The sequence below is a fragment of the Cnephaeus nilssonii genome (genome assembly GCF_951640355.1).
Source record: "Cnephaeus nilssonii genome assembly, chromosome: 11".
Lineage (NCBI taxonomy): Eukaryota > Metazoa > Chordata > Mammalia > Chiroptera > Vespertilionidae > Cnephaeus > Cnephaeus nilssonii.
Genome location: NC_137082.1, coordinates 34,794,116 through 35,082,473, shown reverse-complemented (window position 1 = coordinate 35,082,473; position 288,358 = coordinate 34,794,116). Strand labels below are relative to the sequence as shown.

Genomic DNA, 288,358 nt, shown 5'->3' with positions numbered 1-288,358 from the left:
ACCTCCTGGTTCATAGGTCAACGTTCAACCACTGAGCAACACTGGCTGGGCAAATCTTCTAATTTTAATTAAATTTCCTAAGTGCTTCTGGATATGGGAACACAATATATTGATCTTGCTACTATTTCACCCTTTCTGATCCTTATACCATTTATTTCTTTTTCTTGCCTTATTGCTTTGGCTAGGCCTCCAATATAATGGTGATGTAATAATAGAAGGCATCCTTGTCTTGTTCCTAACACAGAGGAAATGCATCTCACTTTTTAGCATTGCAGTAGGTTTTACGTTTCATATATATATGAGGATATTTTTCCATTAACGTTTAAAGAGTAGAAGGGAAGGGGAAAGATAGAGAAACATCGATGTCACATTCATTGGTTGCCTCCCGTATGTGCCTCAACCAGGGTTGGGGATTGAGCCTGCAACCAAGGTACGTGCCCTTGACCAGAATCAATCCCAGGACCCTTCAGTCTGCAGGCTGATGCTCTATCCACTGAGCAAACTGGCTAGGGCTAAATTTCATTATTTTTAAATATTGGCTTATTTTTTCAAGCTAAACAAAGTTTCTCTGTAGGCTGGAATCAAACTAAGGGCTGCCAATTTGTGATATTTACTTTATCTGAATTCTCTGTCTGAATTGTGACAACAACTTCATTGGGTAGGTACTACTTAGTTTCCCCATTTGACATATGAAGACAGGGAAGTTCGGAGAGGTGAAGTGACTTGCCACAGTCATACAGCTGGGAAGGGTCAGGGAAGGATTCAAACCCAACTCTTCCTGATGCCAAAATCGGTGGGACCTGGATGCCCAGGACAGCCATTTTACACTATATTCTGTCTAGTACCTTGGGGCTCTATAAGGAGTCCTGGTATCCTGAGTGACCCTTGACTAAGGGCCTTCCCCCCTTGGGCCTTAGTATCTCCATCTGCCAACCTAGGAGGGGTTCAGCTATGGGAACCCCAATATTGACCCAGCTTCCTCCCCTGTAGTCCAACTCTGCAGCTATTAAATATTAGACCCGATCTTTATATCTTCTGTGACCTGGCTCTGCCACTTACTGCTATGTGACTTGGGGTTACTTAACCTCAATGTGCCTGTTGCCTCATCTCAGCTGTAAATGGGATTAAACACAGCACCTACCTAGAAGAGCTTAGGACATGCCAAGCACAGTATAACTGCCTGCCTAGTAAACATTAATCCTCATGTTTCTGGTAAATGTGCATGCATGTGTGCACTGACAGGAAGAGGCAGAAATGTAACTTAAATAGTTGTATGAGGATAAAAATGTGGCTTTTAACATTTCCTTTAATGTCACAATTAATAATGTTTAATGCCTCCTATGACTCGTCTATTATATAGAGAATAAAGTCCAAATTCCTTAACTCCATGTCCAAGGGTTTCTGATTCAATATTAATCCATATTTCAATAGAGCAAAGTGGCTAACAGCACAAGGAGACAGGCCTCCCCAGCCTGAATACCTGCCCTGTGATTTACTAGCTCTATGAGCTTGGGCAAGGAAGTTTGCCTCTCTGTGCCTCTGCTTCCTCATCTATAAAATAAGGAAAGTAACAATTCTCACCTAATTGGGCTGAGTGATATGAAATAAAAGGCTTAGCAGGGTGTCCATAATATGCTCATGTAGAGGCTTGAACATAGCAATTATCATGCTCTACCCACTGCCTCTAAATCTCTGGTCACTCTGGACCATTCACTGGCACCAGAATACAACAGGCCTTGTATTGTCATACCTGGAAGTCTTTACTCATACCTTGCCTTCCCCTAATTATCCAACACTCTGATCTATGGTTAGAGCATCAGCCCATGCACCAAAGGGTCTCAGGTTTGAGTCAAGGACATGTACCTGGGTTGCAGGTTCGATCCCCACCCCGGTCGAGTGGGAGGCAACCAATTGATGTTATTCTCTCTCCCTCCCTCCCTCCCTCTCTCTCTCTCTCCCCCTCCATCCTGTCCACTCTCTCTAAAAATCAATGGAAAAAATATCCTCATGCAAGGACTAACAAAAGAAACAACAACACACACACACACACACACACAAAACCACTCTGTATCAAGGCCCAGCTCAAATGTTACATCCTTCAAAGAGACTTCCCATCTCCATTAATCCCTCTCCTGGCTTTTATGAGGGCTGGGTACACGTAAAGCTCTCACCTCCTCGGCTGACTCATTTGTCCCTCCCATTGGCTCCTACCCTTCCTGAGGATGTGAGGAAGTCAGGCTTGCTCTGAGCAGATGTCTGAGGTATGTGCTAGCCTTCAAGGAAACTCAGTTATCAAACTGAGTCCAACCATTCTGCCACATCCTGCCCTGTCCCCTCCTGAGCCTCAGTTTCATCTGTAACTGAGGCAATGTGGCCCAGCAGGGTGGCAGTGAAAATAAATTAGGAACTCAGCCAAGGCCGCTTTTCTCTCTCCCGGCCTCCCAATGAGCCTGGTTTGCTTACCCCTGAACTAGCTGGTGATGGGGAAGGGAATGCTGGATGCAGGGGCATCTATGGCCATCCAGAGACCTGCTCAAGGTGGACCTCTGGCTCTAGTCAGGGTTTCTGATTCCAAAGGGTTTGGGGGCAAGGCCCAGGATCCTGCATTTTCAAAAGCGAGTAGAAACTCTTCCTTCTGGGTGTTTCCAAGGGCTATGTTCTGAAACAGCCATTCCGGGAGCACAAAACTTCTCCAAGGCTAATGGGGCAGACAGCCCCAGGAGAGACCAAGGCCCCCTCAGCCCCCACACACCTTGGAGAAGAGAATGTTGCCACATAGGGACTAAGAAGGAAACTGCCAAAGCTAGGGTCTAAGCCATGTGGACACACATTTTGATAAAAACATTTATTGAGCACTTTCCAAGTGCCGGGCACTATGTGAACCCTTTGCATATTTCATCATACCAGGTCCCCATGACAGCCCTATGAGGTAGTGTTGTCATTACCCTCATTGTACAGATGAGGAACACAGGGCTCAGAGAGGCGACGTGACTCACCCAAGGTCACACAGCAGTGAGTACAGCACTTGAATTTGAAGCCAGATCTGGCTGATAGCTGCACTCTAACCACAGCACTCGAGTGCCTCCCAAGTGCCTACATCAGAGTCATCTGAAGATGCTGTGAGGAACCATATGTAAAAATGTATAGCAGATAAGGGCTCTGACCATGTCAGGCTGCCCAAAGAGCAACCTGACTACAGGCCAGCCCTAAGGCAGCCCAAAGCGGGGTGGGCAGGACCACCCTGTCTTCTCTGTTTAGGCTCCCCAACTACAAGCCTGCACCAGCCAAACCCTGGGCCACTCAGATTCAGCCATCTCTCTTGCTATCGCTCCTGCCTGGAAGCCATAAGCAGCCCTGCCCCAGGTCCCAGAATGCGACAGGGCTTTCCAGAGGGATAGGGGCCACAGCAGGGAAGTCACAGGCCATCTCTGCTGACAGCTCGCTTCCACTGGGAAGGATCTTATCTGTCCCCAGAGGCCATGGACCCAAAGGTGAGCATCAGGCTGGGCTACGGGAGCAAACACCATGGGTCCATCACTCAGAGGCCTGGATGTAGACAGGCACAGCAAGCATGGCACACGGGCCATCAGCCCCCGCCTGTAGCTCTGCCAGTGCCAGGTTGGGGCCCAGGCCCTCGGCATGCCCAGGCACTACCAGCTCAGGTTCACTGCCCACTGTGCCACCTACTACGATGGACAGCACGGCATCCGGCTCTGAGAAGGGTGGCTTGCCTGGGGCAGCCTCATGCACTGGTCCAGTCCCTGGGTCCTTCAACTCCTCCAGCCCCAGTGGGTCAGGCAGGGGGGTCACCACCTTGTGTCCACCACTGCTGCCACTGCGGGGGGCAGCCCTCCTCCGGGGGGGCCGCCGGGCTTGCAGGTCCTTATCCTTTTGGGGTCCGAGGCGGCAGCGGTGATCCTTGAGGTATTTGTGGCGGGAAAAGCCCTTGGCGCAGCCCGCACAGCGGAACTTGTAGTTGCCGGTGTGGGCGCGCTGGTGCTCAGCGAGATGGGCGCGGCGGCTGAAGGACTTGCTGCACAGGGCACACTTGTGGAGCTTCATGCCTGGTGGGGAGGGGAAGTCAGTGAGAGGCACCCAGACCCTTTACCCTGCAACAGCGCCCCTGCACTTGGAACAATACCCAGTTTCTCGGCTTGTCTAAAAACATCTGTGTGATCTGGGCTCTCCTACCACCAGTCTCATCTCTCACCTTCTCCCAGCCACTGTGCCAACCACACTTGTTCTCCTCAAAGGCATCAAGCTGGTTCCTGCTTCTGGGCCTTTGCACTTGCTGTTCCCTCTGCGGGAACAACATGTTCCGCCCCCTAATTTTCCAAGATCCATCATCTATCTCCTCTGGTATGCTTGCCTCACGCGGCCCCCTAAGGCCATTTCCTACAGGGCAGCTAGTGACATCTTCGGAAAACACATAAAGGATCATGATATTCCCTGCTCCAAACCCTTTAATGATTCCCCAAATTTCCCACAAAGCCCCGTACAGTCTGACCACTCGTTCACCTCTCAGTAGCATCTCCTCCCTCCCCACACCTTGTTCTCTGAGCTCCAGGCCTCCCTCTTGCCTTTCCTTGTCTCAGACACGCCCCCACTCCCCCCCATATACCCCCCACCCCCTCCCTTCCCTACCTCAAGGCTTTGCATTTGCTGCTCCCTCACCCTAAAGCCATTTCCTGGCTCTTTTCATGTCACCCCCTCTCTTCATTCTCTGCCCCATCACCCTGTTTATCTCCATCTTTGCACTCAGCATACTTTGCAGCTACATACTAATTTGTCTGCTGTTCATTTTCCTTCTCCACTACTAAATCGAAGCTTCCCCAGGAGAGTGGAGTGGGGTTCTTCCTGATTCAGTGCCTCACACATGGTAGGTTCTCAATAATTACTCACTGAATAAGTCACTGGTGCCTCCACGTACGTATGAAGTCACTCCAGCCCACTCTCAGCCTGAGCCATAGCCCCCTCAACCTCCCTGGCTTAGAGAGGGGCAGTGACTTGCCTGAGGCAAATGGCAGTGCCAGAGCTCAAACCCAAGCCATCTGCCTCTAAGTCCTGATTTATTCTCACAGTTTTCAAACTTTCTTTAGCCATTAAATCCTTTCTGTAAACCAATGGTTCTTAACCAGGGGTGATTTTAGCCCCCAGGAGACTTTTGGCTTGTCCCCTGGAGACATTTCTGGTTGCCAAAAATGTGGAAAGATGCCACTGACAACCTGGATAGAGGCCAGGGATGCTACTAAACATCCTATAGTGCACAGCACTGCCCCTACAACAACGAATTATCTGGCCCCAAATAATAAATAGTGCCAAGGTTGAGAAACCCATTCTAGACTAAAGAATATAGAATAGGGGGAAGCTTTGTGAAGCCCCAGAAAACCAAGGACTTCTGTGGGGACCCCTGACCCACAGCCCAGCTACCCTACTCTGCCGAGGGGACAAAGAAACTTCCTGGCCTTATCTTGGGCCCAGTCAGAATATGATCTCCCTCTACATCTGATCCTCACCTCTATCCACTGGGAACCTCTCTGATTTATAGTTATCTCTTCTCAGGTCGGCTTCCCCCTCAGCCTGGGGGACTGTGTCTGACTCACCTCTGCGCACCCCAAGGACCCAAACACAAGCCTGGCTCCTGGCTCACATGAGCAAACGTTTGTTGGCTGGGATGTACCAGACAGGAATAACAAGTCTCATGGGCTGTGTCTGGGAGCCTGCCCCAGGGGGCTTAGGCTGAACCAGACCCTCCTGGCAGTCCAAGGCCACTTACCAGAGTGGGAGAGGATATGAGCCTTCAGCTTATCTGGCCGGTTGAACTCCTTACTGCAGCCTGTGTGTGTCCTAGAACCAAAGCCACTGGTCAGGAGGTGCTTACCAAGTTCAGGACCCTCTTGCTGGCCCCTCTGCTAACCCTGAGCATGAGGACACTTTTGTCCATCCTAATGGCTGGGCAAAGAAGCAGGGCGGGGAGTGAAGCCAGCAGGTGGGGCCCAGGACAGGATAAGAGGAGGGAGGGCCTTCAGTCCTCAGACCTGACATCTTCCTGTCTCACTAGTGGGTAAACCCATGCCCCCTCCATGCCAACCTCTACTCACGAGAAGGGGCATTTGTATTTCTTGAATGGCTCATGGATCAACATGTGTCTCTTCAGTTTGTCTTTGCGGTTGAATGCGGACTCACACACTGAGCATTTGTAGGGCTTCTCACCTGCAGGAGACACAGACACAGGGGATGAGGATCCCAAGAGATAGAGTCTGAACATGAGCCATGGGTGTGGGGGGGTCCCCACTAGAGGGCAGCAGCTCCTCTAGGAAGGCGACCTGGGAGAAAATAGCCACTCCCATTCCTTGTGACTTGGTTTTGCCAAGAAGAGGGAGCCATTTCAGATAGAGTGGTCAGGAAAGGCCTCTCTGATGGGCAACAGTTGAGGTGAGACCTGAGGTAGTAAGGGAGCGAGCCATGTGGAAATCTGGGAGTGAGGGTCCCAGACAGAAGGAAAGGAGGGGGGTGTTTGAAGAACAACAAGGATGCCAGTGTGGTTGGAACTGAGTAGGGGGATGGAGAATGAGGCAGAAGATGAGGTCAGTGAGGCTTCCTGGCCCCACAGGGACGGCCTAGAAGGCCAAGGAAGGACTTGGGCTTTTGCTCTTAACCTGATGAGAAGCCACAGAGGGGCTGAGCAGAGGAGGGGCAGGATCTGACTAAAGAGTTTCTCAGGCTCCCTCTGGTTGCATGTAGAGAAGAGAATGAGGGGGTGAGGGAGGAGAAAGGAAGGAGGCTGGAACAAGAAACGGGAAGAGGTCAAGCACAGACTATGTTGGAATGCAGAATTGGCAGCCCTTGCCAATGAATTGGCTGTGGGGTGTAAGAAGAAGGGGAGAGTCTAGAATGAGACGAATGTGAGCCAAGTGACAGTGTGTGATCGTGGCATTTACTGAAATGAGGTACACCGTGGGGGAGGGGGGAATTACACCTTATCCAATTGGATCCTTGCAATACCAAACCATAAGATAAGTACTATCATTATCCCTTTTTATAGATGAGAAAACTGAAGTTCATGGTCTATACCTAGTGGTTGAGGGAGCTAAGATTCTAGCCCAGCAGTATGGTCCAGAGCCCACCTTATTGCAGCCTGATTGTCCTGCTGCAGAACCACTGGGGAGGAAGGGGGGTTGGGGATAGCTCTCACCTGACAGCTCACAACACGCCTTAGGAAAGGACTGTTACTGGGCTGTTTTAATTTCCTGCCATTATTTCCTCTCTATTCTCCCTCTGGAATGAGTAAATTACTTTTGAAAAATGCCATCCCCCCACCCAGTGATTAAGGAAATTCTGGTCCTTACAATGGAATGCTCTGCAGTTATTAAAAAGATTAAGTTACACCTGTGTTTCTTGATCTGGAAAGATCTCCTAGACATATTGCTAAGGGGAAAAGAAAGCTATTGAACAGCTTAATATAGTCCCATTTTTGTAAGAAAAAAAAATACAATCCTCACACTCAAAAAAAGCCCAAGCTATATGCGTTTGTATATACACAGAATATGCAGGAAGAACAGTGGGGGAGGGTACAATCTGTAGCAATTAGGATTTGAAGGAGGAATTTAACATTTGATTTTATGCACTTCTATACTACTTCCATATTTACAATAAGCATGTATTACTTTAAAAAAAAATTCTTTATTGTTGAAAGTATTACATAGGTCTTCTTTTTCCCCCATTGACCTCTCCCAACCGCTCGCGCCTCCCAGCACAGGCCCTCACCACCCTATTATCTGTGTCCATTGGTTATGCTTATATGCATGCATACAAGTAAGCATGTATTACTTTTGAATAATAATACTTTCTTTTAATCCTTACCCAAGGATATGTTTTTATTTATCTTAGAGAAAGAGGAAGGGAGAGGGAGGGAGAGGGAGAAACATCTATCGGTTGCCTCACATATGCACCCCAACCGGGGATGGAACCCACAACCTGGGTTTGTGCCCTGACAGGGAATTGAACCTGTGACTTTTCTTTTTCTTTTTTTAAATATATTTTTATTAATTTCAGAGAGGAAGGGAGAGGAAGAGAGAGATAGAAACACCTGCACGCCCCCTGCTGGGGACTGAACCCACAACCTGGGCATGTGCCCCCCAACTGGAATCGAACCCAGGACCCTTGAGTCCGCAAGCTGACGCTCTATACACTGAGCTAAATTGGCTAGGGTGAACCTGTGACTTTTCAATGTATGGGATGACATTCCAACCAACTGAGCCACACCAGTCAGGGATGAATAATAAAAATTTAAAATCATAAAGAGATTAATTTGGGCCCTGACCGGTTTGGCTCAGTGGATAGAGCGTCGGCCTGCGGACTGAAATGTCCCAGGTTAGATTCCCGTCAAGGGCATGTACCTTGGTTGCGGGCACATGCCTAGTAGGGGGTGTGCAGGAGGCAGCTGATCGATGTTTCTCTCTCATCGATGTTTCTAACTCTCTCTCCCTCTCCCTTCCTCTCTGTAAAAAAATCAATAAAATATTAAAACATATTTTTTTATAAAAGAGACTAATTTGGTAATACCTATCAAAACTATTAATGCATATACTTATCTTGTTTCTTTTTTTACTGTAAAATATACTTAACATAAAATTTATCATTTTAACTATCTTTTAAGTGTACAGTTCAGTGGCATTCACACTGTTGTACAATAATCTTCATCATCCATCTCCTGAACATTTTCAGCATTCCAAACTGAAACTTAGTGCTACATATACATTTTAACCTCGCACTTCCTCTTTAGGAATATACACTATAGATATACTACCAAAAGCTTGCTGAGGGTCCCACACAGCATTGTGTATGCAAACCAACAGCTAAAAAATAATTTAAGTGTCCATCCATAGGAAACTGGTTAAACAAAAGATGGTAAATGTAGAGAAATACTGTGAAGCTAAGAAAAAAGGTAGTATTAAGGAACATCTTCAAGGTATAATGATAAGTGAAGAAAAAAGGTACATAATAGAATTATAGTATGTGCTCATTTGTAGAAAAGTAAGCAAGTACTTTATATAGATGTAAAATAAAACTAGAATGATGCAGGCATGCCACTAATAGCTGTTGTCTTTGAGGAGGGTGTTTCCTTTGGTAGGAGTATTTTTCAAACTGCAAACTGGGAGTCACAAGCTGTTGGTGGTTATTTTAACGACGAAAATTAAACAGAATAGAAGAGAAAATAATGCTTTGTGAAACTTTTGTTTCAATATATTCTATGTATATAGATGTGTTTCCTGAGTTGCAATAAAAAATGTATATTTTACCATAGGTCATAGCAAAAAAAAAAAAAGAATTGAGAAACATTTGGCTTGTCCATCTGAGGTGAGAGGGGGGTTCATTTTCATTATATATGCTTTTGTATTGTCGAGGACTTTCTCCTAAGGTTTTCTCAATCTTTTGATCCTCTTCAATAAAAAAACCCCCAGAATTTTCCAACTAATAAAAATTTTAATGATTAAAAAAAAAGCCAATGTGTCTCCACTGGGGAACCAAGGAGAGGGGGTTTTGTCCAGGTTCGAGTGCTAATTTTATGGTGAGAAAAGTGTCCCCACCCCCCAGGGCTCACAATGGTCTGAGGGGACTGACTCTCAAGGGGCAAAGCCGAAAGAACACGCACCAGCTTCCACCTGAGTGGCTGATCTCTGCTCTAGTGTTGGTGGGCAGGTGCGGGGGGGGGGGGGGGCGGGCAAGAAGGAGATAGGAGGGAAAGGGGGCAGAAGGCAGATACAGGAGAGCTAAAGGGAGATGAGGAGGAAAGCCAGATAGGGACGGGAAGGAGAACAAAGAGGGGGTTGGGGAAAGGAGATGAAGTAGGCAGGAGTTGGAGGGGAGCTGGGTACCCACCTGAGTGGATGTGAGCATGCAGTTTGAGGTAGTGCTCCCGCCGGAAGAACTTCTTACACACCTGGCACTTGAACCTGCCTCCGCTGCCATGTGTGGGCAGGTGACGCCGAAGGTAGCGTTCGCAAGGAAACACCTGACAGAAGAAAGAAATCAGTTTCAAGTCTGACTCACTAGCCCTTGCCACCTTCTCAGCTCCCCCACATTTCCAGTCTTTCCTTATGGAAACAACTCCTTTTCTGCTTACACCGGGTCAGAGCCCACACTGTCAGGCATAGCCCTTAGAACATCAGGGTTCCTACCACTCACCCATAAGTCCAGTCAAAACATGCCGGCTCAGAGTTTCTGCCCAGGCTGTTTTTTTTTCCTACCCTGAGGGCCTTTCTCTCTTACTCTGACAAGCTCCTACTCATCCTTCAAGGCCCAACTCAGGTGTCATTGCTTCTTGAAGCCCTGACTCCACATTGCCACACCAGGCAAAGAAAATTCTGCCCTTGAATATACATCTACGTTTTTAAAGTCAGCATTTAACCCATTGAATTACAGCCCTTTGCTTATATGGGATCTCCAAGAGGACAGAAAGGGGCTTTCATTCCCCAGCATAGGGCCTGAGTCAACTGACTGACAAGTAAAAGAATAAATGAATAAAATGAACAAATAGCTAAAGAAATTAATGAAAAGATAATAAAAAGCCAGAAAACATAGAAACCAAAATCTTCTTCCTCCCAGATATAGGATAGGCATTCGTTCATTCCCCCCCCCCCCCCCCCATTCATTTGATATAGAGAAGTGGTCAAGGGGCACAGACCCAACTACCCAGTACTTATTAGCCCTACCATTTCCTAGTTGGGTGACCTTTCTGTGCCTACCTCCTAGGGTTAAATGAGTCAATTCAGATAAAATGTTCAGAACAGTATCTGGCACATGGTTCTTGCTTGATTCATATCTATTACTTGAACCACAAATTCCAAAGTTCAAAATTAGACTATATAATTAGAAACATCTACAATGAGGCTGAAATGAAACCAGGGCTGTGCTGGAAAATCTGCCATGTCAGGTTGTAAGAAAATGAGTAGAACAAAGAAACAAGTTAAACACACCAGGGGGATACAATCAGCAAAATCCAGACTTCAGGAAACTCCACAGGACCAATTGCCTAGTTTCTTCAACAAATAAATTGAAAGGGAAACAAAAGGAACAATGGTGTGGGAAACCTCTGTATTAAAAGAAACTTTGGTCATATCAACCAACTGCAATATGTAGACCGGATACAAACAAACTTTACAAAATTTATGATGTTTTTGATACAATTGGAACACGGCCTGGATATTTGATGATATTAAGGGATAGCCTTCAATGAGACTTTCCAGATTTGCTAAAAATAAATAACAAGGATAGCCCAGCGGGTGTGGCTCAGTAGTTGAGTGTAGACCTATGAACCAGGAGGTCACTGTTCGATTCCTGGCCAGGGCACATGCCTAGGTTGCAGGTTACATTACCAGTAAGGGGCATACAAGAGGCAGCTGATCAATGATTCTCTCTCATTATTGATGTTTCTATCTCTCTCTCCCTCTCCCTTCCTCTCTGAAATCAATACAAATATACTTTTTAAAAATTAAAAATAAATAACAAGGATAATAACACATGAGGAAACTGGTGACCACTGTTCAGACACTGGGCCTGGGCCTAGGACAGGCCTCATCCCTTGTCAGCCCACCAAGCAGCACCAGATGGCCATGTGTGGTGTCTGATGGGTAAGAGGCCAGGCAGAGCTCTTACTCTTCCAAATGAAGTGTCATCTGTGGAGACAACTCCAAACTTTGCCTTCATGGGGTTAGGAGGGGAGGAGGGGACAAGGAAACAGTGAGGTTTTCACTCCACCACCTGTTGCCCCTGTTGTTGCAGGGATACCCACCTTTTGGCAGTGTGGGCAGGGAAAGTTGTGGGTGGCGGTCTGTAGGTGGTGCTCCAGGGCCTCAGGGGTAGAGTATTTGTTGACACATTTGACACATCTAAATAAGAAGGAGCAGAAGTGAGAGTAATGTGGGGGGGCTGGACTCACCCAGCAGGTCCAAGAATCAGCTTCTCCACTCCCCCAGGGCCAACATTAGGAGGCAAAATCCTACATTTAATTCATTCTCAACTCAGTGTACTCTTCTCGTTAGCCACTGTCTCCATCCTAGTCCAAGCTGTCATTCTCTCTCACTGGGACATGTGCAGTAGCCTCCTCACTGGCCACCCCTGCCCTACCCTACCCTCTATAAGGTCCATTACCCATAGGGGAGCCAGAAGTGCCTTTAAAAATCAAAATCAGATCATGTCACACCCTTGCTTAAAAGTCCCCACCTTAGTCTAAAGGCCCTACTGGCCTGATCTACTGCTACTCCCAAACTTCATCTTTCTTCACTGCCCAGCTCCTCACTCTGCTCCAGCTACTCTGGCTTCCTTAATGTACCTCAAACACACCAAGTCTGATCCCACTTGAGGGCCTTTGGACTTGCTGTTTCCATCATCTGGAACACTCTTCCCCAAGTCTGCCACTAGGCAGCACCTTCTCATCCTTTGTGTCTCAGCTCCTCAGAGAGGCCCTCCCTGACCACCCCGTCTTAAGTTTCTCCCTCTGTCCACCCCTCAACTCTTTCTATTATGTTACCCAGGTTTATCTTCTTCTCAGCACTCATTGCCTATTATTACTTTATTTGTTTGCTTACTTGGTTATTATCTATCTCCTCCACCAGAAAATGGGCTCTGGAGACAGGAACCATATCTGCCCTTTTCACAAACTGCTCTGAGCACCAGTAACAATCTGTTAAATGAGAGTCAGAGAAGGATCCCGACCTGGTTCTTCCCCATCTCTGACCCTCAGTTTCCTTATCCATAAAATGGGAATCCCAAATGGTCCTGCCCCTTGTTCATTTTTAAGATTGTCATGAGAGTCAAAGGACACAACTGTGCTAAATAGTTCATAAACCGCAAAGCACTATACTGTAGACATGTCTTTAGTGTAAACAGTCTTTATAGCACTGTGGTTAACATGCCTTAAAAATAGCAGCTTCAGGCCACAAACCTGAAGAAGATCCCATTGTCTCCCCACCACGAAAACATTTGCCAGCAAATAAAACCAATTACGATTCAGTACCAGTGAGGAATGCCACAGGTAAGTAGGCAATTCATGCCAAAAACAAAAACAAGGGCCCTGCCAACTATATAGCAGGGCCACCATGGGAAACCAGCAGGCAGGTGCACCTGTGGAGGGTGCAGGGGACACCCTCAAACCACACAATGAAATGCTTCCACAGCAAGAAAGAAAGAGGAGGGGGGTAGGGGTGGGAAGAGAGCTACCAGGAGGGCAGAAACCTCACAAGCTGGTGTGAGGAAGAGGAGAAGAACTGCACCAGCTTCAGCAGTGAGGAGACACAGGTTTGTGTGGGAACTATTTTAGCAATAACCACTAAAATTAAAACTCCCTGAAAGAAAAACCACCCTAATTAAGTCATCCAAGGTAACATCCCCAGCAACGGGGTAAACCAACATCATGTACCTCCTGATATAATGCATTGAGAAGGACACAGCATCACCTTGTGATATTTCTGCCAAAAGTACCAATTTGGATCTAGACAAATCTAAACCAAGGACATTCTGCAAAATAACTGGCCTACACTCTTCAAAAATATCAAGGTCATCACCCAGCCAGTGGTTGAATGCTGAACTATGAACCATGAAGTCACAGTTCAATTCCCAGTCAGGGCACATGCCCAGGTTGGGGGCTCAAACCCCAGTAGGGGGCATGCAGGAGGCAGCCCATCAATGATGTTTCTCTCTAATTGATGTTTCTATCTCTATTCCTCTCCCTTCCTCTCTCTAAAAACCATAAAAACATATATTTTTTAAAAAAACATATAAAAAAATATCAAGGTCATGAAAGACAAAGACAGACTGAAGACTTGGAAAGTAAAGAGACATGACAACTGTCCTGGTCAGGTAGCTCAGTTGGTTAAAGTGGGGTTCCAATATGCCAAGGTTATAGGTTCAATCCCCAGTCAGGGCACATACAATAATCAACCAATGAATGCATAAATAAGTGGAACAACAAACTGATATTTCTCTCCCCCCCCCCTAAAATCAATAAGTAAAAAATTATTTTTAAAAAGAGAAAGATGACAACTTAATTAATTAATTTGTTATATATATATATATATATATATATATATATATATATCCTATCTAATAAAGAGGGAATATGCTAATTGACCATCACTCCATCACAAAGATGGCTGCACCCACAGCTGAGGCCAAGTTCCCTTAAGGAGCCTTCACGAGCAATCAGCAGGGACCTGAGGCTACACCCTCCCCCGCCCCCGTGGGGCTTGACAGGGGACCTCAGGCCTTGCCCCCTGCCCCGGCGCCAGGCTGGGGGACCTCAGGCCAAGACCCCTGCCCCAGCACCGGGCCAGGGGACCTGAGGCTGCGCCCCCCCTGCCTGGCAGGGCTTGACAGGAGACCTCAAGCTGTGCTCCCCATCCAGCAGGGCTTGATGGGGTCCGCAAGGTGCACCCTCAGTGCTGGATCGGGGGAACTCAGGACGTGCCCCTCACCCAGCTGGGCTTGACGGGGGACCTGAGGCTGTGCCCCCCTGCCTGGCGGGGCTTGATGGGGGACCTCAGGCCATGCCCCCCACCTAGCGGGGCTTGACAGGGGCTCTCAGGCCATGTCCCCAACCTGGCGGGGCTTGACGGGGGACCTCAAGGCACGCTCCCCGCCCCATCTTGGGGACCTCAGGCCACGCCCCCGTCCTGGTGCCGGGCCAGGGGACCTGAGGCTAGCCCCCTGCCTGGCAGGGCTTGACAAGGGTGGGACTGGCCGGGTCTGGATCTAGCCCAATATGGGGGCGGCCGGATCTGGGTCTCATGCGATTTTAAGGTGCATGTGGGTGGGCGGGGACTTGACTCTGGGTCTCCCTTTTAATGTGCACGAATTTCGTGCACTGGGCCACTAGTATACACACACACACACACACACACACACACACACACACACACACACATACAAACCCGATGGAAGACCTTGGCAAGGCATTCTACCATTCTAAGCCCCCGTCTTCTCATCTGTGAAATGAGGATGTGATAGTGCCTACCCTATTGGGCTATTTATTAGGATCAAGTAAGATGAGTATAAGGCACTTAGTCATGGTGCCTGGAACATAATAGGTGCTCAATAAATATTATTGCTGTAATTTTTTATTTGTTTAATTTAGGTTTGGTTACTTGCAATAGAGACAAAAATAACAGTGGCTTAAACAAGATGAGAGTTTATTTCTCTCTCATGGTAACATCTGAGCAGGTGTGGTGGCTTCATTCCATTTTCAGGGGCCCAGGCCCCACTGGTCTGGCAGCTCTACTTTGGGCCACATTACCTTGGCCTATCTATTGTGCCTGCACAAGCAGGTGGCTCCAGAGCCCTTATCAGTACCATGACACCATTTCACCCTTAGGCCATCCAGAGAGTGGCCTGCCTCCCTGCACCTTACTCTTACTTTTGAGCCATCAGCTCCAACAGCAATAGAAGTGATTGACTGCAGACACAGGGCCATCAGCATTGAGCTCAACCCTCAGCCTGCAAATTCCCAGACCAGAGTTATGAAGCTTCCAAGGTCCCGGACAAGGTTTGAATCCCTGCTGATGTTGTGGGCAGGTCACTTCTCCTGTCTGAGTCTCGGTGTCCTCATGTTCAAAATGGGGAGAATACCATTATGGACTGAACTGTGTCCCTCCAAAATTCATATATGTTGAAGCCCTGGCCCTCAATGTAATGGTATCTGGAGATGGGCCTTTGGGAGGTAGTTAAGGATTAGATTACATCATGAGTGTGGGGTCCTCATGATGAGATTAGTACCCTTATAAAAGAAGACCAGAGAGATAAGGCACCCACCCCCTCTCTCATATGTCTATAGTATTTTGTTATAGCAGCTTGAGCTGACTAATACAACCTACCTCCCAGGATTGTGGGGATCAATATCCCAAAGTCAGAACTCAGCACATAGTAGCTGCTCCCTTCCTTTTACTTGGCATCTCAGTCCAGAGGGCCACATAGCCAAAGGAATTTATAGATAATCCACAGTCTGGAAGAGCAAAAGCAAAAGCTAATATCCTCCAAGTACAAATTTCCATCCCCCTTGGCTGGTAAAAGCCTCATCTGGCTTTCCTGTCTCTCTGGCTCCATTTGCCAATCTCCCCCAGGGCCAGCTGCTCTATACCCCATTTCACGAGTCACAGTCCCCCTGCCAACTTCTCAAATCTCTTGTGATTTCTATAAGGCCCTCAGGCCCTGGCACCGCCCACCCCACCCGCCTTCATGTAAATATCACTTCCCACTTGTACTCTATGCAATAGTCATTCCAAACCACTTGCTAATTTTTTCATATCTCTACACTTGTTAATATTCCTGCTAGGAATGCACTCCACCCGACCCACTGCCAACCTGGCAAACTCCTACTCATCCTTCAAAACCCAGTTCAGATACCACTGCTCTGGGACACCTTCTCTATCTCCCTCTGTGGTATTTCTATATCAGATTATATCTATACTAGAGGCCCAGTGCGCGTAATCATGCGGCCCTGCCCACCTGTGCGCGCTCCGCCCCCGCCCCCCCCGCGCCCACCCGCTTGCCGTGCCCACCCGTCTGCCGCCCCACCCACCCGCTGGCCGCCAGCCTTGCTGCGATCAGAGCCTGTGGGCCGCGGGAGAAGTCCCGAGAGGTGCTCCATGCACCTCATGGTGACTGGTAGTTTCAGTCGTGATGCCTCTTGGCCTTTTATTATTATGATATATAAAAGCCCAGCGACCATTATGTCAGAACAACCGGAACAACCAGTGGCTATGACCTGCACTGGGGCAGCCAACCACCCCGCCCCTGATTGACCGCCCCCCCCCCCCCCCCCCCGACCGCACCTGCTGGTCACAGACACAGGGAGCACGCGACTGAGCTGTCGGCACCCCTTCTGAGGGGAGAAGCCAGCCAGGTATACAGAAGGTGCTCAGCGAGGAGTCCGCACCAGTTGTGTTTGTCCCCCCACCACCACCACAATGCCAAAGGAAGGCTGATTCAGGAACCCCGTGCTGACCACCCACATGGAGAAACAGTATGTGATCAACATCATGTCTCGCAGACATCTGAATCCGCCTCAAGAGAAAGACTGCCCGACCCCCCTCCCTGGCCCCTCTGTGTGCGAAGCGCCTGCATCGCCGCCCTTGGACGGAGGCCTGTGAGTGAGTGAAGACTGTGGCTGTGCCTGTGGCTGCGCTTGGCCTCCTGCCCTTATGGATAAGCAGGAAACACATTTACATGCCAGAATCTAAAACCCTCTTTATCAGTAATAGCGCAAATAATGCAAGACCCACACGTTTCTAAACAGGACTCTGTCCAGCTGTGTGTGAACCCAGATCCAAGGTGTGCTCTCTGACGAGGAGGCTGCAAAGGCTGCCACTGCCATCAAATCCTCCGCGCAGTGGTGATGTCAGAGCCCATCATCCCCCCTCCCCAGCCCTCCCCCCCCAGCTCCCGCCCCCCCCCCCCCCCGCCCCGTGTCCAGGGCTCAGACGACTGAGCCGCTGACACCTGGCAGGTCGCCTGGCAGCAGCCTCATCTACGCAGCCACTTTCAACCTCCCGCCAGCTCCCGGAGGCGGGTGGGCTCGCGGATGGAGGCTTCAGTGTTAAAGCAGCCCTGTTGGTGTAGCACAGACACTCGGGCTTTTTGATGAGAGAGAACCCATAACATCCTTTCATGAACATGTTAACTGTTCTGAGATCACGCTCCCAGCCTTGGCGACTCTCTAATAGGCCTCAGTGATTCCACTCGCCTGATGCAAAGACTGACCCAGGTTTCACAAGTTCGAATGAACCCTCGCCCCGGGAGCAGCCGTGTCCTTTCAAAAGGAAGGTCACCCTGCCTGCAGGTCCTTGCTCTTCATCACTTTGAATATTTCTTGCCACGCCCTTCTCTACCCAGCAAAGCTCATTTAGAATTGAAGGCCAGATAAAGAGCTTCACAGACAAGAAAAAGCTAAAGGAGTTCATCACCCCTTGGGGGCGGGCCGGCCAACCACCCAAGGCTCCCCCTCCTCCTCCCCGGCACAATTGCCCCGAGATCGGGATGGCCAGAGGACCCCACCAGTGCACGAATTCGTGCACCGGGCCTCTAGTATCCTATATAATAAAAGGCTAATATGTAAATAGACCAAACGGCGGAACAACCGAACAGGTCACTATGATGTGTGCTGACCACCAGGGGGCGTGCATGGAACATGGTGAGCATCGGCCATGGCAGGATGGTGGAACAGGTGAGTGGGGGCGCCAGACTAAGGTGGGGCGCCGGTTGCTGTCATCGGGGTGAGCCTCTGCTGGTTAACCTCTGACTATACCAGCCCCACTCCCACCCACTGCTGGCACCGGCCCCAATCACTCCACGCCTTCAGCGGGTGCAATAGGGGCCAGTGCCATAAGCATGTGGGAGTGGCTGTGGCAGAGGCGGGGCTGCCAGCAGAGAGGGAACCGGTGGCCGTGGCGGGAGGGGCTGGGTGGGGGCATGGAGGATGGGCCGAGACCCGCCCCTGTGCCTACCACTGTCTCGCAGCCCATAGTTCCTTTCAAGGTGCATGAATTCATGCACTGGACCCCTAGTATATATATAATAGCATTTTATCACAATATATGGTAAAAATATTTATACATTTGTCTCCTTAAGCAGCCCATGCATTCTAAACTCAAGGTCTATATTTACTTGTCTCTGAACCTCAGAAGTTCACCCAGGAATTACAGCAGGGCCCCCTAACAGAGGTCATCAGCCAAATCCCTGCAGGTACAATATTGGTTTTGTTTTAATCCTCACCCGAAGGTATTTTTTCCACTGATTTCTAGAGAGAGTGGAAGGGAGAGAGAGAGACTCTGAAAGAAAGAGAGAGAGAACCATTGACGTGAGGGAGACATATCAATTGGTTGCCTCCCCCACATGCCCCTACCAGGGCTGGAGAACCTGCAATCAAGGTACATGCCCTTGACTGGGAATCGAACCCACGACTCTTCGGTCCTTGGGCCAAAACTCTAACCACTGAGTAAAACTGGCCAGGGCCTTGCAGGTACAATTTTGTACAAAGAAGCAAAAGCCATTTAACATGAAAATCTTCACCAACAACTAGAAGGAGTTGTTATCAAACAAGTCCTTGTTTTCTCTAAGATCTATCCCCACATATTTGCTGAGCATTGTGAGACAGCAACACAGGGCAAATGCACAGCAAAATAACTGCAGGGCAAAAATGCAGTAATTCACGAAGTTAGAAAAGAAATACTGGATATCTGCAAATAACCCCACCAATAAAGGAGAGTCTAGAGGAGAAGCCAGAAAACAATTGAGGAAGAGAAACTCAGAGGCTAATAAAGGAATGATAGCTCCAAAGAGAATGATTTAAGGATCTAAGGATTAAAAGCATATGGCAAAACTGAGGGAGGCTTCCATCATTTCTGCCAAAGGGACCCACTTTATGACTGTAACAGACAACTAAGGTGATGTAAAGGACAGTCAGAAAAAATAACCCCAAATCAAATATACACTTGAAGCATTCCTGTTCATTCTAAGAATCAGCATATAGCTTCAACTTTAACCTAAATTTTATATATTACTAGTGGCCCCGTGCACAAAATTCATGCACGGGGGGAGGGGGTTCCCTCAGCCCAGCCTGCACCCTCTCCAATCGGGGACCCCTTGGGGGACATCCCTCTCGCAATCTGGGACCACTGGCTTCTAACCACTCACCTGCCTGCCTGCCTGATCACCCCTAACTGCCCTGCCCTGCTGGCCTGATCTCATCCCCAACTTGTCTCCCCTGCCGGCCCGATCTTGCCCCCATTTGCCTCTGCCTGCCTGATCACCTCTAACTGCCCTCCCCTGCCAACCTGATCTCGCCCCCAACTGACCTCCCCTGCTGGCCTGATCTCGCCCCTAACTGCCTCTGCCTGCCTCATCGCCTCTAACTGCCCTCCCCTGCTGGCCCCCACCACCATGGCTTTGTCTGGAAGTCGAACGTCCAGAAGATGGCCGGTTGACCCAGTCTAATTAGCATATTATCCTTTTATTAGTATAGATAGATTATATAGCATAGGATTGCTTAAATGGGGGAGGGGGGAGCCTTTTTCAGCAGGAGGAGATGCTCTTGGCAGACAAAAACACATAATCCCTATATCTGGACTGATAGCCAGCCATATGCACTGTACTGCCAAAGTGGTCATTAAAAAATTGAACCGCTTTCTTACACATTACACCAAACAGCTGTTGCCCTTAAAACCCCTCCTTAGCCCCCACCTTAGGTTCTGCCTTCGTAGTTCACCCAGATTAGGTTCTGATTGGTCAGTTTCTATGCCAGTCAGCATCAAAAGCTCTGCCTCCTAGGCAGCCATTGCCTCCTGGCACTTCACCCAGATTAGGTTCTGATTGGTCGGTTTCTATGCCAGTCAGCGTCAAAAGCTCCGCCTCCTATGCAACCATTGGCTCCTGGCACTTCACCCAGATTTGGTTCTGATTGGTCGGTTTCTATGACAGTCAGCATCTCCAGGCCTATCTCTGGGCTGGATCAAAGAGGCGGGGCTGATCAGCAGCCCCACCGAGGCCCTGAGAGAAACAGAGGTGTGGCTGCTGGTGAAGCCCGGAGAGAAAGAGAGAGGCAACGGCTGATCAACAGCTGCCACTGAGGCTGCAGATCAGACCCTGCCTCTCTCTCTGCAAGCCTCTCTCGGGCCTAATCTGCAGCCCCCTCAGCAGTCAGTGCTGGGTTGCCATGGCAACCCACCACTGACTTCCGATGTTAGGTTGAGCCTTCGGTCGTTATGGACTCTGGCTCTTTATATATACAGATAAAAAAAATAGAATCTTATTTTTATGATTTTTGCTTCCAAATGTGCTTATTAATTTGTTTTTTCATTCTAAGAATCTGTGTACCATTCCAAATGTAACCTAAATTTTGTAGATTATCAGACAAAATAATATTTTCATAACATTTTTAGTATAGAAAAAAATCAAATTCTTTTTTTACTGTAACAAGGAAAGACTGGCTTCCTCCTTTTTTTTTTTTAAGGATAAATGTCTGCCAAGTTAAAGAATGCTATAAGGAGGGCCAGCATCTTTACCCCACCAGTGCTAAGGCCCAAAACCCACTCTGCCAGATTGGACCCGAGCCCAAAGACTCAGTTTCCCCTCTGAGGTGTCTGACGGTCCTGTGGGAGAGGAAGTGGAAGACACATACTTGTAGACCGTGCTGTCCTTCTTGGGGCTGTGCTGTGGCAGGAGGCTGTGGGAGTACTGGTGCACGCCCAGGTCATACAGTGAGGGAAAGTCCTTGCTGCAGAGGTGGCAGCGGTAGCTCAACTCCTCCTGGTGGCTCTTGATGTGCTCCAGAAATGTGTCGAGCTTCGGAAACGTCTGAGCGCAGCTTTTGACCACACACTTGTACACCTTGATGGTAGACATGGAGCAGGTTAAAGGGGAGGCAGGAGAGCTGCCGTCACTGCTTCCCCCCCTGCCCTGTGGCATCCACCTGGAACACTGCTGGTGAATGACCCTACTCCCCTGCTTTTCTTTTGATTGGAGGGTCCTCTCCTCTCAGCCAGTCATAATGACCACACTACCCTTTCCTCAGGCTCTGGAAATACAGTAAAAAGATGACACTGTGGCCTTCCAATCTCATACTGGAGTAGTGGCTCCCCAACTTGAGCACACATGACAGTAACAGATTGCTGGGCGCCACCCCCAGAGTATCTGATTGAGCAGGTCTGGTGGCCTGAACATGTGCATCCTAACAAGTACCCAGGTGATGCTGGTCCAGAGACCTCACTTTGAGAACTGCTGTCTAACAAGCCTACCTACGGTCATCTCTGGGGGAATGCACATTGCTTTGACTATTTACCACTGATTAGAATCCAGACTCTAACACTAAATATTAACCTTTACAAAACTGATCTGATATAAATGACTTTTGTCATGTAGAAAGGACAACTCAAAACCTTATAGGTTTTGTTGCCCTGTAGGACATTAACTAGATTTGTATCTATCTTAGCAATCCTTTTTAAAAAAATTAAATTTATTGGGGTGATATTGGTTAATAGGATCATATAGGTTTCAGGTGTAGATTTCTAAGATACTAACTTAGCAATCTCATTTCAGTATTCCTTTTTCCCCTGATAGTACTATATAGGTATAAATATCAGTGTCTCATAGCTTCTTTTGAACTGACTTTCTCATCCTTCCAGTTCCCTCATTAATGAGTTACGTAAAATTCTGACACATATTCATTATGTTATTTACATGAGAATCATGTTTTTAACATTTTGAAAAATTATACTTTGACAAGTGGAACACACTCCTGGTTGCCTAAACAATTCCACAAGCTCCTTTCTTTTTTTTTATTTTTTAAAAAAATACATTTTTATTGATTTCAGAGAAAGGAATAGAAAGGGAGAGAGGAATAGAAAAACATCAACGATGAGAGAGAATAATTGATTGGCTATCTCCCACAGGTTCCCTACCGGGGATTGAGCCAGCAACCTGATTGAGAATTGAACCATGGCCTCCTGGTTCATGGGTCAACCTTCAACCACTGAACCACACCGGCCAGGCACACAAGCTCTTTTTTCCTAACAAAGTGAACCATGATTTGCTCAGAGTGATAACATGCTCAGTTAAAGGCTGGTGTGGCTCAGTTGGTTGGAGCATCATCCTGTACCCCAAAAGGTGGTGGGTTTGATTCCCAGTCAGGGCACATATCCAGGTTGTGGACTCGATCCCAGGTCGGGACACATGTGGGAGGCAACCAATCGATGTTTCTCTCTCTTTCCCCCTTCCTCTCTCTCTCTTTTTAAAAAATATATTTTTATTGATTTCAGAGAGGAAGGGAGAGGGAGAGATAGAAACATCAATGATGAGAGAATCATTGATTGGCTGCCTCCTGCACGTCCCCTAGTGGGGACTGAGCCTGAAACTCAGGAATGTGCCCTTGACTGGACCCTTCAGTCCCCAAGCCGACACTCTATCCACTGAGCCAAACCAGCTAGAGCCCCCTTCCTCTCTCTTGAAAAACAAAAAATATCTGATTCCATACCCCTGTCTCCCTTGCATCTAGTGTCAGCCATATGACTCCTTTCTTACCAATGATATGTAGTAGTCTTTAGGGAAGGCATCATTCCCAGAACAAAAAGGCAAAAAAGCTTCCTAGAAGAAATCCCCTCTGCCTTTTGCATTTGTCCTGACTAGAATACAGATGTGATGGCTGGAGATATAGCAGCCATCCTGCAATCTTGAGAATGAAAGCCACATGCTAAGGATAGCAGAACAGAAAGCCAGAAAAAGCCTGAGTCCATGATGACATATCTGATCTGCTATACAAGCCCAACATTGCCTACTTATGGACTTCTTCTGATGTGAGAGAAATAAAACCCTAAGTAGTAAGCCAGTTTTCTATTATTTACAGGAAATAATACATTCCTAAATGATAGAGCACATGCACTGACTCTGACCAACAAGAGATCCTCAAGGAAAGGTTTCCTTGCTTCTAAAAGAAGCACAGAAAAGCCTGGCAGGCATGGCTCAGTGGTGAAGCGTTGACCTATGAACCAGGAGGTCACGGTTCGATTCCTGCTCAGGGCACATGCCCAGTTTGCAGGCTGGATCCCAAGTGGGGGGTGTACAGAAGGCAGCCAATCAATGATTCTTTCTCATCATTGATGTTTATATCTCTTTTTCCCTCTCTCTTCCTTTCTCTGAAATCAATAAAAACATTTTTTTAAAAGACACAGAAAAAGATAGCCCCTTTTTGCACATAGATAAGACTGTAACTGGGCCTAGAAAGAATGACCACTATCCCAGGACCACAGGTGAGCCATCAGTAGAGAACAGGGCCACATGGTAGAGATGGTGGAGATGAGCTGAAAAACACAGGGTCCTTGATGCTGGGTTCAGTCAACTGACTATTTCAGGCCTGGAACTGCTGTACCTTGGGTTTTCTTGTTAAATGAGATGACAAACTTCCTAATTGTTTAAGCCAGTTTGAATCAAAGGTTTCTGTGATTTGTCATCAAGGATATCCTAACTAACTTCCATCAAACCCCACCCTCGCTAGGAATCTATCATAAGAAAAAAATCAGAGATGTGAACAAATATTTGATTACAATGATCCCACCATGGTTTTGTTTATAATAGCAAAACTCAGGAAGTAATAAACATTTAACTATAGGAGAATTTAAAAAATGTAGCCATTAAACTTAGGTGTTTAAAAATAGTGATGTGAGCTACATATTTTCCACAATTCCCTTTTCTTTCTCTCTCTTCCTGTAGCCCAAAGTGCAGAAAGAAAAGAAGGCTAAGGGGAAGAAGGTGGTTCCAGCCCCTGCGGTCATGAAGAAGGTAAATCCCCTGTTTGAGAAAAGACCCAAGAATTTTGGGATTGGACAGGACATCCAGCTCAAAAGGGACCTCACCTGCTTTGTCAAATGGCCCAGCTACATTCGGCTGCAGCGGCAAAGGGCTATTCTCTATAGGTGTCTGAAAGTGCCATTAACCAGCTCACTCAGGCCTTGGATCACCAAACAGCTACTCAACTGCTGAAGCTGGCCCACAAGTACAGACCAGAGACAAAGCAAGAGAAGAAGCAGAGAATGGTGGCTCAGGCTGAGAAAAAAGCTGCCAGCAAAGGGGATATCACCACCAAGAGTCTACCTATCCTGGCAGGGGTTAACACTGTCACCACCCTGCAGTGAGAGAACAAGAAGACTCGGCTGGTGGTGACTACACACAATGTGGATCCCATCCAGCTGGTGGTCTTCCTGCCCTCCCTGTGCTGGCAGACGGGGTTCCCTACTGCCTGAGCAAGGGGAAGGCCAGGCTGGGCGTCTCGTCCACAGGAAGACCTGCACCACTGTTGCCTTCACGCAGGTTAACCTGGAAGAAAAAGGAGCTCTGGCTAAGCTGGTGGGAGCTATCTGTTCTAATTACAACAACAGATATGATGAGACCCATCGCTTGGGGAGGCAACGTCCTGGGTCCAAGTCACAGGCTACCATTGCCAAGCTGGAAATGGCAGAGGCTAAAAAAACTGGCCACCAAATTGGCTACCTGTACACTGCTGGGTTTTCTGTACATAAAAGTAATAAAAACTGTCCTTCAAAAAAATAATAGTGACATGAGAAAAATACTCAAATATAAAATTAGGTTAAAAAAATAGCACAAATCTCAAGAGAATTTATGCTGAGTCAAAAAAAGCCAATCTCAAAAGGTCACATACTGGATGACTCTATTTATACAACATTCTCAAACTGATGAACTTATAGGGAGATAGAGAACTGATCAGTGGTTTCTGGAGGTTAAGTATGTTGGGGAGGAGAAGGATGTCTAATAAGGCACAACAAAAGGGAGAGCTCTGTGGGATAAAATAGTTCAGTACTGCCAAGCAACGTGGCTCAGCAGTTGACCTATGAACCCTGAGGACACAGTTCGATTCCCAGTCAAGGCACATGCCCAGGTTTCGGGCTTGATCCCCAGTAGGGGGCATGCAGGAGGCAACTGATCAATGACTCTCCCTCTCTCTTCCTTTCTCTGAAATAAATAAAAACATATGAAAAAACACACACACTAGAATAGAATTACCAAGTAACCCAGCAATTTCATTTCTAGGCTTATACCCAAGCCAACTGAAAACATATCTATATATCTATATATATATAAAGCCAGCGACTGGAATGCTATAACAACCGGTCGCTATGATGCCCATTACGGCCAGCGAACCACCCGATGGAGGGTGGGCCAGAGGCCAACCTCCCGCGGCCCCTCCCTCTGGCCAGCCCACCCCTGATGGGCCTCTCCCACCCCAATCGAAGGGGGGGTAGCCAGCCAAACCCCCAAAAGCCTTTCCCCCGGGCCAGGCGGCCCCCAATTGGCCTGCGGCCCCTCCCCCTGGCTGGCCCAACCCCTGATCGTCCCCCCTACCCCAATAGGGAGCGGGGTTGGCCGGCCAACCTCCTGCAGCCCCTCCCCCCACCCAGCCCCACCCCTGAAAAGCCCCTCCACCCCCATCAGGGGCAGGGCCAGATGGCCAACCGCCTGCAGCCCCTCCCCCCCGACCAGCGCCCCCCCTCCCCCATGGGCCCTCACCACCCCCATCAGGGGCAGGGCCAGATGGCCAACCGCCTGCAGCCCCTTTCCCCCTTCCCCCCCCCCACCAGCGCCCCGGCCCCCCATGGGGCCCTCACCACCCCGATCAGGGGCAGGGCTGGCTGGCCAACCACCCATGGCCCCTCCCCCAGGCCACTGGCCCCCAATCGCCCCCCCAGTCAGGGGCGGGGCCCGCCAGCCAATCGCCCTTGGCCCCTCCTCCCAATCACCCCCCCCAATAGGGGGCGGGGCCTGCCAGTCCATCCCACGGCCCTTTCCCCCAGCCAGCTAGCTCTGATCAGGCCCTGATTGGGGCAGGGCTGGCTGGACCCCACCCATGCACGAATTCGTGCACTGGGCCTCTAGTGTTCATATAAAAATGTGTACATGTATGTCCATAACAGCATTATTCACAAAAGCCAAAAAATAGAAATAATCCAAATGTCCATTACCCGATGAAAGGATAAACAAAATATGCTATATCCATATAATAGAATAGAGAAATAAAGTACTGGTACATGCTACAACATGGATAAACCTTAAAAACAGTATCTCAAAAGGCCACATACTATATGATTCCATTTATATTAAATGTCCAGTATAGGCAAATCCATAGAGACAGAAACTAGATGAGTGATTACCAGGGTCTGGGGGCGGGGTGATTGCTAATGGGTACAGGGTTTCTGTTTGGGGTGATGAAAATATTCTGGAATTAGTGTTGATGGCTGTACAACCTATGAATATATTAAAAACCACTGAACTGTACACTTTTAAAAGGGTGAATTTTATGGTATGTGAATTATATCTCAATTAAAAAGAAAAAAGACTGTAGTCCTAAATCCCCACAGACATTTGATTTTTTCAGGGTATTAAGAATTTTTCCTGTCTCTGATTCCTTCATTATATGACCCTTGAGAGGTGGGCTTCCTCCCTCAGCACCATAATGGCCCAGTAAGCTGGCCCCACGTAGGCAGAACAGAGGGGAAAGTTTGGCCCCATCCCGAATGGTTAGACAGTAGCTCAGACTAAATGAGGCCCATGCCTGTCCCCTTTGTAGGCCATGTTCAAGACCCCAGCATCGGCCAAGGCTCATGACTAGGATGGAAGTACCCTCTGACCCCCCCGCTGCCCACTCGCCACCTACCTGCTCATTCTTATGCTGGGTCATGTGGGACTTGAGCTGGAAGTAAGTGCTGAACTTGCTGGGGCAGAACTGGCATAGGTAGGAGCTATCGATGAGGACCACCTGCTTGCCCTCCAGCTTCTCCCCTTCATCCTCACCTGCTGTGGGCAAGGCCTGGGGCTGTGGGGCACTCGACAGTGTCTGGCCCAACCCTATGGAGAAAGCCAGGAAGCGAAGTCACTGAGAAGGGCAGAGGAAGCATCAGGACAGAGAGACCACTCAGGAAGGATCACGGAACATCTCCTACGTGCTCCACTGTGTACACCCCACAACCACCACATGCTTGGTGTTGGACACAGTTCTCAAGGCCCTGCACTCACATACAGTTGGTGTGCACTGATACCACACTTCCTGGTGCTAAAATACTGAAATACTTACATTCCAATTGATGAATAGCTATTGCCTCAAGTCTCCCATCCCTGGCCTCCCCCTCGGACACTCTAGACCTCTCTCCACGGTTGTTAAAAATCCTGAACACAGCTCCTAGCTATACTCATCATGCCTCCCAGCTCCTTGTTCTAATTACACTCATTTGTTTGGTTGTCTTTCCCTCACATTCTCTGAGGACAGGGGCCTGGCACAGAGGAGGCCTCCATAAATGTTTGCTAAATGCCTGAACCCTTGGTGCTAGGCACTGTAGGAGTTTAAAAGAAATAGAAAAAAATGGTTTCTTCTCCAAGGAACTCACAAAGACTCCAAGTGCACACATAGAATGGCTAAATACACAGGGAGATGATATAAAGTGGCCATGTGCTTTTTGCACAGCAAAACACCCCGTCATTAGCTGGCATGTGGCAGGTGTTGCTCACCTATGGGGCCGCATAGGAAAGCCCCAGCCTTACATTGTCCAATACAATGGCAAAGAGCCACATGTGGCAACTGAGAACTCAAAATCTGGCTTGTCCCAATCCAGATGTGCTATAAATGTAAATGGATTTTGGAAACTTAGCATAAAAAAAGAATATAAAATATCTCATTAATAATTTCTTTACATTACATGCTAAAATGACAATATTAATATATTAGGTTAAATAAAATATATGATTAACATTAACTTCACCTTTTTATATTTTTTTAAAAGACAGATGATTAATCTTTTATTATTATACCACGTAACAATGGAATAAATTATTTAGAGTTAGCACATGTACATGTATGGGAATTATGATGGTCAGTGGTGGTTTAGATTAAATACACAGGACTTTGTTTTTTAAGCACCCCCTTTTTTTCCTTTAGAGTAGTCCTTGAGCATCAATCAATGTTTGGTGGTTTCTTCCAGCAAGTCCTTTGCTTCATTTATTTTGGTTGCTAAGTACGGAGATCCACCTGTATCTTCGTGATTCAAAATCATGATTCTCCTGTGAGCTGTTCTAATCTTGGTCTTGCCAGCAGATGGGCTTACACCCAAAATAAGACTAGCTTCTCGCCTACCCATTTTCTGTTCAAATCCTCCTTTACAGTAGGATAAAGGCTAGGAGTTGAAATCTTCTTTGTAGTTTCTAAGATTACTTGTTCCAGAGGTTTCCAGATCTGAAATACATAGCAACCTGCAACTGCAAAAGCTGCACCACCCAGTCCTACAGCTATCAAGCTTCTTGCCAGGCCCCGGTCCATGTCCGCATCAGGCCGTTTGGTCGAGGGCAGCGGGGCAATGCCACCGAAGGCAGCCATGGCGAAGCGCCCAGGAAGACTGGCTTTTTATATTATTTTTATGTAGCTATTAGGAAATTTTAAATGGCATATGTTGCTCATATTATATTTTTCCTGGACAGTGTTGCTCTAATTAAACCAATATTAAGGAAAAGGTCATTAGCTCAGGGACAAGTGATGGCTTTGATGACAATTTTACAAACTATAAAGATCTCTGGAGATTGCCTGCCCATAGAGGCCAAATAGATTTCAATTTCAGATAAACTGAGAGTGACTGTCTAGAGCCATCTATTGAAAATAGATTCTGAGGTGGTATCCAAACTCAGCAAAAATGATAGGTGATTGATTAGTGATGTTTGTCATGGCTACAGCATTAGAGTAACAACACACAAATTGTATATTTGTTATCCCTCCTTTCATCTTATGCCCCACTTTATAACTGATGGAGATTGAAGCCCAAAGAGGTCAAGGAGGTTGCCCAAAGCCATACAGAAACGAAACCCATGAAGCTGCAGAGGAGAGGTGTCGCGAGAGTGGCGTTCCCCCCTTCAACCCACCTGTGCTTTCCTCATCCTCCTGTCTGCTGGGGTTCAGGGCCATGACCTGCACAGTCACAGAGTTGCGTGAGATGGTGCCACCACTGCGCCCTGGAGGCCACACCTTGTGAGTCTGCATGTGTTTCTTGACATTAGATTTCTGGGCAAAGGCACGGCCACATGCGATGCACTGGAAGGGTTTCTCACCAGTGTGGCTGCAGGAAACAAAGCTTGTCAGCACCCTTGTGTAGGAATCGAGATGGGACCTCAACCCAGGAGCTCATGGCCACCAGGAAGCCCAGACAGAACATCTAGATGTTGCTGGCAACCATTCTGACACCATAAGGACAAGCCCCTTGCTGAGGCAGGCAGACCAGACAGAAAGACGCTGTGCTCTTGGTGGCATTACTGAGCTGCTGAATCAACAGCCCTGGAGCTAACTCTCTCCATGACCATCTTATCCTGTGAGATGAAACATTTCCTAACTATTTAAGCCCATGTAAATAGGGATTTCTGTTATTTGAAGGAGAAAATATCCTAGCTATCACAGCACAGCACTTGTATCATTATTTACTATTTCCTTCAAATAAATTCTACATGTTTTTTTAAAATACATTTTTACTGATTTTAGAGAAAGGGGAAGAGAGAGAGAGATACATTGATGTGAGAAGTATCAATCAGTTGCCTCCTGTATGCACCCGACCAAGGTTTGAACCCGCAACCTGGGCATGACCTGACCAGGAATTAAACTGGTGAATTTTTGGTGCACAGGACAATGCTCAAACAACTGAGCCACACCAGCCAGGGCCAATTCTATGTTTTAACCCTTTGCATTCGCTTGCTTTTTTCTCGATTCCTTTATTCTACTCGGGATTTAATTTTTTAAATACCCCAGATTTTACAAAGCGCTGCAGTAGAATAAAAAACTGGAGTTTCTTTTCATACAAACTTATTTATTTGGATTTTTTTATATTTCACATTGATACATTCAAAGAGTAATTTTAATCTCGACATCCAAGTGCAAAAGGTTAAAACTTAAAATATTTTAAAATGAAGCTTCCACTTGTTATTGTATACAGAAAACCACTTGTCATAAATATGAAGTAACCAAAATGCAATAATTTATAAAATGATCTAGAGCTGCATTGCCCAGTAAGGTAGACATAAACCACATGGACTATTTAAATTTAAATTCATTAAAATAAAAATTTCAATTTCTCAATCATACTAGCCACATTTCAAGTGCTCAACAGCCATTTATGGTTAGTGGTACCCTATTAGACGCGCCGTTTTGGGCATTTCCATCAGAAAGTTCTACTGGACAGCACCAGTGTGGACCAGTGATTCTCAAATGCGATTGATTTTGCCCTCCAGGGAACATTTGGCAATATTTGGAGACACTTTTGTTTGTCACAGCTGAGAAATGAGGAATGCTATTGGCATTTAATAGTTATAGGTTAGGCCCTAGCTGGTTTGGCTCAGTGCATAGAACGTCAGCCTGTGGGCTTTCATCATTGATGTTTCTATCTCTCTCTTCCTCTCACTTCCTCTCTGAAATTAATAAAAAATACATTTTTTTAAAAAAAAACATGAGCTAGCATGTGAGAGGTATTAGGAGAGACTAGCATCAAATTGAGGCTTTCTCCTTTGACTCTCCAAGAACTGAAAGAAATTGAAGAGAATAATTTTTTCACTATCTTTCAGAACTTTTTGAAACCATGTCCAAGAACCACCTAAAATCATCTCCTGTACCAATTACCCCACTCTGAGAAACACTGAACAAGTCCACCCCTCTGCTTCATAGAAGAAAGACCTGAGGGGTTCCCTGTATGTTCTTGGAACAAGAGGTATTGTGGTTAGTCCTGAGTGAGCAGTCAGTCATCTTTGCAGAGCATGGCAGCCCTTGAGGCAAGCCCTTTCTGCAGAGGTAAGGACTGGGGCACCAGCCCTCATGCCTGCAAAGCCCCTATCAGTTCAGGTCCACTTCTCCCCCTACCTCCCCCCATTTGGACCTTCCCCATCATAGTGGGCAGGCCCCACAGCTTTCACAGACCCTCCATTATTCCTGGAAGAGAAGAGGGAAAATCATCCTGACCTGGACTGAAGTTCTGAGAACCATGACAGGACAGATGGGGCCTTGGACACCACCCAGGTTAGGAGGCTGGGAAGGGACCCTTGCTTCCACTGCAGATGGCTCCCCAGCCAGGGCTGCCTGGGAGCCACCTGACCCACCATGCCTGGGTACCTTCGGATGTGCTGCTGCAGGTCGAAGTTTTTGGTGAATGACTTGTCACAGTATGAGCACTTGAGTTTCTGAGCCTTTGGCTTCCCTGCAGCTGAAAGACAAAGTGGGAGGAGTGAGATGGCGAGGCTGGGGATAAAACTATGGGTGCCAAGAGCAGCCTCCAGCCACTCTACTCCCAGGGCCTAGGGCCAGAAATCCCAGACCCTGGGAGATCTCCTCATGGACAGGCAGGGGAAGAGGCACAGGTGAGCCTCTCAGAGTTCTGGGGGGAGGAAAGCCTAGGACGTGCTCGGCCTGGGTGAGCAGGACAAACCCCTCAGAGGCTCCCCCCTGCCTTAGGATAAAATCTGACCGCTGTGCTGTGACCTACAGGGCTCTGCACTCTCTGCTTCCTGCCAACCTCATTATTCTCTCCATCTAGCTACAGCAGACTCCTTAGTAACCTTGAAAGACCTCAAACATGATCCCACCTCAGGACCTTTGAACCTGCTGTTCCCCCTTACCTGGTATCCTTGTCCTTCAGATAGCCTCAAGGCTGTTTCCTTCTCATTCCCAGATGGATAGGTCGCATTATTCTCAATCATAGTACCCCATTAATCTCCTTCCTAGAGTAACCCATAAATATTTATTTATTCCCTGACTGTCTTTTCCATTAAACTGTGATAACTGAGGGTAGGGAAATCCTGGAACAAGATGCTAGATCCCCAGTGCCTGACACCGAACTCAAGATATATTTGTGAAAGAAAGGCAGTGTGGAAGTAGCTGACTGGAAGGTCCTGAAAATTCCTCAATTTCTCTGTCCTTCTCCCCCGCCAGCATTTTCTGACTCTGCTTCCAACCCATACCAGTGGCAGACATTGTTTCTTGCCTGCCTAATATCCATTCTCCCCTTCTTCTTTCCTCACAGGTGCTCTACCTAAGGGGAACATTTCCCAGCTTCCTTTGCTGCTAGATATGCACATGTGACTAAGTTCTGACCAATGAGATGTAAGCAAAAGCATCATGCAGAACTGCTAGAAGCTGGCAGATGCCCCTTTCTTTTCCTTCTTACTGCCTAGAATATGAAATTAATGATTGGAGCTCTAGTAACCATCTTACACAGTGAGGCACCCTGATAACAGAAGCCATGCACCAGGGATGGCAGAGCAGAAAGATAGAGGAAATGTGGGTTCCTGGTGACCATACAGGCACACGATCTCCTGACTGCCTACCTCTGGCCTTGTTTTGCACAGGAGAAAAAATTCTATCATTTTGAAGTCACTCTTATTTTGGATTTTTCATTACATGCAAACAAACTTAATCCTAATCATCATAAAAGGGAAGACTAGAACTAAGCAGCCTGTGGACAGGCCAATGCAGAGGAAAGATGCTCAGGCTGTGGGCCCACCTTCTGGGAGTCCACTGGCACCTTTGGCCCGTCGAGTCTTCAGCGTTGGTGGGGAGTCAAAAGTGGCCACCGTGCCCCCAGTGGCGTTGGTCATGGGGGCAGTGGGGTTGGGTCCTTTTGGTTTGAATCCCTGTTTGCCGGGGCTGTACACTGGGGGCGTGGGGTATACTGGAGCCTCCACACACTGGTTTGGCACCTATAAGGACAGCAGAATCAGGGAGAGAGCTCTGGGATGGGAGGGGGAAAACCACCCCAGCCAGGAGGACCCTCACAGTGGCCCTGGCTGATCTCAGCCACTCCCCACCTACAGCACCATCCTAATTCCCCCACCTAGCTCAGTCACCCCAGTCACTCCCAAAACCCCTTTGAATTCATGAAGTCAGAAGGTTAGAAGCAGCTTTGGAGCCAGGTTGCTTGGGTTCAAATCCTGACTCTAACATTGATTAAAAAACAAAACAAAACCTAAGAGATCTTGGGCAAGTCTTTAAACTTCTCTGTCTCAGTTCTCACATCTGTAAAATGAGGCTAATCATAGTACCCCTCTCATTGGGTTGTTGTGTGGATTAAATGAACTAATAAGAGTTTAGAATAGTGCCTAAAATATAGTTAAGTACTCAATAAACATTATCTATTGTTATTGCCACTATTATTATTATTGTAGCTTTTTGCACAGAAGAACCAGGAAGTCAGAAAGGTGTGTGCCCCCACCAGCAACTCCACTTCTTTTTATTTTTTGTTAATCCTCACCCGAGGATATTATCCCATTGATTTTTAGAGTGGAAGGGAGTAGGAGAGACAGAGAGAGAGAAACACTGATGTGAGAGAGACACATCAATTGGTTGCTTCTCTGCAACTGAGGTATGTGTCCTTGACTAGAATCTAATCCATGACCCTTCGGTCGGCTGGCCGACGCTCTATCCACTGAGCCAAACCAGCTAGGGCTGCTACTCCACTTTTTAAGTAACCCTGTTGGACACCACACCAGCAGGCATCCCTCAACCAAGAATTGACATTGAAACCACAAGAAATTAGCTAATGAATTCTGAGCCATGCAAACTTAGTTTAACATCATGACACTAATGCATTGTGGGAAGCTTGAAACCACAGTCCTAGACTATCTTGCCAGCACAGTTCTGAACACAGAGTAGGTTCTGCTCACAAGAAGCATGACATGTGGAAGGCAGAAGGGAGGCAGAAACCACTCTCCAGCAGCCGCGTTGAGACAGGTGGATTTAGTCATGAGCTTTGCAGTAGCCGACTGAACTCTACATCTCCTTCCTGACAACCAGCCGCAAGGACAGCAGGGCAACCGGAACAACCACAACAGCATCCTAGTTTCCTCTCCTCTGGTGCAGCAGCCGGGCCCTGGCTCTCCGGGCCAAGCAACAACAGTGAATCTGAAAACCAGTTATGCTCGCCACCCCTGACTTTTGCTTCTCTAGCCCTTCCATCAACGTTGTAAGCACCTAACTTCTTGCCTTTAATCCTTCTGCCAGAAACACCTAGAGTGGTTTCTATTTTCCTGGCCAATACTACACTCAATAAATATTTGTCACATGAATGAATTCACCCATCATTCAAGTTACTCCTGAGCAATTATGTGACTGCCACTGGGTTAGCTCTCATTATCCTCAACAGCTCTGCAAGGGGAGTTCCCATTTTAGAGAAGAAACTGAACTCAGAGAGGCCTATTTCAAATACCTACTATAGGCCAGGTTCTCTGCAAAGTGCTAAGGATGCAAAATCAAAGACTCAGGCGCCAACCTCAAAGACTACGCTCTTCTACATGGAAAATAAAAAGTGGCAGCTCCCCCTGTACTGGCCCCTCTGCCTACCATGCCACCACCATCCTCTCAGCATCTCACTGACTTAACTTTCCCTTTTCAACAAAGTCCCAGACTAGAGCAAATCTTCTTGCAGGCTCTCATAACATCACATGGTTGGAGGTAGAATTTCCCCACTTGTGTGGTTCTCCTTACATATAGATGCCACCTGACATGGAATGTCTGCCTGTACGAATGACTCCAAGGTGACTGGGATAATGTGACCTCAAATGCAGGCAGGCTCTTTGTCATAACCATGCCCCTAGCACTGGTGTCTAGGAAGATTCTGAACTCTTATCACCTTGCGAGTAGACTGCTTATAGCCCAGAAGAGCTCTTCAGCAGGGAGTTAGTATGGTTTATATGGTGTAATTGCATAATGGCCTCAATTCTTTACCTCTCCCTGTGCCCATGCCCTTTACAGTGTGACTTTGCAGCTTTTCCCATTAAGAGATGGCGTCTTTTTCCTTATTTATTTTTTTAAAATATGTTTTTATTGATTTTTAGAGAGAGAAAGGGAGAGGAATAGAGAGAGAGAGAGAGAAATGGATGAGAGAGAAACATCCCCTATTGGGCATGTGCCTGACCGGGAAGCGACCTCTTGGTTCATGGATCAATGTTCAGCCCCTGAGCCACACTGGCAGGGCTTCCTTATTACTTAAATCTAAGCCGGCCTTAGATCTGTTTTGAACAATAGAAGTGACACCATGTTACAAGCCTAAGCCTCAAGAAGCCTTGAGCATTTCTGCTTGCATTACTGCATCTCCACCACTGCCTGGCTAACCTGCTGGATAATGAAAGATGCGTGGAGCAGAGATGGGTTACCCACTCATCCCACCCCAGGCCATGGTAGAGCAGCCAACAGCCAGCCAACCTCCAGACACAGGGGGAGCCCAGCTAAGATCGGCAGAGTTGCCACACTGACCACGATAGATGTGAGAACAAGAAATGTTTTTTCCTATATGCCACTGAAGCTTTGTGGATATTTCTTACAGAGCCATAGCTAACTAATATATCTTGCTAGTTTTTTAAAAAAAGTAAGAGATATACAGATACTTTTTGGAATCATCTTTCCAACAAACAGGTCATCTCTGACTGTTCTGAGCACTCCCTGAGGGCTGCTTGTATGCTACACCCTCTATTTCACACTACCTTTTCATGGTTTGCATTTTACATTTACAGCAGTGATGGCTTGATTAAAGTCTCTCTCTCCCCTGATGTGGTACACAACATGATCTGGTTTTGCAACCCCCCACCATGGTATCTCCAGCAGTGTCTGGCACACGTTTGGTGCTTAGGAAAGGTCTGGGTTACCCATAATGAACATGACCAGTTTTTCCCCCTCCACCCCAAACTCCATCTCTGCTCACCTCCAGGGGTGGGTAGGCCTGCATTCCCAATGCCTGGATCTCCACTGTTCCACTTCCAGCCAGGGGTGCCGTGGCACTGTACACCTCCACCACACCATTCCCACCAGGGTTGGAACGCCCGGGGGGACCCAGGCTCTGAGGTGGTGGGGGTGGAGGTTGAGGGGGTGGGGGTGGGGGCAGTGGTGGAGGGGGTTGAGGGGGTGGTGGAGGCTGGGTGAGGTAGCTGGGCGCAGAATGCATGTTCAGGCTGCTCTGAAATCAGAAGAGAAAATTAAAGCGTCATAGTCTCTTGACACCAGCTGTCTTGTTTATCAGTGAGGAAGGACATTTGCCTTAGCTATGTGGAAAGAACGGCCACTCCCAAGGCAGCGCAGAGGACAATGCTGAGAGGGGGCTTGGAAACGAAGTTATGTGAGAATTCAGAGGAGCCATTAGCTAGGTGCTATTCCTTTCCTTTGTGAAAGTCAGCAAAAATGGCCCAGTTTGTGCAGGAATGAGTTCACACAGCAGGCCTAATGTTGCTGTCTTTAGAAAGGCTTGCTTATAGGACTGGCTCTTAACTGGCATCTGAGAACCTGCCTTGTAGAAGGTTCCCTATGTTGATAAGGCTCCTTTGCCCAACTGGGGCACTGACCATATTATATCAACTCACCTAGACTGTCTGCACAAATAATGTGATTTATGGTGAACACTTCCTTACCATCTGGGCGTCTAGAGTTTTTATCATCATGGCTGGGTATCTGTGACCAATCCCCAATAAAAGCCTGAGTCTCAGAGTCTTAGGTGTGCTTCCCTGGGCAGAAATACTGCACACATGTTTTTGGTTGCTCTTCATTGCTGGAGGAATAAGTGTGCTTTTTTCTTTTTTTTTTTAATATATTTTTTTATTGATTTTTTACAGAGAGGAAGGGAGAGGGATAGAGTTAGAAATATCGATGAGAGAGAAGCATCGATCAGCAGCCTCCTGCACACCCCCTACTGGGGATGTGCCCGCAACCAAGGTACATGCCCTTGACCGGGAATAGAACCCGGGACCCTTCAGTCCGCAAGCCGATGCTCTATCCACTGAGCCAAACCGGCTAGGGCAGAATAAGTGTGCTTTGTGCAGCCTCTCCCTGATCCCCCAAGGAGGAGAACTTTGGAAACCTATACCTGGATTCCTCTAGACTCCAGCTGATGTGCCTTTTTCCCTTCTGACCCTGCTATGCTTCCTTTTGCTGTAATAAACCACAGCCATGAGTACAACCATCCTAAATCCTGGGAGTCTTTCTAGGGAGTCACCACATGGGTGGTTGGCTATGGACCCCTGAAACACAGCCATGGACTCTAGAAATTTATTCTACAAAAATAATCAAGCAGGTGGACAAAGATATCTACACATGGATGTTACTCCAGCCGTTTTTATGACAGCAAAAAGTGGCAACAACCGACATGTCCATCCACGGAAGCCTGGCTAAGTAGAGGGTGACCCATCACATGATGGAATCCTTTACAGCTGTTAAAACGGTGATGCTGAGCAGTATTTCATAAAGGGTGCTCCTTTTAATTGCTCTTCCTTGGGTTCCACAGTCAAATATGTTTTGGGGAAAATCTGGGATGACAGAATCAAAAGTATTTCTTTACTGCAGGAAAAAAACAGGGACAAAGCAAGGGAAGAAGTAGAATGCCTCCACTTTAGGCTGGTTTGACCAGAGATCCTTATTATATTGGAAAATCCCAAGGAGCCAGTATTCCAATGAACTTTTGGGGAAATATTGATGTACAGTTGTAGGCATAGAGAATGAGGTTAAACAAAAGGCAAAGTAAGAAAAGAAAATTCCAGAACTGTGCATATAACATGACCCATTTATATAGGTATGTATATTATAAATGTTTTTTTTAAACCCATTTCTAATTTTATTTGCATTCAAGGTCAGGAAAGCCAAAATTCTGATAGTGCTTTCTTTGAATAGAGATAATATGAGTGACTGATTGATTGATTGCCCAATTTTTATCCTGAAAAATTCCAAACTTATAGAAAGATTGCAAAAAGAATACATTGAACCTTTCTGATTTGGCTCAGTGTATAGAGCATCAGACTGAAGGGCTTGATTTTGGTCAAGGGCATGTACCTCAATTGCAGGCTCAATCCCCGGCCCTGGTTGGGGCACATGCAGGAGACAACCACTTGATGTGTCTCTCTCATTGTTGATGATTTTATCTCTCTCCCTTCCTCTCTTAAATCAATAAAAAAATATTTTTTAAAAAAACCTCTATAAAAAAAGAATATATTGAACACTCTTCATACTTCATTTAATTCACTCAGTTATTACACACATATAGCTGCTGTTTCAAGCCACCTGAGAATTAGCTACATAAATCATAACACTTTGTTCCTCAAAACTGTACATCTCCTAAAAATAAGGATATTCTCCTATATAATCAAAATTTAATAATCACACTCAGGAATCTATCTATATAAAAGCCTAAGCGATCCTTATGACGGGTCAACTGAATGACAGGTCGACTGGTCGCTATGACGCTCACTGACCACCAGGGGGTAGACGCTCAACACAAGAGCTGCCCCCTGGTGGTCAGTGTGCTCCCATAGCCAACCTCCCACAGCTGGTTGGCCCCGATCGGTCCCAATGGCCAACGAGGCTGAGAGACCCCACCTGTGCACAAATTCATGCACAGGGCCTCTAGTTGGATGTAAATTTAATACTATTATCTAAAATATTCAAATTCCTCCATATTCTAATTTTCCCAATAATGCCTTTATAGCTCCATCCCCCACAACCCAGGATCCAGCCAAGAAATGCACATTGCAGTCAGTTACCATTATCACTTTACTTTCCAGATTATGAATAAACATTTTTTTTTTTTACTTTTCTTGTGTATTTTCTTTTTATCTTTTTTTTTTATATATATTTCATTGATTTTTTACAGAGAGGAAAGGAGAGGGACAGAGAGCTAGAAACATCGATAAGAGAGAAACACCGACCAGCTGCCTCCTGCACACCCCCTACTGGGTATGTGCCCGCAACCAATGTACATGCCCTTGACCGGAATCGAACCCAGGACCTTTCAGTCCGCAGGCCGATGCTCTATCCACTGAGCCAAACCGGTTTTGGCTCTTGTGTATTTTCTAATGGACATGGAACACTTTTGTTAAGAATAAAAACAGGAGTCAAAATAGCTGGACTGTGGCTATGAAATTCCAAAGCCACATTCTGGGTCCCCATTAAAGTGGCAACCTTGCCAAAACCGGTTTGGCTCAGTGGATAGAGCGTCGGCCTGCGGACTGAAAGGTCCCAGGTTCGATTCCAGTCAAGGGCATGTACATTGGTTGCGGGCACATCCCCGGTAGGGGGTGTGCAGGAGGCAGCTGGTCGATGTTTCTCTCTCATCGATGTTTCTGACTCTCTATCCCTCTCCCTTCCTCTCTGTAAAAAATCAATAAAATATATTTTTTAAAAAAAAAGTGGCAACCTTCCCAACCACAGGGTTGGACAAGGGGAGGCTGGCTGTCCTCCTCAGCATGGGGGAGAGCTGGGGCCAAGCCCCCTTCTTTCTACAAGATTCTGAATCTGCAGGAGTCAACATGCAGGCCTGGAATAAGATCCTGTGAAAAGTTAGCCTCCTTCTTACCTGCACAGGCGGGGGGCCCTGGGGCATCGGTTGGTCCAGGGATGTGAAAGCTGACATGGCAGACATGAGCACATCATCGCTCACCAAGATGTTCCCCTGCACCAAGGTCTGGATCAGCGGGGATGGGGGCACTGTGATGTACGTGGAGATCTGGAGAGGGAGGGAGGGAGGGAGGGAGGGAGGAGGAGAGTGGGAGGGAGAGGGAGAGCGTGAGGGAGAGGGAGAGGGAGAGGGAGAGAGAGAGAGAGAGAGAGAGAGAGAGAGAGAGAGAGAGAGAAGCATGAACATGTGTGAGGCTCTGGGAAGAAGCAGAGAGCAGGATGCAAAAGATCTGGGTTCCGAAGTCCCACAGAACTAAATTCCATTTCCACCTCTGATGCTCCCTGCTGCTGTGTGATCCTGAGTAAGTCACTCCACCTCTCTGAACCTCCATTTCCCTATCTATCAAATGAGAGGAATAAGTCATACCTCCCTGTAAGGCACATTACCTACAACCCAGAAATAATACTTCCAGCATCTATCCTAGAGAAGCACACATGTCCACAGGGAGTTCATGAACAAGAGTATTCTGTACAGTGTTGTTTCTTTTAATTCAATGGATTAAAAAGTACAATACAGTCATGGATAGAATACTATACAGCAGGTAAAAAGTATTGCATGAAAAATCAAATTATATAATAACATGTACATTATGTACTCTTATTTTTAAAAATCGAAAATAATACTATTATATAATTCTTATGAATACTTAAATAAATATGTGAAAGTATCTTAAAAGGTTGAGAAGAATACCTATCAGTAGTTACTGGGGGCAAGGGAGAGGAATAGTGCCAAAGAGGCCTTGATTTGTAACATTCTTTTACAAAGAAGGGAAACATGTATTGCTTTCAAACAAATGAATGAATACTAAAAATAATAATACGCTCTCAGGTTAACAGTGAGGATGAAAGGCAGATCTTATAAGAGAGTGTCAAACCTGCCGTGATTGCTCCTGTCAGCAGATGGAAAGGGTATTTTGTTTTGTTTACCTGTTGCTTTTCTTTTCTAATTTTTATTTATTGATTTGAGGGAGAGAGAAAGAAACATCAATTTGTTGCTTCACTTACTTATGCATTCTTTGGTTGATTCTAGTATGTGCTCTGACTGGGGACCAAACCTTTGTATCAGGATGACACTCTAACCAACTGAGCTACCTGGCCAGGCCCAATTGTTGGTGTTCTGAAGTTATTTTCTCTGCCCAAGACTGAAAGAATTTTTCCCTCTCCTTTTATTGGGAAAAAAAAAAAAAAAAAAAAAGGTGTGTGTGGGGGATGTTTTCTGGTAACTAAACTCATATTCAAAGAGTGAGAAAAAGAACTGTGTTCAGTGTTTGATGTCTGTAGTAACTTGAAAAGTTTCAATCTACATGTTCTATGGGCCTGGGCATGAAGGCTTTCATTTTGATGACGAGAATTATGACTACTACAATGAAGGAAAATAATATTTTAAAGAAATAAGGAGGAAGTCAGGAAAATTCGACTCCTTGACCTGGCATCCTGCGACATGCCCAGCTCCCTTTATAAAGATTCTTTAATCCCTTAAAGCAGCGGTCGCCAACCTTTCAGACCTCAAAGACAACCGGGGGTCCGCGGACCACCGGTTGGTGACCATTGCCTTAAGGGACCCACCCTGGGTGTCTTTGCTCCAGAACTGTGTTCCTGACTGAGGACTCTGGAAGCTTCTCCAGATACCTCCAGCCGGGCCCTCTCCCCTGACCTCCAGAGTTGTGTATCTGTCTGCATCTTCACAGCGGCCTCCACTTAAAAGTCTAATGGGCATCTCAAATCCAACATGTCCAGCTGGACTCCTAACATCCCCTCCAATCTTCTCCTAGCCGTTTCCCCATGTTGGTTAATGGCAACTCCAACTCTGGAGTCACCCTTGACTCCTCTTGATCTCACACCTCACACTCAATCTATCCACAAGCTCTTCAAAATATTTCCAAAATCTCATCCTTCTCACGACCTCTACCAGTACCACCCTGATCAAGCCACCACCCTCTACCTGGATTTGTACAACAGTCTCCTATTGTACAACAGTACAATATAGTCATGGATATTGACTCCTGGCTTTCTCTCTTGACTGCCATTAAACTCTGTTCTCTGTACAGCATCCAGTGTGACTTAGTTAAAGTGTAAATCAGACCTTATCCCTCTTCTGCTCAAAACCCCCCAATGGCTCCTATTTCTCAGAATAAAAGTCCACAAGTCCCACATGAGAAAGACATCCTCATCATCTAGGGGTCACACCACAAAATCCCCTTTTTGCCTCATCTCCAACCCTCCTCCTCATTCATTTAGATCCAGCCACTCTCACCTCCTTGCTGTTCCCAGCACACAACTGCCTCAGGGCCTTTGCACTTGCTGACCACATATCCTGGAATCCTCTTCCCCAAATTGGTTGCTAGATTCGTTCTCTCATCTCCTTAGGTCTCTGCTCAAATGTCAATTCTTCACAGAACCTTCCCCCAAGCACCATATACAAAAATGGCAAAAACTCCTACCCTGGTCATGACATCCTCTATCCCTCTGCATTTAACATCCTGAAAAAAAGCGTATCTCTACAAATCTGCTTGGGTACTGTCTGTCTCACTCAAATCCATGAGGGCAGTGACTTGGTCTGTTTGTCCATAACTGTACCCCTAATGCCTGCACAGTGCCTGACACACAGCGGGTGCTCAAAAAAACCCCACAAACCTTGCTGAATGGATGAATAAACAATTGAATGAATACCTGGCGATTCGTAGGAGGTGGGGCCTGCTGGACTGCTGTGGGTGCTGCTGAAGGCGTGTAGATGCTGTTGGTGGCCAGTGAAACTGTGGCCAGGGGCGGGGCATTCCCCTGGCACTGTTCCCGCTTGTGGGTCATAAATGCCGGCAGTGAGTTGAACTGCTTCTTACACTTCCCGCAGAGAAAGACATCCTCATCATCTAGGGGTCACACCACACAGCAGCAGGAGGAGAATAACAAAAGAAAAGCAATAAAGGAGCAGGTATTAGAGTGAGAAATGGGAGGAGACCTGCATCTGGACCAGGAGGACAGCAGATCTAACAGCATTCTGTGATTCCATGTGCATGAGTCAAGTGCCAATTTTGTGCTTCCTAGGAGCTTTCAAAACCACATAGGCACCAACGGGAGGATCCAGCCATGTGTATGAAGATATCAAAAAATTAGGTTCAGGAAATAGTAAAGAGCGTTCGCTTCAAAGTTGAGAACTTCAGAATCTTTACCCTGCCTCAATTTATTCATCAGCTGCCAAATAGGCCACATGATCACACTCCTCTGTGGCTTTGCATCCAGTTTTCACCTGTCAAGCTGCCTCACTCAGACCAACTCATTCTACAAGGCTCAGCTCAGATGTCACCTCCTCTAGGAAGCTTTCCTAAAGCAGTGGCCACAGTGCCTTCTCATATCACACTTTTCGCATCACCACCAGACTGTGAGACCCCAAGGGAAAAAATATGTCTTACTTTTCACCATAACTACAGTATCTCCTGGGCACATAGGAGGCCCCCAGTGGATGTTTGCTGAATGAATTAAAAACTAAATGAATGATTAGCTACTTAACACGACCCATTACTGAGGGCCTACCACAGGCCACTCACTGTGCTAAGCACTTGGCATGTTGTGGCAGAAATGTCAACTTATCATTCAATATTCACTCTCAATACAAATTTCAGTGTGAAACATGGCTATCTAGTTAAAGACTGTATTTCCCAGCCTTCTTTGCAGCTAGACATGTCATGTGACTGACTGAACTCTGACCAATAAGACAAGACCAGAAGTATAGTGTCTATGCAACTTCTCCTTAAAAGGAAGGAGTATGACTTACACTTCCATCTTTCTTCCTCTCATGTTGGCTGGAATGTGGAAATGAAAGTGAGAGGCTGGGCCGAAGCCGGTTTGGCTCAGTGGATAGAGCGTCGGCCTGCGGACTCAAGGGTCCCAGGTTCGATTCCGGTCAAGGGCATGTACCTTGGTTGCGGGCACATCCCCAGTGGGGGGTGTGCAGGAGGCAGCTGATCGATGTTTCTCTCTCATCGATGTTTCTAACTCTCTCTTCCTCTCTGTAGGAAATCAATAAAATATATTAAAAAAAAAAAAAAAGTGAGAGGCTGGAGCAACCATCCTAGGCAGCATGTTGAGGATAGTACAGCCACAAGAAAGGAATCTGGGTCTCACCATATCCACCCCAAATGCCCGTCAGTACTTCATATAACAGAAAAATAAACTTTAATCTAGTATAAACTAAAACAGGTAGAATAAAATGTTCCCAAAAATTGTTCCATCAAGTTAAGTCAAGCCAGAACTATGGCAGTTATCAATAGATAGCTACAAAACAATGGCCCAGGAATTAACCTGACTTCTCTTATCATTTTTGTTGTTATTGTTATGGAGGATATTCTCTCCATAGGTTTTCAGAGGGAGTGAAAGGGAGAAAGAGAGAGAGAAACAAGGATGTGAGAGAGAAACATCGACCGATTGCCTCTTGCACACACCTGACCAGGGGTGGGAAATGAACCTGCAACCCAGGTATGTGCCCTCAACAGGGAATCAAACCTACAACCTTCAGTGCATGTGCCAATGCTCCAACCACTGAGTCACATCAGCCAGAGCTAACCTGACTTCTTTTAAGTTGTTTTTCAGATTTAAAGCCAAGCCACAAACCCTAGAGACAAACTCAATACCTGGTTGGAAAAGTCCCTTCCTGCATCCCATAGTAAGTCTTGCACAATCCCAGAATGCCTTGCTTTACTGACATGTACCCAGACTTCAGTGGGACCCCAGCATTCCTACAAAGGAAAAAGTCAGCCAACCTACAGTATGGTTGGTTAACCCCTGCAACTTCTGTGTTCCCAAGGAATAAAACTCCCCATACCCACATTTGGTGTGCAGAACCTGGGACCCTATCTCAGTGTTCTTACCTTCTGCAGAGTCTCAGTAAATCTGCCTTTGCTTTTATCAGTGTTCCTGGTCTAAATTCTTTTATGTCAGGAGATAAGAACACAAACTCATTGATAACAAAATCACAAGAAACTTGCATTTCTTATTTATAACAGCTACAAAAGTATCCCAAGTATCCTCACAAGATTTCTATGAAGTAGGACTATTATCCCCATTTCACAGATGTGAAAACGTGGACACAGAGAGGTTAACTCACTTGCCCAAAGACACAGAGCCAGGAACAAGGATTCAAACCCAGGTGTGTATCTCTCTGTTCCCAACATGGTTCCCAAGTACTCACATATGTTTGTGGAATAAGTAACTGAACACACTTCTCACACAGGGCTCTAAAAGTTCTTTGCTCTGCCCAGTGTGGCTCAGTTGGTTGAGCGGCATCCCATGCACCAAAAGGTCGCTGGTTCAGTTCCTGGTCAGAGCATACACTGGTTGTGGGCTCAATCCCTAGGAGGCAGCCCATCGATGTTTCTCTCTCTCTTTCTCCCTCTCCCGTGCTCTCTCTCTAAAATCAATAAAATCCTATTTAAAAAAAGAAAAAGAACTTCTCTGTCTTAGGGGCATGGCCTGTAAATTGGAGAGAGTCAGACTCATCCTGTTCTTTCCATAGAGGGGAGGCTGAGAAACAACTTCTGGGTCAAAGGTACAAACATTGCTAAGCATCAGGACTCCTAGCCATTCCTGGTGTCACGATCCCCACATTCACTAAGTGATTGAGAGAGGGTGTTCTTAGAGATGAGCAGAAAAAGGCATTAGCCTGATCATTAGCCTCCAGCCTGGGAGGAAGGGGAGAAGGTTCAGACACCAGAGTGGGCAGTCCACTCCCACATCCTCTCATGGGTACCGCTTGTTTTTCATGGGGAGCCACTCACCCTTCCCATTGGTGAACCTGAGCAGATAGATACTCACCTAGTGGCTGGATAGTAGGGGGTGCATTGACACTCTGGCCTGTTGGATCAGGGACTGCTCCTTGACCATCCAACAACGACTGGACAGCCAGGACGGTCTGATTGTCCATTCCTGAAAAAATAAATGCAACCTCTTTGGAAGGTGGGCCGAGCATCCTGCTCTGACATCACCTTTACAAGCCAGACCCACTGCAAGGCCCCCACTGCCAAGACAGCTGATGGTGCCCTGATATACATGCTCTCCCACTTCCACTGCAATAGAACCCAAGACTTTGGCCAAAAGCTGGTTCCAGAATAAAGATTACATTTCCCAGCCACTCCTGCAGCCACGGAATGTTTAAGTTCTGGCCAATGGGGTGCATATGGCAGTTTCTGGGAAATTTTCTTAAAAGCTGCCTGGTATTCAACCCCCTTATTTGTCCTACCCTCCATCTGCTTCCTAAAATAAGAATCCCAGGTCAGGAGGACAAGGGCCATGCCCCAGGGCAAGGCAAAAAAGTGGAAAAATCCTGGGCCTCTGAGAATCTTGCAGAACACAGTCACCCTCATAGCTCTGGACTGTCTTCCTCCTAACTCCCATGTGAGAGAAATGAACGTCTAGCCTATTTAAGCCACTGATAGGTTGTGCTGATCTCTTAATCATGGCTGGATCTAATCCTAAGTAATACAGCTCCTCTGAAAATCACCAAGTCTTCCCTGTCCACACCCCACAAACCCCACAAATCTGTTTGCACTTGGGTAACCTTACCTCCCGTTTTCCAATGCATGCTTGTCTTTTTTTGTTCCTCAATAAATAGCATAATCTTAATTTGTAGTCAGGGGACTCTTGAGAAGCAGACTATTTCTTTTTTTAAATTTTATTTTATTAATTTTTTACAGAGGAAGGGAGAGGGACAGAGAGTTAGAAACATCAATGAGAGAGAAACATCGATCAGCTGCCTCCTGCACACTCCCCAACTGGGGATGTGCCCGCAACCAAGGTAAATGCCCTTGACCGGAATCGAACCCGGGACCCTTGAGTCCACAGGCCGATGCTCTATTCACTGAGCCAAACCGGTCAGGGTGAGAAGCAGACTATTTCCATGTTTTCCAATTAGTTGTCACTGCTGAGGTTCACAGTAGTAAACTTGTCCAGCCATGTCACTAGCTGGAGGACAGGCCTCGTCACACCTAAACTGCTTCCTCCCAAATAACCCAGAGGGTGCCTCCTTCTCTCTGTGCCCACGGCCAATGCTCTGTCCCCAACTTCTCAGCTCTTACCTGGACACCTGCCCTCGCTTCTAACTGCAATGCAAATTATAACCATTAGCTCCCACAGCCAAAGTGAATCCACACTTTTCCCTGTTACTATGCAGGCTGTGTCCCTCCTGAGGACAGCCCTTACATCCATCCCCTCCTGCTCCCTCAGAAACCACTCGCTACCAACTAGCTCCTCTTCTTCCCATGAGCCAGGACACAGGTCTCTCTAGAATGCCCCTCCTCGAACCCATGTTCCCATCTCTCGTCTTTTTTTTTTTTTTCCCAACATCAAGCATCTGATGAGAGCCGTCTAACATCCTCCACCTCCCAATCCTCCTTCACCCACTCCAGTGGGGCTTAAGCCCTATTATCCCACCAATACCACTGAAGACCATCTGGCAGCATCAGACATTTCTTCCTGAAACACTCCCTTCTTTGGCTTCAGGACATCACCTTTCCTGGGTCTTCTCCCACTTTTCTGTTCTGTTTGCTCCTACCCAGCCTCCTTTACGCTCTGCTTCTCCTGTCTATCCCCTAAATGTTTCTATTTTGAAGGGCTCCTTCTGTCTGGACTCTCCTTCCCCTCTTATACTCTCCCTGGGCAGCCTCACTCACCCCCAGACTCATTCTCCCTAATATCGCAGTTCATGCTTCCCTGAATGAGCTTCAGTAAATCTTAAGGTTTTATGCAAAATTCTCTGTTAGCATTTGTGTCAAATCTGTACATGAACATTCAGAGCAGCTTTATTTATAATAATAAAAAAAACTGAAACAAACTCAAATGTTCTTCAACAAGTGAATGTTTAAACCGTGATATATCCAGGCTCGCTCTCCCTTCCCCTGTCCCCTCTTTCCACACAGGCATGCATCTCCTAAACCCGAAGGGTCCCCAGGTGACTTGCAACCAGGACAGCAATGGGCAGCGGCCGCTCTCCTGGGCTAACGCCTGGTCAAGACACATACAATACTCTCCTGTCTCCAAGCCCCCCTTTTCTCTGACTCTCCAGTGAGCTGACAGCCCCGCCTTGGCTCACTTCTTTCCCCTATTTCTAGAGAATCAAAGAAGCCCCACCTGGTCTCTCTCCAGCTTCTCTATCCTAAGCCCTTCCTTGTTTCACTGCCCCAGCTTTTAAAGAAGACTCTCAAAACAAACAAACAAAACAGCCCAGCTGGTGTGGCTCAGTGGTTGAGTATCAACCTATGAACCAGGAAATCACATTTCAATTCCGTCAGGGTATGTGCCCAGTTTGCGGGCAGCTGATCAATGATTCTCCTCATCATTGATGTTTCTATCTCTCCCTCTTTCTTCCTCTCTGAAATCAATAAAAATATATTGGGGGGCGGGGAACAAAAAACAAAAACTGTAGTATATCCAGCAATAAAAGGGAACAAAATTTTTGATATACACAACAGGATACAAATTTCCATGGAATTATGATGAATAAAAAAAGGCCATCTCAGAGATTATATACTATGTGATTACATTTACAGGACATTCTTTTTTATTTTTTAATATATTTTATTGATTTTTTACAGAGAGGAAGGGAGAGGGATAGAGAGTTAGAAACATCGACAAGAGAGAAATATCAATCAGCTGCCTCCTGCATACTCCCCACTGGGGATGTGCCCGGAACCAAGGTACATGCCCTTGACCGGAATCGAACCTGGGACCCTTGAGTCTGCAGGCCGACGCTCTATCCACTGAGCCAAACCGGTTAGGGCTACAGGACATTTTTGAAATGAAAACACTTTGGAAATGAAGAACAGGTGGTTGCCGAGGATCAGGAATAGGGGGTAGGGGAAGGAGGTGGGTGTGGCTATAAAAGGGCAACATCTTGTAGTGATGGAACTGTTCTGTGTGTTGTTGACTGGTTGTATATGATAGGATAGTTTTGCAAGATATTACATTGGGGGAAACTAGGTAAAGTGTACATGGGCTCTCTCTGTATTATTTCTTTTTTCTTTTTTTCGTCAATCTCCACCAGAGGATATTTTTTCCCATCAATTTTTAGAGAGAGTAGAAAGGAGGGGGAGAGAAAGAGAGAAACAGCAACACGAGAGAAACACATTGATTGGTTGCCTCCCGAATGTGCCCGACTAGGGCCAGGGATCGAGCCTGCAACCGAGGAGTGTGCCCTTGACTGGAATTGAACCCAAGACCCTTCAGTCCTCAGGCCGATGTTCTAACCACTGAGCAAAACCAACTAGGGCTCTCTGTATTATTTCTTACCTCTGCATGTGAATCTTCAGAAAAAAATTATTTCAAAATAGCTCTGGCCATTTTTGCTCAGTAGTTAGAGCATTGGCCCAAAGACCAAAGGGTTACAGGTTCGATTCCCAGTCAAGGGCATGCACCTGTGTTGCAGTTATCCATCCTGGACCCAGTCAGGGCGCATGCGGGAGGCAACCAATCGATGCGACTCTTTCACATCGGTGTTTCTCCCTCTTTCCCTCACACCATCCCTTCCTCCCTTCCACTCTCTCTAAAAATCAATAAAAAAAATATCCTCAGGTAAGGATTAACAACAAGTAATAATAATAAAATATTTTTTCAAAAAGTGGTGCCTATCTACTAGTAAACTGAACTCCAACTCCTCTGGCCAGGCAGAGCAAGTTGGTTAGAGTCATCCTGTTACGTTAAGGTTGCAGGTTCAATCCCTGGTCAAGACACATACAATACTCAAGCAATGAATGCATAAATAAGTGGAACAACAAATCGATGTTTCTCTTTCTCACGCCTCTCTAAAATCTATAATAATAAAAGGGTAATATGCTAATTAAACCGGATGTTCTTCCGGACAAAGCCACAGCGGGCGGGGGCCAGGGCCAAGGCCCTTGCACGAATTTCGTGCATCAGGCCTCTAGTCAATAAATAAAAATAAACTGAACTCAAACTAAATGTCATCACTGCCCCCAAGTCTGTTCCTCTTCCAGTAATCCTCATCAAGAACAGGGTACCACTGTCCACCCAGCCACAGCCTCTGGGGCACCCCTTGATTTTTCCCTCAACCTATCTCCTCTCCCTCCCCCCATTTCTATTCCTTCAGCAAATCTGGCTCCTAAATATCACTCAGATTCACTTTCTCTCCAACCCCACAGCTGTCCCTCGGGCCCACACCACCATCAGTTCTCAGCAGGACAACCGCAGTCATCTCATTCACCTTCCTGCTGCTATTCTGGCCCCCTCAGAGCAGCCGGGGTGAACTTTATAAAACATGTATCACATTGTGTTGCTCCCCTGCTGAAAATCCTTTCTTAGCTCCACTCTGAATCCAAGATAAAGTTCACAAGCCTCATCTCTAGCTGCTCACCCATGTGAACTTCTGTGAATCCCTAAAAGACCTCTCTCGCCCTAGAGCTTTGCAAATACAGTTCCCACTGCCCAGGTCATCTCTAGATCCCCACAGTTCTGCTACCCTCCCCCTAGCCCAGCATGCATCACACTGTCCCTAAGAACTGATTTTTTCTTTCATTTATTCACCACTCAATACACGAACACATTCTTGCAGTAAAAATTCAAACACAAACACATTCTTGCAGTAAAAATTCAAACACTGATGAATCCCATGGAACCTAAGAGAAAGCAGGCCTCACCCCATCCTATTGGCCCCCCCAGAGAGAACCACCACTGACCCTGGCCCTCCACATCCATCACCATCATAGCAGTGATGCCAGCTGAGGTTATTTTCCTTTACTGTTTGTCTTTTTTGGATGGTAATTCTATAATTGCTCGTTGTATCATTTCTATCTGTTCTCCACTGGACTATGGGACAGGGACCGTCTGGTTCAATGAGTAGATGCGGGGCGGCGGGGGGGGGGGGGGGGGGGGGGTAGGGATTTACACCCTATATCATGGTGAGAACTCCAATCCTCCAAGAAGTGAAGGCACATGGCTGAGATCTCCGGGGAGTTGCAGCGCTCAAAGCCTCAGCCACATACCATTAGTCCGGCCTACTTTCAGTCTGCACTCTAATTATGTGTATACTCATCCTATCACACCCCTCCAAGAACACTTGTGGGTCTGCATCCCCCACCCCCCTCTCCCAACATCAACTCTTTGACATGACCCTGAAGTCGCTGAGGCTTCCTCTCAGCGTCTGCTGCCTCCAAAGCCCACAATTCCCTGTGCCTGAGGCCCACTCCCATTTTAGGATCTTGCAGAGCACAGGACCATCAGTCGGTGCCCAGTGTCCGCTGGTGTGGGCCTGGGACACCACCTCCCAGCCAAGCACAACTGTGGCACCCATCCTTTCTTGGTCTTAGTTTGTAAAACTCTGCATCCCCGAGACGGTGCATAAAATAGGCGCCTGGTGTTTGCTGGCTTTGTGAGCACCAAGTCCTGGCATTGCACGCAGGAGGCAACTGTCCTTTCCTGATCTGAACTGAGACCATGTCACAGCATGAGGCTCCATACTAGTTCATGGTCAAACGCCTGGCTTGGCAGCTCCGGCCGCCTAGGCCCTCCCGTCCCATAAAAGCTCCCACCCCACGGCCCGCAGGAGGCTGCCGCCCTCTCCCGCGGTTCCAGGCCCGGACGGCCCCACCCTCCCGGCTGTTCCCTCCAGGAGCCCTCCCGCGGCCGCCGGCAGCAGGTGCCATTCCGGCCCGAGGCCCCCCCTCCCCGCCGGGCCAGCCTTCCCCCGGCTGTTCCGGTCCCAGGGCTCCCTCCCAGGGCTCCCTCCCAGGGCTTCCTCTGTCCCGCTGTTCCGGTCCCGAGGCCCGCCCGCCACTGAGCCTGCTCTCCACCGCAGTTCGGTGCGGAGGCTCCCACCCAGGCCCCGGCTCCCGCGGCTGTTCCCGCCCGCGCCCCTCCCCCCGGCTGTTCCGGCCCCGGCGCCCTCCGCCCCGCGGCCGCCGCGCGCCCTGGGCCCCGCGCTGCGAGGGCGCGGCGGGAGGGGGCGCAACGCGGAACAGCCGCTTCCCACGACACCGCCGCCGCTCACCCTCCAGGGCCTCGAAGATCGTCTGCGCCATCTTGGAGCCGCCGCCGCCACGGGAACCCAAGCGGGGCCACGCGAGCATTGTGGGAACCGCGGCGGCGGCGGCGAGGTCGGGGCCGCCAGGGGGCGCCCGGGAGCCGCCGCCGAGCCCCCAGTCCTGGAACCTGGCCATGGCCCGCGGAAACTCCAGCCTCCCGGGGCGCCCCAGCTCCGCCTCGATGATCCAGTCACCGGAGCATGTGGACCCCTACCCCCGCCTTATTTGGATCCCCCAACTTTGCACACCGTCCCACCGCCGCCACACTAGACCTGACTCCAACTCTGTCGCACACACGTCTCCATGGCATGTGAGACCGCCAACTCCGCAACACGGACCTTATTCCCACTGCACACACGGTATCCCCCACTTTTGCAGCCTCTCCCCACCTCACCTGGACCACCCAAGGACCCCCAATGAACACAGGACCCCTGCCCCAGCTGTGCATCAGAGTCCCAGCCCTTGTCCTAGACTTCTCGTTCCCCTCCCACAGGAGCCCTATCTCTGCCCAGTGGAAGCCACTGTGGCTCCCACCTCAGCCTCTTCATCTCAGAGATTCACCAATGGCTATCGCCTAACCCTCCTCCCCATTTACACCTTTTGGGATCTCCATTTCCTCTTCACACAGACCTCCATCCCTGCCTCTCAGGGACCCCATTGCTGTCACATAAACCCCCAATACCCGCTTCAGCAACCTCCAGCCCAGCCCCACAGAAAGCCCATTCAGATCTCACAGGGATCCTCCTGCCCCGTCTTCAGACCCTCACGAGGGCTTACTATACACTGAGTCTTACACAGCAATATCTCCAGGAATACAGTGGTGCTTTCCCATGGAGTTGGGGTGGGAGGAGCAGACAAGCACGAAATCTTTAAAATTATTTAATTACAAGGTGTGTATTTAATTACAAGGTGTGATAGTGGTTTCAAAGAAGTACACTTGAACGAAAAGAAAGAGTTGGGGTGTGTATGGGGTGGGGGCGGGGGGAGGGAACCAGGGAGATGCCATCAATCGTGATTTCTCTCATGAGCCAAATCCTCCAACTGGGCTACCATAGATTTGTCTTTAAATGTTTTCATTATATTTTAGCCTCATCCAAAGCAATAATAAAAAATCACAATTTTTATTTTCTTACATTTACTAAATAAATGTATAACTCCTAAAAGTAATATATATACAATATTATATAATGTATATATATATGTGTGTGTGTGTGTGCATATATACATATATATATGTGTATGTGTATGTGTGTGTATGTGTGTGTATGTGTGTGTATATCCTATCTAATAATAGCGTACCATGTAAATTACCATCACTCCGCTATGCCCACGATTGGGCGGAGGAGGCTGGGGGGCGGGACTCAGGGTGGTCTATCGGGCCATTGAGAGGCACGGATCCGCTGCCACTGAGCGGGGCTACGCTGCTGTTGAGAGGCACAGGGGGCGGGACTCCCGCCCCCTGTGCCTCTCAACAGCCAGATCCAGGCCGCTGAGGGGGTCCCACCCCCTGCGCCTCTCAACAGCAGGGGAGACCCCCTCAGCGGCCACGGATCATCAAAAGTGGGGGAGCGAGCTCTGGCCTCAGTCAGCTAGCCACAGAGGATGGAGAGCAGCGACGAGGAAGACATGGAGAAGCACCGCATCCACCTACGCCCCGTCACTCTGCGCACACGCTGCACCTCCTGCCCTGTGAAGTCCGGGTTAACCGGCCCGCCCCTGTGGGGCGCTTTTTCACCCCGGCCATCCGTCAGGGTCCCGATGGACTCGAAGGGCCGCAGTCTGAGGGGCGAGGAGGTGGAGGTGCCGCCTGGCCTGCTGGGATACATGATGGTGAGTCCATCGGGACCCTGACGTGCATGATTCAATCATGCACTGGGCCTCTAGTATATATATATATATATTCAAAACTCCTCTGTCCTTCTGGAACACTACCAGCCCCTGTTCCTGTTAAATTGCCTTACAGACCCTCTGCTTATGTTATGGGCAGAAATGAATATTGGGGACCAGCCATAATTATAAGAAATACTAGAGGCCCGGTGCATGAAATTTGTGCACTTGTGAGGGGGGAGGGGTCCTTCAGCCCTGCCTGCACCCTCTCACAGTCAGTGAGCCCCGTGATTGATCGCCCCACAGAGGGAGGCCCCGCCCACCACCACCGGCCAGTGGCCTGGGCCTCCCTCTGCAGGGTGATCATGGGCCAATGGCGGTCCCCCGACCAATCATCGCATTGCACCTGCCTTGGCGGTGACAGTCAGAGCTGGGTTGCCGCGGCGCCCGCGACCCAGGAGGGACCCAGAGGTCAGCAGTTCAGCCTGCTCGCCAGTCCCCGCCCACCCAAGCCTGCTGCGTGCACAGCCTGGCATTCTGTTGTCCATTCTGTGGTTTTGGATGTCATGGACCCTGGCTCTTTATATATTAGGATTAAGCATGTTCTGTTAACCATGATGGTTCTGTTCTGATTAGAGAAAGTACATTCTAATGTGGCTGAGAGTTGTACGCCCTGGGATATGGGAGCTAACATCAGAATGCAGTCCATCCTCCTTTTCTGAGAACTGCTATCATTATGGAAAGATTTACAACCTCGTGACTGAAATGTAGTTCCGGAGGCACCCACTCTTTATAACCTCCAGCCCCTATTGCCTGTAATCTGGTCTGGAATCCAGAGGTGCCCGCCGGTTGCAAACGCCCCCAACCTTCCCACCCACCCACCCAGCCTGCATGACTTGTACTTTCCCATGCCTATAATTCCTACTTCCCCATGTAATCTTTGTCCTTCTACCCAATATAAGCAGCTGGCTTATGGAAGGTTGCAGAGCAGATTTTTGTGGATGACCTGCTGCTCTCCCATACTGCCAGCAGTATTGGAATAAATGCTCATATATGATTCAACCCTGTCTCTGCTTAATCGGCTGAAGTAGTGACAAACAGCCTGGACCCCTTGGTTGTCCAGTTACACTTACACATGCCTCAAGGCTTATTTCTACCAGTAAACTCTCCATCCTGCCATGAACACTACCCCTGTGCCCCATACCACTACCTCCTTCCCCTTCCAGTCTCCCCCTTTGCACAGTGAGCCCTGTGCCTCACAGAGAACCCACCCTCCTACCAGACTCCATGCCCCACTCTCTTTCCTGGGAACCTTGGAGAACTAGGCCCCACCTCAAGCCCTAAACCCCCCTTCTCACTGCCTCTCTGACAGGAATAAGGCCAGTGTTCCCTCCTTCCTATCTTTCCTTTAACATCCCCAGATCCAATGGCCTCAGATTCTCATTATCTCTCCTCTGCAAGAATTTCTCAATATAACTGTTCTTTTTTAAAACATTATTCAATATTAATTTATCATATTAATTTAATTAATTAAAAATCTTTACTGGGTGCCTATTGTATGCTAGGAGGGACATAACCATGAACAAGAAGATAAAAATCTTTGCCTTCATGGAGTCATAGTTCAGCAGGCAAGATGGGCTGTAAATAAGAAAAAAAAAAAAAGAAAAGTTACATGACTTCAAATAATTTTTTGGGGGGGAGGGAAGCCTCCTTTAGAAAGGGTGGTTAGGGATGGCTTTTTTGAGGAGGTGGACCAGAGAAATGAGATGGAGTGAGATGGAGAAAAGGGAACAGAGAGGCCTCAAAAGAACAGAGAGGCCTCTTGGGCAAGTGCAAAGGCCCTAAGGTCAAAATGAAAGGAGTCCAAGGACTGTGAAAGGAGTAATAGGGTAACAAGTGAGGTATGGGTACAGGGGGATGAGGAAGGAGAGATGAACAGGGCCATTGGGAGGCACTGGACAGCAAACAATTCTACCAACACAAGCCTTGGCAGCTCTCCACATATTTTTATATATCCAGGTGCATATACAAGTATTTGATTTATATCTGCTCTTCGGGCCTTTGTACTTGCTATTCTCTCTTGTCAAAATGTCATCTTCCACCCTTGGAACAACAGAAGCTTGTCTTCTTGCCTCCTCTAAGAAGCTCTCCCTGGTTTCCTTGGATGAGATCCCATCCCTCCCTAGCTGTTCGAGTTTCTTGGTACTACCCCTGTCATGTGATAATCTTTAGCCCTTGGACGTTTGTATTTTCTCTACCCCCTCAATAGGGGGCCCTCTTAGCAGAGGAGGTCCTTCATCCATTCTGTTTGGAACTCAGGTCCTGGCACAGAGGTAACCTGGGAAATATGCTTGTTGACTGACTATCTGGACTGATGGAACAACCGAATGAGCTTACAGGGAGGTTCTCCAGGCAGGCTTCCCCTGCTTCAAACTTTTTTTTTTTAAATATATTTTATTGATTTTTTACAGAGAGGAAGGGAGAAGGATAGAGAGTTAGAAACAATTGATGAGAGAGAAACATCAATCAGCTGCCTCCTGCACATCCCCCACTGGGGATGTGCCCGCAACCAAGGTACATGCCCTTGACCGGAATCGAACCCAGGACCCTTCAGTCCGCAGGCCGACGCTCTATCCATGGAGCCAAACCGGTTTTGGCTGCTTCAAACTTTTGACTCCTTACCTCCATCTCTTCCTCTACCAAAATTTATCAGTCCCATGTCCCATTCCCTCAGGGCCAGCTGGTTGGCACTGAACCTAATCCAATAACAGCTTAGAGACTCTTAGAGTAAATAATGTAGAAATTACAGGCATAGAGCCAAACAGGGAGGAGGGAACATTTAAGAAACTTCCAGTGTCCCCCTCCACAATGAGTGCTCCAGCCACCCCAAAAATGTTAACTTCTCTGTGGGGACGGGAGAAATCTTGAGCAGCTTAAACCAGACTCCAGTTGCAAGGGAAAGAAAGGACATACAAAATAAAGCGTGTCCCTGACATCTTGTTAGATTTGTTGGTATTGGTAGGAGGCAGCAAAGCATAATGGTTATTATGGGCTGACTAGTGTCCCCCAGAATTCATATGTTGACATCCTATATGTTGATATTCTAGTACCTCAGAAGTGACCATATTTGGTGATAGGACCTTTAAAGAGACAATTAATATTAAGTGAGGTCATACAGGTGGGCCCTAATCCAATGACTGCTGTCCTTATAAAAAGAGATTTGACAAAGTCGACTGAGGAGCAATCATGTGAGGACATGGTGAGAAGCTAGCCATCTGAAAGTGAAGGAGAGAGGCCTCAAAAGAAACCAAACCTGCCTGGCCGGCATGGCTCAGTGGTTGAGCATTGACCTAAGAACCAGGAGGTCATGGTTCAATTCCCAGTCAGGGCACATGCTCAGGTTGTTGGCTTGATCCCTGGTATGGGGCATGCACGAGGCAGCCAATCAATGATTCTCTCTCATCATTGATGTTTCTCTCTCTCTCTCTCTCTCTCTCTCTCTCTCTCTCTCTCTCTCTCTCCCTTCCTCTGTGACATCAATAAAAATATATTTTTTTAAAAAGAAGCCAAACCTGTAAACACCCTGATCTTAGACTTTCCTTCAACTGTTCTCAGCATCAAGGCAAACTTATCTGAACTCACTTGGAGCTTATAGTGTGGGGTATGCGGTAGGTTCTTATCACATGAAACTTTAGGGTGAAATACTTTGGGGGTCTCAGCTTAATGTGAGGAGGAGGTTCTCCCCACTGTGGGAAGGCCCTGGACTTTCACTTCTGTCCCTCTTGCTCTATGTAGCTAATGAACTGAAACTCACAGGTTCAATATTGGCAAATGCCCTCATATCATAAGTAGTTTTGGTCCTCCAATAATCCAATATTTCTGTTAACTGATTTTCAGTTTCCAACCAATAATTTACCTAGGCATTCCCCAGGCTTTAATCATTTCAGTGTTTTTCAGAGGATATTTTAATATTTTATTTAATACTAGAGGCCCAGTGCACGAAATTCATGCACTGGAGCGGGGTGGGGGGGTGGGGGGGGTTGTCCCTCAGCCTGGCCTGTGCCCTCTCACAGATCGGGAGCCCCGAAGAGGTAGGCCCCACCCACCCGCTGAAGTGCTGCTACAGGGTAGCCTGGGCCTCCCTCTTTGGGGCAATTGATCTGATCATGCCCCTGCAGAGGGAGGCCCCGCCCACTCACTGCAGCCTGCTGGTCGGTGGCCTGGGCTTCCCTTTTTGGGGCAATCGTGGAGCCCCCTCAATGATCAATCACCCTGCCATCTGGTGGCCTGGGCCTCCCTCTGCAGGGCGATCATGGGGCAATGGCTGGGCCCTGACCAATCACATCACACCCGCCTTGGCTGGCCTGGTGCCAGTGGGTGTCATAGCGTGGTCATCGGGAAAGTCGACTGGAAGGTCATTCTGCTGTCTGGTCTAGTAAACATATTACACTTTTATTATTATAGATTACCACTATTTTCAGAGGAAGGATTACCTGAATTAACCAATCTACCATACTGAAAAAAGAGAAAGGAAGGAAAAAAAGGAAGAAATTCCAGTTTCAGTGATAAAATAGTCCCAGCATAATTTCTCCTTCACTGACCTCTGACATCATTCCATGACAGTGATCTAGTGTGCATGACCCAAGTACTACTACTCAGTGCATACCTGTTTATCCAATGACAACTCCACAGAGTAGCATCATACATAGATGTCACTTATCAATGCTCTGGGAGGTGACAACCCAAACTACATTGTCTCAACAAGCATATATTGGGCACCTACCATTGTCCTAATTGCTGGGGTTGCAGCAGAAAACAAGACAAAAAAGTGAAAACACCCTGATCTCTATGAAAGAAAATAAAAAGAGAAGAATGAGTCAAAGAGTGGGTAGTGCTACTTTAGATGGGATATCTATTTTTTTTAAATATATTTTATTGATTTTTTTACAGAGAGGAAGGGAGAGGGATAGAGAGCTAGAAACATCGATGAGAGAGAAACATCGACCAGCTGCCTCCTGCACACCCCCCATGGGGGATGTGCCCGCAACCAACGTACATGCCCTTGACCAGAATCGAACCTGGGACCTTTCAGTCCGCAGACCGACGCTCTATCCACTGAGCCAAACCGGTTTCAGCTAGATGGGATATCTAGGAAGGCCTCTCTGAGGGGGTGGCATTTGAGCTGAAACCTGAAGGTTGAGAAAGAGCCAGCCATGGGAAAAACTGGAAGTGATGCATAGCAGGCAGGGAGATAGCAACTGCAAAGGCGCTGGGCCTGGAACGTTATTGGAATGCTCAAGAAACAGCAAGGAAGCCAGTTTGGCTGGAGAGGAACGAATGAGGAGGCAAGTGACACGGCATGAGTTTAGATAGGGAAACAGCGGCCAGCTTATACAGAATCTTGTCTTTTGGGCCCTGGGAAGTGTTAGGTCCAGGAGGAAAAGAGCCAGGCCAAGAGACGTTGTGAGAATTTAAGAAATTTTATTACATTCTCTCACAGCGGGCTGAGACCAGTGCGTCAAATAGATTCTCTTATATAGGGTAGAAGTATGCAATATAAGGTCAGGATGTGGGTGCACCAGTGGGTCAAACGAAGGGGAGGGCATGAGTCAGTCAAGGCAGGCCAGGGAGGAGAGTGCACAGGTCAGTCAGGCGGAGAGGAGTTCTTATCTTGCTTCTGCAGGTGCCGGCCGTCTGCCCCAAGCTAGGGGAAAAGGCTTACAACAATACATATTTCAGAAAACGTGTCTAAGCAGGAGAGATTAGGGGTAGTTCACCCTAACAGGAAGGAGTTCGGGTTTTAAAAACAGATGGAAAACACTGACGGTGCCAAGTGATTCATACTCAGAAAAGATCGCTAGGATCACTGTTACTCAATTAAAACTGTCAGGTTGTGTAAAGCTGGCTCCTCCCGGTGTCACCATCCCAACTTTCGGGAGGGCGGCCCCTCTTTCGAAACTTTGGAAACTTAACAGGTGACACACCTCCTTCCAAACCCACAGGAACATGCTTTCTGATTGGACAAACCCAGGAGCGTTTCTAACATTCCTTAGGTCCAGTCGGGCGGGGCCCACTGTGATTGGTTACAAGCCCTCCTTTCCTTCCAATCAGACTTCTCTTCGGGAGAGTGCGTGAGTCTTGTGAGGTGCGTGTGCCCCCTGACTGGGTCTTCATATCTGAGTGACAGAAGACACAGCCTATGGTCGTAAAGATGCGGAGGCGCGGCTCCGAGCTGCGGATAGGTGAGGGCTGTGCCCCCGGAACCCGGGGCTGTCAGTTCACCGCGGACTCCGTGTTCCACCCCGGCCTGATACCCTCGCTATGGCCGCCCCGCCGCAGCTGCGAGGTCTGCTCCTGGCTGTGAACGCCCTGTTGCGCAAGCGTCGCTACCACACTGCGTTGGCCGTGCTTAAAGGCTTCCGGAACGGAGCCGTGTGAGTGGGCCGTAGGTCCGGCGGGGGCTCGGGGACGGGCCTGGCTCGGGTCAGCGGCGCGGGTTCCCGGCCTGGCGTCGCTGCTCTGTGTGCCCTTGAACAGCCGTAGTGTGTCCGTAGGTCTCGGTGTCCGTGTCCACCGTCTGCTGTGGGCGCTGGATTTTGGGTCCCGCGCGCCTTCTGAGCCGGGGGTCCCACTGTGCTTTTTCTGGGTCCTTGTGCTTTGCCGCCTGGTCCTCTTGCCTTGACCACCTCCCATGCCAGTCTCCGTATTCCCTGCTTTAAGTCTAGTTTCTCCCTTTCCCTCCCCCTCCGCTGTGTGCCCTTGGGCCTCTCTGGCTTCAGTGGCCCCACCTGCACAAAGGGAAGCTGGCCTCTAGCAGACCTCTGCCTATGCTCCCGCTACCCCGCCTCCCGCATTAACCTGGCCTTGGGCTCACACCCCGTTCTCACTCCCCATTCACTCATGTATCCTGTTTTTTTGTGGGTTTTTTTCCTTAATATTTTTTATTGATTTCAGAGAAGAAGGGAGAGGGAGAGAGAGATAGAAACATCAATGATGAGAGAGAATCATTGATCGGCTGCCTCCTGCACGTCCCACACTGGGGATTGAGCCCACAACCCAGGCATGTACCCTGACTGGGAATTGAATTGTGACCTCCTGTTTCTAGGTCGATGCTCAACCACTGAGCCACGCCAGCTGGGCATGTGTCCTGTTTTTATACTCTGTCTCTCACTAGAAAGTAAGCTTCATGGGGACAGACATTTTTATCTACTTTGTTCTTTGGTATATTCTTAGTACCTGATAGATAGTAGACTTTCAAATATTTATTGAATGAATGAGTAAGTGTGCAAGGTAGGAATTGTCATTGTCCCCATTTTCCAGATGAAAAGACTGTGGCTCAGAGAAATGAATTCATTGCTCTTGATTATGTCACGTTGTCAGGTTCCAAGCTAGGATTTAAACCCAAGGATGCCCAATACCAAGCTCTTGACTTCCATGGGCACCCAGAGTTTCAGGTAGAAGTCGATTCCTGCTGAGCCGTGCCTTGGTGAGACGAGGGTGGAATAGACCCCGAGATAACATCAGTTTCCCTTTGGCAAGGTATTCTTAGGACAAAAAAGAGTTAATAGGAGTCACACAAGCCCTGGTGCCAGCAGGCATTGCCCAGTGCTGGCTTTGTACACCTGTTCCCACTCAACTCCTCCTGTGATCTCAGGGAAGGCACTTGCTAAGGTCAAGCCCTTGGGCTCAAATTCCAGTTCCTTTATTTCAAAGCTGGGTGCCCTTCATCTCTTCTGGCCTCAGTTTCCTCCCCTGTAAAATGGAAACAAATTCACCTATTCAGGGGTTTTCTAAGCAGTGATCCCATTATACTGGTTAGTGCTAAGACACCATGCCCATCCAGAAGGACCTGGAGTCCAACGGGCAGACTGATCTTTAAACTTTCATGGCAATGCCAGGTGATTGGAGTGCTGTACAGAAGAGGTGATGCTGATATTTTGAAGGCTGAGTTGGAGTTGGCCAGGGGGAGAAGGGCACCCCGGGTAGAAGGGATGGTTTGAACAGATGCCTGGAAGTGGGAAAGAGTGTGCTGCTTGTGAAGAAAGGCCATCCATTTAGGGAGACAGTCCTGGACGACTGAGACATGTGAACTTTGTAAAATTTAATTCATTTTCATGTCACACTCCTAAATATATCAGGGTGCATCTCTACAAATAAGAGCGTTTTTTTTATATGGCTGAATTATCATGATTGCATTTAGTAAGTTAATATTAATCCTATAATATAGACCACTGTCCAGTCAATAGTCAAGTTGTTTCGGTTGTCTCCCAAATATTCCCCAGCCTTGACCCAGACCAGGATCCTCCAGGACATCACATTACACCTCTGTCATTTTATGTCCTTTAAGTCCTTTTAAATCGAGGGCACCCCTCTTTTCAGGACACAGAGTAATCCTGTGAACAGTAGTAACCAGCTCCCCCTGATTTGAAGACCTTGGGAAGGGGGCTTGGCAGATTTAGGGAGTTGGGGGAACTGTTCTGCTTGTGTCTGGGGCATAAGGAAGGGTCCTTTTAGCCCTGGTCACCTGGAGGCGGCTGAGGGCTTCTTTGTTCAGGAGAGAAAGAGATCGCTGTGGATGAGGCGGGGCAGAGAGCTTTCTGGGGCCAGGATGGGTGTCCTGCCCACTGCAAGGCAGGGGAGAAGATAAGCTTTAACTTGTTAACATTTTTATTTTGTTAGTTTTTTTTTTAATTACATAACATTCAGAAAAGCCATAAAAAGTTAAATGCTAGAAAGTTCTGCCCACTGTATCCTTCTGTCACATAGTCCCCCTCCCTGTCGGTGGCCTCTGTGTGCAGTCTCATGTCTCCCTTCATAAATATTGTCTACATAGACAAATCCATATATTCTCCTCCCATACCTTTTAAACAAGTTTTATTTTGAAATACTCTTAGATTTATAGAAGAACTAGTGGCCCGGTGCACGAAATTCATGCACATTAAAAGGGGGACCCAGCCAGGACCGGTTTGGCTCAGTGGATAGAGCGTCGGCCTGTGGACTGGGGGGTCCCGGGTTCGGTTCCTGTCGGGGGCGTGTGCCTTGGTTGCGGGCGCATTCCCGGTGGGGGGTGTGCGGGGGGCGGCTGGTCGATGGTTCTCTCTCATCGATGTTTCTGGCTCTCTGTCCCTCTCTCTTCCTCTCTGTAAAAAATCAATAAAAAATATATATATTAAAAAAAAAAAAAAAGGGGGACCCAGCCGAAACCGGTTTGGCTCAGTGGATAGAGCGCCGGCCTGCAGACTGAAAGGTCCCAGGTTTGATTCTGGTCAAGGGCATGCACATTGGTTGCAGGCACATCCCCAGTAGGGGGTGTGCAGGAGGCAGATGGTCGATGTTTCTCTCTCATCAATGTTTCTAGCTCTCTATCCCTCTCCTTTTCTCTCTGTAAAAATTCAATAAAATATATTACAAAAAAGGGGGACCCAGAGTCAAGTCCCCGCCCACCCACATGTGCCTCAAAATCGTGTGAGACCCAGACCCGGCCACCCCCCTCCCCCATTGGGCTAGATCCAGACCCAGCCAGTCCCACCCTTGTCAAGCCCCGCCGGGCAGGGGGCATAGCCTCAGGTCCCCTGGCCCGGCACCAGGACGGGGGGCGTGGCCTGAGGTCCCCCAGATGGGGTGGGGGGGCGTGTCTTGAGGTCCCCCGTCAAGCCCCGCCAGGGGGGGGAACATGGCCTGAGATCCCCTGTCAAGCCCCACTGGGTGGGGGACATGGCCTGAGGTCCCCCGTCAAGCCCTGCTGGGCGGGGGATGCAGCCTGAGTTCCCCCAACCCAGCACTGGGGGTGCACCTTGAGGTCCCCCGTCAAGCCCCACTGGGTGGGGAGCATGTCCTGAGGTCCCCTGTCAAGCCCCGCCAGGCAGAGGGGCACAGCCTCAGGTCCCCTGGCCTGGTTCTGGAGCGGGGGGTGCGGCCTGAGGTCCCTGGGCCTGACACCAGGGCGGGGGGCACAGCCTGAGGTCCCCTGTCAAGCCCCATAGCGCGGAGGGGGAGGACGTAGCCTCAGGTCCCTGCTGATTGCTCGTTAAGGCTCCTTATGGGAACTTGGCCTCAGCTGTGGTTGCAGCCATCTTTGTGATGGAGTGATGGTCAATTAGCATATTCCCTCTTTATTAGATAAGATTTTCTTGTTTTACACAATTTTACATGTTATACACCTTGCTCTGGTAAAACCCTGCAGTGCACATAAATTCACCTCATTCTTTTTTTAATGTTTTTTAAAAAATTTATTTCATAGAAGAAGGGAGAGGGAGAGGGAGCGAGAGATAGAAACATCAATGATGAGAATAATCTGTCAGCTGCCTCCTGCACGCCCCCTACTGAAGATCAAGCCCGAAACCCGGGCATGTGCCCTGACCGGGAATCAAACTGTGACTTGGTTCATGGGTTGATGCTCAACCACTGAGCCACACCTGCTGGGCAAGCTGCCTCATTCTTTTACTGCTGTTTAGTATTCTACTGAATGGATAGACCATTATTAATTTATCCAATAACACCCCCTGCAGATAGACCCCAGTTTGCTTCCAATCTTTGGCTATTTAAAACAAGCCTATAGTGAACATTCACAGATACTCATATGACAACAATATATGGCTCATGACCATTGTTTCAAGGAGAATGCTATGGATTTTTACAGCTTGTAGCCTGGTCAGATCAGGGCCTGGCGGTTGGAGAATTTGGTGAGGGAAAGGCGAGTCCAATAAAGGAGAACAAGAAAGAAAGAGATATTAACATTTGTTGAACTAGGAACTTGCACATGTGCTATGTCCTTACCTGCCAGAAGCAACTCTGAAATGGAGAATACTTTTTACTAATGAGAATACGGCGGCTTAGAGAGGTTAAGTCATTTGTCCAAGTTTATACAGCAAAACGTGGCAGGACTTTGACACCAAGTACTATTTCCTTTCTATGACCCACTTTGAACCTAGACCTAACTCAAAAACTAGCATTATTTTCCTTCCTAAAATGATGCTAGGATTAAGGAGAGAGAGGGGGAGGCAAGGGGATCAAAGAAATAGCCCAGCCTGGCTGGCGTGGCTCAGTGGTTGAGTGTCGATCTGTGAACCAGTTGTGGGTTCGATTCCTGGTCAGGGCACATGCCTGGGTTTCGGGCTAGATCCCCAGTGGGGGGCGTGCAGGAGGCAGCCAATCCGTGATTCTCTCTCATCATTAATGTTTCCATCTCTCTCTCTCTCTCTTTCTCTCTCTCTCTCTGAAATCAATAAATATATATTTGTTGATTTCAGAGAGAGAGAGAGAAAGAGAGAGAGAGAGAAATAGCCCAGAAAAAAACATTAATACAGTGATGCTGTAGTAACTGTTTTCTTTTGTTTTTACAGCTATGGAGCCAAAATCCGGGCCCCTCACGCACTGGTCATGACCTTTCTCTTCCGGAGTGGCAGGTACCCAGCCTCATCTGCACACCATTTAAACTGGGAGAAAATGTAGTCAGGCCTCAGTGCCAGGGCTGTTGCAGTAGCTTCCTAGCTGGGTCTAGCCTGTCCCTACACCCACCTCCTAAAGTACAACTCTGATTCTACTGTCCCTGCTAGAAAACTCCCCTGGATCCCACTCCCTTCAAAGAAGCCCAACTTCCAGGTGTGGCCTTTAGACCCTCTGCAGTTTGGCCTCAGCTGCATCCCACACTGTTCTCCCATGTTCACCCTGGGTGTCTTTGGCACACAGGACTTGCTGTCATTCCATGCACAGGCCACATGTGCTTCTATCCACACATTTGCTCATGCAGTACCCCCCGCCAGGAGCTCCCTTCCCTCTTCTACCCCACCTTTATTTCCTTCTTAGCAACCCAGTTCTCTGAGGATCACGTTCTCAGGAAACTGTCCATGACCTCCCTCTGCTCAAACTTCTTGGTCTTCCTCTGCTATCTCAAGTCTTCCCTCAAGGCATTTCTCAGAAAACAGTTTGTGATCTAGTTTATAATGTATGTAGTCTCACCTGGACCTTATAAGAATCATACATGGACAGACTTCTGGCCAAATTCGGCTTCAAGATTTTCTCTTTTTGTATTTTTACTTTTAAAAAATATATATATATTTGATTTTTTACAGGGAGGAAGGGAGAGGGATAGAGAGTTAGAAACATCGATGAGAGAGAAACATCAATCAGCTGCCTCCTGCACACCACCCACTGGGGATGTGCCCGCAACCAAGGTACATACCCTTGACCGGAATCGAACCTGGGACCCTTCAGTCCGCAGGCCGACGCTCTATCCACTGAGCCAGACTGGTTAGGGCTGTATTTTTACTTTTAAAATTTATTTGTGTTTGGTTTGGTTTTTGTGCTCCGATTCATTTTTTTTTTTTTTAAACTGAGCTCAGTCATTCATTCAGTAGATATTTATTGAGCATCTGCTATGGATCAGACACTGTTTTAGATGCTGGGATACAGCAGTGAACAAAACAGACAATGTTCACTGCCCTCACAGAGCTGCATTCTAGCAGGAGGTGGAAGAAGAAAAAACATGATAAATAAGGAGAGTATGTGTGAAAAGGTGATGTGGGCTGTGGGAAGTAAAAATTAGAACAAGGAAAGAGAGAAAGGGGATCAGGAGTGCTGGAGGAAAGGCAGACTGCAGAATTAAATAGGGAAGGCCTCAGTGAGAAAGTGACATTCGAGTAAAGACTTTAAGGAGGTGAAAGAGTTGGCCAAATGGGCATTAGGGGAAAGAGTGTTTCAGGCCAAGGGAATAGCCAGTGCAAAGTCCCCGAGGTGAGGTCGTGCCTGGTGAATCTGAGGACGCTGGAGATGGGGGTGGGGGGGTGTTTGAAGGGGAGAGAACAAAGAGGAAGGTAACTTGGGCCCATTCTGTCCAACTTTAAAGAGGAGTTTGGCTTTTCCTTTAAGTGAAACAGGAACTTGTAAGCTTTTTTGCAGGGATATGGTACTATTTGCCCTACCTTTTAGTACTGTGAGAGTGAAGAGTTTGCTGCCAGATTAAGAACAGATGGGTGAGGGTGCCAAGGGCAGAAGTAAGTGTAAAATAGGAGGCTGTGGCAATAATGCAGGTGAGTAACACTGATGGCAGTGGAGATTAGAAATAGTCAGATTCTAGAAACAATTTGAAGGCAGGGTTAGTGTTAACACTTAAAAACTGGGAAATCTAACTTGTCTTAGAATTGGCAACACTGGGCCCATGTTCCTGTGGGGCAAGAACCAGCTGATTTCTGGCTATGTCCACTCACCTGACAGATTTCCACAGTGCTTAGTAGACCCACTCCAAGGTCCTCATTTAGCTCTGAGGACACTTGGGTTTACCATTCCTGAATTGATCTCCCAGAGTACACTCTGTACTTCTCCCTGTGTTTTTCCCACTGCCCCCAAGTAATTTAATTTAATTTTAAATTTTTTATTTATTTTTAAAATATATATATTTTATTGATTTTTTTACAGAGAGGAAGAGAGAGGGATAGAGAGTTAGAAACATCGATGAGAGAGAAACATCGATCAGCTGCCTCTTGCACACCCCCTACTGGGGATGTGCCCTTAACCAAGGTACATGCCCTTGACCGGAATCGAACCTGGGACCCTTGAGTCCGCAGGCCGACGCTCTATCCACTGAGCCAATACGGTTTCGGCAAATTTTTTATTGATTTTAGAAAGCGAGAGGAAAGGAGAGAGAGTGGGAGAGATTCATCGATTTGTGGTTCCACTCATTTAAAAAATATATATTTTTTATTGATTTCAGAGAGGAAGGGAAAGAGAGACAGAAGCATCAATGGTTAGAGAGAACCATTCAACTGCTTCCTGCATGTGCCTCATTGGGGATCGAGCCTGCAATCCGGGAATGTGCCCTGACTGGGAATCAAACTGTGACCTCCTGGTTCATAGGTCGACGCTCAACCACTGAGCCACCGTCACCAGGACACTTATTTTTTAAAAATTGATTTTTAGAGAGAGAAGAAGGGAGAGGGAGAGAGAGAGAAACATTGATGTGAGAGCAAAGCATTGATTGGCTGCCTCCTGCACGCCCCCTACTGGGAATTGAGTCCTGACCAGTAATAAAACTGGCAACCTTTTGGTGCACTGGACGATGCCTAACCAATGGAGCCATGCCAGCCAGGGCTGTTGTTCTACTTATTTATTTTTTATTTAATTTTTTTAATTTTTGAAAAATGCTACCTTTACAAGAACACTGAGGGGGGAAAAAAACATCAAAAAAAATTTTAGGTCTCCTGAAAACTTCTGTTGTCTTACTTCTAACAAGAAATCAAAATTCATTATAACGTGTTTTTTTTTTTTGAATGTTCTTGTTCCACTTATTTATGCATTCATTGGTTGATTCTTGTATGTGCCCTGACCAGGGATTGAACCCACAATCTTAGACAATATTCTAACCAACTGAGCTCCAGACAGGTTCCGAGTGATTTAATTTTAAAGGATATATCAACTACCTACCCTACTTAAATGTTTGTTTCTCTCAGGATAAAGAGAAAACTTAGCATGGCCTTACCTGCTACCCTACATCCCCTACATCCTTTGCCCACACATTGTCTGCTCAGATTTTTCTCTGTTCCTTTACTCCCCACTCTCTGTCCCTCCTCAGGATCTTTGCTGATCTCTCTGCCTGGGATGCAACTCCTCTCCCCTCTTGACCACATTGATTCCTCACCCTTCAGATCTCACAATTATCTCTTGTCAAGGTCAAAGTTTGACCCTTGCTCCGATTAGATCATAAACCTCATGAGGGCAGCAAGCAGATCTTTTCCCCCCAGAATTATATTCCCAGATCCAGCACACAGTAGGCACTAACTCCCTCATTCATTTATTTCTCCTCATGTTCACGCCCCCAAAAAATATTTATTGAGCACCTACTCTTTGTCAGACGCTGTTCTGGGCCCTAAGGATGAACAAGTCAGCTGTAGATACCACTCTCTGGTACCTTCCACTGGGATGGGGTGGGAGTGGGGGATACAATAAAAAAGGATATACAAGTCAGATGGCAATAAGACCTATGAAGGAGAAAAAAAAAGTAGGGTAAGGGGACAGATGTGATGGGCATTCTTTTATGTAGGGTGGTCGGGGAAAGACTCTCTGAGGAAGTGGCATGACTTTAAGGCCTGAATCAAGGATGCCAGCAGCCCTCAGGACATGGATGTTAAAGGCCCTGAGCTGCTTGTGTGGCTTAGTTTTGCATGCCCAGTGGGTGAATGCCCTCCAAATGGCTGGGCCTGCGCTCATGGTAATTCCCTAATTTTGCGCAGCCTCCGGGAGAAGCTTCGGGCCATCCTGCAGGCCACGTACACCCACTCTTCGAACCTGGCCTGCTTCGTGTTCACCTACAAGGCCCTCTGTGCCCTGCAGTCGTACCTGCAGGGGGAGACCCACCAGGTGCACTCGTTCCTGGCTGGCTGCATTGGGGGCTTCCTGGTGTTTAAAGAGAACAATAACATCAACAGCCAGGTAAAGATCCTCCCCGGGCATGTGTGTGTGGGCTGCCTGGGTTTGGGGTGGGATATGGTTCAGGTTTGAGTTGGAGGTGAGGGGTCAAAGAAGATGAGCTCGTGGCTCCCTTCCAAGTCTGAGGATCGGTGATTCACCAGAACCACTGTGATCTTGGGAAGGTCATTTCCCCCTCCGTTTCCTCGTCTGTAAATCAAGCAGCTTATTGGAATTTTATGATTTCCAAAATCAATGTGTACTGCTCTCTGGGGACAAAGATGTTTTTATTTTTTTAAAGAAAATCACTCTGCAGTAAAATGAGAAAAAAGAAAAATGACCCTGAAATATGATTTTCATAAAACAAAATTTATTAAAGAATTGCCTTATTCTGTAACTTGTCCTTTTTCTGGGTTAAAGTTCTATTTATTTTTTATTGATTTCAGAGAGAGGAAGGGAGAGGGGTGTGGGGGGAGGGGGGAGGGAGGGAGGGAGGGAGGGAGGGAGAGAGAGAGAGATAGAGATAGAGAGAGAGAGAAACATTAATCAATTGTCTTCTGCACGTTCCCCAAACCGGGGATCCAATCCACAACCTGGGCATGTACCCAGACCTGGAATTGAGCTTGCCACCTTTTTTTTTTTTTTTAATCAAGATTTCTATTTTATTTATTTATTTTAAAATATGTTTTTATTGATTTTGAGAGAGAGAGGAATAGAGAGATAGAAACATTGATGAAAGAGAAACATCATTGATCGGCTGCCTCCTGCTCGCCCTCTACAAGGGATCGAACCTGCAACCCAGGCATGTTCTCTGACCGGGAATTGAACTGGTGACCTCTTGGTTCATGGGTTGACGCTCTAACTGCTGAGCACACAAGCCAGGGCTTATTAAATATTTTTAAATTATAACAGTTTTATTTTCACATTTTAAAAAATGCAGATTAAACAGTCTCTATGTGCCTGGCATATGTCTAGGTGCTTGGGATACATGATGATAAAGTAGAAAATAAATTGAAAAGAAAGTTTCCATCTTCCTCCAATTGTCAAGCCACTGTCCTGGGACAGTCACTTTAATTGTGTCTTGAGTAGATCTTCAGAAATTGTCTGTGCTTGTTTTAGTGTACATAGCAGGAGTTTCCCACCAATGAGATCATACTGCTTTTTTTTTTTTTTTTCATGGAATGATGTATCTAGGAGACCTTTCTTGTCAGTCCTTCAGCCTTTTTAATATCAGAGCCCTCCACTGCTGGGTGGATGGTCCTGCCTTCATTTTACTAATCTCCTCTCGATGGACATTTAGGGGGTCTGTAGCCTTTTGCCATCACACACATGCAGTCTACATCTTTGTTTGGACATCTTCCTGTATTTGTGTCAGTCTGTCTGAAAGTTCCTAGACATGGAATTATGGAGTCTGTGCATGTGAGAGTTTTGTGTTTTGAGAAAATTTCCTCAGTTTTATATTTGTTAGAAATTTCACATCCAAAGGCAAAGAATCCTGGTCACACCATCTCCTTCCCCCTCCCCTCTTTTCCTTGACTCCTGGCAATAATTATTCTGACCTCCATTTCTAAAATCTTGTCATTTCAACAGTTATATAAGTGGAGCCTTACAGTATGCAGTCTTTGGGATTGGCTTTTTTCACTCAGCGTAATTCGCTGGAGATTCATCCAAGTTATTGAGTCTGTCAGTAGTTCATTTATTTTTATTGCTGAGTGGTGTTCCATTGCATGAATATACCACAGTTTGTTTAAACATTTATCCCCAGAAGGACATGTGAGTTGTTTCCAACTTTTGGCTATTAGGAATACTGCTGCTAAGAACATTCTTGTACAAGTTTTTGAGTGAGCATTAGTTTTCATTTCTCTGAGATAAATGCCCAAGAGTACAGTTGCTGGGTCAAATGGTACATGCATGTTTAGTTTTATAAGAACCTGGCAAACTATTTTCCACAGTGACTCTACTATTTTACATTCCCATCAGGAATATATACAAGTGACTCAGTTCCTCTACATTGTAGCCAGTATTTGGTTTGTCTTATTTTTTTTTATTTTAGCTATTTTGATAGGTGTGAAGTGCCATCTTATTTGTGGTTTTAAATTTGCATTTCCCTGAAGGCTAATGATGTTAAACAGCTTTACATGTGCTTATTTCCCATCTGTATAACCTCTTCAGTGAAGTATCTGTTCACGTCTTTTGACCATTTACTAATTGGGTTGTGTGTTTTTTTACTGTTGAGTTTTGAGTTTTTAAAAAATGTATTCCAGATAGTAGTCTTTGTCATATTTTTTTTTTTGGTAAATACTTTCTCCCAGTCTATAGCTTTTCTTTTTGGCCTCTTCACATGGGCTTTCATAACAAAAACAAAAAAATGATTAATTTTGATGAGATCCAGTTTATCAAAAATTTTTAAGGATATTTTTGGTGTCAAGTTACTTTTTAGTTTTGAACCATGTAAGTATATTAATTAAAATTTTTTAAATAAATAAGAATAATAAATTAAAGATAGAAAGTAGTACTATTTAAAATGTCCGTACTACCAAGGCAATCTACAGATTCAGTGCAATCCCTATTGAAATACCAATGGCATATTTCACAGAGTTAGAACAAATACTCCAAAAATTTATATGGAATCAAAAAAGACCCCGAATAGCTGCAGCAATTTTGAGAAAGAAAAATAAAGTTGGAGAAATCACAATTCCAAATTTCAAGTTATACTACAAAGCCACCATAATCAAAACAGCCTGGCATTGGCACAAGAACAGGCATATAGATCAATGGAGCAGAACAGAGAACCCAGAAATTGACCCAAGCCATTACACTCAATTAATATTTGACAAAGGAGGCAAGAGCATACAATGGAGTCAAGAGAGTGGTGTTGGGAAAATTGGACAGATACATGCAAAAAAATGAAACTAGACCACCAACTTACACCATACACAGTATAAACTCAAAATGGATAAAAGACTTTTAAATGTAAGTTGTGAAACTATAAAAATCCTAGAAGAAACCATAGGCAGCAAAATCTCAGACATCAACATATCAATAAATGACAAGTGCTGGTGAGGATGTGGAGAAAAGGGAACCCTAGTACATTGCTGGTGGGAATACAAACTGGTGCAACAATTATGGAAAACAGTATGGAGTCTCCTTAAAAAATTAAATCTGGAACTGCCATTGACCCAGTGGATTTCACTTCTAGGAATATATCCTAAAAAACCTGCAACACCAATCAGAAAGAAAGTATGCACCCCTATGCTCATAGCGGCACAATTTACAATAGCTAAGATCTGGAAACAGCCCAAGTGCCCATCAGTAGATGAATGGATAAACAAGTTGTGGTACATTTATACCAGGGAATATTATGCAGCAGTAAAAAAAGAAGAATCTCTTACCCTTTGAAACAGCATGGAGGGACCTGGAGAGTATCATGCTAAGTGAAATAAGTTAGTCAGAAAAAGACAAGTATCACATGATCGCACTCATATATGGAATCTAAGTAACAAAATAAACTGATGAATGGAGTGGATCCAAAGACATGGAAGCATGGAACAGAGTGCAGAATCTCATAGGGAAGGCGGGGAGGGTGGGTGGGTGGGAGGTAATCAACCAAAGACCTTATATACATAATAGAGGCCCGATGCACAAAATTTGTGCAAGAGTAGGCCTTCCTTCCCCCGGCTGCCGGTACCGGCTTCCCTCCAGCACTCGGGACCCGGGCTTCCTTCGCAGCCCCGGCTTCGTCTGTAAGGTTGTCTGGAAGGATGTCCAGTCTAATTAGCATATTTCGCTTTTATTATTATAAATATGCATAACCCATGGACACAGACAATAGGGTGCTAAAGACCGGGGGAAGCAGGGGGGGTAGGCTGGAGGGGGTCAATGGGGGAAAAAGGGGGACATATGTAATACTTTCAGCAATAAAGAATTATTTTTTAAAAATTAAATAGAAGTGGGGTAACAATCTTAAAAAATAAATAATATAGTACTATTAAAATGTCTGATACCACTTCATCTGCACACCAACTTTGAAAAATACTGATTCGTGCATGGGGGTGGGCAGAAGGTTCCCAGTGGCTGTGCACACCTGTAATCCCCTGTCATTCCCTCCCTGCAGATCAACATGTACCTGCTGTCACGCGTCCTATTTGCCCTGTGCCGCCTGGGAGTGGAGAAGGGCTACATTCCTGAACCCAAGTGGGACCCATTCCCATTGTTCACCACGTTAGTGTGGGGGCTGGTGCTGTGGCTCTTTGAATACCATCGGCCCACGCTGCAGCCCTCGCTGCAGTCCTCTATGACCTACCTGTACGAGGACAGCAATGTGTGGCACGACATCTCGGACTTCCTCATCTACAACAAGAGCCGTCCCTCAAAGTAACGCAGCCCTGAGGTGCTTATGGGGGCTTCTACCTGAGTAGGCTCTGGGCGGTGTCCAGTTGTGGCTTGAGATTGGCTCCATCAGTGAGACCTCCCAGAGGATCCTGCTTTCCCAAGATCATGGCTCTCAGACTCAAACTTTTATTAACCCAGGGTTCCATTGTCCAAAGCAAAAGCACCAATTTTCCAATCTCATTAGGTCCTCTTGAATGGTGGAGTAAGAGGCTGAATCAGGCTGAGGAACCTAAGGCGTGGTTCCAGCATACTGCTAACTTCTGTGAGACCAGGGAAAGTCACCCCCTCTCTAGGCCTCAGGGGTCATGGAGCTCAGAGGAGGGCCCTGAAATCTTTCTGGTGGGTATGTTCTTTGACTGTTCTTACGCTGGTGGGCAGTGGGTTTGCAAATATGTTTTTACAAAATATTAAGTTCCTTTTCTCGAGTGTTCTATTGGAGAGGCTCTAGAGTTTCACTGTCCAATAGAAACATGATGACAGTCATATACGTGTGTAATTGAAATTTTTCTAGTGGCCACATTTTAAAAAAGTGGAAAGAAGCAGACGAGATTAATTTTGATATATTTTAGCCCAAATTTCTAAAATATTATCACTTCAACATGTGATTACTATGAAAATAAGATCTTTTATATTTTTTCTTATGTGGAGTCATCAAAATCAAGTATATGTTTTACATTTACAGCACACCTCAATTTAGACCAGTCATATTTCAAGGCTCAGTAAGTAGCCCCTATGTGGCTAGTAGTGGCTGTATTGAAGATATAGAATACTTCCATCATCACAGAAAATTCTCGTGGACATTGCAGATATAGAGCTAGAGGACATGGTTGGAGTCCCCACCCCACCACTATGTAATTTTGAGGAAGGTTTGTGACCTCCCAGAGCCTCAGTTTCTTGTAAAATGAGGATAATTGTAATAATACCCGGTGTCCATGTTGGACTTGTGTAACTGCAACTGCTGCTACCCACACTAATCATTTCCATTTAATGAGCTCCTACTTCCTCCTGGGTGCTTTGCACATACTTTTTAAATCCATACAATGACCTTACAGGTCTGTATTTTGATTTTCATTTTACAGATGTGGAAACAGAATCAGAGAAGGGAAGTAACTTGCCCAAGATATACAGTTAGTATAGTAGCCCTATCAGGGTTTGAACCCAGATTTATCTGATTTCAAAGCCTGTGTGTTTTTAAGTGCCTTACTTTAAATTTAGAAACCTAAGCTAAGCTATGCAAATGTTAGCTAGTTCTAGGGTCTGTTTCAGAAGGGGGTACAAACTCAAATGCCTACAGGGGCCTGACAGTGACATAAGTGATAATGTTCTGGGTGCTGTGTAGTAGGGACTGACGGGGACGTGGTGAACTGGAGACTCAGGTGCCAGTCCGATATTTTAAAACCAAGCTGGACAAATCCATCAGGTCTCCAGGAAGATTTGGTCCATGGACCCACTAATTGGAGTCCCTTGGCCTAATAGGAATATCTCAGTCTCTTTATATTTTAGAACTTACTAGTAGAAATGTACACATGAGTCACTGGCGATCTTAATAAAATGCAAATTCTGATTCAGTGGGTTTGGGGTGGGGCCTGAATATTCTGCATGTCTCTCAGACTCCCAGGTGCTGCTGCTACTGCTGCTGGTCTGAGCCACACCTTGAGTAGCAAGGTAGTATGGGGTGATATGGGGCCAACTGCTATCCCATGTGACACATGTGGAAACTCAATTGAACAGAGCTGAGCTGTTAGGTAACAGAGCAGGGATTAGGTCTGATTCTAACAGCTGTGTTCTCAGCTACGATGTTGTACTGCCAACCTGGAGAAAGTGATCTTGAAGGTCCCTTAGTTCATTCTGTGGAGGGTGAACGAGATCCTAAGGTTATGGGGAAGGGAGGGGGTCGTCATCAGCAAGTGGGTTTTATGGCAGATGTGGGGGAGGCGGGGGCCTGCCCATATCCCTTTAGTTTACCACGTTAGTGCATACCAGCCAGCTTTTCCAGCAGCCACCCCTGTGTCTTTCTGCCTGAGGCCATCACTTGCCACTGGCACCTGCTTTGCCACCCTGCAGCAGACCTGCAGGGCAGGAGGATTAACACATCCAGGGCACAGCTCTCAATCAATGCCCGATAAATAGCCCCACTCCCGCCCCCCTTGCCCAGTAGGCATGCTCCATTCTGGCTCCCAGGGCACTCCGGCAGGACTGAGCCCCTCTTGTCCACAGTGGTCACTTGCTCGATAACACCTCCTTTCCTGTCTCCCTTCCTCATGCCCCTACCAGTGCTTCCCGGGACCACTTCCCATGTAAACCACTTGCACTCAAATCCTTGTCTTGGGGTCTGCTATTGGAGAACCCAAACTAAAACTGGCCTCTGGTATAGCAGGTTGAGAGGTAGTATAACATGGTGGTTGGGGACATGGGCTTTGAAGCCAATGTCTGGGCTCAGCTCTGGTTCAGTTGTTTCCTAGGGCAAGTGATTTAACTATTCTGTACCTGTGTTTCATCATCTGTAAAGTAGGTGTTCTATAGGGTGATCTGGAGGATTAAATATGACACATAAAGTGATCACTCGGTAAATGTTTGCTGTTATTTCTAATAGTGTCCAAACATAGAAGGAAGCATGGTCCTGAGAACTGAGTATACCCTGCTTTCAGCCTGTCCTACCTGCCAGCTGAAGGTAAAGCTTTGGCTGCCTGCCCTGCCAGCTGAAGGTAAAGCCTTGGCTGCCTGCCCTCCCCACACACCCCCACTGCCACTGGGGTTGGCCAGCTCCACCACCGACTGTCTCTGCTCTCTAAGAATAGGTTTTCCTGACAGATGGCATCTCTCTGGATCCTGCCAGAGCATCTGGTGCCTCCAACTGCTCACTCCAGGGAAGAAGGCGGTGTGGACCTTGCTGAGGAGCAGAGTGCTGGCTTCCAGCAGGCCTGAAAGGAGTCCCCACTCGGCTCCTTCCTAAGATCAGTAAAACGGGCATTGCCAAAGGGCCCTTGGTACACAGTAGGCACTCCATAAATGCTGGTTCCTTAAACAGCACAATGGTTTAACGTGTTTATTAAGCGTCCGCCACATTCCTACAAAGCCTTCTGACATGCAAGACTGTAAATAATAACTTCATTTTAAAAAGATTTTTTTATTGATTTAAGAGAGAGAGAGAGACAGAGACAGAGAGAGAGACAGAGAGACAGAGAGACAGAGACATTGACGTGAGAGCCTATGAGCCCGCAATCTGAGCATATGTCCTAACCGGGAATCAAACCAACCATCTTGGTGCACTGGACGATGCCCAACCAACTAAGCCACACCAGCCAGGGTTGTAGACAATAAATTTTAAATTAACAATGTGTACACATAGTACAAAATTTAAATGGTACAAAAGTTGTGTGATAGGAAAGTCAGGTTCCATCCTACAACCCAAGCTCCTCCCCTCTCTTGCCAGGGGCCCTCACTGTTAGCACTTTCCAGTACTGCCTCCCGGAGATATTCCATGCACAGTCACCTATCCTTGTCTCATAAGAACCTATTACATTACACTGTCATCTCAACAACTTTGGCATTTCCTCTCTGCCCTCTGCATTGTTAGTTTCTCTTTGATTAATAATCTGATATGAGTTCTTTCTTTGAGCTGGTTCCCTCAACTCAACCCCTACCCCCCAAATATCTTGGGCAGATTCTTACTGTAATGAGCATGAAGATGAACCACCCTAGATATCCTGAGCCTTATCATAGACGACACCCAACATTCAGGCTCACGGAACACCAAGTGAAAGGGGAAGGACAAAGCTGAGTTAATTTGGGGCCCTTCTGCTGCTCTGCTCCCAAATTAGAGATCTTTCAGTGAACCCGTATGAGAGCAATGATTCACAGGCTGAGATGCCAAGAAATTGCCTCATGATGCTCGCTGCTCCCACCTTCCACAGGCTCTAGAAAGGATCCAGGAGATGGTGTTTCTTTCTATATTGTTCACTTCTCCCACTCCCACGAGTGCATTTTGGGTTTATAAGAATCAGGCTTTAAACTTAAACCAGAACATTGTGCTGTGCTCCACTTCCTGGAACGAACCCCACATGTCCACAAACTGTGACTTCAGATAAGTTTCTTGTTTTAATAGATTAGAGAGTATTTATTTTTTTTAAAAAAAGTCATATCCTCCCCGCCACCCCCCACCCCCCTTATCTAGTTCCAGATTCATAGGGAGAGAGTGTGTCTTGCTTCAGCCTTGGAGAGCATTTTGGGTGAGGAGTTTAATTTTAACCAAAAAGTGTCTTGTGATCTGGAGGCCACACGGTTAGGCAGAGGACAGAGGGAAAGCGGGGTGTTCTTCTAAGTATTATTCTTAATTGATTTTAGAGAGAGGAAGGGGAGAGAGAGAGAGAGAGAGAGAAAGAGATCTGTTGTTCCACTCAGTTATGCATTCATTGGTGGATTCTTGTAAGTGTTCTGACCAACCCCACAACCTTGGTGTATCAGGATGATGCTCTAACCAACGGAGCTATGTGGCCAGGCTGTAAGTGTTGTTTTTAGAGAGGGCTTTCTAATGGAGGGCTCCCCGTTTTCTGTACCAGGTCTCTGCTCAAAGCTGCTGCAGATGTCACGATTTTATAAATAAGACAGGAAATAGAGGCTATGGGGTCTCTTTTGGAAACCTTGTTCTCACTGCTCTTCCGGGCTTCTCCCTTCAGCCTCTCTTCGTGGGCTGCATGTCAGCTGACAGAAGGGTCAGGGACAGACCACATCAGCTCTTTCGGGTACCTTTTATATGTGTGTCATGAACCCCTTTGGCATCTGGTGAAACCTATGGACCCTTCTCTTTTTATTTTATTTTTTGGACCCTTCTCTTTATGCTGTTTTTAAAACATATACAACAAAATACATAGGATTTTAAAAAGGACAATTACATTGAATTTTGACATAAACAAAATCGTTTTAAATATATTTTTATTGATTTCAGAGAGGAAGGGAGAGGGAGTGAGAGATAGAAACATCAATGATGAGAGAGAATCATTGATTGGCTGCCTCCTGCACGCCCCACACTGGGCATCGAGCCTACAACCATCGAGCCCATATACCCTGACTGAGAATCAAACCGGTGACCCCTTGGTTCCTGGGTCAACGCTCAACCACTGAGCCACACCTGGCTGGGCCACATATTCTTTTTTTTATCTCATTAAAAAACAATGGTCCAAAACTACCATGATTTTATAGATGCAATAGTACAAATAATCTCACAATACCTGCAGCAACTGAAGCAGGATATGGAAATAGCTGTGACTTCTATTGGTGATAAAGTCCCAGCTACTGCTAATAGGCCTCTAGTTTGTTGCCAACATTTAGAAAATGTTACATTGCAGTCAGAGGCTAGTGAAAATATAGGTGTAATTTTTTTTTTCTGTCCAAGTTCATGGATTTCAGATTCAAAATTCCTACTTAAGAGTGACCTTCCCAGTCTGACCATATGGCAGCTGCCATTGTTTAGCAAACCCAGAGCACAGAATAAAGAAAATAATGGCTAATGCTGGCTTATCCCTTACTAAGTACTAAGTACGCAGTGATATTGGATAGTAGGATTCAGCAATGAAAGAAGCCAGTTCCTGCCCAACTGGGGCTTATAAATGAATATGTAAATAAGATGATTCCAAAATGGTAGGCACTATGAAGTCAATAGTACAGACCAGTGTGATAGAATGGCTTAGAAGGGAGAGCGAAAGGGTCTGTTTTCCAGGGAAAGGTTCTCTGAGGAGGTGATGTTTGCTCTGAGACCTGAATCATGAGAGTCAGGCAAAGTTGTGGATGGAGAAAGGGTGACTGGCCACAGGCAATTTTGTCTTGTAAAAGATAAACTAACTGGTTAACAGTTTGGTGTTGGGTTTTTTGTTTGGCTTCATTTCTCCATTGTTTTCAGACTTAGTAAATTTCATTTTTTCATTGGTTTCAGACTTTCACATATTTAAACTAGTTATTAGTTTGGTTTCATTTCTTCATTGACAAAGTTCTCACAGTTACTCCCATTTTTATATTATAGTAGTTGCCCCTTATCCAAGGAGGATCTATTCCAAGACTCGCAGTGCATGCCTGAAACCGAGGATAGTACTGAATCAATCATATGTATATTTATATATACACACATATATAATGTTTTACCCTATACATACATGCCTATGGTAAAATTTAATTTATAAATTATACACAGGAAGAGATGAACAATAACTGAAAATGGAAAAGTTATAACAATATACTGCAATACAAGTTATCCGAATATGGTTCTCTCTAGTAATTTTTATAGTTCTCATTCTAAACCTATTCCTTGGTTTGGTGTCACTCATTTCAGGAGATCCCTTCTGAAATCTTTGTTTAGGCTTAAAGCTTTCTGGCCCAACACATTGTCATGAGTCGGAACACGTTTTCTATTCATGTCTTCCACCCACAAGTTTAATGTCTTTTACAATTAACTAAGCACTTATGCACTGTGGCCATAACTTTTGCAGTTTGAGATGCAACAGCAAAATCAGCACAAGTTTCTCTTTTTTTAAAGTTCTTTTTTAAAATTATTTTTATTTTATTGATTTTTAGAAAAAGAGAGAAACATCGGTTTGTTGTTTCACCCATATATGCATTCCTTGGCTGCTTCTTGCATGTGCCCTGACCAGGGATTGAATCCACAACCTCAGCCCATTGGGACAATGATCTAACCAACTGAGCTACTCAGCCAGGGCTATTAGCACAAATTTCTTTTTCCTTCTTCATGACCGGAGGATATTGTTTCCATTGAATTTTAGAGAGAGAGGAAAGGAGGGAGGGAGAGAGAGAAACTGATGTGAGAGAGGCACATAGATTCCCTCGTGCACATGCCCAGACCAGGTGTACGCCCCTGACTGAGAATTGAACTTGAAACCCTTCAGTGTGCGGGTTGATGCTCTAACCACTGAGAATACTGGCTAGGGCAGAAGATTCATTCTTACCATAGATCTTGGCAACCTCAGCATATGATTTTTTCTCATTCCTTATTAAGTTGAGAACTTTCGCCTTTTCACTTAAAAGAAGCACTTTATGGCTTCTCTTTGGCATATCCAAATTGCCAGCATCACTACTCTTGTGCTTTGGGGTCATTATTAAGTAAAAATAAGGCTTACTTGAACACAAGCACTTGTGATACCAGAACAGGCTCTGATAATTCAGCTGGCTACTAAGTGACAAATGGGCAAGGAGTACATCCAGCATGGAGATGCTGGACAAAGGGATGATTCACATCCCTAGTGGGACAGAGCAGGACAGCATGGAATTTCACTCAGAATGGTGCACAGTTTAAAACCTGTAAGTTTATTTCTGGGATTTTCCATTTAATATTTTGGACCACAGGAAAACAAAGTTGGATCAGGAGGGACTGTATACATAAATCTTAGCTAGCTCTCATGATACAGTGACAAATAGACTCTGTGGTGGTCTTCAAATAGTTACCGTTTCTTCCAGATGACAGTGATTTGCCCCAAGAGTTGGTTTCTTATTTTGAAAGACATTACCTTGGAGAAAAACAAGCGAAGGGCCCTCTTTGAAGGAGCAGAAAGGAACACATATTTCCCATAGAAGGAAGACAAGTGCTTAGGTACAATCCACACAAAAAATAAAATTTGTTATTTGCGCAGTATTGCCATGAATCTACACACATTTTGTTGTTGTTAATCCTCACCTGAGGATATTTTTCCCATTGATTTTTAGAGAGAGTGGAAGGGAGGGAGGGGAAGAGAGAGAGAGAAACATTGATGTGAGAGAGACTCATCGATTGGTTGCCTCCTGCATGTTCCCCTACTGGGGCCAGGGATCGAACCTGCAACCCAGGTACGCGTCTTTGACCTGGAAGCAAACTTACAACCCTTCAGTGTGAGGGCCGACTCTCTCACCACTGAGAACACTGGCCAGGGCCATTATGTCCTTTTTTTTTAAAAATTGAAATGCAATTTATTTAATTATTTTTTGTTTTTGTTTTTTATTGTTTGAAGTATTACATATAGTAGTACATATATCTCCTTTTTTTCCCCATTGACCTTCCCCCAGCCTCCCCTACCCCCTCATTATGTCCTTTTTTAAAAATTTTGTTTTTTATTGTCATTATGTCCTCTCTAATGTTGTGATTTTATCTTTTCTATGGCAAAATTGCCTATGGTCAATTAGTTTTACAGCGAAAATGTTTGTGGCAGAAATGCTTGCCACAAATATGCTACAGTGAAAGTATCTAGAACCGTGTACAGAATAGGACCTGCAAAATGCACAGACCTGGAGAAGGGAACCAGCTGAAAGCTTTCCAGGGCCTGGCAGGAGGCCTGAGTGGCTGAGACAGAGTGCAGGGCGGGACTTGTTGGAGCATTGGAGCCGAAGTCCATCAGGCAGGCTCTGTGGGCCAGAGTAAAGGGTTTGAGTTTCTTCTAAGTATGAGGGCAGCCTTTGGCAGGTTTAAGCAGAGGAGTGATGTGATGTTAATTTACATTTTAGAAAGACCCAGCTACACGTGGAGAAGAGTGTAGGGAGCCAGGCTGGCAGCAAAAATCTGTTGAGGAAGCCCTGCAATGGTCCACGTGAGAGACTGTGGCTGCCTGGACCAGGGTGGGGCCATGAGGTGAAGAGAAGGGGCAGATCTGGGGTATAATTTGGGGAGACTCAGCAGCCCAGAGCTGTGGGGGTGAGGAAGTGGGGTGTAGCAAATAACCCTCATGCTCCCCCTCCTTAGGCCTTCCCCCCCCCACCTTGTCCCCCACCTTGCCTCCTCAGCCCCCTACAGCCCTCCATGGCCCCTCTGGGGCCTGCTACCCGCCCACCAGGCCCCTGGTGTTCTGGCTTCCCAGCTGGCCCCAATTGTTGTCACTCTCCAGGGAGTCATGGGAACACACTCCCCCTCCCCCTTCAACCCCTCTCCTCACTGATGAGGCCAGGCCCTAACAATGGCCCCTCAGCCAGCCAGTGGCCTGGACACAAGACCCCTGTTTGGATTCATTGCCAGCCCCAGGAGGCTGCTGGGTTTCCTGGCCTGCTTGGCATATATATAACTCTGGCTTCCAGGAGGGATTCTTTTTTGTTGTTAAAACAAAACAAAAAAACTCTGCCTCCTCTTCTCTGAATCTCTAATATATTATAAAAAGCCTTTCTCTTCCCATCCTGAGCCCTCCCTACTCCCTTTCCTGACCGCATTTGCCATGTGCCTGTCAACCCAGGGCCAAATGCAGGTCAGCAGGTGTCAGTGAGAAAATGAGAAAAAGAAAGAAAAGCTGCTCACCCCACCGTGGCCAGCCTCAAATGTGCTGGTGAGGCTGAAGGTCATGAGATTAATCCGAGGGCTTATGGCGTGGCAGGCACTGTGCCCAGCGCTCTTGTACACCATATCTCATTACTTCTGAGATCCATCGAAGATGAGGTACAACATTATTTTGAGCCCCTGAGGAAGAAGCTACTGAGCAAAAATGGACATGCCATTGATTGTATGATACACCTGCATTTTAGAGATGTTAAAATATGAAAAAAAATAGTCTTAGAATCAAGGGAATATGGGATTGCCTCATCTACACCCTTCATTGCCCTTCAATGTATTTTGTTCCTTGTCTCTGCCCAGTGGAGTTTGGGAGGCAGTGCAGGATTACTTCAAGAAAACTCTCCCATTTTACCATTTGCAACAGCATGGGTGGAACTGGAGAGCATTATGCTAAGCGAAATAAGCCAGTCGGAGAAAGATAAATATCACATGACCTCACTCTTATGTGGGATATAATGATCAACATAAACTGATGAACAAAAGTAGATCCAGAGACAAATGCCAGAGGAGGTGGTGGGGGGGGGGGGGTGGTGGTAGAGAACAACCAAACGACTTGTATGCATGCACATTAGCATAACCAATGAACACAGACACTGGGTCAGTGGGGGCTTGCCCGGTTGGGAATGGCTGAGGGGTGGGGGTGGGGTCAATGGCGGGGGGTGGGAGGGGGAAGGAGACATATGTAAAACTTTAGACAATAAAAAAAAAGAAAAGTAAAAAAAGGAAAGAAAAAAGACAACCTGAAACACAGAAAATTCTTTTGATAAAAACAAACAAAACTCGCCAAAACCGGTTTGGCTCAGTGGATAGAGCTTCGGCCTGTGGACTCAAGGGTCCCAGGTTCCATTCCGGTCAAGGGCATGTACCTTGGTTGCGGGCACATCCCCAGTAGGGGGTGTGCAAGAGGCAGCTGATCGATGTTTCTAACTCTCTATCCCTCTCTCTGTAAAAAAAATCAATAAAATATATTAAAAAACAAACAAACAAACAAACAAACAAACAAAACTCTCCCATTCTGCAGCCTAACAAGAACAGTTTTTCTTGTCTCCTTTGGAAAAAAAAATCAAGAGATGTAGGCCAGTCATTCGCCTTACATTCTTTTGTTTTTGTTGTTGTTAATCCTCACCCCAGGATATTTTTCTATTGATTTTTAAAGAGAGTGGAAGGGAGGGGGAGAGACCCAGAGAGAGAAACATCAATGTGAGAGAGATACATAGATTGGTTGCCTCCTGTACGTGCTCAGACCAGTGCCGGGTGTCGAGCCTGCAACTGAGTTACGTGCCCTTGACTGGAACCAAACCCAGGACCCTTCAGTCTGGGTCCGTAGGGCTGACGCTCTATCCACTGAGCCAACCTCACATTCTTAATTTAATGACAGCTTAATTTATTGAACACTCTCTATGCGCCAGGTACTGTCCACTGTCCTAGCACTTGAATAGTGAATTTAATATCCCAACAACCCTATCAATAGAAACTTATCATTATCATCATCCCCATTTTATAAATGCTCTACAGGCCCCCTACCAACTTACTGCACCTCTGGTCAGGGTAGTCATAGCTACTAGGTCTGATTTTCTCCCTCTCCTTGGGAAAGCAAAATCCCTTCTCACACACTGGAGCGATACAATGAAAGGAAGAGTCACTGGGTGAGCCTGGGAAAGGAGAGAAGTCCCCAGAGCATGAGCTCAGCGAGAAACGGGTTGGGGAAGGTAGGTTTGCTTATAGACCTGAGACCTATGTGCTTACATTGGACCTTGGACCCTCTGGCCCACACCACACTGAACATATGGACCGAACTAATGGCCAAGGATTTGGCCAAGGCCACACAGCTAGACAGCTGTCGGCTGGCACTAAACTCCATCTCTTCTGTTTCACCACGAATGCCCACTTTTCCTACTCTTCCATGGCCACATCTCTTTAGTCACTTGCAAAGCAGAGGAGCCCTGCTGGTGCTGGTTGGTTCCTTGGCAGTAATAATAGTCGTTAACATTTATTGGGTGTTTACTCTGTGCCAGGCACAGGCATCAGGGTTTGCAAATTCAGATACCTGGAATGGCAAGTAAGGTCACTGAGTGAGGCAAGCAAAGCAGGGACTCTGGTGGCCTAGACGGTCAAGGCTCTGGCTAAATGGGGGACAGCAACTGCTCAGACTATGATGGCCTGGCTAGTATTGCCAGGTATTAGTGTTTTAAAGGAAAGACATATATTTGAATTTTTATATAGCATTTCCCAATTTAAAAAATTTTTAAAACGAATTCACAATTCAGAAAAAGTACTCTGTAGGCAAATGAAATCACAGCTGTTGGCCTGTTTGCAAACTCTGCTTGCCGTTTTCTCATTTGCTCTGACACCCATTCTGTAAAGGGGCGTTGCCCCTTGTTCTACTGATGGAGCAAGCAAAGCTCTTCAGGAGGGTAAATCACTTACTCAAGGTCATCTAGCCACGCTACACAGTTGTAGTCTGTATGACTCCAAGGTTTGAACCTATGATAGACAGCCTCTTGGATGGGTAAGGGGTCTGTGTTCAGACACAGCCAGAGCTGACACCATGACAGAACATGTCGAGGGATAGTAAACTGTCAGTCAGAGAACTCCCTGTAGCAACAAGGGATCATTCAAGACGAATGTAATGTTGCAGAACTTCCCACCTCCCTCTGTCAGAACTTAACAATGGATGTCTCTGTGCCCTTAATAAAATTAAGTTACCACAGCCCTGGCCAGGTAGCTCAGTTGGTTAGAGCATTGATCCCATACGCCAAGGTTGCAGGTTCTATCCCCAACAGGGCACATGCAAGAAGCAACTAATGAGTGAATGAGTAAGTGAATCAGCAAATTGATGTTTCTCTCTCCCTCCCCCACCTCTCTCTTTAAAAATCAATAAACAAAAAATTAAGTCATTGTATGTTTAGGAGAGGTGGCATATGTGGAATAAATACCTTGGCTTATTTGTGTCATTTATCAAACTTTTTTAACAAATATATTGTGTAGGTCCGTAAAAACAATTCTGACTCTTTCACTGGACTATGAGCTCCAGCTATCAGAGGTGGATCTGTTTTTGCTTCCAGCTGTCTCCCAGCACCTAGTACAATGTCTGACACACAGTAGGTGTTCAATAAATATATGCAGAATAAAGGAGTGTGGATCAACGGAAGTGAATTGACTTGTCAGGTCACACAGACCAACGTTCCTGTTTACATACCTTGATTTAGAAGCTCATGCTATCATTTCTACACAATCCTGCCTCTTGGAGAGAATCAAGGGAAAGATGTTTCTAGGCTAAGGATCTTGGACCCAGGAGCTTCCACTTCTTTGGACTCCTATAGAGTAGGAGTTGGTAGAAGTGGTGATAGGGGTAAGCACCTATTAATTGAGCCATGATCTACCATAATACCTTTTGGAAAGCACACATTATAATCTTGACAGCCCTGAGCCCGGCTCTTAGGGTATTTACAGAGGGTGGCAGGGTATGAAGGGCAGGCCCTACCTAGGTTTTGCTGTGGAACAGGCTAAGTTCCCATCTCAGTTCTGCTGTGTTACCTTGACCTTTGAGTGCCCCTCTCTGAGCCTCCTTCTTCCTGGACCCTGTGGATAAAAAAACTTCACTTAGGGATTATCAGGTTGAAAGGAGATCATCCATGGAAGTGGCTGTCTCGTAATTGTGGATTTTTTGGAAGCCTGCCTGCCAGCCTGAGGAGAACTGTTGACATTGAGAACAGCCTTATCAGGATCAGCCCGGCTTAGGGCCAAGGAGTGCCATCTATCAGGCCGTGGCTGCTTTCAAGTGGGTATTAGTAGATACAGAAGGCCCTTATCTCTCCCTTGCTTTCACACTGGGAATTCACTCCTTTCTGCTGAGCAGGAGAAGAGGGATTGTGGGAAGGAGGGCACCTGCTTCTACGTGGGAGGGTGTGCACTTGAATACTGTGGAGAAGGCAGGGCTTTGGAAAACCCCTGGCTTTGGCCTGCCAAGCCTGAATAATGTACTTTTCACCTGCTAAGTAAGCTCATGTCCTTTGGGCTTCAGTTTCCTCATCATAAAATGGGCCAAAAATAACTCTATCTTCCTTCTCCAGCAATCAGTGTAGTGCTTGGCACGTGACAGGTGCTCAGTAAGTGTTCATTGAATGACTATTGGGCATGAGAGGGCTATATAAAGTGAACATTACTGTTATTGAGACCCTTTGAGAAAATTCGAAGAAAGGAAACTCCATTTGGAATGAGATTGTTGCTGGATTCTCTCACCTTCTGTCAGATTCTAGCTTGTTTTTTTTTCGAATGAGACTTACCATTCTAATGGTAGCTTCTCTATCAGTGGAGGTGAAGGGAGACAGGCTAATCCCTCAGCAGGAAATCTGTGTAGGTCAGATTCTATCACAGGCTGGCTTCACAGGTCCCTACCCCTAATGGGCCTCACTTTTCTCATCTGTATAGTAAGAGGCTACATAGTCTCTATGGTCTTTTCTAGTGTTGACACAGTCTATGATTTGCAATGAATAATTTCATAAAGGGCTTAGGAAACTCCTGCTGTTTTTCTACACCACTTCATAGTTTAGAAAACACTTTTAGATCCCTTATGCTTTTCATCCTCATGGCAACCCTGGAAGAGGCCAGGGCAATGTGCCCATCTTACAGATGAGGAACTGAAGCTGAGGTGTCTTCAAGGGGCTATAATTTGAGACTGCACCACACATTTTGGTGATACAGATATATCAATTTGTTCTCAAATGTAATCGTGCATAAAAATCACCTGGAATGGAGGTGGGGGATTGCTTGTACAACTGTAGATTCCTGGGCACGTAGAGATTCTAAATTGGCAGGGCTGGGAGGGCCCAAAGTTAACAAGTACTCAGGTGACTCTGAAGCCAGGGGCTAGGGTCTACTGTCACATTCTAGATAGCCTCCGGCATCAGTCTGTTTCTTTTCTTAATCCCTCTCAGTGCCTGCTCTGAGCTATGTTGGGAGGAATCTGCTCAGACCAGTGTTGGGAGGAATCTGGAAGGAAGGCAGATGGCGAAACAGTGTGTGGTCAATGCTAGAACAGAGGCATCATCAGGCAGTGGAAGAAGTGACTAACCCTGGAGGGCTCTCTGGAGGAAGTGATGTTTCTACTGGGCCTAGGGATTTGATCCTTATTTGTATCTATTTTTTTTTCTTTTGTGGGGCATCCCCACCAGATGGCAGGCAAGTTCATAGAAATGATCAAATCTTTCATATCTCTGCCCTCAGTGCTGGCACAGACCTGGCAAAGAGGAAAGGACAGTGTTGGTCAAATCAGCTGACCTGAGCAATGTAAATGGCTGATGGAGAGGTCCCAGGGCCTCCCGGATTCAATGCATTTTCATGCTCAGCACCCTCACCTCCTCCCTTTATGAGATCTAACATGGAGTTAGTTTAATGGTGGAAATTCCTCATCAGATTGTAAACATTTGTTACCTCTTGATCTCCCTCCTCCCTTTTTCACTAGACTGAGCTTGTTAAGGTCTGAACTAAGAATGGGGCACAGAGCAGGCTCTCAAAACGTTTGTTGACTATGAATGAGTTCAATCAGCTGTGCATTGTCTATTCTGAACCCCCTTATGGACCAGTTGCTATGACGTCCACTGCAGCCAGTGAATGATGGCAGGGAGCAGCCAGCCAGCCAACCTCCTGCAGTCCCCCCCTCCCCTCCCAGCCCTGCCTCCGCTGGGTCCCCACCACCCTGATTGGCCCACAGCCCCTCCCCCTGCCAGCCCCGCCCCTGATCGCCCCCTCCCCTACACCAATAGGGGGTGGGTCTGGCTGGCCAACCTCTTGCAGCCCCTCCCCCTGGCCAGCCCCGCCCCTGATGGGCCCCCACCACCCCATTGGCCCATGGCCCCTCCCCCCAGCCAGCTCTGCCCCCTGAACGGCCTCCCACACACCAATCAGGGGTGGGGCTGGCTGGCCAACCTCCCGCCATCGCCTCCTCCTGACAGGCCCTGCCCTGATCCACCAAGTGGGGCCAGGTGGACCCCACTCGTGCATGAATTTGTGCACTGGGCCTCTAGTCCTATATAATAAAAGTCTAATGTGCAAATTGTCCCCTCCACCAAGAGTTCAACCAGGAGGCTGGGTGGCCAGCCAACTGCCTGCGGCGCCCCCCCCTCCCCCCAGTAGAAGATAAAAGGGGGCTTGCAGGAAAACCCCAACTGTTATTGGGATGGACACCCTCCCCATTTCCTGGAAAACCCCCTTCTACTTTGAGAGGGATAGGGTGAATGCAGTATTAAAAAAAAATATTTTTAAATAGATGTTTATTGATTTCAGAGAGGAAGGGAGAGAGAGAAACATCAATGGGGAGAGAGAATCATTGATCAGCTGCCTCCTGCATGCCCCCTACTGGGGATCCAGCCCGGAACCTGGGCGTATGCCCTTGACCAGAATTGAACCCAGGACCCTTCAGTCTGCAGGCGGACGCTATCTACTGAGCCAAACCAGCTATGGCCGGTGGTAGGACTTTAAAGTCAACGGCATACGTGGGGCAAGTTCAGGATGGGAGATGTGTCTGAGGCATAGGAAGTGGGCCTGAGAACCCAGAAAAGAGGAGGAGCAATTTCTAGAGATGTGGCAGAGAGCGTTGGGGCTACAGGTGTGTGTGGAGGTGTCTGGGGGGTCAAGTAGGGTCTGCTGACGATGAGATGTACACACTGGGTGTTCCGTCCAAAAGGTCTCCACGGGACTAGCAGGGTGATGAGTGTGGAAGTGCAAGTCGGACCACCACGCCTCGCGCTGGGGACGCCCCAGCTGGGGGCGGGGATTGCGAACGCGCCTGGCACCGCCCCGACAAAGCCTGCGCGCGCCCCGTCCTGCGATTGGCCGTCCCTCCTCGCACCGCTGCCCCATCCCACCCTCCGCCGCCGGTCCGGCACGCTGCAGCCAATAGATGCCGTCGCCGTCGTCTCCGTCACTGCCTGGACAGCCAATAGAGGCAGCGCTCGGCGGCTCGTGGCTCTTTCGCGGCAAAAAGGATTTGGCGCGCAAAAGTGGCCGGGACTTTGCAGGCAGCGGCGGCCGGGGGCGGAGCGGGATCCGGAGCGGGATCGAGCTCTCGCCGCGGCCTGCCGCCATGGGTCCGCGCCGCCGCCGCCGCTTGCCACCTGGGCCGCGCGGGCCGTGAGCGCCATGGCCGTGGCCCCCGCGGGCGGCCCATGCGCGCCGGCGCTGGAGGCCCTGCTCGGGGCCGGCGCGCTGCGGCTGCTCGACTCCTCGCAGATCGTCATCATCTCCACCGCGCAGGACACTAGCGCCCCGCCGGCTCCCGCCGGCCCCACCGTGCGCGCCGCGGGCCCCCGCGACCCCGACCTGCTGCTCTTCGCCACGCCGCAGGCGCCCCGGCCCACACCCAGCGCGCCGCGCCCGGCGCTCGGCCGCCCGCCGGTACGGACACCAAGGACACTGGGCCGAGTGTGCTGCCCGGACCCCCCTGCGCAGATCCTGGCGGGGCGCGGTTTGGGGCCTGGAGGCAGGAGGGTCGGGGGAGGGGTGGGCTGAGGCGCCGGACTGGGCGGTGCCGAGCCTGGGTTGGGCCTCCGGGCCCCGCCCCAGGGTTCGAGGTGACCTCGGGCCAGTTCGTATTTGCTCCCTTGTTCTGTGGGCCTCAGCTTCCTCATCAGAGCCGGTCAGACTCAGTAATAATAATGGCCCACGTGTATTCAGCTGGCGCTGCCTGCATGCCAGGCCTCTGGCCGACTTCAAGCCAGCTAAAGCTCAAAACCCAGGCTGTGAGCTCGGTGTTGTCACTGTGCCCATCTAAACAGAGGCCCAGAGAGGGAAAGTGATTTGCCCTGGGTCACACGGCTGCAAGTGGTGAGACTAGGATTTGAACTGAGGCCTTCTGGCTTCAGATCAGAACTTGTGGCTTGGTAGTGGGCATGGCTACTTGGGGAGGTGAAGGGGGGAGCATCCTGGGGCCAGACTGTTGAGCCTTTGAGAAAGCCCTCCTTCCTGCCCTGATGCTCGACTGCCAGCTGCAGGCCTGGGACTCTGGGGACAGGCCTGGCTGGGAGGCCTTCTCTGCAGGGCGGGGTGGCTGGGCCAGCTGCTGATTCCCCTCCCTCTGCCTGTCCTTCCATCTGCCACCCTCTACCCTCCCAGGCTCTGGTTGCCATGGAACCTCATTAATCAGGCAGGCAGACCCCTTGAAAGTACTGGGTGGGCTGGGCCTCTGGGAGCAGGAGAGGGGGCCCCCAGTGCTAGGAGAGTAAACATCCCCAGGAGATGTCTTGATAAAGTGCTTCCTGAGCAACAAGAGGTTCAAGATCAGTTCAGATTGGGGGGCCAAGAAGAGCTGGCTGAATTACATGGGAAGAAGGGAGTGGAGGCCTGGAGCTTGGACCTGTGGGCTGCAGGACAGGGCGTGGAGACCAGTTTGACTGGCGAAGCTTGTGGGTGAAGGTGGGGCACAGGCTGGCAGGCAGGGGCAACAGGCCAGGCTGGATAGGGTCTCAGCAGGGGGCTTGGAGCAAGTGGGAGGGGAGAGGCAGAGCCCAGGACAAGGAGGTGGAAGCTGCTCAACTGCCGGTGGAGGCCGAGGTGGCAGCTGGTCCCTGAGGCATCCTCTAACCCCTTTGGCCCCATGCCCAGTGCTGCCTTCCTTCCGGAATCACCAAGATGCTAATAATAATAATAGTAGCACCATTGTTCTGAGACTGTTTTGTTTGTCGGGCTCTGTGCCAAAGCACTCTGCCCAATTAACTCATTTAACCCTCTCGACAATGGTCCCCTTTTACAGATGGGGACGCTGAGGCCGAGGGACGTTAGAATCTTCCCTAGTTATTCAGCTAGTAGTTGGTGGGACCAGTCCAAATTTCCTGAGCGGTTAACCTAACCATTGGGATGCCTTGCTGCCTAGAGATGTTAATAGTAGTTGAAGGAAGCCCAGGGGCCCTTCCTCCTAATGAGTGATGGTGTGGGGGTGGAGGGTGGGGGTACCATCTTGGGGCCTGGAAAGTACTTACATTTAGCTGACTTGACAAGTACTCAGCAGGCCCAGGGCTATGGGTCCTGCCCTCAGGGAGCTGAATTCCAGGCTCAGAGTGACTGCCAGGGACTTGGCCTACGAAACATGCCCTCTGCTTCACCTCCAGTGGTGTCGAGGCAGCCTCAGTGAGGCTGAGCATTCCACTCATTCAACAGTCATTAGTGAGCACCCAGGAGGTACTAGGCACAGAGGCAAGTATGGGGCCTCTGCCCTCATAGTACTTGGTTGGTGGGAAGGAGTGGGGCTGGCACCATCCTGGAGCTGAAGCTTTTGCCCTCCAATAACCCCCCAATTCATGAGTTGTGGCCTCCACTGACCCACTGCATTGGTGTTTTGGGGGGGAAGCTCTTGAAACAAACTGCAGGCTCAGTTTCTGCATCAGTGAGCATTCACAGAGCACTTCCTGCTTACAAGGCTCTGCAACTCAGCTATCTCTCCTGGACCTTCCTGTCTACCGCTACTGTGTTGTCATGGCTTTCAAAAAACAAACTAGTCTGGCCGGTGTGGTTCAGTTGGTTGGGCGTCATCCTGTGCACCCAAAGGTTGCCAGTTGGATTCCCTGTCAGGGCACATGTTCGGGTTGTGGGCTCGATCCCCAGTAGAGGGGGTATGCAGGAGGCAGCTGATCCAATGTTTTGCTCTCATCGATGTATCTCCCTTCCTCTAAAATATCAATAAAAAGGTTTTTAAAAAGCTAAATATAATACACATTTACCATAGAAAAATAGTTAAGAGACTAAAAAGTTGAAGGAGGCAGAATCACAACTCCCATTTTTCCTTTTCCTAAGCCTATTTTTATTTTTAGGTTGTTATGGCAGTTTTTTTCTAAAATTTTGAAAACTGTAGTTTTTCCTTTATTTCCATGTTCAAACAGTGCGCCACCCACACTTTGCAGATAACAGTCCCCCATGGTCCTCCCTCCTATGCATAGGTTACCCCTGAAATGCATTCTATAATAATAGAAACGGAACCAGAGAACAATGGTTTCATGAGCTTTTTTTTTTAATTCAAAAAATGATTATATACATTCTTGGCCCTAGTGTTTTTCTTGTCAGTGTCTTTGAGAGGATTCTGTGTTGACCTGCCTCAGTCTTTGACAGCTGTGTGATATTCCAGGGTCTGGATGAACCACGGATTCTGTAGCCCCCTCCCATGGGTGGGTTTTTGAATCATTAGGTTTTGTCACCAGTGTTCTGTGCCTTCCAGGACCCCTATGCCAGGATCTCTCGAGAATGTTTGGCAGAAATGGGTGTCCATCTGCTTGAGCCCTTGTTTTAGAGTTTGGTATTGACCTGCCTTCAGGAAGAAGGCAAGGGATGCATGTCCTGCTAAGGGTTCAGGCAGTAGGGGAAAGGCTAGCGAGGGGGAACATTCTGGTTGGCTTTTGGGGGCCTGGCTCTGGCTTCTGGACTGGGTTCTAGGGAGCAGGGCCTGTGGTGAATATTAACGTGGGCTCTGCCAGCTCATTAAAAATCCTGCCTCCACCTCTCACTATCTTGTGTGACCTCTCTGAGGTACTGTACAGCTCCTTGTGAAGTGGAGGTCATGATAGCGCCTGCTGCAAAGTCTGGTTGGAGGGTTGATGAGTGGATGCAGGGGAAGCGGTTCCTTAGTGGTGTACACAGGAAGCATCCAGCATGTGTCAGCGCTTCTACCCTGGGACACCTGCGGGAATCCCTGAATGTGTGAGAGGGAGTGTCTGGGTCCGTCAGCATGTGGGGGGAGGCTCATTCTGTAGACACTTGTTGATGCCAGGGCCCATGCAGACACTGTGTATGGAGATTATTTAGACCCAGTGCCTGCCTCTGAAGGACTCCCTGGCTTCTTGGTGAGTCAAACACATCTGTAGAAATTTGTAGCGAGAGACAATGTGGGAAAAGGTTGGGTTCCAGGCAGTTTAGAGGGAGGAGAGGTGCAGTCTCTATTGCAGGATCCTACGGACTTAAGTAAGGGGTAAGGTACCTGCCCTCGGGAGCAGGTGTGAAGGGCAGGAAGGAGGGAATAACCAGTATAGACTAAGTTTTGGAGGCACAGGTTTGTGAAGAAACATGTCTCAGCAGAGGTTCATATGAAGAAGCCATAACAGATGAGGACACTAAGGTGGAGGGGAGGCGGGGAGACCAGTGGGAAGATGGCTGAAAGGTGCAGATGGGAGGTGGTAGTGCTCTGGTGATGGGATTTCTTGGCAAATAGAGGCCATGCGGTCAGTGGCAGGGCCAAATGAGGTTCTAGCTTGGGGAACCCCACCCCCATCCTTCAGCCCTACCTTGCCAGGAAATGCTGTGCTTGGCAGGAGGGCGAGGGGAGGTACGTCTGGTTTTGGATGTGTGTTGAGATGCCTGTGAGACTTCCTGGGCAATCTCCATCCTTGCGTGTTTGTAGCTAAATCACGGAATCCTGGCTCTGCCACTTCCTGACTGCATGACCTTATGCCCCTCTGGGTTTGGTTGCTTTATTTGTAAAATGGGGCCATTATTGTGCTGCTGGTCTATAAGATGGAATGAACTACTTACTATATGCAAAGCACATGGTGGGCACCAGCTACTGCCGTGTTCATAGATAAAAGCCGAGAGGTGGTGACTTGCCCGAGGGGTTCCGTATTGGACTGGCTTAAAATAAACATCACACAATTTCTGTGGGTCAGGAATTCAGAGGAGACTTAGCTGGGTGCTTCTGGCTCAGGGTGTCTTTTGAGGTTGCAGCTAAAATGTTGGCCTGGGCCACAGTTGTCTGAAGGCAGGACTAGGGTTGGAGACTGTTTCTAAGCTCAGTCATGTTGCTGTTGGGAAGAGGCCTCAGTTCCTTGCCACTTGGGACTGACCTTTGAGCTACTTGAGGACCTGCCTGACATGGCAGCTGGCTCCCTCCAGAGTGAGTGACCCAAAGAGCAAGGAGGAAGCTCTCATGGGTCTCTGATCCAGACTCAGAAGTGACCGTGTGTCACTTCTGCCACACGCCGTTCATTGGAAAGATCTGGCTTCTATTTAAGGGGGGAGAATTAGGTTCCATCTTTTGAAAGGAGGGGTATCAAAAAATTTACAGAACGTATATTAAAACCACCACAAGCCCCCAGGTAGGTAGTGGTAGAGCTGGGACTTGAACTTGGGTCTTCTGCCTTCCAGTGAGTGGTCCATCCTGTGTGCTAGGATTGTGTGCCCTAGGATCTCCCCTAATACTCAAAGGCTTCCTAGTAGAGAAATTGAGATGGGGTAGCCCAGGAACCTCAGCCAGGTCTCTTGTGGCCTCACTCTCCTGGGTACTGAGTATTCTCCCATTGCTTTTTGCCATAGGTAAAGCGGAGGCTGGACCTGGAAACTGACCATCAATACCTGGCTGAGAGCAGCGGGCTAGCCCGGGGGAGAGGCCGCCACCCAGGAAAAGGTACCCACAGAGCTCAGGCTAGTGCAGGCTCCCTGACTGGGCCCAGGTTGGGGGTGTGGATAGACAAACATGCTTGCAAACTAAGTTCTGGTCTCTCAGGCCTGGGCCTGAGCCAGGCCTCTGGGGGCCCCAAAGGGCAGCTGGAGTGTCTGTCTGGCATGGTTTCCCCAGGCCCTGGGGGTGGGGAGTTCCCCAGCCTGAAGAGGAATGCTGTGGTTGGCAGGCAGCAGCCACAGGGCCTCCCTGCTTGGCCTCACCAAGGGAAGGAGCCATCTGTCAATCCCCCACCCCCATCCTCCTGCCCTACATTGCCAGGGAGGCTGGCCCAACTGGATGTGTGGGTGGTGCTGAGGGCCCTGTCTTGCCTGTCCCCTGCCCCAGGTGTGAAATCCCCAGGGGAGAAGTCGCGCTATGAGACATCCCTGAATCTGACCACCAAACGCTTCCTGGAGCTGCTGAGCCGCTCAGCTGATGGCGTTGTCGACCTGAACTGGGCAGCTGAGGTGCTGAAGGTGCAAAAACGGCGCATCTACGACATCACCAATGTCCTGGAGGGCATTCAGCTCATCGCCAAGAAGTCCAAGAACCACATCCAGTGGCTGTAGGTACCCGTCAAACAGGAGGGCAGGCAGAGGTCCAGGTCAGATCAGCTTAGAGGAGCTGAAAGCGAGACCCACTGTGGCAGCTGCCATCTTATAACTGGGGAAACAGGCTGAGAGAGGAAAGGTGTCTTTCCTGGCGTGGCAGATGCAGGAAAGTACACAAATCTTGCATATCCAGCTTAGTGCAGCTTGGCAGACTTCAACGGGATAACCCCCATCCAGATCAGGAGAAAGCATTTCCAGCGCCCAGAAAGTTTCCTCGTGCCCTCCCCAGTCATTGCCCACCCCTCACACCACCAGGTGACCACTATTCTGGTTTCTGTTGCCAGAAATGAGATTGTCTAACATAGCTGTTTTATTCTTGTTAATTATTGTTTTATTTTTTCCTTCTCCGTCTTTCCCCGGTCATCCTGCCTTCCGTCTCCTTGACAAATCTGCCTTTTCAGTTTGTTTCCTCCCCCCCCTCCATTACAGTTGGTATTCAATATTATTTTGTATTAGTTTCAGGCACACAGCACAGTGGTTAAACAATCATACTTTTTAGTGTTTCCCTCGATATTTCCAGTACCTACCTGGCACCATACATAGTTATTATAATATTACTGACTATATCTGTACTTTACTGCCCCATGACTATGTCACAGCTACCAATTTGTATTTCTCAATCCCCTCAGCTTTTTCACTCAGTTTCCCATCCTGGCAACCATCAGTTTGCTCTCTGTATCTATGAGTCTGCTTCTGTTTTGTTTGTTTATGTTGTTCTTTAGATTTCACATAGTATACATGAAATCATGTGGTATTTGTCTTTCTCTGACTAACTTATTTCACTTAGGATAATACCTTCTAGGTCCACCCGTGCTGTTGCAAATGGTAAGATTTCATTCTTTTTTATGGCTGAGTGATATTCCATTGTGTATATGCACAACAGCTTTTTTACCTACTTATCCACTGATGGTCAACATTGGGCTGCTTCCATATCTTGGCTATTGTAAATAACGCTGCAATGAATATAAGGATGTGTATATTCTTTCAAATTAGTGTTTTTGATTTCTTTGGATATATACCCAGAAGTGGAATCACTGGGTCAGTGCCTTTTCAGTTTTTGATACATCATTCTATTCTGCATCTTTTTTCTTTTTACTTGACAATGCTATAGAAATACTTCTATGTCTATACATCTGATGCGTTGTCATTCTTTTATACAGCTATGTAGTATTTCACGGCATGTCTGTGCCATCATTTACTTATCCGGCTCCCTCTGAGGGACAGGTGGGTGTGTAGAGATATTCAGGTCTGACTTTAAGCCCATGCCAGTCTGACTTGGAGCCCTGTTTCAGCCCTCTGCTGTTTGCCAACTGAGGAGCCAGATCAAGAGAGGAGCAGGGGTCTCAAAGAACAGAGGCAGCAGCAGGCTGGGTGCAGAGGGTCAGGGCTCCTGGGCAGAGGGCGCAGGAGCTGTTAACCCTCCCTGTGCCTCTCCACAGAGGCAATCATGCCACGGTAGGTATTGGTGGGCGGCTTGAAGGACTGACCAAGGACCTACAGCAACTGCAGGAGAATGAGCGGCAGCTAGACCACCTGATCCACGTCTGTACCACTCAACTTCGGCTGCTCTCTGAGGACGCCGACAGCCAACGATATCCTTGACTGTGGAGGGAGGCCTGGCAGGCTGGGCCCCCACCCAAGTGAGGCTAGAGAGGCTATCCCGGGCCCTGGATTCAGGAGAGAGCGAGCTCTGGCTTTACATGCAAGTCCTGGCTCAGCATTGACTCACTGACACTGAACAAGTTACTTCATCTCTCTGAGTCTCAGCTTCATCTCCAAAAGGAGAAACAAGTCCAATTCCAGAATTGCTAAATTAAAACAAGAAAAGCTGGTACCAATAACAACAAGCACTTAGTACAGTGATTCAATACATGGTTGTAGCTTCAGGATTAGAGATACAAATTTTTATCATTCATAAAAATAGAAACTTTATTTTGAAATAAGCTTTTTTTTTTTTTTAAGTGAATACCCAAATTATGTTTATAAATTTTGGAAACAACCACTAATTGACAACATGATCATGAGTCAGAATAAATTCTTAACACCAGAATGGACTCGTCATACAGATGTGGAAATTGAGGCTCAGGGCCACGAGATAGGCTTGAGCACAAACTATGTGTCAGGTGACGGATGGAGAGGGCAGGAGTGACTTTAGCAAGTGTGGGTGCTACCTTAGATGTCTGAGTGGGTGGCCCCCAGAGGTCAAAGGTTACGTGGTTCTTGACTCCACCAACCCTGGCCTACGTGACTTGCCAAGATCTTCGTAGCATTGCAGACCCCGCAGAGGAGATGGTCATGGTGATCAAGGCTCCCCCCGAGACCCAGCTTCAAGCCGTGGACTCCTCAGAGGTGAGGCGTGAGATCTCAGGTCTGACCAGGATAGGCTGGGCTGGCATAGTGGTCAACTGAGCCTCAGTTTACCCTGTCTGCCACCTCCACACAGACCTTTCAGATCTCCCTTAAGAGCAAACAAGGCCCCATCGATGTTTTCCTGTGCCCTGAGGAGAGTGCAGGTGGGATCAGCCCTAGGAAGACCCCGTCCCAAGGGGCAGCTACTGGGGAGGAGGACAGGGCAGCTGATCCTACCACCACAGCGCCACCATCATCATCTCTCGCCTCAACCCCTGACATGGATTCCAGCCAGCCCCTGCTCAGCCTGGAACAAGGTGGGTGAAGGGTGGGTGGGTGGGTGAAGGGTGGTGGTGGGCAGGCCTAACAGCCCCCTCTGCCCCCCCTGCTGGGGCATCTCCGGCCTGTGATGCTCCCCCATCTCCCCAGAACCTCTGCTTTCCCGGATGGGTGGCCTGCGGGCTGCCGTGGATGAAGACCACCTGTCTCCACTGGTGGCAGCCGACTCGCTCCTGGAGCATGTGCGGGAGGACTTCTCCAGCCTCCTCCCCGAGGAGTTCATCAGTCTGTCTCCTCCGCATGGGGCCCTCGACTACCACTTTGGCCTTGAGGAGGGCGAGGGCATCAGAGACCTCTTCGACTGTGACTTTGGGGACCTCACCCCCCTGGATTTCTGACAGGGCTTATGGGGACCAGGGCCTCCTGAGATGCCCACCCTGTCTCTGCAGTCCTGGAGCCCCCTGCTCCTGGCCATGCTCCCAGCCTGATTGGAAATGTTTAATTTATACCCCTTTTCTCTATCTCCAGAGGCTTATAGCTCTGGAGTCTGGCTACTGCCAAGAGGCTGAGCAAGCCAGAAAGGGAAGGATTCTGTTTGTGGTGTATGTGTGCATGCACCCAATACCCAGCGTGTGTACACGGGGTGAGTGGTGTGTGGGCATGTGTGTGTGCATGTACCGGGGAATGAAGGTGAACACATCTGTGCGTGCATTGAAAACACGTCCCAGTGTGTCCACGTGTGTGCATGAGTCCATGTGTGTGTGTGTGGTGGGGGCTCTAACTGCACTTTTGGTCTCCTTGCTCCAGGGGCCCCACAAGGCCCAGGGTGGCCACCTGCCCCCGAATCCTGCGTGCTGACCAGGCCAGGTGGTGAGGCCTTGGCCTGTTTGTTTGCAGGACAGCAAGAGCACTTCTGTCGTCTTAAAGGTTTTTCTGATTGAAGCTTTAATGGAGCGTTATTTATTTATCAAGGTCTCTTTGGCAAGCCTGGGGCACCAGCAAAGGGTAGGAGGGATGTGGGGCTGATGTCCCAACTCCTTATACCCCTGAGTGAGGGCAGGGGTCCCTGAGCTGTTCTTTGCCCCACTCTGAAGGAGTTGAGGCCTAAGCGGTTTTATTTATTGGGAGAAGGAGTGAGGGAGGGAAACTGACTGACTGACAGCCATGGGTGGATCAAGGGGGTGGTCCCTCCCCAGGGGGTTACTGCAGGGCTCCAGCTGCCCCCCAGGACGGACGTGAGATGGGAGAGGTGAGTGGGGGACCTTCACCGACAGGGTGGGCAGGAGGGGTGGGTAAAGGGCCTTCTCCCCTAGCCCAGCCCACAGGGGCCCCTCCTGTGGCATTTGAAGTGCCCCCCTCCACTCCACTTCTTGCTCTGCTCCATCCTCCAATGTGCACTTTGATTTGCCTTCCTAACAGCTCTGTTCCCTTCTGCTTTGGTTTTAATAAATGTTTTGATGGTGTTTGGGCCAGTTTCTGGGATTGTGTACTGGGAGCAAATCTGAGGGTGGGAAAGGTCAAGATTGCTGGGAAAATACCCATTCTCTCTTCCTAAAATATATTTTTGTTGATTTCAGAGAGGAAGGGAGAGGGAGAGATGAAACATCAATGATGAGAGAGTATCATTGATTGGATGCCTCCTGCACGCCCTCTACTGGGAATCGAGCCCACAACCTGGGCATGTGCCCTTGACTGGAATCGAACCCAGGACCCTTCAGTCCACAAGCCAACGTTCTATCCGCTGAGCCAAACCAGCTAGGACAGCCATTCTCTACTTGCCTTCTCCCTGTCCCTACTTAGTTTCATTTCATTTGAGCCTCACAGCCCCAAGAAGGGTAGGCTTCATCACCACCATTTCTGTCCTAACTTAAAAACTGATCCAATGGAGCAATAATGGGAACTCCCCCTCTTTCCCCAGCCCCAGAGAAGCTGCTCTGCTATGTTTCTGGGCATTTGTAAACTTGCAACAAATAATCACAACTGGCCAATTCTGTGTCAGGATCTTTCAAGTTCTGGGGACACGAGTTCCCTCCTTTCATGAGGCTCTCATAATCTGTCGGAGGGACTTGCACAAAATCGGGGAGGGCTTCCTGAAAGAGTGCTTGAGATGAGAGCTGTAGTTAACTGAAGAGGAGAACATGAACACAACAGGCAGAGGGCAGTGTGGGCAAAGGCCCTGGAGCAGGAGGGCGCAGGGCACAGCATCAGGTTTGGCTGGAGTCTGGGGTAAGGACCCCGGTGGAGAGTTCAGTTGGGCTTTATTCAGGGGACAAGACTCACCGATGAGTCTGGGGAGTGATGTCTTGTTTTATATTTTAGATATAATTGTGGGAAGGGGGGTGAGAATGGCAGAGGGGAGGATGGAGTTGAAGGTGTCCACACACCTATTTTACGAACCCTTAGGTGGGCTTTGAGCCAGTCCCTATTTTAAGCCCTTTATAGTCTGCATCCTCACAATTCTATGGAGTGTCTGCTATTACCCCGATTTTGCGAAGAGGACACAGATGCTCAGGTGAATTCACTTGGGGGTTTTACCCATAGCGTGTCACAGTACTGTGCTGGTTTGCTGGCCCTATAATGGTGTGGGACCTACCAGGGGGCATGTGCAGCCCCTCACGTTCTGTTCCTGGCTGTGTGGTCTGTCCCAAGCGGACAGTGGGGAAGACCTCCAGCGAGGTGCCTTTGCGGTGGCCACTGTCCAGGAACCTCTGGTGGCGGAACCTCCAAGGGGAATGGTGTTCGGCATCTCCATTGTGCACTTCTTTCTAACTCCCAGGATGAAGTTTGCTCCCCCTTTCCAGCCTGGGAACCGCCCTGGAGGTGCTTCACCAGGCTCCCGGGGCGGGTTGGGGGGGCGTTAGTGGCCGGCCTGGGCAGTGGGCGGGGCTGTGGGGTGGGGCCCTCGGCGTGTGCGCCGGCGCCCATAGGCGGGCGCCCCCTCCCAATCTCCCCAATCTCCAATCCCTGGCCGCAGCCGTGGCGTTCGAGCCGCAGCCTCAGCCCAGCCAGAGCCGGCGGCGGCGCCATGGCGTGCGCGGGGCTGCTCACCGTGTGCCTGGTCCGGCAGCCCGCGCCCCAGCCCCCGCGGTCCCCCACGCCAGCCACCGGTTCCGCGGGACACGCGCTCTTCCAGGATGTGAGTCGGGAGGGGGCAGGGGGCGTCGGCTCTCCTGGCCCTGGGGGTTGGCAGTGTCTCTCCAGGTCTATCTCCTTGTGTCTCGCTGGGCTCTCTCTCTCTCCTTGCCCCTGCCTCTGGGTGTCTCCCCACCAGGTTGGTTTGGGGCCCTGCCTCTGTCTCTGGGTTTCTGTCTCTCTCATTCTCTTTCTCTGATCCTGCTGCCTCTGTTTCCATGTCTCCCTTCTTTATCTCATTGCCTTTGTTGCCTGTTCTCTGTCTCATTCTTGCTCACCTCCTTGTCTCTGGTTCAGTGACACTGCCTCCCCTCCTCTCCCCCGCACCCACCCCATCTGTGTGTCTGGTGGGGTAAGACTACCAACACTTGGTCCCGGAGCAGGTGCACTGCCCCTCGATGGCAGCCCCTGGATGGGCTGATCCAGCAAGGGGGCCTGGAGGAGTAAGACCCAGTGTGACCCCAGAGTTAGACCTGACCCGGGGCCGTGGCTCCCACCGTTGGTCAGTGTTGCCCAAAGTCATCCTCTGAGGTCTGTACACCTCTTGTGGGTGGCAGGTGGTCTGCAGGCCCCAGGGGCACCAGCGTGGAGTAGCCTGGCCTTAGTCACTGCCCTGAGCCCCCTCCCCCACCTTTCAGCCCGTGCTCAGTCCCACCTGGTCCCCTCCATGCTCCTGCTCCCAGAGGCCCTGGCCTGTGGGAAAGGCTGTGCTCCTGTCCCTTCCCCACGGCCCCCAGTGACTCAGCACCTTGACCACAGTCCTCTTGGCTGGAAGGGACTGACCCTCCCGTTTCCTAGATGGAAAAAATGAGGCCTGAGGGGTTAGGGGCATGTCTAAGATCACACATGGAGACAGGGGCATGCTAGGGTGTGGCCCCAGGTGTCCTCATTCCCAGCTTAGCACTCTTATACCCCCTCCCCCGGTATCTCCATCTGCCCCAACCAGGCTATGCTGGGCTGCTGTGACCTCAAGCCAGTGGCAGACCTCTGAGACTTCCGACTAGTAGTTAGATTTATTCCTGAGACTCACCGATACTGAGAAAACAGCCCGAGGCGGGTGACACTGAGAACTCAGAGCGGCTAGGGGCTCTCTGTCCAGGCTTTGGCCTGCCTCTCCTTGCCAGGCGGCTGGCCCCCTTTGCTGGGCTGCTTTAGGTGGTCTGGAGTCTCTGTGCCTTTCTGTTTACCTGCCTCTGTTGCCCTTCATCTCTGCTTCTCACACACACACACACACACACACACACACACACACACACAATGAGTTGGCCTCATAGGAAGCCCCAGTCCTGGAAGGGTTAACCCCAGTCTGCTCCGTCAGGTCCTAGGGCTAAAACTGAGACCGGCAAAGGAAGGACCAGCACACAAGGAAATAGCCGAGAGTGGGCAGAATCTGGGATGGACCATGGCCCACAGCAGATTTGGGGGTTCAGTCTGGGACAGTTGTCCAGGATTCTCAGGCCGCATCTTGGCCCATTTCCCCATCTTCCTCAAGCTGGGACTCTGCCAAGGGCTGATGCATCAGATAGAAATCAGGATATACTCAGTGTGGGAGGTGGGGGTGCAAGGAGCTGGCCTGGAGCACCCCCCACGAAGCCAAGCCCCGCAGGAAAAGTGAGCAAGCAGTTGGACCTGCTGTGTGCTCTTCCTCTGCCCCCCTCATTGAAAAGCTCCTGTAGGGCTGAGCTGAGCTGGGCAGGCAGTTGGGACCAGGCTGGGCAGGAGGGAAGGCTAGGCAGGGGGGCAGGCTGGCCCGCTGGGGCCCTGTCAAGGTGGGCAGGGGCCTCTTACCTCCCAGACTCCACTCACAGCTCCCATCCATGCCTCTTTGTCCTCTAGGTTTTCCGCAGAGCAGACAAGAATGGTGAGTGTGGCTTTCCCTGGGCCCCACAGTGGGAGGAACAGTGGGGGACATCATGGAGGCTTGGGAGGGTTGGGGGCTTGGCGGCACAGTGTAGAATGGAGAAAACTTTGGGGGGACCCAAAGCAAGAGAATCAATCAAGGCATCCTTCCTGGAGGAAGTGCTATTTTGAGCCAAGTTTGGCAGGATGGAGAGTGGAGGGAATGTAGTTTAGCCAGAGGCTGAAAGTAGAGGCTTGCTTTCATGCAGTGCCCTGGCACAGGGATAGGTACCTGTACCTTCCTGTATATGACTGTGATTTTTACCCCATTTCACAAACAAAGGAACAGGGGCCCAGAGAGGTAAGGCAGGTTGCCTGAGGTCACACTTCCTCTAACCCAGGTCTGCATGATGCTTGGTCCCAGGCTCCCTGTGTGAGAGGCTGGGAAATGTGGGCTAATGGGGATGAGGCCCTGTGGGGACTTTCACTCTTAGATTTTTAGTGGGTTCAGTCGCTTTCCATATGACCAACTATCCGGGTCAGGAGGGCCTGGGCATGATAAAGCTGGCTCCAGGGAATCAGCTCCTTCTGCCCCGGTCCTGGGCAGTCACAGACCCAGGTCTAGGAAAACCTTGAAAGTAAAGCAGGGGACCCTGCAGGCAGGTGATTGCCCGTAGGTGACCCAGAACAGCCCACTGTACCCTGATTGGCCAGGCGAGGATCTGAGCTGAGGCAGCCACTCAGCCTTGACCTCACTTCCATCTGGCTCTTCAGACCTGCTTGTGTTTCAGCCTCCTTGAAATAGGATCGTGTCCCTACCCTCTGGCCCTTCTCTTTAGGTCTCTTCAAACTGGTAGAGACCATTTGTCCCAATCCATTGATCAGGACGCATAGTCTCATTTGGATCAGGGCATTCTGTCCGATCCCCCTGCTTAGAGACCTGACAGGCCAGCTCCCCAGTGTCTTGGGCCGCCCCACTCAAGTGCTCTCAGCCTTTGCTACATGCCCCCGGGGACGGGAGGTTATTCACTCCGGAGCCAGTCTGCTGCTGCTTACGGGGGCCCAGCCCTGGAGAAGGTCTCATCAGCCTCCCTGTGGCTTCTCTGGGAAGGGCCTGCGTTCACAGCACAAAGGCTGTCCTCCTCCTGGGGCCGGGCTGCCGGCATGTGAGGCGACTCTCAGCCCTCAAGTCCTCCAAGTGACATCGAGGCCCTGCCATGATCAGGCTGTGTCCCGGGCTGTTCATTTGCTTCTCCATTTGGCAAACGTTTATTGAGTCCCTACCCAGGGCCATATGTGTAATGCCCGCCTCGGGTACATGCACAGTGGTCCCTGTCGCCTTCAGAGGGCCTCTCTAGGGGCTCCTGCTCTTTTGTCCCCAACAGCCAGGCCCCCAACCAAGCTCAGAATCGCATTCCACCTGGCTGGTGGGTGTGATATGCTGTGAGGCCTTTGGGGGGCCTGGGCCTGGTGGCAGGGGTGCAGCCAGGGGTCAGGGATATCGACTCTGTTCCCTGTCCACCCACCAGATGATGGTAAGCTCTCATTTGAGGAATTCCAGAATTACTTTGCTGATGGGGTTCTCAGCGCTGGGGAGCTTCGGGAGCTGTTCAGCGGCATTGATGGGCGTTCCACTGAGTGAGTACAAGGGGGAGATGGAAGAGCCGTGGGTAGATGGTTCCTTATGGAGGACAGAGGACCGAAGAGGGGATGTAGGGGAGGGGTGTCAGGGCTCAGTGCCAAGTTTCACCCACCCACTCGCTGCCTCCCTAGCCTCAGCCTTGCCCATCACACTCCAGCTAGGACCTTAAAATAGCCAGACCTGAGTCACCATCGGTGGCTCAGCCCACAGGTGCCCCCCTCGCCATTCCTGCTTCCTGGGGATGCCTGGGGACAGCTGGGGCCTGCCTGCTCCCACCCAGGGACGCAGGTACATGAACACGCACATACCACCCCACGTGTGCTCCCACATCCGCAAGCCGTAGCACGGGTTTGCGTGCTTTCCTTGCCCTGCTGCCTCACATGGGAGCGACACATACGCAGCTGTCCCGCCCTCTCACTCCCTTCTCCCCTCATCTCCTGAGAATGAGTTGTGAGCGCCCTAGCTGGGTTTACTCAGTGGTTAGAACGTTGGCTTGCGGACTGAAGGGTCACAAATTCGATTCCGATCAAGGGCAGGTACCTAGGTTACAGTCTCGATCCCTGGCCCTGTCGGGGTACATATTCGAAGGGCTGGGGAGGCTCTATTTCGGGACCAGGTTTGGGACCAGGACAGTGAAGAGAAGCAGCCGCACACAGCACATGGACCTCTCGTGGGTGAGTTAGGGAGGTGAGCCTCGATTTGGAGACCACAAGGGGCAAGATAGCCGGAGCAGGGGTGAGGGTAGAAGTCACTGAGAAGCCCTAGAGAGGAAGGTAGGTTGGGGGTTGGGCTTGCGAATCCCATTGGGAGGCAACCAATAGTTGTTTCTCTCTCACATTGATGTTTCTCTCTCTCTGTCTCTTCCCTGCCCTTCTACTCTCCCTAAATCAATTGAAAAAATACCTCCAGGTGAGGATTAACAGCAAAAAAAAGAATACATTCTGAGGACTGGGCTGGACCCTTTGTCTGCACCCCCCTGCACCTCACCACCAGACACTCCAGTCAAATTCCTTGTCCTTCAAGGCCTGACATAGGCAGCCCCTCCCATAGGAAGCCCTCCCTGACCTACCAAGTAATACCCCGTGCCTTCTCTGAATGTTCCCCGCCTTGGCTTCCCCTTCCCAGCTCTGACCACTCCTCTCTGGCCTGTGTCCACGTCAGTCTCTCTCGGCCTGAAATTTCCTTGGAGGCCGAGAGTGGGTGTGAGTTTCTGCCCTCAGAGAGTGTTTGATGGGGCAGTAGTATCCTTGCTCCCTCCCACCCACCCCCCGCCCCCCAACCCCCGCCCCACAGCCTCTGCCCACTGAGCAGCTTAACCTGGGGTGGAGTCAGGCGTTGCCTCGTTGTCAGGCTAAGCTGGGTGGGGCGGGGGAGAAACAGGCCTGTGCTGGCTGCGCTTCAAAGTCCCGGTTCACCGGGCTCAGATGTGAGGGTCTGAAGGGCTCCTTCTCTTCTCTCTGCAGCAATTTGGAAACCGAGAAACTGTGTGGTGAGTAAGCGCACCGCAGCTCTTGTCTCCTGGCACCTCTGGACGGATGGGTGTGGTGAGGGGCTGTTGCTGGTCTCCTGATAGAGTAGGATGGGCTGAGTTCCGCATAGGAGGCTGGTTGGCTGTTGAGGGATTCCCTGTTGGGTAGGTGGGGGCAGGGCGGGAACCTTCGAGCACCCTCTCTGCCCGCAGACTACTTCTCGGAACACCTGGGTGTCTACAGGCCTGTGCTGGCTGCGCTGGAGTCCCTGAACCGTGCAGTGCTCACTGCCATGGACACCACCAAGCTGGTGAGTGAAAGGAGCTGTTCTGATGGGTGTAGGGCCCCAAATGAGTTCAGGGGGTCTGCCGTGCTGTGGGAGCCTCCACTGGCTTAGGCGGTTGAGCTAGAGGGCTGGGTTCAAATCTTGGCTCTCCCACTTTCTGTTTGTGTACCTTCCCCTCTCTGGGCCTCAGTTCCCTCGTCTGTAAGCTGGGGTAAAACCAGAGCCTGCCTCCATACGCTGTGACAAGTGAATGGGAATGAAGGCAGGGATTTTTGTTTTCTTCTCTCTCCCCAGCACTCAGAACTCTGCCTGGCACATAGTAAGTGCCTAATCCCTGGAGCTGCTGCTACTACTGTGTTTTACTATTGGCCAGACCTAACTATTGTGGGGTTTTGCGCCTAGGACTCGGTAGGGATGGGTTGGGGGTGCGGTGTGCTTGCACGTGTGTCCACAGGCCCAGGCTGGTGTGCAGAGCCTCGTGGGGGTGGAGCTTGGCCTGAGGGCGGTAGGGAGTATTCAGCAAGTGCTCACCCACATGTGTGCGCACGTGTGGACGTGTGTGCGCAAGCAGAAACTGTGCTCACAGCCAGGGCTCCAGGCCTCTGTGTGGTGACTTCAAAAACCCGCACGCCGCCCATGCCTTTGTGTGTTCCTTTTAAGAGATGTCTGCACTTCCCTTTGTCCCATAGCTTTAATGAGGGGGCAGGGAGGGGGCAGTGAGCAAGCCTGGCTTTCCTTGTGCCTGATTCTTCTGTAGAAGGGGAAGCTGACACCCTCGGCCAGTGGAGGACAGTGCTTCCCCTCTGGTTGCTTTCACATGGGATTTAGTAGCTTTTCAAAGGGTCACCCTTGGGGGTCTGGCATGGGATGGGAGTCTGAATGGTACTGTACCATTTGGGGTTGGCGTATTGTGGCAACTTCTGTATCTGTGGCCTGTACACGTGTGGGCATCAGCTTCCTTATTGCCATGGAGACAGGGCCCTGGGCGTGGGCAGCTGGAGCAGTTAGGGGAATTCAAACTGCAGGTTCCAGCGAGGGCCCCAGACCACCTCCTCCTGGCCCAGAAACGGAGAGGAGGTGACCCATCACCACACAATGACTCTGCGAGCTCCGGTCACCCGATACCTTTATCTGGCACTGGGTGCCTCTGATAGAGCTCCCGCTTAGCCCGCTAAGCCTCTGCCCCTGCAGCCCGCGGGGGCACCACCCCTCCTGGTCCACTGTGCCTCAGTGGAAGACTTCGTGCACCAGCCTGGAGCCGCACTCATGGTACATGGCCCGGGTCATCCACTGGCGTTGGAAGTTGTGCAGAGAAGCCACCATGGAGCCACCTGTCCACACTGCTGTTCCTCGCCCAGGCTTGACCACCAAGTGTGGCCGCAGGGCCCCGTAGCCGTGCTGCTGGCACTGCGCCAGCAGCTCCATCTCCAGGCGCTCAGTGAAACCGGGGAAAAGCGTGGAGCCACCGGCCAGCACCACAGTGTCGGCCAGCCTTCTCCGCAGCGTCTCAGGCACCTTCTGCAGTGCCCAGAAGGCCAGTGTCGACAGTCCCGGCTCAGAGTGGCCTAGCAGAGCAGGCTGAAAGATGGGTTCAGGGCAGCGGAAGCGCTCGCTGCTGAGGTAGACGGAGCATCCATTGCCCAAGCGGAACCTGGCTGGATGGTGGCGGGCAGGGTTATGGAGGTCACCCTCAAAGTCCAGGGAGACGTAGCAGCAGCGCTTCTTGAGCTGTGTGACGGCCTTTCGGGGGAGGGTCTGCAGCAGTAGGTCCGGGCACGCCGCCACCAGCAGATCCCGCAGGTAGCGCGAGAGGGTGGTGCCGGCCACCTCCAGCCGGAAGGTGGCCTCGTGCCACGAGTGGCCCGCATAGATGGGAGTGGCGTGGCATACCCCCGCTCCTGCCTCCACAGCCAGCCCGCTGAAGGCGCCGGTGGAGCAGACAGCCAACACCGCAGTGCTGGCCATGTGGCACGCGGGCACTGCCAGGGCCTCGAACAGCAGCTCTGCTACCCTCTCGCGGCTTGAGGGTGGCGCCGAGGGCGAGTCGCTCACCAGCACCGGCCACTGCTCTGGGCGCACCCGCAGACCGCCTACCAGCAGGCGCTCCCAGAGCCCCTCCAGCGCCTCCCAGTCCACCACCATGCCATGCTTGATGGGGTGCGCCCGCTCCACGCCCCCCACCAGCTCACAGCCCAGCACCCCCGACAGCACGGGCTGGTCCCAGCTGGGCACGAGGCTGGAGCTCTTCAACACCAGACGCGGCTGGCTCTCGCCCGCGAAGCCCGCCTTGGTGAAGCCGGATCCCTGGTCCACCACCACTGCGATGCGGCCCAGCGGGGGCGGCCGGGCCCGGCGCCTCCCCGACACCGACGCCACCTTCCGGGCTCAGCTGCGCTCCCAGGGGCGGTTCTGTCCCCACTGGCCGAGATGGAGGCCCGCCTTTCGGCTCTTGACTCTGTGCCCTGGGACTAAATCCCTACCTTAACGGACTAGATAACGACTTTCCCAATTTCTGGCACCGCTTTTTCTGCCCAGAGTGGATGTCTCTTTTCAGCTCTTGGCTCCTTGGGAACCCAGAAGTCCAGGCCCAGGCAGTGTCTTGGACCTCTCACCTGGGCTTGACAGAAGTAGTTCCTGGTTGTGGAGATGGGAGGGGGTCATCAGAGAAGGAAAAGAACTTGGATCCGACTAATTGTGACCTCAGTCCTCAGCACCTGCTGTGCTTCCGCAGGCCCTCCCCCCCCAATGAAAACACCCTGGACCCCTCCTCTCTCCTAGGGCAGGGTCAGGGGCAGTGAATTGGGCATCCAGGAGTCTGGCTGCTACTGCCCAGCACAATCAATGATTCCTTCCCCAAACCACTTCAGATGATCAGATCTACTCTGGCCAAATGGAGGGCTCCTCCCCCTCCAATGCTGAAGAGAAAGCCCTTCATCACAGACCGACAGCCACTCTGAAGTACCTGTGTGCTCATCCTTGAGGGGCCCAGGCATCAGGGACCTCCACCTATGGACTCCTGTGGGCCCGAGTTTGTGACTCAGCTCTGAAGCTGACTCACTCAGCAAGCAAGTCCTAATCTTCCTGAGCTCCGTTTCTTCCTCCGAACGGTAGAAACCTCCATACGCAGGAAAGAGGCCACTCCTGGTCTCTGCAGAGTCTCATTCTCTTTAGGACCATTTTGGTGGCAAGTTGCAGACCCACTCACGAGTGTGTAAGCTGAAATAAGGATTTTATTACAAGGGTCTTGTATGTACGATGGATACCAAAGGCAAAGGTGAAAGCAGGTTTCAGGCGCTGATGGAAGCAGGGCCTGACTGCAGGGAACCCAGGATGTGCACTGTCCCTGTGTGAGTGTTTATTCTTCTGAAGATCGGCTTCAGCCCGTGCGTGTTCCCTTGTGGCCCCTGAATTACTGTCCCAGGGAAGGGGCTGATAGGCCCCGGGGCTTATGGCCAGGAGGTGTCGCCACACGGAGGGACGTGGTTACTCTGATTGTAATTCTGTGGATGGCAGGGAAGGGTCAGTTCTACCAGCAGCAGGGGCGGTGCTATGGGCCCTGAAACCTCCAGCACGAGGCAGGCAACGTGGAGGAGCCCCCGACAGGAACGGAAGCACATCTTCAGCAGAAGCTGGGCCGGTGGCTCTCATGAGCTGGGACCTGCACCTGCTGCCTCTGCCCCGAACGCCGTTCTGAGGTTGGTTGCCCGTGGAAAGCAGGCTGCCGGTTCGAAGGGCGGGGGAGGCTCTAGGTTCGGGACCAGGTGTGGGACCAGGACAGTGAAGAGAGGCAGCTGCACACAGCACGTGCTGGACCTCTCGTGGGTGAGTTAGGGAGGTGAGCCTCAATTTGGAGACCACAAGGGGCAAGATAGCCAGAGCAGGGGTGAGGGTAGAAGTCACTGAGAAGCCCTAGAGAGGAAGGTAGGTTGGGGGTTGGGCATGCGAATCCCAGTAATAGGTTTGGGTGTTTCCCTGTGGGCAGTGGGGAACCCGTGCGAGCTTATGAGCAAAGTGAACTGCCCGACAGGTAGTGATTTTGAAGAAGCCTTTGGCTGCCGTGTGGAGAGAGGATGGAACAGTGTAGGTTGGGAGACAAGTGACTAAGTTCCCCGGTGGGTTACCAAGCAGGGATAGCAGTGAAGGGTCAAGAGCCGCTCCCGGGTCCTCTCGGAGGCAGACAGTGAGTCTCAGCCCCACCTCTGCTCTCAGTAGGACCCTCACAGTTCTCCTCCCGGTGTTGGCTCTTTGCCTGGGACCGTGGCTCTGCCTAAGGAGGACTTGTGAAGGCTGGGGACCTGGAGATGCCATGCTCAGCTGAAGCAAGCCCCTCCTGGTGTGGCCAAGCCTGGGTTTGCTCAAGCTCACCTCCCTTGGGTCTGCAGACCCGGCAAGGCCTGACCCAGGCCTCGAGTTGTGGGGGGAAGGGGAACATCCTCCCTTCTCCACTGTGGTAGGATGTCCCCTCCCCGGGGGCAGGGGTTCTAACTTTTGGGTCACGAGGAAGGGAAAACAGTTGGCTCCCGACTGTGGCCATTGCTCAAGCTGTTCATCCCGGTCTCGCTCTCGCGCCAGACACGTCAGACAGAGCGAGCCGGAGCCAGGGTTGCTATGCGCTCTTTATTGGGTCGGGGCCGGGGGTCGTGGGGCCGCTTGCACGGATGCTCCTGGATGGGGTCGGAAACGCTGCTGATCACCAGGCGCTGCGCGGAGCCACTGCCAGCCCCGCGCGGCCCCGCCCCCGGCCCCGCCCCCGGCCCCGCCCGCTGCGCGGAGCCCCGCCTCCCTCCGCCGCGCGCCGGCGGCCGGGATCATCTCGGGCTCCCGCACGCGCGCCCTCGTGCCACTGGGCGCCGTCGCCTGCTCCGCGCATCCTGGGGGGCGCCGCCGCCAGGGAGCCCACCAGGACGCCCACCGACTCCTCGCTCGGCTGCCCGGGCCATGCGACCGGGCCCACCGCCGCCTCCGCTAGCTGCCGCCGCTCGTCCGTGGAGAAAAGCAGCACGATCTTGGTCTGGGGGTGGGGCAGCGGGTGAGGGAAAAGTGTGGCCCGCCCTCTTCCTGGGGACCCTGACCCGCCCTGGTCCTATCTACCAAGACCATGCCCTCTACGTTTCCGGGACCCCGCCATCCTTCCATGCCCGGGAGGGGGATCCCCACTCTGCTCCATCACCAGGCACCCCCGCCTCTCTCGGAAACCCTTACCCACCCAGGCTGACCTGAGACCACCGTTCTGGGATCCCTGTCTGCCCACTTGAGGGGGAAAGTAGCATGTTTTGAGGCGAGGGGGTGGAAAGGGGGCATAAGGAAACCCTTGGTGCTCCTATCCCAGAGATGCCAATCATGCTGGGACCTCCACCCATGGATCCATCCAGGTTGTAAGAATCCCCTTCTGCCCACCCTTCCGACTCCCAAGTCCCATCCATCTCCTGGTCTCTGGAATCCCTACCCTCTCTTCTGGGCTTTTAGGACCCCATCCATACCCAGTGCGTTTCTGGGACCCTCCCCCTCAGGAGGGATTCTCTAACCTCCTAGTCCATGGCCCTAGGACTTTGGACCACAAGGCCTACACTCCCAGCATCCCCGCCTGCCCATCTGTCCATGTTCCCCTGCCCCCTCCCACCCGCTACGTACGCCTGGCTTCTGCCGGAAGTGGCTGAAGAACTGCTGTTTCCCCAGGGCCTTGTGCATATCGGGTGGCCTCTTCTTGCCAACCTGCGTGGGCACTTTGGTCCTTTTGTGGGAACTGTTGTTTCCCATGGCAGGACTGGTTAACACTGGGTCCACGGCCCATGCTGCTCTGCCCTGCCCTCTGGCCAGGGGACCCCTGCCCTAGCATTGTCCCAGAGAGGCCACTTTGTGACCTCATTGGTCGACCTCACCAGCTCCAGGCTCTGAGCATCTCACAGAACCCACAGGTGAATCGTGGCTCCATTCACTCTGTCTGTGATTTCCGGCCTGTAAAAGGGCTAATGATCATAAATGAGGCAATGTTTCATTATTGGTCTGGGTCCAATAATGAAGGCGCTTAGTGATGAGTACAGAGGAATTTCTGTGGCCTAAGTTTGAATTCTGGCTCTGTTCCTAACTAGTTGTGTGATCTTGGCCAAGGTAATCAACTCTTCTAGACCTCGGTCTTCTTACCTGCAAACGGGGTCAATCATGGTCTCTGTACTTGTTATGAGGATTAAATGAAATTCTGCTTGGAACAGGGCCTGGCACAGACTAGATGCTTGTGTCAGCTGGGTTCTTTGGTTGCAAGCAACAGAAAGTGACCAAATGGACTTTATTGGAAGGATTTTAGAGAGCTCAGTCATTTTAAGAGCCCAAATGGACTTTATTGGAAGGATTTTAGAGAGCTCAGAGCATGGCAGAAGTCTAGAGAGAGCTCAGAAACCACTGGCCTGTTTGAGTGAGTTGGGGAGGTGAGCCTTGGTGCTCACCCTCAGCTCACCCATCCTCCCCTCTGTCCTTGCCTCTCCGCATAAGTCTCCGCATAAGCCTGGTCCAGCTGGGTCCACCTGATGGCTGAGCTGAGGCAGGCTATGGGCAGGAGGCAAAGCCCCTGATGGATGGTGCCTCTGGGGCCCCTCGAAGAGGGAGAGCAGGCACCTGGACCATGGCTCCAGAGGGCCTGGCACGTGGTCTGCCTCTCTCTGCCCTTTTTAGGAGGCGCAAAGGGAGGCTGGTTATGTAGGTTGGGCTCAGTGCTGTGGTGTGTGTGTTAGGACAGTAACTTGGCTGTCTTGTGTCTGCAGCTCCTAGTAAAAGGTACTCAGTAAATGTCTGTTACATGGATGAGTGAATGAATGCATGCATGCATACATTGAGTGGCCAGATTATTATGATCTCTGAACACATAATAACCTGGCCACTCAGTGTATATCCTATATAATAAAAGGCTAATATGCAAATTGTTCCCTCGACCAGGAGTTCAACCAGCAGGCAGGCTGGCCAACCGCCCATGTCCCCTCCCCCTGGCCAGGCTGGCTGGACTCCACCCATGCACGAATTCATGCACCGGGCCTCTCTCTCTCTCTCTCTATATATATATATATATACACTGAGTGGCCAGATTATAATGTGTTCAGAGATCATAATAATCTGGCCACTCAGTGTATATAGCCTGTGACTTTGTGGCCAACTGGTGAGTATGGGGCCATATCACACCATCATTTTGCCTCGTGTCAAAATAGGTCTTTGGATATCCTATGACCTGCCCTATCCGCAACCCCCCACCCCAGCCTAACTGTGCAGGGGCCTCACTGGCTGAAGGTGGTAGCCCCAATATGGAAGGGGCCTTGGGGCCCAGAGAATGGCAGATAACTCCTTACAAGTTGGCCTCATACTTCCCTGGAAGGGAGGCCAGGCCCTGCTCCTAGTCCCTGTGCCCTCCTGCTTATGCCAGGTCTGCAGGCCCTCTTTACGGTGCCACTGTGGCTCTGATGGGGAGGGACGAGGAGCAGGGGATGGCTCCTCCTTCAGAAATATATACTTGGAGCCCAGAGGTGCTGACTATGTCCCCTCTGCCCCCAGGAGTATGAGCGGGCCTCCAAGGTGGACCAGTTTGTGACTCGCTTCCTACTGCGGGAGACAGTGAGCCAGCTACAAGCCCTGCAGAGCTCGCTGGAGGGGGCGTCAGAGACCCTGGAGGCCCAGGCCCAGACCCGTGGGCCACGGTATGTGAGGAGCCCTGTTGACCTGCGGGTCCAGTTCATGAAGACCCAGCATCTCCATATTTCGAGTCCCTCAGCTTTTCCTGCATTGGGTCGTTCCAGCAGACTACCTGCTCTGGGGCAGGGAGGCCGAAGAGGTGTGAGAGGCTGGCTGGCTTTGAAGCTAGGGCCTTCATATCCCCAGATGCCTGTCTTGCCCCACCCAAGCCTGGTCCTTTTGGGGGGCCCCAGTCCTTGGCCCTGAGGGTCTGCCGGCAGTGCACTGAGCCTCCCCTTCCCTTAGGTCAGATGAAGAGAGAGTGAAGGTGCAGAGCAGGCCCCGTGGCAGCCGGCGGGCAGGGCGCAGGGCCTTGTGGAGCGTCAGCCGGTCACCCACCTGGTCTCCTGGCTCCTCTGACGCAGGTGTGCTGTGGTGGGTGGGAGGGCTGGCTGAGGAGGTCCAAGCAGTGCCCCCAGTGCCTGCTCCTCCACCTCCCCTCAGTTCATCCTGAGGGGTCTCCCAGCCTGAATTCCCCCATGGGCTCCCCCAGGGCAGAGTTCAGAGGCTGAGATGCAGTGGCGGCTCCAGGTTAACCGTCTCCAGGAGCTCATCGACCAACTCGAGTGCAAGGTGAGCAGCTGAGTGGCCAGTGCCCCACGGGGGTGGGCCTTCCTGGAATCTGCCCAAGATAGGCGCATGCTGGGTGCCTGACCCACACTCTGTGTCCCTCACAGGCCCCCCTCCTGGAACCCCTACACGAAGAGGAGCTTACCAAGGGACCCAACTCGGTGAGTCTGGGAAAGGGAGAGGCAGCTGGGTATCAGGGGCTGGGTATCACGAAGTGAGGGCGCTCACAGAGCCAGCTACCCACCCGGCCTCTGCCCTGCACACATCTCCGATTTCTCAGCTTTGGCCCAGCCCGCATCCCCCAGGCCTGGCAGGCAGGTGCTGGGTTCTGGTCCTTGCTCTGTGACTCCACAGAAACCACTGCCCCTCTCTGGGCATCAGTTTCCCTTCTCTGCATTTCTGAGTCGGGCAGTGTGGACGGAGGCTGGAGGGGTCAGTAAGAAGTGGTGGCATACTGCAGGAGAGACAATGACTGCTTCAAGGCAGCACCCTTGGTGATGGGGAGAGGAGGATGGAGTCAGGGATGTTGGGGCAGGAGCCCGACCTCAGGGTAGGCCAGGTCTGATGCAAGTCAAGCAGGGCGGGGCCCTCCTGGCGGCTTCAGCCAGTCGGTCGTCTGTGTCCTGCGCTGCCCGGGCTGACTGGGCCACCTCTCTTGCCAGCACATCCTCGTGTCCCAGAGGCAGGTTCCCGTGGCAGAAGAAGCCCTGCAGGACTTCTCCCGGGCCCTGCACTGCTACGTGGACTTCACAGGGGCCCAGAGCCATTGCCTGCAGTGAGTTCCTAGCCTCCTGGTGGGCCGGCCAAGGTGGGGAATGAGCAGGGAGGAACACAGGGGCTGAGCATTTTGGGCCAAGGTTCCCATTAGATACCCCTGCCTGGGTGGGCAGCAGTGGTTGCAGCCCAGGCCTGGCCTGGTCATCTCTTTGGCTCTACAGTGTGTCTGCTCAGAAGATGCTAGACAATGCCTCCTTCACCCTGTACGAGTTCTGGCGGGATGAGGCCTCCTGGAGAAGGTATGAATGGCGGTCTAACAACTAATGTTTATGGAGTATGGGCCCTGGAGTGAGTCAGGCCTGGGTCCAAATCCTCCTCTCCTACTCACTGGCTGTGTGACCTAGAAGAATTACTTAATCCCTCTGTACCCTAGTGGCCTCCTTTCCAAAATGGGAGTGATAACAGTTCCATCTTCATTTGAGCTGAATGAGATGATATGCAAAGAACCGAACACAGCCAGGTACATAGAAGATGCTCAGTGAATATACACCGTCACCATTGTGTCACATCCTATGCCAAGCACTTGTGTGTTACTTCATGTAATCCTCACAGTATCTAGCACAGTAGACACTATTGTCCCATTTCACAGAAGAGAAAGCTAAGGTTCAGAGATAGTATGAGGAAGGACTGGGATCTGAATCCAGGCAGCAGGACTGGAGTGGGATTGATCTTTGGGGAAGATCAAGTCCACTCCATGGCCCTCCCCAGGCACCAGGAGTCCGCCTGCAGTAAGGCCTTCCAGCGCATCCTCATTGACCACCTGCGGGCTCCGGACACCCTCACCACTGTGTTCTTCCCAGGTGTGCTGAAGCCCTGACCCTCTCTGTAGCCTTGGGGCCTGAGGAGGGGCAGTGTACCCCTTATGGCCTCTGATCCCCAACCTCTGACCCCCAGCCTCCTGGTGGATTATGAATAATAACTGATCCTGACCTGCATTAGTCAAGGACCCTGTGGCCCTGCCTGCCTCCTTCTGGAGCTTCTGGACGGTCAATTCAGCATCGAGACCAAGGATGCTGCTGCTCCTAGACCTGGAGTCTGGCTCTCAGAGGCCTCCAAGACCAGCTGGTGGAGAGTCCTCAGTCCAGGGATCAGGGACTGGTCTGCTTGCTTTCTATTTCTTTATTTATCAGTGTATTTTATTGTTTGTAGCTTTGATCTCTGAGGCACTCTGGCCTCTACCTGACTCAGAAGGCCTGGATTCTGGTTCTCTCTGCCTCTGCCTGGTTGTGTGACCCAGGGCAGATCCCTTCCCTCTCCGCGTGAGCCTTGGACTGTCTGGCTGCCCCGTGGGTGCCTGCTTTCTTCCCGCTGTCTTGGGGCCAAGTTCTGCTCTTCCTCAACCAGCAACAGAACCAGGGCTGATGCTCAGGGATCCCCATCCCCACCCCAAACCTTGACCCCTGAGGCTGAGCTGGGTTTGTCTGCACTGTGGGGTAAAAACCTGGATATCCCCCCCCACCCTCCTGGGCTGCGAGCTTCTGACTCTTCAGCACCCTCCACTGCACCAGAGACACCTGGAAGATCCTGGGTTGGTTTGCATGTCATTTGCATATAATTTGCATGTCCATGCCCACCCACACTCAGGACACTATGGGAAGCCCCAAGGTGACCTTGCCCAGTAGCAATAATTTGTGGCTAGAGTCGCCTGTTGTCCCCAGATACCTCTGAACCTGAACCCAGCCCACAACCCCAGCAGAGAGACAATAAAGGCAGTGGTCACTCCTGGTGTCGCCTCCTGTCTCCCGTAGCAAGAAAGCTGGACTGTGGGGCTGGTTTGCATCTCTGACCGTAGGCTCGGGGCAGGAAGCCTTCCTTCAGAAATCAGCCTGTTCCCATCTCAAGCTCCCCTGCCTCAGACGGTGGCAACTTCATCGCTGCTGACCAGGTCTCCTCAATTCAGGGTCCTCTCATGCCCACAAGCCCTGGCTCTGGGAGTGAGTATGATTTATGCTTTCAACCCCCGCCCACGGGGGCTCTAGCTTCACCCCCTCCTCCCCCACTTTGCCAAAAGGGTGTGCAGTGGAGTTGGGGACTGAGCACAGAGCCTTCTCAGGGTCCCAGATAGCATAGTTGGGTTCTGTGAAACCTGTCCCCAGTCAGAACCTCCCCCCCCCCCCCCCCCCCCCCCCCCCCGCTTCCAGGCCACCCCTGCCACCCGACATAGAGCAGTTCCAGGGAAGTAAAGGCCGAGTTGGTCTGTCCAGCCTCTGGGGGAACCTTCCTTCTAGCCATCTGGGGGGAGGGGTGCGGGCATGGGGGGTGATGACTGACACTGACGAGGGCTCTAAAGGGAGGTATGTGGCACCACAAGAACAAGATGGCCTCCGACCTTGTCTGGGGGTGTTGGGTGAGGAGTTTTCAGGCTTTGAGGGGAAGAGAACTTGCCTCCCTGAACTGAAAGCAGCCAGCTGTGGGCTGCAGCTGGGGAGGGAAAACGGGCTGACACCAAGGCGGGGAGGTGGCAGGGCCTCGAAAGTGCTTCATCCTGGGAAGCCGTGGCCGCCTGTAAGCCAGGTGTGCCTGGCCAGTGGGCCGAGTGGCATTTCCCCAGTGTTCTGAATGGCCCAGTGGTGCCAGGTCCTTGCTGGGTACAGCTCAGATGGTGGCAGCTCAGGGTAGATGACCTGGACTGGGACTCCAGGTAGGGTCTTCCCTGAGGTTTCTCCCCAGTGACTCCTTGGCCAGCGCTATGCCAGGCTGCCCTCCTGCCACCCCACTTCCCAGACTCCTGGCGGTTCCTAGAAATTGCTGCCAGCACCTGAGCCACAGCTCTGGGTGGGCTTGAGGAGGTTTCAGTGTCCTTGTTAGAGAAGAAGCCCACTTAGGATAAATAATTGTGCTTTCTGTTCTGTGTTCTAATTTTTCCGCTTCCTCCACAAAAACAGCAACAGCAAATCCTCAAAACAAAACAAAAAAACTTCCCATTGCCATGTTAGAACACAGATACTGAAATCCTCAAGCTCACACCTCTCAAGGGTCTCCTTAAATTTTGCACCCTTGCCTGCCTCTCTCTGCAGTGGAGTTGTAAAAGTTAATACTTAAAAAAAAAAAAAAAAAAAGATGGGCTATGTCGTCCCTCCCTAGCTGAAGGCTTGGAGGTGCTGGGGAGGGTCAGGGAAGGCCTCTTGAAGATGGTGATGTTTGCTTTGAGCTGTGAGAGGTTAGTAGGGGTCTCCAGACAGATGTTCAGGCAGATAGGCAGTGGGAATACTGCAAAGGGAGCAGAAGGTGGATCTTGGAGGGTAAAGGATTGGAGGTGAGCCAGGGGGGCCAGACCAGAGGGTGTGAGCCAGGAGGTTGCCAGATGGGAGTTTCTGGGTGGGTGGGTGGGGGGGCTGGACTGCTTTACTCTCGCAAGCCCCCATCTCCATCTTGCCATTCCCCTACCCCCAAGTCTTGGCCACCATCTCCAGTCTCTTGGCCATGCCCCTGTACCCAGCAAGGACCTGGGGCATTCAAAACATTGGTGAAATGTCCCTCAGCCCACTGGCCAGTCACACCTGGCCACACTTCCAGTCTCTGGCCTGGAAGACTATGCCAACCTCTTCATTGGGCTTCTTGTCCCCACTCCACTCTTTTTTTTTTTTTTTAAACGTCCCTCTTTTTACTTTTAATATATTTTATTGATTTTTTACAGAGAGGAAGAGGGATAGAGTTAGAAACATTGATCAGCTGCCTCTTGCACACCCCCTACTGGGGATGTGCCCACAACCAAGGTACATGCCCTTGACCGGCATCGAACCCGGGACCTTTGAGTCCGCAGGCCGGCGCTCCATCCACTGAGCCAAACCGGTTTCGGCCCCACTCCACTCTTAACAGTCCATTCCCCATAATGGAACAGCAGAAGGGGCTTTCAAAGCATTGTCATGGTGACCACACCCCTTGACCAAGACCCTTCAATGGCCCCCTACTGCCTTCAGTATCAAGGTCAAGTTTGATTTCTTGACTCGGCATTCAAGGCCCTTATAATCAGCCCCCATCCCCAGTATGTGCAGCTTCCTGTCCCTAAAACATTCCAGATGAGCTGGACTATTCATGACCTCAGTCACCCCTACTCTTGGCCTTTGTTCTCCTTCCCTCCCCTGCTCACCACAGAAACATCATCTTAGCCTTTATTTATGTAGCAGGTCAAAGCCATCAGGTCTGGGTTACCTTTCTCAAGCCTTGCCCTCAACACCCTGCTCTTGGTGGCTCTGCAGCTCATTTCAACAGCCGACACCTGCTTTGTGGCAGGTGCTGGGGATGGTGAAATGTCCCAGGTTGGTGATAATACCCAGGCCAAGGATAGTCAGAGTACCGAAGCTAGTAGAGCTCCTGGCTCCTGCTAGCTGCCACTCCCCACCCTTTCATCTACGCCCTGCACCTGCCTCCCACCTGTGCTAGTGACTCACCTGCACACATTCGAACCTGTCCTGGGTGGGGACTGGCCAGGTGCTAGAGAGAGTCTAGGTGGCTGCCACTGGCCTCCAGCTCTCAATGGGAAATATGCACACCTAGTGCGCTTAACAGCCTCTGACGGGGTGAAACAGGAACTGAGAATGCGGTGGGACTTCACGAAGTCATTCTCAAAACAAATACTACTTGAGTAAGACCACGGTCCAGGCAGGATGCTGGGACAAAGATGAATCCTTGAAAATCACACATTGGCAGAGAGAAAAGCAGGTTGTCTGGCAGCCTCTGTTTACGGGGCTTCCTGGGTGCTAGGGCGACTCGCATCTGATCACATTTCACTTCACAGCAGCCCAATGATATAGGCATCATTAGCACCCCCAGTTTACAGGTGAAGAAACATAGAAGCTCCACGAGCAAGTACCTTGCTCCCGGTCACACAGCTGGATCTGTTCCCTGGCACCAACAGCTATTTGCTGTCTAGCGTGAATAGCACTGGGAGAGATCTCGGGCATCCTGATGATGGAAACCCACTCAGAGCTGGAGGACAGTGGTAGCTCTAACAAAGGGAAGAGTGAGGCTACGCCCTGGGGCTGCAGGATGGCAGATGGGGCAGCAAGCAAGAGCCCTGGGAGCACAGCACAGGCTCTGGGGAGGGGGGGGGGGCTCTCCAGCGCCCAGCCCTCAGAAGGGAGATGGTGGTGGGACCAAGGCCTGATCATTTATGGGACTTCCTAGGAAGGCACCCAGAGAACGTTAGCTAAACTTGTGGGGCAGAAAGGTGTGCAAAGGCTCAGAAAAGGTGTACAAAGGAGAAAGGAAAAGTTGCTGGGTGTGTGCCCTGGAGAGGAATCTGGCTTGTGGATGGAGGGCTGAAAAGGGGGCATGTCTGGCTTTGTCCACAAGGGGGCACCTGGCACCAGGCAATGAAGCTGAAGCTGTCCTGGGGAATGGGGTGTTGGTTTCCCCAACCTTCAGAGGGAGGGTCTGGATACCCCAACTCAGAACCCTGAAATTCCAGCAGTTAGAAACAAGCAAGATGGGTTTAGATTGATGCATGTTTGCTCATTCTGAAATTTTATCATCACCTGCGGCCTATTATTTCTCTTCCTACTGAGGAACACTACTCACCAGGCTCTGTGACTCCATATTTGGTAAAATTTGAAAGGCTTTTTCCCTAGCAACTTAACTTCCAGAAGGAATAACCTATTTTCCCTCTCTTTGTCTTTGACAAAGAATCATGTAGTAACGCTTCACTCATTTTCAGGTTCATTGAATCTGCTGTTTGATGAATAGTGCACCCAGTATTTATTTCAGTGATTGCCATTTCCAGAATTCTATTTTCAAATCTGCCCAGTTTTATTTTTATTTGAGCTTGATTACTGCTTTGTCCCTCCCAGAGTACAGGCTCTGGGAGGGCTGTCTGCCTATTTATTTTTAGTCTCATACTTTTTTGCCTATTTCTTTTCTTGAGGTTTCAGTTACTTCATATTATGTATCCGATAACGTCTGAAGTCCCAGGGATCTAAATTGTTTATTGATCTGCTGACTCTTGCTTAGAGTGACTTGTTTCATTGGATGTTCAGTAACTTTTTTGAATAGTTTATAATTCTTTGGTATGCAATATTATGATTATTTTGGTATTTTTCTCTAGAGGATTTGCATTTTTGCTTCTGCCAGACACCTGGAGATAATACTATAAGCCTAGAATCATCTCAATTCCTCAGCCCAGGGATTCTTTGGTCTCTGGAGTAATGAAAATCTGAACCTCAACCCCTGAAGGGAGCAGACATACTTAATAGCCTCTGGTCAGATTTTTTTTCTTTTTCTTCAAGCAGGGGCAGAGAGGTTTTCTGCTTAGTTCCCTTTGCAGACAGGCATGTTTTCCCTGCTTGCCTTCTCATTGTGGCTGAAGCCAGAGTGATCTTGCCTCTAGCCTTGTGGAGAGGTCCCGGTTTTTTGTTTTCTTGTAGTAGCTCAAAGCCTAATCTCTCTCATGTTTCCCGTGAGGCAGCTAATCGCTCAAACTTCACTTCTCGGAATTTCTTTTGCTCCCATGCAGCACAGGCTCCCTCTTTTTGTATTCAACCTCCTCTGTGGCTTCAGTTTACTCAAGTTTTTCCTGGCCCTTGGGGATTTCCTACACTTTCTTATCTGTGACCTCAGCGATGCAGTTACAAGTACACTCATTAAAATTTATACTTTTGCCCTAGCTGGTTTGGCTCAGTGGATAGAGCATTGGCCTGCAGACTGAAGGGTCCCAGGTTCGATTCCAGTCAAGGGCACATGCCTGGGTTGCGGGCTTGATCCCCAGTAGGGGGCATGCAGGAGGCAACTGATCAATGATTCTCATCATTGATATTTCTATCTCTCTCTCCCTTTCTGAAATCAATAAAAATATATTTTAAAAAATTTATACTTTCAACAATAAAGATTAAAAAAATATTTTAAAAAATTATCCAGAATCTGGGTGTTTATGGCAATGGCAGATTTTTCAGTCTGCCATTTCTATATATACTAGAAGCCCAGTGCATGATTTAATCATGCACGTGTAAGCTGTCTGTCCGCTGGTCGGCAGCTCCGAAGTCCCTGGGCCCCTAGGGCGAGGCGGGGCGGGGGCGTGGTCCTCCTGCGGCTGAGCCCAGGCTGGGGTCTTGCCTTTGCCTCCCGCCCAGGAAGGCTGGGGCCGCCGCCATGTGCTCCTGCGGCCCAACTGCCGCCAGACTCCTCCCCGGGGAGCCACGCCGCCCGCCCGCCCCCCCCCCCCCCCCCCCCCCCCGCCGCCTCCAAACCTCCAAAACGCCGGCTCGCTGCCCCAGAGGCCTGTCTGTGCCGCAGCACAGCCGTGGCACAGACGCTGAGCTTGCGTTGCCAGCGGTGACGCTGGCAACGCGAGCTCAGCGTCCTGCCGGCCCAATCACCACCCCAGCCACCCCGAGTCCCGCCCCCTGTGTCTCCCGCTGGCCCAATCGTGGGCGTAGCGGAGTGATGGTAATTTAAATATTACCTTTTTATTATGTAAGAAGATATATTTTTAAATATATTTTTATTTATTTTTTTACAGAGAGGAAGGGAGAGGTATAGAGAGTTAGAAACATTGATCAGCTGCCTCCTGCACACCCCCTACTGGGGATGTGCCTGCAAGCAAGGTACATGCCCTTGACTGGAATCGAACCTGGGACCCTTCAGTTTGCAGGCCGACACTCTATCCACTGAGCCAAACCAGTTAGGGCTCTATAGGAAATTTAACACAGCATTTTACTATATTGTCACTAGAGTCCCTGGGATCCTTTTTTCCAGAGCTAAGGCAGACTGTGGATTCCTGACTTGGCTACCAAATGTTTTTGTGGTAAGCTGACAGTCACAAGGCTGAGATCCTGTAATTGATCTGGGTGGTGGGTTGCAATGCTGGGCAGCTGTGGAGACAGGCAGTTGGTCCCCATGTGCATGGAAGATCACACAGCTAAGCCCCCACCTTGCCTTCTGGGGCAAAGGCCACAGCCAGACCCTTCTCCCTATTCTGAGATCTAGTAACCGACCCCTCAATGCATTTTCGAGGCCTGTGAAGTTGGTGGTGCCAACAAGGGTCTTGGGCAAGACTGCTTAGAAGTAGGTTTAGGGCAGAGGCCAGAGCTGGGTATTCAGGCAACAGAGTGAGGCTGGGGCCAGAACCTTAGGAAGTGAGGCCTCGGGTCACCGACTAAGAAACTGGACTAATAGCCAAAGACTCCTACACACAGGTGCACCTGCACAAATCTGTCATTTCACAGCTGGCTGGACCATCTCAGAGCCCTGAAGATAGGATCGGCTTGTTGGAGGCACAGCAAACTGGTGGGCTTTCAGGGAAAGCAGTTTGAACATATGCTTCGAGGGTCTGAGAAGCATTCAGTTCTAGAAATCCCACTTGAGAAAATTATTCCAGAGAAATAAATCAAGCAAAGGAAGACATTCAGTTCAGTATGCCAGACTGGGAAAACGGGAAAGCAACCCAATTGCTCAACAGGAGGTGAAGAATTAAGAAAATTATGGCCTTGATTAAAGCATACAACCCATTCCGCAAGTAAACGGGAAGGCAATGGACTTATTTATGATTTAACATCAGTATAAAAAGGACATGAACATTTCAAACTTTCTGTGGTTGTTTACTTATTAAATCACTTAAGGGTGAAGAAACTAACAAGGAATTGGGAGTCTGTAAGTTGTTATTGGCACTAACCACAGGCCCACTGGGTGGGCAGGCAAAGTCATGGGCATGAGCAGCCAGCCCAGTGGGGCCTGGGCCCCTCAGCTGGCTTCCCGTAGGCCTAGCGGCTGGAACCATCTCTTTAGCAAATCCTGCTTTCATTCCTCTGGTGGCTCTTTAGGCCGTAGCAAGGACCACTGGAGGTCTGCCCACTCCCACTCCCACGCTTCGCCCAAGACGGGGGCAGAAAGGGGAGAGGACGCAGAAGCCTGCCTGTCCGATGTCTCAGTGCACCTACCACCTTCCCTCCCAGTGGCATTCCAGTTTGAGTCAAAAAAGGAATATAGCCTTTTTATTGACTACTTTAAGTAGAACAAACTAAATACATATTTAACAGTTTTGGTTTGTTTATACAGTACATTAAATAAGTTATGCACAGAGTTAAGTAACAAAAGTTCCTATCAGAGAAATGACAAAGCACAGAAAAACCAGACCCTACCGCATTCTGTGGGTGGTTTCACATTCATCGAATCCCTTAAAAAATCACGCTTGGAGGCTTAGTTTTTTATTTACATTATTGGCTTTCTTTTACAAATGGAGCTTTTGTAGCCTCATCAGGAACTTGGAAAGCTATGAAAGTGGACTGAAGGCCTCTTAGCCAAACAGCACTTTCAGCCATTCACCTAATGCGTATTGCTGCTTCTTTGCCAACTCCAACACAGGGACAGGGCTGTCCCTGCCAGCCACTAGCCACACATGCCCTATTTGGTATAAGCATCAATGAGTGTATGCTGGGCAGTAGTGGATCGGACCAGATGGGGTCTGCAGGGGAAGCACCATCTCTGTGGCTGTGGAAGGAAGGGAGGATGCAAGGCCCACTGCCCTCAGGCCTCCTGACCTTCTGGCCCTTGGTGGAAAAGGTCACCTGCACCATCATCTTTGGAAATGAGCATGTCAAAGCATGTGGGCAAAGAGGCAGGGAGTCAACGTTTTGGTTTCACAGGAACTAGGCACCCAGAGTTGGAAGGGCCCTATTGGGCAGCTGGCCCAGTACCCACCCCACCCCGGACAGGACTCCTCCTGACAGTGGCTGTCTGGCCCATATGGGAACAGCCCAGGTTCCTCTGGCTTTTCTTACATTTGGTTCAAACACACCACCACCCAGTTTTCTGCAAAGAGCTAAAAAATAATAAATTTAAGAAAGTTGGCTTGGTCAACTGACCTGGGAGTCTAGAAACCAGTTCTGAAGAAAGCCTCCAAGATATATTCTATTTTAAATGATTTATTCAATCCACAATCCCTTCCACAATTTCCAGGACAAACAGCCAGCTGGTCATCACCTATGCTTTCATTCTGAAGAATTCACCACCATACAATTCCAATTTTTTGTTGTTGAACCTTCAAATCCACTTGCTGAAATCTTTTCTGGAGCTACCTAGAACAAGGTCTACACTCTTTGCAAGCAGGTGACAGCACTGGGTATCAATTCGACTTTGGAACAGGCTGCACAAAGTCAAGTGTAGGTTTTCTGTCTAGAAGCTGAAGATGCTCACATTGACACCAAGAAGGGAGGGGCTCCTGGTAGACCAGCTGGCCTGGATGGGCACTGCAGCGTGTCGGACGTACCCATGCTGGGTAGATGTGTCCTGTTTCCAGACTTAGATCCATCGAGACACACACACCACTCAGCACGGTACAGGAAAAGATCCACTCACTCGGTGACCTTAGGGCCCATGGCCCCTGGAGCCAAAGTGGGGAGTGCTCACACCTCAGAAGGTGGGTGGCTATTCCTGCGCAGGTGAAATGAACAAACTTCTTCCAGACTCAGTTTTCACCATGAGGTAGAGCCAGGCATGCTGCAGGCAGTGGGGACACAGAAGGCGACTGAAGATCTGAGGGGCCAGCCCTCAAGTATCCCTCGGAACATCTAACGCACCCACACTGGTCTCTTCTGCTCTTCTCTGGTTCCTGCAACCATTCTTCACTGGGTAGGACAATGATATCCCATCACTTGTCAGTATCCCTGAACACTGGCCTCATCCTCCAGATGTGCTCTGACCGTTGGGCAGGCTTGTGTCACTTTTTTAAAAAAAATTTATTAAATTTATTGGGGTGACACTGGTCAACATATGTCACATTTGCTTTTGACTTCTAGGGTAACATTGAAGAGCCCGTGACTGCCTTGATAACATCTTCAGTACCATCACTCCGAACCCTTCTACCTTTTGTCCCCCCAAATATTAGCTACAAAAGTTGGTCCTCTAAGAAACCTGATTATATAAAAATATTTAAAATCCAACTAGATGACGGTGGGAAGCCTGAACTTGAACCCCCCACCTGGTAGCTGGAGTGGTATTAGCAGAAACTGGAAATCAAGTGGGGAACTCAGACTCAACCCTGTCTCTCCAGTGCCATCACCCCCTCCCAAGACACTGCCAGTGCCATCACCTCCTCCCAACCAGAGAGCTGGAGGATTTCAGACAGGAAGCTGGAGAAAGGAATTCTTTCCATCTAAATAGTAAGCCTTGAACAGAGGCCTGCAATCCCCTGTGTGAAACTGACCAAATACTGCCGAGGTTTTCAGCTTGGACTCTGGGTAGTACATGAGCAAAGCAGTGTTGAATAGCATCACAGAAACTCTGAAAACGAAGCTGTCATTGGAACCACAGCCCACAGAGTCAGCTAGGCCCTGCACAACTAAACCTATGCCTTAGCTTAAGAAAATGACATCGAGCTCTGATAATATCTTGTTGGTTTTGGTCTTTATTCCAACGAAGAAAAATCTGATCTACCCTGTCTAGTCTTGTGGGTACTTAAGATTAAAGAACCCCATCCTAGCTGGTTTGGCTCAGTGGATAGAGCATCAACCTGTGGACTGAAGGGTCCCAGGTTCGATTCCTGTCAAGGGCACATGCCCGGGTTGCAGGCTCGATCCCCAGTGGGGGGCGTGCAGGAGGCAGCTGATTGATGATTCTCTCTCATCATTAATGTTTCTATCTTTCTCTCCCTCTCCCTTCCTCTCTGAAATCAATATATATAAAGTGATTAAAGAACCTGCCTAGGTGTTCATCTGATTTGCCAATGAAAAGACAGTGAGTGAGCTGAGGACAGACCCAGTGGACACCTCGAAACACCCTCTTGCTGTAAACTGATTTATAGGCCCCATGACCTCCTTGGGGGACATTCTGTATCTTATGAAAATATAGGCAAGTCCATCTGGGGTGCTGACTTCATCCCTGTTAAAGTCAGAACACCCCACAAGTACTACAGCTTAGAGTTCCAAATCAATGTAACATTACTGTTAATCCTTCTCTGTGTATACTTTACTTTCTACAATGGAAATACAGGTATTTTAAAGTTGCCTTGTATTGAGTTTCTTTATAAGATAGAACATCCTTGGGTAAGGTCAGTTAGGGACTAGAAATTCTTAAAGCAAGGACAATGCTACCTATGCTGATTACTTTCCCTTTATAGGACGAGAGCTTCTATTTCACTCTCATTGCACAAAAAGTGGCTATCTAAAGCAGGGCTCTCAAGTGCCAGCAGGAGCAGGGTCGACCAACTCACCCCAACTGATTCCGTGGGGAGAGAAGGTGCTGGAGGCGAGGAGGTGGAGAGTAGAAAAGTCAGGGGAAAATGTGTGCGGCAGTTCTTAACATTTTAAAACAGGTTTAGGTGATGTCATATTTGGAGAGCCAGGTCAATAGCTGGAAAACTCCCTGAAGATAGGAAGAAAAACTGGTCAATGGTTCTCACATTTCACAAAATTTCTTAGCTCAAAATGGGTATGTATCAAACACACGAGAAGGGAATCTGAGATTGTGTGCCCAATAGTAAACTGATGCAGTTATGTATGATGACATGAAACCATGAGGTCTGAAGAATTCTTTCAGGTCCATGAGGGCTGCTCAGAAGTTACCAGGCCCTGATTAGTGAGGCGAGTCCTAGTCACACCACATCACATCCTATGGGGCAACTGCGGCTTCAGAGGTGCCAAACAGAGACCGATACACACTGTGATCTGGACACGCGTGGTCTGAGATAAGAAGACACAGAACAAGATGACTGTGCAAACAGCCAAGCGGTGACAAGAGGTTCTGAGTTTCCAACAGATGATCCATTCAACAACTTGACGATAGTAGTTGGCCAAAATGCTCAGAGAACAGACTAATCTACACCTGAGTCTCATTCTTCTTCTTCAGACCAATCCATGTGCTGGAAACTTTTCTGCACAAGCAAAATCAAATCAGAGAGAGAGAAAACTGGGTCCCAACTAAAGTAGCCAGGCAGGTTAGAAAACCTTGTCCAAGATGATCTGTGATGCTTGGTGGAAGTTTTATTTATTTTTTATTGTTATGGGTGCTTTTACTAAAATGGTGACTTTCCTGTGGTTTCTGAGAATTTTAACAAGTCTGAACAGCAGGGTGAAGGGAGTCCTGAGTGCTGCTTTTTGCCTCCCCGAAGTCCCCTTGGGGCCAATCAGTGGCATCTGCTGAGGGTGGAAATGGGCTCATGAAGCTGTTGGGGATGAGGGGGGCCACTCCCTGTCAGGAGGACCCTCTCTACAGCCTGCTCTCAGCCTCCAGGCCTCTGCTGCGGGAGGACAGTGGAGCAGGAGACAGTGCATGGGGCCAGCTGCCTCCAGCCTGGCCGGGCACATATGACAGTCTGCTGCCTCAAAGGCAGGGAGGGGAGCTGGTGGTCCACACTGAAAAGGCGCCCGCCACGCCAGCTCCAGCTGGGAGAGGAACAAACCAGAAAGCCATGGAAGAGGCAGCTCCAGCCAACTGCCTGTGTGCAGAGGACGGCACACTATTTCCCCCAAGGACACATGGGAAACGGGCAGGTGTCTGGAGAGGCTGTGAAGCAATGTTTGCTGGGCTTGGACTCTTTCTGCCTCCACTTCACTTCTTGCTGATGACCCAGCGGCTACTTGCACTGGTCCAGCCCTGGTGCCGTGAGGTCATCAGGGGGAAGGAGCCTGGGCTCAGAGTCCGTTGCTGTCGATGGCTGTCACGGAGGCAGGTGTTGAGGAGCGCGAGGTGGTTGCTGAGGTCTTGTCCAGCGCTGGGCTCGGCACGCTGCAATCGGCAGACCTGGCCGACCGCCCCCCAGGAAGCAGTGGCCGGCTCTGGCTGTGGGGACTCTGGCCGTGCAGGTTCTGGCCACAGAGGCGGTGGTGCCGCTCCCAGTCCTTATGTTGGCAGAAGGAGCCGCAGTACCGTGCGATATTGCAGCCGCTGCAGGTCTCGCTGGCTTTGCGGCCACAGTTCCAGCAGTTCTGCAAGCACAGACATGGGTTAGATGCTTGGATATTGTGGGGCAGGCTTGTTGCACTCATCGCCTGCCCTGTAGAAGAGGGGGCGTGGACCTACACACACCTGTGCTGGTCCTGATTCTCCTGTCTCTGCTTTCTGAGTTTCCTGAGAAACAGAGGAAGAGTACCTACCCTGACGGAGGGGACAGCGAGATGCGGGGGATGTGAAAACACACAAACAGCATCATGCAGGGCAGGCGGAAGCCCCACATCCTGTGAAGGCACTGACTCACGATTCATTCCTCAGCAACCACACCTAACTCTGTCCCAACGTCCCCCACCATAACTGTCTATCCTAAGACCACACATGGTTCCCTCTCTTGGTCTTCCCAACAGAGGAATAACCATATTTTCACTGACAACACCTGATCTTTTAGAAAAGTTACCTGCCAGGAGCATAGATGGTTATATTACTTCCTCTGTGTCCATTCTCCTTTCAGAGATGTGCCTTGTCATAGGTGAGCTGGGGGTTGTGAGGAAACTTCTGGTTTATTTATGGGAGCCCCTGCAGTATCTCAGCACTCAGGGGCCCAGGGGTCTAGGTCAGGAAGTTTTCTTACTATTTTGCACTTTCCTAGAGGGGGGATGGGTACTGCTAGGGTCCAGCAGAGACCACACGAGAGGGAGGAATGCACATTTGAGAATGCACTAATTCTATGATAGAGGATATGAGCCAGGTGAGCCGTGGTGAGAGCTACAAGTAGCAGCCATGAGAGAGGCAGTAGAAACCTGCTCCTTGGTACTCCTCTCCTTCCTCTAGATTCCAGTGGTGACTCCAGTAGTGACACAAGTGTTTTTTTCTGCACCCAAGGTCTCCAGGTCCACTTACAAGAGAAAAGCCTTATGGCATTGGCCAGAGGAAGCTACCAGGGAGGGGCAATGATTTCTTAGGTAACTGGAAGGACTTGAGCAGCGCTGAATTGCAGCGTGCCGATTGCAGCGTGCCAAGCCCAGCGCTGGACAAGACCTCTCTCCCCAAGTTCTCCAGAATAGCAGAGCCAATCACAAGGCCCAGTCTGACCACTCCTAGGGAAGGAAGACACCATCCCCCATGAAATCAGGACACTTGCTCAAGTGGCAATGGGACAGCAAGCGTTGAAAAGGGCCACCTGGCCCACCTCTTGGGTTGCACAGATGGGAAACTGAGGCAGGGACTTGCCTAAGGTTATAAGATGTTTACTTGGCCCTGGCCGGTGTGGCTCAGTTGGTTGGAGCATTGTTCCATACACTAAAATGTTATGGGTCCATTCCCAGTCAGGGCATATGTGGTCTTCCTTTCTCTCCTGCTAAAATCAATAAAAACAGCCTGGTCAGAGCGCTCAGTTGGTTTGAGTGTCATCCTTGCACTAAAAGGTTGTCAATTGGATTCTTGGTCAGGGCACGTAACTGGATTGTGGGTTTGATCCCTGATTGGGATGCGTATGGAAGGCAATCGATCAATGTTTTTCTCTCTCTTAGCATGTCTTCGGGTGAGGAATAAGCAAAAAAACAAATAAAATAAAAATCAATAAAAACATATCCTCAGGTGAGTAAAAAAAAATCACTTGGTCATGCAAAGTCTAGAACCCGGACCTCCTGCCTGCACTATACTCAATGTAGAAGTTTAGTTTCAAAGAACATTAGAAAGGGCAGTATACTCCTGTCTAACACAACAGGCTTCTCAGGAAATACACTCTAAGGACTGCCTAAACTTGCCGACACAAATACCAGAGGACCAAAATAGGAAGCTGAAGTAATTCTTAGGGCTCAAGCAAACTGCATTCCAGAGAACGTCAGACTTTGGAGCCTGATAGGCTGACTCCAAACAATGCGCTGGCAGAACATTGTCACTTGTGGGGAAGACCTCAGTGGTTGTCTGCATGGGGCTGCTGTCAAAACAGGCCAACCGGGCAGCCCTAGCTGACGGGAGACTTCTACTCCCTCTGCCCAAGTCTGCAAGAATGTCTCACACCGGGGCAGAGTACTAAAGCACTGGAACTTTCGCCTTGGCTGCCATTCTATTAAAAATAGCTTATTTAATAATTTATGAAACATATTAAAACAAGGTAAGGACAGCTTCCCACTGAGGCAGGATCAGTCTATACACGCAGGAACATTGTGGTAAGTGTCAGAGCAGCAAAGGTTAAACAGGTCATTGTTGTGTTCCCTTTCCCTGTGACATTTCCTGACTTAATCACGAGGCTTTGGCTACGATGTAAGACAAGAAAGGTTTATTATTGTAGTCACCCTTCAAATCATCATTCCGTGAATCAGGAGGTCATGGTTCGATTCCTGGTAAGGGCACATGCCTGGGTTGTGGGCTTGATCCCCAGTGTGGGGTGTGCAAGAGGCAGCCGAGCAATGATTCACTTTCATCATTGATGTGTCTATCTCTCTCTCCCTTCCTCTCTGAAATCAATGAAAAAAAAAAATGACTTTTGATCACATAATGCAGCATACATTTCTGACAGCAAGTAAAAATTTGGAGAAATTACATTCTCACCAATATAACCATTCACTCATCTGAAACCTGGTATCACTGCACAGTCTACAGGGTAAATTAAATAAACTATTTTCTCACAACTCAGTGTCTTTTATAGAATGCTACAGTAAGGAATTTTCCACATCCTCTGTGATGGCCACATGATATTTAGACATTTTTGTCTTTACATCGCCGTGCTTGGCATTGCTATATTGAAAGGGATCACTTAAAAGGATTGATAAAATAAACTTCCTGTTGTTTAAGGAAACAAACAAACCAGCCCTAGCCAGTTTGGCTCAGTGGATGGCTCAGTGGATAGAACGTGGGCCCGCGGACTGAAGGGTACTGGGTTCGATTCTGGTCAAGGGCATGCACCTCAAATACAGGTTCCCTGGCCCTGGTCGGGGTGTATGCAGGAGACAACCATTGTGACACATCAATGTCTCTCTCTGTCTCTCCCTTTCTCTTCCTCTCTCTAAAAACCAATGGAAAAATATCCTTGGGTGAGGATTAACAAAAAAATTTTTTTTTTAAATAAAGAAAACAAATCAACTAAAATACCCAGTTTTTTATAACTTCAAGAGAATGTCCCAAAGATAGCTAATTTCTCAATTAGTAGATGGAATCTACCTATTTAGAAATAAAACATCTTGGTGTTTTTGTCATGTGCTATTCTCGCCCTCTCCCCCCTTAGTTTATTTTTATCCTCTGTGGTACAAGAGTGTCTTGTTTCTCTTAGAAGCATCACCAAGTCCTGGGCCATGGGTCTTGGAGAGTTGGGCAGGTGTGCCCCATCTGTCACTTCAACCCATAAAAGAACTACCCTATTTACAAGCAGCCCAGATGCTACAGGGGCCTCCATTTCCTCACTCCTGCACCCTGGCTTCAGCACTGGGAAAAGTCCCTAATCCACAGTTTCCTCACTTGTGAAATTGGAATCCAGTAACACCACCTCCTAGAGTCATTGTGAGGATCAAAAAGACAATACACACACTTGGCTTTGTGGCTGACACACAGTACATAAGCCCACTCAGTGAAGGGGAATGTCATCATTGCCATGCAATCCACAAACTCTGGTTTTAGGGTGAGTTTTCAAAATTAAAACCAATAGAGTAAGAATATAATACATGGTGGGGCAAAAGTAGGTTTATAGCAGTGAGTATACGAAGTACAGAGTTTATTCTTTTTAAAAAAAATACTTTTTATTGATTTTCAGAGAGAGAGGAAGGGAGAGGAAGAATCATCAATGTGAGGGCAAAACATCGATTGGCTGCCTCTGCATACCCCCTATTGGGGATTGAACCTGCAACCTAGGTTGTGTGCCCTGACCAGGAATCCAACAGGCAACCTTTCGGTACACAGGACAAAGCCCAGCCAACTGAGCCACAACAGCCAGGGCGAAAGAGTTTACTGTATTTATTAAATATTGCATTATTTTCCATATGAACAACTGTAAATCTACTTTTGCCCCACTTTTTAGGATACTTCCTAGAATATAAATAACTACCTATATAATTGGGCAATAAAACCCTTCTGGTACTGGATAATTACAATCATGTAGTTCAAGAGCAGACGGTTCTGTCTTGCTGCCTAGCACTTGAGAAGAAAGCAGTGGGCTGGTTCACTCCAGCTGCCCAAGCCCCAGCCCCAGCCCCAGCCCCCAGGACTAACAGAACTCTGACCTCCGTTGACTCTTCTTGTTCATTTATGACAAGGAAGGCATCCTCTGCGGCCTGCCGTTTGACGTCCGCTATGGTTTGCTCCATCCGAGCTCTCTCTGTTGCAATCACTTCAAAGGCTTTTTGCTCTGCCTCAGCAACAGCTTTCTGTACTTCTGACATGGCCTGAATTTTCACCTTATTCACAGCTTCTTCTAGAAGAAAGTGACAGTAAAATCAACTGGCCGATAAATCTTTTCCCTCCCACCCCACATAATTTCTAAATAGGGACAAAACTGAAACTAGATGACTTTTTAAAAAAACACACAGGGATGAACATATGACATATGTGTTCACTTTTATTCTTATACTCACTTGTCCATTCATGCAACCATTTCTTGAGTATATAGATGGACGTGGGCACTGTGCTTGGGACTGGGGACAGCTAGGTGACTAAGATATAGTCTATATTCTCATAACTGTTTGTGATAAGTATAAAGGTGGCTTAGGTGTCAGTACGAGAGCCAAGAGAACAAGGGGAAAGTGGTCAGCTTTACAAGAGTATGTGTCCTGGTTGAGATGGGAGGTGGAAATGAATTTTTGGAAAGTCTTGCATCTCATGGCCCTTTTTCTAAAGAAAATGTGAACTCTAAAGGGTTCTACGCAAGGAGAAAAAAATGAAGGCAGAAGAACCAATTGAGAGACTGGGACAACAATTTAGAAGAAGAGAGAGAACAGTCTCTGAATTTAGGCAGAAGCAAGTAGCACAGAGTAGAGGCGGGAGGCAGAATGAGATCAGTAGCATCCAGGGGTCTGGAGGTGAAGGTAAAGGGGAAGGATGGTAGTGGTATGCAACAAAACGAATAATAAGCAAAATGCTGGGGTGGAGGCAAGAGAAGGTTGCGGTGCCTCTGGGGCATCCAGGTATAAATGAACAGGAGGCAGCTGGTATATAATATTGACCCAGGTAGAGAAAAATGGGCAGGTTGCCGGGAACCCTGGACTTCCACAGCCGTGTCCAGTTACCATTACCCCACTTGGCTCCTGGTCACTTTCTCCCATCATCATCACCCTGCATGGTTTCTATAGGATGGACACTCCAAATCAGCGGTCACCAACCGGTGGTGGTCCGTGAGGTCCGAAAGGTTGGCGACTGCTGCTCCAAATAACACACTACGTATTTGAGCCTCAGCCCTAAGTCCCAATGTAAATGACCTCCCTCCTGAGACTACAAGATGACAGAAGCCTAAAGAAACTCCCTTGTTGCTTGGCTCTTGCATGTGGCCTATGCTCAAAGGAGGTTTAAACAGAGTGTTCTAGCCCAGTGGTCGGCAAACTCATTCGTCAACAGAGCCAAATACCAACAGCCAAATACCAACGATTGAAATTTCTTTTGAGAGCCAAATTCTTTAAACTTAAACTTCTTCTAACGCCACTTCTTCAAAATAGACTCGCCCAGGCCGTGGTATTTTGTGGAAGAGCCCACTCAAGGGGCCAAAGAGCCGCATGTGGCTCGCGAGCCACAGTTTGCCAACGACGGTTCTAGGCTATCATCATAGAACTTTGCATTTTATTGCTCCAGCCTTAAGAAAGGAAAGTTTTCACCTCAAAGGCCAAGCAAGAATGATGCTGAGTTGATTGGCACTGAACTCCATGCTTCCTTTACTCTTTTTAAAAAAATGTATTTTTATTGATTTCAGAGAGGAAGGGAGAGGGAGAGAGAGAGATAGAAACATCAATGATGAGAAAGAATCATTGATCGGCTGCCTCCTGCATGACCCCTACTGGGGATTGAGCCCACAACGCGAGCATGTGCCTTTGACCGGAATCGAACCCGGGACCCTTCAGTCCGCAGGCCAACGTCCTATCCACTGAGCCAAACCAGCTAGGGTTCCTTTACTCTTGATAGCCACACAGTTCATTGTGGCTCACCACAGCTACCTTTCATATCCTATTAGTTACCAGGTAGGTGTTAAGTCTCTCTTATTGAGCCAACATAATAATGCCCTGAAGAACATTTATCCTCTAAGTTTAAGGATCAATAAAAATCACAGTTTGAATAACTATCTTGCTCAAGGTAATTTAAGGTCACAGGTGGCACTAGACCAGAACAAGGACTCAAATTTAGCTGGCCTAATACCATAATCTGGTTCTTAACCATAGTTAACCAAAGGTACCTCCCAAGTAGAAAATCACCAGTTACCACGGAGATGTTGTGCATGGTAATTTTTTGGATTGCCAGTAAAAGTAAACATTTTGCAACAGGTTTATTTACATTTCTCATAATTTGTCTGTTCATATATTTTGTCCATTTGTTTATTATGTTCTTGATGCTCTTGAAAGTCTTTCTGAATGACAGGTATTAACTTTTTGTAGAAATAAATTTTATCTTAGAAAGAAAATAAAGAACTATATTGGACTAAAAATAAATGTTACTAGGAAAGGGAGGTAAGAAGAAAAGGCAGCTAGAATTTGGATGAGGTAAATATTAAGAATGAGATATTAATTTAAACCCCTATCTTACCACAATAGGCAGTCCTACCTTCTTTATTCTTATAGAAATTGAGGCCTCCCCAGAACTAATTTCATGAAGCTGGGGACAGTGAAGGTGAAAGGAAAAAGAGACAGTTTTTTCAAGAGAAGAATAAATGAAATGTGTAGTGTGTGAGCACAGTGTGTGCAGATACTAGTGAACAGAACAGATAGAAACAAATTAAGCTACATGACCAGAAACAGAGACTCCAATAAATAGGGAAGAAAGAGTTGGTTACTTAATGTCTGAGTGGGACCCAGAAGCATGTGAAAGAGACCTGCATGGACTCCTGGGAGGCATTCCAAATTCTTGACCTGCAAAGTAACATGAGGGACATCCAGATGTGTGGGAAAGCTGGAGGAGAGAGGCAGGAGCCTAGAGTTCTATGAGGAGGTTGTAATGAGACCACCACCTTTCCCTCAAATATGTGCTGCACACTGGCACAAATCAGTGAGTACATGCAACCTATAAGGAGATAGGCACATACCGGTTTTTTTCCAAAATTCCACAGGTACATATCCTGTTGCTGGCCTACTGTTGAATTCCCGCTGAGGATCTACAGAAGAGAGATAAGTAGCATGGGGTCAGAAACTATCTATGTTCGGCATGTTTTCTTTTTATGGAAAACTTATCAGATCTTTCATTTACCACTTAGACTAAAAAATATATGTTCATTTAGTGCAAAAATATTCTGATAAGGGATAAAATCTGATTATAAAACAGCACACTTAATTTTTAATTTTAAATCCTCACTTGAGGATATTTTTTCCATTGATTTTTAGAGAGAGTGGAAGGGAGAGGGACAGACAGGAACACCAATGTGAGAGAGACACATTGATTGGTTGCCTCCTGCACACCCCAACCAGATCTGGGGATCGAGCCTGCAACCGAGGTACATGCCCTTGACCGGAATCAAACCCGGGACACTCCAGTCCGCAGGCCAACACTCTATCCACTGAGCAAAACTGGCTAGGGCTTAATTTTTACTTTTAAAACATACACCTGCATGCCTCAGATATTAACAGTATTTCAAAGTAGCGAGATTAAAAGTGACCTCCACTTTCTTTCTACTTATCAATGTGTCCTTATTTTCCCTTCTGAACATATATGTATTTCTAAGGTACTTCGTAAAATATAAATAACTACAGATATTTATGTGTTACATATGTGTGTTTTCATATCAAATTGAACTGAACTGTCCCCATCATTCACAGGGCACTGGCAAGTGCTCTGTAGGTATGTCAGAGAATATAGCTTTTGCTTCTTGGCAGGTCTGAACCCTTACATGTGATTTAAGGAGGTTTCCTGTAAATTTCTTTAAACACTCATAAACAAACAAACAAACAAACCAACAAACACCAAGCAGTGAAGAAAATAGTCTGAACTAGAACAGTGCATGTCAAATGTACCATAAAGAGGCATCCCAGGGGTTGTTGGGAAAGACACAGGGGTGGAGGGTGACTTATCATGTATGTTTACTGTGGTTGTAAAATATAATATTTTATAGGAAATGGTTCTATTGCTTTCACAACTGTGAAAACTAATTAAGGTAATTTGAATGTTATTGTTTTTTAATGTTAGTGGACTCCTTCATTTTTTAAAAAATTGATTTGAGAGAGAAACACTGATATGCTGTTCCACTTATTTATGCATTCACTGTTTGATTCTTCTGTGTGCCCTGACTGGGGATGGTACCTGCAACCTTGGTGTATCGGGACAATGCTCTAACCAACTGAGCTACCCAGCCAGGGCCTCCCTCATTTCCTTATACTTTGTTGAGGCTAATCTGAAAAGTAGATTTATTGCTCTGAACACTCACCAATCCAGGGTGCAAAGAGGAATCAGAAGAACAGCCAGTGTGGCAGGGGAGGCCAGCCCGGCACAAAACATTTGCCCAAGAGGCTTTATAAAATCGTTAGTTTTCGTGAGAATGCCTGGGAACTGGCTGCAAACTGGTCTTGGATAGAGAGAGAATTTGTACAAAGAACATACTTCCATATCCCCCCCTCCCCCCAAGCTGTGAGAGCATAAGGAGATTTTTATTTATTTTTGTTAATCCTCCCCCAAGGATATTTTCCCATTGATTTTTAGAGAGAGTGGAAGGGAGGGGGAGAGACACACAGAGAGAAATATCGATGTGAGAGAGACACATCAATTGGTTGCCTCCTGCACATCTGCAACTGAGGTATGTGCCCTTGACTGGAATCAAACCCAGGACCCTTCAGTCCTGGGGCTGACGCTCTATCCACTGAGCCAAATTGGCTAGGGCAAGGAGATTTTTTAATCCTGGAAAATACACGTAACACTTATCATTTTAGAGTATAAAGTATCATTCAGTGATATTTTTTGTACATTCACAATGTTATTCAACTATCATCTATCTAGTTCCAGAACATTACCATCATCCCAAAAGGGAATCCCTAAGTTTAACATTTTGATAGTATTAATACTTCTTATGATATTGTGCTCTGTAGGAAATGCTATCATCACTGCCAATAAAAAGAAAACTGAAGGGCTCTTTTCAACATAGGTGAAGTCCCTGATTCAAATCTCATACCTAAGTATGAGATTGAGGTAATATCGGGGGAAAATCTAGGACTGGAAGAGACAAGGTAACATAAGCGAAGGAGAAGGTGGATCAATTTCAACTGAGTCCTTTTCCCCCACAAGGAAAGCCAGTAAGAAAAGGGGGTTTTGAGTGTGTAGATAAGCAATCATGGATGGGAAATGAGAGAAGAAACACTTGTTTACTTGTGAGGACGTGGGTTGTCTTGACCAATCAAGGAAAAGCCACTCCACTTCAGTTATCAATAAGCCCTTGGTCATATCCTTTGAGGACCTGCCCAGTCCTCAGCATTTTATTTTTCTGACAAATGTAAGCGGTGAGATGCACCTGACCCTAAAACTTCTCAGCTTACTCAAGAAATGCCTGGAAGCTAGGGACATTTTCATATTTCCCAAAGCCAGAGACAGAAGTCAAGATTTTCAGGTGGTTCACTAAGAAAACTAGTGTTTCAGAGGCTACTGTAATCAAAGGCCAGACAGATAATGCAAATAAATGGGTCAAAAATGGGGGACTAATGGTATTGTGGTTATGTAGGGGAATGCTCTAGTTCTTAGGAAAAAGTAAATGAAGGATGGAGGTAAAAGTCTTCAGTGTGGGATAATGAGCTAGTAAATTCTTTATATGTTTCTGTATTTTCTACAGTAAGCCATGCAGTTTCACTGAAAAATGACTTACCTTGTGAGGTTGCTGAGAATTAAATGATAATGTACATAAAGGAAGGTTCTCAACTCTGGGAGTCCTGGCTCCATCTCAGACCAATTAAATTGGAAACTTGAGGTGGGGCCAGGGTCTCAGGACTTTTCTGAAAAGTCCCTACATGGGTTCTAATGGGCACCCAGGGTTAAAAAAAAAAAGTGCCTGACTAAGAACACAGTGTTCATGTTTAAAGGTCTTCCAAATCGGAGCATCATATCTTTGAAGTCATGTATATTTTCTATTTTGACAATGGTAAAGTGTCTTTTTTTAAAGCTGATTTTTCTGGTATTGCTACAGCTTGATTTTTTTTTCCAGTTTCAGGCATGATTAACTGACTAGTTATTTCAATAGGAATTTCATTCTTTTAACCTCTACCCCCACCCCACCAAACACATTCTGGGCTATTCAGTCTGAATTGGCTGCGTTCTAGGCTTGCTGTACCACTGTAGTTTGGGACCCTCCCTCACTATCCTAGGGATTCCTTTCTGCTCTCTTTCTCAAGCTGGTTCCTATTTCATTAATTATATGTCTTCCACCTTCTGGTTTACTTCCCTGTACTTTCCTTCCCAATCATAGTAGACACTACAATAAAGGGGTTGTTAATCTAACAGTTAATTGTTTTGGTTAAGTACAGAATTCTAAGCTAAAGTAACTTTCCTTCAGATTTGTATTTATTCTAACTTTCAGTGATGCACACTGATAAGTCTGTTTCTTCCACTGTGTTGTTTACTTGGTAGGATGGTTCAACCTGCAATACTGTCTTTCAGTTATGGTAAATTTTTTAAATTATTTCAATAACTATTCTATTTTAGCTTTCTGTTCTGTTCAACATTTCTGAAAGTCATGATTTGAATATATGAGTTTGATAGAACCTCTATTTTTAAAATCGTTTTCTCTCTAACTTGCCTGATTACTGGATTCATTAAACATCTATATTCAGATTCATTGGTCCCCAAATCATAACCTCCAGGGAAAGGCCTGGAATGTGTACTTATAATAAATGGCCAGATTAATCAAATTCCCAGAAAAACTGGGAAAAATGGACAGCTGAGTCAGTTTCTTTCATTAAAATTCTTTTAATTGCCAAAACATTAAATGGCTAACAAGTTTATAAAAACATTAATGTATAAATTAATGAAAAATTATAAAGTGAACACCCATTAGCCCCCAGATCAAGAAAGAAAACACTTCCAAAAACACAAAATCCCCAAGAAATACGAAGTGGTAAGCCTCAGTGTTGTTTAAATGATGCTAGCCAGATTATTAATCCTGTTCTGAGAACAGCTGATAAGATGATGAGACCTCACACTCTGTATCACCAATATCCTCCACCCCATGCTTCCTAGAGGAAACCATTCTCCTGAATTCTATGATTATCATTGTTTTTCCTTATGATTTTTGCACTTATTTATGAATCCTTAAATAAAAACCAAATTACATCCCTCTGAACAAAATCTGCTCCTGAAAAATACTGTGAAACTATATTCCATTATTTTAAACTAGAGGCCTGGTGCACAAATTTGTGCACATTGAAAGGAAATTATTTAGAAGAAATATTTTAGAGGCCAGGGAGGGACCACTGGAGGGCTCCAGGGCATGTCAAGCCTGTCTCACCCAGTCCGGATGGGATTGATTGGGGCCAGCCAGCCGGGGAGGGACCGTGGGAGGGCTCCAGCGCATGTCTGGAGGTCTAGCCCAGTCCCGATGGGCCAGACCCCAGCAGCAAACTAACCTACCGGTTGGAACATCTGGCCCCTGGTGGTCAGTGCGAGTCATAGCAATTGGTAGAGTGGTCGACCAAATGGTTGACCAATCGGTTGGACACTTAGCATATTAGGCTTTTATATATATAGGTGAGTAAAGTAATAATATCATCCAGTCTCCAATCACTTTCTCTCCAAATCTCCCAAACACTTAAATACTAAATACTTCAATAAAAATCAACCAGGGTTTCTGTATAACCCAGAACATTAATTATCTAGTCCAGTGATGGGCAACCTTTTGAGCTTGGTGTGTCAAACTTCGCCAAAAAACTGAGCATAACTCGGGTAGTGTGTCACTTGGAGGAAAAAACATTATTTCGCAAATGTTTCATCCTCAGGAGCAGCAAATGTTTCATCCTCGGCATGCGGCCGCCTTAGCGGCTGCGTGTCATCAGAAATGGCTACGCGTGTCAGTGCTGACACGCGGGTCATAGGTTCGCCATCACTGATCTAGTCATTTAAAAGTCCTTGGTGTGTGTGTGTGTTTGGCCTCAAAATATACTGTAGTTCAGTGTAGGAGAGTGCTACTCATAGTGCTGGTCTGCAAACTGTTTTTTTGTTTTGTGGTTTTTTTGCTGTCCATGAAGAGATATGGGACTTACACCAGAGCACAAAGCAACTATGTCTCTAAGCACACTGCTTAGTGCAGAGGACTCTTCTCATAGTGAAGCTAATGGTGCCTGATACATGCTGGGGTAAGCTTCTCTTATCATCACAGACCAGTAACAAGTAGTTTTGGTCACATTTTAAATAGCACATTAGTTTAGGATATGAATTATGTTTCCCCTTCTACACTGCAATGGATATGTAGTATAAAAAACAGTGAAATAAAAATATCAAGTAGATACTAAAAGATACTGTTCAAGTCAGACAAATTGATATCCCTGAGAAATCTGAGAAAATGAAACACTGGATATGTGAAGAGCTAAAACCTAGAGTGACAATTTATTATCCCAACTGTCCTCATTTGAGAGTGAGGGAGGTGCTAGTAATTATTAAGACAGGATAAACTGGAACTTTGCCAGACAAATTAGAACATATATTCACCCTAGCTAGACCCTCAAGAAAAGGGTGAAAATGAGTAGAGGTTGATGCAAAGCAAAGATTGCAATCCTGGCTGGAGAAGAGCTGACTCCTGACCACATATCTCACTTTGCATTCATACAGACTCATTGATGGAAGGTTTGTGACTTGGATGGTGAACTTTGGGTAAATTTCTGCAAGTTGTTATAAGTATTCTTTGATGTCTTGCTGTGCTAGATCTCCCAAACAATGTTGCTAACTTATGGTTGGCTCAAGAGTCACTTCTGTGGATGAGGTGGGGCTGTGGGATTCCAATCTTTTTGTATAATTTTTTTTGTCTTTTTGAGGCTAACAACTGTCTTCTGTGGAATATGCTAGGTCATAAGAGATTTTCCCTGGTGAGACTCTGGAGCTTGAACTAAGTAGGTGGGGAAAGAGCCTATCAGACGGCCCCTCATTGATCTGTATCTTTAGATAGGGCACCTTTTCAGTTATTAGGTGAATGTGACGGACCACTTTTGAGGGAATAGATTTAGCATCCTAGATGTACCCTGGATTGAGAGAATAGTTGCCGCTTCAGGCAGGGAAAAGGGACAACCCAGCTTGATACAGTAAAACCTTTTGTAGAGACATCCAGGCAAAGGTTGAAAAATAGTATTTTCCTGGATGTGGAGTTGGAAAAAGACAAGGGAAAGTGAGGCAAACATGTTCAGGGCTACAGTGAGGAATAAATGCAATGTACGTAAGAGTACCTAGTACATTCAGCCATGCTGAATTTAATAACCAAATACTCTTTTATCATCATCTAGCACATATACAAAGAGTTAAAAACAGAACAAGATCACAAATATTCTCATTTTCCATGAGAAAGACAGTATTTCTTGAACATGCTAAATACCGAGTCCTTGAAATATTTTATCATTTACTCTTCATAATCATCTGGGTCTTTTTAACTCCACATTCTAGCACTACCTTCCTTTAAAGTGAAATATAAAAAGCTGGTCTTGCCATCTTACCACTGCTGAGAGAATCTGCGCTCCCAGGACTGTGCTGCCTGGAGACCAGTTCATTCCCTGTTTTCCTCATCTCTGTATTTTCGTTATATCGTCTTTTCCAGTAGTTGAGTTCATCACGATCAGATTCCTGACAGCGCCGCAGAACGGCCATGGAGCGCCTTGTTTTTTCTACCATTTCCATAATGCAGTTCAGGGCCTGAACCAGAGAAGAAGTCAGGCAGTGATGAGATAAAGACATTCAAACACAGATGTTGCAAATCAAGGATAGGTAAACAAATTATATAAATAATGAAGGTTTAAGTGTCTTATAGACACAATATCAAGCTTACATTTTAAAGCCTTTATTACTGCTTCTTTTAAAATATTTAGTGTATATAAATATGTGTACACACACACAATTTATTTTTTGTTTGGATTTCAAAATAACACTGGATTCTTTAAGGTTGAAGTAACCAGACTCTCATTATAATATAGCCCTTTAAAGACTATGGTGACCATGGAAACGATAATATGCTGGGGAAGACCTGGGGTGGGTGGATGGGTAGGGGTTGAGTGGAGGGGGGTAAAGGGGGGGAATAGGAGACATCTGTCATACTGTCAACAATAAAAAAATAAAAATAAATTAATGAGAATAAAAACAATACTTAAAAACAAAAAGACTATGGTGAAACCTTATATATTTGCATAAACACACCAAGGTATCTGATGAAGCTGGCGATTTATAAGAATGTTATAAGAGCCCTAACCGGTTTGGCTCAGTGGATAGAGCGCCTGCCTGCGGACTGAAAGGTCCCAGGTTTGATTCCGGTCAAGGGCATGTACCTTGGTTGTGGGCACATCCCCCAGTAGGGAGTGTGCAGGAGGCAGATGATTGATGTTTCTCTCACATCAATGTTTCTAACTCTTTATCCCTCTCCCTTCCTCTCTGTAAAAAATCAATAAAATATATTTTTAAAAAAAGAATGTTATCAGAGAAATAACATTCAGACACAATTTTTATCACTCAAGATGCAAAGAGCTACTGTATATATACTTTTTTTGTTTTATTTATTTATTTTTAAATTTCTTTATTGATTAAGGCGTCACATATTTGTCCTCATCCCCCCATTCCCATCCCACACCCCTCCCCCCACGGATGCCCCAACCCCCTGTTGAACTTAACCATTGGTTAGGCTCATATGCATGCATACAAGTCCTTTGGTTGATCTCTCCCCCCTCCCCCCACCCTCTCCTATCCTCCCTCTGAGGCCCGATAGTCCGATAGATGCCTCCTTGTTTCTGGTTCTGTTCTTTTTCATCAGTCTATGTTGTTCATCATTTCCCCTAGATGAGCGAGATCATGTGTCACTAGAGATATACTTATATGAACTGAACGTGAGATGAGCAATAATAGTAATGCTGATAGGCAAATGAATCAGTCTGTAGTGAGTTTCTTTCTGGACCAACAGTTCTTTTGAGACCCAATATCAATGTCCACCAGTTCCTTATGTGTACATGTCGGCACTGACCCCTCAGCTCTGGATGGTGGACAAATGGTGGTAATGCAGGTTCGATTCCCTCTGGTTGGGTCTCGGCCGGACCCAGGGGCACGGCTTCATCCGGACCCGGGACCCAGCCTCACCCGGATCCAGGGGCACACGGCCTCACCCAGACCCGGGATCCAGCCTCACCCAGATCCAGGGGCACATGGCCTCACCTGGACCCGGGATCCAGCTTCACCCGGACCCAGGGGCGCATGGCCTCACCCGGACCCAGGGGCGCATGGCCTCTCCCAGACCCAGGGTCGCGTGGCCTCACCCGGATCCAGGGGTCCATGGCCACACCCGGACCTGGGACCCAGCCTCACCCGGATCCAGGGGCACACGGCCTCGCCCAGATCCAGGATTCAGCTTCACCCGGACCCAGGGGCGCATGGCCTCACCCGGACCCAGGGGTACTGTATATATACTTAATGTAGTACTATATCTTCTCTTCCCTTTTAGTGAGAAGGGAAACCCTCTCTTACAACGAGACAGAGAACTTGGGCTTGCATTCTGTACTAGCATTCTGATTCTCATTTGTTTTTGGAGAAGCTCCATCTATTAACATTTCATACATACCATGCCCTGTGATAAGCACCTTACATATTATTACAACCCTCCTATAAATTCAAATACCACAGTTTTAATCAAAGAAAAAAATAGATTTTTAAAATTACAGTTAATACACAATATTATATTAGTTTCAGGGATACAACATAATGACTTGATATTTATATACCTTACAAAGGGATCACCATGATAAGTATAGTAATCATCTGACACTGTACATGGTTATTATAATACTAGAGGCCTGGTGCATGAAATTCGTGCACGGGAGGGCTGTCCCTCAACCTGGCCTGCACCCTCTCCAATCTGGGATCCCTCTCACAATCCGGGACCGCTGGCTCTTAACCGCACTCCCTGCTGGCCTGCCTGATTGCCTCTAACTGCTTCTGCCTGCCAGCCTGATCGCCCCCTAACTGCTCCCCTGCCGGCCTAATTGACGCCTAACTGCACTCCCCTGCCGGCCCTATTGCCCCATCTGCCCTCCCCTGCCGGCCTGATTGCCCCTAAATGCCCTCTCCTGCTGGCCCGATTGCCCCCCAACTGCCCTCCCCTGCTGGCCCGATCGCCCCTAACTGCCCTCACCTGCCAAGACCCACCTCCTCCACTGGGATCCGCCTCCTCTGTGCGAGTAGGTGGAGACGCTGGGACCGGCCTCCTCCATGCCGCGCGGAGCCGCGGGACCCCCAGGCCTCACAGTGCAGAGCGGCCGCCGGGCCCCATCTCCGCTGTGCACGTGGCCATCTTGTGGCGGCCATCTGGTGATGATGTTGTGCGAGGGCGTGATACCACCCAGGCTTTTATTATATAGGATTATTGACTATATCTCTTATGGTGTATATTACATCCACATGACATTTATTTTATAATTGGAAGTTTGTACTTCTTAATCCCCTTCACATTTTTCACTCATCCCCTACTCCTACCCCTCCTCTCTGGCAACCTCAGTTTGTTCTCTGTATCTATGGTTTGTCCCTGTTAGGTATTGTTTGTGCATTTGTTTTTTGTTTGTTTTTTTTAGATTCTACATGAGTGAAATTATATGGTATTTATCTTTCTCTGACTGACTTATTTCACTTAGCATAATACCGTCTAGGTCCATCTGTGTTGTTGCAAATGGTAAGATTTCATTATTTTTATGGCCGAGTTAAAAAAAAAAGGGAATGGTGAAACAACAAAGATAGGAAGTGTCAAAGCTGGGATCTGAACTCACAAACCTCTATTACATGACTTTACTTGGTTAAGACTTGAAGTGATCACAAAGATTTGCGAGTTACGCTTAGCTCTTTAGCTGGGGGAGTAATAGATAAAACAGCTTTTATTGCAAAGACACTGTGGCTCTGGTTAAGTTCACTTGAAACATACATACTCTATTACTGTTGGTGATATTAAGAATTAAAAGTACAAACAAGTTAGGTCCAGAGGCATGGGGGGGAAGGGGGGATGGAGGGGACAGGAAGAGATTGACCAAAGAACATATATGCAGCCCAGCTGTGTGGCTCAGTGGTTGAGCGTTGACCCATGAACCAAGGGGTCACGGTTGTATTCCCTTCCCAGTCAGGGCACATGCTTGGGTTGTGGGCTCCATCCTCAGTAGGAGGTGTGCAGGAGGCAGCTGATCAATGAGTCTCTCTCATCATTGATGTTTCTATCTCTCTCTCCCTCTCCCTTCTTCTCTCTGAAATCAATAAAAACATTTTAAAAAAGAAGAACATATATGCATAGCCCATGACATAGAGAATAGTGTGGTGAAGGCCTGGGGTCGGGTAGGAGCTAGGTGGAAGGGGGCAAACAGCAGGAAATTGGGGGACATCTGTAATACCGTCAACAATAAATTAAAAAAAAAAACACCCCACTTATCTGAAATTTAAAAAAAAGAATTAAAAGTAATAAATATGAAAATTATACATAAGATTCTTACATGATCAAGATGTTTCCATTCTTCAGCCCATTCCCTTTCTGTCAAACGGTGGTCTACCAACTCATCTTGATAGCCTCCATTTAGACCTATTAGAAATTAGAGATTAAATTTGAGGATAGAGTGAAGAATACAGTAAATAGAATTCTATCAAGTAAACACACACATTCATACGAACTATGAGTACACTATGAAGGCAATGATTCACAACAGAGTGTGGGACCCCCAAAATGACATAAAACCAACCAAAAAAATTACTATTGAGAATATATTTAAAAACTCCTATAAATCGATAATGAAAGACAAAAAAAAAAAAAAAAAAAAAAAAGAAAAAGGTTTACGTCACTTACTAAGATTGTGGTGTCTATCACGAACTTCTCGGTGTTCTAACATCTTGTTGGGTTCACGATATAGGTGAGAAGTTGCAATATCTTCTAAGGTGTAGTGCTGAAGAGGTGGGGGTGTAGGATGGAACTGGCCCCCAGGATTCATAAGGGGTACAGTGAGGGCAGGACTGTGCCGAGGAGCAGGGCTGATTGTACACACTCTCTTGGCAGGAGGTTCAGGAGGAATTGTATCTCTTTCAAAACCGTTGTCTTCCCTCCTGTGCAAAAGGTAAGTAGATATCTGAGCCCATCAACAAGTGCTCATGCAAACATATCCTTGAGCATCTACATTGTGCTAGGCATTTTCACAAACAGGAAGACCATAAGAAAAGGTTTGACATAAGACATAAACTGAAATGTCTTCAGAGAGATAGTGGAAACTGCTGATTTATTCCAGCATAAAAAGAGAGGTCAAATTCATTCACAATAAGGCAGAAATATCTAAACCTCATGAAGTAAAATGAGAGACTAAGGAGACGATGGCATTTTTTTATATGATAAGAATATGGAGGACTATGGGTTCTACAATGATTAGAAATTTGCTACTGTGGAGGTCAATTATTGAAAACAGTTCTCCACATTGAAGGAAAAAGGCTGAATAAATAATACACTTGTGAATTGGTTGGGCTTTTAGTAATTTAGCTTCAATTATAATAATTTTCCACTGCTGTTAAAATATTTCTTCTTTGACATACTATAAAATATTGTGGTAGACACTCATGCTGAAATAGCCAGAATTAATTAAAATAATGTCAGCCTTCAAAATAATGATGATTCATTAACATGTATTAGTAACTAATTGTTATACTTTTACAAAACCTCACACAGAAAAAAATATCTTAGGCAGCTTGTTTCTTATGGTTCTGGAACAATGGATACATAGAATACTCTAGACCAGAGTTTCTCACCAGAGGCACAGAGAGTCATCTGAAGCATTTAAAAAAAACACTCATGTCTGGGAGCTACACCTATAGATTTGAGAAGCATTCTGAGTCCACACCTATATATAACCACAGGAATAAAATTTTCTTTCACAAGCAAAGAGGAAGCTCAGTGGTTCCAGAAAAAGGAAGGATGAACAAGCTCTTCTCTGCTCACCTTTCTGGACTGGGCCTCTTTCCATTTCCATGCACTTCCATGAGCAGCTCAGAAGAGTCAGCAGGTGAAGCAATACTTGTGTTGAGCAAAAGGTGTTCGTGCTGAGCCAGGTACTGGGATGGGGTCTGCTTGGCGGCCCGAGCGCAGTGCAGCAGTTCTCGCTGCAGCAGGGGCAGGTTGGCCTTGAAAAAAAAGAGGCAGGGGCGGGAAGGCAGTTTTCCCTGTGTTGGACCCCACACAATAGTGCCCAGCATCTCAAAAGGCTCTCCAACAAGATGACACAAGACCAAAGCCTTTCTTTCCTTGTCAGTCTGATTTTTACATGCCGATGTGAGTAAAATGACATCTACTATAGTGAACTTAAAATGACTAGTTGACTTATCTCTTGTCCCCTCAAAATGTAAATCCACTTAAGGAAGAGAACGTGCTTTATTTACTTTTATGGCCTAGTACAGAGTCAAACAAAGCTCAATAAAGGTTTGTTGAACATAATAATTTAAAGACTTACACATTTTTGAAGACTTTGGTCAGTTAGAGAATTAGTATGCCTTCAGGGGAGTAGGAGGAATCCACTCTTCCATCTATTACTACAAGGCCTAGTTTCTCTTTTCTGACTACTACTTAACCTTCCCTTCATGTTCTCTGTGAGAACTGCCATGGAATTCTGGAAACTGATTATTCTAGCTTGGTTGGAACATGAGGTTTTAAAAAGAGTACTGGGAATAACTGGAATTAAGCCTTAGACTAGGCTCTGAGAATACACAGGTAACCCATGGGCAGAACTGATTTCTCAGTGTGGTACCCTCATTGGGCACATTTCCTTATTTTGTAAAAGGACAATAATCATGTACTGATTATTTTTCCTTCGCCTCAAAACTGAGAAAAACGTTAGTGTGGATAATTCATATAAAAAACTCTATACTCGTTCATTTGAACTCTAATTCCTTCTCATATAAAGGTATTTTTCTCATATTCTTTCTATAAAAAAATAAAGAATTACATTTTTCACCACAAATTAAAAACAATTCAGCCCTGGCTCATGTGGCTCAGTTGGTTGGACATTGTCTTATTTCACCTAAGGGTTGCTGGTTCAACTCCTTGTCAGGGCACATGCCCAGATTGTGGGCTCGATCCCTAGTGGGGGCATACACATTGATGTCTCTCTCAAATCAATAAAAAATCTTTTTAAAAAATTTCAGACCAGGCCCATAACATATGTCTTTATTCCAATGGAAAAAGACGAACAAGTGAAAAGAGAGTTTTAATATGTGCAAGTAATCATCCCTTTACCAAGGGTTAATTTAGCAGACACCATAATTTGTGACTGCTTAAAGCATAAATAAATTGACAAAAACCCAAATGCTAGCCAAAAAGCTTCCATAACAACCTACCTCATGCTGTTTTCCAAAATAACACAGTTAAGAATAGGGAATTTGATGATATAAGACAATTTTAAAGTCTGTTCTATAACCTCATCTTGTAGCAACTGTAAAAACTTAATGAAAAAATACCATGCCAGATCTTTACATCTGTGACATGTATGTACCCTTTGATGAATTGAAAAGAAAGAAAGCTAATTCTTCCCTAATAACACAAATTGCACAAATCCTTCATGATTCCAGAGTCTTGGGGAAAATAATTGTCTACTGGCTCTGACATACAGAAAACAGACCAAGATAGAACTAGCACAGCTGTTTAAGGGCTGAACAAGGCACCACAGGCTGCTCTGAGGGGCTGAGTCTTCAATGCTGTCAGAACAGAGCTACAACTCTAGCTGTTTGCCAGAGACCCCTGCATTTTCCTCTATGTCTCCTATGCTCCCATTTAAAAGGTTTTAAAAAACCAGTAGCAGTACTTCAGGAGGATAACCCATCTTCTTCTTTTTTTAAAAGCTGTTGCCTCTCACATGTGTCCCGATCAGGGATTGAACATGCAACCTGGTATGTGCCCTGACTAAGAATCGAATCAGCCACCTTTTGGTGTATGGGTTGATGCTCCAACCGAGCCACACCAGCCAGGACAGATGACCCACCTTTTTGATGTCATTACATTTTTGTACGAAATGAAGATAAAGCAAAAGAAGATAAGAGGAACATATTTACTAGCCAGATATTTAGACTTTGTGAGTTAAGGGACATAATTGAGGCTGTTAGGTGGATACACATATACAAGATAGGAAAACAAATTTCCAAATATTATCTTGACAAAAGTCAAAATATAAAAACAATTGAGTACATTTTTTTTGGTAATATCAGGCTAATGAAAAAAAATGGATTATTTGGAAAGGGAGTGGATTAAGGAAAACAACTTAATTGGGATTCAAAGATAGTGTTCCCTATTACCAAATCAATTACAAATGTTCATTTGTAAAACCAATTCTTTTAAAATTATTAATTTATTATAATCTTTATTGTTGAAAGTATTACATATGTCCCCCTTTATCCCCTATTGGCCCCCTCCAGCCCGCCCCCACTCCCACCACCTTATTGTCTGTGTCCATGGATTATGTATATATGCATACAATGTCTCTTCAAGGCTGCATAAAACCATGTGATAGGCTAGATTTGGGTTACAGGTATTTAAACTATGCCTGATCTAGAGCACACTGATATCTGACTATAGTCTTTCACTGCCTTTATGCTATCCATTAACTCTGCAAATTATAGAGAACTGATAGCAATGCAAAGTAATTACTGTCTATGGACTTGCATAAAATTATGTCCAGTAGAGATTCAATTGACTTGCCCACTGTAGATGAAGTCAATCATACCTCTGTTTGCGCATTCATATCAATAATACTGATTTTAAATGTATCTATTCTTTGGGTTCTCCCCTGAACTGGTTCTAACACCTTACTGATTCATTAATAATGAACTAAATAAAATTTCTGACATGGGTTCATTTTTCCTCTGTGAGTCATAATGATGCAATACCTGGTTTTAAAAATTATTATTTAATGGGAAGAAATAGAAAATTTACAGTGGGAAAGCATGACATAGTCTTTACCAAGTGACCAAAGTCAACATCACCAATTATGAGACCAATTAACACCTAGGTCTCCTGACAGAAGTTATATCTTAGCTGCTATTTACTGCCTAAAATGCATAACATGATTCTCATCATGAGGAAGTGTCAAAAAGATCCACATTGAGGTACATCTATAAATTAACCATCTCGTACTCTTTAACAATGTCAAGATCATAAAAGACTGAGAAGTTATTCTAGACTAGAGGCCTGGTGCATGAAATTCGTGCATGGGAGGGGGGGTGTCCCTCAGCCCAGCCTGCATCCTCTCCAATCTGGGACATCCCTCTCACAATCCAGGACTGCTGGCTCCCAACTGCTCGCCTGCCTGCCTTCCTGATTGCCCCTAATCGCTTCTGCCTGCCAGCCTGATCACCCCCTAACCACTCCCCTGCCAGCCTAATTGATGTCTAACTGCTCCCCTGCCAGCCTGTTTGCCCCTAACTGCCCTCCCCTGCAGGCCTGGTCCCCCCGCAACTGCTCTCTCCTACAGGCCTGGGTCCCTCCCAGCTGCCCTTCCCTACAGGTCTGGGTCCCCCCTCACTTCCCTCCTCTGCCGGCCTGGTCACACCTAACTGCCCTCCCCTGCAGGCTTGATCGCCCCCAACTGCCCTCCCTTGCAGGCCTGGTCTCTCCCAACTGCCCTCCCCTGCTGGCCTGATCACCCACAACTGCCCTCCCTTGTAGGCCTGGTCCCTCCCAACTGCCCTCTCCTACTGGCCATCTTGTGTCCACATGGGGGCAGCCATCTTTGACCACATTGGGGCAGCCATCTTGTGTGTTGGAGTGATGGTCAATCTGCATATTACTCTTTTATTATATAGGATAGAGGCCTGGTGCACAGGTGGGGGCCAGCTGGTTTGCCCTGAAGGGTGTCCCGGATCAGGGTGGGGGTTCCCTTGGGGCGGGGGCGGCCTGGGTGAGGGGTCTGTGGTGGTTTAGAGGCCGGCCACACCCCTTGGCGACCCAAGCGAAGGCCCTGGTATCTGGGGTTTATTTATCTTCTACAATTGAAACTTTGTAGCCTGGAGCAGAGGCCTGGGCAGGCCAGGGTGGGCGGAAAGCTTGGCTTCCTCCATCGCTGGGGGCAACCCTAGCCTCCTGCTCTTTCCAGCTCCATGGCTGCTGCCATTTCTGTTGTGATTTATGTATCTTCTATCATTGAAACTTTGTAGCCTTGAGTGGAGGCCTAGGCCAGCAAGGGCAGGCGGAAAGCTTGGCTTCCTCCATTGCCTGGGAAACCCAAGCCTCCCTCCTGCTCTCTGTGGCTGGAGCCATCTTGGTTGTGTTTATTTGCATATTCGCTCCTGACTGGCTTGTGGGCGTGGCTTATGGGTGTAGCAGAGTGGTGGTTAATTTGCATATTACTCTTTTATTAGATAGGATTAAGTAGACTGAAGAGACATGACAACAGCCCTGGCCAGTTTTGCTCAGTGGTTGGAGTGTCCGCCTGCAGACTAAAGGGTCTTGGGTTTGATTCCCTGTCAAGGGCACATACCTGGGTTGCAGGTTCGATCCCCAGCCCCGGTAGGGGTGCATGCAGGAGGCAACAGATCAATGTGTCTCTCTCATGTCAATGTTTCTCTCTCTCTACCCCCTTCCTCTCTCTCTGAAAAAAATCAATGGAAAATATATCCTCGGGTGAGAATTAACAAGAAAAAAAAAAAAAAAAAAAAACATGACAAAGAAATGCAAGATGTGATCCAAAAAATAAAAGAAAAGGTTTTCTTTTGCTGTAAATATTATTAGTGAAATATTTAATGAAACATGATAGGGTCTATAGTAATAGAATTTTATCAATGTAAATTTTTTAATTTGATAATTATACTAAAGTGATTCAATATATCATGTCTCTAGCTTATTCTCAAACATTTCTGAGAAAAAAAAATAAATCTAAAGACAAAGAGAATAATAATAATCCAGATGATAAAATATTAACATCTGGGGAATCTGAGTGAAGGGTACAGAAAAAATTTTCTTGTATCATATTGTAACTTTTCTGTGAGCATGAAATTATTTCAAAATACAGATTTTTTAAAAGGGCATATTACATATAAATCTCAAAAGCTATGTTTTAGGGAACAGTAATTCCAGAGAATTGAGCTATACAAAACTGGGGATACAGTGCTTTCCCACATGCTCTCCTGTCCTTAGGGCAGAGATTTTCAACCGGTGTGTTTCAGGAATTTTTATTTTTATTTATTTATTTATTAAATATATTTTATTGATTTTTTACAGAGAGGAAGAGAGAGGGATAGAGAGTTAGAAACATCAATGATAGAGAAACATCGATCAGCTGCCTCTTGCACAACCCCTACTGGGGATGTGCCCGCAACCAAGGTACATGCTCTTGACTGGGATCAAACCTGGGACCTTTCAGTCTGCAGGCGACGCTCTATCCACTGAGCCAAACCAGTTTCGGCTGTTTCAGGAATTTTTAAAACATGCAGTACCTGACTATTTAGTAGGGGCACTGATCTCTTATCTCTTTGATTGTAAAAAAAAAATGACAACAGCCAACACAACAATAGCTATCTGGTGTGACTGAACCAAAATTATACCCATTTTCTTGGTTAAATCATCAAAAATTATACTTTTGGTGTGCTGCAGAATTTTAGTAATTAGTTTGTGTGCCATGAAATGAAAATTACTGCCTTAGGGTTAAGAGTCTGAGCTGCAAAGGCCTCTCTTTTGTCTGATAGCCTCCTCACAGATAACACATTTCTTCACACTCTGGCCACAACCCGAAGATTTAGTGTCTAGTTACTTCTGCTAAGACCCCAGCCTCCATACCACCCCTATACCTCTGGTCCATTCACAGGAGCTCCTGTGTGTTATTAGCAGAATCTGCATACGGACCACAACTCAAGGCTTTTGTAATTCTCATCAAGTATAAGACTCACCTGCAGATTGCACTCACATTTTTCTAGCAGCCCAAAATAAAGATATGAAAATGTACAAGCTGCCCAAATTTAGATCACAGAACAGGGATCAGAAGCAGATCTTGAGGAAATGTTAAGATAAATAATTACATTCAGTAATTATCTCATAAAAATTACCTTGAGGAATGGAATCACAAAAGGACGAAGAGGAAAGTTTGTAGCTTCTTGGAGCTTGCAATGGAATTCTTCAATTGTTACTGTTGAGTTCTGAAAAGAGAAATAAATAACCTTGTTCAACCTCTAAAAATACACTGTCCTCATATAAATCCTTTTTAAATCACAAAGTATAATTTCAAGAGTACTATTGTGATCTCAGATCCTTCTCAAAAGTTAACCAAATTATTTCCTTTATAAAAGAAGTTCAACCTCCTTGACTGTCCTTTCTTTACTACCCCAAATCTATATTCCCCTCTAAGGTCAGCAGCCTGGGTTGCAGAATAGGGCACTGTCTTTCTCACTGTCTGTGAAGACAGGCACTCAGGTCCTTTGTACTGCAGGGTTCATGGCAACACCTCAGGCACAGAAACCAAATTTACAATTTTTCCAGTTGAACAGATTCTGATCAGTCTAGGATGTCAACTTAAAAGACTCAACCCAGTGCCTCATTCCTTCAGAAGTTGTTTTCTTCATAGGTTCTGCCTATCTCTTAGCATCAGTTCCCCAAGTCTTCTACATTCAAAATTTAAAAAAAAACACACCAAACACATGCCTTCTGCATTGAAGGGTTGTTTTCAAATCAGAGTACCTCCAAACAGGCAGACTCTCATTGGTAGATTAGTATTCCCAGGAAAGTTATTAGCATTTCCTCTGTATTTTTCAAAAATCTGACTTAAAAGTAGTATTCTCAGCTCCTCTGCTAAAGGAAATTCCTATATAATAGAGGTAATATGCAAATTGACCATCACTCCAACACACAAAATGGCCACCCCCCATGTGGACACAAGATGGCTGGCAGGGGAGGGCAGTTGGGGGCGATCAGGCCTGCAGGGGAGGACAGTTGGGGGGGACCAGGCCAGTGGGAGGGCTGCAAGGGGCAACCAAATGACTGAACAGCAGGCTGCGTGGGGTGACCTGGCCAGCGGGGGGGCTGTGAGGGGTGACCAGGCCGGCGGGGGGAGGGGGGTAGTTAGGAGAGACCAGGCTGGCAGGGAGGGGGCAGTTGGGGGCAACCTGGCCGGCAGCGGGGGACAGTTGGGGCGACCAGGCCAGGAGGGGGGGCAGTTGAGGGTGACCAGGCTGGCAAGGGGCGCAGTTAGGGGCGACCAGGCTGGTGTGTGGGGGGGCAGTTAGGGGAGATCAGGCCGGCACCCAGAGGCAGTGAGGGGCGATCAGGCCGGCGGTGGGGGGGCAGTTAGGGGCAACCAGGCAGGCAGGTGAGCGATTAGGAGCCAGGAGTCCCGGATTGGAGAGGGTGCAGGCTGGGCTGAGGGGAACCCCCATCCCCCCGTACACAAATTTCATGCACCAGGCCTCTAGTAGATAATAAAAGGCTAATATGCAAATTTACCAAATGGTGGAACAACCAGTCACTATGACGCATGCTGACCACCAGGGGCAGACACTCAACACAGGAGCTGCCCCCTGGTGGTCAGTGCGGTCCCACAGGGGGAGCGCTGCTCAGCCAGAAGCCGGGCTCATGACTGGCGAGTGCAGAGGTGGTGGCGGGAGCCTCTCCCACCTCTGCGGTAGCACTAAGGCAGGTGGACACCCCCCGAGGGCTCCTGGACTGCAAGAGGGCACAGGCCAGGCTGAGGAACCACCTCCCTGCCCCCGCCAAGTGCATGAATTTCGTGTACCGGGCCTCTAGTCCTATATGATAAAAGGCTAATGTGCAAATCGACTGAACAGCAGAACAACCAGTCGCTATGACACTCACTGACCACCAAGGGGCAGACGCTCAATGCAGGACCTGCCCCCAGTGGTCAGTGCCCTCCCACAGTGGGACACCACTCAGCCAGAAGCTGGGTTCATGGCTGGTGAGCACAGCGGCGGTGGCAGGAGCCTTTCCCACCTCCTCGGCAGAGCTAAGGATGTCCAACTGCCAGCTTAGGCCCGCTCCCTATGCCTAAGCCATCAATTGGACATCCTCCGAGGGCTCCCGGACTATGAGAGGGCGCAGACCGGGCTGAGGCACCCCCGAGTGCACGAATTTCATGCACTAGGCCTCTAGTTTAATAAATAAAAGCATAGTGTTTTCCCTCTAACACAGTCTTTTTAAAAAAAATTTCTTTATTGATTAAGGTATCACATATTTGTCCTCATCCCCCCATAACACAGTCTTATGCAGCAATTTTCAACCTTTTGCATCTCAGGGCACACATAAACTAATTCTGCAGCACACCAAAAAAATATATTATTTGCCAATCTGAGAAAAAAAAAAAGTATAATTTTGATTCATTAATACTCAACAGCTATTGTTGACAATCTAAAGGGACAAGAGGTCAGTACCCCTGACTAAATAGTCAGGTACTGCATGTTTTAAAAATTCTTGTGGCACAATTGAAAATTGTTGGTCTAGTGGAAAAACATGTAAGTAAGCTAGTCATTACAGTATGACTGAAGTACACAACGACTGCTGGTACATAGAGAAGGAAGGATTACAGACATGTCATCTGAAGAAGTGAAGCTGCAACCTTGGGAAAATGCTTGTAACAAAGAGAATGTAAAAAGGCACAATGTTAGGGGATCTGGTCTATGGATTGCAAGGGCAACACCTATAGTAGTCATAGAAGACAATGGGTATAGATAGGTGACCAGACAAATTTTTTTATTCTTTTAAAATGGAGATGATAATAATAATCACAGGAAATTGTGAAAAATAGAATAGATAGGTAGGTTTCTATGCATCCTGCATCCATGGTCCCCCAATGGTTATATTTTATATAGCTAAAGTGCAATATTAAAACTCAGAAACTAACATTGGTAAAATGTGTGTATAGTTACAGGCCATTTTATTGCATTCATGTAAATCACCACTGCAATCAGAATACAAAAGTGTACAAACCTTATCTACCTTAATCCTCTTGGGTTTATAATATAATTGTCTTAAATATTTCCCTCATATGTACTGACAACCATATTAAACAATTCTATAATTTTTGCTTCAATCACAACACATAATTTAGAAAACTCCAGAGGAGAAGGAAAGTCTATTGCATTCCCTTATATCTCTATTCTTTCCATTTTCTTTCATTCATCATGATGTTTCCAGATTCCATCTCTTATAGCAGGGGTGGTGAGGTGCCAGGCTGATCTAAGGGCACCTCCTCCACTGTGACTGTGACTGATGGGTAGTTATTTACCCAGCTGGACACTTGGTGTAGGGACCAAGTGAAGTGGATACAGGGTCCCTCTTGTACCAAATGGTGAGTTTTAAAAAATTTACCTGATATAATTTTTTATTTTTACTTTTTTGATTTGGATGTGTTAGTGTAGTGGGTAAGACAGCAGGCTTTGATGTTAGAGCTTTGAGTTCAAATCCTGACTGGGCCCCTGGCTAGCAGTGTGGTTCTGGGGGAGACATTCACTTGAGTCTTTAAGATGGAATGAACTCTTCAATGGGGTCCCTGCCTGTAGAGTGTGTGAGGCTTGGCTGTCAGAGGCAGAGCAGTGACTCTTAATGTGCGGCCTGTCTCTGGTTAGATTGTAAACTAGACAGCAGGGACCAAGATCATATTCTTCATGGTCACCCTGGGACAAAGCAGAAACTCAATGTTGGAATCAGAAACATCTTACCTGTCCCATTTCTGGGAAGGTTCACCTTAAAACCATTCTTCCAACCCAGTGTCCAGCTAAAGAGCTCCAGTCAAGGGCACGTACCTGGGTTACAGGCTCAATACCTGGCCCCATTCTAACCACTGAACCAGGAAATGGGCTCTCATCAGACACTGAATCTGCCCGTGACCCTTTGGTGTGCAGGCTGAAGCTCTAACCACTGAAACATACGGGCCAGCTTCTATTTTTTTATGGAGACCTCTTTTTTTTCCCCATTTGTGTTGGTAATTGTTAACTGAAACATTTTTATGATGGCTGCTTTAAAATCCTTGCCATATAATTCCAACATCTGTGTCAGCTTAGTTGTTGTCCATTGGTTATCTTTTTTCATTTCAGTATGGATGGTCCTGGTAATTGAACATGTGATTTTCTATTGTATCTTGGAGGTTACTAGCTTCTTCAGACCACAGTCTGGGATATACGATGAAAATGTAAAACCTAGGAAACTCACTGCTGTGTACTTCCTTGGGTCCCAAGGTCATCAGTCATTGGCCTTCACTCCATCTTTCAGTCTCATTTTTGTTCTGTACATAAAGTCTAAGATTTTTTGCTGTCAGGAGGAATAGGAAGTATACCTTTCTGTTGTGCCTCTGAATCAGACTTGATATTTAATAACCACATAATATTCCATTAATCTGATATACTGTCACTTAGGCTTTTATAAAACATTTAGCTGGTTTCAATTTTTAGTCACCATAAATAATGTTGAATAAATTATCTTAGTGCAGATTATTATTTTGTTAGGATGAATTTCAAGGAGAGAAACTGGTCAAAGAAACTGCCTAGCTTAACATATCTAGAACACTGCCAACCTCCAGAATGTGTATTCTCCAAGTAAGTAGGTGGAATACAGAACATTTCCCTTTACCTTGCAGTGAAAAATGTCCATGCTTGCTCCTTGGTATAGTTAGGGACTACCACCATTTTACCTTACACACCAGAAACATAAGTGAACTAAACTCCAGATACTTAATTGCATGGCCTTTTCTGACTTAGCTAATGAAGTCTCCTCCACATGGAACAACTGTTCCACTTACATATGCCTGCTAAAATTTTTACTCTTCTTTTCTTCAATAAAAGACTTATAAGGCTTTCTTAAATAGAGAAACATAACAATCTAAAGATGTCCATTTTCCTCCAAATTAGAATACATTTTCGACAAGCTGGTAGCAAAACTAAAAGAAAAAGAACTAAGTGGTAATTTCAAATGCAACACACATAAGGTAATTATTTAATCTATGAATAATGGCAGTTTTATTTATCTTACTCTAATCCTTATATCTTATTTGCTAGGCTAGAATGTTCAGGATTACTGAATAGAGGAAACATCCTTATCTGGTTCCTAATATCAGAAGGAAAGCTTTCAAAATTTCACCATAAAACATGAAACTTGCTTATAGGTGTTTTATATATAAAACAGTCATCAGATTAAAGAAGTTCCTGCTACAACTGATTTGCTGAGTGTTTTTTAAAATAACAAATGGGTATTACAAACCTTTTTTCCTGCACCTTCCCCAAATATATAGTTTTAATACCACTATAGACTGAATGTTTGTGACCCTTCAAAATTCATACAGTTAAAGCCGAATCCCCAATGAGTTGGAATTTGGAGGTGGGGCCTTTGGGAGGTCATCAGTGCCCTTATAAAAGAGAATCCCTAAGAACTCTCTTGCCCCTTTGCAAAAGGACACAGTGAGAAGACAGCCATCTATGAACCAGGGAACGGGCTCTCACCAGACATTGAATCTGCCAGAACCTCGATCGTGGACTTACCTGCCTCCAGAATTGTGAGAGATAAGTGTTGTTTCTAAATCATTCAGTGTACAGAATTCTATTATAACAGACTTAGACACTGAGCTTAATGAAAATACCAGTATATTAGAGTATAAATTGGTATAATATTTGAGAAAAACATTTGGCCTTATATACTAAATTTGTATATATGCATTCCCTATGAAATTCTAATTCCATTGTCTGGTGCAATGCTCACAGCAACATTATTTGTAATAGCCCCTATACAGAAAAACATTAACATAACAGATCCAAAATGAGTAACCGTAGAAAAGCCTGCAAGATTGAGCCATTGGCTGCTATCTACAAACTTGACTGATAAACAGTTTCCTACACTGATATAAATAAAAGTTTTCCTAACCAAAAAGGTAGAAGCACTTCAAGTGTCTTGCAACAGATAAATGAATAAACAAATTATGGAATATACACACAATAGAATATTATTTAACCTTTTATAAAAAGGTAGAAAATTCTGACACATGCTACAACATAGATGAACCTTGAGGACATTATGCAAAGTGAAATAAGCCAGCCATAAAAAAACAAATACTGTATGATTCCACTTATATGAGGTACCCAGATAAGCCAAGTAGAATGGTGATTGACAGGAGCTGTGGTTAGGAAGGAATGGGGAATTATTGTTTATTGGCATGGAGTTTCAGTATTGCAAGATAAAAGAGGCAGACAGTAATGATAGTTATACAACAATGAATATATTTATACCACTGAATTACTTTAAGGTGGTAAATTTTATGTATATTTTACCACATCCTAATAATATCAGCTCTTTTTAAAAATGAGAAATAAGTGGACATACAAAAGGCCAAGAGACACATGAAAACATGTTCAAAGTCACTAATCATGTGAGAGATGCAAATCAAAATGACAATGAGGTACCATCTTACACCTGTCAGAATGGCTATCATCAACAAATCAACGAACGACAAGTGCTGGCAAGGATGTGGAGAAAAAGGAACCCTCCTGCAATGCTGGTGGGAATGCAGACTGGTGTAGCCATTGTGGAAAACAGTATGGAGTTTCCTCAAAAAATTAAAAATGGAACTCCCATTTGACCCAGTAATCCCACTTCTAGGAATATATCCCAAGAAATCAGAAACACCAATCAGAAAGGATATATGCACCCCTATGTTCATAGCAGCACAATTTACAATAGCTAAGATTTGGAAACAGCCTAAGTGCCCATCAGCAGATGAGTGGATTAAAAAACTGTGGTACAGCCGAAACCGGTTTGGCTCAGTGGATAGAGCGTCGGCCTGCAGACTCAAGGGTCCCGGGTTCGATTCCGGTCAAGGGCATGTACCTTGGTTGCGGGCACATCCCCAGTGGGGGGTGTGCAGGAGGCAGCTGATCGATGTTTCTCTCTCATTGATGTTTCTAACTCTCTATCCCTCTCTCTTCCTCTCTGTAAAAAATCAATAAAATATATATTTTTTAAAAATTAGGTACTCAATACAAAAATATTAAACAAAATTTAAAAAAACAACAACAAAAAACTGTGGTACATCTACACAATGGAATAATACGCTGCTATAAAAAAGGAACTCTTACCATTCACAACAGCATGGATGGACCTGAAGAGCATTATGCTAAGCGAAATAAGCCAGTCGGAGAAAGATAAATATCACATGATCTCACTCATTTGTAGAATATAATCAACAACATAAACTGATGAACAAAAATAGATCCAGAGACAGAGAAGCATCGAACAGACTGTCAAACCTCAGAGGGAAGGCAGGGGAGAATGGGGTAAGAGATCAACCAAAGGACTTGTATGCATGCGTATAAGCATAACCAATGAACACAGACACTAGGAGGCTGGAGGGTGGGAGTGGCTGGGAGAAGTTAATGGGGGAAAAAGGAGACAAATGTAATACTTTAAGTAATAAAGAATATTTTTTAAAAAAGGGAAATAAAAAGTTAACCAAAGCATGACCATTTAAGAGACTATTACTATTTATACTTTCAGAGCTAGAAAAAAGATGCATGTTTTGGGGTTTCTTTTGGGGGCAGCAAATGAGGTTTGTTATTTTTTCTTTTACTATTGAAATAATCTTTAAGCATAGACTCTACTTAAAGTAATTTGTTGCTGGAACTGTCATAATATTCTGATGTCTGCTTTACTTCCAATTTTGTTCAAACTCTTTTTGACATTTAAGGCCAACTTTATTGGTCTAGATCCAATAAGATTTCTTCCATAGTACTGTAACATTTGACCAATAACACTTTTATTTTTTCAAAACAAAAAACTTTCCCTAATTGATGAGGGTGGTTCACTTTGCCTGGACTATGTTTGCTATCAAGTTGGTTTATGCTGAACAATGGTCTCCTTCTGGGAGTCTGGAATTTGCTAAGTGCTAGTGGTTCTCAACCTTTCTAATGCCGAGACCCTTTAATACAGTTCATCATGTTGTGGTGACCCCCAACCATAAAATTATTTTCGTTGCTACTTCATAACTGTAATTTTGCTACTGTTATGAATCGTAATGTAAACATCTGTATTTTCCGATGGTCTTAGGCGACCCTGCTAGCGGTTCTCAACCTGTCGCGACCCACAGGTTGAGAACCACTGCTATAGAGCCTAAGACCATCAGAAAACACAGATATTTACATTACGATTCATTAACAGTAGCAAAATTACAGTTATGAAGTAGCAACGGAAATAATTTTATGGTTGGGGGTCACCACAACATGAGGAACTGTATTAAAGGGTCGCGGCATTAGAAAGGTTGAGAACCACTGTCAGCAGCTAGGCAAAGAGTGCCTGTGTGTCCAGACCACAGTAAAAACCTTGGGCACTGAGTCTCTAATATGTGTGTGTATATATACACACTCACATACACTGAGTGGCCAGATTATTATGTGTTCAGAGATCATAATAATCTGGCCACTCAGTGTAAATCTTAGTTATAAGCATGACTCTATGTTAGGTCCTGGGAATTCTTCCAGTGAACCTCCATACATGGGGTATAAAAAGTATAAATTGTGGCATACTACTACAGTAAAACACACAGCAATGAAAATAAACAACCTACAGCTATATTGAACAACAGCGATTGAATCTCAAATGATTAATCATTTACTGCTTTTTGCGTTGCATAAAAGTTGTTTTTACCCATACTTGACCAAGAATCATTTAAGGGAGCAGTTCTTAAACTTTATATTCTCAGAATCCCTCTAATCTATTTGGGTTCTGTCGATCAATTATCAACCCTCTTAGAAATTAAGACAGAATTTGAAAAATGTTATTAATCCATTTAAAATAGCTATATTTTCCCCAAAAAAATGTAGCGAGAAGAATGGCACAACTGTTACAGTTTTGCAAATCTCTTTCATATCTAGCTTAATAAAAGACAGCTGGGTTCTTCAAGATGCTTCTGCAATTAATCTGTTGCAACATTCTGTATCAAACAACCTCTAGAAAATTCCATCATACACTCACAAGAGAATAAGAGTGAAAAGGCAAGTAACATCTTAGTATGATCATGAAAATAATTTTTACCTCTTGGGCTTTCTAACAGTCTGAGAGAATCCCAGGGGTCCCTGATTACACTCTGAAAAGTGCAACATGAAAGTTTAATACTGTGATTCATCTTTACCACATATAGAGGCTAACATGCATGAGCATGGGGTGCTTTTACTGGAAATAAATCCTGAAGAATTAGATTTACAAACTTTGGGAACTGGCAGAACTTCCCTTATCTACACTGAGAGTCAAACCCTACCCAGCTATCACTGTCAGAAAATCACTCCCTTTTACCATGGGTTCACCACACTCAGTATTGAAAGAAAAATTGTGTGTACCTTAAAAACTCCAAAGAAACTGTATTTTCATGAGGAGCTATAGAACACTTCTTTATTATTATTTGATACTATTTAAATCATGAAACTTATAATTTTACAAATTATTCTTCTGAAAATTAAGCTCGATACTTTTCCTTTTTCTCTGGCTTGGAAACAATGCACCAGGCACTGAATATATTAAGTAACAAAGCCTGTTGTTAATTTGGTTGAACCTCAGTGGCTTGTTGAAACTCAGTTTTAAGGCATATTCAAAGTTTCTTAATGGAATTAAATCAACAGCATAAGAAACTATTAGGTAAACATTATAGATTTGTTCTTTGATAAACTTTTTTAAAAAATATGTTTTTAATGATTTCAGAGAGAGGAAGAGAGAGGGAGAGAGGGATAGAAACATCAATGAGAACCATCGATTGGCTGCTTCCTGCACACCCTCTATTGGGGATAGAGCCCACAACCCATGCATGTGCCCTGACAGGGAATTGAACCGTGACCTCCTGGTTCATTGGTTAATGCTCAACCACTGAGCCACACCGGCTGGGCTTGAAAAACATTTTTATACACGATTGAAATCCACAAATCAACAATTTTATACAAGTTATATTAATAACTAATCTAGTTTGTAGATTTTGCCACATTGCTACAGGATTGGGAGTGAGCAGAAATATGTACAACTTCTCTGCTGGCTTCAGTTTTGAGCCATATACGCAGGCAACTGTTGACAGTGATGCTGTACTTACCACCAGTGCTAGAACAAGTGTCCGAACCTTCTCCCCAATCTCAGGTGAGATGTCATTGCCAAACTGTTGCAGAGTGGTGAGAAAGCGTTTTAACTTGCTGAGCTGCCGAGCACCACAGGTGGCTGGCAATTGTTGATTTGTTAGTGCAGATGACGTGGAAGAGGCAGGACCATTGCTGAATCTTTGTGGTGGTGATGGGGCACCATTCAGGGTAGGAGGAGAATGGTTGGTGCCATTGCTTACTAAAAGAAAGCCAAATGAAAGACTCAATGCAAAACACAAGAATCTTTGATACGTTCTTCTTGTTTGCATTCTCCTTCATTTATTCACTTCAATTTTGTAAAGCACGTGTTAAGAGTACACAAGACACTATTTCTACCCAACAAGATTGAGACATACTGTCAGGTAAAAAAAATGATAACAGAGTAACATAAAAGGTGTTAAAACAGAAGAGTAGAGTGCTACTACAGCAAAGAGAAGGACATCTAACTCTACTGGTGCCATGGGCAAGCGCAGGTAGTTTTAAGACTTCCTGCAAAGTTACTGGATGAGATAAATTTGGGAGAATATATTTCCAATGAATGGACACTGGTGTTCATCTTTTATGTCACATCTCCTCAATCTTAGGGTCCCAAAGAAGCTAAGGCAGTCTATTAGAATACAGCATGTGAACAAGACACACCAGAAAACAGTCGTTACTGTGAAAAATGTTTTTCCTAGGCTATAGGTTTGATGACTTATTCCTGTAGTAAGGTATATATCGCTTTGGCTATTCAGAATATTCATGTCCATCAGAGTCAGTTTTTCTCTGCCTTGACAGTGCTAGATTAACACTTCCAAATACTCATTCAATAAAGTATTTTTCTAGATACCACACAGGACACTCCCATTCTACATTTCGGGTTAAATTAGAATACATGTGATTAGTTCCTGTTTTTCTATTTTCCCATTATTCTTAGTCATATTTTGATAGTTTTAATTTGGTACACAATCCTAGAGCTAAATTCTTACCAGCATTAAGTAAAAATCTCCTTTTTCATTAAAGAGTGAAAAATTTAAAATTACCTAGTGTCTAAGAGTCAATAGATTTTCACTTACTCATACCCAATCTAAGAATATAAAACTGTGTCTAAAAACATAAGAAACAATTTAAGTCAAGACTTAAGCCAAACTTAAAGAACATAATCATTTAATCTTTACCTAACTTAGAAAACTGTCATTTACTTATATTTTGCCTACTGCCAACTTGTTAATCATGAAAAATCTCCCACTTCCCTTTTTCCTCCAAGCCAGTCATAGTTGTTTGACCAACACTATTGCTACTTCTTGAGTGACCTTTATTCAAATTTGATCTGTAAACTCTTCTTCATCCTATATAGCTTAAATGACACCTGTATCAAGGATTCCTTGAGACTCTGCCTTAAGGTAGATTTAGTAATTCTTCTCTGTGTTACACATGCTTCCATTATGTTATTTACCAAATTATACTTATTTGCATTGCCTTAATATATAGCACACTTTTAAAAAATATTTTTATTGATTTCACAGAGGAAAGGAGAGAGAGAGATAGAAACATCAATGATGAGAGAGAATCATTGATTGGATGCCTCCTACATGCCCCCTACTGGGGATAGAGCCCACAACTTGGGCATGTGCCCTGACCGGGAATCAAACCCTGACATCCTGGTTCATAGGTCAACACTCAACCACTGAGCTACACCAGCCGGGCTATTGTATACTTCTTGATTAATATTCTTACACATTCATGTATACTAAAATTAGCTAAGTTTTTTAAGCTGTGTATACTATATATACTTTAGCTTTGTTCATTAGCTAGTAATATTAAGTATTCAGGAAAATTCTGCTGAATATGACTCACTGCTTAAAAGACTAACAGTCTAAGGAAAAAAGGGTGCTTACTCTTCTAAGTCTTTCATTAAAAAGATCACTAGAGCTACTGGAAAGAAAGCTCAACACTCAGCCTCAGCAATCCTGAAAATTAGTTGCAATGGTCTGCCATTTCTTTGTGTTCACAGAAAGGTCAACTGCCACTGGAGAGCTGCCCTCTTTTGAAGCAGCCCATTAGAATAATACATTATTGTGCTTTTAGCCACTCTGTTGCCCAGACAAGTTTTTTCATGGCCTCTTTAGTGAAAGCATATGATTACATATTCTGAAATAAAACATGTCCACCCCCAAGTAGTCAAATATGGAGGTAAAAAGGACCAAATTTATATATACATATCCCCATCTGTATCTTGAAATCTGAATGATAGCTTGGGATCTGTTTCATTTCAAGACAGTACTTATATCTAAGGTGTAAAACTTTGAGACAGAAAACGTAATTTAAGAAAAAAAAAGATATCATAATTAATTTCTTTCACTCTGGCTCAGACTGCTGCAGTTACCACTCACTCAATTTCAAATGTTTGAGAAAATAAAAATTAAAGCTACTATTAAAGCTGTACCTCTTAGACTCCCTTCTCTTATTGTTAAAAATAATTTTCACAGAAAAAATAAATATTAAAGCAAAAATAGTGTGCAAGCTTGTGCAATGGTGTTTAAATAAGAAAATGCATATAGCACCTAGTACACTGCTCTAACTTGATATGGATGGGTAGTACCCAAATATAAATTTTCTGCTTTATAAGGCAAAATGTCTGTAAGGGTCAATGTGAACTGGATGTAACATGGGCATGGAAAGACAGAACACAAATTAAAATCTAGATGTGTGTGTCTCTCTCTAGATTTTAGATTTTAAATTGAGGCTTTTTGGTTTGTTTGTTTTTTAATATGTATGTACGACTGAATTTGCTGAGTTATAAAATTTGTGGAAATTCAGCTTTAGAAGATACTGCCAAACAATTTTCTCATACTTAAACAATGTATGAGTGTTCAGGTTGCTCCACACATACTCACCAACACCTGACAATTCTTTTCACTTTGAACATTCTTGTGGGTGTACATGGTATTGCACTAGGTTTTAGTTTGCATTTCCTGGATGACTACTTAAGTTGAACGCCTCAGACTTATTGGCTAATATAATTCTTATTAGCTGAATTGTGTCCCCCACAAATTCCCATGTTGAGGTTCTAACCCCTCGGTAACTCAGAATGTGACTATATTTGGAGATAGGACCTTTAAAGGTTAATTGATGTCATATGGGTAGTCCCTGATCCATTATGACTGTTGTCCTTAAGAAGAGAAAGGGACAACATGAATGTGTTGGCACAGAGGCAAGGGCATGGGAGAATATAGCAAGAAGGCAGCTTTTTCAAGTTAAGGACAGAGGTCTGGGGGGGTGGGGGGAAATCAAACCTGCTGACACCTTGATCTTGGACTTCTATCCTCTAGAACTTAAAAAAAATAAATTTCTGTTGTTTAAGCTACCTAGACTATAGTATTTTGTTATGGCAGCCCTAGCAAACTAATACAATATTCTCTTTTTTTGTAAAGAGACTTAGCATGATAGTCCTGGAAAACTTTTAGAAATAATTCAATAACTTTATGAATCTTACTTTAATTCCTATAAATCAATCTAACTGTAATTCATTATTTTAGAACTGAAGAATTTAAAACACCTACTTCCCAGACAAAGAGTATGAAAAAAATATTGGGACTACTAAATTTCCAAATGCCCAAATTAGCTAAGTACTATTCTCAGAGGGCAAAAGCAATCTATAAAAGAAATAATCAGATATACATTTCTGATATATATCTCTTTTAATAGCCATTTTGAAAACCTTGTGAATGGTATATGCAGAAGGCTTAATGAGAGTCAGTCACATAGATACAAATGTCACTCTGAACCACAAACTCAAGTAATTAAGAGTTCTCACATGCTGTAGGAGTAAATGACACTGGTCTGGGTCCTCCGGGATTTATTGGTGGGAGGGGTGGCATGGTGGGAGGTGAGGATCTTGACTGTATCTTCACTTCCACAGGCGATCCAGGCATTGCTGGCACCCTTTTCTCAGGACCAACTGTAGAGAATAAAAGAAATGGAGGTCAGAGTTTTCTATAAAATAATAAAAATAGTGACAATAATTTGAAATACTAACATACTGGTATTTTCCTAGAGGACTGAGAAGAAAATGCTTAGTTTAATAGACTGAATAGTGGTCCCCAGAAAGATATCTACCTCTTAATCCCTTGAATTGTAAATGTTTCCTTATTTGGAAAAAGGGTCTTTGAAAATGCAGTTAAAGATTTTTGAGAGGAGGAGATAATCCTGGATTATCTGGTGGGCTCCAAATCCAATAGAGGCAGTCCTAGGGTTACGTAGGACTCGACGTACGTCGTTTTGTGGTTATGTCATCATCTCCCATTTATTTATATAAAAAAAAAGTTTCATCATTTTGACATATGTGCATATGTGCTTTATGTTTTTTATTATTTATTTACCACAAGAAAATGTCAGGAATTGTTATCTTTCTTTTAAAATTTTTTTACGGTTTCACTTCATTACTGCTATGTATGTGCTCCATGTGAGTGACGTAAGTGCTTATGTAGGTGGGTTCCAACTTACGGTGAAAATCGCATTACATCGCACCGTAGGAATGGCTCTCCGATGTAACCTGAGAACCTACTGTATAAATGAAACCCTCATAAGAAGAGCTGAAGAGATACACACAAACAGAAGACTACATGAAGACACAGTCACACAGAGAGGATATAGTGTGACGATGGAGGCAGAGATTGAATGATGCATCTACAAGCCAAGGAATGGCAAGGATTATCAGCCAGCACTAGAAGCCAGGAAGAGTGGTATGGAATCGATTCTTCCTCTGAGGCCCCAAGAAGGAATCAACGCTCCTGATACCTTAATTTTAGACCACTGGCCCCCTGAACTATGAGAGAAGATCATTGTTTTAAGCCACCCAGTCTGTGGAACTTTGCTACAGCAATCCTAAAAAACTAAAACAAGGCAACAAGGTCAAAGATTGATGAGACTAGAAAGTTAACAGTGAGGATAGTGGCTGGGAAAGAAAGAAACCAGTTTATAAATTCTGCTGATCTCAACTACATTCTGTATAACTTCTCTTTATAAGTGAATCAAGTTAAAAGGGGAAAAAAACTAATGGGGAACTATTTAGATCAATAGGTGTCAACTGCATGGCATAGAAACAATATAATCAGTTGTATATAAATTACTATGAGTGAAGTACTAATTTTTGTTGTTGTTGCTAATCCTCACCCAAGGATATTTTTCCATTGATTTTTAGAGTGTGGAAGAGAGGGAGGGGGAGAAACATATATAAAAACATTGATGTGAGAGAGACACATTGATTGGTTGTCTTCTGCAAACAGGATAGAACCTGCAATCTAGGTACGTGCCCTTGACTAGGAATCGAAGCCGGACCCTTCAGTGTATGGGTGGACACTCTAACCATCAAGCAATACTGTCCTGGGCTAAAGCACTAAATTTTTATACATATCAACTACTCTAATAAGAAAAAAGAAGTGGATTCAACATCTTTAACATCAGGCATATAAACGTCGCTTATAATATTGGTTCAAAAAGATGAAAAGTAGAGATGATTCTAAACCAAGCATAGGCTACTTCACCCATGGGGATAATACATAAGCAGTGTTTGATAACACTAGACAGCAACAAATTCCAGAAAAGATAAATCTGATAGATTATACTTAATGACATTAGAATTAGGGCTGAGCTCATATAAATAAGATTTGAGCCCTAGCTGGTTTGGCTCAGTGGACAGAGCATCGGCCTGTGGACTGAAGAGTCCCAGGTTCGATTCCAGTCAAGGGCACATTCCTGGGTTGCGGGCTTGATCCCCAGTGTGGGGTGTGCAGGAGGCAGCCAATCAATGATTTTCTCTCATTGATGTTTCTCTCTCCTTTCCCTTCCTCTCTGAAATCAATAAAAGTTATTTTTAAAAAAGACTTGATTCTGAAGAGTAATATTTTAATATCTTCAAAGTAATTTTCCCCATTAAAGGGAACTTGTTATATACTTGGTTAATAACAGAGCCAAGGCTACCATAATCACCTTTAAATTAAGCTATTTGCCTTTCAGTAATTCAGTTTTTCACTTATGTTCCATGTACTTATTCTCCAATTAATTCAAGTAAAGTACAAGAAATAGACATCAAAGGTTCAAATGAGAATGTTAAATCAAAGATTTCTTTCAGTGGCATCACAGTTGTAAACACAATACATACAAGAGCATTCATGACATGGCAATAGGCACATCTTCGCACATTCATGGGCATGGTCTAATGAGGAAAATATCCCCAAATATTATTTTTAATGCTTCAGTTTGCCACATTTTGGGGAAGAAATATAATGAATGCAGGAAGTCAATCAAGGAAGCAATGCCCCTAAATTGCAAATTCCCCAACAAAAATGTGCAGCTCTCCAAGAGCCATGTGGGCAACACTCTGCCAGCCTTCCTCCTCTCTCTGTCCAGGACATTTTCTTTGTAAAATTGATGGTTGTCCTGTCTGATTAGTGGACTAATGAGCTGTTGCGCTTGCCTTTTTCTTCTTGACAGTATTTTCTCAATGCCCTTCAGAGAAAAGTTGACACATTTCCAGCACTTCCATCTGGGGCCCAGCTTTCTGGAGGATTGGGGACGGGGGGTAGGGAAGGAAGGAACTGACAGTTGTCTCGCACTGTTATGTGTTGTGTATGGTGTGCAATAACCTAGAAGGAGCCTTTCTTCAGACCACCTGCCTTTACAGCAAGGGCGCCAAAGGCCTGAAGAGGGCTTAGCAATGAGGTGTGTTTTAATATTCAGTACTTGGCAGAATGAAAAACTCAGAGCTGCCCAAATGCAGAATGTTAAATAATATACCAAGTAAAAACTTAGATACTGGGTAAAACTTAGCCCCCAGAGTACTATTTACAGATTAAAACTACCCATATCTCTTGTTCAGGTCACTATTCACAAACCTGCAACACTAGTTATTCCTCATGTTTCAAGGAATGAAAAAGCATGAGTACACAGACTAAGAGATTTGCTGTGAATCCTCATTCTGTTACTAATGAATTTTTATCAAATAATTTAATCTTCGTGGGTCAAATTTTCAACACTAGTAGCTCAGTGCACGGACTCATGCACACTGAAAGGTAATTAATTAGAAAAAATATTTTAATATCGCTATTCACCCTTTCTCTATAATAGAAGTGTCAGAGATTAAAGAAAATTAGTAAGATGTATATGAAAATAATATATAAATTGATTAATAAATAACAATAACAGCCCTGACCGGTGTGGCTCAGTGGAAGAGCGTCGGCCTGCGGACTGAAAGGTCCCAGGTTCGATTCCGGTCAAGGGCATGTACCTTGGTTGCGGGCACGTCCCCAGTAGGGAGTGTGCAGGAGGCAGCTGATGGATGTTTCTCTCTCATCAATGTTTCTAACTCTCTATCCCTCTCCCTTCCTCTCTGGAAAAAATCAATAAAATATACATTAAAAGAAACAAAACAATAACAACATGATATAACAACAACGAAGACATGATATAAAAACAACATTGATAAAAAAAATGACTGGTAAATTAATTAAACTTATTCTATATATCCCTGTATACCACATTAAGAGTAAAAACACTTTCAAAGTGCTTGTCTAATTTCCCTTGTGATGAAGTATTTACAACTTTAACGTCACACAGTCTTCAAACTTGAGAGAAAGCAACATATAACTGACCGTGTCCGAAAACTGGTTCAGGTAGGACTATTCCTACTCTGTCTAGAGTTTGTCCTTGTGATTTATTAACAGTCATTGCAAATCACATTCAACCACTGAGCCACATCAGCTGGGCAAAATCACATTTCTTGAAAACAAATCAGACTCCTAACTAAAAAACAATTGGAAAGTTTTAAAGAGAATGATCTTTGGAGGCAGAGGCCGAAGGTAGATAATTATGTGTTTTGTATGTATAAACATACATTTATATGGTTCAAAATCAATATAAAAAGAAATATTCCTTGCCTGTGTCCCTACATACTCCACCCCATAGGTAACCATTTTAATTGGTTTCTTATGTATCCTTCCATTCTTTCTTGGTACAAATGAGCAAACATAAATATAAATTCTTATCCTAGCCCAGTTGGTATGGCTCAGTGGTTGAGGTTGACCTATGAACCAGGAGGTTACGGTTCGATTCCCGGTCAGGGCACATGCCTGGGTTGCGGGCTCGATCACCAGTATGAGATGTGCAGGAGGCAGCCAATCAATGATTCTCATCATTGATGTTTCTATCTTTCCCTTTCCTTCCCTCCCTAAAATCAATTAAAAATATATTTTAAATAAATTCTTATCCCAATCCCCATGTATATACAAGGGTAACATAATTACATTAAACTGAACGCTCCCAATAATGGCCTCTCTTGTAGCAATCCCTTTTGCAATGCATCAGGAAGTGGGTTCTATTCCTATCTTCTAAACCAGGCCAAGCCCTACGACTTGCTTTGGTAATGTGATGGGAGTTACAGAGTGCCAGTTCTAGGCCTGCCTTGGAACCCTGGTTCTGCCATTAAAGCAAATTCCAACTAGTCTACTGGACGATGAGACCACATGGAGCAGAGAGAAATGAGCTGTACCAGCTAAAGCCAGCTGATCCCCAAACATGTGAGAGCCTAAGATAATGAGTCTGATCTGCAGCTAGCTGACTGAAGACATGTGAATGAGTAAGCACAACCAAAAGCACAAATGTTTGACTCATAAGCAAAAAAACAACAACAAACAAAAAAACACACACAAAAAACCAAAAAAAAAGCAAAAAATAAAAAATAGCCTGACCCATATGGCTCAGTGGTTGAGCATTGACCCACACACCAAGAGATCACCTGTTTGATTCCTGGTCAGGGCACATACCCAGGTTTGGGCTCAATCCCCAATAGGGGGCATGCAGGAGGCAGCCAGTCTATGTTCTCTCTCATCCATGTTTCTCACTCTTTTCTCCTCCCTTCCTCTCTCTCTAAAATCAGTAAGAACATATTTTTTTTAAAAAAAAGAAAATGAAAAGGAAGAAATTAAATTATCATTTTGTACATACAAGATGACTTTACAGGAAACCAAAATAATCTATCACCCAAGTACTAGAATTAATATGTAAGTTCAACAAGGTTACTAGAGCAAAGCCCAATCTTTTAAAAATTAGTTGCATTCACAAACAGACTTTCAAATTACAGGGGGAAAGTTAGGGAGAGGTGGGGGAGATAAGAAATCAAACGAAGGACTTGTATGCATGCATATAAGCATAAACAATGGACGCAAAACTCTGGGGGGGTGAGGGCATGTATGGGTGTGGGGTGGGGGGGTAATGGTAAGATATGTACACATATAATACCTCAATAAAAGAAAAAGAAAAAAAATAAAAATAAAAATTAGTTGCATTCCAGCCCTGGCTGGTTTGGCTCAGTAGTTAGAGCGTCAGCATATGAACCAAAGGGTCGTGGGTTCAATTCCAGGTCAAAGGCACATACTTGGGATGCAGGCTCGATTCCCAGACCCCCAGTCGGGGCACCTACAGAAGGCAACTGATCAATGTTTCTTTCTCTTTTTCTTTTTTCTCTCTCTCCTTCTCTCTAAGCATGTCCTCAGGTAAGAACAAAAAATAAGCAAGGAAATAATAAACAACATATTCAGGATGATGACTATTGTAAAGGGAAGGAAAGGGACGGAATCAGACACAGTTACAAATTGTAGTTCTAATGTTTCGCTTCTTTAAAAGCTCTGAAGCAAAATATTAGACAAAACATTAAAATCTGACAAGCTAAAAGTGGGTACATGAGTGTTTGTTATACTGTGCTTTTTTCTTATTTTGTAAGCCTGAAATATTTTATAAGAAAAGGTCACTGGCTACAGTGGGGAAATGGTGAGGTCACAGTGCAGGCAAAGACTACTTATAAGGTTGTTATAGTGAGATATGATTGTGGCCTGAGATAGGGAGTATCAACAGGCATGGTAAAAGGGGGTTGGATTTCAGAGATATTTAGTTAGAACAGGATAGAGTTAGAAAAGGATTTGTTGAATGATTAGACGTGGAAGATAAATTGGGGTAACATCTGGAATTACTGACCGAGATAGAGGCAACTAGAGAACTATGTTTAAGGGGAGAGATGAAGAGTTCCATATGTATTGAACATACTGCTTTCATGATGCCTCTGTGATAGCCAAGAGGATGTTCCGGTTGATAAATTCAGAAGTCTGGTGTTGAAAAGAATAGTCTGGTCTAAAATTGTGAGTTATCAGTATAAAAATAAGAAAATTTTGGCTATAAGAGGTTAAAAAGATGTTATGTTTTAAAAACAAATAAAATGAATTATGCCTGCTGATTTTTTTCCCTATTGACTTTTACTCCATATTCAGTGTTAAGAATGGATAGTTAACTATTATACACTAAATATTTGATCATACTTTAATAGTTTATTCAATTCCTCTTCTTCAAGATAGTTTTTTTAGATTAGTTGTAAAGTCAAATATTTATAACGTGTTTACAAGCCCCTAACTCTCATTATTTCCCATGCTCTACAATTTGTCTATATACTGTTCCACAGAAAATTTTGCTTTGCATTTCGCTGCAGATGCTTTCTGTTCCCAATTCTAGAGAGCCAGGCTCAGCTAACCATGTCCATCTTCATTCTAAACCAATGCCCTTTTAGGATAATTCCACTCACAGGGAAAGTATAAGACAGGAAAGAAGGACAGAAAAAGGGATATGGTAAGAAAGGTGTTATTTTCATAAACTGGAATTTTAAAAAAGTTATTTTAAAAATAATTTTCATTTTTTATAAAAATTCATAAAAATAACTATGAAAAGTTAATTTTCATAGTTATTTTTATGATTTTTTTTTATTAGTTTGTTAGAGGTGCCTTAAGAAAGTATCACACACTGAGTTGCTTAAATTACAGAACCCACTTTCTCAAAATTTTGGAAGGCAGAGGTGTTGACAGGACTCGTTTCTTCTGTGGCCTCTCTCCTTGGCTTGTGGGTGGCTGTCTTCTCCCTGTGTCTTCATACATAATCTATGTCCAAATTTCCTCTTCTTATATGGACATCCAGTCATACTGACCCACCCTAATGATCTCATTTTAATTTAATTGCTGCATTAAAGACTCTATCTCCAAATTCAGTCACATTCTGAGGTTCTGGGGTATTAGGACTTCAACATATAAATATGTAGGGAACACAATTCAGCCCAATAGTGGGGGTGGGAATGATGAAGAAAGCAGATTAAGGAGGTTGACCAGATTTTCCTGAATTGAATTTTAGTATTCTCTCATTCATTCATTCAAAAATAGTTGAGTAATTACAAGATATCTTACTGCTGAGGATAGACAGTAAATAAAACAAAAGTAAATAAAAGATAGAGCTCCAGGAACAATTCTATAGTTTTTAGCCTGGAAGGATGGAGTTGCCATCTACTGAGAAGGGTGAAAATATGAAAGGAAAATGGGTGGAGGGGTAGAGACCAGGACTAAATTTGAAATGCCTAGTAGATATTCAAATGGGGATGTTGGAATAGGCAGCTGGATATAAAAGTATAGAGATGAGGCCTGGGGTGGGAAAGTCTGAGCTCCGGATTAAAGGTTGTCAACTGATGAAAATATCGATGCTATTTAAAGCCTGAAACTGGATTATTTTAGAGGAAGTGAGTATAGAATAGAGCAGGGGTCCTCAAACTTTTTAAACAGGGGGCCAGTTCACTGTCCCTCAGACCGTTGGAGGGCCGGACTATAGTTTAAAAAAAACTATGAACAAATTCCTATGCACACTGCACATATCTTACTTTGAAGTAAAAAAACAAAACGGCAAAAACACCCGCATGTGGCCCACGGGCCGTAGTTTGAGGATGCCTGGAATAGAGGTTCAAGGACTGATCTTCAGGTACTCCAATTTTTAGGGGTCAAAGAGAGGAAAAAAAACTAAAAAAAAAAAAAAAAAAAGAGAGAGAGAGAGAGAGAGATTGAACCCGGCCTGTGTGGTTGAGTGGTGACCCATGCACCAGGAGGTCAATGGTTTGATTCCCAGTCAGGGCATATGCCCATGTTTCAGGCTCAATCCCCAGCATGGGGCAAGCAGGAAGCAGCCTATCAATGCTGATGCATTGATGTTTCTATCACTCTCTCCCTCCTCCTTCATCTCTCTCTAAAATCAATTAAAAAAATATTTAAGCCCTAGCTGGTTTGGCTTAGTGGATAGAATGTCAGCCTGTGGACTGAAGGGTCCTGGGTTCGATTCCGGTCAAGGGCACATGCCAGGGTTGCGGGCTCTATCCCCAGCAGGGGAAGTGCAGGAGGCAGCCAATCAATGATTCTCTCTCATCACTGATGTTTCTATCTCTACCCCCCTCTCCCTTCCTCTCTGAAATCAATAAAAATATATTTAAAAAATATTTAAAAGAAAAGAAAATGGTCTGGAAGGAGACATTAACCCTTAATAAAAAAATAAAAAAAGATTGAAAATGAGCAGTTCTTTGCTTCTTGGTGAGCCTGGCTAGAGGTTCATCAATCTTGTTTATCCTTTCAAAGAACCAGCTTTTGGTTTCATTGATCTTTTGTATTGTTTTTTTTGTCTCTATGTCATTTATTTCTGCTCTGATCTTTATTATCTCCTTCTTTCTGCTCACTCTAGGCTTTTCTTGTTGCTCTCTTTCTAATTCTTTAAATTGTAGAGTTAGATGATTTACTACCATTTTTTCTTGTTTTTTTGAGGTAGGCCTTTTGAGCTATAAACTTCCCTCTCAGGACTGCTTTCATTGTGCCCCATAGATTTTGGATTGTTGTGTTTTCATTGTCATTCGTTTCCAGGATGTTTTTGATTTCTTCTTTGATCTCTTTGGTAACCCAATCATTGTTTAATAGCATGCTATTCAGCTTCCAAGTGTTTGAAATTTTTAAATTTTTATTATAGTTTATTTCTAATATTATGCCATTGTGGTCTGAGAAGATGCTTGATATGATTTCAATCTTCTTGATTTTGGAGAGCCTTTGCCTGTGACCCAATATGTGGTCTATCTTTGAAAATGTCCCATATGCACTTGAGAAGAACGTATGTATATTCTGTGGCTTTGGGGTGAAATGTTCTGAAGATGTCAATTAAATCCATCTGATCTAATGATTCTTTTAGGATTGCTGTTTCTTTGCTGATTTTTTGTCTAGAGGATTTATCCAGTGACGTTAGTGGGATATTAAAGTCCCCTACTATGATTGTATTGTTGTCAATCTCTCCCTTGACATTTTCCAGTTTTTTTTTTTAATGTATTTGGGTGCTCCTGCATTGGGTGCATATATGTTTATCAGGGTTATAGCCTCTTGTTGCATCGATCCCTTTAGTATATTATGAAGTGGCCTTTCTTATCTCTTATGGCCTTCACTCTGAGGTCTATTTTGTCAGATATAAGTATTGCTACCCCAGCTTTTTTTTTTTTCATTTCCATTTGCCTGAAAGATATTTTTCCATCCCTTCACTTGCAGTCTGTGTTGAGTCCCTTGTTCTGAGGTGGGTCTCTTGTAGACAGCATATATATGGATCATTTTTTTTATCCATTCAACCACTCGATGTCTTTTGATTGGAGCATTTAGTCCATTTACGTTTCAAGTTATTATTGATATGTACTTGTTTGTAGCCATTTTTATTTTTTGTGTCTGTGTTCCTTTTTTCTTTTTTATTTCTTCTTTTTACACCAGTCCCTTTAGCATTTCTTGCATTGCTGGCTTGGTAGTGATAAACTCCCTTAGCCTTTTTTTTGTGAGAATGGGGTAAGGGGGTGGGGAGGGGAGGGCAATGGGGGGATAAGGACACATATGTAATACCTTAATCAATAAAAAAAAATTAAAAAAAAATAAAAACATCTAAAAAAAACTATGTCAAGTCAATATGAGTGTACCTTAAACTTACATAGAGCTGTATGTCAATTATACCAATAAAAGTGAAAAGGAAATTTTAAAAAGAAAATGAGCATCCAAGAAAATGGGGGGAAAACCCAGAAGCCAAGTAGCAGGCCCTCTGGATTTCAAGATAAAATACATAAATATTCACATAGGAATACATTCTAGCTATTTAGGTGATTATAGGGATTAAGCCTATGGTTAAGAAAATATCTTTAAAAACCAATTATTTTAAAACTTTCACTTTTGTCAAAGTATCAGCAAACAAGAATATAATTACAAAAAGGTTAGAACAAATATATTATTTGTAGCAAAGGATACAAAAGCATTTTAAGAGACTACACACAAATCTCACTCCAGAATTTAATTGGGACAAAACAAGTATAATGGCTAAAGTACTTTAGGCCAAATAAAATAGTTAATATAAAATCTTCCTTCCTCCCCCAATTTAAGACTATCTCTTAGCTAAAATAGAACATAGAAAATATGAAAAAGCTTATATGCAGCAAAACATACTAGGTGTACCGTTAATAATGTGGATTTTGTAATCAAAGAAAACATGATAATTTCAAGAGAAACATCAAAAGTGCTTTATTCAAAGTAATGTCCATCGCTAGCTACACATTTCTCCCATATTTCAGGTAATTTATGGATACTATCCCAATAGAACTTTTCTTGTTTTGAGGCAAACCATTCAGAGACCCAATTTTCCACTTCTCTGTACGTTTTGAAGTGCTGCTCAGAAAGTGCATGTGCCATGATTGGAACAAGTGGTAATCTGAAGGAGCAAGGTCTGGTGAATATGGCAGATAAAATACATAAATATATATATTTTAATACTTATACTTCCCAGGGTTAATACTTCCCAGGCAAGATCTTTTAACCTGTCTTTATCTGGTTTTGAAATGTGTGATGGTGCGTTATCATGAAGCAAAATTACTTTGCTGTGTCTTCTAGCCCGTTCTGGCCGTTTCACAATCAAAGTGTGGTTCAAATTAATTATTTGTTGTCAGTATTGATCAGTATTAACGGTTCCACCTGGTTTTAGAAGCTCATAATACATCACACCTTCCTGATCCCACCAAACGCAGAGTATTGTCTTCTTTCTGAACATGGCTTTGCAGTCGATGTTGATGGTTGGCCTGGATCAACCCATAATTTTGTGCGTTTGGGATTCTCAAAATAAATCCACTTTTCATCACCAGTCACAATTCAATGCAAAAAAAAACTTTCTTTCGTGAAGCTGAAGCAACATTTTACTGATGACTTTTCAGTTTTGCATTTGTCTTTTGTTCAGTTGATGTGGCACCCATTTTCCTTCCTTTAAAATTTTTCCCTTTGCTTGTAAACGATTGGAAATTGTTTGCTGAGCAACGTTTAATCTTTCTGCAAGTTGTTTTCGAGTTTGACACACATCTTCATCCAATAATGCTTGTAATTGTTGGGCTTCAAACTTTTTCGGTTGACCTGGACATCTTTGTCTTTCACATCGAAATCATCACTTTTAAGGCGTTTAAACCAGCGTTTATAAGTATCTTGAGATGGAGCATGTTCACCATAAGCTTCCCGAAGTATACGATGATTTTCAGCAGCACTTTTCTTCAAAATAATGAATTAAAACTTCCTGCAAATGCTCTTTTTTTGGCATGAAATTTGACATTTTTAAGTGTAAAAATATCTATGATGTTAACACTTTCAGAAAATTTGACATATGAAGTTTTGAAGCTTGTTGTCAATACAACAAAATAGCAAAAATATCAAATAGCATATATATCAACATATGTGTAACTCCATCTATTGAAAAAAATCCGCATTATTAACCGGTACACCTGGTAAGATGAAAAGGGCAGTTTGACAAGTGGACCAAATTGTAAACCAGCTGGATATTTATGTCCTTAACAAGTCAAAGCAGGCTTATGTAAAATATAGAACACTGGGCATGAAACTAAAATATGTGAATGAATCCTGATTGTTCTGCCAACTTGTCAGCTGGGGGCTCTTGGGCAAGTCACTCCAGAGCCTTGCTTTTCTCATCTATAACACGGAAGGGGGAGGGGAAAGATGTTGAAAGGCCAATAAAGTAACAACTAAGAAAGTACTCTTTTATACTATTAAAGTGTAAGATATTGTTAGATAGCTATCCATCAGAAATGTATTAACAATCAGTATGCCACTAATATGTTGAAAGTAACTAAAGGATCTCTTCCAATGCTAATGATTTTAATATTTAAAGATATGTTGTAATTGCCTGCCAACATCAAAACGCTGTTGATAACCTTAATGCAAGTTAAAAGCAGCAGCAACACAGCTAGCTGACTTGATAATGTAAATAGGGAAAAGTGAAATATGGATTGTTGCCTCCCAGCTCCAGCAAATGTTTATTTGGAATAATATATTATCTATTCCAACTGCACACCATCTGTTTCAAGTCTCCACCAAGTTAATATTTCTCACATGAACACAAATGACTTAAAATTACATTTGATTAGCATCTTGCCTTACTATGGAGGTTATCCCTACCCGCAGTCTCAATCTACTGAATCTCAACCTCTTAACACTGTGCAGCATTACTGCTTTGGCCAAACATATTTAGCCAAAGTCAGATAACTCAGAGAACTGAGGCTGTCAGAGAATAAGTTCATTCTAGTCCTTCTTAGTCAAATGGATTCCTTCTTACATTTTTTTCTGGAGACAGGGAGAAATGATATAAATTTCTCACACAGCTTTCCTATGATTCAAAACTAGGTCTCTCTGGTTTCATTTACTAATGCATCTGTGCTACAATTTCTTTGGAACACAGAATCTTCTGGAATAATACTTCAGTAAATCCTGACAGGTCAACTCTAAATATATCACAACTAGAGGCCTGGTGCACAAATTCGTGCACGGGTGGGGCCCCTCCACCTGGCCAGCGATCGGGGCCAATCGGGGCTGTCTCACCCAATCCCCGCGGGAAGTTGGTTAGATGGGGAGGGACCGCGGGAGGGCTCTAGGACATGTCCAGCCCCGTCTCGCCCAGTCTCGATCGGCCAGACTCCAGCAGCAAGCTAACCTACCGGTTGGAGCATCTGCCCCCTGGTGGTCAGTGCTTATCATAGCGACCGGTAGAACGGTCGACAGCATATTAGGCTTTTATATATATAGAAGATAATATCACTTATCCCATCTCCACTGTTCTACTTTAGCTCAAGCCACTGTCATCTCTCACCTGTATTACTACAGCTGCCCCCTAACTATTCTTTCTGCTTCTGCTTTTGTCCCTTTCAATCCAATCTCCATGTAGCAGCCAAAAGTGCTGATTTTAAAACTTCAAAGAGATCTTTTCACAGATCTATTTAAACTTCTCAAATGACTCCCCAATGCTCTTACATAAAACACAGACTCTTTACTTTGGCTTAAATACAAACATCAATCTAGCATTTCTCAAAATGTGGTCTGGGAACCCTTGGGGATTCTGTAGACCCTTTGGATGGGTGTGGGTGTACCCTCACCTGGAGGGTCAAAACAATTTTCATAATAATAAGAGGTTATCTGCCTTCTTTACTCTTCTTACTCTTCCATGAGTATATAGTGATTTTTCCCCCAGTGGCTACATAATTAATAATAGTACAAGAGAGGTAAGGCAGAAGTAGATATGAGAAAACAGTTATATTCTATTAAGCCAGTCATTAGAGTATTGTGAAACTGTAAAACAGTGCCACTCTTCTTATTAAAGTTTGCTTTGAAAATCAATTTTCATAAAAATGTTATTTATACTAACATGTAATAAGTTTATTATTTTAAAGGAATTAATATTTAAAATTTTAAAATTTCCAATGGGAATATGGTGTGTTTCCTATGAAAAATGTTTATTAAAAAAAGAGTGCAAAGAGATCCTGAAACCAATGAGTTTGAGAACTGCTGACCTAGCTCATGCCTATCTCTACAATCTCATACACCTATGTTGACTAATGAGTTTGCCGACCACTGCTAGGGAAAAACACTTAAAAAACATTTTAATAATGTACTAAGGTCTTTAACCTGAAGTCAGAACTTCTGGGTAAGGGTAATGCCTTACGCAGTGGTCGACAAACTCATTAGTCAACAGAGCGGCAAACTGTGGCTCGTGAGCCGCAGTTTGCCGACCACTGACCTATCCTGTCTTCAGAATGCACTAGTTATGCTGACCTTTCTTTTTACTTCTCAAATACACCAAGAGAACTACTATTTCAGTGCCTTCGGCCTAGAATTGGCTTCCACCAAGTTGTTACATGACTGATTCCTTATCATTCAGATGTCAGCACGAATATCATTTTCTCAGAAGGAGCTTCAGTAACTAAACTTACTCCACTATCCTTACCAGACCATTCCATGATGTTAGTTATTTTCTTCATTGCAGTTATTACCATCACAACAATCAGGCAAGTGATTGATGCCCACCTTTGGGAAAACAAAGGCCTTTTCTATATCATTACCACACCTGCAGCATCTAGAGCACGCAACACCAAATCACAATGATCAAAAGTGGCACATCCTAAAAGCGTGACTGAACTTGAATAATCTTCTCTCTCTCACAGCTCCCCATTTTCAATAAATCAGCACAACCTTGTCACTTCTACCTCGTCATAACCATCCTCAACCCTCTCTACTCTTAGAGCCACTGTCTTAGATTAGCCCCTCATTTCTCTAACTGGACTCTCTCTGGGATTCAACCTATTCTGCACTCTCCTTCCAAGAACCCATTTCATCAAGAATCCCTATTCTCTGTTGTTCTTCAGACTAACCTTCACAATTCTCAGTTGCTGAATACTCATGCATAGCATCCATTCTCATGAATGGTCTACATATATCCCCATTAAGTCATGGTCATCCTATGATCATACTGTCTCCATTTCTAGAACTCCTTCCCTCTTCTCTAGATATACTTCAATTTTCCCCAACACTTTTGTTCCAATTTGTTGATTCTGTTTTCATCATCTGTCACCAAGCCTAGAACACTATAAACAAGAATAGTGATTTGATAACAATTATTAATGATCAGGAAAAAAAGACATAAAAGGTAATTATGCTATTTAGTTCTGCTGAAGTATGATGTTAATATTAATAGCATAAGTATAGGCAAGTTATGCTTACTCAAATTCTAGGCCACAGACTGTCTCATTCATATTAAAAAATCAAACAACTTTACTTGACACTAAGGAGACAAAGTATGAATCCATCGGTATCCCTTAAAAAAAAAAAATCACCCCTCAAAAATACACGTACTATTAATGCATCATCACATATATAATGAAGTTAGTATAATGTTACTAGAGGCCCGGTGCATGAAAATTCATGCACTGGGGGAAAGGGGGGTCCCTCACCCCAGCCTGCCCCCTCTCACAGTCCGGGAGCCCTCAGGGGATGTCCTACTGACGGCTTAGGCCCTCTCTGGGGGGTTAGGGGGAGCGGGCCTAAGCCGCAGTCTGGCCTCCCTTTGCAGGAGGCAACTGGCCGATCAGGGGAAGGCACCACCCCCATCACCTTCTTGCTGCTGCTGCCTCTGGCCTCCCTCTGCACAGAGGTGACCGGACCGATCAGGGGAAGGTGACGCCCCCATCACACCTCTGCTGCTGCCTGAGCCTTGGCCCTCACAGCCACCACGGCTTGCCTGAGCCTCGGTCCGGCCCTCATTGCCTGAGCCTCGGGCCCTTGCAGTGGCAGTCGCCATCCGCGTCTTGCCTGAGCCTCAGGTCGGCCCTGGCAGAGGCAGCTGCCGTGGCTTTGTCCGGAAGACGTCCGCTCTAATTAGCATATTACCCTTTTATTAGTATAGACTAGTAGCCCATCGCGCAATATTGCGCGCAGTAGGCCGCTTGCAGCTTCCCCAAGAGCCGGCGGGAACCGCAGCGCACCGCCGGGAGCCGTGCTGCTTCCACGGGAGCCATGCGGCTTCCACTGGAGCAGGGAGGGACCCGCGCTGCTTCCGTGGGAGGCGGGCCCGCAGTCTCCTCTCCAGGCCTGTGCTTGGCCGCGAAGGCTGCAGGCCGGCCCCCCATCCCCCAGAGGCCCTCCGCAGCCGGGGTGTCGCTGCAGCAATGAAGCAAGCGTCCCGCCCTGGCCACTCCACGCCCGCTGCCCAGAGGCCCTCTGTTGCCGCGGCAATGAAGCAAGCATTCCGCCAGGCCACTCACGCTGCCCGTTCTCAGCAGCAGCCTCCCCAGGACTGGGGGACTCCAGCGAGGCTGAGGGGACTGGGCGCCGCCATCTTTGTGACGGAGTGATGGTTATTTTGCATATTACCCTTTTATTAGATAGGATTATTAGTACAGAATATCCGTGAAATGTGTTAACTATATAAGAAGTTGAATAACTGTTTTTTTAAATTGGTGGGGAATATCACAGACTAATACAGACATCAAATCATTTGTGCATACAACTCCCTCCATAAGGCCTTTCCATCCCCAAAATGCTATATTTATCTAAATCTATCCTCCCCCCTATACACACAGCTGTTACTCTTTCAGATTGAAAAATATTAAATTTTAAAAGGCTGTTAACTTGTGCTATCTTAATTATATTCTATTAAGTAAAAATGCTTGTCCAGGGCAAAGGCGTATGTGCCCAGTACCATCTTTCAAGTATTAGTAAGGTAACCATCAAGTTAATTTAATGATGACTTAAATTTTTTTTTAATAAATCACATTACCATTCTCAGTTAAGTTGGATGTACAAAGATATAATTTTTCTGTACATATTTATTCTTCAAACTTTAAAAAGAGTTTGCCAATGCTAAGGCTCCATTTGTTTCCATTTCCCTTAATATTTGAAAAACTGATTCATATGTTTCCCCAGTGTGAAGAATGGCCAGCCAGTCCATCAGTGTCTGCTTTGGGATGAATAACCACCAAAACAGAACTGCAGACTTGGAATTACCAGGGACCAAAGATCAAGCTCTCTTTGGAGATGGAAAGCCCCTGGACAAACTACCTGAATGGCTGATATCCAGTTTTTCCTAGGGAACTTTGGGCGCTTGAGAGGTTTGCCTTAGTACTGCAAAGATAGCACATTCCATTGGTGGACAGCTTAGAAATGGTTCTTAGCAATGGTCACTAATTGGTAATAGATCTGCCTTCTGGGTCTTCCTTAGACAGCTATGATGTAGGAATATGATACAGTGATAGAAAAAACAGTCTCTGGATTCAGACAAATCAGGATTCAAATTAAGGATCTGCTACTTTTAATAGGGGGAATAGTTTCTCCTCAGTCTCAGTTTTCTTATTTATAATTATGCAGTCAATACTGTCCAACTGCTAGAGTTGCTGTTAACAATCAAATGAAATAAAAATAGTACAAACCAGCACAGACCCAATACCAAAGAAACAAATTTATCTTTTTTTGTCTGTTTGAGGAAAATCTGAACAATAATGACCTCATAATGTTCAGGATAAGCAATTAAAGATAGGATAGTTTTCAGAATGTAAGCTCAAAATAGAGTTCACCATAACTGATCTTTTATGGGCCTAAATCTTAGGGGAATGTATGATGCATATGCAAATGAGATGTTTTATTACAATGAATCTGGAGGAAGTAGTATCAGATAAATATCCCCACAACTGATAAAGACTAGGAAAGGTGTCTCCTTAGCCTCTTGTGCTCTTTCTGCCTGGCTGGACTTCTTACACATGACTTCCAACCCTGAAGTTCTATGTCAGATTCATTAATCTGTGCCTCTTCCACAGCCCCCAACTGTCTTCTCTGCTGTTCTTCACCATTTTTAAGTTTCAGCTCCAGTTTAAGCCATATGTTTTGCATTTACACCCTTGAAGTTTCCATCTACCACAAACTTGCTTTTTACTAATTTTTTTAAATTAGAAATAAGTCTTTAGTTTAATCAAGAGTTTTGTGTTTGTTTTTTTTTTATGAAGGGAAAGGGATCTATTTATAGAAATGGTTTTTTACTCCTTTCAGCTCCTTAATGTTAAACCATCCCTGCATTATGAGATCACCTTGATTGATTAGGCTGTATTACTCTTATTTTTTTAATGTATATTTTTATTGATTTCAGAGAGGAAGAGAGATAGAAACATCAATGATAAGAGAGAATCATTGATCAGCTGCCTCCTGAACACCCCTCCCCACTTCCCCTCTCCCCCCCCCCCCCCCCAACCAGGGATTGAGCCCGCAACCTGGGCATATGCCCTGACTGGGAATTGAACTGTGACCTCTTGGTTCATAGATCAATGCTCAACTACTGAGCCACGCTGGCCCGGCTAGGCTGTATTACTCTTAAATATAGTGTCATTCTTTACAGTAAGCTAAGATAATGCAGTACAAGTCTTTCAAACAGGACAGAAGCGATGGAGCAAAGAAATATAAGCTGAATGACAATGGTACAATTTTGGTTAAAATATATATACTTATTTGCTCTTAGCTTTCTATTTTAATTACAGAATATATTCTAAAATGTTTATTTTCCTTTCACAAGTTCATCATTTTAATTAACACTTGAGCAAAGCTAAAATATAGACTAATAACACATATTTTAAATTAAAATATCTACAAAAAATAATAGTTGAGTCTATATGTCTACAGTGAGTTGGAAGTTTCTATCTTCCCCTTTCAATAGGAAGACCCAAAGATTTACTCTAAATTCCTGACTTCATCACTATCAAAAATTTCTAACACAATTTAAACTATGTGAATGAAACAACATTTGCAACAAATGGTCCAGATGTGAGCATCTGCCTCTCATTTGTCTTGGGACAGAAATCATGAGTTAAGATTAATGGCTTTAAATCCCAAACAGCCCCAGACATAACAAGTTAAAAATGAAATACATGTAAATGATTCAACTTTTGGTTTTGGAAACATCCAAGATGTTTTTCCATATAAGTCCATTTAAGGGAATGTAATTAAAATTAATTTCAATCAACAAAGGCAAAGAGTATTACATGTTTAAGTAGTGAAGTTTAGATTTAGGTTGGGACAATTCTAGGAGGTTTCTCCTGTATACTTTTGAAAAGCTAGCAATCAAGTCTGTAGCTTCCAAATTAGGACTATCCTGAATTTCTGTGCCCTAATATGAACTTCCTAAGAAAAAGAAAAAAAAGTAAAAATCAAATCACACAACTTTTTTCTGACTCAGAACTGCCTTTCTATTGTTATTTCCCTATTAGAGGCCCGGTGCACGAAATTTGTGTGTGTGTGGGGGGAAAGGGGGGCTCAGCCCAGCCTGCACCCTTTCCAATCTGGGACCCCTCGGGGGATGTCTGACTGCTGGTTTAGGCCCGATCCCAGGGATTGGGCCTAACCCAGCAGTCAGACATCCCTCTCATAATCTGGGACTGCTGGCTCCTAACTGCTCACCTGCCTGCCTGATCACCCCTAACTGCCCCCCTGCCAGCCTGATCACCCCTAACCACCTCTGCCTGTCAGCCTGGTCGCCCCCAACAGCCCCCCCCCCTGCTGGCCTGGTTCCCCCTCCAACTGTCCCCCACATGCCTGGTCTCCCCCAACTGCCCCCCTGCCGGCCTGGTCACCCCCAACTGCCCCCCCCCCCGCCAGCCTCGTTGCCCCTCATGGCTCCCCTACCAGCCTGGTTGCCCCCAACTACCCCCCCTGCTGGCCTGGTTGCCCCCCTGCCAGCCTTGTTGCCCCACTCAGCCTCTTGTTTGGTTGTTTGGTCATCCCTCACTAACCCCCCTGCCGGCCTTGTCACCCCACGCAGCCTGCTATTCGGTTGTTACTGTGAGGGCATCCTGACCAATTTGCATGTTACCCTTTTATTAGTATAGATTATGAGTCCCCTTGGCCCTTCATGCTCTTACCACTAAGTACTTTTGATTATTTAGAAATTATTGACCATGGAAAATCTTAAGATTTTCTCTATTTTAAACTCATATTATAGAATACAAATGGCTTCCATGAATTCAGTCTCTGCCTAAAACCTTCAGAGAGAAAAGAAAAGAAAAAAAAAACACCTTCAGAGAAAGATAGGAAGGATGAGCAGGTTTCACTATTTTGGGTAAAGAATTGGTCTCAATAGGAACCTCAGTTTACTCATCTCTAAAATAAAGGATAACAACGATAATAATTCACCACAATGCTGATATTACATGAGCATATACTAGTGGTCCTTTTACACAGTGTAAAGTATCATATCCATTAATTAGCTACCTTTGTAGAGGAATGCGACAAAGGTACAAATGGAGACTCGTATGCAAAGAATGACAAAAGAATTAAATTATTTTTATTGATTTCAGAGAGGAAAAGAGAGGGAGAGAGAGAGAGAAACATCAATGATAGACACTCATTGATCGGTTGCCTCCTGCACATCCCTCACTGGGAATCAAGCCCCGCAACCTGGGCATGTGCCCTTGATAGGAATCGAACCTGGGACCCTTCAATCTGCAGGCCGAGCTCTATCCACTGAGCCAAACCAGATAGGGCTAAATTTATATTTCAGTAGTCAACCATAAAGAGTAATCATTCTTTTCTAACTTTCAATTTACCATGGCCAAGGTTTCAATTTCTCCACATTTCCTTAGCCAGTCCTCCATCACTCACCAAAGCATAACAAAATGAGATAGTGAATTTTGAAAGAAAATAATGATGTATTTCCAGTCCAAAACGTAAGGTTTTGCAGATTATCTATATGCTTGTTACTTTCCATTAGTTACAGTATGCGATTACTAATGTACTGAGAAGAAAGGTACAGTAATCAATGTATTTTGAAGTACCAACACTCAATTAGTGGGTTAAAACATAAATTTTCTGCCAGAAAAACGTTTGTACCATTTCACTATGCAAACTCACTCCTGGGAATTTGCCCTTAAGAAAATAACTCCAGGGAAAAAGCAATTTATACAACAGGGGAATGGTTAATTAAATGGTGGACCTGAATGTCAATGTGAACTGTGAAGACATTAAAAATTATAATTATGAAAATCATTCAACACTTGGGGAAATGCATCAAGTACAAAACTAGTGGGGGGGAAAGCTTCCTAATGCAGTTACGATTACAATTATCCATTAAAAATTGATACATATGTTCACAGTAAGGAACCTGAAAATGAACTGAGGACGTGCTGGGCATAACAGGTAAATACCAATTTCCTTGAATCATTCTGGAGCATTGCTTATAAAATATTTTCATTTGATCTCTCACTAAATTTTTTTTTTTTTTGCTGCAGAAGTATTATAAGACACACACTGGGCTGCCAAGCATTCCTAATACGTTAAGTCTTTCTTCACACACAAATAGTATGATCTAGCTACAATGACCTCATTTTTGAAACCAACATTTTGACAAGCTGTTAAGATCAGGGAACAATGGGACAGATTATTTGAAATAGAAAGCATGACAGAAAAACCAAGATCTGAAAGTCAAAAGTCCTAGACCCCAGTCCTTCTCCACCTGCACAGCATAGATGGGTTAAAAACATGTTCTTACTTTAGACCAACTGCCCTAGGTTACAATCTCAACAACTTGGTTGTATGACCAAAGGCATGTCAGTAATCTATCAAAACTTATTATGAGTTTAAAGAATATCATTTTTTGGTATACAGTAAATGCTTAAACAAATAAACACACCTAAAACTATAAAATAGGCAATTAAGCCTCCCTCCCTCTCACCTGTTTTGTTACCAGGAAACAAAGTTAATAATCCTGTTCTAAACTGCAAACCAGCCCAGCCTGTATGGCTCAGTGGTTGAGTGTTGACCTATGAACCAGGAAGTCACGGTTTGATTCCTAGTCAGGGCATATCCGGGCTACTGCTCGATCTCCAATGGGGGGTGTGCAGCAAGCAGCCAATCAATGATTCTCTCATCACTGATGTTTCTATCTCTCCCTCTCCTTTCCTCTCAGAAGTCAATTCCAATCCTCAAGAATTCATGGTGTAGCTGGGTGATAAGAGTTTAAGGAGGGTACCTCAAGTAAATTGGGAGTGGGACACACACAAAAAAAGGGAAGATTTCATTGAATCTTATCGAGCCAATCAAAATCACTTTTTAAAAAAATATATTTTATTGATTTTTTACAGAGAGGAAGGGAGAGGGATAGAGAGCTAGAAACATCGATGAGAGAGAATCATCGACCAGCTGCCTCCTGCACACCCCCTACCAGGGATGTGCCCACAGCCAATGTACATGCCCTTGACCGGAATCGAACCTGGGACCTTTCAGTCCGCAGACTGACGCTCTATCCATTGAGCCAAACCGGTTTTGGCCCAAATCACTTTTTTAATCATCTAAGATGCTGTGTTGTTTCATGGCTGCCGCTGGGAATCAGCTATCGAAGACTCCTGTCCACCAAATGAAGAGTATATCCACATACACTAAAGCTTCTGCAACCAATCTAGAATGTCTAAATACAGATTCCATGTTACAAGTGCCTCCTCTAGAGACTTTACTCATCCTACCTTCCTAACGTCCATCTTAGTTCACTGGCCTGCAAATCTTTTTAAATTTTGTTTTTATTGATTTTTAGATAGAGAGGAAGGGAGAGGAAGAGACAGACAGAAACATCAATGAGAGAGAAACATCAATTGTCTGCCTCCTGCAAGCCCCCTACTGGGGATCAAGCCTGCAACTCGGGCCCATGCCCGGACCAGGAATTGAACCAGTGAGCTCTTGGTGCATGGGATTATGCTCAATACAGTGAGCAACACTGGCCAGGCTGGCTTGCAAATTTTAAGGCTAACTTTTCATTCTGTTTTTGAGAACAAGGAACAGATGGCCTACACAGCATAAACTCTCCCAAGAACTAATTTTTACCAATTACATGTGGTTAAAACCAAGATTTATACCTACAGATTAGTGAACAACAGAAACCCTCATAATGACTTGACAATTATTCAGTGTGACAGCTGTTTGTACCACTACCAAATGTGAGTTTTAAAACATAGGCTAACACCTCTGGTTCCTCTGGATTAAAATAAAACAAAGAACCTGAATTACAATATTGATCACAGATATAAAACAAGAATCAACCAATGAGTGCATAAATAAATGAAACAACAAATCAATGTTTCCTTCTCTTTAAAAAAAAGTTTAAGTCAACTCTTAGGTATTTCTTAGTGGATTATACAGAAATGATCATGTTTTCCTAGTGTTAAGATTATTAGGTTAAAAAAACATTCAGAATGTGAAATTAGGACTAGAACTTCAACTTTAACATAAATCCAAATAAAAACAAGGTAATTTTTGGCTTTGCTTCTAATGGGGGATAACCCAAAACATTCTTCTATTTTAAAGTAATTTGTTCCATGCCTTTTTTTTTTTTTTTTTGGTTCCACACCCTTACACACACACACACACACACACACACACATATATATATATATATATATATATATATATATATATATATACACTTTATTTTAAACACAAAAGAGAAATTATATTGTAGTAATATTACTCGGCAACTTTTCATAAAAACAACATAAAGTGTATACCCCCAATTTTGTAAAAGCTTTAGAAATTCAACAATATCTCTGCATTAAAAAACAAAAGGACAAGAGGGACAGACACTAAAAAGTTATACATGATAATAAGACATAGAATAGTCAAAAGAATATCAAATGAACAAGGGTAGAAGACAAAATACTCAATGGTAAGTAATTTTTAGTAAAAATGCCAAATCAATTCAACTGGGGAAAAAGACCGTTTTAACAAATATTGCTGGAACTGAATATTCAAGTGAAAATAATTACTACTACGTCAATACTTCCACAAAAACTAATTCAAGATGGATGGTACACTAACACTTAGAAACAGTAAGTTTCTATAAAAAGAACAGGAGAAAAATCTTCCTGACCTCATGTCAAACAGAATTCTTAAACAGGTTACCCAAAAAAAAGCACAACCATAAATTTTTTTAAATTGATAAATTAGACTTTATGAAAATTAAGGTTTTCTGCCCATCAAAAGACACCATTAAGAAAATGGACACATGGGCCATAGTTAAGAAAAATTATTCACAGCTCATAAATCTAACAAAGGACTCATATCTAAACTGTAAATAGAACTCTGACAAATCAACAATAAAAACACAAATAACCTAATTTTTAAAAATGAGATTTGAAGAGAGATTGTTGAGATGAAACAGATTAATGTAAAAAACAAAATAAAAAAGACTGAGTAAATGTTAAGGAGAATATGGAACATATCTCATACTTTGCAGGTAAATATAAAATGATACAACCACTTCGGACTGTTGGAGAACTGTTTAGCATTTAAACATATTATTTACCCAATGACTGAATAATTCCAGCTCAAGAGAAATTAAAACACATATTCACAACTACAGGATTGTTTATAGCAGCCCTATTCATAACAGCTAAAAACTGGAAACAACCCAAATGCCCATCTACAAGTGATAAACTAAGTTACATCCATACAGTGTAATACTACAATGTTAAAAAGAAATAATTCACACAATTACATGTATGAAACTTAAAATCACAAGAGGCAGACATTAAAGAATACACACTATATGATACCATCTACATGAAATAGAAATACAGGGGGCGAAATGAGATACTGGTTACAGGAGGGTATGTAGGAATTTTCTGGTAAATTTAAGTATTCTAAATTCTGTTTAAGACTTGGGTTACACAAAGTAGACAACTATGAAAATGCATTGGATTAAACAAAATATCTGCATTTTATATTACATAAATTATATACATACACATATTTTACACACACACACACACACACATATATATATATCAGCACAAAAGGCTTCTACCACTTATTCCACTGCCCCTCTCTAAGAGCAGTTTCTGCGGTTAATGTTATGATATTTTCATCACTATCAAAAAATTTTAATGCAATTTAAACTTCTGTACAATAGCCATGAAATTAAACTCTATATAACAGCTATGTATAGCCAGTGTTAAGATTATTTATGCCATTCTTCAAATTTCTGGCAATATTTTATCCTAAAGGATGAGCTTGATAATCAGACTAGCACTCCTGCATCCTGAGTGACCAGCATTCACATCTAATCAATAACAGATGTGGGAATGGTGCCAGAGTGGGCCTTAATCCAAAGTAACAATTTTGCTCCTATTCAAAAACAAATATCCTTCTTAAGCTCCAAGTCATCCAAACAGAGAGAATGACATCTGGAAATTCACTACAATGCCATGTGTTTGGCCCCTTTGGATGATAGCTGTAGGCATTGCAAGGAGAGGGTTGCTGTGCCAGCCTCGTGGGTCTCTGCAGAGTATAGCAACTCCACAACCTTGCAGTATGAAGGAAGTGCTAAAAGCTCGAAGGAAAATATAGTAGCAAATGGGTGCAAGCAGAATTCACTTAATAACATTCATTTATGGTTATTTTACAAATAAATAGGAATTGTTTATCTCATTTCCATATTCAATTTTAGCCCCAATTACCTCTTTTTTATAGCCTTGACTTCTCAACTCTTTACCAGATCTATTTTTTAAAAATTAATACTCCCAAGAAAACTAATACTCAATATAAACAAATTCAATCATATAAAGTCCCTTAGAAAGCATTACAAAATTTTGGTGATATGGACAATTTTTGAAATAGGTGTACAAATATCAAAGCAGTCAGCTGTAAAGGGGAAATGTGAGGTTGGAATGGGAAGCCATTTACTTTTGGTCTTATATTGTTTCTGCAAGTGTTTGCATTATTCTTATATTAACTTATGATGTTTTGATGTTATTTGTATTATGCAGCCACTTATTCTAATGATGACTAAAAAGTGACCAGTTTCTTAACAAAGGAAAACTGATTTAAAAGCCTTTATTCAGATGCCCATGAGCACTATACACCTTTCTAAGTCCATGCTGATAGTGAAGCAGGTTTCCAATTTACCCAAGATCTGAGTTGGACAAGACTTTCTTATTGGGAATGATAAATTAAGAAGCAACTATAATAATGGCTACCATTACTCTCCATTTCCATTTGTTCATTTGTAAATTATAACATTTATTTATTACAGTACGTGCAAAAAATGTTGCTAAGCACTCTTACACCAAGACAATACCACTTTACTCAATCAGAAACTAAGACTGTTAAATTATGCCCAAGGTCATATAGCTTAAATTAAGTGACAACTCTGTTGGACTCCAGTGCCCATAACTATAGCAAAAGAAATCTAAATTGAAAGATGCTGAGTGAATTATTATAGGACTTGATGAGGTTTGTTTGTACAGTGTGACCAAGAATTTAATAAAAGACACAAACACTGGTCATAGTGCAAAGATACTTCATCTTCTTCTACAGTTCATGTCTTTCTTCACAAATATATAAATGTAATAAGTCTGAACGGGACTCTATGGAAGTTAGAAGACTGACAAGTAGAAGCTCTTATGTAGGAACCCACTTATGTCAACAAGACAAGAGAGTCTCTGACAAAGCAGGCCCATTCTGTCAAATGAATGGACTTGAGGAGTAAGAAAAAATCAGCTATGGTTTGAAAATGTTGGCTTTATATAAAAATCATCCTTTTCTTCCCAGTATAGCACATCAAACTTAGTAATCCAAAAAGTTATTTTCTTCACTAATTCCAAAAATCCAGGTACCTTTAGAAAATAAAAAAAGGAAAGAATTCTATGTATAGATACAAATATAAAGGGTCAATAGCTGTCATGGCTCAGTGAAAAAAACTATTTTAATAACAACACCCTAAAACATAATCAGATATTCTACTGTGTTTTCCAAGAGCAGCTAAAGGATAGAGGCAGATAAAAATCAGCTAGAAAATAAAGTCTCTTTGGCAAACATTTCAGTGACGCAATTAGCACCTACTCAATTCATCTGTTAAGATAGCACAATCTTAGTTTGGCATTAAACTAAAATTGGTATAGGGAAAATGGAATAAACATGGAAATAAATGAACTGGGGAAAGTAACCAAGTATGGGATCGCCACCCAATACACAATATAATCCTAGAGATGAAGTACATTATAAGTTTGGAATGGTTTATCTTGCATTCTTCCTCCAAGCCCTGGGATTCTTCACCAGTGTGAACAGAAATAGGAATATGCTGTAGCAAAAGGCTACAACTGCAGCTTGCAGATGTCAGGCTGCTAGCTCTGTGATCAGCAACCATGCTGTCTGCCTTGCTGGCTCCCTCCTGGTCGCTGCCTCATCAGTCAGCACTATAGCTGTAACCCAGTGATTTTCAACGGGTGTGCTGCAAGAATTTTTAAAACGTGCAATGCCTGACTATTTCGTAAGGGACACTGCCCTCTTTTCCCTTAGATTGTCAAATAAAAAAATGACAACAGCCAATGCAACAACAGCTGTCAGGTGTGAATGAATCAAAACTATATCTTTTTTTTTGTGTGTCAGATCAGCAAAAAAATATCTTTGGGTGTGCTGCAGAATTTTAGTAATTAGTTTATGTGTGCCATGAGATAAAAATGGTTGAGAATCGCTGCTGTAACCAGAGGACTGAAAGAGGTTCTTTCTGTTGGACAGCACCCTTTGTAATCAAGCAGAGAAAAAAGACCTTATCTGGGAACTGATGATAGTCATCATAGAAATTTCTCTTTAAGATACTCCATTCTTGCCTTTTAATGAACAACCCTGAGGGGTGGGGGTGGGGGGTGTTGATATAATGATGATGTCTCAGTTTTCTCCATAAAAATAGAAACAACCACCTGGTTTTCATTTCCTATCCTTGGGGGGCTGTTATGAAGATAAAAAGCTTTGAAAATTAAAAGCACAGTACAAATATAAGACTATATTATAGTGGGGACTGAATCCAAACAATTATAAATGGAAGGTAGATGGGCACTTTGGCAGGGCAAATAACCATGTCTGCCATCACAGAAAACTTCTAAGTTTCAATATCTACTTATTTTTTAGAGATCTCTGATAGAAATTAAAGAGGTCTAAAGCACATAAAACAGGCTGTGCCCTCTCCCTAAATTGCCCTGCCTTCCCTATCTTAGGTACTTAGGAAACTCCTACTTTAAGGTTCAATTCAAATCTCACTTCTTCATTAGCCCTCCCAGGCACTCAACTGCCCCTTGAAAGAATTAACAACCTCTTCCATATCTGCACTCACAGCCCCTTATAAACATCTGTACAAGGTCATTTATCATATTGTACCACCTATAATTTGTTTCTGTGCCTATCTTTTCATTAGCCCATGTGAGTTCCCTGAGCTCTCTATTTAACCATAGCACCTACCTAGTATAACTGATACATAGTATAGACTATAACTCTTTCCTAATTTGAGTTAACTAACTAAATTGCAATACAGAAAGGTTTTATACCTTTTCAATTAAGGCAGAACTTCCCAAGCTGTGTGCTAAGGAACAAATGAGAGATGTGAATGATTATTAGGGTATACTGAGATACTGATTTCCTCAGCCTGGGATGGCCAATCAGAATTTATCAATTTCTCCTTGTGCTATGATGTGAAAAGGTTAAAAAGCACTATATAAATCAGTAGTGAAGATTTAATTTTAAAAATACTAAATAGAAAAATAGGATTAAACACACTATTAATGGTGACAATTACACTATACTAATGCTGACATCAATTGAGGCACCAAGAAAAATACAACGACTAAAACAAGTGTTTCACATACTGTTCACTACAAAATAAATGTTTCAGAATACTGGTATCAGGTAAAGCATCATATCCTGAAAGAGAAAAATAACAGCCACTTCCCATAGCTCCCAGTCTGTGTAAACACCATATGGTCTGTTAATTTAATCAGAAAGAACTCCATAATTTACTTTTTAATTCTGCAGATAGAAATGAAAATAAAGTTGCTAGAAATATTTTAGAAATTATTTTGCCAAATGTCTAATGAAACACATACAGTACCCAAGTTTATTCACCCATTTTAAACCTCCCTTTGAATGCACAAACACCCATTTATAGGCTACATTAAAAACATTAACTGATTAGCTCAGTCTTTTCATTTTCATTTTAAAATCAGTCATTACTTTGTATCACTTCCCCCCACCCACCACCCCAAGTTCAAGTCCTCTGGCCCTCTCTATTTCATCTACAACAGACAAAAGTCAGACCTTCATCTCTTGCCTTGATGACAGTAATCATCTCAAAATGGTCTCCCTGACTTTGAGACTGCTTCCTTGAAATTCACCAAAATGCCAAGTCACATTTCCCTGTTCGTTTTTTTTTTTTAAAAGAGCATAAAACAAACTGTGAGTCTTAAACCTTGTTTTCTACAGAAAAAAGTCTAAGTTCCTGAACATAGCATAGAATACACTGTATAATCTAGACATTTCACTAACTCTCCAGTCTTATTATCCTCCACTTTAACCACATACTTTACTGCAGGGGTGGGGAACGTCTGGCCTGCGGGCCATATAAGGCCTGAGAAATCATTTGGTCTGGCCCTCCCAAGGCATTAGGGATGAGTTAATTAAATGTTTGACCAAATATAGCAGGCTAAATTTTATTTTTAATCCTCACCTGGGGATATTTTTTCATTGATTTTTAGAGAGAGTGGAAGAGAGAAGGAAAGACAGAGAGAAATAGCACATCGATTGGTTGTCTCCTGCACCAGCCCTGACCAGGGCTCAGGCCGGGGAGGAACTTGCAACCAAGATACGTGCCCTTGACCGACCGGAATCAAACCTGGGACCCTTCGGTCCGAAAGCCGACGTTCTATCCACTGAGCCAAACCAGCTAGGGCTAAGCAGGCTAATTTTTAAGTAGATAATTTTGTAAGGCTCAAGAATGATGCTATAAATATCCAAATGGCCTTTGGCAGAAAAAAGGTTCCCCTGCTTTACTGGAACTCTTCTCTCCATCTCCTCCAGGTTAACTTTTATTCAAACATGAAGAACTGACCTGGGTATCATTTCCTCACTGAACATCTTTCCTGATTCACTATGCTGGGATAGAAGACTCTCCTAGGTATGCATTCTCTAACCAGATGAGAACAAGGTAAAACTCCAGGGTTTTTCCTTTTGATTTTGTCTGAAAGGTTAGTATAGGGCTTCGTGGCAACAGCTTTATTCCACTTAGGATCCTTCTCCAAATTCTTTCAGTCCTGACCCTCTGCTGGTTTTTAAGAGTTGTTTATAAAATGTTTTTTATTGTATGCCACCTCAAAACCTGTTTGGATATAGATGAATGTTAAAGTAAAAAGACCTTGCAAATTGTTTTTAGAGGAGTGTGTTATTGTTTTAATATATTTTTATTGATTTCAGAGAGAGTAAGTGAGAGGGACAGAGAGATAGAAATATCAATGATGAGAATCATGAGCGGCTGCCTCCTGCACATCCCCTAATGAGACTCGAGCCCACAACCCCGGCATGTGCCCTGACCGGAACTGAACTATGACCTTCTGGTTCATGGGTCAACGCTCAACCACTGAGCCACACTGGCTGGGCTAGAGGAGTCTGTTTTTGTTATTAATCCCCTACAATATACGAATGTTTCACATGCACCTTTCCATGCCTCACCAACACCTATTACCTTACTCAAAATTCTTTAGCCTTTCATTTTAGTGATTTCCTGTCTCTTCTCAAATAAATGAATTACAAGATTGTACCCCACAAGGAACTTTCATCCTTGATCTTCATTGTAATGTATGCTCAAAAGGTGAGAGACACAGCTCTGGCTGGTTTTGCTCAGCAGTTAGAGCGTCAACCATGGACCGAAGGGTTGGGGGGTTCAGTTCTCAGTCGGGGCATGTACCTGGGTTGCAGGTTCGATCCCTGGCTCTGGTGAGGCAGTGCAGGAGGCAACCAATCATTATGTCTCTCTCACATGGATGTTTTTCTATCACTCTCTCTCCCTGTCCCTTCCAGTCTCTCTAAAAATCAATGGGAAAAATACCCCTGGGTGAGGTTTAACCAAAAAAAAAAAAAGCGAGAGGCAGAATGTGCCACCAGAAGTGCTAAAACATTTTATAACCATCATCTCCTTGCATGCTCAAAGTCATCATCCTTCCACCCTCCTTAATTACCCTATTTATATACCTTCCTCAGCTGGATATGGATCTTCTTAAAACTTTTTCCCTTTCTCCTTAGCACTTCTCATGTTTGTAACATATTATAAAACATTTTAAATATATATAAAACATAATTTAGACTACTTATATATTACTTATTAATCATCTTTACTATCTGTCTCTCACAGAAGAACTTAATCTCCATGAAGTTAGAGTCTTTGCTTTATTCACTGATATAACTTCACAGTGCCTGGCACACAGTGGGGACTTAATAAATATTTGATTGAATGGATGAATAACAATGAGGGCAGATGTGAACAATTATTTGAAAGACGTCTTCTTCGTTTTTCAACATGCAATCTATCAAAAAGTTCAGAAAACTCAACCTACCTCAAAACATACCGAATCATCTCCTTTCTATCTTCCACTGCCACAAACCTACTCCAAATTCATTTTTTATTTCTGTTCTTGCTGCTTTCAGCTATGCGCCCATACAATTTTTTCTCTATACCACAAGAAGAGTGGTCTTTATAAAATATGAATCAGAGCACATTACTACACACTAATAACTTTCAATTACCCATCACTCTTATAATAAAACCCCAATTCCTCACGTTGACTTACAAAGCTCTACAGAAGCTATCCCTCTTGCTCTCTATCTTCTTTTTTCTACTACCTTATAACTACAGTGTCTGTTTTATATTCATTGAACACATCAAGCTCATTCCCATCATACAACCTTTGCACTGCTTTTCTCTGTCTGTAATATTCTTCCATCTGATAACTCTCAGACAACAGCTCTATTTACTGTTTCTGACAGCCTAAATTGATCACTCACTACCATACTCTCTCTCTCTCTCTCTTTTTCTCTCTGTTTTTTTGTGCTGTATTTCTTTTACCTCAACTTAAAAACTTTTTTTTTAATCTCAAAGAATGACTGGTGTGACTCAGTTGGTTGAGTGTCATCCCTTCACTAATTAACTGACCTACCTCTTTTATCATTATCCTATCTATCTATCTATCTATCTATCTATCTATCTATCTATCTATCTATCTATCATCTATCTATCCATCCATCCATCCACTCTACTACCTACCTACCTACCTACCTACCTACCTACTTTTTTGCCTAGACCCCTTGAAAGTAAGCTAAAGACATCATTCCCCCTTTGCCCTTAAATATTTTAGTGTGTGCAATTGCTAAGAGATAGGATATTCACTTATATAAGCACAGTACAAATACCAAAATAACATTAATGTCATATCACTAATCTACAAACCTTATTCTAAAATTCATATGGGAAAGCAAAATTCCTCTCCTAGGAGACTCCCTCAGCCATAAAAACAAACTACTGATACATGCAACAACATGGATGAATTTCAAATGTATTATGCTAAGTGAAAAAAGCCAGATACAAAAGTCTACATACCATAGCATTCATTTTATATTTTTAAATATATTTTATATTATAGTTGACATAGAATACTGTATTCGTCTCAGATGTACAACATAGTGATTAGACAATTTATACTTGATGAAGTGACATTCTGGAAAAGGTAAACTATAGGAACAGAGAACAGAGAGTATTTGCCAGGGTCTGGGATGAGAGGGCATGAGGGTCGACTACGAAGGGGCACAAGGGAATGATGGAAATGTTCTATACCTTGATTGGTGATGGCTACATGATTGTACTATTTGTCAGAATTCATAAAATTGTACATCTAACGGTGAATTTTACTGTACATAAATTATACCTCAATCTAATTTTTAAAAAGTGATTAAGGATATATATATATTTAAATAATAAGAACAGGACTCAGGTTTTCTTAAAGCATATTTGTAAAGGAATTAAGTAAAAATTTCTAGAAATAAAATACCCAATGAACAGTTTGAAGAGCATATCAGACAGTTTAAAAAATGCAAATTAAAAGATAGAGCTGAGTAAATCACCTAGAATGCAATACAAAGACATAAGGTAAAAAATACAAAAGAAAAGCTAAGAGGCTGGCCGGTGTGTCTCAGTGGTTGAATGTTGACCTATGAAACAGGAGGTCGTGGTTCGATTCCCGGTTAGGGCACATGCCCAGGTTTCGGGCTCGATCCCCAGTGTGGGGCATGCAGGAAGCAGCCGATCAATGATTCTCTCTCATCACTGATGCTTCTATCTCTCCCTCTCCCTTCCTCTCTGAAATCAATTTAAAAATACACACACACACACACACACACACACACACACACAAAGAACCATCAAAATAAGGTAAATACAATATCCAGACAAAAAAGAAATACTTTTCAATCTCAGGAAAGAAAGGAAAAAATAACCTAAAAGTGATACTCGTAAGTCCAAATATAGAAATAACCACTGAATATAGACCAAAGTTACCAAATAAAATAATATTTTTAAATTGAATTCAAAGAAAATTCAAGTATTTGCTATTCTTTTTTTTAAAGAGATTATTCCTCTCTCTTTAAGTCCTTACCAAAATATTTTTTAAATATTTTTATTTATTTATTTATTGGTTAATCCTCACCTGAGGATATTTTCCCATTAATTATTAGAGAGAATGGAAGGGAGGGAGAAAGAGAGAAACATCAATGTGAACCATTGAGCCTGTAACCGAGGTACGTGCCCTTTGACTGGAATTGAATACGGGACCCTTCAGTCCATAGGCCGACACACTATCCACTGAGCCAAACCAACTAGGGCTGTTTTTTATTTTTAGAGAGAAAAAGAGAAACATGGATGTGAGAGAAAAACATTGATCGGTTGACTCCCAGGCCCCAACTGTGTGGATCGAACCTGCAACCTAGGTATATGCCCTGACTGGGAATCGAATCTACAACCTATTGGTGCACAGGATGATGCTCCAACCAACTGAGCCACCTGGCCAGGGCAGTATTTGCTATTCTAAATTTGGTAGTTATCAGCATACAGATGTGGTTAAAGCCACAAGAAGATGAGATTACAGAATGCAGTTAAAAGGTATTTAAGCAATCATCTCTTAAAGAGCAGAAAAAGTAGAGTATGGAATATCCCCTAATATCTATCTTAAAAGTCATGCACTATTTTCATTTGTCTAGTACAGTGTATATAATGACTTGTCTAGAATGTCAAGAAAATAAAGTGGCACATTAAAAAGAAACCAAGAAATTTGAAGGACCTTCAAACATACGTACTATAGCATTTGAAACTGACTCCCAAAACACAAAATTCCCAAGACAAATCCACTGATTCTCCTGGGCCCTCCCCCTCCACTTTTAAAAGATCAGGTGTTAGAGATGGTTTCCTTGGCTGGAAACACTTTAATTTTATTCACTTTCCAAAATAAAGATGGAAAATAACATTTCTAAATCAATTTCATCAAGCCTGCCATCCTCCTCCTACTTTAAAGAGTAGGGCTCAGATAGGCATGAGGCAAGTGAGATGCCTAGGGCCCAAATTTAAGGGGTGACCTGGGCAATGGGTGCCTCAAATTTTTCACCTAGGTACCTCATTTGCCTTACTCTAGTCCCAGCCCTGTTGAAGAATCTCTACCATAACTGTTATTTGGGCAATCAAAGCACACCTGGTCATTTGCCATGTTTCCCTGTTTGGGCCAACAGAAGAATGCTTTGCCATTCCCATTAAAACAAACAAACAAAAAGCTACTGTTAGGCTCTGTAGCATTAGCCCTAGAATTGGTAAGGGACAATTTACCTCATGCCATTCCTGGGGCTGAACAGAAAATGTCTCATGCTAAATTGCAAACTCCTTTTCCTATTCAATTTTGTTCCCACAGTGCCTAGCATCTATATATATAAAAGCCTAATACGTAAAGTGTTCCCTCAGGAGTTCGAGCGACCGGGAGTTCAATCGCTTGCTGTGACATGTGCTGACCACCAGGGGGCGATGCAGAACGAAGGAAGGCCCCAGCCAGTAGCTGGCAGCCGCTAGGTACCCTACCCATGCACGAATTTCGTGGACTGGGCCTCTAGTGATAAAATAAGCATATTTGTCAGACAGACCACTAAAGGAAAACCCAGTACCTCATGAACACCAAAAAGAAAAACTAAAAACACATGTATCCACACCTCAAGATAATAATATCTATAGCCATATCATGCTTACAATCAGTCCCAACTTTTACTCGCTCCAAACTTCAAATGAAAGCACACTTAATTTTTAGTCAGAAAACTCAGTTTTAAATTTCAACTCTCCCCTTTCCTAACCTAACTTTCCATTTCTCCACTGCTTAAATGAGGTGGCAAATTAGAAAGCTCACAAAAGACTCTTCAGAAACTACAACTCCTAACCTGATCTAAAGGTAATCACACGAGGGGACATCTGTAATAATTTCAACAATAAAGATAAATAAAAAATAAAAAATGAATGTAACCATATGGCTTTACCTGGAGGCTTACCTTCATCTGAGAGATCATGTAAAATGTGGCTATCATGGGCTTTTCAAATTCTAGGACCTTTTAAAACTCCAAATTCCAGAAGAGAAAAGAAAAGGAAGACAGGCAAAAGGCATTTCCAACAGAAATGGCATTCTGTTCCATAATTACTTGTGATATAAGTACCATGTAGCTAAGTCCAAAATACTAAAATTGGTTAACTTAAATAGCTTTATTTGAAATGTTGTAAGCTCAAGACTTAAAACTGGTTTGCACAGCTAAACACTCAGCAGTCAAAAAATCTTACTTAATTATCTCCACCTTGATTTTCTGGACTATTTACTCACAAAGGCTACTGGAACCAGATACTCTTGATGGCTAGGGATATGACTTTGTCAAGATCACAATATAATTAACCAGTAACCAATAACTATTTCAATTTGGGGTTTTAAGCCTGGTTACCTGTTTGAGATCACAACCTTGATTTAGACCAATAACCAAAATAGAACACTTAATTTGTTTACTGATGAAGGAAGAAAAAAAAAGTCTAGGACACCAAACTCCTAGTTATGGTATTTATCCCAATAAATAAACTGGAACAACAATTTGCGCAAACAACACAATAATGCAAAATTAAAGGATTTAACTAATTCTAATTGCATATAGTTTTCCCACAAAATATATTATCATTTTAAATAAGGCCCTTTTCTAACAATTGCCCATCCGGATTAAATTTAATAAACAGAAAAGCAAATGACCAAAAATGTTGTGTTCCCCACCCCCACCCTAGGGGCCCTCTGGATCATGGTTTGCTTGAATATTATGGGTGTGGTATAAAATATTTAAAGCAGTGACTAAAATTTTCCATAAAAGCCCATCCAAAGTCTAAAAGCTTTACTAAGAAAGATTCATCTCCAGACATCTAAAAGATTTACTATTCCACTTATGACACTCTGGTGTTTTTTGTGTGTTTTTTTTACATTTAATATTTAGGTAGAAGGTGGTAAAGGGGGAGGAAGAGGGTGTAATTAGTTTTGCTTGTAAAACGTTCATCACAGTTGTAGTGCCAACTGAGCTATACAGCCTATTGGGGGTCTAATAGATTTCAGGGTATTATAGTTTGAGTAATAGAGGTGGGGGTTGTGGTGGAAATCAATAAATCGCTACTACTTCTTTGCAGAGACCCATATGGAAGTAATCAAGCGCAAGGGTGGCAGCTGGGGCCAATAACAGTCACCTGCAGTTGAGGGACATGGGGGTTTCAGATGGGTTTTTAATGCTAATTTCCTACAGAAACAATGAGCTAGAAAGAGCAGAGTAACAGACGAGGCCGGATGAAGACAGACCAGCCAGAACAATGGCTGCACCTGGTGCTGGGAGCAGAGGGAGAGAGCCGGCACGCGCCTGCAGGCAGCACAGGGCACATCTGTCACCCACAAAGCGGCCCATCCCCCAGCTCTTCCAGCAGGATAAGTAATGAAGGTCCCTAAACATTAACAGCTTGCCACACAGCAACAGGTTTGAGTTTTTAAGGATGCTACATTCTCTACACAAACCCTTCTCCCATGACTAGGAATTAGTTAAGGAAACAAGGTTGGTTCCCTGTCAGTCTGAGGAGTGATTTATTGAAAATATGCAAAAAACACATTGTGACTTCGATGTTTAGGGAGGGCTAAGAAAAATCATATGAAAAGATAAATCTTATTGAATATTCATGCAGCAAGTATCATGCTTATTACTTTCTAACTTAATCATTAGAAACCACAGAAACAGCTATTTTTACTCCCGTTTTACAGGTGAGAAAATTTGAGCTTAGAGGTGAAGGAGGTTAAATCAGCTCATGGTTACACACCCTAGTGCCAAAGCCTACACAGTCTTTTCACTGTCTTTCCTCTGACTATAACCAAATGAAAACATTGTATTTACTTCAGAACTCCCAACTATGTGAAGCAATTGCAGAGTGTGTGTGTGTGTGTGTGTGTGTGTGTGTGTGTGTGTGTATTCTATGCAGAATTGCACTCCACCATGCCAGACATCTTTAACAAGCTGCTTCAGGATTGGTTTGGGGATGCTTTAAAAAAAGTGAATCCATGGGCATTTAAAACGTCCCAGAATAAATGTGATGCCACATAGGACTTAAAAGTTAACTACTGTTTAGCCCTGGCTGGTATAACTCAGTGGACAGAGCATTGGCCCTTGCACCAAAGGGTCACAGGTTCGACTCCTGGTCAAGGGTATGTACCTGGGTTGCAGTTTCCATCTCTGACTTGCACATGTGAGAGGCAACCAACTGATGTGTCTCTCTCACACCGATGTTTCTCTCTCTCTCTCTCTCTCTCTCTCTCTCTCTCTCTCTCTCTCTCTCCCACCCTCCCTCCCTTCCACTCTCTCTAAAAATTAATGGAAAATATATCCTTGAGTGAGGATTAACAAAAAACTAAAGTTAAATGATGTTTGGAAAGCCCATCAACCAGTGAAAATACAAAAACCAGTTATAGTGAGTTGTTTTTCTTCAAGTTACACAGCCACAACTCATTCCTATATTTACTGACTTGAACTTGGAGGGGAAAATGAAATATCCCACACAGTCGATCACAGGAGAAACCTTTTTAAATTAGATCTACCGCCCTAGTCGGTTTGACTCAGTGGATAGAGCATCGGCCTGTGGTCTGAAGGGTCTTGGGTTTGATTCCAGTCAAGGGTGCATAGCTTGGTTGCAGGCTCGATCCCTCGGGAGGCAACCAATCAATGTGAGGGAGACACATTGGTGTTTCTCTCTGTCTCCTCCTCCTCCCTTCCACTCTCTCTAAAAATCAATGAAAAAATAACCTCAGGTGAGGATTAACCAAAAAATAAAATATTGGAACTACCTGGTATAAATCACAAGTTTTAAAAAGGGGGCTATCGGGATACGTACATGTATATAGATATGTATCTCAGAAACAAACGCTTACTCTTGGATTTGGAAAGATAGCAACAATAGCTAGGTATAATTGAAAACACAGTAGAAATTAACATTGTGTAGCTATGCATTTGAAAAAGTCTGATTTAAAGCACTGGAGGAGTTTGGTGGAAAGTGAATCTTTCCATCCACCCACTATGCTTTCTTAAATGCTACCTCTTCCAAAATAGTTCTAACTCCCTGAATTGGCAGTAATTTCCACTTTTGTGTGTTCATATATATTTTATCTTCTCTGAGAGACTTTTTTTTTTATCCCTTACCATATTATCACACACAACATGTAATCAAAACATGTTTGTAAAGTAAAATGTCCTGGATACACAGAAGACAATTCAAGTCCAAGCTCAGCCACCTATTAAGGTATAAACTCTGGGCCAGGCAGACTTTATACTACTCCACTTCCATTAATTTTTCTTACCTTGAAAATAATGCATTTGACTAGATTTATCCTTAAGATCCCTTTCAAACCTAATATTTCCCATAGATCATCACTGGGAACTTATGAACACTTCTGACATTGAATGGCCTTAAAATACCAACCAATCTTTCAGATTCACTTGAATTCTTCCGATTTGGTATATAATATGTTCATTCAAACTCCAGAGCATTCTTTCTTGATGTTCCAGAGATGCAATTTAAATGTCAGTATCCTCATTTCTCCACTTTGACATTATTGCATTATATACCCTCAATCCAACATGGCCTCCTTGTTATGAAAAAAATCCTTGGTTGGGTCATTCACTGAAGCCAATTTAGGTTTCCTCTTTTCATAGTAGTAAAGCTTCTCCGAACACTTTCATAGTCTTCAGAAAGTACTATGATTTTCTCCAGTGTTCAACTCAAAGATATCTTGGTTATTACATTAGTAACAAGCAACTACTCTCCTGAACTGTGTGGTCCTAGGAATTATTATTATTTTTTAAATATATTTTATTGATTTTTTACAGAGAGGAAGAGAGAGGGATAGAGTTAGAAACATCCATGGGAGAGAAACATCGATCAGCTGTCTCTTGCACACCCCCTACTGGGGATGTGCCCGCAACCAAGGTACATGCCCTTGACCGGAATCGAACCTGGGACCCTTGAGTCCGCAGGCCGACACTCTATCCACTGAGCCAAACCGGTTTCGGCAGGAATTATTTTTTTTAATATTTATTTTTTTAAATATTTTAAAATATATATTCTATTGATTTTATTACAGAGAGGAAGAGAGAGGGATAGAGAGTTAGAAACATCGATGAGAGAGAAACATCGATCAGCCGCCTCCTGCACACCCCCTACTGGGGATGTGCCCGCCACCAAGGTACATGCCCTTGACTGGAATCGAACCTGGGACCCTTCAGTCCACAGGCACCCTAGTAGGACTTTTTATCAACTATTTGTATTTGCATTCATTGGATCTTCAATCTTATAATGCATAGTTTATCATTTTTTAAAAATACATATTTTATTGATTTTTTTTACAGAGAGGAAGGGAGAGGGAGAGAGAGTTAGAAACATCAATGAGAGAGAAACATCAATCAGCTGCCTCCTGCATACCCCCTACTGGAGATGTGCCTGCAACCAAGGTACATGCCCCTGACCGGAATCGAACCCAGGACCCTTGAGCCCGCAGGCTGATGCTCTATCCACTGAGCCAAACCGGTTAGGGCTAGTTTATCATTTTTTATGCTTCTTGAAATTCTAGCACCAAAAGTGTTCCTAGAATGGAGGTACAGCAGTATGCAAATCCCTTTTTAGCCCCTTCACAGCAGACCCCAGCCTACATTACACTTTAGCATTAAGACCTTTTCTTTCAACACTATATAGGAGAATGTATTCTCAGGTACAATGAAAATTACTTGCTTATTAAAGGATTATCATGTAAATTCAGTATAAGCACTATATCTTCTCAAATATTCAGACAAGCCCCCAAAGATGCTAAATATTGCACCTATCAAAACACAAACTTGAAAATTCTTATGTAGTCAGTCCATTTGGATAAGAGAATACTTATTAAAAGCTTCATTTAAAAAGTGTCCCCCACCTCAAGAAATCTGACTAGAAAGTTTAAAAAAAAATAGTATTGTAATCCCCTCCAGCTGACATAAGAGATTGGAAAGCTCTAAGGAATAAAAGTATTTTTTAAAGTTCCTAGTTAAGAACTAGTAAGATTTTCAATGCAAAAATTACAATTTAAACAGTATTTGTCACAAAACAGTATAATTCAGTACCTCATTCTTGTTTGTTGACTTTTTGAAGTTGTGACATAATATAAGAGGCTGATTTGCATTAGAATACTTAGAATGCTTTCCAAATAATTTCTTATCATAGTGAGGTTTAACAACATACAGATAACCTGGGAGGTAGGTACAGTAAGTTAAAGTTATATAGTCAAGACCCATTCTTAACCCGAGTTGGAAGTTAAAAATGCAAATGGCTAAGGAACCAATCATAGCAGAATAATGAATATCTAGAAACTTCTTAAACTAATTTGTATGCCTTCTATGTGCCAGACCAATTTCCCCCAATAATGACATGAGGCAGGCATAGTACAAAATAGAGACTCAAAGAGAACGAATAGCTTGCTTGAGATCAGAGAACTGGTAAATAATGGCTGTACAGCATATGTAGCTCCCAAACCCATGCTCTTCTCATAGTTGTCTGGATTTGGAGGCCTGCAAACATGAATACAATGTATGGAAATAGCAAAAGGCTAAATTATGCATCACAAACAAAGAACACAGTAGCTGTGTGCATTGAATTTACTGCATGACAAAACTACTCTAAACTTACCATTCAAGTCAGATTTGTTGATGTTACTTGTTTATTTTGTGGGAATAAAAGAAAACAGCATAGGGGTAAAATGTAATGGGAAAAAAAGCTAAGTACATTAAAATTAAAAAAATACTGTTAGTTTTACTGTGACATATTTTAGTTGTTATTCGCCTGAATACGTTGAAATAAAATCTAACAATAAGAGTATTTTATAAGCCATCATTTTAACACTGCCTATCTGTATTTTGCATACTAACGGAGAAAAAATTCCATGAAAACATCACAGAAAGACTTGGTATGGAATACTTAAAGAAATATTTGTAGGACTACTTCCCTAACCATACAATTCATACATTACATATGATTCAAGTGTCCATTAAAAAAAGCATGGCTTTCAAATAAGAGTGGCAAATGAAAAATGATACAGAAATAGGAACAAAATGAAGCAGCAAAACAACACTGAATAACTAAATTATGAACTATCAAATATCAAAAAACATGCATATCATCATAATCTGAAATAAATGAAAAGCTTTGAAAGGCAGAGAATTGCCCACGTTAGCCCCCAAAACTAAATTAAAATATACTTACCCCAAATGCCCAATTATAACAATCCAGATTCTTAATATACCAAATTTATTTGAAATAAATATTAAAAATCCCCTCTTTTTCTCCTCCTAATCTTCAAAGCCCAATCCGAAATCAGCCTTCCTCCTTTTTCCATTAGCTGGACATGTGTCAGCTCTCTCACATCTGCGATTTCTCACTGACTAGAGCTGCCTGTCCCATTCCAGGGAAACACAGATGGATCCCAGATGGAAAGGTCCTGCCAAACAGACCAGCTCTTCACCTTGCCAGAATCCCCAGATACAGTCAGTCTCTCTGTCTCTCTCTCGATCTCTCTCTCCCTCCTACTCTTCCAACCCTCCCTGTTACTAGGGCTCTTTGCCAGCTGATGTCACTAAGTACACACCTCCCGGTGGCTCCTGGCCAATCTGACATTAACTTGTTAAATACGTGTAATTTGTTTATGGCTGACAATAACAGCAAGGATATTGTGCAAAACCTATCTGTGCAAGTCCCTAGTGGAATAATATGTAGAAACACACATAGAGGCAGACTCATTTTGGGGAACATTCAAATGTTTAACAATTACTATTTAAAGGCCTACATATTGTCTGGTTTCTGCTATTGTTTAACAGCTTCTGCTCTTTAGGCCAGTTTTTAAATCCTACATGACAAAATTCCTTCTTAAAATGAATTATTAACAACCACTCTGAACATGTAATTAGATGAAAAATGTAAAGTTGTGAATTAATTTGGGGAATATAAACAGAAATGTATGCAAATGATTCACAAGCTGCTCTCTCAGATCTAGACTTGGTAGCACTGCAAAACCGGCACATGATTAAAATAAGACAATGCAGGCAAAGTGGTTCTGATGCTGTAAAGATTATAAAATGAAAAATGGGGACACAGTGCAAAAAATTGTTTTAAAACAAGACAAACAGGAATGTTAATAACATAATGTTTAACTGCTAATGCAAGTCAAAAATGAAGAGCCAAAAAAACACACAAAACATTTTTAGAAATGTAACAATGAGAACCCAGAGAAAAGGACTGAACTGCTCAAGGTCAGAGTTTAATCACTTATACCCCCAAATACCTACCATACAATAGCTGCTCAGTCAATTTCTGCTAAGTAAAAATTGATCATTGAAAACTGATACTGTACTTAGCTACACAAGATATTACCATTGGGTCCACTGGATCTCCCTGTACCTTTTTCTTTTTTTGGTAACTTTCTATGAATTTATACTTTAAAATAGAAGTTTTTAAAAAAGGAGATCAAGGCCCTGGCTGGTTTGGCTCAGTGGATAGAGCATCGGACTGCAAACTCAAGGGTCCTGGGTTCAATTCAAGTCAAGGGCACATGCCTGGGTTGTGAGCTCGATCCCCAGCAGGGGGAGTGCAGGAGGCAGCCAATCAGTGGTTCTCTCTCATTGATGTTACTATCTCTCTCCCTCTTCTTTCCTCTCTCAAATCAATAAATATATATATACACATATATATATATATTTTAAATAAGGAGACAAGGGTCCCTGACCTGGTAGCTTGGTTAGTTGGAGTGTCATCCTGTGCACCAAAAGATTGTGGGTTTAATTCCCAGTCAGGGACCATACCTACTAGTAGGTTGCAGTCCGATCCCTGGTTGGGGCACATATGGGAGGCAACCGATGCTACTGGTGGATGTTTCTCTCTCTCTCTCTCTCTCTCTCTCTCTCTCTCTCTCTCTCTGTCTCTCTCTCCCTCCCTCTCTCTCATCAGTAGGAAACATATCACATATCCTTGGGTGAGGATTTAAAACATAAATCACACAGACCTTTAATAAAAGGAGGGCAAGGGGAGGCTTGGCTGCTTCCTGGGCCACATTACATGAACACACACCCTGCACTAAAATCTTCATGAACACAGATTAAGAATGAAAGATCCTCCACACAATCAGTTCTCTAACCCTTAATTTTCTAACATAGTAGGAATATCAGGAATCTGTAAACAATTTTTCTCTCATGGCAATTTTGGGCAAATAGGAAGAGAGACGATTTTTGTCAAGGGCAAGTTACTGACTAGGTTTCAGGTCTTTAGTTCGTCCGAGGAGTTGTAATAACAACAGCAGCAGGCTGAGCATTTACTATGGGTACTCACTAAGTATCAGAGACTGTTCTAATTTCTCTTTACAAAGACCCTATATTATACAGGACCATTATCATTATCTCAATGTTACAGCTACAGAAAAAGTAAGGCGCAAAGAGTTAAGTAACTTACTTAATTTACATAGCTAGTTATCAGCACCAGGTAGTCTGGGTCCAGAGCCAGAGCCTTAAATTACCCTATATTGTCTAGTAGGGAAATGAATTGAAAAGATGCTACTGGCTGTCCTGGATCACTGGCTCTGGGACAAGCCAACCACCAGGTCATAAAGACACCCAGGCAGTCCTAAGAAGAGGTCCACATGGTGAGGAACTGAAATCAGTCGCCAATGCCAACATCAACTTGCACATATACATAGTCACTACCATTCAAGTAAACTGCCCCCAAAATTCTGACCCATAGGAACTGTGTCAGACAATATTTGTTGCTGTTTAAAAAGGAAAAAGAGGTGGTTCTTTCACTTCTCGCACCCAGATTATGTATCCTAACTACCATTTCCCACTAAAAGGAAGCAGGGCTCTTTAGAAAAGTTGACTCCTGGTATGGAGCAGGAAATGTACAAAACTTATACCAGAAAGTAATAAAGCTATCATTCTGATTTGAACAAACCAACTATCCTATATAATAAAAGGCTAGTATGCAAATCAACCAAACGGCAGAACAACTGGTCGCTATGACATGCACTGACCACCAGGGGGCAGATACTCAATGCAGGAGCAGCCCCCTGGTGGTCAGTGTGCTCACACAGGGGAAGCGCTGCTCAGCTAGAAGCTGGGCTCACAGCTGGTGAGCACAGGGGCGGTGGCAGGAGCCTCTCCCACCTCCACTGCAGGCAGGCAGTAAGGAGCAAGGGGTCCCGGACTGTGAGAGAAATGTCTGCCTGCTGGCTTAGGCCCGCTCCCTTAGACATCCCCCAAGGGGTCCCAGACTGTGAGAGGGCACAGGCCGGGCTGAGGGATCCCCCAGGGCACGAAATCCTGTGCACTGGGCCTCTAGTAAAAAATAAAGCTTCTGGAGTTGTGCCCAAAGGATTTAGGAGCTAACCTGAAGAGGCTCCCACTAACTAAAATGAGATCATTTGAGCATCAAGAAAAATAACGTGATTTAAACACAGCAAAATGTTTAAATTCGTAAGTTCATAATGGTACTTATTAAAAAACTAATTGACCCCTTTTTGAAAGAAACTAGAGAACCAATTCATTATTCTGAAACTAGTGAATTGAGCATTTTACCTGCCTTCCTATATAAACGGTATCTCTTGATAGTTGGTGAAAATTGATCCCTAATGAAATAATCTAGCTAAAATTTAAAAATTATATAGTTGCAGTATCATTTTGCAAATCCCATATGAAAACATTAATCTAGGTCAGTGATGGGCAACCTTTTGAGCTTGGTGTGTCAAACTTCGCCAAAAAACTGAGCATAACTCGGGTAGTGTGTCACTTTGAGGAAAAAACATTATTTCGCAAATGTTTCATCCTCAGGAGCAGCAAATGTTTCATCCTCGGCATGCGGCCGCCTCAGCGGCCGCGTGTCATCAGAAATGGCTACGCGTGTCAGTGCTGACACGCGTGTCATAGGTTCGCCATCACTGATCGAGGTAATAATCAATTGCCACTATAATGAGGTAAGAGATATATGGACATTAATGTGCCTCCTAATGGAAGTATACTACCACCTATGAAGCATTTTTTAATAACTATTTTTAAATTGATTTTTTAGAGAGAGAGGAAAGAAGGGAGAAACATTTATGTGAAAGGAAAACATTTATCAGCTGCCTCCTGCACACCCCCTACTGGGGATCAAGCCTGAAACCTGGGCATGTGCCCTGATTACGAATCTAACCTGCAACTTTTTCAATGCACAGGACGACGTCCAACCAACTGAGCCACACTGACCAGGGCTACAAAGCATTCTTTTTTTTTTTTTTTTTTACAAAGCATTCTTAACAACAACAAAAAAAGTAAATCTGAATTTGATGGAATCTCTAGATTTAATAAACAGTTTATAGACATTGAAGGAACATAGAAAGGTGTTAATTACAGCACAGGAATAAAGTTAGTAAAATACAAAATATGAGAAAATCTATTGCAAACAACCCATATCTGTAAAAAAAAGGGGGGGGGGGGAAATAAGGGAGTTGGAGGGGAACCTACATATTAAAAGAGAAATAAATGCAATGTGTGAACCTTATTTGGATCCTGATTTGAACAAACCAACTTTAAAAATACCTGGGAAAATATTAAGACTCACTAGATATTTAGTTATATTAAGGAATTATTTTAAGCTTTCAAGGTATAATAATAGATTTGTGATTTTTTTTTAATCCTTATCATTTAAGAGATATATACAGAAATGTTTTTTGATAGGTTTATATGCTGTCTAGGATTTCCTTCAAGAGAAGCCAAGTTGCTAATTATGATAGCTGGGTGTTGAAGTCCATGAGAGTCCATTTTTTAAGTCTGATATTTTCCACAATACAAAGAAAAATAAAAGCAGTGATTTCTGTAAACAGTGTGCCAAATTATGGGTCAAGCTAGCAGATGAATAGGGACAATTTTTTTTTTTAAGAAACTCAGACAAAAGGAATTAAAGTGTGATATAAGGTTTACTGTGGTACTAACATACTCATTTACCTCACTGACCACATCATGAACTGATAGACCATCTACTTTTTAAAATATTTATTTTTATTGTTGCAAGTATTTCAGAAGTCCCCCCTTTTTTTCCTATTGACCTCCTCCACCCTGCCCCTCCAATCTCTCCCCCCCACCTGCCTTTCCCACACTATTGTCTGTGTCCATGGGCTATGAATATCTATATATATAGAAGACTAAGCGACCGTCTGACCGTCCAGTAGGTATGACATGAACTGACCACCAGGGGGCAGATGCTCAAAGCAGGAGGTGCTGAGCTATGATGACTTGGCAGCTGCTGTTCTCAGGTGACATACCCCGGAACCAGAGAGGAGAGAGCCGGATTCCTCATGGGGCTGTGTGATTCCATCTTTGGCCATGGGTTATGTTGTTGCTGGGGTACTGTCGGCCCCGAATCTGGTTTACTGCCACCTGCGGTGAACGGTGACCACAGATGCCCTTCAAGCCCCAGCGCCGCACCAGGTGCAGCAGGCTGGGGAGGGACCACGGGAGGTTGGCTTCAGGGCGTGTCCAGCCTGTCTTGCTCAGTCCTGCCCCAACGGCCACCTTCTGATTAATTTCCTTTCTATGTGTATGAATCCGTGCACTGGGCCACTAGTATGCATATAAGCTCCCTGATTAATCTCTCTCCACCTATCCCCCACCCCCACCTTCCCTTTGAGATTCATCAGTCAATACACCATGTACTTTTAAAAATAAAAGATGACAGCCCCAGCAGAGTGGTTCAGTTGGTTAAGCACCGTATTGTGCATGGAAAGGTTCCAATTTAATTCCCGGTCAGGGCACATACCTGGGTTGCAGGTTCAATCCCTGGTTGGGGGCACTACGGAAGGCAACTCAATCAATGTTTCTCTCTTACACGGATGTATCTCTGTATCTCTATCTCTCTCTCTCTCTCTCTCTCTCTCTCTCTCTCTCCCCCGTCCTCTCTCTAAGCATGTCCTCAGGGGAGGATAAAAATAAATAAAATAGCCCTAGCTCGTTTGGCTAGGTGGATAGAGTGTTGGCCTGTGGACTGGAAGGTCCCGGGTTCAATTCCAGTCAAGGGCACATGCCTAGGTTGTGGACTCCATCCCCAGTAGGGGGCAGCTAATCAATGATTTTCTCATCATTGATGTTTCTCTCTCTCTCCCTTCCTCTCTGAAATCAATAAAAATATATTTTAAAAGTAAATGAAATAAAGGACAAGAAACCAACACTGCAATATATCAGAACATTGAGCAGAATTGCTTACCTGGTTGCTTTACAATAGAATTTATAAAGAGATTGGTTTGGGGTTTTGTTGTTGTTTTTTAGTTTATTTTATGAGTTTGAGTCAAACTAAGGACATGCTAGGAAGCAAGATCTCAAATGCTCCCAAAGGCGTTGGTTTAAAAAAAATTTTTAAATATGTTTTTATTTATTTTAGAGAGAAAGATCAAAACATCAATGATTGGCTGCCTCCTCACAACCTGGGTATGTGCCCTGACTGGGAATCAAACCCGTGACCCTTTAGTGCATGGATTGATCTCTAACCAACTGATCAACACTGGCCAAGGCAGTATTCATTTCTTTTTATTCAACAACAGATGAACATACCACATACCAGCTGATGGACATTTGGGTTATTTTAATTTGTAGTTATTGAATAACATTGCTGGAGAAAATATAGTCCAATTTTGCCCTTTTTTATAACTTTTATTATTATTTTTAAAATCTTCACCTGAGTATATTTTTCCATTGATTTTTAGAGAGAGTGGAAGAGAGAAAGAGAGAAATATTGATGTGAGAGAAAAACATTGATTGGTTGCCTCCCACATGTGCCTCGACCAGGGTCCAGGCCTAGGAGGAGCCTGCAACCAAGGAATCGAACCCAGGCTCGATCCCCAGTGGGAGGCATGCAGGAGGCGGTCGAACAATGATTTTCTCTAATCACTGATGTTTCTATCTCTCTCCCTCTCCCTTTCTCTCTGAAATCAATAAAAGTTAAAAAAAAAAAAAAACACCACACCATACACTGCTATGTTCTCCTAGTACCATCACAGTTTCATTTTTTTAGTTCATTCTTAAGTCCAAATAGAATTTTTACATATATGGAAATTTTGAGGTTGAATAGCCTAAAACATGAGTCTTACTATGATGCATGAACCTATTGCCGCCCTGGCCAGGTGGCTCAGTTGGTTGGAGCATTGTCCTGTATCCCAAAAGGTTGTGGGTTTGATTCCTGGTTAGGGCACATACCTAGGTTTTGGGTTCGATCCCAAGTCAGGGAGCATACAGGAGGCAACCGATTGATGTTTTTTTTTTCTCTCTTCCTTCTTCTCTCTCTCTTTAAAAAACAACAACAACAACACACACACAAAAACAAAAAAAACAAAAACAAAAACATAACCCTATTGCTGAAGCCTATCTATTACCCAAGGGAAACTAAAGTCTAAAGACCAGAGAAGTACTAATTAAGAGATCAAAACTCTAAGTTCTCAAGGTAAAATCGAACTTACAGGTGAAGATTAAAACTCACAAGAGGCCTAGCACTTATACAACAACCAGAATACAGAGATGCTACTTTACTTATAAATTTCCCATTTTACATATTGGGATTATTTCTTCTTTTTACTTTTTAGAAAGGTGTTTCTGGTTTATAATAAACTTTAGTGGAAAAAAATTCACTTCAGAGAGATTTTTACAACTAGATTTGTTGGAATGCCTCCATTCAAAAAGCAAAAGCACCTATACAGATTTTTATCTTACATCTAAGTTAAATTTTTGTCAAGCAGCCTTTTTACTTCCCGTCTCATGACAGAGTAAGAAACATGAGACATAAGAAAAATTAAACCATTTAGTATTTCAAGCATACAATCAACTTCTCTGTTGAAAACACAAAATATTAAGGTTAATAGCTCCTACTTTTATAAAATAAGTATAGAATAGAACCTACAGATATTCATATATTCTGCTGGAAAACCCTACAAATTCTTCAGTTCATTCCAATTATCCTTGTGTATTTTCATAGAAATTTTTACTTTTACTACATTCCCTTAAAATTCTCTGAATTTACTTATTTAATTTAAAAAAAATTTTTTTCTTGATTTCAGAGAGGAAGGGAGAGGGAGAGAGAGATAAAAACATCAATGAGAGAAAATCATTGATAGGCTGCCTCCTGCACACCCTCCATTGGGGATCGAGCCCGCAACCAGACATGTGCCCTTGACCGGAATTGAACCTGGGACCCTTCAGTTCTCAGGCTGACGCTCTATCCACTAAGCCAAACCGGCTAAGGCAATATTTCACACTTTTAACAAATTCTAGCTCTGAAATGAAACTAAACAGAGAGGCAACGAAAACTTAATTTTCTTTGCTATTATATATGGTAAACTTTTCATTTCAAAGAGATACATCCAAACAGACCATAATGAGCTAAAGTAATTTTTCAAAGTAAACAAATAGAAACTCAAAATTCACATACACTGAAAATGTATTTACTTTGGTTTTTACGGTATGGCCCCTAAGGCAAATCTTTATAACCTTAACTACCTAATTTTTTAAATTGATTTTAGAGAGAGGTGTGATAGAGAAACTTCAATTGGTTGCCTCTCGCACATGCCCCAACGAAGGATCAAACCTGCAACCTGGGTATGTGCCCTGACCAGGAAATGAGCCCATCACCTTTTGGTGTACACGACAACGTCCAACCAACTGAGCCACACAGGCTAGGGCTATCTTAATTTCTTAAAATATAAAAGCCATCACAGAAGTGTTTATTATGAAATCATGGTGAATACTCAGGAAAAAGAAGTGTCAGTCACAAATAGAGGAGATATATTAGCAGTCCCATTAAAGTTTCATGTACAAGTAACTATCTCCTCCCTCAACTAAACAACTGAAGAGGCAGAAAGTTCAGTCTTATTATTTCCCAACTAGAGGCCCAGTGCACAAAATTCATGCACAGGTAGGGTCCCTAGTGGCTGCTGGCTGCCAGCCAGGGCCTCCCTTCCCCAGCTGCTGACCAGGGCCTTCCTTTGTTCCGCGCCACCCCCTGGTGGTCAGTGCACATCATAACGAGTCATCGAACTCCTGATCGGTTGAACTCCTGAGGGGACACTTTGCATAATAGGCTTTTGTAGAATACTAGAAGCTCGGTGCATGAATTCGTGCATGGGTGGGGTCCAGCTGGCCCGCCCTGATCGGGGCTGATTGGTCTGGACCGGCCAGGGAGAGGAGACGCAGGAGGTTGGCTGGCTGGCCCCACCCCTGATTGAGGTGGGGTGGCGCTGATCAGGGGTGGGCCAGCTGGGGGGGAGGGGCTGCGGGCGGTTGGCTGACCAGCCCCACCCCCTGGTTGAATGCCCGGTTGAACTCCTGGTTGAGGGGACAATTTGCATATTAGCCTTTTACTATATAGGATTATTATTAAGTTGTAGGCTTGCACAGAAGACACAGGCCTTATAGGACATTTAACAAAACAGCCTTCTGCAGTGATGCTTTCATTATTTAAATTGGCACATGGCAGATTATGTTAACAGATTTATTTATTGACTAAGTCTAGTCATATTTCCTCAGTTGGCATCTATATGATATCTATGTTTATGTTTGCTTCAACACTGGATATTTGTTCAAAAGTCTTCCATATTTGATTTCTACCATAGAATTTGGGGTTTAAATAGAATTTAGGATATTTTTTTAATGGTAGACTGCAAAAGGATAAAGAAATAAAGAACCCACCCGATCGGCGTGGCTCAGTGGTTGAGCATTGATCTAAGAACCAGGCAGTCACAGTTTGATTCCTGGTCAGGGCACATGCCTGGATTGCAGGCTTGATCCCAGTAGGGGGCATACAGGAGGCAGCCGATCAATGATTCTCATCATTGATGTTTCTATCTCTCTCTCCCTCTCCCTTCCTCTCAGAAATCAATAGAAGAAAGAAAGAACCCTAATGAGAGTTAAAATCATTTGGCTTATGAATCCTACCTGTCAGCCAAAAAACTTGCTTTTCATTGCAAGGAAATAGAACATTTTGTAATTAAGTGCTCCACAGCAATAAATTAAGATCCAAGGTAACCTAACAGTATTTTTCAAAAATGTGTCATGTCATCACCTTTTCTGGCACATCGCTTTTCTATTTTAATGTTTTATAGTTCTTATGTGATTAAAAGCACAACACAAGATAGCATTCTTTTTAATAAATAGTGTTTTCTAGTCTGGCCAGTGTGGTTCAATGGTTGGGCATCAACCCATGCACCAAGAAGTAGCTGGTTCAATTCTTGGTCAGGGCACATGCCCAGGTTTCAGGCTCGATCCCCAGTGAGGGCATGCAGGAGGCAGCCGATTGATTTTTCTCTCTCATCCATGTTTCTATCTCTCTTACCCTCTTCCTTCCTCTCTCTAAAATCAATAAAAACACATAAAAAATAGAAAGTGTTTTCTAAAAAGTTTAAATGCTTATTATTTGACAAATATTTTGATTGACACATATTTAAACCAAACAAACAAAGGAAGAAAAATATGGGTAACTTCATTAGGAAAAAGCAAACTATAAATTGTAAACTTTATGAGATCAGGGACAATATGTCTAGTTTGCTTCCTATTCTGTTCATTTATTCATTTATTCATTCAACCAATATTTATTGAGCATCTACCACATGCCTGACAATGTTCTAGGCAATGGAGATAGATCAATAAATTAAAATAACAGACAAAAATCCCTGTCCTCTTTGGAACTTACTTTCTAGCAAGAGGAGACAGACAATAAACAAAATAAGTAACTAAAATATTCAGTACGTTAGAAAGTGATAAGCTGGTAAAGGGGGATGAGGAAGGCAGGGTGCAATTTTAAATGGGGTAGCCTGTTTAGCCCCCACTAAGAAGATAAGTGAAGAAATGATAGGATAGGTGGAGAAAGAGCAGTCTAGGTAAAAATCCTGACTCCAGATGGGGACTAGAATATTAAAATAACTGTAAGATCACCCTGCCCTAGCTGGATAGAGCGTCGGCCTGTGGACTGAAGGGTCACGGGTTCAATTCCAGTCAAGGGCACATGCCGGGGTTGCGGGCTTGATCCCCAGTAGGGGGCATGCAGGAGGCAGCCAATCAATGATTCTCTCTCATCATTGATGTTCCTATCTCTCTCTCCCTCTCCCTTCCTTTCTAAAATCAATAAATATATACATATATATTTTAAAAATTAGCCATGAAAGAGACATCTAATCAAGTTCTTCATGGTACCATGGGGAAGGCTAGATGTTAGTTGGTGACTTGGTTCCTGCACCCAGACCTCCAAGATGTCAGAAAATTACCCTTTCCAGTGTCCCTCAATGCATCTTGAATTCTAGCTCTCAGCAATATTCAAACTGCTTTATTGACTTATCAGAGCCAAAGGCATTACGTTAATACCTGCTACTTGCACAACTCTTAGAGATTACTTTCCACATTATATTATATGTGAACAACACCCCCTAGAGCACAATTTCAGAATACAATGTGAACAGTGATCAGGAGTTACTGGCCAGTTGTATGGCAATTAGATGTTTCAACAAGTATCCTGGATGTCAAGATTTTATTACCATACTTTATTTGCGAAGTACTAAGGAAAACTCTAACAGTTTAGAATGATTACTGTGTATATTTAACATAACAAATAAAAGTAACCTGTATCATCTTCTGTGTTTGAAGCCCCTTATTTTGTAATATTAAATAGTCCAATAAATCTTTTCCTAATAAGCAGTCTTACCACAGAACTTTTTAAAAAAATATTTTTATTGATTTCAGAGAGAGAAAGGGAGAGGGAGAGAGAGAAAAAAAAACATCAATGATGAAAGAGAATCACTGACTGGCTGCCTCCTGCTCACCCTACACTAGGGATTGAGCCCACAATCCAGGCATGTGCTCTTGACCGGAATTGAACCTGGGACCCTTTAGTCCACAGGCTGACGCTCTATCCACTGAGGCAAACCGGCTAGGGCACCATATAAGTGGGTTTTTTAGATGTTTTTACTGATTTCAGAGGAAGGGAGAGGTAAAGAGAGAGAGAAACATCCATAAGAGAGAAACATTGATCAGCTGCCTCCTGTTCGCCCCCTACTAGAGATTGAGCTTGAAACCAGGCATGTGCCCTGAGCCACAGGTACTGGGCACTACAGAACTTTTAAAAGGAACCTGAAAAGTCTTAAGCTGTTTTTTTAAATATCGTGTTATAAGGGAAGTTTCTCTGTGCATACTAATCAGATTACTATTTTTAAACTGTAAATATACAGTATATGTAACCTTTAAAGTACTACACAGTCTATTTCAGCTGAAACCATGTGATTTTTAAAAACAATATGCTTTTATTGATTTTCCAGAGAAAGGAAGGGAGAGGGAGAGAGAGAGAAACATTGATGTGAAAGAGAAACATTAATCGGTTGCCTCCTATATGCACGAGGACCCGGGGACTGAACCTGCAACCTGGGTAGGGAACGAACTGATGACCTTTCAGTGCATGGGACAACATTCAAGCAACTGGGCCAACCGCCAGGGGAACAATGTGATTTTTAATAATGTTTTACAAAGTGGCACAAGAGAAGAAATGGTTTAGTTACCCCAAACTTCCATCCTGTTGCATGACAACTCAATGTGATGACCAAAATTAAAATTTAAAAAGTTAATTACTATTCTTTTAAAGCTAACCATTAAACAGATGAGAAAATATTCCTACCATTTCCATTCTATCATATAAAATTCAACTTATTTTCCCCTAAAATTTTAATCTCATCCCTTCCAAAAACCAAACTTTATAAAGTTGCTTCTAAATTAACTATAGAACCAACTAATTATTTTTTTTGTTTTTTAAAATTCTTTATTGTTGAAATTATTACATATGTCTCCTTTTCCCCCCATTGACCTCTCCCTGCCTGCTCCTGCCCCCTAGCACAGGCCCTCACCCCACTACTGACTGTGTCCATTGGTTATGCTTTATGTGCATGCTTACAAGTCCTTTGATTGATCTCTTGCTCACTCCCCTGTCTAACCCTCCCCTGACTTCCCTCTGAGGTTTGACACTTCTATGTCTGTTCGATGCTCCAATGTCTCAGGATCTATTCGGTTTATATTGTTCATTATATTCCACAAATGAGTGAGATCATGTGATATTTATCTTTCAACTAATTATTTTAGAAACTATGATATGCCTGTGCTACGCATTTCGAGGAATACAATGTTTAAAAAGTTCCCGTCCTTAATTCAGTAAGATAGCAACTCAACAGGGATGTAAAGAATGGAGGAAAATGAGTAACTGAAGTAGACTTCATTGACCCTGAAATGTGAAGAAGAATTCAAAGGATCTGGAAAATGAAGAGGGTATCCTGAGATGGGATAACATGATAAACAACTGTTACAGAAACAGGATAAGCAAGCAAGCACTCATTCATTCACTCAGTGCCCACAATAGTGTCAGACTAAATATTTATGACTACCCACATTGTGTTCCAGGCACACAGCCAGGATTTCTATGTTCTTTCTTTTAATCTTCAAAACCATACTGTGAGGACCTTCTCATGTTAATGTCTTCCTACAGATGAGCACATAGTAAGTACCCAGAGGTTAAGGACCTTATTAAAGATCACATGGCCCTACCCGATTGCTCAGTGGTTAGAGCATCTGTCTGCAGACTGAAGGGTTGCCCGTTCAATTCTGGTCAAGGGCACGTAGCTCGATTGCAGGCTCAGTGCCTGCATGGTGGAGGCAACCAATTGATGGATCTCTCTCACATCGATGTTTCTCTCTCTCTAAAAACCAATGGAAAAATATCCTTAGGTGAGAATTAACACACACACAAAAAGATTATATGGATATTAAGTGGCAAAGCAGGAATTTAAACCAAATTCTCAATCTCAACTCTAATGTTCACTCCCATGTATTGTTTTAGGTGGGGACTAGACTAGAATAAGTTGGACAGGTGAACACAAGTCAATTATTAGCAGGAAGGGAAAGATCCCAATGTGGAGGAATAAATAAGTCAGGACTTCATGGGAACCACGATGTGCCCTTAAACAGAATGAAATCAGTGTTTTCTGAAGACAAATTTTCATAGCCACAAGCAAGACAGATGTGAGATAAGAATGTCTGGTATTAGAGAGACTAATTAATGATTTAGTGATTAGTGATTCATCATATCATAAAAAGATATGATATGATAATGGCTAGGACCAAGATGATAACAAGAGGAAATGGAAGAGGACAGAATCTCTGAAGTTGTGACAACAGAGACAATATTGGTATTAAGTAAATAAGTAAAATAATTGATAATTAGAAAGAAGTAAAACTATCTACAGATGGTGTAGATAGAATCCACAAAAAGCTATTAAAATAAGTGAATTTATTAGCAAAGTTGCAGCATTTAAGATCAATATACAAAAAAAACCCACAAAAACTGCATAGTTACAATGAGCAATCAAAGTTGAAATTAAAAATAAAAACAGGCCACCCTGGCCAATGTGGCTCAATTGGTTGAGTGTAGTACGGTGTATGGAGAGGTTGCCAGTTTGATATCACATCAGGGTACATGCTGGGGTTGTGGGCTCAATCCCCAGGAGGGAGGCATGCTGATTGATATTTCTCTCTCCCTCTCTCTTCCTCTTTCTCTCTAATCAATAAAAGCAAATTTTTGCTGGGGAAAGGTCAATGGGGAAAAAAAGGAGATATATGTACTACTATTTGTTTTGTTTTGTTTTTTAATATATTTTATTGGTTTTTTTACAGAGAGGAAGGCAGAGAGATAGAGAGTTAGAAACATTGATGAGAGAGAAACATCAATCAGCTGCCTCCTGCACACCCCCTGTTGGGGATGTGCCCGCAACCAAGGTACATGCCCTTGACCGGAATCGAACCTGGGACCCTTTAGTCCGCAGGCCGACGCTCTATCCACTGAGCCACACCGGTTAGGGCTGTACTACTATTTGTAATACTTTAAACAATAAAATAAAATTTAAAAAGAAAAAAAAAAGCAAATTTTTAAAAAACCCAAAACCACCTTTGCTGCTTTTCAAGAATTAAAAAAACACAGAGCCCTAGCCATGTAACTCAGTTGGAGTGTCATTCAGGTATGCCAAAGTTGATCCCCAGCCAGGGCACATATAGGAATCAACCAATGAAATGTATCAATAAGAGGAACAACAAATCAATGTTTCTCTCTCCTTCTCTCTCTCTCAAATCAGTAAATTTAAAAAAAAAATTAAAATTACATGGTATCAAAAACTGAAATACTTAGAGAAATTTGACAAAGATATATAAGTACTTCAAAACTTCAAACATTGCTAAGAAAAATTAATGAAGATCTAAATAAATGGGGAGATGTACTATGTTCACAAATGGGAAAATTCAATATTGCTATGTCAATTCCCCCTCCCAAAAGATTCAATGTTGTCCCAATAAAAATCCCAGCATGCTTTTTATGTAGAAATTGGCAAGCTGATTCTAAAATTTATTTGGAAATGCAAAGAACCTAAAGTAGCCGAAAAAAGAAGAGTACAGTCGGAAGACTAACACTACCTGACTTTACATTATGGTAAATCAAACTACATGGTACAGGCAGTACCACAAACAGCCTGGCCGGTTTGGCTCAGTGGTTGAGCATCTACTTATGAACCATGAGGTCAGGGCACATAACTGGGTTTCAGGCTTAATTCCCAGTGTGTGTGTGTGTGTGGGGGGGGGTTGTGTGTGTGTGCAGGAGGCAGCTGATGGATGATTCTCTCTTCATCATTGTTGTTTCTATCTCTCTTTCTCCCTTTCCTTTCCTTTCTCTGAAAAACATATTAAAAAATCATGTATTTTTATTTTTTGTTAATCCTCACCTGAGGATATTTTTCCATTGATTTTTAAGGAGAGTGGAAGAGTGAGGGAAAGACAGAGAGAAACATCGATGTGAGAGAAACATATCAATTGGTTGCCTCCTACATGAGCCCCGACCAGGGCCTGGGCCAGGAAGGAGCCTGCAACCAAGGCACATGCCCTTGACCGGAATCAAACCCGGGACCCTTTGGCCCACAGGCTGATGCTCTTATCCACTGAGCCAAACCAGCTAGGGCTAAAAAAAAACCACATATTTTTTTAAAAAAAGAACTTCAATGCATCTCTAACAACATATGCAAATGAGCTAAAAATGGACAAAAGAGCTAAATGTAAAAACAAAGCTATACAAATCCTAAAAGAAAGCATATAAGAAAATCTTAGTAACCTTGGGTTAGACAAATATTTCTTAGATACAACAAAAGTATAGCACAGCCCATAAAAGAAAAAATTGATAAATTGTACTTTATAAAAAGTTTTTAGCTTCTACACTTCAGAAAACATGACTAAGAAAATAAAAAGGCCCAAAGGTATATAGCTCAGTGGTTGAGCGTAGACCTATGAACCAGGAGGCCATGGTTCGATTCCCAATCAGAACACACACCCAGTTGCAGGCTGGATTCCCCAGTAGGGGCGAGCAGGAAGCAGCTGATCAATGATTCTCTCTCATCATTGCTGTTTCTATTTCTCCCTCTCCCTTCCTCTCTGAAATCAATAAAAAAATATATATTTAAAAAAGAAAAGAAAAAGATAAGCTACAGACTGGCAAAAAATATCTGATAAAGAACTTACACCCAGAATATATAAAGAACTCTCAAAACTCATTAAGAAAATAAAAAACCCAATTTGTTTCAAAGGGTAAAAGACTTAACCAGACATTTTACCAGTGAAGATAAGATATAGGGATGCCAAATAAGCACTTGAAAATATTATGGAAATATTAACTTTGGCAACTTCTTAAATAGTTATACACTTAATATGTGATCCAGCCATGCTACTCCTATGTATTCACAAAGGTAGTTTTATTTGTAATAGTCAAAAACTGGAAACAACTCAAGCATCTATCAACAGGTGAATAAACAAATGAGATATATCCATACAGTAGAATACTACAATAAAAAGCAATGAACTACTGATATATAAATCTTAAAATAGTTATGATGAATGAAAGCCAAAGGGAGGGAGGGAGAGAGGGGTATTGGGAATGGAATGAACTTATTCAGAGAGGGAGGGATTACAATGGGTACAGGGAAATGGTACCAAACTTAAGGAGTTTGCCACTTAGGGGTGCTCTATTAAAAAATAATACATGGTTATCACAAGTTAGTTTCATTTACTTGCAGCAAGTAAAGGAGACAGGAGATTCCTATCCAAAGCTCTGTCTTAAAAGGGAGCCTCAGCCAAAGCTTATATACATTATTTGGTCAATTATGTTGATTGATTGATTGATTGCAGTTGGCTACTTGCATCAGGTTGAATTCCTGTCAGCTCCTCCTATTTACAGCTGCATCTACAAAATACTCCTCCACATTTTTACATTTTGCAAGACATAATACTTAAAATTGTCCAGACCTTGAGACCCTTTTCCTATCTAACAGAATCTTATAGGAGTGAGTGATATGTTCCCGATATCTTGATTGTGGTGATGGTTTCACAGGTATATCTATGTGAAAACTTACACTGTATACTTTAAATATATATAGTTTATTGTGTGTCCATGATACCTCAATTTCTCAAAAAGTGACAGAACAAAACAAAATACATGCAAGGGAAAAGTGCTAAAGGTTTAAGAAAGAGTCAGGAAGAAGCACTGTTTGTTCAGGAGTGGGTGAGTAGACCCATGCAGTTTGAAACAGCTGGATATGAGAAGACAGTGAACCAAACCAAACATCATCTGTAGACAGTGAGAAACATGGGCTTGAAATACAAAAAGGAATAATTCCTTGAGAAATAGCAGATGACGGAGCACAAGGCAGAGGAAGGTACCAAGTTAGCTCAATACCTCATTAATCTATAACATTATTTATGATATATTCCCCTTGGCCTGTTGCTTTTTAAAATACAAAAGACTGCTCTCCTGGCTTATTTCACTGATAAATACATCTGAAACAAGAGATGCAGACAAAGCCCACATCCTCTCACAGGTCGCATCTAATCAAATGTGGCTCAACTTGCTTTGAAATGGTATTGCTCAAAAGAATCTATAATTCACCTTGCAGAATTCATCTTGATAATAAGCTTTCAAGGAGATACGCAATTTAGCAGAAAATATCTGAACCTGACTTGTATTTCTAAAAAGCAAGGAGGAAAGGCTAGTCTAAAATATATCTTGTGTTGTAAATGTAACAAAAATATCACGTTCTAAATAAACAGCTCAGTGAAAAGAGCTAATATAGCTTACATTGCTATCTGGATCCTACCTCCTTGCTGCTCTCTCCTGTAGTAAACACAAATGCCACCTTCTCAGTAAAGCCTTCCTAAGTCCCCTCTTCACTATGCTCCCTTGATAGACTAACTATACTTGAACAACAGCACTTAGTTCCTTAAGCTATTAGAAGTACTGATCTACTCATCACAAATCCTAAACACAGTGTTCTGTACACACCAGGTGCTGAAACAGGAAAAATAGGAGTGTGATAGCATTAGGCCAGAAGTGACAAGATCTAGAGAGGCCTAGAAACCAAACCCAAGGCTCACCAGAGTTCTGGTTTCCCTTCATTAAGTGTGGTAACTGCAGTTGACTGGGGCCGAGGGGTAAAGTACATAGGAGTTCACTACATTATTCTGTCAACTTTGTGTATGTACAAAATTCTCCACAATAAATTGTTTAAAAATAATAATAAAGGGTAGGTGAAGATATGATCAAACCGTTTTTGTTCTTACTTTCCTACTTTTGAACTTTTCTTTCCTTTTCCCTTTAAACTTGATCTTTGCCAGCCTCCCCCTTTGTTGTCAACAGGTCCACTGGGTCATTAGCCATTTAACAAATGGTGGTTTGAAGGATAAAAGACAGACCTTTTGCACAGGCAGTGGAATTCCAAATGCTAGACTCTTGGCTCCACAATGTCTGATTCAGAAGAACTGCTGGGAGCTATTAGTTCAGCTCGCCCACCCAGGCATATGAAGACTCCTTCCTTTTACACCACTGCCATATGCCTCTCATTTATGCCTACACAGTTTTGTGCCTGTGTGCTTTCATTTAGCGCAGGAACAGATCAGACCCAATGTGACCACATAAATTATTGGGAAGGTCCAAGGATAAGGAATCCAGAATGAAGCAGTTTCAAATTGGAATTGCAACAGATGAGAATTTTTTTTCTAGTGTGGCAATAATCCAACAAAAAATGTATTTTCAGAATCCCCAGACACAAAATGAGGATATACATACAATAACAGTATGTGAGATGCATTCTGGCCTAAATGAGAGCATTTGCCATCTTAAAAGCATATCCTGTGCTTTCCCACCTCTGAGTCTTTGTTAGCATTCTCCCCTCTACTTAGAACTGTGGGTCATATCTGAATCTATTTTCATTTTTAAAAGTTTTAAGTATTACTGATTTCTTTCTTGAACCAAAGATACTGGGAGCAATCTTATACCTAGTTGTTTGTTTTTCTTTTTCTTAACTCACAAAGAGAACAAAGTAAAGGAGAGAGAGAGATGGGAAGATCTCCTGCAGTAACGAAACTAAAATTGAAAGAGGAATAGAAGGTTATTAACAAAAAACAAAACATGAATATGAAAGAAATGTCATAACGTGAAAATAATGGGCCACAGGCAGTACAAACTCCCAGTGGGGAAAGGAAAAGGTTCAAATTTTCTCAAACAAGCCAACTGGTGGCACCATTAGCCCCAGGACTTGGTATTGGATAGAACAGACTGATTATGATGGTTCTTGGTCAGATAGCCTTGATTCTTGCTCAAAAGAGTGGACATGTTAAGGAAGGTTATACACACAACTCTGGCAAAAAGTTGTAAAGTCATATGCCTGATTCCACCACACACAAGAATAGGGAACAGAAATAACTGACATTTGAGTCAAAGTTTGATAACAAAGGCCTCATCTGGGATCCTCTGACTCAGAGAAAAGGGGAAAACAGCCAACCAAACAAATCACGCCAATAAAAAATGTCTAGATCTGCTCTTCTTTAGATCACTTTGAAAGCTATCCTTCAAGGCCTGGTTCAGATGACATTTTCCACATGCAACCTTTACTAATCATCTCCTTTATTCCATTCATATGTCCTCATCTTAACCTGTCTCACTCAGTTACTTGAGTGCACAGGCCATACACCTCTGACAAGGTATCAAGTTGCTTAATATCTGGAAAACTTATGCAGAATTCGTAGTTCTCTGCCTTTCAGGAAATATATGCTAAATATATTTTTTCTTTGGTTTTTGAAATTTTGACAAATCACAACATACAGAACTCAGTGGTATAAAATTTAAATAACCAGAACCAAATACTTATTATAAAACATATATAAATTAAATGGTGTATAATAATTGTATCTAGGAGATCAAGGAGACCAATACTTTTAATAAGTTTCCTGGATTTAGTAAACCTTATCGATTATACATAAAGAGAGCTAGATCAATATGGTCCCACAAAACTGGTAAAGTAGCTGAGTGTTTTAACAAAAGCAGCTTACTGTCAAATGATCCTATAAAATTAGGAAACACTAGAGCCAGGCCAGTGTAGCTCAGCTATTGAGCATCAAACCAGGAAACAAGAGGCCTCTGGTTCGATTCCCGGTCAGGGCATATGCCCGGGTTGCGGGCTTGACCCCCTTTCGGGGGCGTGCAGGAAGCAGCAGACGGATGATGTTCCTCTCTCATCATGGAGGATTCTATGTCTCTATTCCTTCTCCCTTCCACTCTCTCTAAAAATATCAATAAAATATATTTTGAAATAAATAAGTAAATAAAATAAAATTAGGAAATACTAGAATGATCACACACTTAGATAATGATAGGTATAGAGATCTGCTTACCAGTGATGGCGAACCTATGACACGCGTGTCAGCACTGACACGCGTAGCCATTTCTGATGACACGCGGCCGCTGAGGCGGCCGCATGCCGAGGATGAAACATTTGCTGCTCCTGAGGATGAAACATTTGCGAAATAATGTTTTTTCCTCCAAGTGACACACTACCCGAGTTATGCTCAATTTTTTGGCGAAGTTTGACACACCAAGCTCCAAAGGTTGCCCATCACTGGCTTAGACCATCATTCAAATGCTTACCTGCACTCACTTGAGTATGTGGCTTCATGGCCCAACTTTTATCCTAAATATTGCAATTCAAACCAGGTAAGTAAGATGTGGAACTAGAACTTTCAAGGCCTCCAACCACGAAAAAAGCAGACTGGGATAAATTTCTCTCCAAGTGGTATTCAGAGCACAGACTTCCCCACATGGAAATATAGCTTCAAACATGTACTTCTTTTATTACAATCCATTTAAATTTTTTATTTGGCCTTAGTGAAAAGAGGTAAGAGTACCCTCAATAATATATCACCATCCTATAATAATAAGCTAATTTATAATTCTGAATTTGGGTTTTTGACAACTTAAAATTTATAGTTTTGCCATAAAATAAATTTATTCAAACAGATGTTTTGGTTCCGTTAAAAAGCTATATTCTGGGCAAAGAACAGAAATTTCTCCAAAGAAGATATGCAAATGATGATAAGCACGGGAAAAGATGCTCAGCATTATCAGTCACTGGGGAAATGAAAATCAAAACCACAATGTGATAACACTTCCCACCCACTAGATGATTATAATAAAAAAGACAGTTATTAGCCTGGCTGGTGTGACTCAGCGGTTGAACACTGACCCAGCAACCAGGAGGTCAATGGTTCAATTCCTGGTCAGGGCACATGTCCAGACTGCGGGCTCAATATACCCAGTGGGGGGCGTGCAGGAGACAGCAGATCGATGATGTTCCTCTCTCATTTATGTTCCTGTCTTTCTATCCCTCTCCCTTCCTCTCTAAATATCAATAAAAACTTTAAAAAAAAAAAAAGACAGATAATAACAAATACTGGGGAGGATGTGGAGAACTGGAACCCTCATATACTGCTGCTGGGAATGTAAAGTGGTCAGCCACTCTTCCAAAGTAATCTAGCAGAATTACCATAAAACTCAGCAAGTCCATTCCCAGTTATATCCCCAAGAGAACTGAAAACATATGTCCATATAAAAACTTGTACAGAAATGTTTATAGCAGTATAGCCAGAAAGTTTAAACAAGTCAAATACTATCAATTGATAAATGTTTAAGTAAAATGTGGTGTAGCAGAATCTTATTATTCACGGTAGTTATGTTCCATAAAGTAGCCACAAACACTGAATTAGCAAACACTGAATCATTGCTCCTAGGGGAAATATAGTGGTAGGTTCCTTTGAGCCTCTAGTCACCACATTTTCGTCAATGGATCAATACATTGCCTTGTTTTATGTGTTTCTGTTTAAAGACACCTTTCTATAATAATAAAAGCATAATATGCTAATTAGACCGGACAGTCGGACAACCTTCCGGACAAAGCCGAGGCAAGCTGCCGTGGCTGCGAGGGCTGATCCCCTTGCACGAATTTCATGCACCGGGCCTCTAGTCTATAATAATAAAAGTGTAATATGCTAATTAGACCAGACGACAAAGCCGTAGTGGAGGCAAAGGCAGCCGCCACCGCCGCAGCTGAGCCCCTTGCACAAATTTCATGCATCAGGCCTCTGGTTTAATATATATTGTTGGCTTATTAACAATGAACTCATGGCCAATAGCATTGTAATCCATGTCTGAACAAAGCTTATTTAACACACATATTTTCTCCTTAAGGCACATCACAGCTTTCTTGTGCTTAGGAACATTAGACGGTGCTTCAGCACCATACTTAAGGGCCATTCCAAACAGCAAAATAACCAACAAAATGCACAAAAATGTGAAAAACATGGCACTAAATAGACCATGAAAAGAACTTGAGCCCTGGCCAGGTGGCTCAGTTGGTTGGAGCATTGTCCTGTACACCAAAATGTTGTGGGTCTGATTTCCAGTTGGGGTGTGTACAGGAGGCAACTGATGGATGTTTCCCTATCTCTCTCTCCCTCTCTCCCAAATCAATGAAAGCATGTCCTCAGGTGAGGATTAAAAACAAAAAGGACTTGAGAGCTGAAGCAAGAAGGCAGAGAAACACCTTGTTCAACTTTAGCTGGGAATGTGAGTGTTGGGTGACTGAAAATTTTCACTGCACTGTTTATGTTCACGTATGACCACTACACATTGATTTTGGGATTACAAATAAATTTTAGCAAGTAGGCAAATTTGCAAATACAATTTTTTAAAATATATTTTATTGATTTTTTACAGAGAGGAAGGAAGAGAGATAGTTAGAAACATTGATCAGAGAGGAACATCGATCAGCCGCCTCCTGCACACCCCCTACTGGGGATGTGCCCGCAACCAAGGTACATGCCCTTGACTGGAATCAAACCTGGGACCCTTCAGTCCGCAGGCCGATGCTCTATCCGCTGAGCCAAACCGGTTAGGGCTGTAAATACAATTTTTTTTTTTTTAATAAGGATCAACTGTGTATCATACAAAGGATATTATCAGCCATAAAAAAGAATAAGGTACTGATACATGCAACAACATGGGTCAACCTCAAAAACATTATGCTAAGTGACAGAAGTCAATCCCAAAAGACATATTGTATCCCCCCCCATTTTAAGTATTGACAATTAATTCAGAAGCATTTAAATATAATGCAATTCAAGCAAATAATATTTCTAACACTTGATATGAAATGTCCAAATCCAGAAACAGAAAGTAGATTAGGAGCTGGGAAAGGAGAAGATGTGGAGTAATTTTTAGTGGGTATGGGGTTTAGAATGGGAATGATGAAATATTCTGGGATAGCAGGGATCCTCAAACTTTTTAAACAGGGGGCCAGTTCACTGTCCCTCAGACCGTTGGAGGGCCGGACTATAGTTTAAAAAAAACTATGAACAAATTCCTATGCACACTGCACATATCTTATTTTGAAGTAAAAAAACAAAATGGCAAAAACACCCGCATGTGGTCCGGGGGCCGTAGTTTGAGGATGCCTGTGGTATAGTGTTGACAGTTGCACAACCTTGTATATTTACTAAAACTCCATTAAATAAATATACACTTTGAAAAAGTGAGGTATGTTTACAAAAAAAATTATCCACATTATTTTCTGACTTATGCACAGCAGTCATATATATGACTTTCCTTTCAAATACAAATATATATATATATATATATATATATATATACCTCATCAAATCATTACCTGGGTGTAACCTAATCAGTTCATTTCTAGCACAGCAAGCATAAAGTTAACCTTCCTTTAAGCGCACACTTCTCTCCTATTGATAAGATGTTTTTAAAGTGTGTAAAGAGGTCCCTCCCACAATGGTAGGCCCCAGGATCCCCCTGGCTTGCCAGTTCACTATGGTCAACAAGGAAGCAGCCTTTGATGACAGAGTAGAGAATGTGTGATCAACAGAGTGCAAAATATGGAAAAAGAACACCCCTTTTCTTTATCATTTGGTGATGACCCACATGCTCTGAAGTGGCCCAGCTTAACTGCACCATGGCTTCCAGATGTAACCAGACCAGAAGGGAAAGATTTCAGCATTCATCAACTTGCCTTGGGGGCAAGCACATTGGAAGAACAAAACCACCTTGTGATAGCCCAGCCGGTGTGACACAGTGGTTCATCGTCGACCTATGAACCAGGAGGTCATTGTTCGATTCTTGGTCAGGGCACATGCCCCTGGTTGCAGGCTCAATCCCCAGTAGGGGCCATGCAGGAGGCAGCTGATCAATGATTCTCTCTCATCATTGGTGCTTCTGTCTCTCTCTCCCTCTCCCTTCCTCTCTGAAATCAATCCTATTTAATAAAGAGGGAATATGCTAATTGACCCTCACACCGTCCCAAAGATGGAGGCGCCCACAGCCAATAAGGAGGGAATATGCTAAATGACTGTCATGCCCTCAAAGATGGCGGCACCTACTGCCACAAGATGGCGGCATCCAGTCCCCTCAGCCCCACTGGGGCGGCAGGCGCACAGCAAGACCGGGCCTGCCCCCAAGCAGGCAGGCCTCTCCGCACGCCTGCCTCCCAAGTCCCCTAGTCCCCTCAGCTCCCCAGCCACCCAGGGCCAGCCCAAGGTGCAGGCAAGCCTCTGATGTCGGCTGCCCAGCCACCCAGAGCCAGCCCAAGGCGTAGGCAAGCCTTGGATGTCAGCTGCCCAGCCACCCAGGGCTGGCCCAAGGCACAGGCAAGCCTTGGATGTCGGCTGCCCAGCCGCCCAGGGCCACCCGAGGCTCAGGTAACCAGGGCTGGCCGAGGCTTGCGCTGCTGGCAGTGGCAGCAGCAGAGGTGTGATAGGGTGTCGCCTTCCCCTGACCACCGGGTCACCTCCCACCCCTGAGGGCTCCTGGACTGTGAGGGGGCAGGCCGAGCTGAGGGACCCCCCTCCAGTGCATGAATTTTCATGCACCAGGCCTCTAGTAAAAAAATAATAATTTAAAAAACAAACAAACAAAACCCCACCTTGTGATAGCCAGTGTGCAGCTCCCTAACTACAATGCTCAGTTTGATGCTTCACACTATGACAGTGAGAAAGGAGAATTTGGAAGTTTTGGCTATTAGTGAAAAAAAAAAAAAAAAAAGAAACTAAGTAAACAGGGCCTGTTATATACCACAGAACTCTTGCATTATTGCAACAAAAACTCCATCCAATGATGTTCTTAATTTTGACTATACAAAACAACCTTCCAGCCTTAGCCAGTTTGGCTCAGTGGATAGAGTGTCGTCCGCCTGCGGACTGAAGGGTCCCAGGTTCTATTCCAGTCAAAGGCATGTACCTCGGTTGCAGGCTCGATCCCTGACCCTGGTCAGGGCGCATGCAGGAGGCAACCAATTGATTTGTCTCTCTCACATCAATATTTCTGTATCTCTTGTTCTCTTCCACTCTCTCTAAAAGAAAATCAATGGAAAATATCCTCAGGTGAAGATTAACAACAACAACAAAAAACAGCCTTCTAAACCAGATCCTCCTGGAGAGTGCAACCCAGACTTGCATCTCAGTGGACATCGGAAGGAAGGCTATGGCTTTCCTGGACCCCCAAATCTCAGTGGGCATTTAGTGCTTCAGATGACTATACCATCTGCCTGTGGGATATCAGTGCTGTTCTAAGAGAAGGAAAAGTTGTGGATGTGAAGACCATCTTTACAGGGCATACAGCAGTAGATGTTTCCTGGCATCTGCTCCATGAGTCTTGAGTCAGTTGCTGATTATCAGAAACATATGATCTGGGATACTTGTTCAAACAATACCTCCAAACCAAGCCAGAGACAGCTGAAGTGAACTGCCTTACAGTGAATTCATTCTTGCCACAGGATCAACTGATAAGATTATTGTCTTGTGGGATCTGAGAAATGTGAAACTTAATTGCTTGCCTTTGCATAACATAAGGATAAAATATTCCAGGTTCAGTGGTCATCTCAAAATGAGACTATTTTGGCTTCTAGTGGTACTGATCGCAGACTGAATGTCTGAGATTTAAGTAAAATTAGAGCAAAACAATCCCTGGAAGATGCAGAAGACTGGCCACTAGAGTTGTTTATTCATGGTAGTCACACTGCCAAGATATCTTTTTTTCTCTCAGAATCGCAATGAACCTTGGGGTGATCTGTTCTGTGTCAGAAGAAAATGTCATGCTAGAGTATCAAATGGCAGAGAACTTTTATAATGATGAAGATTCTGAAGGGCCCCACTGGTGTGGCTCAGGGGTTGAGCAGTGACCTACGAACCAGGAGGTCACAGTTTGATTCTTGGTCAGGACACATGCCCGGGTTGAGGGCTTGATCCCTCATTGATACTTCTATCTCTCTCTCTCCCTTCCTCTCTGAAATCAATATATATATATATATATATATATATTTTTTTTTTTTTTTTTAAGGCTCTGAAGGAAGTGTGTATCCAGAAGGTCAGGGGTCTTAGCTACATCTGCACTTCTTGTGATTTTAGACTCTTCTATTTTCCCCTCTCAACCCTGATAGTGATTTAACACTAGTTTTAAGACCCAGACTTTGTTCGGTTATCCCTCTATAATAGGTACCATCAATAATGCTATTAGCCCAAATTGAGGGTTCTAAATATTAACTGGGGAACTTGATTCAGCAAAGCCACAGACTTATATTTAAATTTTCTTCAAGAATGTCCTAGTGCCCTAGCTGGTTTGGCTCAATGGATAGAGCGTCGGCCTGTGGACTGAAGGGTCCCAGGTTCGATTCTGGTCAAGGGCACATGCTCAGGTTGCAGGCTCAATCTCCAGTGTGGGGCATGCAGGAGGCAGTCACTCAATGATTCTCTCTCATTGATGTTTCTATCTCTCTTTCTCTCTTCCTTCCTCTCTGAAATCAATAAAGATATATTTTTAAAAAAATGTTCTAGTAACAAAGATCTAAAGTAGCCACCAAAAGGGGAATATTGTGTGTGGTTATCTTATATTTCTTCTTTTGCTATATCCTCAAGTTTTTCAGACTCCTTTAAGTAAAGGCTAGAAGTAAGGAAGAAATAGAGCCAAGTGAGGTAGGTATCTGAGCCATGAAGTATAAGTACTGCAGGATGTTGCTAGTGGAAATTCAAGTAATATAAATTCTTTCTCTAAAATCTTCACACCTGACTTTCCAGGATGCACATTTTCCTATGTAGACCAGTTTCTTAAGTTGTGTCAAAGCCATATGTTCCTCTTTCCTCCCCATATATTTTTGCTTACTAGTGTATTTCTTTATATTATTTCTTTCCTTTCTGTGAAATGTCTTTTTAAAAAAAACTTGGGACCACCAAGTTGTAAAGATGTATATTATATCACAAGTAGACAGACTGTCCGGTTAAGTTGAGAAGAGTGACTGACAGTTTCTATTTGTTTTTAAAATTAAATTAATCCCGGATAAGAAATAAAATGAAAGGTGTATAATTAAACATTTAAATAAGGAAAAAATGCTTAAAAACAAATTTGCAACAAGATTCTTTTGACATTATTTGAAAATAAGAACATTTCAAGGTGGTAGCTTGCCCATCTAGGCAAGTTCCAGAAGAAAATGAGAACAAAGAAGGGAAATGTTTCCCATCACTCAAAAACCCAGTCTGAAAACCCTTAGTATTCCAAAGCCATAGTCATATAGATTGTTCCTTAAGCAACAGGAGTGAGGGACTACTTTTCTGTTCAAACTCTCAAATTCTGGATCCCAACACCCTTTTCAAGGATCCAAAAGTCACAATAATATGAAAAAGGGAACAAAAGAAGAAACTTCAAAGAGTCATCTAAAGGTCACCTAGTCTACCTAGGTTTCACATCCTTCTTTCCTATCTAAGAATTTAGCCCACATGACTCATGGCATGACAGTTTTTAATTTTTTGAATATTTACACCTTTCTTGAAGGATAAAGTAGTAGAGTGAGATGATAAAGGGAAATAATATTAGTCTGAGTAAAAATACAATAATTAAATATGAAGCACATGAGATTCTAATCAGGGAAGGCAGAGTAGGGACCACTGTGAAAACTATGGGTTATAAACACAGTTTTTCTTTTTCCAAGTAAGGACACCAATACCAGCTCATCCTGGCCTTGAACTCTAAAATGAATCTATTACATTGGTCTTTAGGAGACTTTGAGCAATAATGGGTTAAGAATTTTAAAGAAGCCCTGGTTGGTGTGGCTCAGTGGGTTGGAACATTGTTCTATACACTGAAGAGTAGGAGGTTCAATTCCCAGTCAAGGGCTTCTTATTTCTCTCATCCAAGTAAGAATCCCCTTTTTTTTTTTTTTTAAATGCTCTTGGAAAATGAGAATGAATCATCTTAATTCATTATAAAGACTATGGTTTAACTCCAAACAGCTCTGTGTGTTTTTTTAATACTCATCCGAGAATATTTTTCCATTGATTTCTAGAGGGTGGAAGAGAGAGGGAAAGACAGAGAGAAACACATTGATTGATTGCCTCCTGCATGAGCCCTGACCAGGGCCAGGCCCGGGGAGGAGCCTGCAACCGAGATACATGCCCTTGATCAGAATCGAACCCAGGACTCTTCAGTCCACAGGCCGACGCTCTATCCATTGAGCCAAACCGGCCAGGGCAACTCAAATTTTAATTTACATATGAATCACGGGGGGGGGGGGAAGGGGTGAGAGGGGGGGGAAAGTCTTATTAAAATGCAAATTCAGCAGAGCTGGGCCAGAGCTTGCTTTTTTTTTTTTCCCCAGGAGGAAGGGGCAGTTGGAAGAGCTTCTGAAATTGCTGGGTGTAGGTGTGGGAGCAATGCCAAACTTACTGGGGTGGAAAGGGACAGGAACATGGCCGGAAGAGGCTGGTTGACATCTCATGAGGGCCCCTGACACCCTGACTCTCATGATGACCCTGGGACCCAAGGCCTCACAGGGTCTTAGAGCCTGCATTTTAAACAAGCTCCTAGTGACACAGATGTAGCTGTTCCTTAGAATACACAATGTGTATCTACTTTCCTTATGGCTAAGGTAAAATTGATGGTGCCTGCCCCTGCCTGACTAGTTCTAAAGGGACTAAGTTTACATCTAGCTAATTTCTCAAAATAATCCTTAAAGGCTTATCAATCCTCTAGGCTTTCTCTTCACCAGCATCTTAAACTTCTCAACTGAAGTTTCTTTTTCTTAATTATATTTGGGGATCTTCTTGAACCGTCTCAAATGCTGTCCCCATATATCTCCTAAACTGAGGTACATAAACATGAAATTAAACCTTAAGTATGATCGAGCAAACTCTCGGCTCCTTCATTCAGCCCAGTAGTACAATGACTGTTTCTGAAACAACACTGTAACACAGGCTCATTTTTATTTTTATTTTTAAATATATTTTACCGATTTTTTACAGAGAGGAAGGGAGAGGGAGAGAGAGTTAGAAACATCAATGGGAGAGAAACATCAATCAGCTGCCTCCTGCACACACCCTACTGGGGATGTGCTCGCAACCAAGGTACATGCCCTTGACCGGAATAGAACCTGGGACCCTTGAATACACAGGCCAATGCTCTATCCACTGAGCCAAACTGGTTATGGCAGGCTCATTTTTAGTGCGTAGTCCCAGATGAGCTGAAATTATGTACATAGCTGGTTGTTCACTATATTAAATTAGCTTACTAACTTTGCTATTTCTTTTTAAAATATCACTGGATTTGATCCAATTTTTCAGAATTAAAGTTATTTTGAATTTTAACCCAATTCTCCAAGGAACCAAGCCCTGGTATAGGAGGAAGTATTTTCTCTAGGTCTTAGTTTTCTCATCTGTGAAATAGAAATGAAGGTCATGAATGCACTCTAATCTCTCCTTCCAAGAATCTATAACTTACAGTCTATATTTTCCTTCTATTATTCAGTGCATGTGATCAAGGACCTTTATTTTACTCCCAGTTTTGCCTAATGAAAAGTCCCTTTTGCTTACTTCCCAGCTCTCCAGAGAGAAGAGCCTGCCATAAACTATATACACTTATTACTATACATATTTAACTATCCTTAAAGGAACTCTCTCAAAAGTTAATATAATGAGCTAGAAATATCCTAAAGTAACTAAAAACAAAAATAAAAACTAAACTTAAAAAACCCTTAAATTATCTTTCTCAGTGCCAATCCAATAAAAACACAAGCAGCCCTAATTGGTTTGGCTCAGTGAATAGAGCATCGGCCTGTGGACTGAAGGATCCCAGGTTCAATTCCGGTTAAGGGCATGTACCTTGGTTGCGGGCACATCCCCAATAGGGGGTGTGCAGGAGGCAGCTGATCGATGTTTCTCTCTCATTGATGTTTCTAACTCTCTATCCCTCTCCCTTCCTCTCTGTAAAAAAAAAATCAATAAAATATATTTAAAACACACACACACACACACACACACACACACACACACACACACACACACAAAGCAGCCAAACTTACACCTTTTTTGTTCACTTTGCTATTGTCCTCACCAGTGTCTACACCTGTGCACAAGCAAAAGTTGTGCTTAGCTGGCAAAAACTAATCAATTAGCTCTCTTAAGTCTCATCGGCTGTGTTTTCCTGAGGACAAAGAATCTGTCCACCTGCTCCCACAGATGGTACAGCTGCAGTTTAAGTAAAACACCTGCTTCGTGTACATCCATTTCATGAAACTTGCTAGAACAATGCTAGCTACACATCAGGCAAGCCCAAGTCAGCATTTTCAATTTTTTTGCCCAGAGTAAAATCAACATCATTTTTAAGGATTGGATGCTAAAATATGCCTTTAATTCCCAATACGACAATGTCAAAGAAGTTAAAATAATAGCCCTAGCCTGTTTCTCAGTGGTTAGAGTGTCAGCCCGAGGACTCAAAGATCTTGAGTTCGATTTTGATCAAGGGCACATACCTTGGTTGCAGGCTTGATCCCTGGGCCCCAGACCCTGGTTGGGGTTCATGCAGGAGAAAACCAATCAATGTGTCTCTCTCACATCGATGTTTCTGTCTCTCTCTCTCCATTCCACTCTCTCTAAAAAATTAAGGGGGAAAAATATCCTCGAGTGAGGATTAACAACAACAAAAGTCACAAAAATGTAAAAAAAATTGTTATAGCTATAGGTGGCTCAGTTGATCAAAAGATTGCAGGTTTGATCTCCAGCTGGGTGGGCACACAAGGCAACCGATTAATACTTCTCTCTCACATCCATGTCTGTCTGTCTGTCTCTCTCTCTCTCTCTCTCTCTCTCTCTCCTCCTTCCCTCCCTCTCTCAAATAAATAACCAAATAAAAAACATATCCCTGGGTGAGGATTTAAAAAAAAAAGTATTATTATAAATAGTGGGAATCCTAGGTTACAAATATGATTGTCATTAACCACTTCCTAAACTACTTAATTTAGAACATTTATAGGGAGACTAGAGGCCCGGTGCACAGATTCGTACACCGGTGGGGTCCCTCGGCCTGGCCTGCTCCCTCTCACAATCTGGACCCTTTGGGGGATGTTGGACTGCCAGTTTCGGCCCAATCCCTGCAGGCCAGGCCAAGGGACCCCCCCCCCCCCCCCGTTGCATGAATCCATGCACAGGGCCTCTAGTATGCATTTAAGATCTTTGGTTAATCTCTTCTTGCCCTCCCTCTTTCCCCCTTCCCGCTTCCCTCTGAGATTCATCAATCTGTTCCATGTTTCCATGCCTGTGCATTGAGCGTCTGCCCCCTGGTGGTCAGTGCACATCATAGCTACTGGTCGAACTGTAGCTTAGGCTTTTATATCCTACTAGTGGCCCGCTGCATGAAATTCGTGCACGGGGGGGGGGGGGGGGGGGGATGTCCCTCAGCCTGGCCTGCACCCTCTCCAATCTGGGACTCCTCAGAGGATGTCCAACTGCCAGTTTAGGCCAATCCCACAGTTGAACATCCCTCTCGCAATCTAGGACTGCTGGCTCCTAACTGCTCACCTGCCTTCCTGCCTGATGGCCCCTAACTGCTCTGCCTGCCTGCCTGATCACCCCTAACTTCTCTGCCTGCTTGCCCCTAACCGGTCTGCCTGCCTGTTCAGCCCCTAACTTCTCACCTGCCTGCCTGCCTGATCACCCCTAACCACTCACCTGCCTGACTGCCTAATGGCCCCTAACCACTCTACTGCTTGTCTGATTGCCCCTAACCACTCTGCCTGCCTATCTGTTCGTCCCTAAACACTCACCTGCCTGCCTGCTCAGTACGCGTCATAGCAACAGTCATTCCTGTCATCCCACCTTAACGGTCACTTAGGCTTTTATTATATAGACTAGAAGCCTGGTCTAGTCTATATAATAAAATTCGTGCATGGCGGGGGGTTGTGCCTCAGCCCAGCCTGTACCCTCTCCAATCTGGGACTCCTGGAGGGATGTCCGACTGCCCGTTTAGGCCCGATCCCACCCTGGTGGGATCGGGCCTAAACGGGCAGTCGGACATCCCTCTCACAATCCAGGACTGCTGGCTCCCAACTGCTTGCCTGCCTGCCTGCCTTTCTGATTGCCCCTAACCGCTCTTGCCTGCCAGCCTGATCACCCCCTAACCACTCTGCTGCCAGCCTGGTTGATGCTTAACTGCTCCCCTGCCAGCCTGTTTGCCCCCAACTTCCCTCCTCTGCCAGCCTGGTCACCCCTAACTGCCCTCTCCTGCAGGGTTGATCACCTCCAACTGCCCTCCCTTGCAAGCCTGGTCCCTCTCAACTGCCCTCCCTTGCAGGCCTGGTCCCTCACAACTGCCCTCCCTTGCAGGCCGGGTGCTTCCCAACTGCCCTCTCCTGCTGGTCATCTTATGGTGGCCATCTTGTGGTGGCCATCTTGTGTCCACATGGGGGCAGGATCTTTGACCACATGGGGGCAGCTATATTGTGTGTTGCAGTGATGATCAATCTGTATATTACTCTTTTATTAGATAGGATAGAGGCCTGGTGCACGGGTGGGGGCCAGCTGGTTTGCCCTGAAGGGTGTCACAGATAAGGGTGGGGGTTCCCTTGGGGTGTGGGGCGGCCTGAGCGAGGGGCCTGTGGTGGTTTGCAGGCCGGCCACGCCCCCTGGCAACCCAAGGGGAGGCCCTGGTATCTGGAATTTATTTTCCTTCTACAATTGAAATTTTGTAGCCTGGAGCAGAGCCAAGCCTGCTGCTCCCTCCGGGGTGGCAGCCATTTCTGTGGCAGTTAATTCACCTTCTACAATTGAAACTTTGTAGCCTTAAGCGGTTGAGCCCGGCCAGGGTGTGCGGAAAGCTTTGCTTCCCCTGTTGCCGCCGGCAACCCTGGCCTGCTCTCTCAAGCTCCATTCTGCCGCCATTTGTTTGAATTTGTTTACCTTCTATAATTGAAACTTTGTAGCTTGAGTGGAGGCTTAGGCCTGCAACGGCTATGGAAAGCTTGGCTTACTCTGTTACCTGGGAAACCTTGCTCTCTGTGGCTGTAGCCATCTTGGATTTGGGTTAATTTGCATACTCGCCCTGATTGGCTGGTGGATGTGGCTTGGCTGGTGGGCGTGGCTTATGTAGCGGAGTGGTGGTTAATTTGCATATTGCCATCCTCTCTAATAAAATGGTAATATGCAAATTAATCATCACTCCGCTACATAAGCCATGCCCACCAGCCAAGTCACGCCCGCCAGCCAATCAGGGCAAGTATGCAAATTAACCCCATCCAAGATGGCTACAGCCACAGAGAGCAAGGTTTCCCAGGTTAACAGAGGAAGCCAAGCTTTCCAATAGCCATTGCAGGCCTAAGCCTCCACTCAAGCTACAAAGTTTCAATTATAGAAGGTAAACAAATTCAAACAAATGGCGGCAGAATGGAGCTTGAGAGAGCAGGCCAGGGTTGCCGGCGGCAACAGGGGAAGCAAAGCTTTCCGCACACCCTGGCCGAGCTCAACCGCTTAAGGCTACAAAGTTTCAATTGTAGAAGGTGAATTAACTGCCACAGAAATGGCTGCCACCCCGGAGGGAGCAGCAGGCTTGGCTCTGCTCCAGGCTACAAAATTTCAATTGTAGAAGGAAAATAAATTCCAGATACCAGGGCCTCCGCTTGGGTTGCCAGGAGGCGTGGCCTGCCTGCAAACCACCACAGGCCCCTCGCTCAGGCCGCCCCACGCCTCAAGGGAACCCCACCCTGATCCGGGACACCCTTCAGGACAAACCAGCTGGCCCCCACCCGTGCACCAGGCCTCTATCCTATCTAATAAAAGAGTAATATACAGATTGGTCATCACTGCAACACACAATATAGCTGCCCCCATGTGGTCAAAGATCCTGTCCCCATGTGAACACAAATGGCCACCACAAGATGGCCAGCAGGAGAGGGCAGTTGGGAGGCACCCGGCCTGCAAGGGAGGGCAGTTGAGAGGGACCAGGCCTGCAAGGGAGGGCAGTTGGAGGTGATCAACCCTGCAGGAGAGGGCAGTTAGGGGTGACCAGGCTGGCAGAGGAGGGAAGTTGGGGGCAAACAGGCTGGCATGGGAGCAGTTAAGCATCAACCAGGCTGGCAGCGGAGTGGTTAGGGGGTGATCAGGCTGGCAGGCAGAAGCGGTTAGGGGCAATCAGGAAGGCAGGCAGGCGAGCAGTTGGGAGCCAGCAGTCCTGGATTGTGAGAGGGATGTCCGACTGCCCGTTTAGGCCCGATCCCACCAGGATCGGGCCTAAACGGGCAGTCGGACATCCCTCCAGGAATCCCAGATTGGAGAGGGTACAGGCTGGGCTGCGGGACAACCCCCCGCAGTGCACGAATTTCGTGCACCGGGCTTCTAGTTTTATCAGAGAGGCCTAGAGGCCCAGTGCACTAAATCATGTATGGGTGGAGTCCCTAGGCTGGGCCAGCAATCAGGGCTGATCGAGGCCAGGTTGATCGGGGCCAGGCCGATCAGGGCTGGGCTGGAGAGGAGGCAATGGTCACCGGGCCAGGTGCAGAAGGAATGGAAGCTGGATGCCGGATGCCAACATCGCCGTCGTCGGCGCCCAGCCACCATGCAGTTCCCTGCCTCCCCCCCTTCTCCTTCCCTCTCCACCACGCAGCCACTGTGGCAGGCGGGCAGCAGGCTGATTAGGGCCTGCCAGCAGGGAGGAGGGACGGGGCAGGGGAGGTTGGCCGCCAGCCCCGAGGAGGGAGCCGGCCCTCGGCCCCCCTGGGAAAGGGGTCGCGTCTGCCACCACCCACCCCTGGTTCCCTGTCCCAGCCCAGGGGCCAGCCCTGATTGGGCAATAGGGGCTTGCTGGCTGCGGGGAGGAACCGCAGGAGGTTAGCCAGCTGGGTGGAGGGACTGTGGGAGGTTGGCTGTGGGAGTGCACTGACCACCAGGGGACAGCTCCTGCATTGAGCATCTTCCCCCTGGGGGTCAATGCGTGTCATAGCGATCAATCATTCTGGTCACTTAGGCTTCTATATAAAGACTAGAGGCCAAAAAAAAAAAAAAGACTAGAGGCCAGGTGCACAGGGGTGGGGGGCGTCCCTCAGACTGACCTGTACCCTCTCCAAAGCAGGAGCCCTCGGGGGATGTCCAACTGCCAGTTGGACATCCCTCTCGCAATCCAGAACCTCTGGCTCCTAACCGCTCACCTGCCTGCCTGCCCTAACCACTCTGCCTGCCGGGCCTGATCCCCCTAACTGCCCTCCCCTGCCGGCCTGATCCCCCTAACTGCCCTCCCCTGCCGGCCTGATCCCCCTAATTGCCCTCCCCTGCCGGCCTGGTCACCCCTAACTGCCCTCCCCTGCCGACCTGGTCACCCCGATTAACTACTTTTTTTTAATCTTATCCCCTTCACACACAATTGTATTTGACTTCCTTATTGGCTTCTCCCTCTCACACAATTTTTCTCTCTTCTTTATGTAACACTTTTTCCTACTGACTCATCATTTATAAACTTTTCTTTCCTCATTTCCTACTTCGGTTCCATCATTCTTCCCATCTTTCTCCTACCCTCCTTCCCTCCCCACATGCCTTCTTTCCTTTATCTTTACCCCTTCCCTCCCTCCCCTTTTCCTTCCTTCCCACCTTAACTTTTTTCTTCATTTCCTCCCTCGGACCTGCTTTGCTCCCTGCCCCATCTCTTCCTTCTTCCCATTCTCCTTTTAAGCTCTACCGGCTCCCCTTTAAAACTTTTTCCCTCCCTCTTTCTCTCTCATCCTACCTTTCCCATACATTCTTCTCTACTTACTTCCACTGTTTTAATATCTATCTACCTACCTGCCTAATTATTCACTATCATTTATCTTTTTGCTTTTCTGACTCCTACTTTTAAAATCTGTCCCCAGTACACAACTATACTTGATTTTCATTATAGCTCCTACAGTTCACTCATACATCCTCTTTCCTTAACTCTGTTCTCTACTGACTCCTTTATATAGTTCTTCCCTCCCTCCTTCCCTTCTTCCCCATCTTCCCTCCTCCTCCCTCAGTCTTTTCCTCTTTTTACAGGCTAATTAAAAATTCTATGCTTTTCGTCCTTAATACTGACAGCTTTCCTCTCTGGGACCTATAGCCGCCTCTGTTTGGGCACTCAGGTGCTTCTCGCACTGGCTTTGAGGGGCCGAGCAACAACGCAGCTGTGTCTTGCCTACTGTGGCCTGTGCCTCCCCTCTCCGAGTTGGGGGAGGGTCCAGCCAGCCCGGGCAGGTGTCCATTGTGGGAACCACTGCGTTACGTGCGCGCGCATGTGCATTCATGTGCACGCAAGGCTTTTCTCCCATTGAGTGAAGTGGGGGGACACAGAGGCCTTTCCCGCGCCCACCTCCCCCCCCCCCCCGCCCGGCGTGCCTGCTCCAAGCCTCGAGCAGCTCTCCGTCCACTCCCCTCTGGAATTCGCAGGTGACAGGCATGCTTGCACAGGCACGGTTGGGCCCGGCTTGTCCTCAGGGGGCATTCCACCCAGGATGCAAGCCCCCATCTGGGTCGGACTGGGCAGATGAATGAATGGACAACTGGAAAAGGCTGCGGTGGCTTCCCTGTGGTGTGAGGGTCACCTGTGCACTCTATGTTGTTGCGCCCGGGCCCTTCCTTCGTGGTGTTGGGTCCACATCCTCTCGATTTGAGTGCACGATCCCTCCTGGGGGTAACCGCCGATGCGCGCACCCCCGGTATCTGCCGACTGCGCCCCAAGAACCAGTCGCCCCTTGGCTACTACCCCCACCTCAGCAGTGGGGTTGGTAGTGTCCCCGGGCAGAGTGCTCTCGGACGGGGTGTGGTGTCGCGGGGGTGTTTGTTGGGCGCATGCACCCAGGAGAAAAAGAGGACTCCAGCGCCGGGGGAAGGGAAGTGAGCCTCACGCAAGTACCCCTGTTGCGAGTGCAACCTCCTGCTGGTCTGCCAATATGTAAATTGGTTGTTACTGTGACACCATAATGGACAATTTGCATATTACCTCTTTATTATCTACACCAATAAAAGAGTAAGATGCAAATTGACCATACCTTCGTGATGCCCACCAGCTAATCAGGCGTGAGTATGCAAATTAACCCAACAAAGATGGCGGGAGCGGCCGGGGGCAGGCGGGACACTTATGTCGTCGCCATGGCGACAACGCAGGCCTTCTGCCCAGCCACTCTGGGCCTCTGGGCAGCGTGGGAAAGTGGAAAGGTGGCTCCAGGCCGGGGCAGAAAGGTGACTCCAGCCAGAGCGAAGGCGGTGCCGGCAGCCAGGGGAAGGAAGGCCCATTCTTGCACGAATCTTTGTGCATTGGGCCTCTAGTATAAATAATAAAAGCCTAATATGCTAATGATATGACTGGTTGGCCGTTCAACCAATCAAAGCATAATATGCTAATGATATGCTCAGGCTGGTCAGCCACTTGCTATGACGTGCACTGGCCACCAGGGGGTAGTCAACCAGTAGGTTAGCTTGCTGCTGGGGTCCGGCCAATCGGGACTGAGTGAGATGGGCCAGACATGCCCTGGAGCCCTTCTGCAGTCCCTCCCCAGCTGGGCAACCTCCCGCGTCCCTCCCCAGCCCCGATCGTGCACCGGTGGGGGTCCTTCGGCCAGGCCTGTGCCCTCTTGCAATCTGGGACCCCTCGGGGGATGTCGGAGAGCCAGTTTCAGCCTAATCCCACAGGCCAGGCCAAGGGACCCCACTGGTGCACGAATTCGTGCACCGGGCCTCTAGTATATAGATAAGTAAAATGGTCTTATTATTGCCCAACAATCAGTGCTTCATATTAAGAATGGTAATATCAATACCAGTAAATGTGCTAAATGAATGTGTGAGAAAAAAGAATTTCTTCCTAGTTTTATACCTAAGAAACTTTACAACCCAGAATTTTTTTATTCTCCACATGGAACCTTAACTTAACCTCTGCTTAAATCCTCAGGAATTTTCTCCCCATTAAGGAAGATTCATCAGTATTAGTAAAGAAAGCCAATGATTATTTCTTGAGCAAATAAACAAAAACACTCATGAAGTGATTATTTTATGCAATAGTCTGTGAGTTAGTTTGTATGTTGAAGTCATACTTTTGAGGATATTTTGATGGCTTATGGAGAAAATGGTATGAAATACTGGAAATTAAGGATGTCCCAGGAATATAGTAAACTATAGATAAGAGAGCTTGCTTACCAAAAGACAACATAGCATTATCTAATATATATAGAAGACAAAACAATCAAATTAAAGATATACTCCTCAAGTGAAAATTAAAATCAAACATCAGCCCAGCCAGTGTGGCTCAATGGTTGAGATTTGACCCATGAACCAAGAGGTCACAGGTTTTGATTCACATGCCCAGTTTTGGAATCGAACCCCAGTAGGGGATGAGCAAGAGGCAGACCAAGCGATGTTTCTCTCTCATCAATGTTTCTATATCTCTATCCCTCTCCCTTCTCCTCTCTCTAAAAATCGATAAAAACATATTTTTTAAAAATCAAACATTAGTTCCTCCTCCTCCTCCCTACCTCAGTCAGCATTAACTAATATCTCTCTCCCTAATATGTTCTCAGACATCTCCATTTATCACTCTACTCACGTTGTCCTGTATAGAAAGTTTTTCCTCCCTGTAACTCTTCCTCCGATTAGACTTAGATGGTGTGTTTTAGATGGTGTAGACGCCCTAAAGCAGTGTTTTCAAATTAGTCTTCAGGCTATATGGAAGATAATTAATTACTTAGAAAATTTGATGGAAATGCAGATTCCTGGGCCCTCTCCCAGCCTCCAGAATTTAAACCTCTGGGAGGTAAAATCCTAGACACTGCATTTAACAAGCTTTCCAAATGCACACCAAAGTATACACTGAATACAGTTTTTTTTCATTCCTCAACCACTATTTTAATATCAGCCTACATTTGCCAGTTACTTGACATTAATTCACCTTCATTACTCTGGAATTCTGAGACACATACAATCACTTCCAATGAAGAGCCTACCTACTTCATTATCTTTCCAATATGAATTCCTAGTCTACTCTCTCCTCCAGAGCAGGTTTTGTGTAAATGTTGAACTTATCCCACAACAGCAGTTCAATTTTTTTTTCCTTCTGAGGAAAGTATTAACAGCATGGATATTTGGTGGTTGCATCATTAAAAGTTACATTAAAAGCAAAATGCATTATCTGTCATATGTATTAGTTTACAGTGGTGGAAATAATCACCAAAATATCTGGAGTAAAAAAAAAAAATCTGGAGAGTTTGATCCACCTGAAGCTTTTCTTCTTCTATGGCATCAATAGCAGAAAATACCTATTTTCATTTCCAGGACAGTTTGGTCTAGTTACAGGTTCATTAATTCCTATCAGACAGATGGGAAAACATCATCTCCTACAACCACAGGTAATAGGTGCATCACATGTTCCAAAATGGACAACTTTGCACTTTCTGGAAAAGGGAAAAGGACTTGAAATAGTGCTTGGCAGCTCCATGAAGCAATCAATCATATATCTGTCTTTTTACAGAGCAATTGGAAAGTTCTCTGAAATGAAAGGTGTGATCATTTTAAAGAGCTCTCACTACTAACATTGAACAAATCAATACTGAAAGTTGCTGTCATTCATAAAATCTGTTCCAAGGTACTTAAAACAACAGAAGAGATAAATGCCTTTGCTCTTGTTTAAAACAAAGATCTGATGGAACAATTTGGTGGACTTCCCATCTGACTGAAAATTATAAAGACTCTGCACAAAATTATGTACAGTATGATTTTGTTTGTGAAAAACACTATTTGTGTATTACAGGTAAGTGTAAAGGCATCCAAAAGTCTGAAAATATACCAACTTTCAGTAATGACATAAAAGGGATTTTTTACTTTTTACTCTATTTGCTGCAATTTTTATATGAATGTCTTATATTACTTTTGTAAAAGATATTTTTCAATAAAAATTATAGCATCAAAGCAGGATACTCTACAATAAATTACAATTCATTCAGTATAACTGAGAAGTAGTACGTGGTAGTGCTGTGGAGTTAGAATCTGGTTTAGAGCTTGTCTCTACTACTAACCATAGAGACATGTTCTCCATGAGTCAATTAATCACCCAAGCGATGCAGTCTGTTACCTCAACTATAAAGTGAAGATGGTAATAGTACTCAATTCACAGGATGTTGTAAGCAGTGAATAAAATAATTTATGTGAAATCCCCATGTAAACTATTATTTTTAAAATTATGTATTACATATATACTTTAAAATACAATGTGAAGCACTACAGAGCTAAAGCTTTCTTCATCTTCCTAAGTCATTACAGCAATGATCATTTTACACAAAATAACAATAATAGAAATGACTAGAATAAATTTATACAAAGTCTAGTAAATTTCAGTAATGAATCATTCAAAGAAGAACCAAGGAACTTTTTTGTTGTTGTTGTTAATCCTCACCCAAAATTATTTGTTCCATTGATTTTGTTTTTGGAGAGCGTGGAAAAAAGGGAGTGGGGAGAGAGAGACACAAACACATCAATGTGAGAGAAACACATTGACTGGTTGTTTCCTGCATGCACCCTGGGACAGGGATTAACCTGCAACCCAGGTATGTGCCCTTGACCAGGAATCCAAACCGACACTCTAACCACTGAGCAACATGGACCAGGGCCCAGGAACTTTCTCAATAAATAAATTCCTGATATTTTACTTTCATGTCAAATAGCTCTCACAAAAAAATAAAAGTGTGCACAATTTAATTTCTAAATAATGAGCTTTAAAAGTGTTCAAATGATGAAGAGAATTTATCTGTTTCCTCTGTATCACTCCCAAGGCCATGTTAGGCCCTACCTCTATTTTCACTCACCATGTCATTTATACAGGGTAGGCAAAGTAGGTTTACATTTGTGAATACTCGAAACACAAGAGTTCATTCTTGTATTGTTATTTATTGTATTGATTTCCATAGGAACAACTGTAAACCAATTTTTCCACTCTGTATCCTATTGCCTACTCAGCATCTCTAATTGGATATGTAACAGATATCTCATAATCCCATATCAAATTCCTGGTTCCCACCCCTAGTCCAAACCTACGTGGGGCCTTCACCTCTCCCCAGTCTTTCTCAAACCACTAAATTAGCAACTTAAGCCAATAAACTTAAGAGTCATCCTTGACACACAACTCCCATATCCAATCCACTTAGGCAAATCCTATCAACTCTACCTTCAAAATAGCTTGATTCCCTCTATTTCTCCTTTTTTTTTAAAAAATATATTTTATTGATTTTTTACAGAGAGGAAGGGAGAGAAATAGAGAGCCAGAAACATCGATGAGAGAGAAACATCGACCAGCTGCCTCCTGCACGCCCCCCACTGGGGATGTGCCCGCAACCAATGTACATGCCCTTGACCGGAATCGAACCCGGGACCCTTCAGTCCGCAGGCCGACGCTCTATCCACTGAGCCAAACCGGTTTCGGCTCTATTTCTCCTTTCCTCCACCATTAACATTCTGATCTACGTAAACCACCAACCTCCCACTCTTGGCCTACAGCAATAATTTCTAAATTCACCTGCTTCCATCTTTGTCCTACTAGAGTGTTTTTTCCAAGAACAGAATGATGTCTTTAAAAGGTAAAGGAGATAATGTCACTCTGCTCAAAACCCTCCAATGGCTTCCCATCTCATTTAGAAAACCCCAAATCCTTTCCTTGACTCTTAAGGTCCTATATGTTCTGGCCCCTACTTACCTCCCTCAGATCAGCTTCTACCACTATTACCCTTGCTCAATGTGCTCCAGATATACCAGCCTCCTTGCTGTTTTGTGAACATATCAAGCAAGCTTTGACCCTTTGCCTGGACTGTTCCTCCCCCATATATCTACATGGCTAGCTTACTTCCTTCACATCTTTGCACAAATGTTACTTGATCAGTCACACACACACACACTGAGTGGCCAGATTATTATGACCACCTGACGTTTGTAGGCAAATTAGCCGTACACTGCATCATATGGGATATGGAAGCCAAAGGCCTGTTTGAACACCTTTGCTGTCTGCAGTTACCAAGATAAAACGTCCCCAATTCGCATAGGAACACAAGGATTGGACAGTCGGGCATTGGAAAAAAGTCATGTGGTTCGATGAATCACATTTCCAGTTGCATCATGCAGATAGCAGAGTGAGAATTTTGAGGAAACAGCATGAAAGCATGCACCCCACATGCATGAGTACAACCCTTCAAGCAGGTGGGGGCAGTGTTATGGTTTGGGGCATGTTTTCCTGGCATGATTTGGGCCCTTTAATTTGTGTGGAACAACGTCTGAACAACATACCTAAGTATCGTTGCTGATCAAGTTCATCCTATCATGTTGATGGCGTATCCCAATGGAGATGGCTTCTTCTAACAAGACAATGCGCCATGCCACGGTGCTCGTATTGTGCAGGAATGGTTTCAAGAACATGAGGGAGACTTTACCTTGCTTAGGTGGCCCCCACAATCACCAGATCTCAATCCAATTGAGCATTTGTGGGACGAAGTTAAAAGAGCCATCAGGCGGCTGGTTCCACAACCATCAAATCTCACAGAACTGGACAGTGCTATTCATCAGGCATGGTGTCAGATTCCTCGCATCACCTTTCAACATCTCGTGGAGTCAATGCCAAGAAGAATTGCCGCAGTATTGAAGGCAAAAGGTGGCCCAACGAAGTACTGATGGGGTGGTCATAATAATCTGGCCACTCAGTGTATATTTTTTTTATTGATTTCAGAGAGGAAAGGAGAGGGAAAGATAGAAACATCAATGATGTGAGAGAATCCTTGATTGGTTGCCTCCTGCATGCCCCCTACAGGGGATCGAGCCTGCAACCTGGGCATATGCCCTTGACTGGAATCGAACCCAGGACCCTTCAGTCAGCAGGCCAACACTCTATCCACTGAACCAAACCAGCCAGGGCCTGATCAGTCTTTTTTAACCTCTGTATCTAATATTACTCCCCATCACCCTCCTCTCTATATACAACATACCTTAAAACTTTATCACCACCTGAATATTAAAACGTGTGTATAAAATATATTTTTCATCATATTAAATTTCAAGATCTGTGAGAGGGTTGTGTTTGGTTTACTACTGCCTTGTACAAAGTAGAGGCTCAGCAAAATGTTAAGGCTCCTGATACAAGTATAAACTAGTACAACTCTGGAAAACTCAAGCAGTTATCTATCTATTAAAGCTAGATATATGCACATTCAAAGATCCTCCAATTCCACTCCTAGGTATATACTCAAAGACATAGAAGAATGTTCTTTGCAGCATTATTCCTAATAGCCAAAAACTGGAAACAATCAAGACATCCATCAACAATAGAACAGATAGCCTTAACCGGTTTGGCTCAGTGGATACAGCGTCGGCCTGCGGACTCAAGGGTCCAGGGTTCGATTCCGGTCAAGGGCATGTACCTTGGTTGCGGGCACATCCCCAGTGGGGAGTGTGCAGGATGCAGCTGATCAATGTTTCTCTCTCATCGATATTTCTAACTCTCTATCCCTCTCCCTTCCTCTCTGTAAAAAATCAATAAAATATATATTAAAAAAACAAAACAAAAACAAAAAACACACACAATAGAACAGATAAATTGTGGTATAGAGGAATGTTATTGTGGTATAGAGGAATTGTGGTATAGAGGAATTGTTTTATAGAGGAATTCTATACAGCAATGAGAATGAACTACTGACAGCACATGTGTCATTACTGTAGAGCAAAACATGTCAGATATAAAAGAATACACAGTATATAATTCTATATAATGTTTTTTTATGTTTTGTTTTTTAAGTCGAAACTAATGTATGGTGATAGAAGTCAGCACATTGGTTATCCTGGGGAGAAGGAGGGATAGTAACCAGCAGGAGAGAAGTAGGCTTCTGAAGTAGTTGCTGTTAATTTCTTTTTTTTTTTTAGAAAACTCATTGAGCTATACATGTATGATTTATGCATTTTTGTTTAATAAAGGTTTGGATAGAAAAAAATTATAAGAAAAAGAAACAGCCGAAACCGGTTTGGCTCAGTGGATAGAGCATCGGCCTGCGGACTCAAGGGTCCCAGGTTCGAGTCTGGTCAAGGGCATGTACCTTGGTTGCGGGCACATCCCCAGTAGGGGGTGTGCAAGAGGCAGCTGATCAATGTTTCTCTCTCATCGATGTTTCTAACTCTCTATCCCTCTCTCTTCCTCTCTGTAAAAAAATCAATAAAAAAAATATTAAAAAAAAATAAAAAAGAAACACTGTCAAGCTGTCTTCCAAACAGCTATTACAGCTAATATTTTCATAAAACCCTTCTATGATTAGCCATAAGTAAAAATTTTTTCATTTAAAATATAATTCAATATTTGATAAGCTTCTAGAAAAATATACATATTATTCAAGATTAAGTAATTGGCCAGCCAGCATGGCTCAGTGGTTGAGTGTTGACCTATGAACCAGGAGGTCCCGGTTTGATTCCCGGTTGGGGCACATGCCCAGGCTGCGGGCTCAATCTCCAGGAAGCAGCTGATCAATGATTTTCTCTCATCATTGATGTGTCTGTCTGTCTGTCTGTCTCTCTCTCTCCCACTTCATCTGTGAAATCAAGAAAATAAAAAAGATTAAGTAATCGGCTAAAGCCACACCTTTAGTCACCTATAAACTGGAATCCAAGTGTTGAGAAAGCCAATTTAAAGATCCTTTCTCAATATGACATACTGTCTACCTAGGTACAAGGAATTTTTTAAATAAGAAAAATTGATTCATCTGTTACTAACAGATCTTTCCCCCAAAATTTCTTGTTTTAAATGTCATCATTCAGGCTAAATTTAATAAAACAAGAAGCCCTGTTTCCCCCTTAATCTGTGGGACTGCTATCAGTTCTAATATTGAATTGACATGGATTGTTTGCCTATCTGCCTGTTTTCCCTGTAATACAGAAGGTTCACATGTAAACAGAATTGATCTGGCAAATGAATAAACATACAGAGAGATCCTTCTCTTAAAACAAGTTTAAAACCATCACACAGCCCGGCTGGCATGGCTCAGTGGTTGAGCATCAACCTATGGGCCAGGAAATCACAGTTCGATTCCTGCTCAGGGCATGTGCCTGGGTTGTGGGCTCGATAGCCAGTGTGGGGCACGCAGGAGGCAGCTGATCAATGATTCTCTCTCATCATTGATGTTTCTGTCTCTCCCTCTCCCTTCCTCTCTGAAATCAATAAAAATATATTTTTTTGGGGAAAAATCAGCCTGCTATATATTGGTCAAACATTTAGTTAACTCATCCCTGATGCCTTGGCAGGGCCAGACCAAATGATTTCTCAGGCCTTATATGGCCCTCAGGCCGGACGTTCCTCCACCCCTGCTTTATGGGATAGCAAAATTCCATGTCAACTCTTCCTTCGTGCTAGAAGATAAAGAAATGTAGCCCTACCAGCATTACTGGATACAAAGTGAGAGCAGAAGGGCAAGGACAGGAATTGGTTCAAACAGTGGCTTTTAAATGGGGAACACATGATAGAAAATCACCTGATAGGCTATTTCAAAAAATATACCAGGCATCCTCCCTCAGAATATACCATAATATGTGTGTCACATTGATATTCTAATAAATTCCCGAGGTAATTCTGACTCTCACCCCAGAGGAAAAGCAGTTTTCTAGTTGCCTTCAACCAGAGGCTTAAAACAATGGAAAGTTTACTAAGAGATTATATAGTTAGGGGATCTATTTAATGAAACAATCAGTTAAATTGCTGTACATTTCACTTACGCTTCTTCAAAACTTCAAGTGAAAAAAAAATCGTGAGGAAGGTTAGCAATAACTATAGAATTTCTGAAATTTTGAGTTATAATATTCTTCTACTTCCTTGATTCTGAGTTAAGTCACTCACTAACACACTCATAGCCCCAGTGAGTTTATTAGACTTCAGCATTTCACACCAAGGGCAATTCATCACATCAGCAGCACCATATGTAATACAAATGTCTAAACAAGGCAATTTTGCCAGCCAGGCTTTTTATAGCTCGTAATACAGTTAAGTTTACAGTACCAGGCAAAATGTCACCATTGGTGTCAATACAATAGGTGACTCCACAATGCATCTAACCTTAGGGACAAATTCTTTAGCCTAACATTCAAAGTTTCCCACAGCTCTGCCTCAACCTGCCTTTACAGATCCATTCCAAGACAGCGAGAGGGATTCCCACCTCCCACCCCCTTATCTGAGAGTGATCCATTCCAAGACAGCTCCCCCCATGGATTCCTGAAACAGTGGACAGTACTAAACCATATGTATACTATGTTTTTTCCTATACCTACATACCTATGATAAAGTTTAATTTATAAATTAGGCACAGTAAGAGATTAACAATAACTAATCATATAATAGAACAACTGTAATAATATCTTGTAATAAAAGTTATGTGAATGTGGTCTGTCTCTCTTTTTAAAGTATTTTATAGTACTGGACTCACCGTTGTTATGATGATGTGAAATAATACAATGCCTACAAGATGAGATGAAGTGAGGTAAATGGCATAGGCATTGTGATCTAGGCATTGTGGCCTAGCACTCGGCCACTATAAGGGTTACCGAACACAAGTACTGAGGTACCTCAACAGCTAATCTGATAACTTAGAGGGCTACTAAGTGACTAACGGGCAGGTAGTGTATACAGCATGGATATGCTAGACAAAGGGATGATTCACAATGGGTGGACAAAGCGGGACAGCGCAAGATTTCACACTACTCAGAATGGCAAGAAATGTAAAACTAATGAATTGCTTATTTTTGGAATTTTCCATTTAATATATTTAGACAACAGTTGCCCGCGAGAAATTAAAATCACAAAACACCAAACCTTGAACTAAGAGGGACTACTGTACTGTTTTACTCACTAAATATATCCTGCACCTTCCAGCCTGGATGCCTTGGCTATTCCAAGAGTTAGCAACTAACGCCATCCCCACCCCACCACTTACTCTCCCTCCCTCCCCCGCCCGTCACATGCAAACCCAGTTAAACGCCTGTTTCAATTAAGAACTGTAGTTAACAGTTTTTTAAAAATATTTTTTATTGATTTTTTACAGAGAAGAAGGGAGGATAGAGAGCTAGAAACACTGATGAGAAAGAAACATCGATCAGCTGCCTCCTGCACACCTCCTCTACTAGGGATGTGCCCACAACCAAGGTACATGCCCTTGACCGGAATCGAACCTGAGACCCTTCATTTCGCAGGCCGACGCTCTGTCCACTGAGCCAAACCGGTTATGGCAGTTTTTACATTTTTGAAGGATTGAAGGGGAAAACACAAAAGAGGATACATGATAGACTATATGCATTCCAAAAAGCCTAAATTATTTACCCTTTATAGAAAAAGTTTGCCGACTCTAGTTTATTCCATTATCAGGACCCGAAAATTATTTCCTTTATCCCATTTCTGCATAAGCACCAATCTGAGATCTACCCATCCATCAAAATGCAACTGACTATTCAATGAAGTCTTTCTTACTAATTTCAATGAGATATGCTCTTTCTCTTAAATTTATCTCTATCTTCCTTAGCACACTGTATCCCTTTTTAGTCACAAGGAATAGTTTCCAAACCCAAAATTGAGACTCATGGTCTGACAAGACTACTGCATTAATCTAATTATTTTACTGCTTCCAGTCTTGCCCCTTCAAATCCATCTTCATGGGTCACCAAGTGCTCTACTTAGTACACAATCTTAAATATGTTATTCCCTCATTCTTTCTTTTGCTCTCATTAGCTAAGGAATCAAATCCAGCATAAAAACCTGGCCCCTGCCTGCTCCTCTAGTCTCAGCTCCTGCCATTCTTCACCTAGTACTTTATACTCCAACTAGAGGCCCGGTGCATGAAATTCGTGCACATTAAAAGGGGATTAATTAGAGGAAATAATTTAATATTGCTATTTGCCCTTTCTCTATAATAGAAGTGTCAGAGATGAAAGAAAAGTAGTAAAATGTATATGAAAACCTTCCTCCTGTCAGAGTCTGGGGCGCACCACAGGACCCAGAGCCAAGTCCCCGCCTACCCACATGTACCTCAAAATCGCATGAGACCCATACCAGGCCCGCCCCCCTCCCCCATTGGGCTAGATCCAGACCCGGCCAGTCCCACCCTTGTCAAGCCCCACCGGGCAGGGGGCGTAGCCTCAGGTCCCCTGGCCTGGCGCCAGGATGGGGGGCGCGGCCTGAGGTCCCCTGTCAAGCCCCGCCAGGCAGGGGGTGCAGTCTGAGGTCCCCCGACCTGGTGTCAGGGTGGGGGGCGCAGCCTGAAGTCCCCTGTCAAGCCCCACCTGGTGGGGGGCGTGGCCTGAGGTCCACTGGCCTGGCGCTGGGGCAGGGGTAACAGTCTGAGGTCCCCTAGCCCAGCACCAGGACAGGAAGCGCACCTTGAGGTCCCCTGTCAAGCCCTGCTGGGTGGGGGGCACAGCCTGAGGTCCCCTGTCAAGCCCTGCCAGGTGGGGGACACAGCCTGAGGTCCCCTGTCAAGCCCCATGGGGGCAGGGGAGGGCGTAGCCTCAGGTCCCTGCTGATTGCTTGTTAAGGCTCCTTATGGGAACTTGGCCTCAGCTGTGGATGCAGCCATCTTTGTGATGGAGTGATGGTCAATTAGCATATCCCCTCTTTATTAGATAGGATAACATAATACTTTTAGTCCCCTGCAAACCTGGTCCAGTCTTAACTTCCCCCGTTCTCCAACTTGCCTTACATGCTTTGCTGGTAGAAGTACAAAAACTGATACCATCTCGAGAGTATTTTGGCAAAATCTATCAAAATTACATGATAGTACTCTTTGCCCCAGCGCTTTTACTTCTAGGAATTTATTCTACAGATTTATGAAGTGACATATTTTTACAAAATTATGCAACATTGTAACAGCACAAAATTGGCATGAAAATGTCCATCAGCAGTGGATTATAGAAAAAAAATACTGTGGAACCATACAGTGATATACTAGTACAATGTAAAATGAGGAAGTTTTTATGTATGATATTACATGGCCTACAGGAATATCCCTGAAAAGAGGACACAGAAGAAAGCGATAAATGCTAGTTGCCTCCAAGGAGGGGAAGAGTGACTGGAGCACAGAGGTGAGGGAACCTGTTATTTTACCTTTTAAATGTTGAATTATGTAAATCCAATGTCAGTCCAAAATTAATTTTTAAAAATTTGTTGAAAGCAAGAAACAGATTTAGAGCAAGACAGGTATCATTTCTCTAAGAAGTCTTTTTTGAAACCCAGCCACACATGCATGCCCACACATTAGGTCAAATGGCTATCTTGAGTGCTTCTTAACATGCTATTATCACTGCTTACCATTTAGACCTGAAATTCAATCAATCTGTCTCTCTCCACTACTGACTACATCTAAACTTCTCCAGGGCCTTAGACTCTCATTTATTTCTCTCAGCATCTGGGACTAAGGGCTCAAAAAATATCTGTAAAAGTAAATGAGTATTTGAAGTCAAGAGTATCTTAGAAAATCAATGATCTTGAGTCATTGTAATGATAATTTCTTATAGTCTACCTTCTAGTATAATCAGCTGCTTGTCTGTCTTTCCAGGAGAAAACAAATATTAGGCCCCTCATATAAATGACTTATTGAACTCAACTACCATAGTAAAGAAAGCTAAGGGACTGATATGGCAAATGAATTAAAATAATACTGCAAAAAAAGGGGGGGGGGCATTCACATAAAGATGATCAAGAATTGATTTTAGGATTTCAAATCACTATTTAATAATTATGGTTTTTATGGAAACTCTCCACATTTACCACATCATTCCTCAGACTTCAACAGCCACTAAATCAGCATGTATTATTTAGAGACCTTAAGAAAACTCCCAGCAAGCCAAGTGTCGATCCCACAGCTGCAGCTAGGTGCTCAGGGGCTCTAGGCATGTTTGGCATCCTAGCTCCTTCCTAAGAAATCCTCTGCCTCATTGGTTGAAGGAATCTCTGCTTTACTATTTCCCAATACAACTGGCCCCAAAAGGATTAATTAAATCCAGTTCTCAAGGCTTTCATTAGAAGAGCAACTGACAAAGTGTTAGGACACAGAAGGAAAGATCAATTGGAACACCTTTGAGAACTGGGACTAAAGCTTACCCACCTTACCAACCCCAAGGCACTTAGCACAGTCCCTGCATCTAACAGGATCACAATACAGTTGTTAAAGGAATGATTTCACTTAGACTAGGCAGGGGATTTTTACTTTACCTGTATTGCTTAAGTTTTAAAAACATACAGGGGTGAGGCAAAAGTACAGTTGTTCATATGAAAAATACAATAAATAGTAATACAAAAATAATGTTTTGTGTACTCACAACAGTTGTTCATATGAAAAATACAATCTATCTATATAAAAAGCTAAGTGAACAGCCGACCAGCTGATAGGTATGATGCACACGGACCACCAGGGGGCAGATGCTCAAAACAGGAGCTGCCAAGCAACAGCAACTTTGCAGAGTGCTCTCTTGCACTCCAGGACCCCTTGGGGGATGTCAGGCTGCCGGTTTCAGCCCGATCCCCGCAGGCCAGGCCAAGGACCCCACCTGCCGGAGAGACCCCGCTCACTCTGAAGATGCCCTTCGAGCCCCGGCACCACCCCAGGTGCGGCCAGCCGGCATGTCCAGCCCATCTCACCCAGTCCTGCCCTGCTGGCCACCTTCTAATTAATTTCCTTTCCATGTGCATGAATCCGTGCACTGGGCCTCTAGTAAATAATAATACAAGAATGTTTCATGTACTCACAACTGTAAACCTACTTTTGTTCCACCCTGCATATAAATAAACTTAATCAAATGCTCTGCAGCAGAATGATTTGTAAGAACTGATAAAAACAGAAAATCATAGTATGACTATCATAATAATTGACTCATGAAAATATCATTAATATATGCTAAAATTAATGGATAAAAATTGGAGGGAAAAGATATTTATATGGGCTCAGCGTCCACCCACATAATTCTTACTAATTAAAAAGTTAAAAATAATAACCCTATAGTGGAGAAATCTGGCAAACATCACCTTAAACCAGCTATTTTCAACCTTTTTCATCTCACGACACATATAAACTAATTACTAAAATTTTGCAGCACACCAAGAAATATATTTTTGGCCGATCTGACAAAAAATAGGTATAATTTTGATTCATTCACACTGGATGGCTATTGTTGTGTTGGCTGTTGTCATTTTTCCATTTGACAATATATGGGAAAAGAGGTCAGTGCCCCTAGCTAAACAGTCAGGTACTGTATGTTTTAAAAATTCTTGCAGCACACCAGTGTGCCTCTTGGGGCAAACCAACTGAAAATAGCTGCATTAAACAAGTGATCAAGATTAACATCATCAGTACTGAACAAATGGACATCATGTGCCTCCTGATATGAAGCACTGAGAAAGAAACATCACTTTGTAATATTCCTTCCAAAGTGTATAATGTGAACCTACTCATAAAGAAGACAAATTCAAAAAAATTTTTCAAAAAAAAAAGGGGGATAAATTCAAATTGAGGGGCATTCTACAAAATAAATGGCCTATACCATTAAAAAAAAGTGAAGGTTATGAAAGATAATACTGAAGTATATTCTCCCAAAGTGAAGGAGACTAGAGACAGGACAATTAAATACAATGTGTTCCTGGACTGGCTCCTAGACTAGAAAAAAATCTTTTCCTATAAAAAAATTATTGGAACAAATGGCTAAACTTGAGTAAGGTTTGGATATTAGAAATATTGTATCAAAGCTGTATTTCCTAATTTTGATAAGTATATTTTAAGTACATAAGAGAATGTTCTAGTTTATTGGAAATAAACACTAAGTTTAGAGTAAAGAGGTAGCACATCTGTAATTTATTCAACAATACTTAAAAAAAAAAATCTCAATATATAAAAACCCTGTGTCCGTCACAACTGGAGGCTCGACCAACTGGAAGTCAGTCCTGCAGTCAGTGCTGGGTTGCTGTGGCGACCCAGCACTGACTGCTATGGCAGCAGGTGTGGTGACCCAGCACTGACTGCTGAGGGGGCTGTGAATCAGGCCCGAAGAGAGAAGCGGGATCTGACCCGTAGCCTCTGTGGCAGCTGTTGATCAGCACTTGCCTCTCTCTTTCTCTCCGGGCCTGTCCAGCAGCCACGCCTCCATTTCTCTCCAGGCCTCCATCGGGGCTGCTGATCAGCCCAGCCTTTCTGATCAGGCCCTGTTGATAGGACTAGAGACGTTGACTGGCATAGAAAATGACCAGTCAGAACCAAATCTGGGTCAACTGTGAGGAGCCAATGGCTGCCTAGAAGGCAGAGCTTTTGACGCTGCATAGAAACCGACCAATCAGAACCAAATTGGCTGGCAGAGGAGGTAAGTTGGGGGCGAGATCAGGCCAGCAGGGGAGGGGAGTTGGGGGCAAGCAGGCCGGTAGGGGTGGGCAGTTGGGGGGGACCAGGCCGGCAGGGAAGGGCAGTTGGGGACGACTAGGCTGGCAGGGGAGGGCAGTTGCGGGCCATCAGGCCAGCAGGGGAGAGCAGTTGGGAGCGAGATCAGGCCGGCAGAGGAGGGCAATTTGGGGTGAGATCAGGCCAGCAGGGGAGGAAAGTTGGGGGGGAGATCAGGCCGGCAGGGGAGGGCAATTGGGGGCAACCAGGCCGGCAGGGGAGGGCAGTTGGGGGCGATCGGGCTGGCAGGGAAGCAGTTAGGTATTAATCAGGCCAGCAGGGGAGCAGTTAGGGGGTGATCAGGCTGGCAGGCAAAAGCGGTTAGGGGCAATAAGGCAGGCAGGCAGGCGAGCGGTTAGGAGCCAGCAGTCCCGAATTGTAAGAGGGATCGGGCCTAAACCAGCAGTCAGACATCCCCCGAGGGGTCCCAGATTGGAGAGGGTGCAGGCTTGGCTGAGGGAACCTCACCCCCCAGTGCATGAATTTCGTGCACCAGGCCTCTAGTATCCTATATAATAAAAGGATAATATGCAAATTGACCCTAACGGCAGAACGACTGCTTGACCAGTCACTATGAAGTGAATTGACCACCTCTTGGTTCCTTCTCCCGGCCGGCAGGCTCCCATTACCCAATGGTGAATGGGGAACCAGGGATGGGTGGTGGTGGGGTGGGGGTGGGGCCGGCGAACGGGTGGAACAGCCAACCTCTTGGTCCCTCCCCCTGGCTGGCAGGCTCCGATCGCCTAATGGTGAACAGGAAACCGGGGGTGAGTGGTGGGTGACACGGGTGGCGCCAGGGCAAGGCCCCTGCCCTGCCGGTCACCACACACACAGAGGGCGACCCATGGTGGGCGTGGGGCTAATGAGCAGGCAGGAACGACTGACCTCTTGGTCGCTCCCCGCCCCCCTCCCGCTAGCAGGCTCTGATCACCCGATGGTGAATGGGGAACCAGGGGTAGGGGTTAGGGGGGGCGGGGCCAGCTGCTGGCAGCCGGGGAAGATGGCCCTGATCACAGGCCAGGCCTAGGGACCATACCTGCACACGAATTTCATGCACCAGGCCTATAGTATTTATACAAAGAGAAAAAGAATATAAAGCCCTGGCTAGGTAGCTCAGTTGGATACTCCTGATAAGCCAAGGTTGTGGGTTTGATCCCTGCTCTTTGTACATACAAGAATCAATCAATGAAACAACAAATCAATGTTTCTCTTTCTCCCTCCCCCTCTTTCCCACTGTCTTTCTCTCTCTCTCTCATCAATCAATAAAAATTTTTAAGAAGAATATATAAAATATAGTAAAATGTTGACATTTGGAAACTCAAGGAGAATGGCATACAGGAATTTTAACACTACTTTTGCAACTTTTTAAGTTTGAAATGTCAAAATACAAAGTTTAAAGAAAAAGGAGTATAAAAAGTATTTTTATAATGCAGATCACAATCCTTGCATATATTTGTTTTCCTAAAGCAGCTTATGGTACTTGGTAATATATTTAAGAAGAGGTAAGAGTATAGTTTAAACTACTTGGCCAGACCAACCCACCAAGGGAAGATTAAAGGAGAGCTTCTGAGAACTAGAGCTGCTGAGCTCTAAGCAGCTCTAGACTGCTAGAGGAGAATGAATGCCAGAGGAACTTAGATAATAGTTGCCTCTTCCCCTACTTCTCCATCACCACTCAGAACTTCCCTCTCCTAAACTACATCTACCTTTAATCTCAGCCATAAAGAGGACTTGCTTTTTTCTGCCTGCATCCTCCTCTTGGCTCCACTTCTCCAAAGGAAAACAAAATAAAAGACAATCACTTTCTTAATATTAAGGATAACAAAAACAAAAAACAAAAAAAAAACATGGTGTATTTTTGGTGGAGGAAAATGTCTGTAGTTATTTTAGCTTTTATTGAGAGGGTTGGGAGGAACAGGTAGTGTAAGGAGACAGTAAACTAGCTAAAAACTACTATGTAAATTAGAGGAAATGGCATGATTAGTGTAGCTCTAGGGATATAAGGTAAAAAATCCATCTGTGCTGTTTGAAAGACTTCTTACATGGCCCCAAAAAATTAAAAGCAGGCAGGATGTCTGAATGGAGATGGCTAAGTTAACAAAAGGATAAGGGAAACATTTGTAAGAGAGGAAAAGGTCAAAGTAGTGTGTCAAGGGAGCTGTGCAATGCCTGGTATTAACATTTCACTTGAGCTGCTGGAGAAGTCAGATTACATATTTGTCACCATCAACTAATTTAATTGAAAGATCTAGCCAACTCCAAAGCTATAAATTCAGACAAAAGGATACCTAGCTCTGGGTTATTTTACTTTGATTTCTGCATTTAATTAAAGCAATACAAAATAGAGGGGTAGAATCAAATTTGAAGAGCCACAGAGTAAAAGATTCACTGTATAGTCCATATACTATAGTTGATGATCCATATTTGACAGTTCCTCACAAGGCCTAGCAAAATTGGCATGGACATTTCCTAGGCTTTCGATGTTCATTGCCATCATCTATCTGCTTCACTGCTAAGATCAGTAAATACACAGGATGCACTGGTAAAGGCTCTGAAGAGTTTCTACCTTTTTTTTTAAATTCATCTCTAAGACCAATTCAGGACACCCCTGAACAAGACCAAGACCTATAAATCACATCCCCATTCCTAGACTTGTTGTTGTTAATCCTCACCTGAGGATACTTTCTCCATTGATTTTTAGAGAGAATGTAAGGGAGGGGCAGAGACAGAGAGATAGATGTGAGACACATGATTGGTTGCCTCCCACCTGCAGGGATCAAGCCTGCAACCGAGGCACACGCCAAATACCAGAGGCCCTCCAGTGCGAAGGCCGACACTCAGCCAAACCAGCTAGGGCAGGACTTTTTTGAAAATATTTTTTAAAAATACTCACCAAGGATATTATTTCCATTGATTTTCAGACAGAGTGGAAGGGAGGGAGCGGGAAGAGGGAGGAGGATGTGGAGGGAAGAAGGGGGAAGGGAGAGGGGGAGGGGAGAGGAGGGGGAGAGAGAAACATCTATGTGAGGGAGACACATAGATTGGTTGCCTCCTGCATGTGCCCTGACCGGCCAGGGATCAAACCTGCAACTGAGGTATGTGCCCCTGACAGGAAATCAAACCCATGACCCTTCAGTCTGAGGGCCACACTCCAACCACTGAGCAAAGCTGGATAGGGCTTTTTAAAGATTTTTTTATTGATTGTTAGAGAGGGAGAGGGGGAGAGAGAAACATCAATGTGAGAGCATAACATTGATTGGCTATCTCCTGCATGCCCCCTACCAGGATCAAGCCAGCAACCTGGGCATGTGCCCTGACCAAATCAACATTTTGGTGCTTGAGACAATGCCCAACAGAGCCACATTGGCCAGGGCCACAGGATATCTATATATATAAAACCATAATATGCAAATAGACCAAACAGCGGAACAACCAAACAACTGAACAACCGGTCACTATGACATGCAATGACCTCTAGGGGGTGCGCGCGGAACATGGCGGGTGTCAGCAGCAGGCAGCAGAGCACAGTGGGCTTCGGCCACGACAGGATGGTGGAGCAGGTGAGCTAGGGCACCAGACCAAGGCGGGGTGCCAACTGCTGTCACTGGGGCAAGCCTCTGGTGGTTACTGAAAATACTTTGCACCCGGTGCCAGAGCCGCTGCTCGCACCTGCTGCCGGCACCTGGCACTGGACCGGATCACTTGGCACCATCAGTGCGTGTGAGTGGCAGTGGTGGGAGCAGGGCTGCCAGCAGACAGGGGACCAGGGGCCATGGCAGGAGGGGCCAGGTGGGGGCGTGGAGGATGGGACAAGACCCGCCCCTGCGCCCACCACAGCCTCCTGGCCCACAGTTCCTTTCAAGGTGCACGAATTAGTGCACTGGGCCCCTAGTATTTTAATAAGATGTTAGAGCCCAGCTGGTGTGGCTCAGTGGTTGAGCATCAACCCATAAACCAAGAGGTTGCTAGTTGGATTCCCTCAGGGCACATGCCCAGGTTGCAGGTTCAATCCCTGGTGGGGAGCATGAAGGAGGTAGCAGCTGATCGATGTTTCTCATCCATGTTTCTATCTTTCTATCCCTCTCCCTTCCTCTCTCTCTGAAAATATCAATAAAAACATCTTTTCTTTAAAAAAAAAAAAAAAGATGTTAGGGAAAGTTGTCGAAGATGGAAAATCAAATATCTTCAGGGAGCTCTGGGATCCTCTTGAACATAGATCTAAAAACCTCTTGTTTAGTTAATAAAAAGAAGGAACCATGTGATAGAGAGTTAAAAAAATAGTGGGTTCTGGACTCAGATCTCAATGTATAATGAATGAACTCAACACCAGGATTGAACTAAGTTTAAACAGTGCATCTGCTACTGATTAATTGTGTGACCATGGGCAATTTATTTAATTCTCTGAGCTTTATTTCCTCATCTGTAAAACAGAGATACTAACTTCCTCCCATGGTTGTTCTAAGAATTATATGAAATGACTTATGTGAAAATCACCCAGCAGAAAATCTAGCAAAGACTCTTTTTTTAAAGAATTCAACTGGACTTAAAAGCCAGATTCAGTTGACATATCTGCAATAGATTCAGTTCACAAGTTTAATTTATGGTGTCCCAGGCCCTATAATTCCAGATAGCCTCAAAGCCTTCAATGGGCCAGAGACAGAAACCAGAGACAGAGGCAAAAAGCTACTTAACCAACTATAATAAAACCCAGAGACAGGCTCAGTCACATGTACTTACACTAGCTCATATTGCATATGGGGCCAGTCAGTACAGTGCTAGTGAGACCCCTCTTGGTATTCTTACCAAAGCTTAAACAATAACCAGGGGAAAGATTCTCCCTCGTTAACTTTCAAACTTTCAGGAATTTAAAGTAAATCTTTACAATTGAGTAATCGCTATCTGTAATATGAGGTTCAAAACAATACTCTAAAACAGGCGTCCTCAAACTACGGCCGGGTCACATGCGGGTGTTTTTGCCGTTTTGTTTTTTTACTTCAAAATAAGATATGTGCAGTGTGCATAGAAATTTGTTTATAGTTTTTTTTAAAACTATAGTCCGGCCCTCCAACGGTCTGAGGGACAGTGAACTGGCCCCCTGTTTAAAAAGTTTGAGGACCCCTGCTCTAAAACTAAGGAATAAGGATAAAACTGGCAGTTGAGAAATCTTTCTTCCCTATCTTTTTCCTCCTATTTTTTCCTTAACCTGGAAGAGGTATAAGCTTATTGTATTAACTCATCTTTATCCTAGTGCTGCATTCATTCATTGTACTCATTTAAATTTTCCTTCCTGCCTAAAAGTACTCATTAAATTCAAATAAACTGATCATAAAGTCTAGATTTGCATACCATACACAATAGGCTTAATCCTCAAGAACAAGCTTAAAGTCAGTCTCTCTGCTTATTTTTAGAATCTATTGCTATGTAGAAAAGCCAATCAGTTTCAAACCAGCATAAATGTATTCTAAAGTAAAAGACAGCTCTAGCTGGTTTAGGTCAGTGGATAGAGCATCCACCTGCGGACTGAAGGTCCTGGGTTCGATTCCAGTCAAGGGCACATGCCCAGTTTGCAGACTCGATCCCCAATAGGGGATATGCAGGAGTCAGCCAATCAATGATTCTCTCTCATCATTGATGTTTCTCTCTCGTTCTTCCTTCCTCTCTGAAATCAGTAAAAACATATTTAAAATAATAATAATAAAGTAAAAGACAAAGACCAAAAAGCATAACAAGTGTCTAAAACATTATTCCATTTAGTAAGTCTCAATTCTCAAAATAAGAAAAGTCAAAAACCTTTAAAACATCATCAAAGGCAGAGGGAAGGGGGTGGGGAGAAGAGGATCCTAATATACGATGATTGGAGAAGTTTGACTTAGGGTGGTGGGTACAAGGTGCAATACAGAGAGCTTGTAACACAGAAACGCACATCTGAAACATATATATTCATGATGACCAATGTCACTCCAATAAATTTAAGAAAAAAATTTTTTTTAATTTTTTAAAAAACCCTCAAAGGATAACTTTGTTCCTAATAGGAAAACTTATGCCCAATTCTACACAAGAACTCACTAAAATGTCGATTCTAAATTAATATGCAGACAGCAGGTAATTAAGTAATTAAGGTTTTGTAACAATATTACGTGTACTCTCAAAGCCTTCAGCTCATTTCACTCAACTCTATCACAGGGTAGATGTGGGAGGTGGTGGGTGAGGGTGGGATGTATAACACATGAGGCAACAGATTCTGAATATCCTTCCTGAAAAGGGAAAAAACAGACAGGAAAAGTTCTGTAATGCAGTAATGAATAGATACCTATAAGCACTGTTTCCTCCACCTTATAAACTCCGCATTTTTATAACTTAAGTCACCTTTCAAAATGTAGGAACTTCAAAAAAAAATGAACAACAAAAAATAAAATGTAGGAACTTCACAGTGACACAGTACAGGAATGAGGACTGGATTTTCCCATTTACTAATTGCCCAACACATTTTATTTTATTTTTTGTTTTTTTGGGTTTTTTTTAGAGAAAGAGGTAGGGAAGAAGGGAGGGGCCCTGAGTGGGGATTGAACCTGCAACCTAATTATGTGCCCTGATTGGAAATCAAACCAGCCACCTTTTTTTTTTCTTTTTCTTTTTGTGTGCATAGGACAATACACCCGGCCAGGGGCAACACATTTTAAATAAGAGCTACCTTAATGTTAAGAGCTCAGGCTCTGTAGTCAGAAAGATCTAGATTTTAATCTAGGCTTGGTTATTTATTACCTCTATAACATCTGAATCAATTTCCTAATTTGTAAAATAAGGATTTATACCTAACTAAAAGAGTGAAGGATTAAAAGGCACAGTGAGACCCAAAATAAACATTTAATATTAGTCATTATAATTATCAGGCAGGAATTACCCCAACTATAGATTAAACAAACAACTGAGTCTCAAAGGTTGAATAACTTCCCAGTAGAACTAGGCCTCAAACCCAGTCTGCTTCCAAATTCTTTTTCCATTATGCCAAACCACTTGTGACGTGTACATATCTGCCTTTTTTGACAGGCTACTAACTGCAATTTAACTTGTCTTGATTGTATAGTCACAGATTATAATACTTTTATTCTTACTCCATTGTTTTGCTTTTTCTCTTCTTTTTTTCGTTGTTTTTCTTACCCAATAGTATGGTGGGGGCAGGGGGAGTTGGTGACTAAACACATCAATGTGGCACAGTAGGTAAGGACCACAGGAGAGAATGAGATCCTGTCTCTCATTGTCAGTATGCTTATCTGGGATAACTCTTCTCCTCTCCATCTGATTTGCTGCTTTAAGATGGGCTGAAACAAGTACCTTTAAAGTATGTGCAGAATAAAAGCAAGCTTTGAGTGAAAGTTTGAGGAGTTATCCTATTAACAAGGTATAGGTTTCAATTAGTTGTGGTCCCACCAGGAAAGATAGCATACTCCAGTAAGGATAATTCACGGAGGTTTTAATAAGGTTACTATAAAGAAAGGTGGGGGCAGGCAGGATATAAGATAATCACAAGGGACAGTTCTAGTACCCTGGGACTAGAGCACCTCTAAACCCAAGGAACAAAGGAAATAGAACTTTCCAAACAAACCTAGGAGCGAGTCATGTGGAAAGAACCACCTTTAGTGGAACAGCAATCTTCAACCAAGGGACATAGCCAGCCAAAGACAAAACCCATAAAAATGAATCAGGGTAATTAAATTCCACAACCTCAGATGGAAAGGAAGCCCACTGAAGTAATAGTCCATGTAGGTAAGTCAGCATCCCAGGGCAAAGAACAGGGTGGGAAAGGAAGGAGAGTGGATCTAATAGAGCAAATGGAAGGCACCTAATTCAACCTCAGAGAGGCCTTTCTGGTGCACTTTCACATCTCTTTATCCTAATAGGTAAGTGCCAGACAAGGAAAGAGTAACTGAACAGGACATTTCTCACCTTTTTTTTTTTTTTTAATCCTCACCTGAGGATATTTTTCCATTGATTTTTAGAGAGTGGAAGCGAGAGGACTAGAGAGAGAAACATCTATGTGAGAGAGACACTTCGATTGATTGCCTCCCGCACATGCCCCAACCCGATCGGGGCCTGGGATTGAGCCTGCAAACGAGGTATGTGCCACTACCGAACCCAAGACCCTTCAGTCCTCGGGCTGAAGCTCTATCCACTGAGCCAAATCAGCTAGGGCTCTCACCCCTTTTAAATAGTAATGTACAGGGCCTATCTACCATAAAATATTTGTAAGCATGTTTTTAACTAGTAAATATTGTCATTTATCATTCCATTCATAATTGTTCAGAATTCTTTGAAAGTCCAATGATTTATAGGACTTTCCCCATGCTTATGAACTTTCCCTTACCTTGCTAGGCAAAATAAAAATCACAAAAATGCAGATACTATCAGAACCCTCAAGGAACTTACATTTAGGGGGTTATATCCTATATAATAAAAGCCCAGCAACCATAACAGCGTAACGACCAGAACGACTGCTCGACCAGTCGCTATGAGGTACATTGACCACCTTTTGGTCCCTCCCCTCCAGGCCACAGGCTCCAATTGCCGAATGGCAAACAGAGAACCGGTGTGGATGGCGAGGGGGTGGGACTGGGGACTGGGGACTGGTAAGGGGAACCGGGTGGGTGACGGTGGTGGCAGGGCAGGACTGGGGACTGGTGAGCGGGTGGAAGATAGCCTGGATCGCAGGCTAGGCCTAGGGACCCAACCGTTAACGATTTCGTGCACTGGGCCTCTAGTTCTTAGATAACTAAGAAGGCAGAATGAGGTAAGTGCCACAGAGAGAAAAGAGCAGTGGTACTGTGAAAAGTTCTGGAACAGGCTCTCTAGCCATCTGGCCCCTGCCAGGCACAACTCCAGCCAGAATTCACTGTTATCCTACCAGCAAACTATAGACATTTCAATCAGGTTCCCTGCAGGTCCAGATCTGGAGTACTACTCATCAAGTCCCCATCAGCCTCCAAATTTACACTGTACCCTCAGCCAATAAGATCGACCCTTCCACCTCCTGGAAAAAGCCCTTCTGCTTCCTAAGGATGGTTCAAATGTCACCTCCTTACCTGAACCTTACTTAGGCCCTCAAGGAACAATTAGTTTACGCCTCCTCTGCAATCCCAAAAGCCTTTGCTTCAAGTACTTAAAGCACTTATTATCCATGTGTACCTGTGCAGGGTCCCCACTAGACTGAGAAATCTTTTTATTTTTAGATTTTTATTTATTGATTTTAGAGAGAAACATCTATTTGTTCCACTTATTTTTTTTAAAATATATTTTTATTGATTTCAGAGGAAGAGAGAGAGAGAGGTAGAAACATCAACGATGAGAGAGAATCATTGATGAGGTACCCCCGGGCATGTGCCCTGACCAGAATCTAACCGATCTCTCCAGGTTCATAGGTTGATGCTCAACCACTGAGCAACACCAACCAGGTTGTTGTTCTGTTCCACTTATTTATGCATTCATTGGTTGCTCCTTGTATGTGCCCTTGGGATGATGCTCTAACCCACCAGTCGGCGACCAGACCACTGGTGGTCCATGAGGTCCGAAAGGTTGGCGACATCTGCTCTGACCAACTGAGTTATCTGGCCAGGACTAGACTGTGAGATCTTTAAAGCAGCTTTGTATCCTCAGCCACTCACAGCGCCCAAAATAGAATGTGTCAAACACAGTATAAGTACTTTACATGTATTACCAAAATACATTATATTAACATATACATATTATCAATTATCACAGTAAAACTACAAATGAGGTTAGAATTCTCATCTCAATTTTATAGATGAGGAAAATAAAGTGCACAGAAAGGTTAAGTAACTAAAGTGCTCAAAGTCTCGAAGCTAATGAGAATTAGACCCCAAGATTTCAACCTAGCCACAACTCCCGAATTGAATATAAACAGGGTTGAGAAGGTCTCACTACAAGACCAATGGTCTCCATCACAGAGGGCATAGTTATTATTTACCTCCTGGGGGATGTAAGGACAATATTGGAACCTCTAACCATATTTGTATTAGCGCAGCCTTTTGTAAAATGTCTATTTTTGCACATTATAAAGTATACATAAATAAGCCCTGGGCAGTGTGGCTCACTTTGTTGGCGCATCCCCCATATACCAAAAGGTCTCGGGTTTGATTCCCCATCAGGGCACATAAATACCTGGGCTTCAGGTTTGACCCTGGTTGGGGCACATAATGGGAGTCAACCAATTCTGTCTCTCTCACATCAATGTTTCTCTCCCTTCCCTTCTCTCTAAAAAATCAATAAGATGTATCTTCATCCTCCCACCCAGCCTGTGTTGCTCAGTGGTTTAGCGTTGTCCCATGCACCAAGATGCCACCAGTTCGATTCCTGGTCAGGGCACATGCCTGGGTTTTGGGCTCAGTCCCTTGTAGGGAGTGTGCAGGAGGCAGCTGATTGATGTTTCTCTCTCAAACACCGATGTTCCTATCTCTCTCCCTCTTCCTTCCTCTCTCTCTAAAATCAATAAAAAATATATATAAATTAAAAAAATAAACAACAAAACATATCCTCAGGTGAGGATAAAAAAATGCACACAGTACAGAGTACAGTCAACACCATAATTGTAATTTAAAACAAGCATTCACTAATGTGTGTGTAATACTCAACCCTATTTACTGAGAGAACACTAAAAACATTTGAGGCCACTGCTCTAGATTACTTCCCCCAGGGACTCAGCTCCTACATTCTCTCAGCCCAGTACTTAAGTTAAAAACATTAGCCAAATGTTTAGACTATAGGTAAGCTTCTAGAGGCAAGAGTCTGCTCTTTCATTCCTCTTTGAAGCCCTACAACAGCACAGGGCCTGGTGCTTAGCAGATGGTCAATGCTGAATCTAACTGTATCATGAGAATCTCACTGAATAAAATCCTCTCAATATTTTAATGTAACTTACTATATGCTTTCAGGTTAAAAGAAAATATATACTAAGCACACTGCCTAGGAATATAGAATTTCCTTAGAAACACCAAAAAAAATTTTAATAAATAAATATTATGTCCTCATTAGTTACATAATAGAACCAAAAATTGTACTTTGGAGCATAATTTAAACTCAAAACTGCATGAAAAAGATTTGGACATAAAAAATTTAAGTTCAGATTAAAGGTTCTTTCACTACAGGGGTGGTGCACCTTTGTCAGCCCTAAAGGTCACCTCTGTCTGCCTTTCTTTAGTTATAAGCTCCAAGAGGAAGGAATTAAACTATCAAAAGCTGCAACTGCAAACTTGACTATGAAGAGACGTCAGCTGGGGGCAACTACTTTGCATTTCTTCAATCCAGCACTGAATGGGTATCACACAAAGGAGAGGGGCTGTGTAAAGCCTCCTATTTAGGTGTTGAAGAAGATGAGCTTTGAGGCTACATTAGATTGCAGGGTTTCTTCTGTTCCTCAGTTTCATCCTCTGCAAAATGGGCATTTTCAAGTACTTAACTCATAAATAAGTCACCAGGATTAAATGAGAGAAAGCATGCAAAATGGACTTGTTTCCTCATTTACCATGTCTTCCCTCCACCCCCAACTACTAGTAAATTCAAAGTCCGAGTTTGATCTATCTAGTCTGCTGCTATATTCTCAGGGCCAAGGATGGTACTTTTTACTTAATAGATTATTTAATAAATATTAAACGAATGAAATGCAAAATGCCTGCTGTTCAAAAAACGTTGGCGAGAAACAATTAAAATTTTATTGTATTCAGAGACCCCACCCCTAACCCAAGGATCTCACAATTCCTGGAGGAACACTAGATAAATGCTGGAATGGGGGAAAGGAGGTTAAGAAAATCAACTGGATTGTAAAACAGGACTAAACAAAAACAAAATAAAATCTTAAATATACAACCCACAGCCCAATCCCGGGCTTTCTGGAGTAAGGTTCACCCAGGATGAGGTTTATTAGCAATCACAATGACAGTTTTCACGCTTGGGTTACGTGCCGAAGCACTCTATTGGCTTCACAAAACCCAACAACCGGGGTCGGATGGGGTAGTGGAGATGATCTTCACACCCCCGTTGTACAGATGGGAGAAGTGAGGCTCGTGGAGATCCAAGGTCGCAGCCTGCAACTGTAAGTGGGGGAGCCGGGATGTGAATCCCGGGCAGTCCGACCCCTGAGCCTGCAAGCTCCAGGCTCCTCGGAAGAACCATCTCCATCTCCTCCACCCTAGGCCCCATGCCCCTCGAAATTAGGAGTGTGTCCTATTCCCCCAGGAGCCGGACTTAGTGGCCCCAGTGCCGGGAGAACAAAACAATCCTTGTCCGTGGGCAAGTCCGAGGGACGCCGGCCCAGCCTGGGCTTCGAGGCCGCGGTCCACACAGTTTCGCTCTCACCGTGAGCCCCGAGCCGTCCTGAAGGCGCTGCAAGTGCCCAGGCGGCCCCGGGAGCCCAGGAAGGCCCCGCCCGCCGCATGACCTTGGATCTGCCGCCCTGCCTCGGGCCTCAGTTTCCCCACCCCGGCCTCGCGCCAGGGGCCTCTCGGAGCTCGCGCCCGTGGAACCACAGGCCTCTCACACGCCCCCCTTCAGCCGCCCGCCTTTCCGTTCCACTTACGCTGGAAGGCGGCCGCTCCAGGGACACCCACCATCGCCAAGGGCCTCAGTCGCGAGCCTCCCGCCGCCACCCGCGGCCAGGGTCCTTCACAGACGCCGCCGCGGGACCTGTGGCCGCCAAGCTCGCCAACCCCAGCGTCGCCGCTTCACCCGCAGCTACCGCCGCCGTTAGGCCGCGCGCCGCCCCGCCCCCCCCGTTGGCTCCGCCCCGCCCACCGGGCACGCCCCCAACGCGCGCTCCCGCCCGCCAGACCCACGCACGCAGAAGCCCGGCCCAAAGATCAGCATCCATTAAACCCCGCCCCCTGACTTGCCCCGCCCCTTCCGCGCGAACCTATCGCCCTATCCCGGAGCATCCTGCTTCTCAAACCCGCCCCTCCTGCGTCACTCGCGCTCGTCACACCCTAGGCTCCCTCTCAGGTACCTAGCTTCTCGCGGAGGCCCTAGCGTCGGCGAGGCCCGGGGACAGAAGCGGAGTCCTAGGGGCGGAGCTTAGGGGAGGGGGAAGGAGACAGCGTCTCACCTGAGTTCTCCACAGTAAGGCCTGGTCGCCTTTGAGCTTGTTCCTGGGTAAGTCACTTCTTTTTGGTCTACTGTGTTCCAAAAGTGCAAAATGTCATGGTCATTATATTAATATCGTTTAGTTTTCATTATTATCATTGTTCAGGTCCTGTTTTTATACATTCCATCAGGTTAATCCTCACAATAAAGGAAAAAGGTATTATTTTTCATTTTCTGCACAAATGGGAAGGGCTTTCCCACCAGCCAGCTTGTGCACGGCTACTTTGAGCTACTCTGAACTATTCTGCCTCCAAGGACTCAAAAATAGGAACTAAATTAAAACAAAAGGTTAAAAATGCCAAACTCCTCTATGTACATTGACAAAGTTCTTTTACAAGCAAAAAAATTGGGATAAAATATGTGCAACAACCTAGCTGGCATGGCTCAGAGGTTAAGCATCGACCTATGAACCAGGAGGTCATAGTTTGATTCCCAGTCAGGGCACATGTCCGTGTTGCAGGCTCAATCCCCAGTGGGGCGCGTGCAGGAGGCAGCCCATCAATGATTCTCTCTTATCATTGATGTTTCTTCCTCTCTCTTCCTCTCCCTCCCTCTCTGAAATCAATAATTAAAAAAAAGAGATGGTAGTAGTAATAGCAAAAAATGTCCAGTCTTCCAATTGTCCAAAACTTCCCCCATCCCTCCATTCACTGCCAGTATTCTTTGGTTACCTAAGGCCTACAGGGTCTGAGACACTAACATTTAAGAGTAAGAGACAGACCCTGGCCAGTTTGGCTCAGTGGATAGAGCATTGGCCTGCAGACTGAAGGGCCCCGGGTTTGATTCCGGTCAAGGGCACATGCCCGGGTTGTGGGCTCCATCGCCAGTATGGGGCTTGCAGGAGGTAGCTGATCAATCATTCTCTCTTACACTGATGTTTCTCTCTCTCTCTCTCCCCCTTTCTCTCTGAAATCAATAAAAAAAATAACAATTAAAATAAAAAACAACAGCCAAAACCGGTTTGGCTCAGTGGATAGAGCGTCGGCCTGCGGACTGAAAAAGGTCCCGGGTTTGATTCCAGTCAAGGGCATGTACCTTGGTTGCGGGCACATCCCCGGTGGGGGGTGTGCAGGAGGCAGCTGATCGATGTTTCTCTCTCATCGATGTTTCTAACTCTCTATCCTTCTCCCTCTCTGTAAAAAATCAATAAAATATATTAAAAAAAAAAAAAACAGAGTAAGAGACAGGGTGCCCTAGCCGATTTGGCTCAGTGGATAGAGTGTTGGCCCTTGGACTGAAGGACCCAGGTTTGATTCCAGTTAAGGGTATGTACCTCGATTGCAGGTTAGATTCCCACCTTGGTCCAGGTGCATGCAGAAGGCAGCTATCAGTGTGTCTCTCTCACATCCAGGTTTCTCTCTCTCTGTCTCTCCCCCTCCCTTCCACTTTCTCTCTAAAAAAAAAAAGGAAAAATATCCTTAGGTGAGGATTAACAACAAAAAAATAGAGTCAGCCAAAACCGGTTTGGCTCAGTGGATAGAGCGTCGGCCTGAGGACTCAAGGGTCCCGGGTTCGATTCCGGTCAAGGGCATGTACCTTGGTTGCGGGCACATCCCCAGTGGGGGTTGTGCAGGAGGCAGCTGATCGATGTTTCTCTCTCATCGATGTTTCTAACTCTCTCTCCTTCTCTCTTTCTCTCTGTAAAAAATCAGTAAAATATATTTTAAAAAAAATAGAGTCAGAGACAGGGCTGGGTGCCTTGCAAACTCAATTTGACTTCAGTTTTGCCATTGTTCCATTTTCCAGCTAAAGACACTGAGATCATACTGATAATGATCATACTGAGACTCAGAGACTTACCATAAAGTTTGCCTGTGTCAGAAGTTTAGTCTCAGGTGACAAAATTGAATTCTGACATTCTTTTCACAACCTTGTAAAGGAATTATAGTCTCCATAGACCTAAGGAAATTGCTCAGAGCCCTGGCTGTTTCTTGTCCAAACCAAGTAATTGTTTTTCTTCAGTAACAAAGAGGATAAAGATGGGTGGCAGGGAGAAGTGCATGCTGCCTGCCATCTGCCCTGGCCATGCCCCTTCTGCTAATGAATGATAAACACAAGGACCAGCCAGTTGAGTGTAAGGAAAGCTAATTTAAAGGTGTATGGTCTTTATTGAGTAAATAGGGGCCTGTAATGGCGATGACACTTTAGAAAGCTTTTCTGTGCACCAGAGAAGTATTTGGCATGGGTGGGGCTTTTCCAATAAGCAAGGCCTTTTCTCTCTAGGAGTCTGAAGAGCACCGGAGCTTAGAGGGAGAGATAAACACGTTGACTTTCTTGACCACAGGTTCCATTATTAAAATTCATTATTGTTTATGAGAGGAATGTGAGCATACTAATGGTGAGGAATTTGTTACTACACAACAAGATTAAGCAGTAAATGAAAACCACTCTTAATTCTTGACACTAAAAAATAAATTGCTGCCCTGGCCAGTGTGGCTCAGTTGGTCGGGCATCATCCTGTGCACCTGGGGGTTGCCTGTTCAATTTCCCATTTCGGGCTTGATCCTCCGTAGGCAACATGCCGTAGGCAGCCGATTGGATTTATATTATACTCACACATTGATGTTTCTCTTTCTCCCTCTACCTTCCTCTCTAACAATCGATTTAAAAATCTAAATGAATAAATAAATTGCTTTCACCATTTTACTAAATATCCTTCTCAGCTACTTTTTTTTTTTATAGCAAAGGTGGAAATTTATTGAAAAACAAATAGTGACTCCCACGTGGGGAGGGGGAAAGAATCTCACAGCACAGACTCCCATGTGCAGAGGGGGAAAGAGTCCCCTCAGCTACTTTTTTCCAACTATTTTTTAACCCTTACCTGAGGATATGTTTATTGATTTTTGGAGCAATAGAAAGCGAGCAAGAGAAACATCCTCTGAGAGAAACATTGATTGGTCGCTTTCTGTATGCAATGCCCAGGTTGTGGGTTCAGGGATTGAACCTGAAACCTAGGTATGATCCCTGACCAGGAATCAAACGCATAACCTTTTTGGTGTACAGGATGATGCTCCAACCAACAGAGCCACCATGCCGGGGCTCAACTATTTTTTATTCATGGGTATTTATATAACTGAGATCATACTGATAATACATTTCTGCATCCTGCCTTGCTTCTTTTTTCACTATTATAGATGTCAGCATTTTTGTTGTGTCACTAAAAATTATTCATAAATATCACTTGATAGATGGCCACATGACATTCTATACTTGGTAGAATCTGAAATGAATAGCCATTAGGGCCCTTTTTTCTTTTTCTTTTTTTCTATTATAAAATATGTCTTACACTTTCCTCTTTTTTGATTCTTTCAATAGGCTTTTTAAAAGTTAATACTTTATATACCTTATTTATTTATTTTTAAATATATTTTTATTGATTTCAGAGAGGAAGGGAGAGGGAGAGAGAGATAGAAACATCAATGATGAGAGAGAATCATTGATTGGTTGCCTCCTGTACACCCCACACTGAGGATCAAGCCCACAACCCAGGCATGTGCCCTGACCGGGAATCAAACTGTGATCTCCTGGTTCATAGGTCAACGCTCAACCACTAAGCCACGCTAGCTGGGCTCAGTAGGCTTTCAAAATGGTATTGTTAGGGGCAAAAGAGTACCAGAATGTAAAACAGCAACTGGACCTCAGTCCAGCAACCTCAGTACTTGAGTTCTGGCTAAGAAAGAATTCAGAGCTAAGACTCAAACTGTAAGACCAAGTTTATTTAGAAAGTCACAGAGGTGCAAGAAGTGCATCATAGAAGAAATGGGCTCAGGAAACAAGTCACAGAGGTAAAAGAAGGGCCCTTGGAGCTTAGGAAAAAGAAAAACAGAGAACGAATGTGCTTGGGGGAATGAGAGGGGAAAGGCATGGGTATGCTCCAGAGACAGCGAGATGGAGCTCCAGTGATGGGTCCTTCCTCTTCAGGAGTTTTATCTAGAGGTCTCAGGGGAGGATCTCAATAGACTATTCATCAGCTTTTCAGGTGTGTCCTTTCAGGGTCTTGGTCCACGCCAGGACAGGGGCGTCATTAGTCATTGAAGCTGGTCCTGATGCCAGCCATGATGTCACCCCACTTGGCCTTGCTGTTTTTCTGGGCCTGGAGCTGAAACACAACTGAGGCCCAGATGTTATCTCTAGGGCTTAATGTAAAAGAGTAGTTGCACAAGGGAGTCATATAAGGCTATTCTCCAGTCTCCTTGTTCCAACTCTAACAGGTTCTACCACATGACTAGGGATATGAAAGGTCAGGGGGTCTAAACTGCATGACCAGCAATATGATGGGGAGGAAAGGTCATTCTGGGGAGGAGGTCCCTTCCTACAGTAGTCAGTTGCTAGGCACACAGGGCTTTCCTCCCTGGTGACCTTCCTTATCTGGCCTATGGTTCCTACTCTGCTCATGCCTAACTGCCTAATACAGTATTATTGGGTTAATTATAACAACATTTTCAGTTTCAGCAAATCATATTTCTACCAGTATTGGTTTGGCATGCTCATCTCCCAACACCCTTAACAATGAGTATTAAAAATATTTTACATTTCCAGATTTATAGATGAAAATATGGCACATTGCTAATGACCAATATTGTTCCCTGATGGTTAAGTAAAGTCATGAGACTCAGAAGTGCCACATTATCTCAGCGACTTCACTGATAAATACCACTAGAATCCATGTCTTACTCTTATATTGACTTCCACTCTCCAGGGTGAGGTTCTTGTTGCCTTTTTATATAATTTTTTGTCTTCCTTTAGACATTTTGTTATTATTTTTATTGATTACAGAGAGGAAGGGGGAAGGAGAGAGAGAGAAACATCAATGATGAGAGAGAATCATTGATCGCCTGCCTCCACGTCCCTTACCTGGGGTGGAGCTGCAACCCAGGCATGTGTTATGTCTGTGTCCTCCTGGTTCTTAGGTCAGTGCTCAACTACTGAGCCACACCAGCCTGGAATACAATTTTAAATCCTCCATATAGGCTGTGTGTTTCTTAGCATCAAGGACATTTTCTTGTTTATGTCTGGTCTTTGGGCCCAGGATGGGTCTGATGAGAAAGTGCCACTTAGGAGAGTTCGGCCAGCCTCAATCAGAACTGTCTCCCTTTTCAGCTTGTGCTTGTGTATTCACTCAGTCACCCAACAAACATTTGATATTTCTGATGGTGGACCAGGATTCAGATTGTATCACTTTCTGCCTAAAATCCTCATGAACTCGCATACTCTGATGGTGGTAGTATCAATGGTACAACCACTTAGGAAAACAGTATCTAGTAAAGCTAAACACACGCCTGTTCTATGACCCAGCATTTCCACTTCTAGGTAGATACTGGAGAGAAATGCTACCATGTGTGCATGAAAACACATGTACACAATTGTTTATAGAAGCTAAGAATGAGTAAAGATAGAGGATAAATGAAATGGAGTCACTTTAACCAAGCTGCTAAAATTAACATCTGAAGGTTGAGGCATGAAGAAAGACTATTCTTGCTCTAACTAGCCTGGGAACTTAAACTTTTGAACTTCCCAGTTCTGCATCAATTCCTGGATATACATCTGGACATACACCAGACCTCTGATTACCCCCTGAAGGACTCAGGCATCCAGGCCAACAGACATCCACCTGACATCTATTATCCCAACCACTGGATGTGACCAGACCACCTGGCATCCATCTTCCAGACTGCCTGACATTTTACTGATAACCATCTTGGACTAACCTTAGGGCTAAGAATGCAAGACTGATATTTCTTTAGCATGTACTTTTTACTATAAGAACTCTTAATTTTTCTTTCTTTTTTGAGCACTTCTGAGTATATGCCTAGCTGTTTTCCCAGTTGTAAACTCTAAGACCCTTGAACAAATTTTTATCACTTATTTCTAGCCAAAGCCTCCAGACACTTTGAGTTCATTCCAAAGAGCACTATTTACAAAAGCCCAAACCAGAAAGTTCCAAAATGTCTGTCAACAGGACAAATTGTGCTATACTCACACAATGGAATACTACATAGCAATGAAAATGAATAAACTATAGAGACAATAGAGATGAAACTCACATATTGAGTGAAAGATGCCAACACAAAAGAGTATTTACAAACTCTATCCTATATATTAAAGAGGTAATATGCAAATTGACCGTCACGCCCCCATAAGATGGCTGCCTTTGACCAGGCTGGCAGGGGGGTTAGTGAGGGACGACCAAACGACTTAAAAAGCAGGCTGCGTGGGGCGACCAGGCCGGCAGGGGGGGTTAGTGAGGGACCACCAAACTACTGAACAGCAGGCTGTGTGGGGCGACCAGGTCGGCAGGAGAGTTAGTGAGGGACGACCAAACGACTGAACAGCAGGCTGCATGGGGCGACCAGGTCGGGAGGAGGGGGGGCAGTTGGGGGCAACCAGGCCGGCAGGAGGGGGTAGTAAGAGGTGACCAGGCTGCTAGGGGGACAGTTAGGGGCGACCAGGCTGGTGGGGGGGGTGCATTTGGGGGCAACCAGGCTGGCAGGGAGGACAGTTGGGGGTGATTAGGCTGGCAGGGGCGGCAATGAGGGGCAACTATGCTGGCGGGGGGGGGGCAGTTGAGGGTGAACAGGCCGGAGGGGGGCGCCGTAAGGGTGACCGGGCCAGCGGGGGGAGGGGGCAGTTAGGATCAACCAGGCTGGCAGTGAGGGGGCAGTTGGGGGCAACCTGGCCAGCAGTGGGGGGCAGTTAGGGACAATGAAAATGAATAAACTATAGAGACAATAGAGATGAAACTCACATATTGAGTGAAAGATGCCAACACAAAAGAGTTGGACAGTTAGGGGCAACCAGGCTGGGGGGGGGGTTCAGTTGGGGGCAACCAGGCTGGCAGGAAGGGCAGGCACACAGAGGCAGTGAAGGGCGATCAGGCCAGCAGGGGGGCAGTTAGGGTCAACCAGGCAGATAGGCAGGTGAGCGATTAGGAGCCAGCGGTCCAGGATTGTGAGAGGGATGTCTGACTGCCGGTTTAGGCTTGACCCTGGGATTGGGCCTAAACCAGCAGTCGGACATCCCTTGAGGGGTCTCGGATTGGAGAGGGTGCAGGCTGGGCTGAAGGGGACACACCCCCATGCACGAATTTTATACACCGGGCCTCTAGTCCTATATAATAAAAGGCTAATATGCAAATCAACCGAATGGAGGAATGACCGGTTGCTATGATGCGCACTGACCACCAGGAGGCAGATGCTCAATGCAGGAGCTGCCTCCTGGTGGTCAGTGCACTCCCACAGGGGGGGTGCCAATCAGCCAGAAGCCCTGAGCGGGTCTCAAGGCTGGCGAGTGCAGCAGTGGTGGCAGGAGCCTCTCCCGCCTTCGGATGTCCAGCTGCTGGTGGGGAGCGGGCCTAAGCTGTTAGTCGGGACATTCCCCAAGGGCTCCCACATTGGGAGAGGGTGCAGGCTGGGCTGAGGGACTCCCCCCCCCCCCAGGTGCACGATTTTCGTGCGCTGGGCCTCTAGTTTATATGTAAAGTTCTAAGAATAAGTAAAACTAATTTACACTGTTAGAAGTCAGGATAGTGGTGACCCTTGGGTTGGGGGAAGTCTATCAAATAGGTTGGCACTCCAAGAGAGCTTCTGGAAGCTGGTGAAGTTCTGATTCTTGATCTGGGTGCTGGACCATCATAAGAGGTGGGGAGGTGTTGAGCTTAAGAAAATTGCCGAAACCGGTTTGGCTCAGTGGATAGAGCGTCGGCCTTTGGACTGAAAGGTCCCAGGTTCGATTCCGGTCAAGGGCATGTACCTTGGTTGCGGGCACATCCCCAGTAGGGGGCGTGCCGGAGGCAGCTGATAGATGTTTCTCTCTCATCGATGTTTCTGACTCTCTATCCCTCTCCCTTCCTCTCTATAAAAAATCAATAAAATATATTTAAAAAAAAAAAAAAAAGAAAATTCACACTTGGGATTTGTTTTATATATTTTTTTTCCTTGATAAAAAGTAATAAGAGAGAAACCAAGATGGCAGCATAGGTAAACACCTAAACTTGCTGCCTTGCACAACCACTTCAAAATTACAACTAAAAGACAAAATGGACATCATCCAGAACCACAGGAAAGCAGGCTGAGTGGAAATTCTACAACTAGAAGGAAAGAGAAAAGCACACTGAGACTCAGAGGAGCTGCGGAAGTAAAGGCAGAGGTATGGAGGCGCGTGCTCGGAGAGGGCTGGCAACTGAGTACTCAGCTGTCTTTTTCAAGTGGGAGGGAGACACAAGCTCCTGACTGCTCTGAACTCCAGTTCCTAGCGAGACTCTGGGGACCCAGACTCATACAGGGAGAAACTGGACTGTCTGGCAGCAGGCAGAACTCGAGGGCGGCTTTTTCTCAGAGGTGCTTGCAGCGATTACCGAGGGACACTGAGACCCGGGGGCCTCTTAGGGCAGGGCTGATGGCAAGCCTTTGCTGTTTGCTCTGCTCTGAGACCCCGCCCCACCCAAGCTGTGTGCAGAGTCTTTTGCATATGAATGGCCTGGTCCTTTGAAATCTAAAATTACCTAACAAACTGTAGCTGAGTCAGAGAGACCCAGAACATCCAAAAGAAGGCCCAAGGCCCCACAGCAGCTTGCATTGCTTCACAGCTGGGCCTCATTTGGCCACCTCCAAAACCCAAACAAAGAAGAGGAATCTGCAGATCTCTACATAGCTCCTGCTGGGTGGCCTCAGGCAGAGGCTAAATTAGCACCTCCTTGGAGATCCAAGAGCCAGTGTACCTAGTGGTCAGAGTGGGAACATCCAGATTACAACTCCTCAGATCCATAAGGGACACACTCAGGGGGCAGACTCAGTGAGCACCAAAGCCCCACTGAAGCAAGTCTTGCCTCACAAGGGTGTCTCTAGCACAGCAGTTCTCCCATTGTAGACATAGCTGATCCTCACAGCCAATTGGCCTGGAGGTCAATTCCTCCCAGTGATACCAATAACAATCAAGGCTTATCTACAACAAGACTGTGCACACAGCTCACAAAGGGGTGCACCAAGAGTGTCCACCTCAGGTAACTGGGGAGACTGAGCCACTGGGCCCTATAGGACATCTAGCACACAAAGCCAGTCTATCAACTCAGGAAAGCAGCCAAAATGCGGAGACAAAGAAACAGGTCACAAATGACAGAAATGGAGGAAAGCAAACTACAGGATATAGAGTTCAAAACCACGGTTATAATGTTTTTCAAGAATTTTCTAGAAAAGGCCAATAAATTTAGTGAGACCCTCGAGGATATGAAAAAGGACCAACTAGAAATTAAGCATACACTGACTGAAATAAAGAATAATATACAGAGATCCAACAGCAGACTAGAGGATCGCAAGAATCAAGTCAAAGATTTGAAATACAAAGAAGCAAAAAACACCCAACCAGAAAAGAAAAAAGAATCCAAAAATATGAAGATAGTGTAAGGAACCTCTGGGACAGCTTCAAGTGTACCAACATCTGAATTATGGGGGTGCTAGAAGAAGAGAGAGAGCAAGATATTGAAAACCTATTTGAAGAAATAATGACCAAAAACTTCCCCCACCTGGTGAAAGAAATAGACTTACAAGTCCAGGAAGGGGAGAGAACCCCAAACAAAAGGAATCCAAAGAGGACTACACCAAGACACATCATAATTAAAATGCCAAGAGCAAAAGACAAAGAGAGAATATTAAAAGCAGCAAGAGAAAAACAGTTAGTTACCTACAAGGGAGTACCCATACAATTGTCAGCTGATCTCTCAACAGAAACTATGTGGGCCAGATGGGAGTGGCAAGAAATATTCCAAGTGATGAATAGCAAGAACCTACAACCAAGATTACTCTACCCAGCAAAGCTATCATTCAGAATTGAAGGTCAGATAAAGAGCTTCACAGATAAGAAAAAGCTAAAGGAATTCATCACCGCCAAACCAGTATTATATGAAATGCTGAAAGGTATTCTTTTAAGAAGAGTAAGAAGAAGAAAAAGGTAAAGATAAAAATTATGAACAACAAATACATATCTATCAACAAGTGAATCTAAAAATCAAGTGAATAAAAAATCTGATGAACAGAATAAACTGGTGAATATAATAGAATCAGGGGCATAGAAAGGGCGTGGACTGACAATCCTTGGGGGGAAAGGGGTGTGTCGGGGGGGGCAGGAAGAGACTGGACAAAAATCATACACCTATGGATGAGGACAGTGGGGGGGCGTAAGGATATGGGGAGGAGTGGGAATTGGGTGGTGAGGAGCTATGAGGGGAAAAAAGAGGAACTGTAATAATATGAACAATAAAGATTTATTAAAAATAAATTAAAAATAAATAAAAAGTAATAAAACAAACAAACAAAAATAACAAAGACCTCCAAGACTCCTCAGTGAACTTAAAGTAAGATCCAGATTGCCCTGGAGGCCTGGCTCAATGGATTGGAGCATACTCCCAAGATTCCCAGTCAGGGCACATAGCCAGGTTTCCAGTTTGATCCATGGTTGGAGCTCATGCAGGAGGCAACCAAATCTATGTTTCTCTCTTTCTCTCTTCCCCTTCCTGTCTCTAACATCAGTAAAAAATAAAAATAAGATCTAAATTGCCAATGAGGACCTATAAAGTCCTATATTAATTACATGACCCCTGCCTGTCTTTCAGACCTCCTCCTCCCTCTTACCTCTTCTTTTTTTTAATTTATTTGATTTTGGAAAAAGAGAGAGAAACATCAATTTGTTGTTCCACTTTTTGTATATTCATTGGTTGTTTCTTGCCTATGCCCTGCCTAGGGTTCTAATCCATGACCTTAGAATATCCAGATGATATTCTAACCAACAGAGCAATCCAGCCAGGGCCCCTTTTACCACTTCTTTATTTGCCCCACCCTCAGAGCTTTTTATACTGTCAGTCACACTGCTTTCAGCAAGTTCCGGCTACAGGGAAAGAAAGTGATTTGGCTAGGACAGCTGGGCTCCAGGCTGCCATTTGGAGATCCTGGAAGGTATGTCACAGCCTGAGGTAAGAGAATGCAAAAGGTTTCAAGTGTTCCCTAAAGGGGTCTGATTTGCTTTCCCTTCTGGCCCCAAATTTAAACAATTCAACACAGCCCTGGCCAGGTAGTTCGGTTGGTTAGAGAGTCTTCCCATGATGCCAAGATTTTGGATTTGATCTCTTCTCAGGCACATAGAGAAGCAACCAATGAATGCATAAATACAAATCGATGTTTTTCCCTCTCTCTCTCTCTCTAAAATCAATAAATAAAAATTAATGTTAAAAAAGTACACTGGAGGAGGCAAAAGTGGGAAGCTGCCATTAATCCTGGAGGGAGACAATGGTGGCTTAGACCAGAGTGGTGGCAGGCAGTGAAATGATAAGAAGGGGTTGAATTTGAGATGTATTTTGTCAATGTAAGAAACAGTCAAACCATAAAGAATGTTTGTGAGTTTATTTGAGCCAAACTGTCCACAAATTCAGGGAAACATATCTCAACGGATTGAAATAATGCTCTGGAAAATCACAGTAACGCACCTTGTTTTATACACTACTATCAAAAGAGGAGACGTAAGTGGGTTACATGAAATCCATTGGTAATAGATTAGGGAGGCAGGAGAAAGCAAAGCAGGGAAACCTTTGGTATTGAAGAAAAATAAAATGATAGACATATACTTCTTTTACTTAGGTGGGGCCAGGAAAGTTAAC

General features: G+C 44.8%; 6 protein-coding genes and 2 pseudogenes across 13 annotated transcripts; 5 read left to right on the top strand and 3 right to left on the bottom strand.

Moving 5' to 3' along the window:
- Window positions 1-2,055: 2,055 nt before the first annotated feature.
- ZNF341 (zinc finger protein 341) lies at window positions 2,056-52,020 on the bottom strand. 3 transcript variants are annotated; one of them, XM_079784641.1, is made up of 15 exons: window positions 51,975-52,020; window positions 45,794-45,904; window positions 42,659-42,855; window positions 39,888-40,037; window positions 36,258-36,509; window positions 33,066-33,261; window positions 31,679-31,769; window positions 29,455-29,648; window positions 27,209-27,399; window positions 21,170-21,378; window positions 11,795-11,891; window positions 9,883-10,015; window positions 6,102-6,213; window positions 5,777-5,847; window positions 2,056-4,064 (listed from the first exon to the last, which is right to left on the bottom strand). In XM_079784641.1, the coding sequence occupies exons 1-15, from the start codon at window positions 52,003-52,005 to the stop codon at window positions 3,535-3,537; spliced, it is 2,565 nt and encodes an 854-aa protein (XP_079640767.1). In that variant the 5' UTR covers window positions 52,006-52,020; the 3' UTR covers window positions 2,056-3,534. The 3 variants fall into 3 exon arrangements, with proteins under 3 accessions (XP_079640767.1, XP_079640765.1, XP_079640766.1); XM_079784639.1 differs by lacking the exon at window positions 51,975-52,020 and having other exon boundaries at window positions 45,794-45,957; XM_079784640.1 differs by lacking the exons at window positions 42,659-42,855; window positions 51,975-52,020 and having other exon boundaries at window positions 45,794-45,893.
- Window positions 23,769-25,417, top strand: LOC307107406 (large ribosomal subunit protein eL8-like; annotated as a pseudogene). The gene is made up of 2 exons: window positions 23,769-23,792; window positions 24,253-25,417. The product of its transcript is annotated as a large ribosomal subunit protein eL8-like (transcript).
- Window positions 52,021-60,054: 8,034 nt separating the features above from the next.
- Window positions 60,055-83,315, top strand: PXMP4 (peroxisomal membrane protein 4). The gene is made up of 4 exons (XM_079784426.1): window positions 60,055-60,269; window positions 65,178-65,240; window positions 69,060-69,258; window positions 73,349-83,315. The coding sequence occupies exons 1-4, from the start codon at window positions 60,157-60,159 to the stop codon at window positions 73,610-73,612; spliced, it is 639 nt and encodes a 212-aa protein (XP_079640552.1). The 5' UTR covers window positions 60,055-60,156; the 3' UTR covers window positions 73,613-83,315.
- A 6,613-nt stretch (window positions 83,316-89,928) lies between these two features.
- Window positions 89,929-100,423, top strand: E2F1 (E2F transcription factor 1). The gene is made up of 7 exons (XM_079784920.1): window positions 89,929-90,310; window positions 95,204-95,294; window positions 95,676-95,895; window positions 97,381-97,533; window positions 98,176-98,290; window positions 98,385-98,607; window positions 98,720-100,423. Exons 1-7 carry the CDS (start codon window positions 90,056-90,058, stop codon window positions 98,965-98,967), a joined length of 1,305 nt encoding a protein of 434 aa, XP_079641046.1. The 5' UTR covers window positions 89,929-90,055; the 3' UTR covers window positions 98,968-100,423.
- A 1,095-nt stretch (window positions 100,424-101,518) lies between these two features.
- On the top strand, window positions 101,519-119,045 carry NECAB3 (N-terminal EF-hand calcium binding protein 3). Its single transcript, XM_079784330.1, has 13 exons — window positions 101,519-101,705; window positions 103,538-103,562; window positions 105,070-105,178; window positions 106,646-106,671; window positions 106,864-106,961; window positions 114,471-114,613; window positions 114,894-115,012; window positions 115,141-115,220; window positions 115,325-115,378; window positions 115,880-115,992; window positions 116,156-116,233; window positions 116,703-116,794; window positions 116,889-119,045. Exons 1-13 carry the CDS (start codon window positions 101,595-101,597, stop codon window positions 116,915-116,917), a joined length of 1,077 nt encoding a protein of 358 aa, XP_079640456.1. The 5' UTR covers window positions 101,519-101,594; the 3' UTR covers window positions 116,918-119,045.
- On the bottom strand, window positions 107,071-110,714 carry ACTL10 (actin like 10). The gene has a single exon (XM_079784331.1). It carries the CDS (start codon window positions 109,077-109,079, stop codon window positions 108,165-108,167), a length of 915 nt encoding a protein of 304 aa, XP_079640457.1. The 5' UTR covers window positions 109,080-110,714; the 3' UTR covers window positions 107,071-108,164.
- A 4,574-nt stretch (window positions 119,046-123,619) lies between the features above and the next one.
- Window positions 123,620-276,314, bottom strand: CBFA2T2 (CBFA2/RUNX1 partner transcriptional co-repressor 2). Of its 4 annotated transcripts, XR_013814182.1 has the most exons (12): window positions 276,158-276,314; window positions 169,015-169,158; window positions 165,176-165,417; window positions 155,169-155,258; window positions 149,086-149,267; window positions 147,952-148,205; window positions 147,605-147,690; window positions 143,600-143,795; window positions 137,023-137,091; window positions 134,027-134,217; window positions 128,134-129,847; window positions 123,621-126,645 (listed from the first exon to the last, which is right to left on the bottom strand). XR_013814182.1 is itself a non-coding variant. In XM_079783983.1 (11 exons), the coding sequence occupies exons 1-11, from the start codon at window positions 276,189-276,191 to the stop codon at window positions 129,554-129,556; spliced, it is 1,782 nt and encodes a 593-aa protein (XP_079640109.1). In that variant the 5' UTR covers window positions 276,192-276,314; the 3' UTR covers window positions 123,621-129,553. The 4 variants fall into 4 exon arrangements, 3 of the variants coding, with proteins under 3 accessions (XP_079640111.1, XP_079640109.1, XP_079640110.1); XM_079783983.1 differs by having other exon boundaries at window positions 123,621-129,847; XM_079783984.1 differs by having other exon boundaries at window positions 123,621-129,847; window positions 134,027-134,214.
- LOC307107692 (histone-binding protein RBBP4-like) lies at window positions 233,658-237,100 on the top strand (annotated as a pseudogene). Its single transcript has 3 exons — window positions 233,658-234,930; window positions 235,800-236,005; window positions 236,273-237,100. The product of its transcript is annotated as a histone-binding protein RBBP4-like (transcript).
- Window positions 276,315-288,358: the final 12,044 nt, after the last annotated feature.

Coding starts and splice junctions, on each gene's coding strand:
- ZNF341 (XM_079784639.1), bottom strand. CDS start 45,947: ATGCTCGGCCCACCTTCCAAAGAGGTTGCATTTATTTTTTCAGGAATG. Junction 27,400..29,454: donor GGAGGATGAGGAAAGCACAG/GTGGGTTGAAGG, acceptor CTTTCTCCATAG/GGTTGGGCCAGACACTGTCG. Junction 5,848..6,101: donor AAATACAAATGCCCCTTCTC/GTGAGTAGAGGT, acceptor CTTTGGTTCTAG/GACACACACAGGCTGCAGTA.
- PXMP4 (XM_079784426.1), top strand. CDS start 60,157: ATGGCCGCCCCGCCGCAGCTGCGAGGTCTGCTCCTGGCTGTGAACGCC. Junction 60,270..65,177: donor GGCTTCCGGAACGGAGCCGT/GTGAGTGGGCCG, acceptor TTGTTTTTACAG/CTATGGAGCCAAAATCCGGG. Junction 65,241..69,059: donor TTTCTCTTCCGGAGTGGCAG/GTACCCAGCCTC, acceptor AATTTTGCGCAG/CCTCCGGGAGAAGCTTCGGG.
- CBFA2T2 (XM_079783983.1), bottom strand. CDS start 276,191: ATGGTGGGTGTCCCTGGAGCGGCCGCCTTCCAGC. Junction 165,418..169,014: donor GTCATTTACTCCTACAGCAT/GTGAGAACTCTT, acceptor GCTTTCTTTTAG/TAAGCAATGGCACCAACCAT. Junction 148,206..149,085: donor AAGAGGCCCAGTCCAGAAAG/GTGAGCAGAGAA, acceptor CCTTTTGCACAG/GAGGGAAGACAACGGTTTTG.
- NECAB3 (XM_079784330.1), top strand. CDS start 101,595: ATGGCGTGCGCGGGGCTGCTCACCGTGTGCCTGGTCCGGCAGCCCGCG. Junction 101,706..103,537: donor GACACGCGCTCTTCCAGGAT/GTGAGTCGGGAG, acceptor TTTGTCCTCTAG/GTTTTCCGCAGAGCAGACAA. Junction 115,379..115,879: donor TTACCAAGGGACCCAACTCG/GTGAGTCTGGGA, acceptor CTCTCTTGCCAG/CACATCCTCGTGTCCCAGAG.
- ACTL10 (XM_079784331.1), bottom strand. CDS start 109,079: ATGGTGGTGGACTGGGAGGCGCTGGAGGGGCTCTGGGAGCGCCTGCTG.
- E2F1 (XM_079784920.1), top strand. CDS start 90,056: ATGGCCGTGGCCCCCGCGGGCGGCCCATGCGCGCCGGCGCTGGAGGCC. Junction 95,896..97,380: donor AAGAACCACATCCAGTGGCT/GTAGGTACCCGT, acceptor GCCTCTCCACAG/AGGCAATCATGCCACGGTAG. Junction 98,291..98,384: donor AAGCCGTGGACTCCTCAGAG/GTGAGGCGTGAG, acceptor ACCTCCACACAG/ACCTTTCAGATCTCCCTTAA.